A 277,672-nucleotide genomic window follows, 5' to 3' on the forward strand; every position below is an offset into this window, starting at 1 on the left:
GATGTTCCATTACTTCCCAAATATTAATGTGTCAATTAGGTAAGAACATGTTGTTGTAAAAACTGTTGTTTCATAACTGCAGAGAGATTTTTCCTTTCAGAAGGAAGGTTTGTGCATGTGTGGTTGCCTTCAGATGCTACAGGAGGCAGTGAAGGTTTGTGCATGTGTGGTTGCCTTCGGATGCTACAGAAGGCAGTGAATGTTTGTGCGTGTTGTACAAAAAGAAGGAGAATTAGCCAGGAAAAACTCTGTTTTATGGGAGAGAAAATAAGCCCTGCCATCTGTTATTTTTTAAAAAGCTCTGGGAGCTTGGTGTGTGTGCAGGCCCTGTGCATGTGAGCATGCGTGCGTGTGTATGCGCGTGTGTGTGTACATGTGTATGTGGTGGGCTGGCAGGCATGTGTGAATGTCTGTGTGCGTGCATGCTTGCATGTGTGTACCTCTGGTTTTTTTGCACGTGTTTGATCCTCCATCTGTTTCCACAGCCATAGATCTTTTTGAAGGGTAGTTGGATTTAACCAATATCCCACATCCTGGGTACTTGAAAAGCGTGGAGTGATACTCAGGCTCACCATAGAGGGCAGGCTTCATGCCTAGAGTGGCCATCTAGCCCTGGGTGACTAGCTCTACCATCACACCAATAGCACCTGAAATGTAGTCTTCTGTCTGGATGCAACCAGCTCCACCATTGTACAGATAGCACCTGACATGTGGTCCTCTATCTGGATGCAACCAGCTCCACCATTGTACAGATAGCACCTGACATGTGGTCCTCTATCTGGATGCAACCAGCTCCACCATTGTACAGATAGCACCTGACATGTGGTCCTCTGTCTGGATGCAACCAGCTCCACCATTGTACAGATAGCACCAGACATGTGGTCTTCTGTCTGGAAGTAATTTATGTGACTGTATGTACTGTAATCTGATGGATTTAAATTGTGTGTCTCGGCAGATGAACCAATGAAAAATGCCTGGACAGTTGCCAAACTAGGGTGCAAAAGTTTGTCTCAGAAATTTTTTGGGGAAATATAAACATCTGTATATTTGTCTGTGTGCTAGCGGAAAAAAATCTGATCTTGGAAAAAATAATGAAAAAAATAAAATAAATATGTACAGTACTGTGCAGAAGTCTTAGGCACCTATATAACATTCTGTGCAGATAAGATTATTTAATTATAATAATTAAATTAAAGGTCCTAAGTAAACATACTATACATTTTACATTACATTTTAGTCATTTGGCAGAATAGTTAAAAACTGAATCAAATCAATATGTTTTGTGACCACCCTTCGGCATTAAAACTGCATCACTTCTCTGAGATAGCCAAAACTGTCCTGCAGTTCTATAAGACAATCAACAGGGAGGTTGTTCCAAGCATGTTGGAGAACTTGCCACAGTTCTTCTCCTTGCTTCTGATCTCAGACAGCCTTGATCAAGTTTTAAGTCAATTGCTTACAGTAATATGTTACTTTTAAAAAATTTTAATTAACATGCCTTTCCCCTCTGCCGGTCACAATTGAAGCTTTAGGATAAAAATTTCAATAGTGCATTTTTGGATACAGAGTTTGTAATGTTTTATTATAATTTTTTTTCAAATTTTGATCTCTCTCTTGCCCCTCAGTAGCAATAATGGTCTGGCCCGCATGAAGAGACTGGCCTTTCCCCCTGGGGCATTGGAGAGCACCGTTGTCACCTGTTTACTGCCAGTGACCACGGAAAGGACTTCCCCGTATCTCTGGTTTCTGCCAAAGTCGGACTTTGTTACTCCTTAATTATTGAAAATGATCTTTCCCTGACTTTATCTGAATAATTGAAAGGGATTATGGATGTTGGTCTTCATGACTCAAACCTTCAAGAGAAAGCTGGCATTGGCTGGAATGCTAGTTTAAATGTACACAGTTCAAACTGTAGCCTGCCACATAACAGTTGTGTTATATGAGACACCCAGACAAATAGATAGAGCACTCATCCACTCACGTAGATCTGTGAGCACACGCAACTGTGCATACATGCCTGCCACGATCACACACATACTCAGTGTACGTACTCAAAAAGTATGTACATTTGCAGCATTATCCTTTCTTTAAGATCCATCGCTAGTTACCGTGTGCGTGCTGTGACTGTGTGGGCGAATGCTTTGTGATTCTGGTGCCTATTTAAGTTACACAGAGGGCTCATTTCCCCAGGGTCCAGCCAGCAGAAGAGGTCAAGGGGAAAAAAAAATAGTGATACAGTGTATACAGTTGCACAACGTATACGCTCGCTTAGCCCCAGCGAGGGTGATTAAAGCTAAACTCCTAGACAGGCAAGACGATCGCCCGAGATGAAAGGAGAATCTCACTATTTGACTTCTGCCCTGAGCACTGCCCATGAAAAAACAACGCGGTTAGCCTAGGGCTTCTGGGCCCTCACAGACACTGGTGGGGAGAGGACTGCGACTCCAAGGTGAGTTCACTGCAGTGCCGGGGAGTCATTCCAGTCGCTTCTTTTTATCCTCTTTCTCCTTTCCTTGCTCCTGACTGGGAAATCGATCGAGGTACGCGACTTTAAGGAGATCCCAACATGTTAAAGGTTCCTTCTGGGAGCGAGAAGTAGAAGTTAGGAACTCCGAAACTTTCCTTTGAGCAAGGAAATATCAGGGCATCCTTTGTGGAAGTATTTCTTTTGGAAAAGCCTGATGTATAATGATGGACCTGTGAATCCACCACTCCCCATCTGCCACGCATCTGCCACGTCTGCAACTGACATGGCTTCTAATTGACGTTCGAAAAAGAAAGGACATTAATTTGCCTAATTCATGTTTTCGCCATTTCCCTGTCTTCGTTTCTTTTTCTTGCCTCTCCCGTTGAGTGGAGCAAGGAGTAGAGAAAATAGAAAATTGGAATGAGCCCTGGGCCCCATCTTATGGGTGCCCTATTAGCCTTGAAACCCAGAAGCAGGTTCCTATAGGACCTCCGTCCACCAGCTTTTACAGATCAGTACCACAGAGGTTCATCAGCAACCCCGTCTCACACTGTGAAGGGCAGTCAAGGCAAGGCACGGCAACCAAGATAAGCATCAGCTTTTCACTGAATCCAAAATAGTTTTGGATGGTCCTACTGAAAGGGGGTGGCCGGGGAGCTCATTTCAACATTGACTCCCGTCTCTCAGGTGCGAGATAAACATTGTTACTTTTCCCTCACATTTCCACAGAAATGGCGCTTCGGACAGCTGCGGTGTGACTATCCCTGTAACAGTCCCAGGCCCTACCCCCCTCTGTTTTTATTGCAGTGGGACTGTGGGATTGGTCCACCATTTTGAGTCCAGACTGACAGATGGTCTGAATAACAGTGATCAGATCTCTATTCTGGGAGATTAGGTAATTTCACATGGTGGTCGTGTAACATGGTGGTTATGGAGCTTAACTGTACAAGCAAAGGTCGAGAGGTTTTAACCCTTGCTATGGCATGGACATTGTACTGTACGTGACAAAGAGATTGCCCAGTCTTGGATTTGTATATTTATAATATGTGGTCACACGCCGTGTGGCTCCCCTGGGAGGGTGATGCGGCACTCTCAGTATGTTTGCCGGTGTTTGCCACATGGAGAGAGAGGGAGCAGCAACACCAACACTGTTATGAATAATAATGAATAGTCTTTGCCTTTCCCCCTCAAAAATAATAAACTAACAACAAACTAAAATTTAAAAGGCAAAAGAAAGTAAAACTGAGCTCAGACCCGGCCACTTTTCAGTCGACCGGCTCCGTGATGAACTGAAGGACAAACAAAATCAAATGAAAACTCCACCACAAAACTGCTGCTCTTGGGAGTGTTCTCCTCGTTTCGGCCCCGTCCTGTGGAGACGAGCACACCTGTAAGCACCTGGGCTGATTAGTTAACGCAGCCCAGGTGCGTGTGCCCTCTCCACCAGCAGGCAGAGACAAATTCAGCTTTCCACTGGACCGAACTTCACATATGTGTAATACAAGTTGCTCAAGTAAAGAGTTTGGAAGCTTTCTACTAAATACCTCGCCCTTTGCTCCATTGAGGACTTCAAATAAGATTTCACAATGGGATTTGAGCCTCCTGTGGTACAACAGTGGGACCTAGACCTAAATCCACAGCAGGTGTGTTGATCTAGGACATATTCTCTGTCCACATCCTCTCCATGTGCCAGGGTCTTATGAGCTAAAAGGAGAATTAGACCACCTTCTCTGAGAGCCTTCATTAACACAGGCCTGGTCCTCCACTCAGCAGGTTTGTATCGAGAGGCAGCTGCGCTTTCTCTGTCTGTGCCTGAGGACAGAACTGCCTGGACCACAATGCAACGGGGCAGCTTTGCACCTGGGCTTGGGTAACATTCAACTGTGAGAGTGCACGGGACCCTGGGCTTGGGTAACATTCAGCTCTGAGAGTGCACGGGACCCTGGGTAACATTCAGCTCTGAGAGTGCACGGGACCCTGGGCTTGGGTAACATTCAGCTCTGAGAGTGCACGGCTCTCTGGGTAACATTCAACTGTGAGAGTGCACGGGACCCTGGGCTTGGGTAACATTCAGCTCTGAGAGTGCACGGGACCCTGGGCTTGGGTAACATTCAGCTCTGAGAGTGCACGGGACCCTGGGCTTGGGTAACATTCAGCTCTGAGAGTGCACGGCTCTCTGGGTAACATTCAGCTCTGAGAGTGCACGGCTCTCTGGGTAACATTCAGCTCTGAGAGTGCACGGCTCTCCGGGTAACATTCAGCTCTGAGAGTGCACGGCTCTCTGGGTAACATTCAGCTCTGAGAGTGCACGGCTCTCTGGGTAACATTCAGCTGTGAGAGTGCACGGCTCTCTGGGTAACATTCAGCTCTGAGAGTGCACGGCTCTCTGGGTAACATTCAGCTCTGAGAGTGCACGGCTCATTTCAATCGCTTATTTTTCTCCTCTTTTTTCTTTTAATTGCTCCGGATTGATCAAGCTCCGCCTTCTTTAAGGACATTCCAACCCCCGTAAATGCTTTTTCTAGGAGCTAGAAGTAGGAAACTCCCAATCTTTCTTTTGAGCAAGAAAACATAAGCACATCCTTTGCGGAAGTATTTTTTGGAAAACCTGACGTATAAATGTTCGACCTGTGGATCCACCTCTTCCCAACTCAGTTACCAGCTCGCGAGGACATAGCATTTGCCTAATTCACGTTTTTTCTTGATTTATCCATCTTCATTTCTTTTTCTTGCCAAAACATAGCAAGAAATAGAAAAAAGAAGAGGAAAATAAAGGATTGAAATAAGCCCCTGGGCTTTGGGTTACATTCTCTCTCTCACTCTTAGCCCGTGGTCATGTGGCCAGCTGTGGTCTCAGAGGTTACTGAGGACTTCTTAACAATATTATTTTGGTTTGGGTCGCCCCCCTGTGGCGACAGCCTGTCGCTGCAGTTTTATTTTCTCGTTCACGGCTGTTGGAATGAACCCAGCCAGTTCTCTCTGAGAATGCGCTGGTGGCTGGAAGTGAAAGAGCAGAGCTGCAAAGCTCCATGCATTTCACATTCAACCTTTCCTGGCGCAACAGTGGAGAATACGCCAATTTGAGAATACTGTCCGACGGGAAAAGGCCCTTTTGTGTCAAGGAAGAGTCAAAGACGTGTATTTTTGAAACCCCGCAAACATATGGTTTGTTTTTATTTTTTTAAATGGTAGGGAATCTAATACTCAAATACTTCTGTCCTGTCTTGGCCCTTTATATTTGGTACATAGCTGAGGCCAGGCTGCTCCATGGAGGAGGCTCCCTGGGCATGCCTGGCCCTGCCCCACCTTGCCCGGTTGCCATGCCTCTCTCTCCTCGGCCTGCTCTGGTCTGTTCACTGCAGACGATGGAGGATGCAGCCAGAATAAGGACAGAACAGGTCTGACCTCGCAGGAGAGCAGACTCATTCACTAAAACAGGCCTTGCCTTTTTTCCATTCCATTACTTGTATTTGACAGCGCTATTTTCTGTTTTTTCTGTCACAGGACGTACTCTCAACAGGTTTTGTTTGCTTTCTCCTTTAATTAAAGAAATGGACTGACAGTGACTCAACAGCTCCATAGTAACCAGAAAGACACTCGGTGTGCTCTCTAAGCAGAAAATAACAGGTAAAAGGAAATGTATATCAGCAATGATATACTATATTTAACATTTTTAAAGCGTTGTCAGTGTAAGCAGAGGGAAATCAATCAATGGCAGTAATACTGTTTGTAGGTTGTTAACCAATCCATTACTGGAAATTCTCAGTTTCTTCAATCCCTTTCTTAACAATGCACACAGTCTGTGCCCTTAATAGGCTTTAATTTACAGCCATGTTCTTCTCTTTCAATTGAAAAAAATGTACTGACAGTGACTCAACAGTGACCTGAAAGACTCCAAGCAGAAAATAACAGGTAAAAGGAAATACTGTATAATACTAATTACTAATTACTATGTAATTTGATTACAGTGATATGTGAGCTAACATTTATCAACAGTTTATCAACAGCACCCAGCAGCTACAGTATATGCCCGTTTTTGGCATCTCGGTCTGGAGCAGTCCCCTAGCGGACCATCGAGACAAGGCGGTCAACATGGGTGGTGTCACTTCACAGATACTGCGTGGTTGTATTTCTTATTTTGCCCACTAAAGTTATAGAAGGCAACATTCAGTAGCGGATCAATGTTCATGCTGCTAGCGGACCGCTGTGTTGCTGGGAAGCATATTAATAACACGGAACAGAAGAGCATCTGAGGACTTTAAAGAGGTATTTATGGAAAATAAAGAGGCACAAAATGGTTGAGGGGAAAATTACCCCCCAAAAAATGAAATGCTTGCACAATCCCTCAATACTCCAAAAAACAAATGGTATTCATTGTACCATGTTGACGGTTAACGTTTCGACCGCACTGGTCCTCATCTTTTCAACCAGAGTGATCGATATATGAACCCCCCACATGGTACTATAAATAACATAATTTAGTTTTTGGAGCATATAGAGAGTGTGTGAATCTTTCCTTTTCTTGCTCCTATATGTTCCAGTGACCCAGTACCTTGTGTGTATTTGTTTTCTCTCTCACCGTGACAAGGATCAAAGCCAGTATTGAAGAGCTACGGCAACACATTACCTAGAATAGTTTTGACAGCCTCTGTGGTAGCTGATGGAGCGGGAAACCACGTGCTTCAGAAACAGCAGCTTTAACAGCGTTAGCATGATAGGAGCTGGAGGACTGGCTAACCTGCTGTCAGAAATGGCCGTTTCCCTGGGAGCTGGGAGAAGTATGTTCTTGGCCGTCACGTACAGGGAATGCACACAGTGAGTGAGTCAGCACCGATTTCTGCCAAGAACGCCCAAACACCAAACGCGGCGCCAACGAACGCGTTCTCGGCGGGTGTGAACTGATTGTGATGTCAGCACATAGCTCAGCTTTTGAGGACAGCATAATGTTCAAATTACGGACTATTTCTTCCACCAACCCTGAAAAATATGACAGATATTCTATCATGCAGACACCCTATATCCTGTGATATCGCCTCAATTGTTTTGAGAAGAATATAGACACAGAGGTATATAAGGCCTGACATACAGTATGCAGTAAAGCTGTTGAGCTGCAGTAGTCATATTTTATGCAAAAGGAGCCCACAAATTCATAACCGCGATGGGGTACAGACAGAAACCCAAAGGGAGCAGCACAGTCACACTGTAAATTGAGTGGACACTCATGACTGGGAAAGAGGCCAGCTGCATTATTATCTCATCAGTACATTATTAGACCTGTACAGAGAGTTCTGCCTCTCTCTCTGGTCCCTTGGCTCCTGCCTGCATCTGTTTGGTACAGTCTTTCTGTGTGCTCACCCTGACCCCTAGTGGTGGAGTCTGCTTCACTTGTAAAAGGGTGGATATTTCCAGGGAAATATACACTCACCGAGCACTTTATTAGGTATTTATTAGACTTATTTTGTAGACTTCTTCTGCTGTAGCCTATCCAATTGGAGTTATGATGTTTTGTGTGTTCAGTGATGCTCTCCTGAATACCACTGTTCTAATGTGTGGTTATTTGCGTTAGTGTCACTTCCTGTCAGCTTTGACCAGTCTGGCCCTTCTCCTCTGATGTCTGTCATTAACAAGGCGCTTCTGTCTGCAGAACTGCTGCTCACTGTTTTTTGTTGATTCCTTACAACTATAGAGACTAGTGTGCGTGAAAATCCCAGGGGATCAGCAGTTTCTGAGATACTCAAACCACCTTACCTGCCACCAACAATCATTCCACGGTCAAAGTCATTTAGATAACATTTTTACCTCATTCTGATGGTTGATGTGAACATTAACTGAAGCTCCTGACCAGTATCTACATGATTGTATGCATTGCATTGCTGCCACACAACTGGCTGATTAGATAATCGCATGAATAAGTAGGTTTAATAAACTAAAAATGTTCCTAATGAAGTGCTTGGTGAGTGCATATCTCAACTGAACAACAGTTCAGTGCAGAAGGTTAGCCTGCAGAAAATGCAGGGCTCGACCAAGTCATAAAATATTACTGAAATAAATTGAGTTATTTATAATAAAAGAGGAAACTACACACTTCATGGTGAAAGTTAGAGAGGAGGCATTACCAAACATGTATTTTACCCTTGTAGTGTAGGCAGGAGAATAATGTCAACAAACAGCTGTGTATCCTTCATGCATTGCTCTGCACCAACATGACTCATGATGTAAAAAATGTTTATATTAAAATAAGGGAAGAAGGATATGTACACTAAAGCATTTTTTTTAAATATTTTGATAACATACAACAGCATATACAATCTGATTTAAATAAATACAAATCTGTTTTGTTATGTTTGTTAAGGTTGTAGACATCCAAGAAACATCCAGAGCTTTATTTGAATAAAATGTGATTCTTGTAGAAAAGATTAATTATAAAACTAATTAGGCCTTGAGCTGAGAGAGGCAACAATGGAAGCCATTTATATACTATTTTCATGATTTCAAAATCATTTGCAGGGAAGGGGAGAGCTCACTTCAGTCACTGTTAATGTGGAGCAATGGATAATGAACATCGGCCATTTTGTGCCAAAACACTCACCCGAGGTGGAGAGGGAGGGATCAGTAAGTCAATAAAAACTGGGGGAAATTAGGTGTTTGGCCAGGACATCCTACCTGGGGGACCTCCTACTTTTTAATCTTTAATGACCAAGCAGCCACAGCCGTTATAAATAATCATCTTTGCCAATTCTTGACAACTTGACAATACATATGTTTGGATTTTATATTTTATTCTTGGCCCTCTGCTTGTGGGTACCTACCTCCGTCGGGAATGTTGCCTGTTAATCATTAACTTCTAAGCCCGTGCCAGCATTCTAATATTGTTTTTAATTACTGTACTTCAAACTTGTGCTATCAAGACACCATCAAGACATACATTCATATTTTATGAGCCTGTGAGTGCTAATGCACAAATTATTAATCAGGGCTCCTACACTCACCTAATATTTCTCTAAGTACTGCTCTCAAAGTCCTTTTCAGTTGAAACAATTTCCAATGAAATTGAAAGTCTTCAGAGGAGTTACATGACAATTGCAGAACATTGTGTTTCGTACATTTGAACTTGGCTGCAAGGAAATTATTTTTTACCGTCTCCAAGGAGAGCATGGACCAAAAAAAAAACCCATAAAAAAAACAAGAAAGAAAGAGTGAGAGGTAACAGACGAGGGTATGGTGTGTAACATTTTAATACCTGTATGCAGGGAAGCTCTATTTGAAATTCATGTGTTTGAAATATTTAATCTGACAGGATTAAGACAGTAGGTTTTAGGTGTAGACTGTTTCATTGGAGGCTTTTCAAGACCTGGCTTGATACGGTGTTAGATACTATTTAGCTTTTAGGCAAACTAAGCGGAAGGTACACTTAGTGGTAGGAAAAGGCGAGCATTGCTGGGCTGCATGGACTGTTCACGCCATTATTTTATGATATGTCTTCCAGGCTGTTTAACTGAAAGAGACTGCTGTCGGGTTTGTAGACGGCAATGCACTTGAATGATGGCTTAATCCTCATAGCCTGTGTTCATGGTTGTCTTTCAGATTCAGTTGGTTGATTATAACCTTAAATGACCCTGCCCAATGAGGTCACAACACCAAAGCATTAAACTGAATTAACGGAACAAGCTTCTATTGAACTGTATAAACTTCTATAAACTCAACCTCTGAAATGTAACTGCCAGCAAACTGTTCAGTGCCCACGAGCTGCCCACTTGCGAGCTGTTGTTGGCACAGGTTTCGTTCCACCAGCATTTCCACATTGGCACGGCAGTGGCCCTCTAGTGGACAGTTGAGACAAGACCGAAAAGTCAGTGGCTAGTTACAACTGAAACCTTCTGGCAAGTTGGTCCCGAGGACTGGGGTTGAAAAACACTTACCTAAACTGCCAAAGGCCCCCTGCAGTGACCCCCCCCCCCCCGTCCCCGACCCCAACTATCCAAACCCTACAGGACGGGCAGCCCCACAAATGGCTGTGTGCGTGTGGCACTCAGAGTACCAGAGAGAGGAACTCATCTCTGTTTGTTATTCCCACACAACAGCCCCCCTGAGTCAATAAACACCGGAGCCTCGAGCTCCAACATCTGTGCAAATAAACGGAATCCCGTGGGCTGAGGTTGGTGGTAAATAACCTGCAGCCCTACTTCCACGGGAGCAGGCTCCTGCCAGCTGTGCATCCTTCATGCCTCTCTCCGCACCAACATCCCCGGATATTCAATAGGTGACGCCGTGTACCGAACATGGCCGATCGTTGAATCCGATATTCTTATGCAGCAGTTGGTTACATTCCAAATGCCGGAAAGTGCTGTGAAATTCTGTATCACTTTTCAATTCAAGAGAGCTGTTGGATTTGTTCGCACACATTTTGCAGTTGGTTAAATGCACTAAGCTGGCCCCAGTTTCTGTAATGAATGATGATAAAAATGAATGAGAGACATGTAATTGAAAATAATGAAACAACAATACTAGATAGATAATATAAGAAGATTATACATTTTGTTCAGTTTGGAGGATGATGAGGAAAAATAATGCCACTGCGATATACAATAATATTGAGAAAAATATATTTTCTATATAAGGTATAGGTTGCACAACATAATTCATATAGCCCACATGAGATCAAATACTTGTATGAGTAGCCTCCAGTACTTCGTATTAGTTGAACCAAAACGTCTAGAGAGCAATTGTCAACCGAGCTGTATGGCCTACCTGACTAACATGGTCTAGTCACGCCCTTGGTCATCTGGATACTGACGACGGCTCTACTAAGTGGCGTATAAAGCGGATGAAACTAGAAACAGTTTCCTTGACCAAGCAGGAAATCGAATAATCGAACACTAAAAGGTAAGTTCCCTTTCTTATGAAACTTTATATAAAACTGCGTGATCTTTTAACGCTTTGTTTTTCTCATACAAAGTTCTGGGAATTAACTTACATTTTCATATTCGAACAGTATTTTCATAGTGTAATTCAGGTAATATTTCTGTAAGAGTACCGTGTGTCGAGAACGAGAATGTCGGCTAGAGCAGGACTGAAACTTCCCCATTTGCAAGTAAACATTATTTTGAAACTTTTTGAGGAACTACTGCACTTCTGCTTTAGGGGAAGTGCATTCTGCTACTTTCGTTTTCAAACGCGAGTTTGACAATACGAAAGATGATAGTGTACGTTAATTTGGCATACTGATATAGCGTGCACGATGCTTCATTAATGACACAGTAAGAGTTTGTTAATTTCAATACTTTACTGTCCGTTTTGGTAGAATTGACTTACAATACGTTGCATTAATTTCTTAATTTTGACTATGGGGTCCTGGGAGCAAATATACAGTTTGTAATGGCAGTTCGATTGCCTTGTCCCCAAAAGTAGTTATTTTAATGGCGATTAAAAGTTATACAGTTCTACTGTTAGCGACTGAATAGCTTTGTCATCGTATCAGTGTTGGTACTAAACTATTTTTATTAAAATCTGGCAGTAGTACGGCCTACTACAGTGTTGGAAATATTTATTGTTTTGTTAAAATTGCCGATAAGTGTTTCTCACGGGTTGAGATATTTTGACTGTAACCTGCTGTGAACTTAATGCTCTTTGGTCATATCATGTGGATGAAATTTCACTTTCACCCTTGCAATATCTTTATAGCATCTATATAAACTGATATCCCACAGAATGTTTTTTAATGACTGTACAAAGTAAATAAATGATTTGCTAGAATCATTGGTTTGTGAACCACAAGAGCAGTTTGCCACTATCAATTTCAGTCCATAACAGTCACTTGCCTTTAGACTTGGGTCTTTATTTAAAATACTTTAACCTTTTAGACACCATTACAATTCCTGAAGGTTTACATTTCTACAGATTCTGACAATTTCATAAAATGTATTTTAGGCCAATATTCAGAACAAAAATATCATAAAAATGTATGTTTGAGCTCAGTAACTTGTTTAGTTTTATTGGCATTTAAAACAGCCATTTCAAACTGAATTGGGGCTGGCCCTCATTGTAGGTGGCCTTGGGATTCCACTCGTTTTCATTTTAAAAGTTCTCATAAGTACTGTTCACCTTTCGCAGGGGGTCGGTTGCCTTCACAGGGAGCCAAAATGGCATCGCAGCCTACGAGCCAGCCCGACCCACAGGGCCCAGTGCTGCTGTCCTTTGGGTGCAGGGACACCCACCATCTCCTGGAGGTGTACGTGAAGCGCAGCCTGAGTGACAGGTCTCCCCTGAGAAGAAGGCTGAGCACCAAGGCCTCGAGGTTCAAGACCCTAGCCAAGGCGCTCAAACCTGGCACCAGAAGGTCCTCCAGTGATGTTTCTGCCTACTCTAGGAGGCTGGGGTTGGGCAACCAGGGGCTGGTTCCTGCCCCCCTCGAGCTCTCCTCCGGAGACGTCTTTATGCGCACCTCCGACAGGCCAGACCAGAGCCCGGGGAAGAGCACTGGGAAGAAGGATCGGTCCATGCTGAAGAGATTCCTTGGAATCTTCTCCAGGAAAGACAGGGAAGAGGAGGAGGAGAGGGAGCCAAGCCCTGAGGGGATGAGGGTCCATGGGGCCACGGAGGGCCCCCGCCAGCCCGTTCCCTCCCGTCTTACTCCTGAGCGTCCGCAGACGGGAGCAGGACTCCCAGGGGAGCAGGACTCCCAGCCGGGCCACACATCCATGCGAAAGAAGCGCTCCCTCCTTAGACTGCCCCTCCACGGTCATGCCCCGGAAAGCACCCAGACCCAAAGGCCACCGTCTTTTCGAATTCTGGCTGGGACGGGACAAACAGAAGGTGAGTGCAGGTAACAGGGAACATCTATTAGTTTTGTGTGCGGGTGGAATAGTCTAAAATCGAGTGGCGTGCATACCAATGGAAACATGCTATCCACTGCTGTCAGACTCATCACGGCTCTCCGAAATGTTTACGAACATCTGCATCGATGCAGTTTCTTCCATTTTAAATAATTTGATTTTAATAAAGTGGTAGAATTGGCCCCTGAGTGGCATATCCTACTAATAACTGCATTTTTAGTGTAGTGAACTGGACTTTGCCAGATGTAGTTGTGGCCAGGAATCCAGAAGGATCATGCCAAGCAGGCTATAACATAATCCCAGGGAGGGAGGGTTTATGTCAGCATGGTTTCCTCAATCTCATTATTCACCTCTAGGTGATAAAGCAGCTGTCTATGTACACCAACAGAAATATATTATTTTCCTATATATGGAGGTCCAATATATTGGTATTCTTGATTTGGTTAATTACATCGCTTGACAGAATTTCTTATCCCGGTGTACAGAACCTTTTTATTTTTGTCATTTGAACAATTGAAGGTTTTTCTAATAATATTTTCAGCAATACACATGACAGTGATAGCAAGACTGATTTGTTTGTGAGATGTATAATGTATACTGAGAAATATAATGTGAATATATAAATATACCAAGTTTTGTGTTTTGGACATGGATGATAAAATATACTTGATGTGCAAGTGCCTCCATACTGTATATTTGAATGTATTATTCAGTGTATCACAGAGTATATATTTTTAATATATAGCATTATATTATCATTGGGTATGTTGCCACATATGCAATTATTGCAATAGATTGCAAGCTGATAAGTTTGGTCACCGGTGGATCCAACTTACTTCAATATAGAACTTGCAACGATGATGAAAAAATAGCCAACTTAATGCTGATCGTCCAAGGTTCTTGTCTTGGTTCTTTTTAGCTGTTGTTTGTGTGGAACCCAGCGGTGCGTACTACGAGAAGGTCTCCAAGGAGCTGGAACGCATTGTGAAAGAGGTGAAAGATAGCCCGGTCAATGAGGGCCAGCTGACATTTGCTGCATCCGTTCAGAACAGAGCCAGCATGGTGGCTCCTGAAGGTACTGAGCTTTCTGCTGTGTTATGCCGTCAGTGTCTCCTTTGAAAACAAGCCTCACGGTGGTCGTAGATGAAAAGGATTCTTACATATGCGATTGGTCATGCTGTTGAGAACCATTTCCCTATCCCTATTTGCAATAGCTGGGCTGAAGTGAATCAACAAGAACACAACAGATTTGTTGTTGAAGGTCCTGCTTGTATAAATAAGGAATATCGATTGGAATATTTCAGGTAATATTAATTTAAAGAATCGTATGATCTTCAGGTTGCACAGGTCTGTTCTCTCTTAGTAGATCCTTATAGGTTAAAATTGAGTTGTTATGAAAAAAGTTGTCAGGATAAAAGTAATCCCATGCTGAACACACTTTTTTTAATGTACTGAGTAGCAATAACACGCCAATCATTTATAAGGCTGAGAAGTATGCAGTACACTGTACATGCAATCCCATCTTTACACAGGCCTTTAATTACCATCAAGCTGTATAATTTGAGTGGTCTCAGTTTTTTTTCGTGAAAATAAGGTTCTGTATTTTGAATTCCGTTACCATGGTTATCAAGGTTTTTAAAAAATATATATAATATCAGCTTTAATAATAAATATGACCCCCACCTATAGTTTTGATCACAAATAATCTTTGCCTAAACCCAAAATTTTGACATTGAATTGTGCAAAGGAAAGACCACAGAACTCTTGGGAGTCTTCTCTGAATCTGTTTTCAAAATTATGTTCAGATGAGGAAACCATCGAGAAGATCATCAGCTTGTTAAAGCAACAGGGGGATGACATAAATGTGGAGGTAAGTTGTCTCTGAACATAGCCCAACGTATGGAACCCGGAGAGGAAAATATGAAGATATCTCTCTCAAATATGTGAAGAATATGTTGTTCTGCCAGTAGAATAAGGGCATACACATAGATATGAGGGTTATTTTATTACGCAGAAAATTGTCGATGTTGGCCGAGCAATTCATGGCAAACACCCTTCATGTGTTCAAGTCCAGGCTTAATGCAATGCTGGATACTCTGTAGAGCAGGGATGGGCAACTCCAGTCCTGGAGGGCCGGTGTGTATGCTGGACTGTAGCAGGGATGGGCAACTCCAGTCCTGGAGGGCCAGTGTTTATGCAGGATTTTGCTGCCACCAGTTACCCTGGCTATATCAGTGAATTACCTATTATGCACCATGACCGATTCACTCATAAATTAGACCGCAATGAAATGCTACAAGACAAGAACATTTATCAGCTACTGTTTATATCAGTGAATGTGGCTATCAATGACAGATCATGTAAATGATTAGGCTAATTAAATAATATAGAGCAGAAGTTGGTCTGAAATCCAGAAACAGATACAGCGGCCTTGCCCATCCCTGCTTTAGATTACTGTGGGTAACTGAGCCTAGATAGGTTGTACGTCTGATCTAATCATTATATATTATTTTGTATATTCATTCACCCTTAGTGTTTTATTAGAGACTGTTTGGTTGGTTTTTGTCAACGTGCAGACTTCACATCTCTCAGAAAGAAACTTGAGGCCAGGTCATCTGATACAATTTGGAAGGTTAAGGGAAGGGGGTGTTGTGTGAAGATTTGATCAAAGAATAACACGCACTTTCAAACGCACTTTCAAACGCACTTTCACCCAGTGGTGTTGAGTGGGGTGACCCAATACCAGATCTCAGCTGCTATTAAACCCAAATACTGACTTTGGGCAGAATACCCACACATTTCTCTGTTTTCATATAAATATACACTCACCAAACACTTTATTATGAATACTTTATTACACCTACTCATTCATGCGATTATCTAATCAGTCAATTGTGTGGCAGCAATGCAATGCATACAATCATGTAGACACGGGTCAGGAGCTCCAGTTAATGTTCATATCAACCATCAGAATGGAGAAAAATGTGATCCAAGTGACTTTGACCATGGAATGATTGTTGGTGGCAGACAGGGTGGTTTCAGTATCTCAGAAACTGCTGATCTCCTGGGATTTTCATGCACACTTGTCTCTAGAGTTTGCAAAGAATGGTGCAAAAAAATGAAACCAGTGAACAGCAGTTCTGCAGACAGAAATGCCTTGTTAATGAGAAATGTCAGAGGAGAATGGCCAGACTGGTCAAAGCTGACAGGAAGCTGACAGTAACGCAAATAAGCAACACATTACAACAGTGGTATGCAGAAGAGCATCTCTGAACACTCAACTCATCATAACTGGATAGGCTACAGCAGTAGAAGTAAAAAAAAAAAAACCAAAGTGCTCACTGAGTGTACATCAACACTGAAATAAAGATATATATATAACGATTTTACTTTCTTTAGTACTGCAGAAAACTGTTTGTAATTTATTATTCAATTTATTTTAGTAGAAATCTGCCTGCAATGAAATCATTTTCCTATCATATTCCCGTACATACAGTGGGCTCAAAAATTATTGGCACCCCTGACAGAAAATGAACAAACAATACTCAAAAAAATTCTAAACAATATATTTATAGACAAACTCGAAATACCAACATGTGATAAATACTGTGCTATATTAATGTTTCAATGGAACCGACAAAAATCATTTACTCATTCAATTAAAAATCAATTTCCTCCAAATCAATGTTTCACAATTATTGGCACTCTTAAAGATTATTGTAAATAACACCTACCAAAATTAAACCAGGTATTAAATTCCACTTATTTAAGTTTATCTATGTGTTAAGGAACTGTATTGAGTGATTATATCACTTCCTGGTTTCACTAGGGTATAAAAATGAGGTAACACACATGCAATATCCCTTTGTCATCCAACACCATGAAGAAAACAAAAGAATTGGCAGTTCAAAAGAGGCAGATGGTCGTAGACCTTCATAAACGTGGTAATGGCTACAAGAAAATTGATTGACAAACGATTGAATATACCACTGAGCACTGTCAGAGCAATTATAAAAAAGTTCAAAAGATATGGAACTGTTGAAAATCTCATGGGTAGAGGACGCAACTGCATTTTGCCCCCCAGGGTACTGAGGAGAATGGTGAGAGAAGCAACAAAATCCCCAAGGATCACAGTGAAAGAATTACAGGCCTTGGTGGCATCTTGGGGTCACCAGGTTTCAAAAAGCACCATCAGATGCCACCTTCATAACCACAGCCTCATTGGAAGGGTTGCCAGAAGAAAGCCTTTTCTGACCACAAGACACAGAAGAAAGCGCTTGGAGTTTGCCAAACGTCATTTACATTATGACTGGAACAAGGTTCTCTGGTCAGATGAGACCAAAATTGAACGTTTTGGTCAGATACAGCATCGGTATGTTTGGCGTAGGAACAGAGATGCATACAAGGAGAAGCACCTCATACCCACAGTGAAATATGGTGGTGGGTCAGTCATGTTTTGGGGCTGTTTTAATTCCAGAGGTCCAGGGGCACTGGTTAGGATTGATGGCATAATGAATTCCAGCAAGTATCAGGCAATTTTGGCTGAAAATCTGGTTCCCTCTGCCAGAAGTCTGGGACTTGGTCGTAGGTGGACTTTCCAACAAGACAATGACTCAAAACACACCTCAAGATCCACACAGAAATGGTTCCATGACAACAAAATCAACGTTCTGCAATGGCCATCTCAGTCACCAGACCTCAATCCAATCGAAAACCTGTGGGTTGAGTTGAAGAGGTCAGTTGATAAGCACAAACCCAAGAACGTGAAGGATCTTGAAAGGATATGCAAAGAGGAATGGTCCAAAATCCCTCCAAATGTGTTCCTTAATCTTGTCAGAAATTACAGGAAGAGACTCCATGCTGTTATCCTTGCCAGAGGTGGTTGCACTAAGTACTAGGTGAAGGGTGCCAATAATTCTGAAACCTTGATTTTGTTGAAATTTATTTTTTATTAAATGATTGTTATGATTTTGGTTGTTTCCATTGAAACATTAATAAAGTACAGTATTTGGCACATGTTGGTGTATTACCTTTCTCTATATTTATATTATTTTTTTTAAGCCTTGTTTGTGCATTGCTGGTGAGGGGTGCCAATAATTATTGAGCCCACTGTAGCATTTGTTGAATAGTGTAATAATGTACTATATTCCGCTAGCTATATGGTTACCATGAGTCCCAGTATAACCATTTCACTAAACAGTTAGTACTGAATAGTATTAAATTAATTACCAAGCCCACTGCACCACTAGGAAAATGAATGTCAGCAGAGTTTATAATTCTAAAGTTACCGTCCCAGCTATAACAGCTAGCTATGCCAGCTTGACCAGCTTGAAAATTGAGCTGGTTAAGCTGGTCATAAGCTGGTCTAGCTGGGTATGAGCTGATCAACCAGCATGGCCAAGCTAATCATGAAGCTGGTCTAGCTGGGTAGGAGATGTTCAATTAGCTAGTGCTAGTAGCTTGCCTTGAGTGGTTTCAAAACATAGCTTTTGCTACTCAAACCATGTGAAGCTGGGACCTGGTCTGAAATGGTAAATCAGATAAACCATGTCAAGCTGGGAGCCGGTCTGAACTGGTCAAACCAGCTGTTTAAAAACCTAGCTTGAGCAGTTTTTTTCAGCGGGGATCTACTCCTGGTCTCTCTCCCCAGATAGAGAATTGCAGCAGCGTGAGCTCCTTCTTCCAGAGCCTGTCCTACAGGGATTTCCAGCAGCTGGCCGACCGCTACATGGAGGAGGAGGTGCCCAGCAACCTCCCCGAGGTCGCTGCAGGCCCTGAGCTGGTCAAGTTCGCCTTCACCCTGGACTTCACCGCCAAAGTGGCCGGCCTTGCCAACCAGGCCGTCAGCCGCATCATGGGCTTCGGGAACCAGTACCTCCAAGACCGCTTCACCCAGATGAGCAAGGTCCAAGTTCCGGTAAATATAACCTACCCCGGGGAGGTGGCCTTTCACCATCTTTAGTATTTCTTTAGGGAAGCTCCCTGCTGAAAAAATCCTCTCCCGCCAGGCTTTGAAACGGCTGGTAGCTGGTTGACCAGTTCAAACTGGTTGAACGCGACTTGGTTTAGTCTGCCAAAGCAAAACAGACACATTACCGTTAGACTCACTTGTTGTTAGGATCATAGCCTTACAGACAGACCCAGATTGGATAAGAGAAAATGCACTGCAGCTGCTCACAATGACCTATTAGCAGCCAGTCTCCAAGACGCTGATCCACATAGCCCTACACTGATCAACATCTGATTCACATAGCCCTACACTGATCAACAGCTGATCCACATAGCTTTACACTGATCAACAGCTGATCCACATAGCCTTACACTGATCACTAGCTGATCCACATAGCCCTACACTGATCAACAGCTGATCCACATAGCTTTACACTGATCAACAGCTGATCCACATAGCCTTACACTGATCAACAGCTGATCCACATAGCCTTACACTGATCAACAGTTGATCCACATAGCCCTACACTGATCAACAGCTGATCCACATCGCCCTATAAGCAATGCTGAGTAAAAGTAATCTCAAATTGAGTGAGACACGAGATCGAGATTTCAAAAATCGAATATAAATAATCAAACTAAGTAAAAAATGAAACCTGCACTGAAGGAGAATAGCACCATAGGATAGGTGACTGAGTCCAAGCATGGGAAAAAATGACCCTTTCAATCATCTTTTGATATCTATCTTTACACATATCCTCTCAGATCCTACCTAAACAATGGTTTTGTAACAAATGCCGGTTAAGTAATATCATGTAAAGCTCTTGGGTGTGGAGAAATATTCACATGTATTGGACTGTTAGTTTAGAAGAGTCTGTTAATAAGAATGCAATGTGCCTTTTTGATTTTATGCCTGCAGGTATCTCAAGGTGAGGCACTTCAAAGTTTCATGGATCCAGACTAATTGCGTCGACCTTTGGGAAAAGAGGAACCAGATCAAAGTGATACACCTTTCCTGGAACCTGCTTGACATTCTCGTGAAATGCCCGTCACAAGCTAGGATGTTTGTCCATTGCCATTTCCTCCTTTCTCAGGAAATCCCACACTGGAGGAATCAGTTGAAATCCACATCTGAAGCTCTACCCGCGGCCTGCGGGCTACGCATAGCCCAATTTGCACATGCGGGCAGGCCAATTCTGAGACTAATGGACCTCTTTATTTTCCAGTCAGTGGAAAGAAGATAAGTAGAAGTTGTCTGGTGCAATATCTTATTTTTTTCATTGATGCACTGATAAAAGATCTGCAACTTGGAATGCACGATTGTGCAAATTAGGCTGAGAAGCACAGGTTGAGCTCTTGATTTTAAAAAAAGGTATAGGCCTATCATCTACTGACAGAAAGAGGCTCTACACTTGGCAACCAATTCATTACAGACATGCTAAAGCAAGGCCGCAGTGATCTGCAGTGTTGCCTTCTGTTGCCAACACATTTTATAGACGCGGTTTTTGTTCTCTTTTCTGCGGCACAGGGTACATGAAAGCACGAACTGTTTTTATTCCTGGGTGAGAGTTGTTTTCCTTGCCTAATGTTATGTGGACTCCCTACACCAGGGGTGTCAAACTGAACTCCCAGGGGGCGGCAGTGTCCAGAGGTTTTTGTGGTTGCCTTTCAATCAGCTGTCAATTAAGGCCTTGGGAACAAGGTGTGTGGATTGCTTAGCCAATTAAAGACTTAAATGAACCGCAGGTGGCGGGAACAACCCGAAAACCAGCAGACACTGGGCCCTCCAGGACCGGAGTTTGACACCTGTGCCCTACACTGATGTATTTGATGCAAAATGGCAGCTCAATAGCTTCTAATATCAGGGTTCTAACAATGCTGTTCTAACACATGCCATTAATGTAATGTAAATGCTGTGGCATACTGATCTGCCTTTCAGTATCACAGCAGTAGTTTATTCATATAAGAAGCAGAACCAGAATGAATGACTGCATTGTGTGAATTATGCATTGCTGACAGGCATTTAATTGAGGCATCGGGAGGTTGGGTGCATGACCGTATGCTTGCGAGTCACAGGACCCAGCATGTGAATCCCTGGTATTAATGTGATTGGCCACACTGGAGGACCATGCCTCTCCTCAACTGTGACCGGAAATGTCAACTTGAATATTTGTCAAAAATATTTTTATGTTTGTTTGTATGTTGTGCGTTTAATTTTTTGTAAGCACACATTTTATCTTAATGTGTATGCAGGCATACACAAGCTCAGCTGGTCTATTGTCTTTGAAAAACAAATCAAATTAATAATTGTTTTTGGATTTGAATTCATATAAGGGATTTTTTTTTTTTTACACAAGTATCTATGTATGTAACAGTTTGCCAGGCCTAGTATTTCTTGGCACCCTCCGTGTATCCAGGCTTTATACAGGGCTGTATACTCTCTATACTACAGTATATGATAAATAATAAATAGTAATAAGAATAATAAATAGTAATAATAATAATAATAATAATAATAATAATAATAATAACAATAATAGTAATAATAGCAAATCCTGAGCCTAGATTGGCTGAATGGCCTGTTCACATCTCACGTTCTGTTTTCCTGTTCTTATGTTCTTCGATAGAAACACTATAACTCAAACATTCTGTCTAAGCCATTCTTGCAGGTTTCGAAGCATGCACCTTGATGGTAGAATTGAATATGATTGTAACTGTAGCTCTCTTTTGCACTACCACGTGTAGCCATGTTGCTCGCCAATGCAATTTTGTAACTTGCTTTGGCTAAAAGAATCTGTTGAATTACAAAAAGTTCCATTTTTAATTGTAATGTGGTAGTCCATCCATCCTTTATCTAACCCGCTTATTCCTGGTCAGGGTCACGGGGTGGGGGGGGCATGCTGGAGCCTATCCCAGCATGCACTGGGAGAGAGGTAGGAATATACACTCTAGACAGGTCGCCAATCTATCACAGGGCACACACACCATTCATTCACTCACACACTCATACCTTGGGGCAATTTAGACTGTCCAATTAACCTAACCTGCATGTGTTTGGACAGTGGGAGGAACCTAGAGTGTACTCTGGATCAGTTCAAGACATTTCAACTTTACTTCACTTGCAGTTGTTGACCACTGTAGGTGTACAACACTTCTGTGCTGGCTCAGTCCAGATTTGACACCAGGCCATGGGGGGCAACCACACAAGACAACAGGTTAAACCATCTGGTCGTCCCTAAAGCAATATTTTCTGACAATGATACAAGATGTAACCGACATTATTCTTAACATGTCACTTCACTTTACCTAGGATTTGGTTGTCAAATAGTGATAATCCTGTACATGTACAGTATAATTCATATTTCATGACATACATCACAATCAGCAAACAAGTCAAGCTGCAAAGCACTAGAGCCACATTAAACAATGCAGTATACTGTAGGTCGCATACATAATACTGTGACCTTAAAACGCAGCTGTAAATTGGCTGCCAGTCAAAGTTAATGTCCCCTGATTGAACATCGAAATGTACAGGTCACAATCCGTGTGACTCGCCTGGGAAGGAAACGCGGCACTTCCAGGATTTCCCCATCGATTGTCGAGAGAGAGAGTGAGCGCCCACACCAACACAAAATGAAACGCTTACGGGTCTTGGGCAAGAATAACAAAATATCACGAAAAATTAAAACAAAGGCAAATTTCAGTCGGACCGACTTTTCGTCCTCTTGCTGTGCGCTGAACTGCAGGATACGTAACATGAAACCGACAACACAAAACGGGGTCTCTCGGAGTGTGCTCCCGGTCTCGGTCCCGTACTGTGGAGTCGAGCATACCTCTAAGCACCGGGGCTGATTAGTTAACGTAGCCCAGGTGCGTGTGCCCTCTCCGCCCGCCAGCGTGGCCGAGAAAACCCGCTTTTCAAGCAGACAGGACTTCTTAGCACCTGTACACGAAAACCCAAAAGCAATGGAGAAAGTGCAGAACATTATGTTGAACGTCAATGCCGTCAGAGCCTGGTGGATGAACTGAAAATACAGATTGGGTGAATATTACATCATAATTTTATTTAAATGAAGAGCGAACTACTGTATAGTCATTTGTAAATCATATTAGTGGTGTACAATGGCTTTTAGCGACATATAACACAATACGAAGGAGGACAACATATGCAGCAGTTAAGTTATTTTTTATTATTATAGTAATATCTTATTGTGCAAGTCACACCTGTAGATTAATGTGTAATTAATTAATTTATTTGAAACAAAATAAGCAATATACTGGAAATGGGTAGGTGGGAGGGTATTTCATTGTTATTTCACAGTACACTGGATTTTATAGTTCCAATAAACATTTAGATTTAGTTCAGTAATTGCCTTTTATTTTTAAAATTCTCGCGCTGCCACAGTGAGAAAATACATAATCTGATTTTTTTCCAATGCATATAATAAGAAACACAACAGGTGTTGAAGATAATTTGGCTGTTATAATACACTTTAATCAATGTAATATTTGTTCTATCAGCTAGCTGGCACTGTTAGACCGAAGTCGCATCCATTTTTATTAAAACGCCGTTGGTGGCGAACTAAATGGAATGTCCATTTAAAATGGTACGACAGTAACTGTTAGCACTTAGCCGCGAACGTGTGCCGTCGTGAACGCACGTGTGCTAATTCACCATTGTTCTTGCACAGCTTCAGGATGGTGTCTATTTTTCACCGCTCTTTCTTCTGCTCCATCTCCCCCCATGCAGGTTTTTGGGACGTGCTGAGGGTGGGGGTGGGGGCGGTCTCCTCCTCTGCCTCCGAGCTGGGCAGGAGGCCCCGGGCGTCGGGGTGGCTGTCCAGCTCCAGCCCCAGGTCCAGCAGGAAGGAGAGGGCCCGGCCGTCAGGGCGGGGATGGCCGTCGGAGGAGCTGGAGCTCAGGCCAGAGAGCTGCACCCGCAGGGTGGAACGCCGTCTCATCCGGGGCGTCTTCGCGGGAACGCCGTCGTCCTCCGACGGGGACTCGGGCACGGGGGTCTGGAGGAACGAGGGGAGGAACCTGGCGGAGGGGATGCACAGCTGGCCTCAGTGGGGCACTGGGAGGGCGTCTAAGCGCACTGCGGGTAGACTTCCCATAGATATTCCATATATTACATCACATTACCTTACAGGCATTTAGCAGACGCTCTTATCCAGAGCGACAAACAATGAAGTGCAAATCTAACACAGGGACAAGTGTGAAGAGGACCCGAGATATACTGTACGAGTGTCAAATATGTATCAGAAAAGCTTTTAATGCTTTCTAATGCTTGTAAAATGTGAAAATCAATCCTGCAGATCTGAGAATGAAAAACAAAGACATAATAGTAACATAAAGGCGCACTCATAAAAGAAGTAGAAGTTTTGGTCGGCATAAAATTGTCACGTGTGCCAGAATTATAATTATTAATACAATAATTAATTATAATTTGGCCCTGGTCTGATTCCAATTGGTTTTCTCTGCTGTGGCCCACCTACGATTGTGACACATCTTTGTACAATAAAATAAAATAGCATTCCATTGATTGCAGCGTGTCCACTTTCAAAGTAATGAATCAGTGTTTTTCTGTATATTTTTTAAAAGATGAAAAGTGGCACACGGTGGGACAGGTTAAATCACTTGCCCTTGGTGAAGTGATATAGAGTACAAGGCCCACAGTCCAGAAGATGAACAGTCATATGGCTGCAGAGGATGAGCAGTCATATAACTGTAGAAGATGAACAGTCATATCGCTGTAGAAGATGAACAGTCATATCGCTGTAGAAGATGAACAGTCATATCTCTGTAGAAGATGAACAGTCATATCGCTGTAGAAGATGAACAGTCATATCGCTGTAGAAGATGAACAGTCATATCGCTGTAGAAGATGAAGTCATATCTCTGCAAGAACACTCACCTGTCTGCCAGGTTTCTCTTCAGGCTCGACACAGTGACTCTGGTTATGAACAGCACGATCTGCTTCATATCCTGCCACAGCCAGAAGATATACTCAGGGATTGGCCTTAGCCTGAGCAGCAGTCTGCAGGGAACAGACACACACACGCGTGTGAGTGCGCACGGACACACACGCATGGACACACACCCACACACAGCAGGGGCGTCAAACTGATACATCCCAACACCAGAGTAACATCACGTAGAGCTCAAATGTACATTAACTCTCAAAGAAATGTGTAGTCGGGCTAAGAAAGAGGGGATCGGTAGGATTTCATTGAGGTTTAATCATTTTAAAGAGGGATTAGCGAGAGTGCAGTGGCTTTTCAGGGTGACTATTGCATTTACATTACATTTTAGTAATTTGGGCAGACGCTTTTAATCCAAAGTGACTCACAAGTGCATAGGCTCTTCCACAAGTTGAAGTATCACATCCATAACTAGTAAAATACACATGAAGGGCTGTTCTAAACAAAAATACAGTCATCGTAAGTGCAATTGCTGAATCAAATAGCTGGATAGCTTGAAAGAGGTTTTGGGTGGACAGTCTACATGGGCTGAATGCCGGATTCTTGTCTCACATTCTTCACAACCAACATTCACTGCTTTCTATCCACCTTACACAGAGTTACTGATATAGGCTGTCTCACATTCTTCACAACCAACATTCACTGCTTTCTATCCACCTTACACAGAGTTACTGATATAGGCTGTCTCACATTCTTCACAACCAACATTCACTGCTTTCTATCCACCTTACACAGAGTTACTGATATAGGCTGCATCTCAAACTGAAGGCAGTTGCCATGATGCGTCGTCACCTCGCTGCCTGATTAGTTACCGTCCTTCAAACACGTCTTACGCCTTGGGCCGCACATAATGAGACGGGCTTTGAAGGGAGAAAGAGGTCAGAGTGAAAGCAACGTGATTATACAATGCAGGGTGACAAGCAATGTAGCTGGCTAGCTCACGGAAAGCTCACGGAGGCTTGAAAACATTAAATATGCTATTTCAGTGTGTTAAGTGATTATGATGTTGTCATGGGGGAGGTAATTCCTATTGTGACCATCAGAGGGCCGAGGATCATTGGGAACACCTGTTCCTCATTTGTGCCAGGGGAATTACCTCCCATGACAGCATTTAAAGCCAGTCCTGACTAGGCTTCAGTGCTTGAGTGTTATCTGTTCGCTCTGACATTCAGCCGGTAAAAGCACAAGGTAGACTCTTGTCGTTCAGAGTCAGGTACTGTGCTGGTGTGTGTTATACCCAATTTACACAAACAACTATTTAAGGTAAGGAAGGCGTGTGGTTAAGGTATTTTGTTACCAGCGCCTTCCTAAAAGGGTTTTCTTTTGTTTGGGCTCGTGTGAGCCGGGGTAGAGGGACGTTGTCCCCGGTATTTGTATTTTGGTTTGCCTTTTTGTCCCGAGCTGCATCTCGTGGTTTTATTTTCTTGTCTAGCGGTTTTGTGCTAGATTGTGATTGAGTGTTCTTTTCAATACCCTTGGTGTACTCTGTGCTCACCTTTAAACACAGTTATCAGTTGGTATTCTTGCCCTGTGTTTTAAGGGTCACTTTATTTTCTTCAGCCGTTTTTGTTGGCTTTATTTCTGTTTCTTTACTAAGAATCGCCTACGGGTTAGTTTTTGTTCCTCCCGTTGTTTGGGAGTAGGGATTATTTTCTGTTCTGTTTTGGTCTTGGAGTTGAGGGGCGATACGCGTTGTGGGTTCGCCCTCTCAGGACTAGTCTCAGTCGCGACTGGCTCTCCCCACTACCCCCACCCTTATAGATGTAGTTTCAAAATATAACTGCAACAAGATATCGAACTTGCCGTGTACTTGCACTTGTGGACGCTCTCTTTTACAGTTCCATTAATTTAACAGAAGTAAGAATCCTGAGGTTAATCACAAAGACTAATGGGATATCCTACCCGGAGAAGAATAAATGCATGCTGTCTTCAAAACGGCACTCGATGCCTTCCTGCCTTAGAATACTGGCTAAGAAGGCGACAACTATTTGAGATTCTGCCACTGATTCAGACATGAAATTATGTCTGTTGGCATAGGCTGAACAGGTGCATTACCTGTAGGTGAAGTCACAGAAGATGTAGGTAGGCAGTGTGTAGGGCAAGAGCAGATACGATATCAGACGTGCCAGGAAAGCGTCATGGAAACCCTCCAGTCCAATTTGGGAGATAAAGTTGCATAACAGGGCTAAAACAAAACAAAATACATTCAGCAAACGTCAACAAGCATGACTTCTTATCTGGAGTCAGAACCTACTGTACAGTACACCCTGATATAGAAACACAGAAAGACAAATACCTCAGAGATGAAATACAACACAGACCAATATAAATGGGAAAATCTCAACAAATATAAAAATTGCAATCCAAGTACCATCTGTCTTTTCCAAATTGTTTGTGAAAAAAACAAAACAATCGGGTGAATTCAGGTAATTTGGGAAACGTCTTTGTAAATGCCTGAATTCAAAAGATCCTGCAATTTTTTGTCTTACATTACCTCCAAGAAGTCCCCATGTTGTTGTCATTTCTGTGCAAACAGCCACTAAATAACTGTGACTAATTTAAAACAACAAAAAAATTGCTTTGAGAGAGATGTGTGTAGCAACATCTAGTTCAATCCACAAGTTGAAAAATACTTGCCTATTATAATACACTTTAACCAATGTAATATTTGTTCTTACCTTTAAAAATACATCACAGGTAAGCAAAGAATCAGCTAGCTGGCATCGCTAGACATAATTCACCTCCATTTGTATTAAAAAGGTGTTGGTGGTGAACAAAATGGAATGTTCATTTAAAATCATTTAACGGTAACTGCTGCAAACATAGTTCGCCGGTAACACTCGCTCTCTTGAACGTCTTGAGCACATACCTGCCTGCACCCAGGGAGGCAGACTGAGGTACAGGAGTAGCTCCAGAGACCTCAGGCTCCAGGCCAAACTCTCTGGATTGTGAGAGCAAACATCCAAAATCCCCGACTCCTCCTCCTCTTCCTCCGGGACTGTTGCTGGGACCTCCCTCTCCTCCTCCTCCTCTTCCTCCTGCTCTTCCTCTTCTTCCTCTCGTAGCATATCAGATTCCATGATGCTTCCAGAACATTCCTTCAGGCCTTTCAACAAAGAGGGTTGGTGCTCTATGAGATCTGAAAACACAACATCCCAAAACACGTTTTCGGTGTTATGTTTAGATTTCCGGAGACAAACTTTCTGGTCTCAATGTAAAATTCTGCTGTATTTAGCTACTGTGTTTTCAGTTTTCATACAATGGTAACGGTATTTTACTATTATGACTGCAAAGCAGAAAAGAAGACAGTACAATCAGCTAACCTTTGGAGTACCTTTCTAGAAAAGCAACCTGACATCCAGGAACTTACTGGAATATAATTAATAATATTATCTATGTACAGTATACAGGAAATACTGTTTATTATTTTGATTTGTGCAAATTCTTCAAAGCACTGTTGCATTCAGTTTCACAAAGAGCGCAACTTGCCTGTCATCTTTTAGTGTTCCGCTTTTTTCCCACGGGTAGAGACCACGAAAGTGGTTTGGGCAGTGGAGAAATCCACCGTGCCATCCCTGTTAAAACAATCACTCTATCTACACGAAGGGGGCGTTTTTAACGGCCGTTCTGGATAAGGTCATTGAAATAACTTGAGCATAATATGCTTGTGCAGGCCAAAGTGCAGCTATTTTTGGTGGGCACAGCAATTAATGTGGACAGCTGTTGGCCACAGTCATAACAGTGGTTGAAGTGTGCAGACACCAAGGGTGTGCGGACACAAAGGGTGTCTGCCCTTGTATTATTAGTGCTTATGAGAGGACGTTTATGTGTTTGCTATATGCCACTGCTCCTGTAATGCTGGGGAACTGTGTAGCCTGCTAATGCAAAATACAACTGCCGCACCATTCAAAAAACATTCTATCAATTTCTTAAAGATACTGTACCTCTCAGTTGGTAGGCCAATACACACACAGGCACATACACACCTTAAGTATTTAACATGTAAACCCTACACCCAGTGGACCCTGAGCAGTGGACAGGAGATGCAGAACTGGACATTGAACCACAGCTTGCCTGGTGTACCGTAGAAGACACTGGCCCAATACAGACAAAACTGGAAGACCTTTGTTGCTAGCCTACATACCAGCATGTAAAACAAACAATAGGTAAACCCATGTTGTTTTGTCTTTCAGACTGTGACTGAGGTCATGTAAAACCCCATCAACACCCTGGCACTGAGAATGCCCTACATTCCAGGCTGCTAGACAGCCATTTCTAAGCTAACCTATATGGACATGAAAAGCAATTACGTTTGAATAAAATATTGTTTTCTTGTATTTTCAGTCACCTAAACAAAGTAAGGGAACTACAGTATTGACAGGATTCAGATATAAGTCTGTAATCAAAAGCTTTCAAACCTGTATAAATAACATCTGTCGGCTACATGGACTTTAGATTGTATGCTAACATAATATGCAAACATTAACTACCATGCTGAGTAGCAACATGTGGGTGTGGTAAGAAATTATATATTGCACCAGCTGGCATATTCTTTAAGATAGCTAAACTACTAGCAAGCTGTATTAACTAAGCTGATGTTTTCGTCCTTGTCAGACAGGCTAACTGCAGGGCTATTCTAGCTGTAGGTAGTTAGCTTGCTAGCTAATGTCCATTCAGTTTTGGTGCATTTATACTGTAGTATGCCTATGGCTCTGAAAGCCAGGTAGATTAAAGACAGTGATCTAAATTTGCTTGAACAACTATAGGACAACAAAAGTAACATTGGGACGTTGGGATTGTTTCTTGAAACATAGCTATTGGTAAAGGTATTGGCTGTGGTGTGAAATCTTTTTGATATCAATAATTTGGTTTGTGGACAATTTTTTATATATGTATTTATTTTTACATATTTTTTAGTGTACTGCATATGTTGTGTGTATGTGAGTAACTTTGCTATATACAATGATAACAGTTCTGAGATAACGCTGTAGGCTACGCTACACTTCACCGCTCCAATGTACCCGATCTGTTCATCATCAGAAAAAAAGATACATTAAGGATTACACTCTGAAAGGAAATATGAAGGATAATAGTGCCTTAAATGACCTGTGTTAAAGTAAACAAAAATACTTCTAACATTCTTGATAATAATTCAAAAAATCACATGAAGCCTGGAAGTTCCATGACCAATCACCATATCCAGCAGACCTGTCATGTTACATTACATTACATTAATGGCATTTGGCAGATGCTCTTACCCAGAGTGACGTACAGTTGATTAGACTAAGCAGGAGACTTCCCCTGGAGCAATGTAGGGTTAAGGGCCTTGCTCAAGGGCCCAACGGCTGGGCGGATCTTATTGTGGCTACACCGGGGATCGAACCCCCACCCTTGCGTGTCCGAGTCATGTACCTTAACCACTACACTACAGGCTGCCCTATCATGTGTGATGTTTAACCTTGTAGCAGTTAGAGGTCAAGTTCCCTTCTGTTCATTTAGATAAAAATTGTAAAAGGCTGTTTGACCAGGGGCGCCCACACTTTTGCACACCACTGTAGCTACTACACGCTAACAGTGATGTGGTACACGCTGTGTGCTGCTGTGTCAGCAGTGGTAGCAAACAACAAAAAAGGGATTTGAGTATTTTAAAATATTCTTACCACTTTTCTGCAAAAAGAAAAGTGCATCCTGGTATCCACTGTTATAAGCCGTCTGGAGAACCTAAAATGAAATATAAAAGTTTGACCAGAGCACTCGCAATACAACCATCCTTAAAGTGTAAAAAGTCTCATCGCAAAACAAATAATTTCCAAATAATGTTTGAGACTTTGTTTAAGTATGGTGCTTTCATGTATGTCGAGGGAAAGTACTCACAAGAAATGAAGACAATCTTACCACTGGACCCTTCTTTCATGTGGTTCTTTGTGTCTTACGTATTTCTCTTCCTGACTCCCTGAGCTCTATTGTCATAATCTGTGTGTGTGTGTGGGAGTGTGTAGGCTACAGTCTTCCATATCAGGGAGTTAAATGCGGGAAGAATCACTCCGTACACTGTCATACAAAATAACTATTTGTACCCGAGGTCATATCTCTGTTACGGTTGACTTCCAACATTTAAAACATGCTGTTCCTGTTCATCATTGAAGGGTGCCCAAACAGTGTGATAGTTGGCAAGCTTTCTAAAGGAGTATTTGGCCCATCCATCCCACACATTTAAAAATAACAGAATGAATTATGTTTGTGCTTGCTTTAGAAATGCTTATAATTTTGTATGCCATAATAACATTTCTGTCTTAGCAGACACTCTTCGGTCGAATGACGAAGACCGTTCATTTTTGACATACTACCTATTTGACTACTACCTACTTTACTGAGCTGGATATTCTCCTTTCTCAAGAGTAGAACAGCAGTGTCTCATCTTGGAATTAATCCTGCAACCTCTTGAGTTAAAAGCTCACTTCCCAAACCATTATACTACCATCTCCATCCATCCATCCATTATCTTAACCCGCTTATCCTGAACAGGGTCGCAGGGGGGCTGGAGCCCATCCCAGCATACATTGGGCGAAAGGCAGGAATACACCCTGGACAGGTCGCCAGTCCATCACAGGGCACACACACCATTCACTCACACACTCATACCTATGGGCAATTTAGACTCTCCAATCAGCCTAACCTGCATGTCTTTGGACTGTGGGAGGAAACCGGAGTTCCCGGAGGAAACCCACGCAGACACGGGGAGAACATGCAAACTCCGCACAGAGAGGCCCCGGCCGACGGGGATTCGAACCCAGGACCTCCTTGCTGTGAGGCGGCAGTGCTACCCACTGCACCATCCGTGCCGCCTATACTACCATCTGTCCATCATAAATTTTATAGCGCTCTGTCGGGGCACAATGCCAGTTTTACAGACACAGAAGAAAGGGCGTCTCACAGCACGGGAGGGGGGGAAGATAGCATCCACCATTCGGTAGAAGTTGACCATGGACATTTGGAAGGCCAGTCCGCTCACAACCAGGTTGTAGTGGTCTTCGAGCTGGTCTGTGGGGCAGATGTCCACCTCCCCGGCGAAGGGGGAGACTGTGAGTATACTGTGGTGGTCATGGGCCGGTTGGATGGTGGTGAAACCTCCATCGATGTAGTGCTATGAGCGGACGTGTCAAACTGTTAAGAGTCAACACTTACAGAAATGCAATGCACTGTGAAAATTGTTGAGATATTGCAACACAACACATTGTTGATTGATTTTTAGAAGTCAATATGAAATTGCAGTATATTTGATCTATGTACGGTAAAAAGGACAACTGTTCACAGTGTTGTTTGTTGGTGGCTGCAGTTGCATTGCTTTAAATACATTATTGACCATGTATTGTACCTTTCAATTTGAGATTGTTTTTACATTTGTTGGGTACATGGTAACATTACTTGATTGTTAAAAATGTTTAGCCTTGCCGTTTGAGGCAGAGAAGATCTGCCTGACACAATCATACCTAACATGTATCTTATGTGTTATATGTTTTATATTCAGGTCGTTCATTTCAATCTGTGAAACAGCAACTTAAAAAAAACCTGTTGACACTTCTGCCAAGGCAAAGCTGCTTGATTCTTACAGCACTTATATGAACTGATCTATCAGGTCTGAACTGGTTTCTCAGTTTCCCTGTTCTTATTAACATTGTATGATTAAATTACAGTTAGATTCTCATTTTGTCATATGCAAACAGTGTCTAGGGAGTACAAAGCATCTATCCTGGGTTGCTCTATATTAAGCTAATAAGCTATCCCACTAGGGTGGGATTTATATTTTGAATTTAATTTTAATTTATTAAGTAACAGAAAGGTTTATGATTGTGTACTTACATCTCCCTTGAATCTGGGGGGCGTTAATCCACAGTACATGGGAAGAAAGCAACTGCACAACAGCGCCTTTCGGTGGACAGAAGGTGTACAGTCAGTGAGGCCATCTAAAGTCTTGTCTGTGGCGTTATAATGAAAGTTGCAGTCATCTGTGCATTATTTATATCCCTTACAGTTGTCATTGTCGCACACTAAACACCAGTATACATGAATGTTTAAAATAATTAAGCAGTAATAGCAAACAAGCTTATACGGTATACGTTTCTGTCTTAGAATATGGAGGTGTAGATCAGCTATTTTTACGGATTGCTTTTACGGAGTCATTTACTTGAATCACGTCTTCTCTGGACTGGAATTCACATATAAAAACGTCCTTGCCGTCGGGAATGCGTGTCATAGCAATATGTAGGCGCCCGTTGGCCAGCTGGTGTGCGTTCTCTGGGACGATGCGTCGCAATACACGTTCTATCCCGTGGAAAACATCCGCAGAAGGGTGCAGTGGTCCTAGCATGCGTCCCCGAATGACATGCGCTAATTTTATCGTCTCCTCTCGTAGACGCCCTGCCATGGAAACAACATCATGACTTCTGTAGCTCATATAATACAGTCCGTAATTAATTGGACAGAAATCGGAATAAACAGAATTTTAAAATGGCTGCAGTTAGTTAGCAGGACTGGCCCACCAGAAGATATCCAGCGTCTGCTGATGTAATGTCTATGGGTTACACACTTCAGAGTCATTGAATGGCAATAATTTGTATCCAAATACTAAATATGATGCCTTTATGTAAGATTATGTCAAGTTACTTAAGGTCCATTAAATGGGGCGAAGTCCAAAGAGCATTACTCAATATGGATGCAAATACCCTCAAATTAGAGCTGACAGTCTGCACTTTATCTATATAGATAGATAATCTCATATTCATTGTTTCATTTCAAATCCAGTGTGTATAGAGTTGATGAGACGGGTGCTTGGGGGGTTGGACCCAAAATGCACGACTTAGACAAAAGGGATGTAATAAAGTCCCGTCAGGGCTTTATTCAGGGAATGTCCAGTGAGCATAGTCAAAAAACAGGCAATGTTCATACACGTAAAATCCAGCAAAAACCAAAGTACAGTACTGAGGGAGAAGGCAGTCTCGTGTCTTTGTGCTTCTGCTCCGCGGGGCAGAAGCACAAAGACAGCAGGCAAAGTTTGTGGTACAGGCAGGCAATGGCCAACAAAACAGAAGTCAATAACTATGGTCAATCAACAGGCTTGGATCATAACGGGTAGACAATAGCTTGTCAAAACCACTAAACCGTGCACTGATGAACAGGAGGCAACAATTTCACAAAGACATGACATGAAACTGAGCTTTATATGCAGGTGTAGACAGGTGCAGACAATTAGCTTGAGAGCAGCATGCGAATGGAAATCAGGTGTGGAGGATTGACAAGTTAACAAGTTAGTAATAAACCTATCCTGCCCTAGCGTTAGTAAATTAGTAAATGACATGCACAAGAAACGTAAGGTAACATGAACACATGGTTAGAATGTTAGTATTGCCCAATCCTGATCTAGCGTTAGTAGATTAGTAAGAAGACAAGGGAAATTGAAACAATTAGGGAAGCGTGAGTGACAGAAATGGAGAGAGAGAGAAAAAGCATGAATGCAAGGTTTGCAGAAAGACACAAAAAAGTGTATGCTAATCAATGAACAGAACAACATAACATGAAACAACATAAATCGTGACATAACAAGTTTGCGAAATATGACATGGCATGACAAGACTAGAAAATGCATCGTAACAAGTAAACATGAAACATAACATGACATGAAAATTTAATGTAAACATAAAAACGTGGCGAGACTAGACTACGTGACATAATACGTGACTTGATAGCTTGATAATAACAATTTCAACAGTGACTAAACATGAAACATGACGTGACAAAGCATGAAACGTGACAGTTGAATAAAGAGCCAGAGCAACACAAAAGGCTGTCTTGCTGTCCAAATACTTACAGACAACACTATTTATGTATATAACCACCCCTGTTAATATTAATAAGAGATATGTACATATTGATTGTTAGCTTAAGTACTTAAACCATTGATATCTTTAACAGAGGGAAGTAGATGGTATTAGGTTATGAGATATCTGCACTCACCCATATTTGCTCGGCAAACCACAGCAGCCGCGGCCAAGGCGCCGGCTGACGCCCCAAATACTTTGGGTGCTCCCTCCAGCACCCCCGGGGCCACGTTCAGCAGACACTGGACCACCCCGAGCTGGTAAACGGAGAGAAAGCCGGACCCAGAGAAGGAAATGGACAGAGGAGGCTTCCCAGACAGCGCAGTGTTCCCACACTGTGGTGACATGGCAGCAGGGCTCTGTCTGTGTGGCCTATTCGCTTTTCCTACGAAGTTTTCCTCACCAAAAAAAATACAATGGAGATTATAGATTGTCTTTGGAATGTCATCTGAATTGTTTTGTCCTCTTGGGAGTCTTGAAGTCTTGGGAAAGTCAATCAGCCAAATGAGCAAGTAAATCAAGTAAAAAGAAAAACTGAAATAGACCTGCTCCCAGTTCTCAGGTTTCCTTTTATATTTGTTGGAAATTAAGCATGGAATGAGATCACAATTCACCATAACGTGGGTGTGACTGAAGAAAAGCATCCATTTTGAGCAGTCAACAGGGTCATGTGGTGTAAAGATGGGACTGGTGGAGGGGCTGTTGTCTCTATGAAGTTGGGGGGCGATGACAATTTGATCCAGATGCCCTTGTAGATGATAAAGAACTAGGGAACCACATGATAAAATGAAATGAATTTTGTAGAAGAATCTAGTTAGCTGACTTGCTGTTACCAAGCAACAGCATGCAAGCTTGTACTATTTTAAATAATTTGGCTTTTCATGAAGTGACAGACTGTAAGGCAAGCATTTTTTTCATTTTAATCACAAAAGTAAAGAATCGCATGATGGGCTATTGGCTTTCCAACTCACCGCTGACACTGTTAACTTCTTGCTCAGCTGTCCTGACAGTTTCAATGACATACACGACAAAACCAGCCTTTTGAGTTTTTAATTCTTCCTGTTCAAGGAGTCAGCTGGAAAGCCATGCATATCAGGAGAACTGATTGATTTTGTTGAAGAACATCTTTCTGTGTTCCTTCTCGGAAAACACATTATTTATGCTCATCATGCACTAGGGCATTTACAAAACAATCCCTTTTATGAGCACCAAATTCCCATTAAAGGCTTTCATGGTTATTTTAGGTACAAAAACACTAAACCCATCATCACACTGTCCTCAAACTGAGAAACAAGTAGGCCTAGGCTACAGCAAAAAAAAGGAAAAAAGAAAGGAAAACCAATTCAATTCTTAAATTTTTCGTATTGCAAGGTCTGTAAAAGCACATACCAAAACACATTTTACTCAGACTTACAGACATATACACAGTTCCTCAAATTCTGTGCACATAGATTTGGTTTTCTCTCACAATTTTTGGTATTGATTTGCCGCCATACCTTAGCTGACTGATTGGCTGCTAAAAGCGTAAGTATGGGTATGACTTATGCCTTTTAAATTATAAGCGTTCGTTAGAGCAGTTTTCCAACCGCTCTACTGTAACTGCCATTTCTACAGTTCAGCCAATCCACATTTGATATGCAAATTATTATTAGTGTGCCTCAGTTACCCTTGTGATGTCACAATACCTTCTGCCCTCTAGCAGCTGAATTCTGAATTCTGAATTCTTCATATAGAGTTCATAACTGACTTGATACGTAAAGTGCCTCATATACTGCCATTAAACCAATTACCTTGTATTGAGGAGCATCTTGTGCGTCTATACTTCATAAATTAAGTTTATATAATGCTTATTGGCTTTATATACTTCCATTAGGCCAATTTAATTTCATTATGCAATAGCACCTCACCTCTGTTTTGAATACTCTAGCAACTTCTATACTTCGCATAAGTATATATAATGCTTATATGCTTCATATACTTTCATTAAACCAAATGCCTTGCATTATGCAGTAAGACCTCATTTTGGCAGCAAATCAATGCCTCAAATCGTGAGGAAACCAAATCTACGCACACAGAATTTGAGGAACTGCGTGCAGCCCAAAATTCTGCACATGAAAATTGTTTTGGCCTCGAGCGCAAGGAAAGCCAGTCTTTGAGTATCATATTGTAGTCTTTGAGTATCATATTGTAGTCTTTGAGTATCATATTGTAGTCTTTGAGTATTATATTGTCGCCTTTAAATATCATATTGTAGTTTTTGAGTATCATAGTGTAGTCTTTGAGTATCATATTGTAGTTTTTGAGTATTATATTGTAGTCTTTGAGTATCATATTGTAGCCTCTGAGTATCATATTGTAGTTTTTGAGTATCATATTGTTGTCTTTGAGTATCATAGTGTAGCCTTTGAGGAGAAACCCAGGGTTTGAGCATTTGCTTTTAGTATTGGAACTGAGAGTATTCAAGTAAATTAAAGTAAATAACACTTAATATTTGGTAGCATATCCCTTGCAATAACTGCATCAAGCCTGCAACCCATTGACATTACCAAACTGTCGCATTCTTATTTTTTAAAGCTGTTCCAGGCTTTTACTGCAGCCTCCTTAACTTGTTGTTTGTTTCAGGGGTTTTTTTCCCATTCAAGCCCCTCTTTAGGAGGTGAAATACATGCTCACTTGGGTTAAGGTCTGAAGGGTGGCCTGTAGCGTAGTGGTTAAGGTAAATGACTGGGACACGCAAGGTCGGTAGTTCCAATCCCGGTGTAGCCACAATAAGATCCACACAGCCGTTGGGCCCTTAACCCTGCATTGCTCCAGGGGAGGATTGTCTCCTGCTTAGTCTAATGAACTGTACATTGCTCTGGATAAGAGCGTCTGCCAAATGCCGATAATGTAATAATGATTGACTTAGCCAGTCTAAAACATTCCACTTTTTCTCCCGAATGAAATCCTTTACTGTGTTAGCAGTGGATTTTGTGCCATTGTCTTGTTGCTAAAGTTCCTCCTAATAAGTTTGGACACATTTCTCCATAAGTTGGCAGACAGAATGTTTTTGTAGACTTCTGAATGAATCCTGCTGCTTCCATCATGAGTAACATCATCAATAAAGATTAGTGAGCCTACACCAGAAGCAGCCATGCAAGCTCAAGCCATGACAGTTCTTCCACCTTCACAGATGAGCTTGTATATTTTAGACTATGAGCAGATCCCTTCTTTCGCCATACTTTGGCCTTTCCATCACTTTGATGGAGGTTAATCTTGGTCTCATCAGTCCCAAAAACTTTGTTCCAGAACTTTTGTGGCTCATCTCTGTACTTCTTTGCCAATTATAAGAGCTGTGTTTTTCTTCACAGCTCTTACAATGTTTCTGTCATCAACTGCTGTTGTTTTCCTGTTCGATGTCCGTTGCTCAGTACGCCAGTGGTTTCTTGCAAGCTATCCTTCCCCTCTTTTCTAAGCTTCAAAATGACTTGCTCTTCTCCCAAAGACATCTATCTGGTCTTCATGTTGGTTAAACACAAATGCAGTCTTCATAGGCAAGGCTAAAACCAAGAGTAGACATTCAGAACCATTTATTGTTCAACCCATCAATCTAACAGTACACATCTTGGCAACTTAATTGATTAAGTGATTGCATAGATTGTTGAATAAATCTAGACAATCTAGATTGTCTTCAGTGTATAGCAAAAACAAAGGAATTGACCTTACTGTTCCAATACTTTTGGAGGAGACTGTATGTCTACTCCTCCAACCAGATCGAGAGACAACAAAAATCCCTGTATAACTAAAATAGAATAGAGTTTTACATATAAAAAACATAAATAATATATCTACCTATTATATTGTTCTATGTAATTAGAATCACCTCGTCTGGACGCAATGCTCCTCTCAACTGTTAGCTAAAGTTAGCTGGCTTAGTGAAATAAACAGCAACAAGTTTCCTTGCCTCCGACATCACACTGTGGTAGGCTACTGAGAACCCAAAAGTAGTTATTTCTTTTTTATTTTTATAAATTTTATCAGATTTTTTCCCTTTTTCTCCCAATTTGGTAGCCAATTGGACCCCATCTGATTCAATTAGAGCTAGTATTAGATACACCGCCCACACCCCATCCCTCGGCGGCCAACAGGAGAGTGACACGCCTTCTTCAAGCCGTCTCGCCTCCCAAGCTGTAACCGTGATTCCGAGGCGCCCGAGGTGCTTGTTATTGTGCGGCGATCTACTAACCCTGCCAAGTCCCTCCCTCTGGAGCAGCGAGCCAATTATTGCTGCTCCACATGAGCCGGCCAAACTTGGCTTAAAAGTAGTTATTTCTTAAACTAGCTCTTTGTTTATTTGCTACTTATTGCACATTTGTGAAGACAAAGACAGTTCGCACTTGGGGATGAGTTAGCTTTAGTAGTGTATCTATTGGGTTATCCATTGTTGTTAGCATCAGCTAACTATATTTCTGTGTTGTTTCATTCCAGGGAGGAATAGCAGGCTGAGTTGTAGCAATTTCAAGCTTGTCAGTGATCACCTGTCAGCTATCTGCCTAGCTATTTAAGCTATATTTAATGAGGGCAAATTAACTGGGCGTGTTAATGACCCAATCAGTGATTTCTCTAGCTACAGACTGTTCAACAATAACGGTGGCTCAAAACTCCAGAGCACACTTTCCCGATCAGGCTATTGGCAGCTAATTATCTTTCCTCATGTAGCTGAAATAGCTAGGCAGATAGTTAACTGATGATCACTGGCAAATAGCTACAACCCTGAACCCAAACAACACAGTTAGCTTGCTGAATGTTAACTGTAATGAAGGCCCTGCTGAAAAAAAAAAGACCAGTTGGGATTCTTAGGTGGTTTAAGATGGTTGGCTTTGATAGTACAGGTCCCTTTTGTTTGCATCTTAAGACAACAGATTATATAGGTCTATTTATTAGGAATATCTTTTGACTAAAATAAGGTTCAACAAAACTTGAAATGCTTTAACTTAATTGCTTGACCTAGGCTAATTATGTATCTCAAACATAACTCAGATTCAATTTGTGTGGTGTCATGAGATAGAAAATCCAGGAAGTTGCAGGAAAATCTTCGTAAATTCCCCCCCTTTGCAACCCTACTCTAGATGCAATTATGGGAATGGTGATTATAGCTGCTGGTTTGAAGGGGGAAGTATAGTAAAGCTTTTTTTTAGCTCAGTCCACTGTATGAAATTTCTCCTAGCATGCATGTTATTACCTTAGTGGGACCTTAGTTTCCTACATCTGTGTTTTCCAGTACATATATATTTCTCCCATAAAAAAACATCCTTCTTGTTGTGATCTGTAGAATGAGGAGATAGTTGATCAAGAGGGATATGGATTAGTTTTTAAGTGGTTGACACTTTTGCATTTTTAATAATTTCTATTCATTTCAGTGTAATCTTTTTTGAACTAAATGATGTGTCTTTTCCCCAGGTGCATTATGCAAAGCATTATGATGGAGGTTGGATTGTCTGTTTCCAGGGACCATACAGTAGTCACTGACTCCTCCTGTATGGGCCTGGATGCGTGTTCCTGAAATGATTGTTCAATCTGCCCTTTTTCAGTTTCAGTTCCGCTTCAGTAACTTATTGTGCAGTCAATGTAAGGCAGCAGTAGCTACATAGAAACAGCGTGTGTGACTGCTGAAATGCTAAGACAAATGGGACATTGTGCTGTTCCTTGTATGATGAACTGGGCCACACCCATGTGCATGGTGTGCACAGTACCTGTGGCAGAAATGCAGTTAGGTGTGAGAGAGATGGGGGGGGATCTGATAACCCAACAGGAATTCCCCGAAAGGTCAGGTGACACGGAGGTATTGTATTGCAAGATGATGAAGGAAACCAAAATGAGGAAGTGTGTGGTAATATCAAAACACAATTCATTCTTCCACCATAACACAAATTAAACCTGAAGCAAACAATTATTTTGCTCTTCAGTGAGTTTCTGAATTGTATGTTATGAGCAATTTTCTTAGAAATGATGATATATAATGCACCCATTGACCAGTTTATTAGGTATTTATTTGACGTATTGTTTTTGATTCATTGGTCTTCTGCGGCTGTAGCCCATCAACCAAGATTTAACGTGTTTTGTGTTCAGATGTTCTTCTGCATACCACCATTGTAATGCCCGGTTATTTGAGTTAGTCACCTTCCTGTCAGCTTTGACCAGTCTGCCTATTCTCATCTGACCTCTCTTAATGCCAAATGCCAGTAATGTGGCACAAAGTGAATGTACAAAAGTACACAAAAATGAATACGCCATTCTTATTGCAACATTCTTACTGCATAGCCATATTGAGATATTTAAGATATAACTATAGTCCCAAGACATTCAAAATTGATTTACACAACTCATTTCATCATGTTTATTCACAATCGACAAAAAATGCAAAGGTTTGAAAATAAAAAAGGCTCAGTTTGTCAATACATTGAATATTTAACAGCACTTTAACAGGGAAGTAATGCATTGTACACGCTGTAGTTACAGTTGTGCTCATAAGTTTACATACCATGGCAGATTTTTTGTAATTTTTCAGAGAATATGAGTGATAATACAAAAACTCATGGTTAGTGGTTGGGTGAAGCCATTTATTATCAAACAATTGTGTTTGCTCTTTTTAAATCGTAATGACAACAGAAACTATCCAAATGACCCTGATCAAAAGTTTACATACCGTAGTTCTTAATACCGTGAATTGCCCCCTTTAACATCAATGACAGCTTTAAGTCTTTTGTGGTAGTTGTGGATGAGGCCCTTTATTTTCTCAGATGGTAAAGCTGCCCATTCTTCTTGGCAGAAAGCCTCCAGTTCCTGTAAATTCTTGGGCTGTCTTGCATGAACTGCACGTTTGAGATCTCCCCAAAGTGGCTCAATGATATTGAGGTCAGGAGACTGAGATGGCCACTCCAGAACCTGCTGTAGCCAATGACAGGTCGACTTGGCCTTGTGTTTTGGATCATTGTCATGTTGGAACGTCCAAGTACGACCCATGCGCAGCTTCCAGGCTGATGAGAGCAAATTTTCCTCCAGTATTTTCTGATAACATGCTGCATTCATCTTGCCATCAATTTTGACCAAGTTCCCTGTGCCTTTGTAGCTCACACATCCCCAAAACATCAGCGATCCACAGTAGGAATGGTGTTTATGGTTGTGGCCAATATGGTTGTGGCCAAAAAGTTCAATTTTGGTCTCATCACTCCAAATAACTTTGTTCCAGAAGTTTTGAGGCTTGTCTCTGTGCTGTTTGGCGTATTGTAAGCGGGCTGCTTTGTGGCATTGGCGTAGTAATGGCTTTTTTCTGGCGACTCGACCATGCAGCCCATTTTTCTTCAAGTGCCTCCTTAGTGCATCTTGAAACAGCCACACCACTTTTTTTTAGAGAGTCCTGTATGTCAGCTGAAGTTATTTGTGGGTTTTTCTTTGCATCCCGAACAATTTCCTGCCAGTTGTGGCTGAAATTTTTGTTGGTCCACCTGACCGTGGCTTGGAATCCCTAATTTTCCACTTCTTAATTAGAGTTTGAACACTGCTGATTGGCATTCTCAATTCCTTGGATATCTTTTTATATCCTTTTCCTGTTTTATACAGTTCAACTACCTTCTCCGCCAGATGCTTTGATAAGTATTTTGCTTTCCCAATGGTTAGGAATCCAGCAACGTCAGAGCAGCACTGGATGAAACATGCAGGGGTCTGTCAGGAGCCCAGAAACTCACTGACTTTTTATACACACACATTGATTACAAGCAAACAGATCACAGGTGAGGTTGGTTACCTTTAATAGCCATTTAAACCTGTGTGTGTCAACTTGTGTGTATGTTATCAGGCCAAAACCTCCATCAGGGTCATTTGGATAGTTTCTGCTGTCATTATGATTTAAAAAGAGCAAACACAATTGTTTGATAATAAATGGCTTCACCCAACCACTAACCATGAGTGAAATAAAAGTTTTTGTATTATCATTCATATTCTCTGAAAAATGGCCAAAATCTGCCAGGGTATGTAAACTTATGAGCACAACTGTACATAGTTCTTTATTTTAGTTCGATATGGCTAGTTAGACCTTCGGTCTTTAGTTTGATATTGATTGTTTTATAATATACTGATAAAAATATAATTACTTAACTTAATAATTTTTTGTACATTAAAACAATAGAATAGTATGGTATGTTCTGGATCACTGCAACATCCCCTTGTAAATAGATGTTATTACCAAAAAGTCACATTGCAACAGTTGTCGGCTGTAAATCAAAAGGAAGAAGCAACATCCTAGAAATGATGAACAATCCTGAGTTATCTTTCATCCGTCATCTAACACAGAGAAGCTCCTCTCACAAGTGGCAGTTTGTCAAATGTCAAAACATTGCAGAGAAATGTGTTAGTTGCTTCAAGTGATGTAAATGGGAGAGTGTGTGAAAATTCTTGAATAGAATTGCGTTGTTTCTTTTAAAAAGAATGAGAGAAAATGAAATAATTTTAGCTGTAGGTTTAGGTTTTTTTTGCTTTTTGTCATGAGATTTGTACTGTATGTTAGATTTTTATTCAGAGTTATTCAGACAGATTGCAGCAGTTTAGTGTTATTCAGATTCAAAGTAATAATCATGGATTAATCATTCATTTGAATGGGTCTAATAAAAAAAATATTTATATATTTAAAAAACAACTTTGCACGTCTTTTCACCATGCCTATACACAGTCCTTTGCCAGGCCCGGGTCAAATAATATATTTGAATCACTTGAATAATTTTGACACAAGTTCAGTTCCTGCTTATCGCAGGAAATGTTTTCATTTTTTTAAATCACCAATATTCAGAACAAAATTCCAATTTTTTCCCATGCCTGTATGCTTTTGTAAAGCAACATCACCGAAAAGGCCTGCCTCCTACTCCCACTCGGCAAAAAAGCGTGTGTGTGTGCGTATGTGTGCATGTGTCTGTGTGGATGTGTGTGTGTGCGGGTGTGTGTGTATGTGCACATATATATGTGTGTGTGTGTGTGTGGGTGTGTGTGTGTGTGTGTGTGTGCGTGTGTGTGTGCGTATGTGTGTCTGTGTGGATGTGTGTGTGTGCGGGTGTGTGTGTGTGTGTGTGTGTGTGTGTGTGAGTATGTGTGTCTGTGTGGATGTGTGTGTGTGTGTGTGTGTATGTGCGCATATATATGTGTGTGTGTGTGTGTGTGTGCATATGTGTGTGTGTGTGTGTGTGCGGGTGTGTGTGTGTGTGTGTGTATGTGCGCATATATATGTGTGTGTGTGTGTGTGCGGGTGTGTGTGTGTGTGTGTGCGGGTGTGTGTGTGTGTGTGTGTATGTGCGCATATATATGTGTGTGTGTGTGTGTGTGCGGGTGTGTGTGTGTGTGTATGTGCGCATATATATGTGTGTGTGTGTGTGTGCGGGTGTGTGTGTGTGTGTGTGGATGTGTGGATGTGTGTGTGTGCGGGTGTGTGTGTGTGTGTGTGTGTGTGTGGGTGTGAGTCTGGCTGGCCCTGGTGGCAGGCTCAGAGTGGTGAGGGGGTGAGGGGCATGGTCACTGATGCTGGGGAGGGTGGGTTGGAGCTGGATTCAGGAGACACCTCCAGGCTGTCCTCTCTGAAGTCCGGTGAAGACACATGGCCCGGGGACTCTGCCTGGTCCAACCGGTCAGTTCTGCTCTGTAGTATCCCCTCAGGGGTCTTCAGAAACCTACCGCAGAAATCAGATCTCTCATTCATGATCAGTCCCCTTATAATCCACATCTATACTGGAGTTGTGCTGTACTTCAGCTACAACCTGAAAACTACTGTAGTTACCAGGCTGATACCTCTAAAATGTTTGGCTTGTCTCACCCTTTTTCATGAGTTCAGCTTGATTGCATTCTTTGGGGTTGGGGAGCAAAATTTGTTTTTCACAAATTTGCTCAATTTGTGTTATCCTTCAGTCTTTTTTTTTTTTATTGCCACCGGAAAATGTTCAAGTGCTGTGCGATTGCATGTCTGTTCAACACGATAAAAACACGATAAGAACACGTTTTTGGCATGATAATCTAAGATGTAAAAATAGACTATGTAAAGAAAATGAATATTTCTAGCAGCTAGTTTTGAGATATCTATCGATAGCTGCAGGTAACCTAAATAGCACAAGCTAGCAACAAATTGGTGGCTCACTTGTGCTGAGGCCATCCAGTCATGATCAAACAAGTGTCAATCAGATACACATAGATTACCACTGCTGATCAAAATTGATAAAGGCTACATATTACCCAGAAGTCTAAATATGAAAAGCATAGATAGCTAGCTTCTCTTCGCTCTTATTAAGCAGCTAACATTATCCGGTGATACTTAGGTTAGCCCAATGAAGCTAACTCATCCAAAAGCACTCTAAAATGGCTTGCAATACTTGAATTAGAACATTCCACGCCATATTGTTTGCCATACCACCTGTTTCATGCCCATGAGCCTGGAATTAGTGCCCTACATATCACTGACTTTAAATAGTAAATCTTCTGACACTTACTAAAAGTGAAACAAGATTCCAGTGCCATTTATGAACAAAAAGCTTTGGGTCAAAGGTTTCAGTTTCTAACAGACAGTGTTCCCTACAGGCTGTCTCCAGGGTCTGGCTGAAGTAGACTTGCTTGGTCTTGTTTAAGCAACAGGCAGGACATGCAAAGCACAATATCCATGGCTTATGTTATACTCATTTCTTATATCATGTCCATTAATATCATTGGCCTGTGTATAGTGTGTTTACCATGTCGTTAATCCACAGTTTCTGGGAAATGTTATGGGATTTCAGGTTTTTCTTTTGCACATATCACAATAAAAGTAATCACACTGGGTGTCTCGGTGGTGCAGCCTGTAGAGCACTGACCGCATGCTCATTGCGAGCCGCGACGTCGGCAGTTTGAATCCGACCGTCCGACATTTGTCGCATGTCTCCCCCTCTCTCTCGCTCCCATTCTTCCTGTCTCTCTATACTATATACTGTCCAATAAAGCTGAAAAAGGCCTAAAAAATATCTTGAAAAAAAAAAAAAAGTCATCACACTGATTCTTCACTTTGCGGAGTCCCCACATTTTCTGAACTCACCGGAACAGCAGTTTCTGGCCAGGCTCTTTCTTAATGATGTTGAGCTTGTAGTAGTGTCGCAGTGCCCGGGACATTTTCTCGTAGGTCATATTAGCTCTGTTCTATGAGGAGACCCCAATGCAAAACAGTCAATACTCACACTTTCTAATTTATGTCAACAGAATACCCTGGTGTAAATTCCAGCTATGACCAGCTTGAAATGACCAACTACCAACTGATTCAAAACATAGCTTCCATCCATCCATCCATTATCTGAACCCACTTATCCTGAACAGGGTCGCAGGGGGGCTGGAGCCTATCCCAGCATACATTGGGCGAAAGGCAGGAATACACCCTGGACAGGTCGCCAGTCCATCGCAGGGCACACACACCATTCACTCTCACACTCACACTCATACCTACGGGCAATTTAGACTCTCTAATCAGCTTAAGCTGCATGTCTTTGGACTGTGGGAGGAAACCGGAGTAGCTTGAGATGGTCAAATCTGGTTGGATATGGAGCTGGTCTGAACTGGTTGACCAGCTACCAGCTGTTTAAGGACCAAGCATGAGCTGTTTTCTTCAGCAAGTGCATTGCTTGTAACACACAGCTTCGTAAATTACACACACAATTGAAGTGTCCTGGGGAGCTCACCTTGTGGTTGCCCCACAGTCGGGCCAGCCCGTTGGGATCCACCACCCTGAACACCAGGGACTCTGGCTCTTCCCATCGGATGAAGGGCTCATAGCGGTGGTCTGACAGAAGCTGGTACACATAGTCCCACAGCAGCCGGCAGTCTGCAGAGGGCAACATGTCTCAGTTGTTTGGTCTGAGCTTCCAACAGCCACAATTCCAAGCAGGCCATCTAGGTCGAGCCAAAACCTCAAGGAAGCTTGTCTCCCCTGCTGTAAAATCCAGGTATGCCAGCTTGAAGAGCTTGAAAAGCTGTGAAATCCAGGTATGCCAGCTTGAAGACCTTGAAAATTAAGCTGGTCAAGCTGGATATGAGCTGGTCGACCAGTTAGTGCGGGTAACTTGTCTGAGCTGGTAGCTGGTCAAACCATGTCAAGCTGGGAGCTGGTCTGAACCGGTCAACCAACTACCAGCTGTGTCAAAACCTAGCTGTTTCTTTTCAAGAAGGGTTTCCAGGCAGGCCAGCTAGGTTGAGCCAAAACCTTGAGCGGGTTTGCATCTGAACCTTTATTCCAAAGACTCAGACCGCACGACCTTTTGCTTGTCTACGGCGGGTCCTAAGAGCTGCCTGCCTCGGTCTAAACTGTTAGTATTCTGTATGGACTCTGGCCGCCCTACTGGACTGTCGTAGTATTGCCTGTGTTTTTGTTTGCATTACCATGTGCTTTTGTTTTTTTTGTCTGAACCCCGCCCTCACCTGCCTCTGTCTGCCACACCTGCTCTGTTCATTAGCCTGCTCGTTGTTGATTTTTGATTGATTGATTTTTCCCTGTCCCTTGTTTTCTCCCTTGCCAATGAGTTGTTCCCCTCTATTTAAGTTCATCCCTTAAGTTCAGTTCTTGTCAGATCGTACCCGAGAGTCTGGTGAGATACTCTGCCCGGTTTGCTCTGCTTGTTTTTGCTCTGTCCTCTCGTGCTCTGCCAGAATATTTTTGTTCCTCTGTTTAAAGTAATTTTCAGAGTTTGGATTTTAGGGAATATTTTTGTTTCTCTGTTTAAAGTGACTTTCTGAGTTTGGATTTTTTGTGCTTTTTTTGTTTTTTGACTCTTAAGTTTGGCCTTTTTGACTTGTCTGCTCTTCAGAGAAATAATAAATCTTTTTTTTGCCAACTGCATACTACAACTGCAAGTAGAAGCACATACAAGTATATGACGGTAGATGGTGGACATATTCTTAACACTGAACACTGAAAATACAATACTTGTCTTCTGTTAAAGCCAAAACCTTCAAAAACCTAAGAAATGAATAAAAATGGTACCCAGCAGGAACTTAGGAGTTAAATATCTGGATCGACTTTTGTAATGTTAGAAGGGCCAGAAGCGCATGCTTGAGGGACCGAAAACACACTGACAAAACACGGAAGTGACTGTGAAAAATCAACAATCTCTATCATGCACTTTTCAGGCTATTGATAACAAAATCCTAAGAACACAAGTCCTTGTGTACCTTAGGTACCTCCATCATTCATGTAGCATAGATTACAGATAGATTACTTTAAATGTCATGGAATGAGATAGGCCAGACACTTTCATTACACTACATTAATGGCATTTGGCAGAGGCTCTTATCCAGAGTGATGTAGTTAATTTTAGACTAAGCAGGAGACAGTCCTCCCCCGGAGCAATGTAGGATTAAGGGCCTTGCTCAAGGGCCCAACGGCTGTGCGGATCTTATTGGGGCTACACCTGGGATCTAACCACTGACCTTGTGGGTCCCAGTCAGGTACCTTAACCACTACGCTACAGGCCGCCCTGTACACTTAATTTCCATCCTTCAGAATGTCTGCGTAAATGGAAATGTACGTACTGCTTATTCAATTTGTTTATTTATGGTTCATTTAGGGTGGAGAGACCCAGTTACAAACTGCTTTGTATGTTCTCTGAGGCAATAAAGATGCATTTGTTTCAATAACATGTGGTGAACTGATTTCAGTGTGTCAGCACCTTTCAACGTTTTTCAGAATATTTTAACTACGCAGTAAATAATACTGTAAATTAAGCTAATTTTGGCAAGGATAACCATGGAACAAAATTGTCATAGTGACCCATGCCTACTTCATAGCATTGCCCCACGGCAGATGAGGTGGCTGCCAGGCTGTTACCTGGAATCTTGCCGTTGGCTTCGCTGGTCTGGGGAAGTTTCCTTGAACTGGGGCTTGCGGCCCTGTGGGACAGGTTGAGAGGCTCCTCTTTGCAGTGGAGGGCTGGTTGCGTGCCCTGCCTGGCCGGGTTGCCCGCGGGCGGTGAGACCACCACGGGCGTCTGGTGCTGCTGAGACTCTGCTGAAGTCTGGGGCAGGTTCCTCTGGAATTCTGATTGGTCAAACAGTTTTGCAAAGCCAGGTTCAGAATCTGGATCAGACGGAATTGTCTTTAGCAGGAATCGAAACAAGAGAATCATGTCAATGTAAATATGGTCAAAATCTGCATTGATATAGCGCCGTTATCCAAAGCACTGTACAATTGATGCTTCTCGTTCACCCATTCACCCAAACACTCGATTGGCTGTCAGGAAGCAGCTCGTCAGGGGGTTAGGCAGGTTAGGCGTGGTTTAGACTCCACACGACTGCCCTTACATCCGGAGCCAATGTCACACCAATGTATGGAAAAGTTTCTCAAACTGAGAATGCTGCTTAGAAAATATTGAGTATGCCATCTTGGCAATCTAGCTCTTGGAATGGGAGGTGTCAACTGTTCTGGTGAATACAGACAAAGCTTTATGTGTAACGGACAGAAAATAAATCAATAATGCAGGACTACCATAAAAGGGATTAGAGGAAAAAGAGGTTTGAGCCATGATTTTGGGGATATATGAACCAGCTTGATTTTGGGACTCACCTCTGTGTATCTGCTGCATGGGACAGGTGAAGGGAAGTGAAGGGTGTCCATGGCGATCCTGGAAGGGGTCGTTCTGCTGCACGTTCCTGGTCAGGGAGTTGGCGTGTGGGTACACTTGACACACAGAAGCTGGCCTGTAGGACATGCCAGGGGGAACTAGCTGTCCTGAGAGATATAGAGATCATTCATAAATTAAATCACTTACCATAATCACTCATAATATTGTGGTTATACTGCATTGTTTTTACAATCATTGTTATTTAAGTGACCATTATGTTTCTCTGTTGTACTGTATAGGAGTAATTATAAGAAAAAAATACAGTTTGGCACTTTAGTGCCTTCAGGGGTAGGGTTACATTATTTGGCTGACACTTTTATCCAAAGCGATTTACAGTTGATTAGACTAAGCAGGAGACACTCCCCCCTGGAGCAATGTAGGGTTACGGTCCTCGCTCAAGGGCCCTGGATTTTCCATATTTTTATATTTGGTTGATTGAAACCAGCTTTGAGAAGAAATCATTCATCATCGTTGACTTTCTGTGAAATATTTAACTACATTTTATTGAATTAAATCGTGACTTTCATGGTTTTTAGATATTGAACTTCAAAGATAGCAAAGTGAATGGGTTGGAAGCAGATACAACATTGAAACTACAAATTGATATTTTGTTACAAATATCAATGTATTGTTGCCTTGATAAAGTCTGACTGTTAAAATAAATAATGACTGGATTCCCTGTAAAGCTTGATTTGATTTGAAGGAACTGTTGGACGAGATTATCCACCTCTGAACAGCCACACCTGTTGGCACGTTCCTCTACCTACAGTAACCCCCCCCCCCTCCCTCCTCATGTTGGAAAGCACCTACCTGTGTTCTGACTACTGCATGCCTCTACCTGTACAGTACAGTATGCGTGTGTTCCTGTGTGTGTGTGTGTGTGTGTGTGCATGGTTTCCAGATTTTCTTTAGCTTTCATTGCATTATATACAGAATTGTGTGGGAACAAGTGCTGAAGAACCTGCTTTATAAAAAAAGATTAACTGAGATAACAGCCTGCACTTCAAGCCTGCATTGTTCTGTCACTTGAACACCCCCGTGCTACAAGTGCGGAATTGATTGATTTGGTTATTGTCGCGGGCTATTGGTCTGGAGCCGTATAAGCTCCGAGGTACAGTGTACAACCATGTTATTTTAGGAAAAAGGTTGTCACTTCAATGACTTTAATCACTACTTTTGATGAAAATGGTGACATTTGAGACTTTAAATGAGGGAATTAGCTTTGCTGGTGAGATCTTGTTCAAAATTTTGTGCAAGGCATGAAGCTAAATTTGTTCCTGAAAACAAAACTAAACTAAAACACGCGTGAGTTCCACTGGCTTTCAGCACACCAGAATGCAGTAGGTTTACTTTGTTCCAGTGTTACTGGTTATATATTATTAGTATCGATGTGCCCTGCAATGTCAAGTTTGTGATGGTACATGCAACTGTAACCTACTACTCAACTTGTGCTTGAAACTTACAAACTATTTTGTAGTTTTAAATGGACTGACCACAAGTAGGATTTGTCATTTGCGATTTGTCAGGGGGCTCGGCAAAAAATGACACTGGTATGGAAATTGAATCAATAGTCTTGGATGACCAGGAAGCAGAACGACTGTCCCGATTTTTTTCACTCCCCTTGGGTTCTCCCCTTTTCTCCACTCCTTAACTCCACCCTTTTGCGCCACATACTTCCGGGGTAGTGGAGGACTGGTCGTGGGGGAGTGGAGTACAGAACGGAGGACAGAAACATAATGGGACGCACCCCACAAGTTACAGAAAGCAAGACTCTGCTTCCTGTTACGACAAATACAGAGGCTTGTCGGAGTGGCTTACGGAGGCTTAAGTCCCGTCCACACCAAGAACGATAACTAGAAATATGTAATTTTTGAAATCGTTCTGACTCAAGTGGATGGCGGAGTCCACATCGCAACTATAATGGCAATGTGACGGACTATATAATTTGGATTGCATTCAGAGCACTTTTGTCCAGTTGCATAAACATTGACAGCCAATCAAAATCCAACCAAATGTACAGGGCATCACACCCAAAATGGCATAGCTGAGCAGAGACCATTTACAGAACGTTATTGTTCAGCAGTGTGGATGCTCACATCGTTAGGGTTATAGTTATAGTTACAGTTACGGTTACGGTTACGGTTATGGTTATAGTAATGGTTATGGTTATTGTTATAATCATATTATAGTTATAGTTATGGTTATGGTTATAGTAATGGTTATGGTTATGGTTATGATTATAGTTATAGTTATAGTTATAGTTATGATTATGGTTATAGTTATAGTTATAGTTACGGTTACAGTTATTGTTACAGTTATATTATAGTTATGGTTATAGTTATAGTTATGATTATGGTTATAGTTATAGTTACGGTTACAGTTATTGTTACAGTTATATTATAGTTATGGTTATAGTTATAGTTATAGTTATTGTTGTGGATGGGCCTTTATGGAGTGTCTGGGTGAGCTGGGGCGTACTTGTGTTGCCGTTTGTGTCTCTGTGTGGAGGGGAGAGGCCGCTCTGTCTCTGGAGGGGCTTGGGGCTGGAGCAGCACACCATGGCCCTCCTCTGATGCTTCACGTGCTGCAGGAGCTCGTACAGGACATCCCCTAAAGGAAAACAGGGCAGAGCACGTCTGGATATTTCCTCTTCAGATTACAGAGAACCTGAATACATAAATATTTAACCCATCTATACTCATAACATTGGCAAAGATAAGGTTCCAAGCAATTCTAAAATGTATTCAAATATTGGTCTGCCGTTGAAAGCCTTAATTCCACTGTTATTCCTGGTCAATGGCTTGTGTAAATATTTAGCTTATATGTAGGGTTACATTCTAACTATGTAAGTGTGGTGCAATGTTTCATTTTAGCTGTAACTTTTTACATTACTAAACTGGGCTTAGTTCTTACTTATTCACAGCTGGTGCGATTAGCGTCTGGTGAGCAGCTATGGGGAGCTCATGCAACAGCCACCCAATGAACCCTGGGTAGCAGAAGCCCATTCAAGAGGGAGGAAGCCAACGGTGCGTCCCAATACCCCAAAAATGCATCCTCCTTTCCTCCATTCGTTTCCTTCCCCTATCTGGGTGTATTGGGGGAAGAGGCGAGTGGAAGGAAGGAGGATGCATTTTATACATTCCCCCTGAAGCTCGCAAACTCCAGTGGTTACGGGAGGTATTGGAGTTTGTTAAACACCTGGTGCCAAAAAGCAGATTTCCCAGTTCGAAAACTTGCAGCTTATTCAAAACTTTTCACTGGTGAAATCATACTATTTTGCTTGCACAGTACTTTTAAATTCTAACATTTCTCCACACTGAAGTATTTACTCTCCATTACTAGTCAGTTACTGGGTGGGTGGTTGGTAGGTACTCCAAACAGCCAATCAGAGAGGTCAGGTGCATGAGGTGCTACTGCATAATAAAAGGCGATTGGCCTAATGGAAGTACATGAAGCATATAAGAATTAGCCATTCCCATCCTCCACTGGTCAGCCAGTTGCAATCATTAATATTAATGGTAACAGAAATACATGACTGGGACGCACAAGGTTGGGGGTTCGATCCCCGGTCTAGCCACAATCCGCACAGCCATTGGGCCGCACAGCCATCGGGCCCTTGAGCAAGGCCCTTAACCCTGCATTGGTCCAGGGGAGGATTGTCTCCTGCTTAGTCTAATCAACTGTAAGTCACTTTGGATAAAAGTGTCAGCCAAATGACATGTAAATTGGGCAGTTTACAGTCAGAGGGAGTCAAATTAGCTAGTAAAATAGCCAATGCTTCCCGGTCATAGTTGGCTAATTGCATAACCAAGCTTGAGTAATCAATATTTAGGTTGTAGAATTCAGCCTGCACCCAGAGGAAGTTGACTCAAGACCTTAAAAAGTCACGGTAAGTTCTTTGCTCCACAAGTAACGAGGTCCAACATAAAATGGCAGTACGTTTAAAGAAAATCTTGTTTAACCCTGCCATCTGAGGATCCATTGTCTTGCTATCATCTGGATTTCTTATCAAAATTCTTATCAAGTTTTCACTGATTAGAATGTAATCTACTCTACAGTATATTTTATGACACCAGACATTCTAGTATCCTGTTACCCATTGGCCTTTGACACTTGAGAGGAAATTCTTATATTGCAGCAATTTCATCGTTATTTAAAGGTAGAATAGGTCATTTTGGACTTCTAACACTCAAGAGAGGAATTTTAGCAACAAACACCCTAAAACCACAACACTGTTTATCCCCCTCACCCTCCACAAATTGTTTTTATACCATCCAACTGGTACCCCACCGCCCATAATCTTTCTCACCCGAACTGGGACAGCGCAGGCGAAAGTCTTCCTTGGTCAGGAGGCAGAGAGCTTTGCCGTTCATCTCGAACTTGGCCTGGTCCGTCTTGCGGAGGGAGTACTCTTTTTGGGCCCAGCGCAGCCAGTGACTAACATCGTCCTTACCCCACAGAGAAGGGTTTATACCTGGAGGGGCGTGTTACCACCATCACTTACACTAATAAGCCTTGTCCATGTCCACCTTCTTCATAAGGGAGGCTACATACAAATGACACATATGACACTTTACATTACATTACATTATTGGCATTTGGCAGACGCTCTTATCCAGAGCTACGTACAGTTGATTAGACTAAGCAGGAGACAATCCTCCCCTGGAGCAATGCAGGGTTAAGGGCCTTGCTCAAGGGCCCAACGGCTGTGCGGATTTTATTGTGGCTGCACTGGGATTAGAACCACCGACCTTAGGAGTCCACTACACTACAGGCCACTTCCACTTCGGAATGCCTAATAGTACTTGTAAGCTTGTGTCATTTTTGCAGTATTCCTGGTAATGCTTTATTTTACAGGCCGTTAATTACCTAGTATTTACTGGGTAAGTACACAGCTACTCCTGCAATTATGAGGGAACTACTTTTAATTTCAGGGGTAGGTACTATTGAAACAAAGTCTGTGTATACCATACTGTATGTGAGTAATATGTTTTTACGTTTAGTCCCTTTCATTGTGACAACCTCTGGAATCAAACCTTATAAGTGCCTTTTTACCCAGTAGGCTGTAAAATAAAGCATTACTGTATTTTCTATCCATCTGGGAGAGTGTAGACAAGCACAGGCATAAGAAAGCACTAGTGTCTTTTTTCACTCTACAGGGTGCAGGTTTTGCCGATTCAGGCATCGATGCAGACCACAGAGAAGTGGCTTTTGTGCAATGAGATGTGGACTGTCCCCTTGACTGCAGCCCCCCTCCTGCATTTTTGTGCCTAAATGTGGGACTGTTGGGGGCCATTAAAACATATATAGTCAGGATCTGATCCCAGAACTAGGGGTGTAACACTATACATGCATGGGGGCAACATGGCTCAGGCAGTAAGAGCAGTCGTCTGGCAGTTGGATGGTTCGATCCCCCGCCCGGGCTGTGTCGAAGCGTCCCTGAGCAAGACACCTAACCCCCAAATGCTCCTGATGAGCTGGTTGGCGCCTTGCATGGCAGCCAATCGCCGTCGGTGTGTGAGTGTGTGTATGAATGGGTGAATGAGAAGCATCAATTGTACAGCGCTTTGGATAAAGGCGCTATATAAATGCCAACCATTTACTATACTGGTAATTTGCTTTAGAAGGATGTGTCACTTGCCGGCCCAACTTGTCCCCTTTCTGAATGGAAGACAAGTCTGTTTCTTACCTTGCACAGCTGCAGTGTGCTGCCCAAAATGGTGTGCCACATGATAGCAAAAATGTCAGGGAATCAGACACATTTTCGGTATGGATAGAACCAATTTAGTGCCATTAAAACGTTTAATTAATGTTCTTATTGAATAGTTGGAGATGGGAGGACAGCACACTTTTGATCAATAGCAGGGGAAATCGGGCTGTAGAAGGCCTAAGCCTATGGAAGCTAAGATTGGCAGAGTGAACAGGCTAAAGGTGAAGTAGGAGACAGGTTACGTACGGAGTCTCCCGGGGAGTCTGCAGAGCTCCTCGTGAGCACCGGGGTAGACGGAGGATACGGGGCTGCTCGGGACCGTAACTTCCGCCGGACAAGTGGGCGAACAAGCTTGGGGGCTGCCTCTCCCTCCACACTCCTGCTAAAAGCACACGACGGTCAACCGCTTTTGCAGAATTAAACATAACAATAGCGCATAAATAAACGTCGGACAGCATCCTGAAATTTGCACGGTGCTGCTGAAGGCATTTTCCTTCGATAATATAATCTTGATATTGTAATACACATTTCTATAAATATACTGTATGCTACATGTATATTATGAGTGTATTTTTATTTAGTATGTGGTTACTATTTACTATTCTTAGACATTCGTAGTTGCACCATAGCAATTCAAATAAATTATTAGAACATAAAAAAGTCTGCAAAACAGTAAAACTGTCACTTATTATAGCCTAATTACTTAAATATAGTTTCAACACAATATGCCAACGATTCATACTGTAACACAGCTAAAGAAATTAAAAGTGAAAGTAATTCAGACCAGCTATCTCGATTTGAAATGGCTGTGGCTCTTGTCGGCAACATTTTGAGTATTAAGCTACCGCCACCTTTCACTTTGGTCAACTCGGAATGACAAACGAGAGGTCCAATAGCCGACTTCCTTGCGTTTTGTGTGATATTTCGGTTTTACATTTAGATTCCTTTAGCTTACTCTCCAATTTCAATGTATTTGCCAATATACATATTGTATTTGTTGTAAAGCATGGTTGTATTCATTATTTAAAAGGAAATTCAACAACTTTGCAGGTTCGCATTTCCTGGTACTGAACTTACCTTGATCAAAGGTACTTGTGAGGAGCCGTCATACATGTTCCTTTACCTGAGATGGAAGAAAACCTTTCCCAAATCCTGTTAATCTAACAGTTGGCCAGTTTTGAATAATTAAGTAGCTTTAACAAACTAACGTCTATACCTTCGCCTTTACTCGAAGGCCGAATATTGAATCGCAATAGAGTCCACGGTAGCCTTTGACTACTTTTAGGATCGCATGAAATATTTTAAGTCACCTTCCGGGAAATGAAAACGAAAGGGACCGGATCTGCTTATTGTATGTGCACGAGGGTGTGCTAATGGGTTACAGAAAGAAGCAACGAAAACAAAAGTGAGAGACAGAAATGGTTAATGACACAACTGTTAGTTGTGTGCGCTGATCAAACACAGTATCAATTCATACATGCAACGACGGGAAAAATATTAACAAAATTAAAAAATACAGTCCTCCACCAATCTTAAAATGAATATGTATCCATACGAATATACAATCCCAATGTCTTGCCATGCACTTTCGTCTTTAAAAGCCATTCGTCAATAACGGTGTTGCAACATTTCAAGTGGCAAAAACAGTTGCATACAACTACCCTTAGTATCATGCACAATTGCTTTGCAGCATGTCGGGAAAATCTGAAGTTGAAGTCTAAGTTGTTATTGCCTACAGGACTTCTGAAACTCAAAAATGTCAAAAATGTGAAGTAATTGGCAGTTTTTTACACTTTCAGTGCAGTCTCCCCAACACTGAAAATCGCAGCAATTTGGAGATCTGGGGAAATAGAAAATGAATGTCATTGTACTCAGTGAGCACTTTATTAGGCTTTTAATACTTCTTTTTTAGACTTATCAGTTTTCTGCTGCTGTAGCCTATCCACTTAGAGGTTTGATGCAATGTGTATTCAGAGATGCTCTCATGCAGAGATGCTCTATTTGCGTTACTTCAACCGGTCTGGCCCTTCTCCTCTGACCTCTCTCATGGCTGAGGCAGTAAGAGCAGTCGTCTGGCCGTCGGAGGGTTGCCGGTTCGATCCCCCACCCCGGGCTGTGTCAAAGTGTCCCTGAGCAAGACACCTAACCCCCAAATGCTCCTGACGAGCTCATTGGCGCCCTGCATGGCAGCCAATCGCCGTGAGTGTGTGTATGAATGGGTGAATGCATCAATTGTACAGTGCTTTGGATAAAGGTGCTATATAAATGGAAACCATTTACCATTAACAACACGTTTTTACTTGCAGAACTGCTGCTCACTGTTTTTTTGTTTTTCGTTCTCTGCAAATTCTAGAGATGGTTGTGCGTGGAAATCCCAGGAGATCAGCAGTTTCTAAGATACCCAAACCACCCTGCCAAGCAGTTGAACCTCTTGACCACATATGCATGCTTTTATGCATTTAGTTGCTGCCACATGATTGGCTGATTAACAAGCTGTTTTATAGTGAATATTCTATTCTATAATGTGGCCTGCAGCATTTGAAGACAAGGCTCATTTGTTCTGTTCCCCATATCATATAATTACAGGTACATTTGAATACATCTTTATTCACTCAATTTTGACATGAAATTGCTTTGCAGCATGTCGGGAAAATCTGAAATTGACAAGAATTAAGTTGTTATTGCCTACAGGACTTCTGAAACTCAAAAATGTCAAAAATGTGAAGTAATTGGCAGTTTCCCCAACACTGAAAATCGTTGCAATTTGGAGATCTGGGGAAATAGAAAATGAATGTCATTGCAGTAGTCTATAAGCAATTATGACAAAATAAAATTTGAGAGCATATATGTACCATTCTAGAAATATGATGACTAAAGATCATTACTGAATATGAAAATACAATATTTAGAAGTCCATTACCCTGGATTTTCCCATTATTAGTACGCACTTTTACCTGACTACAAGGACCAGACCCTCCCCTTCAGCTCAGCCCCTCACCCTTTGTCAAATGTGTTTAAATTAATTTGATATGGCGACATCTTGTGGAGAATCGTCGAACGGTTATGCTCATGCTCAAGTGAGGGAGGGTGGGAGCAGATGGGCAGAATATAAGACAGTGGTAGTTCATCGCAAAAATTACATTTGAATTCTCTTGCCAAGATCACACATCAAAATAGCCAAGAAATAGCCGGCTGTGAACGGTGAGTATCGTCCTTCCATTGTCAATGTCAGTGTGCTTTTTAGGAACTTGTGAACTAATTCGACTAAGAAATCGTACAGCAGCCTATGATTTTTTTAACATTACATTTTTAAATGAATGGCATTTGGCAGACGCTCTTATCCAGAGCGACGTACAACAAAGTGCATACCCATAACCAGGGATAAGTGCGCTGAAAGACCCTCGTCTATGGTCTCACCACCTCGATTAATTTTATTTTGACCACCTTATGCAGTTGACTGTAGCCTACATTTGTGTTCCCTTTAGATTTATGGTTACCGCTCACTACCAAAGTTACAAATGTCATATATATATATATATATTTGGCGATGTAGTGCAAGTAGGCTGGAGTGAGATTTTCTATTTGATACTGCCTCGCGTGCGCGTGCACAGCTTTTTGACAAAAAAACAACTTTTCTAAAATAGATTTACAGTTATTGTACTGATATAGTACAATACTTAAAACGTTTTTCAGCGAATTAGCACAAATTTCATGACTGTGTCATGGCTGGAAATTCACTCGTTATTCCAACCAGCGGTGCAATCCCAGAATTTTGCCACGCTCTTTCTTGATTAGGTACTTTTCATGTTATGTAGCTAAATAGCTAAGGCACGAGGAATAAAAAAAAATCTTCTGTCCACATTGAGCTTTACTGTATTGCAAACCATTACAACGTAACGTACAGCTGTAGATAACTTTTTTTTTTAAGATGATCAAATTAGTTAAACGCATATGTTTCAGTTTCTTCATAATTATTCAAATGAGTTAATACAATGCAGGTTTGGCTTGTTATCATTTGCTTTGTTTTTGAGTTCTTCAATGTTAGTTTTAGTGTCCAAGTGTCCATAATTTCCCTAATTTTTAACCCCTTTGCAGAAATGCTAGCCAACAAAATTAGCCAGCAACTGGGTCGCCCCACTCAGTCCCTGCTTGGGTGGATCGTGAAAAAATTCCTCACCTGGCACCACCAGGTATTGGAGGTGAATGCTGTGAGGCTGTGTGGGATCCAGCCAGACGACACCGTCCTGGAGGTGGGGTTCGGGCCGGGCCTGGGGCTGGAGGCTGCTGCCTCCCACCTGACCGACCCCAGGGGGAAACTGTTTGGGGTGGACTATTCTGAGTTCATGTACAAGGTGGCCAGCGAGAGGGTCCAGGGGCTCATCACCAGTGGGAAAGCCACCCTGCATCAAGCCAGTGTAGACGCCATGCCTTTGTCAGACAGCAGTGTGGACAAGGTCTTCCATTGCAACTGCTACTACTTCTGGCCAGACCTGAGGGCAGGGGCTGCAGAAATGCACAGGGTGATGAAACCAGGTAAGCTTGAGCTTCCAAACCGGCCCTGGGACCTGAGAATGTGACATGGCGCCGATGTTCTCCATTGACGCATTACATTACATTACATTAATGGCATTAATGCCACGAGGCAGTATCAAATAGAAAATCTCGCTCCAGCCTACTTGCACTACATCGGCAAAATCCTTTTACTTGTTTTAATTTTTATCCCATGTGACATTTGTAACTTTTGTAGTGAGTGGTAACCATGAATCTAAAGGGAACACAAATGTAGGCTACAGTCAACTGCATGAGGTGGTCAAAATGAAATTTACCGAGGTGATGAGACCATTGACTATAAAAAACCCTGCAAAATGGACACCTGTTTCCATTTTCGCCACAGTCTGAAAACCCACCTCTTCACACTGTATCAAACTACATAAATCTGTGCACTGTTTTACTTATTGTTTTTCCTTTAACATATTACGATTGTTTTTTAAATTCTAATTTACTTTAATAACACCTTTTATGGAATGTCTTTCTATGTTTTATGTAAAGCGCTTTGAGTTGCTTTGTGTATGAAAATGTGCTATACAATTAAATGTGACTTTACCTGACTACCATGACTCCTTTGCGGGAGTCCCCTAATCTATTGTCACTTGTTTTTCACCTGTCCCTATCTTTAGCCCCTTGTATTTTGTTCCTTAATCTAGAATTTTCCCTCTTTTGAAGTTGTAGATGTCTCAGTATGGTAGTTACAGACTTGGCCTATCTACAACTGATCATATGTGAATTGTACCTTATCTGACCTGTTCTGTTTGTTCTATGACGTTGATATGCACTTTATTTTAACGTCGCTTTGGATAAAAGCGTCTGCTAAATACAATGTAATGTAATGATAAATCACTTTTAGCATTTAAATGTGTAAATCTGTATGTCAAAGGCATGAATGTGAAGTGTTGATTTTTGTTCTGGTCTGGCAGGAGCATTAATGGTGGTGACCCTTCGAGCTGAACGTGTGGCCTGGTTGGCATCCAAGAACCTCATTCCAGGAGAGAACTGGCGCCCGGAAAGCTACATGGATGCCTTGAGAGCGACCGGATTCACAGATATCCGAATGGAGGAGTACGTGGATAAAAACATAACTTTCAAGGCAATATTTGCCACCGCGTCTAAGTGAAGGACGCCAGGCCTCCATAGCTTTGGCCTTGAGAGTGAACAGCTAGAAGAGGTCACCCAGCATCTGAGCCTCTAACTGCTCAACTGCCATTATCCTTGATCCCAGTCAAAATAGACTATTAATTAATTACTCATTTTGAAAAATAAAAGAGTCTCTTATCTTTAATGTTCACGGATCAACTGGTTGGCTTTCTGCCGATGGAAAAGCTCACTTTGGAACTCCAAAACCATAATTCAGGACGGCTTGTAGGTTAAGGTACATTACATTACAGGACATCAAGGATACCCACAACATTTCAAAAGCTGAATTACTACATTACATTACATTTATGGCACTTGGCAGACACTTTTATCCAGAGTGACGAACAGTTGATTAGACTAAGCAGGAAACAATCCTCCCCTGGAGCAATGCAGGGTTAAGGGCCTTGCTCAAGGGCCCAACGGCTGTGCGGATCTTATTGTGGCTACACCGGGAATCGAACCGCCAACCTTGCAGGTCCCAGTCATTAACCGCTACGCTACAGGCCGCCCCCTGTACATGACTGGGACCTGCAAGGTCGGCAGCCGTTGGGCCCTTGAGCAAGGCCCTTAACCCTGCATTGCTCCAGGGGAGGATTGTCTCCTGCTTAGTATAATCAATCAACTGTACGTCGCTCTGGGTAAGAGCATCTGCTAAATGCCATGAATGTAATGTAATGTAATGTAATAATTCAGCTTTTGAAATGTTGTGGGTATCCTTGATGTCCTACATGGAAGGTTCTGATCTTTCACTCAAGATTCCACCCTCCAATATAGGCACATAATGTAAAATAATGTTTTTTATGACTGACATAATTATTATTATTTTTGTATAGTTTAAAAAAATCTGGGTATCAAGGAAAACAGTTTAACAGGAAAAAATATATATGATTGGAAATAAAGTACCGGCAAAATATAAAAAACTGATTTTCACGTGTTGTTACTGAAGTATACACATTGAATTGCTCATATGTATACCATGGAGACATGTCATTGTACATGCTGCTTGGAGTTGTATTAATTGGCCAGTAGTTTTATTGCCTAGTTTTAATGTAAATATCTGCCCTTCATCACACACAAAAAAAACTGTCTTATGGAATTGGAAGCTTAGTCAGCAGGTTGCTGCCTGTGATTTGCAGGTCCTGTCCCACTGCAGTGTACTGTCCTGATTGCAAACAACTTTTGCTGTTCAGCTACCATGCTCTTGTAAAACGTAGCTTTGAAAAAGCAAAGTAATGTTTTTAGGTCAGCCTACAACAGCATAAACGACCACGGAATTAAATTAACCAAAATTAAGCTCCAATCTTGAGCCAGTTGTACAATTATTTTACCATACTACAACATCCGTGATGTAGATTGAAGACAAGGCTCATTTGTTCTGTTCCCCATATCATATGATTACTTGCCTACCACTGTCAGAACAGCAGAATCCCTCCCCCTATTTCGACGCAGACCCAAAACCCACCTTTTCAAACTCTACCTTAGTGCTCCCTCCTGATTTCCCCTGCCCCTCCTTTCTGATATCCCTATCCTTGTCTAACCGCCCCCCCCAAAAAAAAAATGCACTTATGATGACAACTATGTTTAGAACAGCATTTCATGTGTATTTTGCTAGTTCTGGATGTGATGCTTTGACTTACGGTAGAACCTATGCACTTGTAAGTCGCTTTGGATTAAAAGCGTCTGCCAAATGACTAAAATGTAAAATGTAAATTACTGGTACATTTGAATACATCTTTATTGACTCAATTTTGACATGAAATTGCTTTGCAGCCCGTCGGGTAAATCTGAAATTGACAAGAATGAAGTTGTTATTGCCTACAGGGCTTCTGAAAGTCACCCCTGTGATGCCATTACAGAAAGTAAAAGGGAATGAATATGGTTGATTAAAAGTCCTGGGATGTGAATATTGGATTATTATTATGAATGGCTTGCAATAAACATACATTATTATATTCTAGCCCAATGCACTACAATGAACTAAATGTTGCATAACAACCAGCCCAATCCCTGTGTTCAAAAAGAAAGCATTGCTCACACACGCAAACACATGTCTGAGGAACATGATGATGATGATGAATTTGTGATCATTTTCATAACTTATTCTTACAAAGCTGGTCGAGCTACTATTTTTTGAGTAATTGTAGTTTCTTCTTTAGCATAGCCTTGCTGTAGTTCAACTACGTTCAATGTGAAGTAATTGGCAGTTTTTTACACTTTCCGTGCAGTCTCCCATCCATCCATCCATCCATTATCTGAACCCGCTTATCCTGATCAGGGTCACAGGGGGGCTGGAGCCTATCCCAGCATACATTGGGCGAAAGGCAGGAATACACCCTGGACAGGTCGCCAGTCCATCGCAGGGCACACACACCATTCACTCACACACTCATACCTACGGGCAATTTAGACTCTCCAATCAGCCTAACGTGCATGTCTTTGGACTGTGGGAGGAAACCGGAGTACCCGGAGGAAACCCACGCAGACACGGGGAGAACATGCAAACTCCGCACAGAGAGGCCCCGGCTGACGGGGATTCGAACCCAGGACCTCCTTGCTGTGAGGCCGTGCAGTCTCCCCAACACTGAAAATCGCAGCAATTTGGAGATCTGGGGAAATTGTCAAGGAATGTCATTGTAGTTGTCTATAAGCATATATGAAAAAAGAACATTTGAGAGCATATCACAGATTTACCCATAATTAGTATGCCGTTTCTCTGGATTTGTGATGGCAAAGGTCCAGAGTAGACTATGCATACTGCATTGTTTTACTGTACCATTCTAGAAATATGACAACTAAAGATCATTACTGAATATATGAATATGAAAATAAAATATTTGGGAGTTCATTACCCTGGATTTTCCAATTATTAGTACACACTTTTACCTGACTACAAGGACCAGACCCTCCCCTTCAGCTCAGCCCCTCACCCTTTGGCAAATGTGTTTAAATTAATTTGATATGGCGACATCTTGTGGAGAATCGTCGAACGGGCATGCTCATGTTCATGTGAGGGAGGGTGGGAGCAGATGGGCGGATCCTCCACAATCATGTGGTAGTATGTTTATCGTAAAATTAAATATTACATTTGAATCATCTTGCCTAGAAAAATAGCCAAGACGTTTCCAGCTGTGAACGGTGAGTATCGTCCTTTCCATTGTCAATGTCAGCGAGCTTTTTAGGAACATGCCTGTCAACTAATTCGACTTAGAAATCGCACAGTAGCCTATGACTATTTTATAGGGTCTCACCACCTCGGTAAATTTTATTTTGACCACCTTATGCAGTTGACTGTAGCCTACATTTGTGTTCCCTTTAGTTTCATGGTTACCGCTCACTACAAAAGTTACAAATGTCACATGGGATCAAGTAAAAATTAAAACAAGTAAAACTTTTTTTTGGCGATGTTGTGCAAGTAGGCCGGACTGAGATTTTATATTTGATACTGCCTCGCGTGCGCGTCCACAGCTTTTTGACAAAGCAAGACAACTTTTCTAAAATAGATTTAGTTATTGTACTGATATAGTACAATACTTAAAACGTTTTTCAGCGAATTGGCACTGTTTGTGTTGACATCACATCAAAGAATCGTACATTTCGAAATTTCATGACTGAGTCATGGCTGGAAATTCACTCGTTATTCCAACCAGTGGTGCAATCCCAGAATTTTGCCACGCTCTTTCTTGATTAGGTGCTTTTCATGTTATGTAGCTAAATAGCTAAGGCATGAGGAATAAAAAAAAATATCTTCTGTCCACATTGAGCTTTACTGTATTGCAAACCATTACAACGTAACGTGCAGCTGTAGATTTTTTTTTTTTTTTTTTTAAGATGATCAAATTAGTTCAACGCATATGTTTCAGTTTCTTCATAATTATTCAAATGAGTTAATACAATGCAGGTTTGGCTTGTTATCATTTGCTTTGTTTTTGAGTTCTTCAATATCTACCAGAATGTTAGTTTTAGTGTCCAAGTGTCCACAATTTCCCTAATTTTTAACCCCTTTGCAGAAATGCTAGCCAACAAAATTAGCCAGCAACTGGGTCGCCCCACTCAGTCCCTGCTTGGGTGGATCGTGAAAAAATTCCTCACCCGGCACAACCAGGTATTGGAGGTGAATGCTGTGAGGCTGTGTGGGATCCAGCCAGACGACACCGTCCTGGAGGTGGGGTTCGGGCCGGGCCTGGGGCTGGAGGCTGCTGCCTCCCACCTGACCGACCCCAGGGGGAAACTGTTTGGGGTGGACTATTCTGAGTTCATGTACAAGGTGGCCAGCGAGAGGGTCCAGGGGCTCATCACCAGTGGGAAAGCCACCCTGCATCAAGCCAGTGTAGACGCCATGCCTTTGTCAGACAGCAGTGTGGACAAGGTCTTCCATTGCAACTGCTACTACTTCTGGCCAGACCTGAGGGCAGGGGCTGCAGAAATGCACAGGGTGATGAAACCAGGTAAGCTTGAGCTTCCAAACCGGCCCTGGGACCTGAGAATGTGACATGGCACCAATGTTCTCCATTGACGCATTACATTACATTACATTAATGGCATTAATGCCATGCACACGAGGCAGTATCAAATTGAAAATCTCACTCCAGCCTACTTGCACTGCATCGGCAAACTTTTTTTTAACTTGTTTTAATGTTTACTTGATCCCATGTGACATTTGTAACTTTTGTAGTGAGTGGTAACCATGAATCTAAAGGGAACACAAATGTAGGCTACAGTCAACTGCAAAATGGACGTCTGTTTCCATTTTCACCGCAGTCTGAAAACCCACCTCTTCATGCTGTATTAAACTAAGCTAAAAACATTCATGTTCTGTGCTATATATACTTAAATCTTTGCACTGTTTTACTTTTTGTTTTTCCTTTAACTTATTCCGATTGTTTTTTAAATTCTAATTCATTTAATAACACCTTCATGGAATGTCTTATGTAAATGTTTTATGTAAAGCGCTTTGAGTTGTTTTGTGTATGAAAATGTGCTATACAATTAAACGTGAGTTTACTTGACTACCATGACTCCTTTGCGGGAGTCCCCTAATCTATTGTCACTTGTTTTTCACCTGTCTCTATCTTTAGCCCCTTGTATTTTGTTCCTTAATCTAGAATTTTCCCTCTTTTGAAGTTGTAGATGTCTCAGTATGGTAGTTACAGACTTGGCCTATCTACAACTGATCATATGTGAATTGTACCTTATCTGACCTGTTCTGTTTGTTCTATGACTTTGATATGCACTTTATTTTAACGTCGCTTTGGATAAAAGCATCTGCTAAATACAATGTAATGTAATGATAAATCACTTTTAGCATTTAAATGTGTAAATCTGTATGTCAAAGGCATGAATGTGAGGTGTTGATTTTTGTTCTGGTCTGGCAGGAGCATTAATGGTGGTGACCCTTCGAGCTGAAAATGTGGCCTGGGTGGCATCCAAGAACCTCATTCCAGGAGAGAACTGGCGCCCGGAAAGCTACATGGATGCCTTGAGAGCGACCGGATTCACAGATATCCGAATGGAGGAGAACGTGGATAAAAACATAACTTTCCAGGCAATATTTGCCACCGCGTCTAAGTAAAGGACGCCAGACCTCCATAGCTTTGGCCTTGAGAGTGAACAGCTAGAAGAGGTCACCCAGCATCTGAGCCTCTATCTGCTCAACTGTCATTATCCTTGATCCCAGTCAAACTAGACTATTAATGAATTACTCATTTTGAAAAAAAAAAAAGAGCCTTTACCTTTAATGTTCACGGATCAACTGGTTGGCTTTCTGCCGATGGAAAAGCTCACTTTGGAACTCCAAAACCATAATTCAGGACGGCCTGTAGGTTGATGTACATTACATTACATTACATTAATGGCACTTGGCAGACGCTTTTATCCAGATGACGAACAGTTGATTAGACTAAGCAGGAAACAATCCTCCCCTGGAGCAGGGTTAAGGGCCTTGCTCAGGGGCCCAACGGCTGTGCGGATCTTATTGTGGCTACACCGGAGATGGAACCACCAACCTTGCGGGTCCCAGTCATTTACCTTAACCATTACGCTACAGGCCGCCCCCTGTACATGACTGGGACCTGCAAGGTCGGCAGCCGTTGGGCCCTTGAGCAAGGCCCTTAACCCAGCATTGCTCCAGGGGAGGATTGTCTCCTGCTTAGTATAATCAATCAACTGTGCGTCGCTCTGGGTAAGAGCATCTGCCAAATGCCATGAATGTAATGTAATGTAATAATTCAGCTTTTGAAATGTTGTGGGTATCCTTGATGTCCTACATGGAAGGTTCTGATCTTTCACTCAAGATTCCACCCTCCAATATAGGCACATAATGTAAAATAATATCTTTTTTATTACTGACATAATTATTTTTTTGGCTATTTTATAGTTTTAAAAAATCCGGGTATCAAGGAAAACAGTTAAAAAGGAGAAAATATATATGATTGGAAATAAAGTACCGGCAAAATATAAAAAACTGATTTTCATGTGTTGTTACTAAAGTATACACATTGAATTGCTCATATGTATACCATGGAGACATGTCATTGTACATGCTGCTTGGAGTTGTATGAAGTGGCCAGTAGTTTTATTTATTTCTTTATTTTGCTTTTGCCACAAGCTAATGTAAATATCTGCCCTTCCTCACACACCAAAAACTGTCTTATGGAATTGGAAGCTTAGTCAGCAGATTGCTGCCTGTGATTTGCAGGTCCTGTCCCACTGCAGTGTACTGTCCTGATTGCAAACAACTTTTGCTGTTCAGCCACCATGCTCTTGTAAAACGTAGCTTTGAAAAAACAAAGTAATGTTTTTAGGTCAGCCTACAACAGCATAAACGACCACGGAATTAAATTAACCAAAATTAAGCTCCAATCTTGAGCCAGTTGTACAATTATTTTACCATACTACAACATCCATGATGTAGATTGAAGACAAGGCTCATTTGTTCTGCTCCCCATATCATATGATTACGGGTACATTTGAATACATCTTTATTGACTCAATTTTGACATGAAATTGCTTTGCAGCCCGTCGGGTAAATCTGAAATTGACAAGAATGAAGTTGTTATTGCCTACAGGGCTTCTGAAAGTCACCCCTGTGATGCCATTACAGAAAGTAAAAGGGAATTAATATGGTTGATTAAAAGTCCTGGGATGTGAATATTGGATTATTATTATGAATGGCTTGCAATACACAAACATTATTATATTCTAGCCCAATGCACTACAATGAACTAAATGTTGCATAACAACAATCCCTGTATTCAAAAAGAAAGCATTGCTCACACATGTCTGAGGAACATGATGATGATGATGAATTTGTGATAATTTTCATAACTTATTCTTACAAAGCTGGTCGAGCTACTATTTTTTGAGTAATTGTAGTTTCTTCTTTAGCGTAGCCTTGCTGTAGTTCAACTACGTTCAATGTGAAGTAATTGGCAGTTTTTTACACTTTCAGTGCGGTCTCCCCAACACTGAAAATCGCAGCAATTTGGGGATCTCGGGAAATTGTCAATGAATATCATTGTAGTTGTCTATAAGCATATATGACAAAATAAAATTTGAGAGCATATAACAGATTTACCCATAATTAGTATGCCGTTTCTCTGGATTTGTGATGGCAAAGGTCCAGAGTAGACTATGCATACTGAATTGTTTTACTGTACCATTCTAGAAATATGACAACTAAAGATCATTACTGAATATATGAATATGAAAATAAAATATTTGGGAGTCCATTACCTTGGATTTTCCAATTATTAGTACACACTTGTACCTGATTACAAGGACCAGACCCTCCCCTTCAGCTCAGCCCCTCACCCTTTGGCAAATGTGTTTAAATTAATTTGATATGGCGACATCTTGTGGAGAATCGTCGAACGGGCATGCTCATGTTCATGTGAGGGAGGGTGGGAGCAGATGGGCGGATCCTCCACAATCATGTGGTAGTATGTTAACGGTAAAATTAAATATTACATTTGAATCACCTTGCCTAGATCACTCATTAAAATAGCAAAGAAGTTTCCGGCTGTGAACGGTGAGTATCGTCCTTAACATTGTCAATGTCAGTGAGCTTTTTAGGAACTTGCCTGTCAACTAATTCGACTTAGAAATCGCACAGTAGCCTATGACTTTTTTATATGTTGGCAGCTATGCGCATGGGATCAAGTAAAAATTAAAACCAGTAAAACTTTTTTTGGCGATGAAGTGCAAGTAGGCCGGACTGAGATTTTCTATTTGATACTGCCTCGCGTGCGCGTCCACAGCTTTTTGACAAAACAAGACAACGTTTCTAAAATTGATTTAGTTATTGTACTGATATAGTACAATACTTAAAACGTTTTTCAGCGAATTGGCACTGTTTGTGTTGACATGACATCAAAGAATCGTACATTTCGAAATTTCATGACTGAGACATGGCTGGAAATTCACTCGTTATTCCAACCAGCGGTGCAATCCCAGAATTTTGCCACGCTCTTTCTTCATTAGGTGCTTTTCATGTTATATAGCTAAATAGCTAAGGCATGAGGAATAAAAAAAATATCTTCTGTCCACATTGAGCTTTACTGTATTGCAAACCATTAAAAAGTAACGTACAGCTGTAGATAACTTTTTTTTTTTAAAGATGATCAAATTAGTTCAACGCATATGTTTCAGTTTCTTCATAATTATTCAAATGAGTTAATACAATGCAGGTTTGGCTTGTTATCATTTGCTTTGTTTTTGAGTTCTTCAATATCTACCAGAATGTTAGTTTTAGTGTCCAAGTGTCCACAATTTCCCTAATTTTTAACCCCTTTGCAGAAATGCTAGCCAACAAAATTAGCCAGCAACTGGGTCGCCCCACTCAGTCCCTGCTTGGGTGGATCGTGAAAAAATTCCTCACCCGGCACAACCAGGTAATGGAGGTGAATGCTGTGAGGCTGTGTGGGATCCAGCCAGACGACACCGTCCTGGAGGTGGGGTTCGGGCCGGGCCTGGGGCTGGAGGCTGCTGCCTCCCACCTGACCGACCCCAGGGGGAAACTGTTTGGGGTGGACTATTCTGAGTTCATGTACAAGTTGGCCAGCGAGAGGGTCCAGGGGCTCATCACCAGTGGGAAAGCCACCCTGCATCAAGCCAGTGTAGACGCCATGCCTTTGTCAGACAGCAGTGTGGACAAGGTCTTCCATTGCAACTGCTACTACTTCTGGCCAGACCTGAGGGCAGGGGCTGCAGAAATGCACAGGGTGATGAAACCAGGTAAGCTTGAGCTTCCAAACCGGCCCTGGGACCTGAGAATGTGACATGGCACCAATGTTCTCCATTGACGCATTACGTTACATTACATTAATGGCATTAATGCCGCGCACGCGAGGCAGTGTCAAATAGAAAATCTTGCTCCAGCCTACTTGCACTACATTCACGTGTTTTAATGTTTACTTGATCCCATGTGACATTTGTAACTTTTGTAGTGAGTGGTAACCATGAATCTAAAGGGAACACAAATGTAGGCTACAGTCAACTGCATAAGGTGGTCAAAATATACAAGTAAACTTGACTTTACTTGACTACCATGACTCATTTGCGGGAGTCCCGTAATCTATTGTCACTTGTTTTTCACCTGTCCCTATCTTTAGCCACTTGTATTTTGTTCCTTAATCTAGAATTTTCCCTCTTTTGAAGTTGTAGATGTCTCAGTATGGTAGTTACAGACTTGGCCTATCTACAACTGATCATATGTGAATTGTACCTTATCTGACCTGTTCTGTTTGTTCTATGACCTTGATATGCACTTTATTTTAACGTCGCTTTGGATAAAAGCGTCTGCTAAATACAATGTAATGTAATGATAAATCACTTTTAGCATTTAAATGTGTAAATCTGTATGTCAAAGGCATGAATGTGAAGTGTTGATTTTTGTTCTGGTCTGGCAGGAGCATTAATGGTGGTGACCCTTCGAACTGAACAAGTGGCCTGGGCGGCATCCAAGAACCTCATTCCAGTAGAGAACTGGCGCCCGGAAAGCTACATGGATGCCTTGAGAGCGACTGGATTCACAGATATCCAAATGGAGGGGAACATGGATAAAAACATAACTTTCCAGGCAATATTTGCCACCGCATCTAAGTGAAGGACCTGCAAGGTCGGCAGCCGTTGGGCCCTTGAGCAAGGCCCTTAACCCAGTATTGCTCCAGAGGAGGATTGTCTCCTGCTTAGTATAATCAATCAACTGTACGTCGCTCTGGGTAAGAGCATCTGTCAAATGCCATAAATGTAATATAATGTAATAATTCAGCTTTTGAAATGTTGTGGGTATCCTTGATGTCCTACATGGAAGGTTCTGATTTTTCAAGATTCCACCCTCCAATATAGGCACATAATGTAAAATAATATCTTTTTTATTACTGACATAATTATTTTTTTGGCTATTTTATAGTTTTAAAAAATCCGGGTATCAAGGAAAACAGTTAAAAAGGAGAAAATATATATGATTGGAAATAAAGTACCGGCACAATATAAAAAACTGATTTTCATGTGTTGTTACTGAAGTATTCACATTGAATTGCTCATGTCTATACAATGGAGACATGTCATTGTACATGCTGCTTGGAGTTGTATAAAGTGGCCAGTAGTTTTATTTATTTGTTTTACTTTTGCCACAAGCTAATGTAAATATCTGCCCTTCATCACACACCAAAAACTGTCTTATGGAATTGGAAGCTTAGTCAGCAGGTTGCTGCCTGTGATTTGCAGGTCCTGTCCCACTGCAGTGTACTGTCCTGATTGCACACAACTTTTGCTGTTCAGCTACCATGCTCTTGTAAAACGTAGTTTTGAAAAAGCAAAGTAATGTTTTTAGGTCAGCCTACAACAGCATAAAGCAAAATTAAGCTTAGATCTTGAGCCAGTTGTACAATTATTTTACCATACTACAACATCCATGATGCACGACGGCCGAGTCGGTAATGACGTCAAAAACCTCGCAAGGAGGGAGAATCAAACGCAACGTTTTAGGATTCCGTAACCAACAACGGTAAGCTGCGTCTTTCGATATCTACTCATTTGTATTAGCCAGTTTCCTATGTATGTACTCCAACGTGACATTTAGCTTGCTCCTATGACTTGAACGCCAACGGTAATTTTCTTGCTAGCTTGTAACAACTGTAATTTACAGCTAGTTAATGTTAATGTAACTTTTACGTTGTAAAAACTTTAGTTAGCTTAGCCAAATTAGCTAGTGTAAACGAATATGTACGAGCTTGCTGAAAAACCAACAGTAGTCCGCTTATTTAATTTCGGTTCTGCTGTCGAGCTCATTAGCGATCTATTTTGATGAATTGCTAGCTAATATTTCTGTCTCATTTAAGTTAACGTTATGCTAACTAACAGAGTCAGCTAAGTTACGAGCACGTTTGAAATGCAGTTATGCGTGCACAACTGCCAACATATTTAGTTATGTACTCGTGGCTTGTAGGTTACGACTGGAAAAAAAATGCAGAGAACTACCAGGCTGAAGCGTGAACTTCAACTGTTGAGCACCGAGCCCCCGCCAGGAATTTCCTGCTGGCAAACCGAAGGGCAGATTGATGACCTGAGAGCTCGTGAGCGACTTGAGCAATATTGAGCTGTTCTTATGGTGTGTTTTTGTAATCTAACGCATTTGTTCACCAAATACGATGCACGGTGTTTGTTTTGCAGAAATCGTAGGTGGTGCGAACACGCCTTATGACGGTGGTCTGTTTTCACTGGAGATAAAAGTTCCTGAACGGTAGGATTGACAATATCGCACAATATTTCGTTTCAAAATCTGGGAGAAACACTCAAGTAAATTGGTGCATTCTATTATAATACACAATGCGCAACTTAAGACAGTATAACTCTATGGTGTGTATGCATGTGCTGTCGGCAGGGCGTCTTGCAGTACCTGTATAGCTACTATAGATCGTACATGGAATTGTGTAACAGTGAATTTGCCTACATCTTTTTATTTCCGGACTCTCTGTTTTGTAATTGCACTTTGTATTTGGCCATTAGAGGGCGGCTGGCCAAAGTACTGCTGAAGAAAAATATTTGAAAAAGTTCAATTTTATCACAGGTACCCATTTGAGCCTCCAAAGATGCGTTTCCTGACCCCTATTTACCACCCTAACATTGACAATGCTGGACGCATTTGCCTTGATGCTCTGAAGCTACCACCCAAGGTATTTATACTCAAAAAAAGTAGGCCAAAATGCTGAATTTATTTTGAAAGATGCTGTTCCCATAGTGTTGTTGTAAAAATTCTGAGCACATATCTTTGGCATTCTCACGCATTGGCTCATGAGGGTTGCTGGTTCAATCCCACCCTGGGTGTGTCGAAGTGTCGCTGAGCAAGAAACCTAACCCCCAAATGCTCCTGATGAGCTGGTTGGTGCCTTGCATGGCAGCCAATCACCATTGGTGTGTGAGTGTGAATGAGAAGCATCAATTGTACTTTTGATAAAGGCGCTATATAAATGCATACCATTTACCATTTACATTTACCAAATTATTTCAGGAGTTATGAATGTGTTAACAACAAATTTACCATGAACGGCTTATCTACATGTGATGCTTATCTACATGTGAGGGTATGTGTTCTTGTTCAGGCCAAAGTGTGGTGTTAAAGGTACAATAGGTAAGATGTTTGTGTTAAAACATTGTTACAAGACCATTGTAAATCCCTTCATTGAAAAAGGCTCACTGACATGTTGACTCACCCTCTGGCTATGTTTATAGTCCTTAAATTCGGGTTTCAAAATATGCAGTTCACGGGCCGGCAAAACATCGTATAGCTGTACAATAATTGAAGCTCATTGGTTGAAAATTGGTTCTAATTGCCACAGCCAATGGCATTTCAATGTCAGCGCGTTCACAGAGAAGGGGGGGAGGGATAAACAGTGTTGTGGTTTGAGGGTCTTTGTTCCTGCTATTCCTCTCTTGACCATGAGAAGTATGAAATTACCTATTGTACCTTTTAATATAACTTCCGGATGCACGTTTGTTCTTAACGTTCTGAGCGGGACTGCATCTGTTGTGCGGAGTGTATGGGCCTCAGTGTGGAGCTCCTTATGTATGTTCCCTTCATCCGTCTCAGGGTGCCTGGAAGCCTTCGCTCAACATCGCCACTGTGCTGTCCTCCATCCAGCTGCTCATGGGGGAGCCCAACCCCGATGACCCCCTCATGGCTGACATCGTAAGCACAGCATTGCTTTACGTTTATTATTTTGTTATTTAGCTGACTGTTTTATCCAAAACAACTTACAGTTGATTAGACTAAGCTGGAGACAATCCCCCCTGGAGCAATGCGGGGTTAAGGGCTCAAGAGTCCAAATTTTATTGTGGCTACACCAGGGCTTGAACCACCAACCTCCTGGGCCCCAGCCATGTACCTTAGCCTCTAAATAAATAAAGTAATTTGCTGTTTAGCTGACGATTTAATCCAAAGCTTACAGTTGATTACACTAAGCAGGGAGTTGGGTTTGGGCTCTGTGCAGCCATGTAAACTACACTAAATGCTTTCCCCCCCAGTCTTCAGAATACAAGTACAACAAGCAGCTTTACTTGGAGAAAGCCAAGAGGTGGACTGAGAAACATGCCATTCAACGGAACAAGGTTGGCCGCCTCCATTTTTTCCGCTTTTAATCTAATTTGTATTTGCAGTTGAATGTATGTTACATTTGTGGAAGTGTATTAATAAAAACGGTTTTAACTAGAAATGTAACAAGCGGCCACACACGGCATAGTTCTGTAGTTTTATGAATTTGCCAGGTGTGCTCACGTTTGGTGGCTATGTCGGGAGTGCAGCCTGAATCAATAATGATAGTAAGTCCTGTACTTTAATGTACGGAGAACACCATAAGACTACGTCAGTCAGTCTGCCTGCGGTTTTCAACAGGACGTTAAATATGGTACCACTTAAGTAAACGTTTACTACATTAAAAATGTTTACTACATTTTTTTCGGGGCTTACCGTGGCCCTGGTCTCTTCCCAAACTGTTGCAATTCCGAAGTTGCATTTGCACCACAAGAGGGCGTTGCCTGACCTCGGTTTGGATGCGTTCGGTTCAAGGCTTCCCAAACTCAGCAGTCGGTGCAGTCTCTTAATCATTTAAATACATTTTTCCCCCAGAAAAAATGTTAAGCGCTTCCATAATTTGGTTTTCAAGCAGATTTGCGGGGAACGAAGGCTTTCTGTTTCTCTCTCCTCTGACCTCTTGAGTTTTCTGCAAATGATCCCACCCTTCAGTTAATTTAGCAGTTTCACGTGAATGACCGGTCGCTTTTAGGATTTCATGGCAACTTCTGCTCTGTATATGTTTTGTGACATATTATTCTAACATTTTTAATGAATACTTGAGCAAACCATCATTGATGTTTGCAGCTGTTTGGAAAATTTAGTCTCGAGTAATTTGTTGGAACAGAACCCAGAAGATTGGTTAATCATTCCTGTATATAACCACCACTCCTAACCACTTTAAGGACACAGCTGTCAGGTAAATATGTTGTTCTAGTAGTTGGCACAGGACAGAACATGAATGTAGTAGTACTTATTCAATTGATAGACATTGTCTTGGATATTTTTCAAAGAGTTCATAATTCAAAATTGACCAGTGATTAACCAACAGCCCTTCTCTATTTTTGAATAATATTTTCAGTTTAGACAAAACAAATATCCTCATTTGATGGCTTGCAGGTTTTAATATTTAGCAATTTCATACATATACCGAATATTTGTGTGCAATGCACAGTACTTGCCTTTTTTATGCTCAATATTTGTTTCCAGGATTTTTGATACTGTAATGAACTAGCCACTAGGGTATTATTTTTCATTTCGACTACTTGAGTTTATCATGTTCTCCTCTGTTATGTAAATGGCCTACGATAGGTGAAAATCACTAGCCAAGCAATCAGCTGAATCGAGCAGCACACGTGGCCTGCCTGTGCAAACATGGCCCTCGACTTGGCCTGTGACGTTTTAAAATGTCAAACGATCGTAGATGTTCAGTGTCGTTATTGACGTGAGAATTAAACGTGTCCTCTTGTGTTGAAAGGGCGTTGAGGAGACTGAGGGAACAGCACTAGGCAGGCTGGATATAACCTGCCGCAAAAGACCAGCTCTGCATTCAGAGGAACACCAGGATGACTCGAAGAAGGTCTTCATGTAACTCCAGGCTCCATCGTTCATTTGGCTGTTTATATATTGTATGTTATATTATTGTACATCTCTCCTATGTCTTCTGAAAACTATAGTGGTGTGTGCTTTGTGTTTGTTGTGTAATTTTTGTATTTCATATTAACTGCTTTGTTTGCCTGCTTAATGTTGAACATTAAAATCTAAATCTGTAATTTTCCATCATATTTGTATTTTACATTACACACGTCTGCATGTATTTCAGATGTTTGGGGATAGAAGAATGGAGACCATTTTAAACAAAATCTTTAGCATCAAGGTTGTGAGAATATATCTTTGTTCTTCTGAAGTTCTTACAATGATGAGCCTAAATGCATTTAGTATAATTGTAGTCAAATTATGGAGTGACCTAGTGGTGTTCTAATCCAAAACATAATGTAAAGATTGTTAGAATATTAATTGGGCAATCTACATTATATACATTTTTTTTGTTTCACATAAGCATAGGCTGCCCTTTCTGTAAAAGCGCTGCTCTACTTTTTAAATATTTGAGTCTAGTGTTCAGCTTCATTATCACGTACAATGTTTCAACAATCACAAATGGACCAATAACTTATAATGCATGTGCGTAAAGTATTTTAATAATATGAAACTAATAATCTTTTCATACTTGTATAAATTGTTTACAGAGGTTTGAAAATATGTACATCCAAAATAAATCTGTTTTGTACAACTAAGAGCTTTAACCTTTCCATATAAAAAATTAATATACTTGTGAATAAAATAGAAAACTGACAACATATCGGGGTACAAGGGGACAATAGCATGCTACTTAAGAGGTAGTTACACTGTACAATGCCTAGCCTATTATACAACAAAACTGAAAAATATAAATCAATTTCTAAGTTCTTAAGCATACCATTTTTGGTGTTAAGGAATTAAATATTTTTCACAAGGATCACAGTGTCCCTTTTCAGCATCTAAAAATAAGTACAGTTATCATCTGATTTCATTAATAAAGAAATACAAATACATTTTGCTTGGTTCTCTAGGACTATCTTGGTTAGCGCCGAACAATTAAAAGTGTAATGCTAAAATTCCTCGTTCAAGACTTAATGCCATGGCAGGTGGCCATGGCGTGACACTTTTTATTTTACAAACAAATTCATGATATGAAGGAATGATGATCCTTCTGTAATCCTTGATCTCGTACTGCGTTTTAACAGTTTTTCACCTTGTATCTCTCCTTGCCAAACTAATACACACCAAGCGCAATGCAACGAGTTAAGACATGCAATCCTGGATCAAAAGATCAAAGAATATGTTTAAGAACCTGGAGGATACCAGTTATTGTGTTTTGTTTAATGTAGGCAAGGACTACTGCAGGGTTATTCTGAAGAGCAGTCCGTCTCAGTTTTTCGTATGCTTAAGAAATATTCTTCATGGAAATGGATAAAATCCATTAACAACACGTAGTTTCGTCTAGTGGAGGCTACATTTATGTTTATAAATTGAGATTGAATGTGTGCATAGTGCCTGAGAGGATTGACCCCACTTGTGAGCTAAAATAAATTTTCATATTTGTATCAAAACAACTTGACAGTACATAATTCATGTTGCAATGAAACCTTTACATGTGTCCTTCAACCGTTGAAAAATTTGTCTCCCAGTTTTGTCATAAAAGTAAGCCTATAAATGTATCTTCTTTACAAAAGTATATAATGACAAGGTCTGTATATTTAAAAAAATCTAATTTATATACATGACACATGGAAATCCAAGGTTATCATCCTATAGTATGAAAGTGTTCGTTTCTCTTGGATTCTATACTTTTTCTTTCTACAATGCCTGTGATTTGGAAGCACCCTTTAGCTGCAGGGATTATCCCAGGGCTCTTTCGGTATTGGTCCACAGTCTTGAGATTTGTCTTCGCAATCTTGAGGTTGAAGCCCAGTTTTAAAGTATTCCCCCCCCCCCCCCCCGATCCCCTTTGCCACATGCCGTTTCCTGTGTTCAGTTCAGAGGCAAGCAGTCATTTGTTTATAAATGAGACGAGAGGGAAGACGAATGGAAGGTTCCGGAAGGAAAGGGACTGCTGCTGGTTCTGTTCGGGTCGTCGCTTTTTAAAAGTTCTTCGTCCCTGAGACGGACGCCGGGACTGTGCGCGAACACGCCTTCCCTCCGGGGGGGTGTCTGCTGCTGGCAGGGTATGAGGGGGACGCAGGGCGAGCAGCCCACCGGCTCCAGCTTAGGGAGGGCGGCGCCCTCGAAGAGCGCGTCCATGTCGGAGAAGGACACCAAGGCCTGCGTGGAGTCGTACGAGCTCTTCTCCGTCTCCCCGGAGACGAAGGAGTCGAGCGTCTCCTCCCGGGCCGAGTGCCACCTCCTCCAGAGCAGGCGGATGTCCTCCTTGAAGTGGGGGTTGAAGAGGAGGTAGAGCAGGGGGTTGAGGCTGGCTGGCAGGGGCATGAGGACCAGCAGGACCGACTTGATGACCTCCTCGCCCACGGGGAACAGGCCCAGCAGGGACGAGAAGGTCAGGAAGGCCACGGGGCAGTAGAGCAGGCAGTTGGTGAAGATGAGCCAGGCCACGTGCTTGATCATGGCGCAGTCCCAGATGCTGTCGAACTCGCCCTTGATCAGGTCCCAGTAGAGCTTGATGTAGGTGCCGGTGATCACCAGGAAGCAGAGGGTGTTCATCATGATGAGGGCCACCATGAAGCCCAGGGTGGACGGCCGGCCCTCCGGCAAGGGCGAGGGCAGGCAGAGGGGCGAGGAGCCGTACTCCGCCACCCGGAACAGGGGCAGGGCCCCGACCGCCAGGGACAGGGCCACGCAGCAGAGAGCAGCCGCCCGGACGCTGCTAAAGGACGGGGACTTCCCGTAGGCCCGCACGCAGGACACCGAGACGCTGCACTGCACCGCCGCCAGGGTGAGGAAGAGAATGGAGGCTTCGGCGGCAAAGACCGAGAGGAACCCGGTGGCCTGGCACCCCGGGCCCGTCTCCCAGCGGGCGCCGTGCCGGGAGAACTCCCCGAACGTCAGGGCGTCGACCAGGGCCAGCGTCCCCGAGCACAGGCCTGTCAGGAGGTTGGCCCCGCCGATGGAGCCGATGACGAACTTGACGGGCGACAGGTAGCCGGGCGAGGCGAAGACGGTGACGATCAGCAAGCTGTTGCCCACCAGGGAAACCAGAGCGATGGCCCACACGCCCAGCCGCACCACCCAGCTGTCGAACATGTAGTCGCAGGGTTTGAAAGGGCCTGTCGAGCAAAAGGAGACGATCGAGTCGCTGAGAATAAACTCACTTTTTAGACTTCTACTGCTGTAGCCTATCCACTTTGAGTTAAGATGTGTTGTGTGTTCAGAGACCTTCTGCATACCACTGTTGTAATGTGTGGTTATTTGCGTTAATGGCTCCTTCCTGCCAGCTTTGACCAGTCTGGCTCTTCTCCTCTGACCTCTCTCATTAAACAAGGCCTTTCTGTCTGCAGAACTGCCGCTCACTGGATTTTTATTTATTTATTTACTTTTTCTGTACCATTCTTTCCAAATTCTAGAGACTAGTGTGCTTGAAAATCCCAGGTGATCAGCAGTTTCTGAGATATTCAAACCATCCTGTCTGCCACCAACAATCATTCCACAGTCAAAGTCGATCACATTAGATCACATTTTTCCCCCGTTCTGATGGTTGATGTGAAGCTCCTGACCTGCATCTACATGATTGTATGCATTTCACTGCTGCCACACAGTTGGCTGATTAGATAATCACGAGTAAGTAGGTGTAATAAAGTAAATTGTTCCCAATAAAGTGCTTGGTGAGTGAAACACATGAAAGCACGGCATAATTTAGCTTTTTGTGGGCTATTGTTTGTCTTGTTTGTTGTTTGTTTGTCTGTCTATTGATGTGGGTTTACCTGGAGTGGGTGTGCACTGGATACTTGTTTGTAATTTGGAATCTTCCACTTCCATCTGGAATTCCTCCATGTCCAGATCATCTGCAACAAACCAGGAATTATGACTGCAACTAGACAACTAAAATCCATGGAACTTCCCACCTGGCAAAGCCTTAAAAGAACATTTAATCATTCCATCTTGTCAATTTGAGAAATATGAAAAACAGTGTTTTGGCTGATGCTGCCTAGTTGACCTGCGGATTTGCATTTGATTTTTGAAAATGCATATTTCTTTCATGTGTAATGGCTGGTTTGAGTAACCAATGAATCTGCAATGGAATAACATAATTTGAGAAACAGGTCTGTAGCTATGCCTCCAAGTATATTTTTTGCAACGTCAGCATGATATGACTTTGTATGCTGCCATCTTGCCTCCATGCAGTCTTAACTCATGTCTTATAGTGCTCCACCTGGTTTTGACTTAAGATTCTCACTCTTCATAAATTTACCAGAAACAATTTTTAGTCCAGAATGATTATACATCTGTTGAATCAGTAGATTAATTAGCACCTTCACCTTACTACAAAGATACAAAAGGAATATTGTCAGATCCTCAGACATAATCAAATTAATGGTTTCCATGGACTTCTAATAAAAAACTTGATTAAAAAAAAAAGTATTTGATCAAATTGGAAACTGACTTCAGGGAGAAATATTGCCAATAGAGTGAAGAAAGGCTTCAATAGGTTCTAATAGGAGACACATGGCAATATGTGGGCTAAGATGGTATCCTTATTCAGCTTTACTATGTTGGAATTTAACAGCAGAAAAGCCTCTCCTGTATTTTTCAGAAATTACAAAGAAAAAGTATGTTTAATGGATGATTAGAAAGTGAGAATCCTTGGTTTGTCTATGGGTTTTGTACATTTACAAGAAAAGGTATGTGTAGTCTTGAAATCGGAGTTGAAATAAGTTGTTGGTCTGTAATTGAATACCAGACAAAATCCAATATGATTTGTTTATGGTACAATTAATCCCCCTTATCATCATCTCTTGGTCCTCTTCTAATGTTTTCTTTTGATGAACTCAAGCGGTCTTGAGGCATTCCCCCGGGCCTCTAGACTATCCTAATTGTATGTAACAAGCTACATGTAGCTTTTTTCCACCTGCTCCTTTCAAGTCTGAACCCTGGTCGGATTGCTCAGGAAAATATTGAAAGACAAATATTTGGCCTTATTTCATCTGTCAGGTATCTGTGATTTAATCTCAGTACCGACATGTTTTAACAGTGTTAATTACAGATTGCATTGACAGCCAGAGGACACAGAAATAGAAAGCAAGCAATATAGCATGTAATTGTTCCTGGTATTAACAGGGAACATCTGCAGAGTGCCTGACCCCCTTCAGCCTTATTTCACTGCAATCCAGGTGTTTTTCATACTGCGTTTGCTTCAGATCCTTCCTTGATATAACCCATGTATTGACATCATCCAAAAGGCCTGGACTATAGACCCCATAATGATAGATTCATTGCAATATCAATACAGGCACATTTATATTTGGAAAAATGATATCCTATGCATAACCGTCATATCCAATTTCCATATGTACTTACTTGCTCTGGATAAGAGAGTCATGTAAATGTAAATATGGAAACATTTGTCAATGAATCCTTAAAAACCAGTACCAAGCAAACAGAAATGCTGGTCTGACAGGAGCATATAACAGGACAGTATGTAGTTTAATAGTATATCAAGTTAATTTATTGGTTCCAGCTCTAGAATCAAAATGAGCTTTTTCTAAATGAATAGCAGTATTTTCCTCTAATAACCACGAGTGTCATGGCCCGTGTCGGCCATTTGTTTATGAAGGCTTTCATTTGTCTCGTTTCTGGAAATCGGTGCACCATTTCATATGGATATTTAGCTGTGAATGAATAAAAAAGGTTAATCTTACAGTTGGTGTCAGTGTGGATGGGGAACAAGGCAATGGTCCTCTTGTGAAGCTCCTCCTCCTCGTTCCCTGTCTGCTCCAAATCCCATTGGCTGGCTACTTTGTAGTTGTTGTTGCAGGCCCCGTACACACAACACTGGTATGCATATGGCATCTCTATCACCCTGTGAATACATATTCAATAGCTACTATTGTTTCATACAAATTAAACTAGCTTTAGCATCTTTAAAGCTACATACACTGAACATGCTTCTTTGTTGCAGCTGGTTGACAGAATTTATAGCTCTATATAATGTATTTTTGTAGTAGATCTACCTTGCCTTTTAGCAAGCAAGCACAGAATTGATAATTTTATTATACATCTTACAATTGGCTAGTTTGCATTTTAGTTTTCCCTCCCAGTGACATTCCCTGTGTCACTGAAATACATTGAAGCATAGAAGCTAATCTGGCTGGAGCGGCCTGTAGCATAGTGGTTAAGGTAAATGACTGGGACCTGCAAGGTCAGTGGTTCAATCCCTGGTGTAACCACATTAAGATCCACACAACCGTTGGGCCCTTGAGCAAGGCCCTTAACCCTGAATTTCTTCAGGGGAGGATTGTCTCCTGCTTAGTCTAATCAACTGTATGTCGCTCTGGATAAGAGCGCCAAATGCCATTAATGTAATGTAATCTGCTAGGTCTGTTTTTGTGTTTGCCTTTTCCTCTGCTTGGCTACATAAACATTTGTAAACTTTTTTTTGTTCTGCTAGCTTGTGAGGAATATTTTCCATGAATAAATTCTAATGTGAACAAACACCTTGAAATCATACTGCAAGTGGTTTGATCTGTGATAAATATTATAATCAAGTAAAAAAAAGTATAATGAAACTATAATAACACTTGAATGTGTTCATTTTATTTTGTCTACTATTGAACATGGCATAGATGACTCACATAAATTTGATTTGTCACTGTGTTGTCTAATTTGCCAACATTCATTTGTTCTCAAGACTACACAGAAATAGCAGCTTTGGACAAACTTTACCATTCTTATTTTAAACAAATGTATTGACACTAAAGGAAACCTGAACATCATTGCAACAGTGTAGAGACATTTATACCTCTAACAACAGGCAAGTTCCACACTGCATTATCACTGGACCAGTAGTAATAGCTTGATGGCACAGCCAGATTTGGAGTATAATTCTTGATGACATTTTTTTAAAGATAGAACAAGGACAATCATATTGAAAGTGAGATTTTAGTAGTTTTCTAAGTTCTGTTGTGATGCACTAAGAATATGGGTTAGTGTGTTGGGGCTAGCCTCTGTTTGTCTGTTGATCTTTGGGATCACTGTTTGTTTTTGTGTGACTTTGACATCCAGTATGGTTCAAGCAGAGCCAATTGAGGTTTGAGGTTTGGAGTGGATCCACTACACTGCATTTGAACACTGCGAGTCGCTGAGGAGCAAACACATTTATAGAGCTTCACTTTAAAAAGGTAGACTTCAGTAATGTCACCAGAAGAAAATAAAATCTCCTTTAAGTTAAAAACAAAGTAACAACAATGATATTGCTCAGTAGAAAATGAGGAAACCAGTCATGGGGTTATTTTCTATGTAATGAAGTCCCCATTTGATCTCATATCTGAACCTTTTAGAGCTTTGTGTTGTTGTTTTTATTAAGTTTGGGCCATTTGGAATTCCATAACATTTTATCCCGCTGTCCCATTGGTGCAACATCATCTGCCACTCCAGGAGCGCACAGGCTAGCAAATTACACAGAGCTAGCTAGGGAATATCCCCTCATTATGGCCACATACACATCGGCCCACAGAAGTCCTAACCATAATCTACGCTGAAGCGGTCAGGATTTCCTTTCGGACCCGTGGGACAGGTCTAAATGACCGCGGATCTCACTGCAATTTTTGTGCAATGGAAATGTGTTTAAAAATGGGTCACTCCGATGTTGATACTGTATCATAATGCATGAACTACTGGGTCTCAAGTTTTTCCCAAGTCCCATTGGCCTACCTCATCTTGGGGAAGTCCTCCTCGGTGAAAGCCCCTGAAAGTGCCAGGTTGCCCTTCAGTTTGAGGTGGGTCAGACCACCAAGCCCTTGCAGAGGTAGGATGCTGAGAAGGTTCTCCGTTAGGTCCCTGTTAAGAAGAACAGCATCAGGGTTCTTGATCCTGCACAGCTCCGTCCAGTGCTCCAGTCCTGTGCCATTCTGCCTCAGGGCTTCTCAGACTCTTTCCAGACCCTTCCCTTTTTTGCATTGTTTCTTTCCTTCCAATACAGCTTTGGCTCTTTTTTTCCCCATTGAACTCCACACTTACGTCATTTAGGACCCTACTGATTTTAATTGTCAGTCTGAATTCAATCCGATTATTGAAGCAAATTATTTGCCATATTGAACATTATATAAAATCAATAGTTGATCTGACTGATTAAATGAGAGCATGTATTAATAGTATAGCTATTTCCCAGGTCTTAAGAGGTCTTAAGAGGGTAAGTACAGTATAGGACAAGTATTAGTGGTATAGCTATTTCTTACGTCTTAAGAGGGCAAGCACAGTAAGGGACATGTATTAATTGTATAGATATTTCTCAGGTCTTAAGAGGGCAAGTTATTCTTCAGCAAACAGTAAAAGTGTCTAATAAAGAGCAGTGAATCTTGTTAAAATCCAGTAATTGCAACTGTGGCTGGAACAAGACTCAGAACACAGTGGGGAACCTGAAGGCCAAGTCTGGGAACCCTGTGTCCTGTCTGTAACCCCAGATTCTGGATGTCTTGGACTACATCTTTGTGCAGATGTAAAAGTCAACCTCTCCAGTGAGCTCATTTAGGTTTTCTGTTTTCACCTTATTATGGTCTTGACATAATAAAGTTCAATTCATAAGGGATTAAAAGCATGTTTCTTCACTTAGCCAGCTGCTGTTACTTTTCGTAAATACTAAATACATAAAAACTCAAGCTACTTAATCAATGCCAAGGAATGCTTTTTCACAGTGAGAAATATGCATGAAGAAAGACTCCTCCTTACTGTTTTTGTACAGTAAGCTAAAGGCTCTTGGCAAGGTGAAGTTTCATTAAAGTTTCAGAATCTTGGATAGGGTCCCTAAAAGTGTCGCAAGTTTTAAATGTATGTGTTTTTTATTTCAAAAGGCACAATTATCTGTTGAAGGTGGCATCAAAATACTTACAGTTTTACCAGGCTCTGAAGAGAAGCAAAGGCATCATGGTGTATGGTCTCAATGCGATTCCAACTCAGATCGCTAGAACAGAGGCAGACCACAAGAAATGTCATCTTGTTGATTACAAGATAATATCTACACACCTGTGTAAAGTTGCTTCACAGTTCATGAAAAAATATTTCTTGGTGCTGTATTCTGGGCGTAAACCACCGGCGTGGTTTGAAAAGCTTCTCGGACTAGGAGCTGAACTAGTGCCAGGTTCCCTCTGTCTGTATTCCAACCTTTTTGTGAGCTAAAAGCAATAACTGGTGGGAGTTTTATCAGCGCTTGTACACCAAGACTCTTTATGAGGGTGGGCACTGTTTACATTCTGCCTTTCTTGGTTGGTCTTGACCACAAGGTGGGAGTGTTAGGCAGACTATAAGTCTGCTGGCTGCTGGTATACAGACCACTTTTGGCACAATTACATGGGAACCGTACATGGGAACATGAACTATGACCCAAACCATTGCATGTATTATTCGTGCACCAAGAACATCTCTTAAGTGCTTTGAGACTGGCTGTAAAATAAGCAGTGTATACTATAAGTGAACAAGAGGTTGTTTCACCCTGGAGAGGGCAGGTGTCCATGGAGGTATACTCACCCTCCCATCACAAAGATATATATTTTAATATACTTAAATATACTTCATACTTTAATAATATTGTGGACGCTATACGTGACACATAGACAATAATAATAAAATGTACAATATAACACCATATGTTTTTCCCAACCTGTTTTGCATCATGAAAACATATTTTCACAAATTCTTCATGAATGTTACTCCTAAATATAAGGTTTACGTACCTTCTTACACATTTATAATATATGCCCCCTATATATTCTATGTGAATGTATTGAAAATATGTGTTTCATATGTACTCACAGCGAGCGCAGGGAGCTGAGTTGCTGGAACGTGCTGGCCTCGATCTCCCGTATCAGGTTATGCTGGAGGCCTCTGCAAAGAAGGAGCGAAACAAAAGACCTAATCGGGCTGTTCCTTCAGCCAGCAAAGGGAAAGCACTCCATACAAAGAGAAACTTGGCAGCTAGCTTATGTTTGAATAATAATAAGAAAATAATTGAAGAAAAAGTCAAAAGACTTAACGTCCCGAGGGAAAGGCTTGCACAGGTTACGCACGGAGGTAGACGGCAACGTACACGTACACGTACACACAGTCAGGTTGTTGTGCAATTGTGTGTATCCTTGTGATATATTGCAGTCCTCACCAAATCACGAGTATCCGGTTGTGTGTTTTCAGTTATTTAAGTGATTTGTATTACGTAGACTTGCTCGGCAGCCATTTTGACTGCCGGTGTATCGCAGCTTACGATACAAAAAGTGTTGATGTGAGGCAACCGTGCAGTTTGCACCCCTGTATATTGGGCTTGTGTAGAGTGGGTGGAAGGCCTTAACCTGTGTAGTATGCTAGGAAAACCGAATGAAAAATACACACAAACTCACATTTCCTGGAGCCGTTGGCAGTGATGGAAGCTGGGAAGCTCCTCTATCTGGTTATGTGAAAGTTCACTGCAAAACATCAAGAGGACAAACTTTACGCACGGCTGCAGTTACGGGTGTTATGTGAATTTGAAAACCGCGGCTCCAATGACTAGAAAAAGATTTAAGAGATCCAGGCCAGTTTTAACAGATAGAGATGCAATCTGGGACATGCTGGTTAGTCATCTTTTCTACGCAGTCCATAAATTAGTGCTACTCGAAGGTGCACTTGATCCCTTTCTTTTTAGATGCCATAATTTAAGTCTTCCACGTGGAATTGAAGACCTCATTCTCATTGTGGTGTATGCAGGAAATTGTGCAGTGCAATCCCCACAACCCCCAGAAACCTAACCATTACAGTGTCAACTTAAACAAAAAAGGAAAACAGTTAGACATAGGCCAAATCTTAGGCTTGCTAAAATCAAGTGTTTGGAAGAGACCACTGCTGGGCTCAGTAATTGCAAAGGACCTGGAAGGTCAAGAAAGACCTCTGGAGTTGATGACCGAAGAATTCTCACCATAATGAAGAAAACCATCAGATCAGAAACACTCTTCAGGAGGCAGGTGTGGATATGTCACTGACTATTGTCCACAGAAGACTTCACAAACAGAACTACAAAGGCTACACTGCAAGATGCAAACTAGTTAGCCACTAAAACAGGATGGCCTGGTTACAGCTTGCTAATACATAAGTACTTAAGAAGGATGCAGAGTTCTGGAAAAAGATATTGTGGACAGATGAGACCAAGATTATTTTGATTCACTTGTATCAGAGTGATGGCAAGAGGAACACGTGGAGCAACTGCCCAAGATCCATAACATCCTCATCTGTGAGGTTGTGGGGCAGTATAGTTTATAGTTTCATAGTTTGGGCATGTATGGCTTCCTCCAAATGTTTCCGAATTCATTGGGCGATGCTTCATCCCACAGCAAGACCATGATCCTAAACATACACCAGTGCTCTTTCTTCTTAATGGACTATGTCTCAGTGTTTTTTTATTACCTCTCAGCCTCATAATGGCTTTCTTGACTTTCATTGGCACAACTCAAAATGTATAAAATGCTCTTTAATAAAAGTTGAAAATCCGCCCTGTAATCCCATGTGAACTGTTTGATTACAAATCTAAAATTGTGGAGTACAGAGCCAAATCAAGAAAATAATAGGCCTTTTCCCAAGATTTATGGAGCTCACAACCTGGGTCAAATACGTAATTATTTGGATGAAAATACTTTTCTGTGTTTGATTGATTTAGCCTGGTGCAACTGAACCTTTGTCCTGGGTCTGCTGGTTTTACTTTTCACCTTAAAATAAGCACCTTGTTGAGACCCAGGTAGCCAGGTGAGGTGAGTTAACTGTGTAATCAACTGCTCTAATTGATTAATTAAGTGTAGAGTAACAACAAAAACCGGCAGACCCTGTAGCTCTCCAGGACCAGGGTTGGAGACCACTGATCTGAAGGCGTGTGGTTGAGATGTGAGGGGAGGGGGGGCACTCACAGCACTCTGAGGCTGGGTAGCTGTTGGCACAGGCTCCAAGGCAGGGAGGTAAGTCCGGCCCTCGTCAGAGTCCTGAAAGACACCAGCGTTGGACATGTGAGTGCCCGGAGCCTTTTGTCCTGGGCAAGGCAGGCGAGAATCCCCAGTCAGGCGACACTAACAGCCAGGGACAGATGGCACAATGGAGCCCCCCCACACTGGAAGCCCAGGCCCACCACCGCCCCCACGCCACGGCTGCCAGCCCCGCAATCATCTCCTGAATGGGAGACCCTGTTCGCTTCGCTCTGTCTTCTCTGCCTGGACGTGCCTTCATTGGTCGTCCTTTTAAACAGAGGTCTGCATCCCTATCAATTGCCGTCAACTGGAAGGGAATTCTGTTAATCAACGCTGACAGAAGGACAATCGGACGCAAGCTAACCAGACCCATTAAGATAACCGAATGCAGACCGACGTATTTCTTTAGCAAAATAAAATAATAACAGACCACACGTAATGCTGAGGAACAGTTCAAATCCATTATCCAATCAATGGAAGAACGCTGAAGGGGCCTTCTCATGTGTCCTCCATTGGACGCTAAACAATGCTTGCACCAAACTTGGCATCAACAACAGGAAAGAATTTATCTCTGGGAACCCACATTTAAACGAGCAAGGCTGATACACGCAGCTCAGCGAGAGTACGTGCAGCGGTCCCTGACAACACGCACACCGAACAGGCATCTCAGTGTTCTGACTCTGGGTTGAGGCTTGGTCAATAGGAGCGCCAGTCCATCTACTGTCATGGTACTGTGCCTGAATCGTTTGACAGGAGACACAACCTTGCCGAACCACTGAATAAGTGAAGGCATTTGTTTATTTTTGGCTGGCCATCCTGCTAAGCCTACCCTCATGAAGGAATGTGAACATGTTCTGTCTACAAAATCGCACCATTACATTCGGACAGCTTCAGGTGGCATCTGCGTTGCCCTATGCTGGTTATTTAGCATCAAGCCCAATGATGCCAATTCCAATTCATTCCCTTCAGGAATGTCCAGTGGGGATTTAGCCAAGTAATTGATTAAATTGTAATGCATTTTCTGAAGTAAAATTAACTTGACCCTAATATTAGCTGTGATGCCTTCTGTCTGGAGCCGTATGGGACTCACTATAAACACATCCATATTCCAGTGTCACTACCGCAACATGCACTAATCTGTGCATGAACAGGTAGAACCAAGGAATAGGTAGAGGATACAGGTTGGGAATTTAGCCAGGACACCGAGGAGCGCCCTACAGTATTTCTGCTGGCCCTGGATTCTGACATTCCTGCTTGCAGTATCCCTTTTTCCTTCTTATGTTTGCTTCCCCCCCCCCCCCCCCCCCCCCATGTGCTTCCCGAACAGGAATGCCAAATGGCATGTCTTCACACTGCAGCCCACTGGCCAAACCAGCACAGATATCTGAGCACTAATCAGTGCATGTGTCTTCAACTTGGAGCTAAAGAAGAAGAGCTAAACTGAGCTACAACTGAACCAGCTACTTAGGATTCTGTTTTAGATGTCCCCACAAGCCTTTTACAGTTTTACAGCCAACTGGAATATATGCAGATGGTAGCTTGATATTGCAACTATTTACAACCGAATGTGACAAGATTGTGATAAAGGCTTCTAGAAGTTTCACAAACACTCTGCACCTGCTGTCGAGCACCACTCTCATCGAAACAACTTTTGGGTATGACTTTGAATTATGAGTGCTTGTTGGAGAACAGTTTTCTAACCACTCTGACTGTAAACTGATATTTCTACAGTTCAGTCAATCCACATTTGATATGCAAATTAGCTGTGTGCCTCAGTTACCCCTGTGATGTCACAATGCCATCTGCCCTCTAGCAGCCGAAGGTCATATAGAGTTCATCACTGACTTGATACATGAAGCTACACTCAGTGAGCACTTTATTAGGTATTTATTAGACTTTGTAGACTTCTACTGCTGTAGCCTATCCACTTAGAGTTATGATGCGTTGTGTGTTCAGAGATGCTCTTCTGTGCAGTGAGTGTATGTGCTTCATATAATGTCATTAAACCAATTGCCTTGCAGTATGCATTAACTCCTCATCTCACTCCTCTGATTGGCGGCTATGATATGAATACCTAGCAACTGCATAGCAACTGACTAGTAATACCCTAGCAACTTCGATACTTCATATATGAAGATTATATAATGCTTTTATGCTTCATATACTTCCATTAGGGCAATCGCCTTTAATTATGCAGTAACGCCTCACCTCATCTCTCGGGTCTGCTGTTTTGAATACCTAGCAATCACCTAGCAACCGACTAACTACTGGAACTACTTCAAGCCGTTAAGGTGGCTTCAATATGTAGCTATGGTTACATATCTTGGTTAAGTTCTACTCGAAATAGAGACACGAATCATCCAATCAAGTATTCACCCAGAACATGGTATATGTATATGCTTTCATTAAACGTACACTCAGTGAGCAATTTATTAGGTAGACCTGTACACCAGCTTGTTAATACAAATATTTAATCAGCCAATCATGTGGCAGCAACTAAACGCATGAAAAGACATTGAAATCCTGTGGTCCGAACTGAACAGGGGGGTCCACCAGCGCAAACCGAAGACTATCAATGATTCTGAAAACTGCACGGAGGAATGGTCAGAAATCTTATCACAAATTATAGGAAAAGACTCATAGCTGCCATCTTTGCCACGGGTGTTAAACCAAAGGCTGCCAATAATTGTGGAACCTTGTTACGAAATGCATTTTGTACATTTTGATTCCATTGAATCATTAAAACATGTTGGAAAATAACTTTTATTTCAATAATGGTATTATTTGTTAGTTTACAGTTTTTTTTTTTTTTTACACAATTTCTTTCCCATATTTATCAAGGGTGCCAATAATTCTGGAGCCAACTGTATTTCAGTCAAACATGTGTACACACATGCACATGTGCAGCCCCGCCCGAACATGCCGCATGTGCAAGAGCGTACATGCACGTGCAGTACGTGTGGAAAAGGGCACGGAAACTTACAGTATTTCCAGACTGGTGGTTCCTTTGAGATCGGGGAATTCTCTGATTTCCGTTGCTCCGTTCAGGGACCTGAAACGGACAGAGAGAACTCAATCTGGCATGAATTACGGTGCGCTAGAGTGGAGACAAGCCCCGCAGGCCGCAGTAGACCAGCCTCGGGGACATCGTTGAGTGTTAAGCACTGTGGTCTGAACTCTGCTGAAGGACTCACAGCTCATTTCGCTGTACTGGAGAGCAAACTAATATACCTTGCGCCCCCCTTCCAAAAACAACACCGTTACACCGCGTAGAACAAGAGGCTTGGGAGCTGTCCTGTTGCGTTCAGCATCCTTCATGTTCTCTGCACATCATTCATCATTTCCAAGGATTTGTAAAATGAGAGATTTATAAAGTACCAAGTTCTCACACTTCATCTAGGCAAGAACATGCCCGTGTGGGGGATAATGCTTGCTAACATTGACCTGAAGTCGGTCAACTACATGAGAAGTGTATGACCTGGCTTTGGATAAAAGCGTCAGCCAAATGACATGTAATGTAATGTAATTTTGGCCACTGTTTATTAGTTTCCAATTGCTTGTATGGATAAACTAGACTAGACTAACTTAGACTATTTAGTTTTATATGGAGAATCCATTCAAAATTTTATTTAGTCTAGGACTAGCCTTAATCTGTGTCTGTGAAGCAGGCAAATAAGCAAAACTTTATTTTGTATAGCACATTTCATACCGAACTGCAGTACAATGTGCTGTACATGACCCAACCCAAAATAACAGAAACAAAGTAGCAAATTGACAATTTAACAACGCAATGGGTTCAGGTTCAAAAAAATATTTCAAGAGATTAATAATATCCATGTAAGCATTTTGTTCCAAACAGGAGTTGGCTCTGCATTCTTCTGTGGAGGAGCTGGCAGCAGTAGAGTCTCCTGAAGCCTGAGATAAAAACCTTGTGAACTATTCGTTGATTTCATATCCCCCTTCACTCACATTTGCCCTGTGAGTAGTCGAGTATATGAGAAATCATTTCAACATCGAATGTTCACCTTTCCTGCTGGCGGAAATTGCAGGCTTAAGAGTTGTGAAGGTCTGGGTTACTCACAGCGTGTGCAGTTTGGGTAAGAACTGGAAGGCGGATTTGCCCACAAACTGGATGGGATTCTCATAGAAATGACTGCAAGTGAAAATAAAGCAAAAAGAACAATTACTTAATGTTTCTGTTTTAACATACTGGACATACTTTATCTGCAGTGTCTTGAAAACCTCTTTTTACATAGCTGTTATGACCATTATCAATGTTGGCTGTTGGGGTTGAGAGATTAGGGGTGCTGCATGTTGGCAGTTGGGGCTGAGAGATTAGGGGAGGTGCATGTTGGCAGTTGGGGTTGAGAGATTAGGGGGGTGCATGTTGGCGGTTGGGGTTGAGAGATTAGGGGGGGTGCTGCATGTTGGCGGTTGGGGCTGAGAGATTAGGGGGGTGCGTGTTGGCAGTTGGGGCTGAGAGATTAGGGGAGGTATATGTTGGCAGTTGGGGCTGAGAGATTAGGGGTGCTGCATGTTGGCCATTGGGGCTGAGAGATTAGGGGGGTGCATGTTGGCCATTGGGGTTGAGAGATTAGGGGAGCTGCGTGTTGGCAATTGGGGTTGAGAGATTGGGGGGGGGGGGGGGGGGGGGGGGGTGCATGTTGGCTGTTGGGGCTGAGAGATTAGGGGAGGTGCATGTTGGCAGTTGGGGCTGAGAGATTAGGAGGACATCATTACCCCTAAGAAGAACTCACATGGTCTGCAGGAGAGGGTTCCCCACAAAGGCCCTCTCAGGAATGGCCTTGATGTTATTGTTGTGGAATCCCCTGTGGTGAAAGAAATAAATATTATTAAAGAAATATTATATATTATATTATTATAGTACATTATAATACATAAATTCAAAAAATGTATTAATGTGGTCATTTAGGGGTGACTGCCTTATCTCTTTTGGCTGTTATTTTGAAAAGTTATTTCAGGAAAACCCATTCCTGCTCTACTTATTCACAGTAGTTTAGAGGCCTTCGCTGTTCGTGACTGAGTTTCAGAACCCTGTTAACGCACAGTGAGCATGTCACAAGCAGCACCTGTCTCTCAAAAGCTGAAAACACTTTTGGACATGTGAGAAGGGAGGCTTTAAATACTTGTATGAGCATCTGCTGTGGCTGAGTGAGATTACATCGGAGGGCCACATTATCTGCGCTAAATAGGATTACCAGGGAAAACAAAACCATAACATTCACATGGGGCAGGGGTATGCTGTCATGCCAGGGTTCTGACACTGAAGCCCACTGCACTATTCTCAGTCAAACTGCAGGATTACTGAAGCTAACCACACTATTCTCAGTATAACTGCACGATTGCTGAAGCTAACCACACTATTCTCAGTGAAACTGCAGGATTGCTGAAGCTAACAACACTATTCTCAGTCAAACTGCAGGATTACTGAAGCTAACCACACTATTCTCAGTATAACTGCACGATTGCTGAAGCTAACCACACTATTCTCAGTGAAACTGCAGGATTGCTGAAGCTAACAACACTATTCTCAGTCAAACTGCAGGATTACTGAAGCTAACCACACTATTCTCAGTATAACTGCACGATTACTGAAGCTAACCACACTATTCTCAGTGAAACTGCAGGATTGCTGAAGCTAACAACACTATTCTCAGTCAAACTGCAGGATTGCTGAAGCTAACCACACTATTCTCAGTAAAACTACATGATTGCTGAAGCTAACAACAGTATTCTCAGTGAAACTGCAGGATTGCTGAAGCTAACAACACTATTCTCAGTATAACTGCACGACTGCTGAAGCTAACCGCTCTATTCTCAGTAAAACTGCAGGACTGCTGAAGCTAACCACACTATTCTCAGTATAACTGCAAGATTGCTGAAGCTAACAACACTATTCTCAGTAAAACTGCAGGATTGCTGAAGCTAACCACACTATTCTCAGTATAACTGCACGATTGCTGAAGCTAACCACACTATTCTCAGTATAACTGCACGATTGCTGAAGCTAACAACACTATTCTCAGTATAACTGCACGATTGCTGAAGCTAACAACACTATTCTCAGTCAAACTGCAGGATTGCTGAAGCTAACCACACTATTCTCAGTAAAACTACATGATTGCTGAAGCTAACAACACTATTCTCAGTGAAACTGCAGGATTGCTGAAGCTAACAACACTATTCTCAGTATAACTGCACGACTGCTGAAGCTAACCGCTCTATTTTCAGTAAGACTGCAGGATTGCTGAAGCTGACCACACTATTCTCAGTCAAACTGCAGGATTGCTGAAGCTAACAACACTATTCTCAGTATAACTGCACGACTGCTGAAGCTAACCGCTCTATTTTCAGTAAGACTGCAGGATTGCTGAAGCTAACCACACTATTCTCAGTCAAACTGCAGGATTGCTGAAGCTAACCACACTATTCTCAGTAAAACTGCATGATTGCTGAAGCTAACAACACTATTCTCAGTGAAACTGCAGGACTGCTGAAGCTAACCACACTATTCTCAGTATAACTGCAAGATTGCTGAAGCTAACAACACTATTCTCAGTAAAACTGCAGGATTGCTGAAGCTAACCACACTCTTCTCAGTATAACTGCACGATTGCTGAAGCTAACAACTCTATTCTCAGTAAAACTGCAGGACTGCTGAAGCTAACCACACTATTCTCAGTATAACTGCAGGATTGCTGAAGCTAACCACACTATTCTCAGTCAAACTGCAGGATTGCTGAAGCTAACCACACTATTCTCAGTCAAACTGCAGGATTGCTGAAGCTAACCACACTATTCTCAGTAAAACTGCACGATTGCTGAAGCTAACAACACTATTCTCAGTGAAACTGCAGGATTGCTGAAGCTAACAACACTATTCTCAGTATAACTGCACGACTGCTGAAGCTAACCGCTCTATTCTCAGTAAAACTGCAGGACTGCTGAAGCTAACCACACTATTCTCAGTATAACTGCAAGATTGCTGAAGCTAACAACACTATTCTCAGTAAAACTGCAGGATTGCTGAAGCTAACCACACTATTCTCAGTATAACTGCTTGATTGCTGAAGCTAACCACACTATTCTCAGTATAACTGCACGATTGCTGAAGCTAACAACACTATTCTCAGTATAACTGCACGATTGCTGAAGCTAACAACACTATTCTCAGTATAACTGCATGATTACTGAAGCTAGCAACACTATTCTCAGTGAAACTGCAGGATTTCTGAAGCTAACCACACTATTCTCAGTATAACTGCACGATTGCTGAAGCTAACCACACTATTCTCAGTATAACTGCACGATTGCTGAAGCTAACCACACTATTCTCAGTATAACTGCGGGATTGCTGAAGCTAACCACACTATTCTCAGTATAACTGCGGGATTGCTGAAGCTAACCGCACTATTCTCAGTATAACTACAGGATTGCAGAAGGCCCACTGCACTGTTCTCAGTATAACTACAGGATTGGCACACTCACAGCTCCTGAAGCTTGGCTAGGGTTCTGATAGCCACTGGGAACTCCTGCAGGTCATTGTAGTTCAGGTCTCTGAGGAGAACAGGATAACTTTCACATTAGTAAACAGGTAAAGTGACCATGCTGTGAATTCATATTAAAAATCTCTCAGGTTGTGTTGTTGCTTCTGGTACAGATTTCTTTTTATGAGGTGTGTTCTTGGGGTTTGAGCTCCTTTTAGTTTCTGCATGAGGTTAGATCTGTTAATTGTTTTTCTTTGTTGGACAATTTATTTTCCTTTGCTTAAGTAGAAGATCAAGTCCTTGGGATGAAACCTCCAGAACACCAGCAGAACGTGTTTGGCTATGACTGTTTGCTGACGGAGACAACTGCAGTTTGATATTCTTGGTCTTACATCAGACGACCTCTAATTCACAAGGTGTTTATGTTGGAATGTGCTTTTAATGGCAGACTAGGAAACTTTGTCAGGTGAAGGAATTAAGCCAGAGAATAAAACAAGCTTGTTGTCATGGTTGTGAAGCCGCTAGCACAGGTGCTGGAGAAACGTGTTTGTATGCGAATTGATGTTTTCAAAAGGCTCCATTGTTTTATTACAGTTGAGTTCTAATGTCTCTTTTCAACTTTATTCAACTGAAAATTAAAGGGTACAATAATGAAAATCCTTTAATTCAAGAAAGCTCCTTTTTATGGAGTTGTGTTTGCACTTTTAAATGAGGAATTAAAAGGAAAAGAAAATATATAGAAATGACTGGGGGGATGGGGGTTGGGAGGGGGAGAGGAAAAGAAATAGGCCTGGATTTAGCCCCAGGTCTCCCTCTTTAGCATCCAGCCCTTGTTGTCATGATAGCTCCTCCACAGACTATCAAAATACTGCACTGGCTGCACCTCATTATCCGTGTAATTATAAGTATTATCCTTCAGTGTTAAGTGTAAGCTTTCAAAACAGTCTAAATGTTTACGTTTTGGGGAAGGTTTCTGGCGCGCGGCCCGATGTCTTTTGAAGTGAGTCCTCAAATTCGATGGGACCTGCCTTGGCCGGGAGCCCAGGTGGGGTTTAACACACTGTTTGTGTGTGTGTGTGTGTGTATGTGTGTGTGCATGAGTGTGTGAGTGTGTGTGTGTCTGTGTGTGTGTGTGAGTGTGTGTGCGTGTGAGTGTGTGTGTGTGTGTGTGTGTGTGCGTGTGCGTGTGAGTGTGAGTGTGTGTGTGTGTGTGTGTGTGTGTGAGTGTGTGTGTGAGTGCGTGTGCGTGTGTGTGCGTGTGAGTGTGAGTGTGTGTGCGTGTGAGTGTGTGTGCCTGTGCCTGTGCCTGTGTGCGTGAGTGTGTGTGTGTGAGTGCGTGTAAGTGTGTGTGTGTGTGTGGGTGTGTGTGTGTGGTGGGGGGTTAATTCGCGAAGCTGAGGTCTCGCCATATTCCACCGGCAGCTGTGTGGATGGCCCACGTGCTGGGGGACACCGCAGACCACAGCTGTAGGCCAGCTGCCCTAACATCCCCCCAAACCCCCCCCCCCCCCGCCCCCCTCCCCCCGCCCCTCATTATCACTGCCCAAGCCCCAGGGTTTACACAAGGTGAACTCTCACACACCTGCACCCCAAGACACCCAATCATTTTGATTGTTGTCTTACTCTCAGATTTTGCGTTCGCATTGATTCACTCAACTCAGAGACAGAGAAATTTGTTCTGCACACCTTAAATACACATGCCAACAAAGCGGACCCTGTTCAGAAATGTGATATTAGTTGCAAAACCTTAGTAAATCTGACTTGCGAGAGAAATGGCACATTTTATGTTTCATTAATTAAAATTCATTGTCACGTTGTGAAATTATGTGACAACTATATTCCTGGGGGGAAGTGATGGCAGGCCTGAGATCGGCATTGGCCAAACAGGTGTGGCCTTTTACTTTCGAGTAGATACAAAAGAAGGGGAGAAAAAAACGAATCGCGTCGGCCGTTCGAGAAGTCTGGTTTTGCTCTCTGTACGTTTGGAACATCAGTTAGCCTTTTTTTTCTGCATTTCTGTTTTGAAATGTTTCCTTGATACGGTCCAGTCGAATAATGCTTTTAATTTCCTGAACCGACATCATTGTTTGGATCAGGGAGTGCGCTGCCTCGGTAACACGCCCAACAATAACACGGCTATAGGCCGGTTTCTTACACAAACAGCTCGGCATCGTCGAAGCGAACACTTTCTACCGCCAACGCTCCAGATTATGCAGATGGCATCAGCCGGACTGGCGTCTCACGTTACCCGAAAAAGGATCACAGTTCATGTGGATTAGCCCGACATTCTGCCTTAATTATAAGCGGGATAAAGACTGTAATCAGATACAGGGTGCGCAGCTCGCCGTTCCTAACCGAAATGACCGAAAAATGCAATCGTGTTATAACTCAATAAGTCGGAACCAGATAGCGGAGATCTGGACCTCGGAAGTTGCACTCTCCTGTTTATTCAAAATTACTGCAGTATGGAATCGCAGGCTTAGGGCCAGTAGGGCTAAGACCAGGTTTATTTTTGTGCAAGAGGACGATGAAGAAGACGACGACGACGATGATGAAGTGCACAAGAAGACGTGTTTTACGCAGGTGGGAATATTAATTACGGTGAATCGGTCATTGTGAAACCTAATCACAAATCCCCCCCGCCAACATAAAGTACTGTTTTATAGTTTAGAAAGATCAGTATTAGCGTCACTTATGAAATTGTCACAGCTTTAGTCAGGTCTTCCTTTTGATGACACATTAATTAATATGAGTGAGTGAATTCCCATATTGAACTGAAAAAAAAAACAAGAGTTTACCTTTAACTGTCAAAAAGAGCCTTGTTTTCATACAACTCTATATCACGCAATAATGAGTGAAAGAAAAATATCATATTGTTCCTCATTTTCACATAACCTTTATCAGTCAGATGTGATGACACTGCGGTCTCTTGAGGGAAAGACCTAGTAGGAGGCCACTGTACATATAGATATTCAGAATTTATGTTTTTTGCATTTATACATGCAATATATTGTATATTGTATGTAAGAATTACGTATTTTAGCTACAATATCTCATCTGATTAAGCCAATTCTCTCTGGAATGTGTCTGGAATCTCATGATTCTGAATGAAGAGTAAAGTTGGATAACTGATATCCCAGCCGCAAAACATCCCATAAACTGTAAAGCCTTATGCTTTGTACTTCAGTAGGTCATTAAAATAGCAAATGTCAAACATTCACTTTCTAAGAGACCACCATGTCTCTGACACGCTCCCAGTCTCTTAATTTTACATCATGTTCTAGATTTTTTTTAAATATAGGAATTCATTTAAACATTGGATTCATTTTCACACAGCATTTCTTGCCAAGAATCTGGATTGCATCCTAACAATTGAGTGAGATTGTCTACTATTATAAAATGAATTGTAGGCGATTCACTCTTTTACTTTATACTTTATAAAGTACTTGGATTAACCAAATTGTTTCATAGTTTAAATAATTAAACAGCAGACTGTTTTTTTAAATCAACATGCACTGTGAATACTGTTTTATTTATATTACATTTTTAGATTAAAATTATGAATCCAAAATAATTCCATACTTTATGACATTGAATAGTAACATTGAAAAAAATACATTTAACCGCATTACTTTCGTCCATTTGCCTGTCATTTAGGCAAATGGACTTAATACATTTTTTTAATCTTCTTTTTCTCATGTCAGTAGTTATTTGATATTTGCGGTTTTGCATAATAGTATATTTGGTAAATGGTTGGCATTTATATAGTGCCTTTATCCAACGCACTGTACAATTGATGCTTCTCATTCACCCATTCATACACACACTCACACACCGACAGTGATTGGCTGCCATGCAAGGCACCGACCAGCTCGTCAGGTTAGGTGTCTTGCTCAGGGACACTTCGACACAGCCCAGGCAGGGGATCAAACCGGCAACCCTCCGACTGCCAGACGACTGCTCTTACTGCCTGAGCCATGTCACCCCTATATATATTTGAAGAGAGGAACTGCAGACAAGAGCCTGTTTGTGTTTAATCACATGAAACTGGTAAACTGACATACCAGGTACAAAAGAGCAATTGGCTGCATTTCCAGTGAAACAAGGAACCAGGGTTTACATGTATCATTTGCATGTTGTGGCAAATTATTTTAAAAAACTGCCTTTGGGCCCAGTGATGAATAGAAGTACTTCAAACAGAAGTCATTGAGAGGGCAATTATTTTCAGGTAATACGAGGGCCATGGTTATTAAGTGCAATATAATATTTATTGAAGTATATCTCGAAAAAAGATACATTTTCACAAATCGTATTATTATTCTTTGTATGAACCTAATGAAGTTAGTCCCATTAGAGATAAAAATCTCTTCTCCAACCAGGCCAAGATGGGCAGCGGTACATATAGTTTCACACACAATAATAAAAGTCCCATCAAAACAACTCTCCGGCTAAAAATGCTATGGAACAAAAGTGCACAGGAGAAATACAATCACATTTTCTATATAAAACGGTCACAGTTATCAATAGACTTTTATACCGTGGACTTTACAACGGCTTTAAATTCATTGAGAGTAACTAGGTCCTGATGTTTCTTTTGCAGACTATTCCAGGTTGAGTGCAGAAAACATAATATAAAAAAACCTTCTTTACTAACTCTGTCCGAGTTTTAGGAACAACAGTCTTAAGCACAGTGTCCCGACACCGTAACCTGCTGTATGAGGTCCACATTTCTGGGGCATAAACAGTGATAAGTAACAGAAATGTCTACCTAGAATGGCCTTATGAACAAAAACAACACCAATGTCTAATCTGATGTGTGGAAAGAGCAAGCCAGTTTACTTTGGAGTACAATATACAGCGATTAGTGTGGGCTTTACAGTTAATCTAGCTGGAAAACAAGACGGTGTCCCAAAACGACCTCAACTGTCTGCTCATTGCTTTACTGATGGATTATTTACAGTCAACAAACGGCACTGATATCTGAGCGAACATCGAGTTGTTGAATCACACGCCATTATTACACGTTGCGCTTGTGGTAAGAACACAGCCAGATATCCCGTTTTCTTCGACTTGACGTCTTAAAGTTATAGGGTGTTGGATTCCAAAGCCAACACTGCGCTTGTATGTATTGGTGTATAAGGGAATTCTCAAGAATTTATGCTTTCTATCCATCGCCCAGTATTATAATGTAAGTGGGCTGAACCGACATAGAAACAGCTGCATTTCTGGAAGTGTATGTGATTTGCATGCTTTATAAGTCCAAGTAAAGCAGAATGGAACGAGGTCCTTTCAGGACCTTAGAAAAAGATTTGCAGTACAGTTGTGCGTGTGTCAGCCCAAATTGTATGTGTAGCTGGTGTTTGAAAATGCAGGTCGTTTGTGGACTGTGCTACAAAGTGAGTATCATTTTACATCTGTAGCCTGAGGCCGTTTAGTCATAGTGTGGCCAGTTTTGTTACGATACCTTAAAGAACAGATATACTCACAGAGTCTCTAGACTGTGCAGTCCTTCAAAGCAATTCTTTCCGAGTGTCTGGATCATGTTGTTATGAAGATGGCTGGACATGAAAAAGATGATGTTGTGAAGGTTAAAGGTTAAATTATCGGCCATAACTAATTACTTTAGAAAAAGACGTTCTCACACACTCTTTTGAATTGAATTTCCATTTGTGCCTCTCGAGTCATGATGTCAATATAGATATATAACTCTGTGATAAACACAACACAGCACTACTTAATCGCTTGTTAATGCTCATGTTAGAAACCACAAATGCGTTGCTTGGAATGTTGTGGTAATGCCACTATTTGAATCAGTGCTGACAAAAAAGTTCAATGGAATGCTGGACAGCTGCTTAGCCTCTAAGTTAACAGCATTTATAAGTAGTGAAAGATGTCTGCATTGGTTAGAGCAACACATACTGTATATCTGCTAATGCACAAACAATGAGTAACTGGAGTTAGCATGATCAGCATGACGAATAAATAACGATGCAAGCATCAGTGAACCAAAAGTGGATTCACGACAGTGAATAGTTCTGAAGGTTCCATAATGTTATGTTGAACTCATACCTCCAGAATGCTACCCTGGTGTAAAATCCAGCTCTGTCCAGCTTGAAATTACCAGCTACCAGCTGTTTCTAAACATAGCTTCAGCTGGTCAAACCTCGTTGAGTATGGACCTGGTCTGAACTGGTCAACCGGCTACCAGCTGTTTCAAAGCCTAGCTTGGGATGTTCCACAGGAGTGTAGGCTGATCGTTACTCAACATTGCTGAGCTATCATCCTATTAACTTGTAGTAAAGGGTTATAGTAACGAGGTGGTGCATTAAGTGGAGTGGCGAGAAACAGAAATACCTGTGCGAGGTATTAAATGCTGTGGAGTAAGGTTAACGGCGCAGACCTGCGACAGCCTTTGTCAGGTATTGCTTTCCTTGTCTATTCATTTTGTAGTTGGGGGAGTACGTAGCCTAGTGGCCAAGGTACATGACTGGGGCCCAGAAGGTTTGTGGTTCAAGCCCCGGTGTAGCCATGATAAGATCTGCACAGCTGGGGGGGGGTTGTCCTCTGCTTAGTCCGATCAACGGTAAGTCACTTTGAATGAAATATTTGGCTAAATATCAAATTAATATTATTACCAAGCGGTTTCTACCGCAGGAAATGCATTGGACTCCCAGGACCGTCCACCGGTGCTGGTAACTCTGGTCATCACACCATAACACCAGCCAGGTCACCTAACTGAGCTGCCCAGCCACCTGATTCGTTATAGGCGTTCCCCTCACCCAGGGGCCTGGGGGGGTCCTGGAGAGCAACATAACGCACAGGCTCGATTTCACTCGGCCCCCGTCTCCCGTGAACGACACTCACAGGACCACCAGGCTGGAGAGGTTGCGGAAGGCAGCGTCGGGGATGTGCCGGATGCGGTTGAGGGCCAGGGTCATGGCCTGCAGGGCCGGCAGGTTGTTGAGGGCGCGGATGGGGATCTCCGTCAGGGCGTTGTCGTCCAGCCACAGGTGCCTCAGGGAGTGCAGGCCCAGAAACGTCCGCTCGGGGACCTCCGATATCAGGTTGGCGTCCAGGCGTCTGTGAGGGGGAGGGGGAGAGACAAGCGGAAAAGGGCCGTGAGGGGGGGAACGTTTAGCGGACGCGTCGCACCGTTCCCAACGCATTTGTGGTCTGCGGAGCCTTGCAACGGCGGGATTCGCGGCTTCGGAGACACGAGGAATAGCAACACTGCAAAAAATGTCTTAACAAGCGCTTTTAGTCTTTTAATAAGACTTAATATCTTATTATTTCTCTCTCAAGTGGATAATATTAGTAAGTTACTGTTTGCTTGACACATGGTATTCTGAGCCCCTTGGCAAGTCTTGAAATGAGTCAAACTTTCTCACCTCATTGGTAGTTTTTTGTCTCATTTAGCAAAAAAGCAATAGAAATAAGATTTTAAGTCTAAATGTAAGACTAAGATACTTAATTTGTTAATATTTTTAGTTTTTTTGTGAATAAACTTCAAGTGTCAGTGCAAGTTACCCCAATGAGCAAGGTTACAATTTATCCGCACAGATTTTTCAGAGTCTGTCAAAGCATAGACACAGAACACCTGAGATAACCAGAAGTATTTTACTATTACCAAACCCTCTCCCACCAAAAAAAACCAACTTTGTCTTCCTCTGCATCTGCATCGGTCTTCCATAAACCGCCTTCGTCCAAGAACAAAGTTGACGCTAATCCCACCAACGCGTTAGCGACTTGCAGCCCGAGTCTCCAGCATAGCCACAGGGTTGCCATTTTGTTTAGTTTTTTTTTTTTACAAGCCTGAGTTCCCTTATTAGACAAAATGAAAACAGGATGAAAAGCGCCGGAGAGAACTCCCTATTCTTTACAGGACCTCTGTTGTGGTGGACTGATGAAATACCTTGGCATTAGCACGAGCGGTAATTATACCAATTAAGCCTTCCCCAGCCCCCACCCTGGGAGTGACTTGGGGGAGCGGAGGCTTCCTGAGTGGGTGATTTATACCTGAGCTAATTAAACTATCTTCAGCTCTGCCAGAGCAGGCAGGCCGAGGGACGGGTGGAGGCTTGCGCTCGGTGCCGATCTTCAGATAAGGCCGCCACACTTGCACATCCGCAGGTGTTCTGCCCAACCACCTTCCTCCTCCCCCGTTACCACGCCGGCAAGAAAAAGGGGAATTTTAATTACAGTTGATTCGAGGGGGAAGAAGTCCTAAAGAATATAATCAACTTTGAATGAACACCCCTAACCTCCCCCCCCTGCTCCTCTCCGCTGGCAGGGAGTGCGCTTGGTATTTATAGAAAGTACACCGGGACCCAGACCACATTAAGGCCCGCTGGAAGGCGAAGCCCTCTTTCTGTCAGTTTCATCCCACTCGCTCTTGTGATTTTGTGTAATGTTGTGCTGATAGGCCATTTCATGGCTCCAGTTTTAATGGATTACAAAATCTTTTTTTTTTCCTTTTTTTTTTCTTAACCGTTTAATGTGATCCAGAGAACAAACAACTGAACAAATGTGGAGTGTTGTCGTTGACTGGAAAACTTTAAAAGACCTTTTTTGAAGAAAAAAAAAAGCATCTCTGTCTTTTTCAAAATCATCAAAAAAGAAAAATCCAAGGAAAAGATGAAAGCAGTATAGAAGTGATCAGCAGCAGGAGTCTGGAAATAATTGAAAGAGCAGAAAGTTTCTTTTTACCAAACTCGGGTCAGGACATACAGCCCCCTCTGTTTTTGGCTTGTCGTTGAGAGACCTTGACATTTCCACGACCAAGATATATTTTCCCCGAACGTCAACAAGCAGAGCCTTTGATCTAATGAATGTACCCCTCTGAGTGGAGGTGCACACCCTGACCTGAACCCCAGTCCTCCCACAGCCGTGAGTGACACAACTTCCTCCCTGTCCGCCTCATCCTACAGGCCTCTCTCACTCACTCATTCACTTTCCAGGGACCCCTATAGTCCTCTCTCACTCACTCATTCACTTTCCAGGGGCCCCTATAGTCCTCTCTCACTCACTCATTCACTTTCCAGGGGCCCCTATAGTCCTCTCTCACTCACTCATTCACTTTTGAATGGGCCCTACTGTTCTTTCTCACTCATTAATTTACTTTCTAGCCTCACTGTTAGTCCTTTATATCCCCAGGAGCAATGTGGGGTTAAGGGCCTTGCTCAAGGGCCCAACAGCAGCACTGATCTTATTGTGGTGACACTGGGGCTTGAGCCACCAACCTTCCGTGTCCCAGTCATGTACCTTGTCCACTAGGCTACATGCTGCCCACATTTATCACTCATTCATTCCCTTTCTAATGGCCCCTCTCATACCTCCGACAGTCTCGGTGCTCAGGGATGATGGATTCTATGCAGGACAAAAAAAAGTATATAAAAATAAATATTCAAGATTTGAACTTGTAATTCTTGCCTCCCCCTCAGTAATTTGTTATTCGGAGGGCTCAGGGAGGCTTGTGTATAAGGGCGACCCAGGAGATAGACCTTCTAGGGGTGTGTTCAGTGTTCAGCAACCTTATTCAGCTGCAACCATCTGCTCTTTACATGATTTGACTGAGAACTGAAGAGTTTTGTGAGAATAGCTTTGCATTCTTTCTCAGGTTTTGTCCAAGTAGAACTTCAGACATAGAAACTGGACGGCAATGGGGGTAGTTTGTATTTCTGAAATGTGTGTAACTTTCAGAGTGAAGCCGGCTATGCCAGCTTGACCAGCTAGTCAAGCTGATCATAAGCTGGTCTAGCTGGGTATGAGCTGGTCAACCACCATGGTCAAGTGGGCTATAAATCTGGTCTACCTGAGTATGAGCTGGTCAACCAGCTAGTGTTGGCAGATTGTCTGAACAGGTAGCTGATCCAACTGTTTCAAAACATAGCTTGTGCTGGTTAAACCATGTGAAGTTGGGAGCTAAACCATGTCGAGCTGGGAGCTGGTCTCAACTGGTCAAGCAGCTACCAGCTGTTTCAAAACCTAGCTTGAGCTGCTTTGTTTTTCAGCAGGGAGTCAAAATTGTTTTTCAGCGCACCAATTTTAGTCAGAGGAATGTACAGAATGATTACTTGCATTGCCTCATTTTTTAAAGAGGCTCTCATTTTGTAGCTACAAATGGGTTTATTATATATGTATTGAAACCAGTCCCTGGCAGCAGTTATTGGTTTTTATTGTGATTACCGATTACCTGTGCAGTTTTATTTGGCATTGAAACCATAGGTGATGTTATCACCCTTAATTCTGGATTCTATTACTTGTAATGGGGAGAAGGGGCGGACAACCCTTATTAGCTTAGCTACGAATGTTATTAAAAGAAAAGAAAATTGGATTTATCCATTAGAAAATTTGAGATTCAACGGATTACTGTCCCTGCCCAGGCATCGCCTTTCAGTGTCTGGATGGAATAAAACCTAAAAAATGTTTTAACCCAATACTTGTTGGCACTTAACTTGTTATGCTTCTCACATAAAAATCACAGTCACAAAGAATAAAAACGAAAAGGAAGGAGTACATGGGCTTATTTTCTCGGAACACAGTGCTCCTACTTGATCTTATGAGCCCATTGATGGACAAGTGTAATCTACCCTAAATTAACAGCATGGTATCCTGCTCTGAGATAATGAGATACAGTATTTTATGTGCTTAGCCTATACAACAGGGGGCTTTCCAGCATAAACAATTCCTACTTGGGAAAATAAACACAGGCAGTGAAAATTCAGACGTGGCTTTTTAGCGATTTTAATTTTCTTAGCTTTTCTGGTGTCTTCGCTCTGTATTGTAATTACAGTTCGGTGAAGATGAAAAAAGACTTGCGCTTTGAGCTCTGTGCTGTGTCTGATCCACAGGTGTTCGCCAAGTTTTCCGGAACACTCCGCTTGTTACTCATTCTTCCTTCCGCTAGGCCACAGGGACCACTGTCAGACAATGTTCTAGCTCACCAGACTTCAATGGCATTGAAATCTCTCAATAACAGATGCAAAACACAACCTCATACTTTATTTAGTCTTAACAAACAGTCCCTCAACTCACTCGGTCAAGGAAGTTATTTCATTATTTACTCATTTATTTATTTAATGATGTTTTTATATATATATATCCATATCCATCCATCCATTATCTGAACCCACTTATCCTGAACAGGGTCGCAGGGGGGCTGGAGCCTATCCCAGCATACATTGGGCGAATGGCAGGAATAGACCCTGGACAGGTCGTCAGTCCATCGCAGGGCACACACACCATTCACTCACACACTCATACCTATGGGCAATTTAGACTCTCCAATCAGCCTGACCTGCATGTCTTTGGACTGTGGGAGGAAACCGGAGTACCCGGAGGAAACCCACGCAGACACGGGGAGAACATGCAAACACAGAGAGGCCCCAGCCGACCAGGATTCAAACCCAGGACCTCCTTGCTGTGAGGCGGCAGTGCTACCCACTGCACCATCCGTGCCGCCAGTATATTAATAAATTCATGTAAAATAATATAAATAAGACTGACACTTAAGTAGATGTTACAAGCCCTCAGAATAATGTGCATAATAGAGGCCCGGGCACTGTCCATGTCACTTCATTGTGCACACATTCATTTCCCTCGGCTCCACATCCTCACAGCACGGCGGAAAAACATTTTTTCTCCTCTCTGTCAGAAGAGACGTGATTTAGTTGACTCTCGCTACCTGCCAGGGAGCATTTCCAGCCGTACGCCAGCCCTCCCAAGACAGCGTTGTGTCTTTCACTCCTCCCAGAATGCCGCTAGATCAAAGGGCAGTGCTGCTCCGTGCCGGAGCTCGTACTGTACCGGAATATCGTGCCCTTGGGTTAATCCGCAAGGCTTCTCGGACACGGAAAAGGTGTGGAAAGGAATTTGAAAGAAATATTGAAACGGTATTTGAGGAGAGTCCAAGAGTTCCTCAATCATCATCAAAGACTGCGTGTGCCGTGCAATCATTTAAAATGGAAAGAAAATATCAGGGTCAGTTCAGTAATATTGCAGTTACATAAGGTCTGTCAGTATGAAATTGATGGTTTGCCACAAGATCTTCCTTCGCCAAAACACCCGCAGGAAACTGAGACTCGCAAGCCGTTCTCAGACAATCGGCGTCCCCTAAAGTGCATGATGGTCGTGGCAGAGTCTGAGTGTGGAACGGACTGCCTGACTGAATCTGTTGCCTTAGGATGAGCTGATGACATCTTCTAACTGCAATTACTCTATGCGTTCCCTGCTTCTTTTTTGTGTAAACAGCAGGCGCCAGAATACTTTTTTTAAAAGCTTTGAAATGATTTATGTGTCTTCAGCTTATCATTAGCCCAAATTGCATGTTTTGAAATTGGTGAAACACCTTTACCACTTAACCCGTTAAAAAGAGCTATAAAACGAGTCTCGCTGAATCACCGTTATAGTTTAATTGCTTTGGAGATTAATATAACCGGGGTGGCTAAAGGCCAGCTCAGCAGAACTACAGGGAAGGTCCGGCCACAGCAAACAAGTGTGGAGAGTCTGGAAGAAAAGGTTTTTATTTCATTTTGGAAACGGCGTTGGTGGCAAACAAGTTAAATTCATCCGCCTCTGAACATAATGGAAACATCACCAGCAAGGTAGAGGAAATGACTGAATTGGTTTGCATGTTGTTAGTCACGCATGAAAACAGCACCGCAGTGTCTTGGTGGTATGATTCAGAGAGGCTGGGATAATCGGAATGGACTTGGTGCTGGATGTACAAACCCCTAAATGATTTATGAGTAAGACAGACATAACCTGATCATACTCAGGCCCATGACCCTTCAAAGGGGGGAGAATGACTAAGAGCTGACAGTGAGGAGATGGTGAAAATGGCTGAGATAAGGATATGACAGGAAAGCTGGGACACAGAAGACAAAGGAGGAGAAAATGGGTTATTCCACAGCTCATTGAGGACCCTGCTGTAAAATCCAGCTATGCCAGCTTGACCAGCTTAAAAGGTGAGCTGGTCTAGTTGGTCATACACTGGTCTAGCTGGGCATGAGCTGCTCAACCAGCTAGTGCTGGTAGCTGTTTCAAAACATCAAGCTCAAGCTGGTTAAACCATGTCAAGCTGGGAGCTGGTCCATAGCTTCAGCTGTTCTTTTCAGCAGGGGTGGTCTCTTTAGGAAGTGGACCACAGTGTCTGTCAGTCAGCTAGCTCAGGGCTTCCCGGTGCAGCCTCTCCACCACTCTCACTTCAGTGGTCAAGCCAAAACCCCAGTTCGGCTGACGCAAAACTGAGCATTCAGTAATCAAGGGAGAAGGCAGTGTGGTTCTTTTAGGAATCTAAGACCACAAAACAAATGGAAAACAAGCACGTTTTCCACCCTATTGATCATCCAAAGGGTTGTCACGTCTTGAACAGATGAGTGACGGAGGAGATGACTATGTATGGCAGATTTTGGTGACGGTTGAGCAGACTGAACTTAAGCTGTTACTGTCGCCATGCTGTCGGGGGGAATGAAGGACGGTGTGGATCGCTGGAAGGCCACAGTGTCTGTCAAAGTGTCTCTCTACAGCTCAGAACATCTGCAGTGCAGAGTAACTTATGCTTGAAGCTTCTTCAAGAAGGAGGAACACTCGACCAAACTGTGCTCTTGACACTTGTATGGCCATGTAACACCTGTTTTACCATCACCCAGAGTACCATAAATCCTAAACCCGATCCTCCCTTGTGGAAGGAGCTTAATAAAGGTCTTAATGGCTCTAATAGGCGTATAAATAACCCGGCTTTCCTGTCGTAGCTTTGTTGTAGAGACCTGCCAAGAGTTACCTCACTGGCGGATTACAGTAATAGGCAATCCTATCCGTCCCCTGCATTATTAGATTTGATATCGGAGTGCTAAGCAAGTTATTATGTTACTCTGTGATTCACAGCTCTCTTTCATGCGTAAGGAGTGATTTTTTTTGGTCTTCCTTTCTGTTGCATGCATTTCTTTTTAAACCCAGCCGTACGTTTGACAGTACATTTGCATCAAATCTCTCTCTCTCATATTTCTTTCCTTTATGCATTGAAGGGATTAAAGTCGTCTGCCCCGGTGAATCATCAGATGCAAGGTGTATGACTTAGAGCCTTTGTATTCTTCCTTTCTGTGTTAAATAATGAAACTCGGCAACTTTTTAAAGCGGTCGGTCGTCAAAAATCTAACAGTCCAGCTTTCCCAGAGTGCATCTACTGGTGTGCAAATTAGCCGCTGCTTTTTACCTGTCAATCTTCAGCCAATGTATGGCCTGCAAGCCCAGGGTTAGCACAGAGGTGCTTGAAAGAGTCTTGAGAGTGTAGTGTGTGGTTTTCTCTAGTACTTCTGCGGCCACTTGTGCCATGTTACACTGCTTCAAACCGCTGTGTACGCCCCATCACAGAGCTGCTCAACTCCACGTCCTGCGGGCCGCAGTGTCCACAGGTATTTGCTCCTACCGTGCGCTACACCTCCTGATTTCACGAATTAGTTTACCTGCTTGGTTCAGATAATAAGCTAATCAGTGGAATCTGGTGGTGTAGCCCAGGGTTGAAGTGAATGCCTGCAGACACTGCGACCCACAGGACCTGGGGTTGAGTAGTGCTGTCATATCAGTTTGTACTGGTATTCTCTCTGGCTCAGGCTCACACTCATTCGGACATAGCGATGTTACTCACAGAGACAGCAGGTTGGGTAAGTCCCACGGAGCCTCGCTGGGCAGATGCTCAATCTGATTGTTCTGTAACATCCTGCAAAATGGAGAAATTCAAAAAATGGCATTGGTGTCATGTTAATTTCATTCATGTGGTACGGTAGATCCTCAGAGATCCGAAACTCAGAAAACCAAAAAGTCTGGTCAGCCGAACAGGGGATGGAATCGGAGGGTATTCCTATTAATACAAAGTCACCACTGCAAAACGCAAACAAGTCAAGTAATTGAGAAAAAAACGTGTTAAAATTAAAAAATGTTAAAATGAGTCAAGGGACTGAGCTTGACGGCTGTTGCTAAACAGTAGCCTACAAGGAAAGTTCCGCTTTTGACATGAAAAAGGACCAGGACAAAATTAACCTTTTCAGTGTTTTTCGAACGACCTTCAGTCCCAAAGCATCACATCCATAACTAGGAAAATACACATGGAATGCTGTTCTAAACATATAGTCGTCATCATAAGTGCAATTTATTTTTTTATTTTTTTATGTTATTTTTTTGGGTTAGACAAGGAGGATAGGGAATCAGGAGGGAGGACTAAGGTAGAGTTTGAAAAGGTATTGCAATAACAATAGCTTCACAAATAAATCCCAAGGTTTTCCGATCAAGATCGTGCAAAATATACTCATTGAGCACTTTATTAGGTATTTTTTTGATTTACTAAGTCTTCTGCTGCTGTTGCCTAACCACTTAGAAATTTCACCCACTGTGTGTTCAGAGATGCTCTTCTGCACACAACTGTTGTAATGTGTGGTTATTTGCTTTACTGTCACCTTCTTGTCAGTTTTGACCATTCTGGCCCTTCTCTTCTGACCTCTCTCATTAACAAGGCGTTTTTACCCGCAGAACTGCTGCTCACTGGATGTTTTTTGTTTTTCACACCATTCTCTGCAAACTCTAGAGACTGTTGGCCGTAAAAATCCCAGGAGATCAGCAGTTTCTGAGATACTGAAACCACCCTGTCTGACACCAACAATCATTCCATCGTCAAAGTCACTGAGATCACATTTTCTTCCCATTGTGATGGTAGATGTGAACATTAACTGAAGCTCCTGACCTGTATCTACATGATTTTATGCATTGCACTGCTGCCACACGATCGGCTGATCAGATATTCGCATGGATAAGCAGGTGTACAGGTGTTCCTAATAAAGTGCTCAGTGAGTGTAAGTCTTTAAACTGGCGTTGAGGTTCTGAACATTGTCCAGCCAATCCAAACACGAGCGGGAAGCATCGAAACAGGAAACAGCTGGAGCCCCTGCCTCTCCCGCTCTTGACCGACCACACTCATTTGGTGCAAATCATCCATGTCTCGAAAAATGATAACTCATAATCAGGTAATGGAAAACTCTCCCAGATGGGGGGGGGGAGGGAGGGAGTCGAGCGTATCGGGAAAGCACGCTCGGAAAAGGAGCTAAGAATCCCAGACGTTCCCTTCTCCCCTTCTTCCCCCCCCACAGAAAATGACTGATCTCTGTTATTACTCAATTGACCAGATCCTCTCTTTTTCTGGGCCCGTTTTGCGATGTATGCTCGCAGCGCTGGTTTCAGAAGGACTACCTGCGCTGCACCTGGACCTGGGGAGTGCTTTACCCCTGGTTACCTCGGGAATTCCAGCCCGGCGGTAATTATAAAGCAGTGCCTCTGGAAGCGGGGGAATGTGAGCAGGACAGACTCCTGCGTTGTGAGCCTCGTTTAATGGAATCATATGGGAGACGGTTGTTGTTTACACAGTGAGAACACAAGTGTAATAAACCCTTTTTTTTGTTTGTTTTTTACTTCAATCAGCCAGGAGCCAGAGTGAGGACTTGGCTTTCGAGAGGGGGAAAGGGTGGAAGGGAGGGAATGTGTGTGTGTATGTGTGCGTGGGTGTGTGTGTGTGTGGATGGGTGTGTGTGTGTGTGTGTGTGTGTGTGTGTGTGTGAGAGAGAGAGAGAGACATGGGTGGAATGGGAAGTAGAGAGAGGAGCTCCTTGGGTGGGCTGCTGATGTCATTGGGCGGGTTGAAGAGAGGAAGCACACACAATAACGTCTGGCTTTTTGAACAATACAAATAATTACAACGTGAGACGTCCCAGTCGCAGATGACGGGGCCTAATTACGCGGCAGACGGCTTTATCGCGGCCAATCAAAACTGAGAGTCACGAAACCAGCGTGCGGAAGAAAGTCGCCAGTGTTTTTAGGGCGTGAGCTCGCCGTCTTGGCGGGAGTGCCGTTATCACGGGATCGAGCTGCAGCAGCAGGCCTTCTGCAAATTTAGACTTCAAATGACCGAACCTCGTTAAAATAACCCACAATTGCAATTTGCGCTTCAAGAACAACATAATTAAGTTAGTTCAGTCTTGTTCTTTTATTTTAGGTAAAAATATCATTTGTCGACTATTTTTGTTTCTACTTGAAAATGGCCTAGATTTTTGTTTATGTTCATCTTAAAGTGGAAAGAGTTGTTTTTGCATTTATAATCAATGATTAAAGGCTAAGATAAATAACATTTTGTATAAGAGGAGGTTCTGTAATACTTTTTTAAATTACTTTCTCAAACTAATACCTGACAGAATGAGTTTGGAACCTTGTGGTAACCCAAAATAAGGTCAATAGGACAGTTTGACAACAAAGGAGAATTAACTCAACTCTGAAGGAAAAAATTTAAGTTACATTTTGAAACCTTCCACAGATAGATGACAGGGATTTAATAAACACTTTTACAGCCCCCATTTTGCAGCTTCTTGCCACTGTGAGCTCCGAAAAAAAGGGAACAGGCATTATTGAATAGACAGTAGATATAAACAGTGTCATTCTTGAACCTCTTGCTGTAACATTTTGCGGAAGATAGAGTAGATGGCGAAAAAAGGGTTAATGGAAGCAATTGGCCTGAATATTTAAACACCCCCGTTGTTTCTTTCACACAACATCTTGTTGTTTACCGCTATTACTTGGCTCCCTCACGAGAAATAACCCTGTTTCCTATATTTTCTTTTTCTTTGTAAAAGCCTCCGGAACAGCAGAGAACGTTCCCACTTTGCTTTGGTTCGTTGCAGATTTTGGAAACATCTGCTGCGAGAGCCGTGATCTCGGTCGTGGCTGTCCTGGTGGGCACACTGACAGGCCTGGTCCTAATGAACGCGGAGTTGGGATAATGGAGTCTCCCTTGGGCACAGCTTAGCTCTTCAGCTTCACATGTGCTTCTGAGAAAGATGGCTTTAGTCCGCTTTCCACAAAAAAGGTTTTAGGCGGAAGTAGTTGGGAGTTGACGTCTTATGATCCTGACCACACCTGCTCCCCCCCACCCCCTGACCTTCCACAACCTCCAACCACCTCCTTTCCCCTCCGAATTGGCTGGAGTCCCTCAGGAGCTGACAGTGCACTGACAGTATTGCATTAAAAGGGATTTTCTGGAGAGGAAATGAGAGGAAACCCGTATGCCACATATAGGCTTACGCATCCCGAGAAGACGGTGTCATACCCTTAGCTTTTTTTCAAATTGTAAAGCACATAACGACATAAAAAGCATACAACAGTGGTTTCTTTCATTAAGTTAATGCTACAGGTATAAATTACACACAGTAGGTCCACATGTGGAAAATTGTACAGTTGCACTTTCGGAGAGGTTGGAAGGGGGGTAATCATTTCAATGAGGCGTGGAAACCATGTATTTACAAGAGCAGTGCCTGCCACGTGCACAGATACACCAGCCCCCGTGGCCTACGGCGGGGATACTCGATCTTTCCCGGAAAGGGCCAGCGTGGGTGCAGGCTTTTGTTCCAACCAAGCAGTTCCACCACTGACGTGTGTTCAAGACAGTTAACTATGTTTGCAGCACACAGTCACTGTTGAACAATTTTAAGTGAACATTCCATTTAGTTCACCAATACACATGGATGCAACATGGGTTAACAAGGCCACCAGTGCCAGCTAGCTCATTCGTTGCTTACCTGTGACTTCTTTTTAAATGTAATAATAAATATTATGCTGATTAAAGTGTATTATTTCATTTCTCTGTGTTTTTTCCATCAGCAGACATTTTTGTTCGCTGTGCATTACCTTTTCAAACTGTTAGCTAACGCTTCAATATGGTGGAGAATGACTTGAACACACGTCTGATTCTACTAATCAACCATTCGTGTCATGGCTAAGGACCTTGATTAGTAGAATCGGGAGTGTAACTGCTTGGTTTAAACCAGGGGTCCACAGCAAGGGCCAAAATTTTTTCGTCATTTTGAGGCATACTCTTCTCTTAATTATTTAATTTGCTCAATCATACGGCATCTTGTTCATATGTATCAGTCACAGACTTCAGGTGTATCCTCAAGATTTCACTGTGATCCAGTACAGGAGTGAACCAGTGTAATCTAGAGCTGTCTAAACTAAACTAAAATGAAAGTTACTGGTTGGAACAAAAGCCTGGACCCACACCGGCCCTTTCTGAGTAAGATTGAGCGTCTCTAGCCTTCGGCGAGCATAAGCGGCCCATCGAGTCGAGTGCCGAATCCTTGTGCGGACAGAGGTACTCACAGCACTTTGAGGTTGTAGAGGCCCGTGAAGACCTGCTTGGGGATGTCTCTGAGGTGGTTTCCGGACAGCCTCCTGCAAGGGACAGAGCGAGAGAGATTACGTTTTTACATTTTAGTCATTTAGCAGATGCTTTTAATCCAAAGCGATTTACAGGGCAGCATGCATAAGGTACAGTGGGTAAGATAAATGACTGAGACCTCGAAGGTTGGTGGTTCAAGCCCCGGTGTAGCCGTGATAAGATCCACACAGCTGTTGGGCCATTGAGCAAGGCCCTTAACCCCGCATTGCTCTAGGGGGGATTGTCCCCTGCTTAGTCTACTCAACTGTAAGTTGCTTTGGATAAAATCTTCAGATAAATAACCAGAGTGCAGACATAGAGGAGGATGAGCTTACTCGCTCAACTCAATCACTCAGTGGGTAGAAGTGATGGTTTAAGCAGAGATGTCCTCTGGAAGATTCATGCTGAACAACCGTGCTTTGAAAAGGCGGGAACGCTAACTGACTTTCAGCTCGACTCTGCGGGGACCCCGAGAGACGCTGGCCCAAGTTCTTCTGCAGCTGGAATTTCCACTTTTTTCCCTCACTCTCTTTCTTTCTACACCCCCCACACATTTTTCTACACAAACCCCCCCCCCCTCCTTTTTCAAGTCGGTCGACGTCATTCCCTGTGAATGGGTCGGTGCGTTTCGGGCATTTGTAAATTATAGTTGTGAGCGTTCTGTCGACGGTGCATCTTGGCGTCGGCTTGTAAAAAGCATTTGCCGTAGGTGTGGCCTGCTTGTTTTCTTTATTTTCAATTTTAAGGGAGTGAACCAAGTGAAAAATACATTTGCAGGAATATGATAAATGCGCATTTTTAAGATCAAATGCAGCCCACCAACATTTCTCTGATCTGAGGAATCAATTAGTCTCCACGGATATTTTCCACCTCGTTAGTCTCTGTTCTGCGAGGCACTGACAGACGGCCCCCTTTCGGGAATACACCGCTGTTCATTTTTATCTTTTATTTTTCAGCGTTTCTCATTTCGGTTGCCATTTGAAGCCCTGGACACTCGAAGCCTATACTTTTATCCTTGAAAAAAAAAAAAACACATTCCCAGCTTAGCACATACCCACGCTCCCTAGAATAGAACAGTGACATACAAGCTCGAATTGAAACAGATTTAGATAGACAGCATACTGAAAAAGTTTCATGTTATTGGCACTCCGTGCTGCCAATTGTCATGATGGGATCTTTTTTTTTTTTTATCTTTTCCAGCTTCGAGGGACAGGCATGAAATGAAAGATTTCGGATATAGAGCGTCAGGACTAACGCCAGGGTGTTGCGGTTAACACCATCGCCCTGTTGTTAAAAAAGTGTTCGGAATTGTGCAAAAGCTTCGCGTGGCAGCCAAGACTTGCAACGTGATGAGCACCTTCTGGCACCATTTTTCTGGACAGGACATTTCTGGAAGGGGAGAAACAAAATCCCTTGCAGCTGTTCAACTGGCATTTTTTGCTAATCAATTTGTTTATCAAACAAATCACCTAATAACAATTTGTTTCGGTTTGTAGGGCCAGCTCTGTCCAAACCCTCTCTTGCTGACGTACTGGAATAGCACATCAAATATCTGGCTTCTTCTGGTGGAGACCACCCATATTTCACAACAATGAGCACATTCCCCTTGAAGCCAACACCCCCCTTACACCCCCCACCCCCTCCCCCCCACCATTCACAATTCACACTGGGCCATATGATTTCCTTTCTGAGAGCAGGACGGCTTTTATATTGCAGCCTTTTACTTTGTACTCCCTGGTGGAAAGAAAAACAACAGTTCAAGCTAGGTTTTGAAACAGCTGGTAGCTGGTTAGACTAGCTCTCAGCTCGAAAAGGTTTATCTGGTTGACCAGTTCAGACCAGCTCGACATGGTTTATCTGGTTGACCAGTTCAGACCTGCTCCCAGCTCTACATGGTTTATCTGGTTGACCAGTTCAGACCTGCTCCCAGCTCAACATGGTTTATCGGGTTGACCAGTTCAGACCAGCTCCCAGCTCAACATGGTTTATCTGGTTGACCAGTTTAGACCTGCTCCCAGCTCGACATGGTTTATCTGGTTGACCAGTTCAGACCAGCTCCCAGCTCAACATGGTTTATCTGGTTGACCAGTTCAGACCAGCTCCCAGCTTGACATTGTTTATCTGGTTGACCAGTTCAGACCTGCTCCCAGCTTGACATGGTTTAGCTAGTTGACCAGTTCAGACCTGCTCCCGGCTTGACATGGTTTGACCAGCTGAAGCTATGGAACAGACAAGCTGCCAGCTCTAGCTTGTTATCCAGCTCATACTCAGCTAGACCAGCTTCATGACCAGCTTGGCCAGCTCAATTTTCGGGCATAGCTGGATTTTACAACAAGGCTGTCATCAGTCTGGGAAATGTACTTGAGAAGACTGGTTGGGCCAAAATAAGCCCACCTTGTTACAGAGATATATATCACCAGTACAATGGATGTTACAGGCTGATTATTTGACATCATGATGGGCAGTCAGAAACAGCAGTAACGTGCATTACACCTTTTCTCACAGACCCACACAGACTTTAGCTGCTCTTCGTTTTTGCTTTGTGAAGGCAGAAGGCTCTGATGCAAACTATACTACCCTTATACTGTTGTTTGGGACAGTTGTGCCAAATGAATTGCATCAAAAAGAATTATGGCTTATCGTCCCACAAAATAATCTTTTTAGTATGCATTTTTGTTGAGAAATTTCTAAACCAAACTTTTAAAGCTACAAATAACTGATGACAATTGAAAATTGTATTTACACTTTTACATTAATTGGATGTAGTAGAGAATACATACATTTGACACAGGTAGCAGATGACTGCAGGAAATATTTTTTTACATTGTATGTTGTTGTATTGTTGAGCAAACTGAATATAGTCTTGAACATGTATGGTCAAAGTCAAGAAAACAAAGTGCATGTGTCTCAGTTTTGCTCATATATACATTTTTTTATTATAAGCACATGCAAATGGTGAATTTAATTCCAGGGGAATTCCAGGTCTGTACATATTGTATCTCATGAGACGACAATATATCATAAACTATCTGCAGCCCACCTAGCCGTGGAAGCCATATTAGCATTTATAATATATCCCCTCCAAATTCTAATCTCATTAAAAAATTCACCCACCACAGTGTTTGAAGGTAGCAAATGTTTCCTATCATACAGTACACAGCAACTGTTGCTATGTATGACTAACATACTACTGATCTGAATCTTTAAGGGGTTCGCTAAGACGAGCCATTTCTGTGGGAAACATGAAACACGTCCCGAAGAAAAATCGATTGTAATAATTTTTCCGTACATTCACATTCGAAAAACATATTTGTAACAGATGTCGGTCTCGATGATAGAACTTTGGAGTCTGTTTTCAGAATTGTTCTTTCGGAAGAATTTGGGCCTCAAATTGACATTGAAGCTAATATCATTTAGAGATGCAAAACAGGCATCGTGCATGAGCTATGACTCCCGCAGTGGACTGGCTTTGTAGGGAGAAGTCACTCATCAATGCTAGAGTTCACCTGACCCCAGGATCCTGTGCAGGGCTACTCTTTGTCAACGCTTGTCCATCACTAATTTGCTGTTTACGTGGTGTCTTGAAAATGGGGTGCCTACTCCTTAGCTTTAGGCCTGTATTTTGTGTACTCGAGCCATACAGACCCAGGTCCCATGGATCTGCCCAAGCTCTAGCCAGGGAGGGAACAGACTGTCTGTCGAAGGGTCCTCTCCCCTTTCAGCATAGCACTGAGCCGTAATCCTGAATATCAGTGAACAAACACTCACGGCTGTTCACCGTTAAGGCCCCCCACATACCGCCCATCTTTCTTCTATTAACCACTTCATTTGGAGCCAGCATTCATTGCATTTTAATTGTAGCTTTTTTTTTGCTTGTTTGTGGAGAAATAGTTGTAGCTGTATTTGAGGAAAATATTATGCAAGAGGTAGGAAAAGTAATATTTGACAGGCATCTCAGCAGGCAGCTTGCCCAATCTCGTAGTTGTATTTGAGGAAAATATTATACAAGAGGTAAGAAAAATAATATTTGACAGGCATTTCAGCAGGCAGCCTGCACAATCACCTTAAGTTCATCCATTTTAGATGTTCTGTTATATTAAATTAAAACGCCTGTCCCTTTTTATTCCATGCAACTTCCATTTTAGTATGTGGAGCACCTATTATTAAAAGTACATTGTTTGTTCTTGGGCAATTTCTCTACTTAATTATATTTTTCTCCATCTAATATCTATTTTATTAAGATTATTTCACATATATATTCACATCAACTGCTTTTCATAGCGCTATGCCCTCCTGATATTGGAAGTTTACAATTGAAATCATGTATTACCCTGGTGTAAAATCCAGCTTGAAATGACTAGCTAGCAGCTGTTTCTAAACAGCTTGAGCTGTTATTCGGCAGGGTATATAAAAAAAAAAGAATGAAAATCTTGAAATATAGGATGTCAGAGTGTTCCTAGAAGGCAACCATAACAGTCTACTAAGAATAGTTCGAGTTGTGAAAGCAAAAATATTTCAGCAAAGACTGCTGCTGTGATTGAATCGCAGTGTTCAAAAGCAATATTTACAGTTAGTCAACTATTATGCTGAACCTCTCTTCAGGCTTGGAAAATGTAATGCTATCTTGGATTCCGAGGAATATGTCTTGAATGAACTTCTAAATCCAACTTCTAAATTTGCCTCTACAAATACGAGAGGATGGATGGATGCGTCTAGGTCATCTGCGACCGACAAGCTTGTCCTGCTGCGGAAAATAGCTTTAATGACCAGAAACCAGAGCTCTTCTGGGTCTTCTTGAACAGCCCATGCTATTCTGGGTCTGTGTTTATCGCTCAAATTAACGCTGGCTCCTGCAGAAATATGTTTTTGCTTCTCACCACGTCATGGGCTTTCTGAGCCACACACGGTTACTGTGCTCACGCGTCAAATATGCTAACTGCGGAAAGGCAAACCGTTCCCCTGTATAGTTCGCTTAACCTTTGACCCCTTTAACCCCACCTTTAATTGTAATCGATATGTAACACACGGTTTTTTAGAAAGGATGGACCTGTGCGATTTCGCTGGAAGTATTTTCCAAGCTTCCCGTTCCAGATTCCCCAAATATCTTTTTTTTCTAAACTAAATATTTTTAATGGTAGTCCCACTTTCTTTTTCCAGCGTTACGTCCAGGCATTTGATAGATCTCGCAGCGCACTGCGCCGAGAGACCAACTGAAACAGCGGCCCTAGCACGCGGCGCGCTGAGTCATCGACCTGGGATTGAACGCTGGGGAGGACCGCAGAGGTGCGGGCGCGGAGTGTGCGGAGAGCTCACCGGGTCAGAGAGCCTGCGGTCGGGCCTGACCTGAGGGTGGGGGAGGAGCTCGCATAACCGCACGCGTGGAAAATAAGGGTGAACCGAAGCATATAAACACCACTTGATTGCAACACATGTTTTCTCTTACCCGGAAAAGAAGGGAAAATCAACGGGGGGGGGGGGGGGGTAGGTGTGTGTGTGTGTGTGTGGGGGGTGTTTGGCAGTGTTGGGGGTAGTGTTGTCTGTGTGTGGGGGGGGGGGGACTTGGTGGAGGTGGGGGTAGGTGTGTTGTGTGTGTGTGTGGGGGGTTTGACAGAGGTGGGGGTAGGTGTGTCGTGTGTGTGTGTGTGTGTGTGTGGGGTTTGACAGAGGTGGGGGTAGGTGAGTTGTGGGGGGGGACTTGGTGGAGGTGGGGGTAGTGTTGTGTGTGTGTGTGTGTGTGTGTGTAGGTGTGTGTGTGTGTGTGTGTGTGTGTGTGTGTGTAGGTGTGTGTCTGTGTGTGTGTGTGTGTGTGTAGGTGTGTTTGTGTGTGTGTGTGTGTGTGTGTGTGCAGGTGTGTGTGTGTGTGTGTGTGTGTAGGTGTGTGTGTGTGTGTGTGTGTGTGTAGGTGTGTGTGTGTGTGTGTGTAGGTGTGTGTCTGTGTGTGTGTGTGTGTGTAGGTGTGTTTGTGTGTTTGTGTGTGTGTGTGTGTGCAGGTGTGTGTGTGTGTGTGTGTGTGTAGGTGTGTGTGTGTGTGTGTGTAGGTGTGTGTGTGTGTGTGTGTGTGTGTAGGTGTGTGTGTGTGTGTGTGTAGGTGTGTGTCTGTGTGTGTGTGTGTGTGTGTGTGTGTGTGTGTGCAGGTGTGTGTGTGTGTGTGTGTGTAGGTGTGTGTGTGTGTGTAGGTGTGTTGGGGCCTACGGTTCCTCCTGCTCCAAGGCTGCGCTGCCACTTATCTGAGATGGCGGGATGATGAAAGGCCCTCGGGAGAAAGAGGAGTTATCTGCCACACATGGCCGGGTGTGGATTACATGTAGGCTCTTATCAGGGCCCGGCCCGGCCAGGGGACAGGCTGCCAGGTGTGGGATTCCTCCACACCGCACGCCCGAGAGTTCAGTCCGTCCACTGCTAATAAAATCTCACTTCTGGCATCCGCTTTCATTCTTTACTTTCTACTCTGCCCCCAAGATTGTCTAGCATTAACCTCAGCGAAAGCTGTGTGGTAATTTATAGTTATAGCGAAAGGCGGGGGTTGGTAACAGCCGGTGTGGGTTTGGCTGATGTCTCTTTAAAGCAGGATTTGAAAGACATCTGTTACAGTTGTTCAAACAGCAGAAATGCTGCTACTGTTTAAGCAGCATGTTAAAAACAGTCCAAAGCTGTAAATTATGTGAATGGGTGTCATGTTAATAAGTTCTTTCATATTTAATGAATATTGGAAACCCGTCACCATAAGCTTGAATATCCAGAATATCCAGAAAGTAAATCTGCAACTCAAACTACATTTTTGCCAACTTGCTTTTTCAATACTTCAGGAACCAGACACAGTATGAGAAAGTTATATTTTTTGTTCTTTTGCCACTAAAATTTGTACAGTAGACAGCTCGCTAGCTAGATTATTTTATTTAGCCACGTACAGAAGTCTTCGGCATCTGTAAAAAAAAGTCTAAAAAGCTGATGCTTTGATGTAATGTAACGAAAGCTTCTAAATATAAATACAATGTACTATAAAGAACATTAAATAGTTATTGAATCAAACTAAATTGAATAAATATTCTGTGTAGCCACCATTCCCCTTTTAAACTGCATCAGGTATCTTAGGTACACTTTCCTGCGCTGTCCTGAAGAACTGGCCACAGTTCTTCAGCAGACTTTGGCTGCTTCACTTGCTTCTGGCTCTCCAGGTAATCCCAGACAGCCTCGATCACGTTTTTTTATCTGAAAAGTTGTCTATTACTTAATATGATACTTTATTTCATATAATACAAAAAATAATCTGTCAAATTTTATTTTTGAGAAAATATAAGCAAATTTGAAATCTCAAATGTGCTCTTTTCTACTGACACACTAATGCAGAATACAAAAAAAGTAACATCTAAGACCAAATATACAGTATATATTATATTTTAAAAGTCTAAGGTGCCTTGGCAGAGAAATGTACATTTTACAACGTTGGAGTCATTAATGGGGCACAGAGATTTGTTTGGTAGCAGAGGCTACTAAATAGAGTAGAGAGATTAGTAGTAGAGTAGTAGTAGTGATTTGAGGGCTTAAGTCCCCAAAATGGCACCAGGACTTCATATTCAGATGCAAAATCACGTTATCGTTCGGACAAGCCAGCCCCCCAGTCCTGTTACAGTGTTAAATGCACAGCTTTGCCGATTTCCAAGACTTTCTGTTCATGAACGCTAGGCCCTATTTCTTTGTTGCGGAATGAGCGTACTCCCCACATACTTAGCTACTGAAACAGTACGTTCTCCACCCTACTGAGATTAAAAGACTAAATACTTTAATACTTTTACAGATAAACAGCACATCCCCTTCCATCGCATTCTGCTCTGAAAATACTTTCTATTTACGTTTCATCAGACCCCTCTCTGAAATTGAAATCAACTTGTTTTTTTATGTTAAACTAGAAATATGTTTATGCTCATCTCAGATGAGACTTCAAAGCCGCTGCATCTTCACTCTGCTGTCAGCATTGAGCAGTAATTCCTTTTGAACCTCGTCTGTGATGTTAGAATTAGCCAGGAGCAAGAGATTAATGGCGCTAATTTTACACGCCCCGGTTTGAAAGCGCATTCAGGAATTTTGTTATAACAGTGAGCTTAGAAATAAAGGATACCTTTGATATTGGTCAACGGTAAACCTTTTAGGTACCAACCTGATGTTACTAAAATCAAACTACACCTCGCCTTTTCATTAGTACATCCGGACATCACTTCCTTTGCCTTGATAGCTCAATATTAAAGGAGTCGTTTAATTGAAGATCATTTCACCTTGTGAAGAGCGCCTGCCGCTGATTCCGGGCGGCGCTGTAAGATCTCTCGCTCAGATCTGGCCCGTGCGATCCAGTGCATGAGGCGAGGCGGTATTGACGCAGTTCTGAGATGAATAAAAGAGCAGGAAGGTCCCCGGGGGAGGGAGAGGCGGTGCGCACAGATATGTTTCTTCGGATCTTTGATGCTTTCGAGATGGTTGTGTCTATTCGTTCTGGAAGCGGAGGGTCAAAGGAGGATTTTTCGGGTATGCAGCTGCGTTGTGCGAGACGGACGAAATGGGCTCCGTGGCGAATGGTGTGAAACCGGGCCGGTCCTGGTCAAGGAAGGGTCCGGTACAGTGTACACACAAATCCATGGCAGGGGACTACAACCACACAGCAGCTAACTTGGCCCACACATCAAAGGGAGCCATTAATAATAACAAGCGGCAAGCCAAATTCGATTACTGCTTGGATCCCGATGAGAGAACTTTCTCCCGAAGGTCTAACTTTGCACCCTGGGCCTGGATCATGCAGTGAGAGTGTAGGGTCTCATGGGAGAGGAGGACATGGTATCATCAGCTTGATTTGTGTAAAAAATGTGCAAAGTCTTTCATTTCTCTGTGACCTGGAAAGGCTTGGTAACTGAATGGAGGGTGGGGTGCCAATAAAAGAACAGGGTATGGAAGGGTATGTAAAATCCAGTCATGCCAGCTTGACAATCTTGGAAAATGAGCTGGTCATAAGCTGGTCCAGTTGGAGGTGAGCTGGTCAACCAGCTAGTGCTGGTAGCCTGCCTGAAAACATAGCTTCAGCTGGTCAAACCATGTCAAGCTGGGAGCTGGTCTGAACTGGTCAACCAGCTAAACCATGTCAAGCTGGGAGCTGGTCTGAACTGGTTAACCAGCTGTTTCAAAATCTAGCTTGAGCTGTTTTTTTCAGCAGGATATTAACTTGGGATTTTACTGTGCCAAATGAATGTTCATATTAATGGCTGCGTGTGGAGCAAGCCCAACATTTTTCATCTTATCACGGTGCCAAAGCATGTTTTGCTTCTCCTTTCTCTGTTGCTCAGGCAAAGTTATTCTTCGTTAGATGTTTGATGCGAGTTTGAAAGACAAAGGTTCACTTGCATAGTGAATCATAATTAGGAGAGATACTTACTGAGAGAGAAAACTGATTTATTATCTGCTGACCCTCTGTGATAGTGTGAGCAATGTGGTTCATACACAAAACATATCCAGTTGTGCCTATGCCATTCAAGAGCGCTTACGCGTATTCGACACTTGAACAGTGCCTTTCACATTGTCTGCTTTTTAAAATTACATTCCCTCAACTAACAGATGAGGTGTATTAAATAAATGCCATTGCTGTATTTTTCAAGTTTTTATCTTTGATCATTCTAGCACTTGGAACTGTACTTCCCTCCAGGACTTTCAGCACACTTCTTCCTGGTTATGGTTTTGCACTTTATTGTATGTCGCTCTGGATAAGAGCATCTGCTGTAATGCAATGTTGATACAGTAGGCTGCCAAAAAAACACCGCAGTTTAATTCTCGTTGTCCGTTCCCAAGTAGAGCACGGATGCTGAGAATCTGGCAACCCCTTATCAGCCACAGACTGGCCGAATGACTGACGCAAACAGGGCGACCGCAGATAACAGGATCAGGAGGAGGTGAGCCATTCACAGCCAAGAAACTCAGCTCCCAGATGAAATCACACAACACACCGTATCATCCAGGGAGGGAGAGAGAGAGAGAGAGAGAGAGAGAGAGAGAGAGAGAGGGGGGGGGACAGAGAGACACAGAGAGAGAGTGAGATAGAAAGAAAGTAAGGGAGAGAGGGAGAGAAGAGGGAGAGAGAGAAAGAAAGTGAGAGAGAAGAGGGAGAGAGAATGAGGAACAGATAGGGAGAAGAGAGTGAGATGGTGGAGGTCAGAGGGACAGAGAGAGAAGAGAAAGGGAGAAAAGAAAGAGAGGGAGAATGAGAGGGGGAGAGAGAAGGAGAGAGGAGAAAGAGTAAGAGAGAGAAGGAGAGCATGAGAGAGAGAGAGCATTTGCCTGGAATTGGGGAGTCATTAAAGTCTCTTGAAGACACTAGATTGGGTTAGGCACATCCGGTGAGAGATTTACTCTTCCCCACTCAGCCTACACTAAAGCCTTTGAATGGTTTAGAGGGAATCTTCTGTTTCTTGCACACTTCCAGCGTTATCCTGTCCTATGCACTCAAAATCCTTCTGTTCTTTTTCCACACGCCTGCGGTTGGAAATGGGTGTCATTCATTTGATGTTTTTAACGGGAATCCAATGGCGATAAATTTACAGCTGTTATCAGGCTGAGGCTTTGATTTTCCCACCCTCTACTTGAAACACGTCTTTCCCTGCCAGGGTTTGTCCTGTACTAAAAACCAGAGGTTTTAGCACATGTAAAACGGTTGGTTCCCACAAAACCAACATTGTAAAGAGCCAAGACACAAAACTCTGTCATTTGTTATGGGGTTGTTAAAGAATTCTGGGTAACTCTTCATCAGTTCTGAATTGATCTTTGCTAATAAGACACAAATGTGTATAGTCCACATAAAAAATGGAACTGGGAAGACATTCGTCTTTATAATTTTACGCAAGTCAGTGAGCACCATGTATAATGTCTGTACACGCTATATGGGTAAACAATCATTTTAACCATGTATTACTGAGTCAATGTAAGAACAAATAATCTCATGTGGTAGGATACTGTGGTGAGAATAACAAATGCTTATAGATTTCAATAAGGTTTGATTCTTTAAACACGACATACCTACTGTATTACATCTTGCCATTACTGGTGTAAAATCAAGCTATGACAGTTTCAAAACATAGTTTGAGCTGGTCAAAGCATGTTGAGTATGCAGCTAGTTTGAACTGGTCAACCAGCTACCAGCTGTTTCAAAACCTAGCATGAGCTGTTTTTTTTTTCAGACGGGATCCAAGCCCCATTTTTCTCACTAAAGCCTCCAGTTAGATTAGCATAACATCCTCCCAGTGCATTTAGCTATTTACACTCCGGTATGGATTATCTCGTCTTAGCCACAAAAGAAACACTTGTTGGCTTTCTCTCTTTGAAACCACAATGCAACTGAATGAAGCCCTTCAGTGTGTGAGAAAACCTGTCTTCTCTTGCTTATCCCTGTTAAATATGCTGTGTAGTCCCACAGCTGATCTGAGGACCTTCGCATGGAACACGACATGGTATAAATTACCAGGCAGGGCTTGTGTAGCTAATGGCGGTACAGGCAGCCTAATGCGTCCCATACGCCCCGCACTGCTACTCAACAATACGGCCTGTTCTTCAACGGCGTTGTTCAGCAGGGATCCATGCCAATACGTAGAATATAGGTAGAGGAATTTCAGGACTGCTTCTTGCCCAATCACAGTGATGTATCACGGTAGGCCCCTTCAGTAACACGACTACCCAAACATCCATTTTTAAATCTATGGTATACAGCAGGGATGCATCTTACCCAATGTGGGTGTAGGCTTTTGTTCCAACCAAGCAGTTACACACCTGATTCTGCTAATCAACTGTTAGAGTCGTTGCTAAGGACCTTGATTGTAGAATCAGGTGTGTAACTGCTTGGTTTGAACAAAAGCCCGCACCCACACCGACCCTTCCTGGGTAAGATTGATTATCCCTGGTACACAGTATATGTTTGTATTACTATGGTTCTTAAAAAATGCTGCCTTTAGTTACTCATGTTATGCGTCTTTAGTTTTTTATGCAATCATTTTATTTATGTTGAAATAAACATTACTTTTGTTGATGTATATGTCTATTTGACGTATTTTGTTGTGTTGTATTGTTTGTTTGTTGAGTGAAGATCGCACATTGAAAGGCTTTAAGGTTACTGCGCGCATCTGCAGTCTCCTGACAACCTTGGGGGTTTGTAACAGAGTGCGCTGTTAAAGCATACAGGACATATTGACATTTTCCTCTGCTCCTGGGACTGTGGGTGTGTTTATACAGCGAGCACCAATGCAACAACTGTGTGATTGAAATGTTTCTGTCTGCCAGACACCCGTCAGAGGTGAAACGGGAGAATTTAAGGTCTTCCCCGCGGCCAAATAAACACTGAATTGTATAATTAGGGGGAAAGAAACACAAATAAAGTCAAACCAGAGGAGTGGGAGAACAGGAAAGTAATTGCATTTCTTAACCAGAAATGTGTTGTCTTCACAAAAGTTTAGTGTGATATTTATCAATTATGGCTGTATAAAATTGCACAAATCAGGGGTCGACCGTATGAACTGGGCTTATTGGTGACAATATATGGGAGCGTATCTCTAATGTCAGATAGAAGACACAGTGCAGACCTAAATATACAATAAAATGTGTCTACGTTGGAAAGCAGTATTTAAGCATTTCTTTTAGTGTCATATGCCAGCATCAAATATCTCCAGCAGCAGGGCTGATCCAGTTGCCAACATTGGTAGTCAGACTTTTCTACCAGGTTCTTGCCATAGTGTGATGCAAGGCTAAACACACATTTTACTGAAATACACAAATTTGATTTATACCTAAACTGTAAAACAGGTCTAGAATCCAAACACTCACTACAGCACCAGAGTTTGTGTGGATTTGTGGTGGTTTCTTTTTCCAAACTCACTGAAGATCACTAATTTCTTATTTACTTTTACCAGAGCTGAATCTGTAATTAAGTGGAATATATGGGAGTTTAATTGTATTTATTCATGGTGTAAATTCTCTAATTTCTTGCAAAGAAAAAGCGTTTTTGATTTTAACAGGGAGCTTAGGAAAGAATGTTGGTCCTTAACGTTCAAACCCGACAATATGCCAATGGAAGTGTCAACTTTAGCGTTGCTCATATTCACCGCTTTACTTGTACAGTTTTAACTACTAAAGCAGTAGAAACACATGCCACATCTGTTTGAAAAATATACAGTTGATCCAAAGGGTAGCAAAAGGTATTGTGATTTCATATTTTATTTTCCCTTTTGGAACCAGTCTGGCTTTTCCTCAACAAAAAAAAAAATAGTCGCAGTCTGAGTCGTTGTACCATAAAACCTGCTTTATGACAGTCATATCCTTCTTGGAGATGCTACAAAGAAACAAACACTGTACATAAAATATTATGGCATGAAAGTGTGCTGTGGCGCTAGTTAAAAAGGCTCCGTTCGCATCCAAGGCAGGAATCACAGGAGACACGGGTTCTGTATTTTGTTTTTTTGGACGATAGTAATAAAGCGTCCTGCCCGACACGGCCCAGAACGGACGTTAAAACGCAGCTGGGCTCCTTTCTTCGCCTGTTTCTCAGGCCTCTTTCATCTCCACTATCAACCGGCTGAAAGTCCTTTAAAAAAATAAAAATAAAACATTGGCACTCTTTTTCTTCAGGCCTGAGCAGTGAAAACACCGAACGGCAGGGTTTTCACTGAACACACAGTTCTGCTCGGGGTCCCAAAGCTTTATTAATCACGAGTCAGCGATCGCCTGACACGTTCGTCTCATCGAGTTTCGCGCAGAAAAATCATAGGCAGATACAACGCCCCCGGGCCCTTTGCTTTCCTGCCTGTGAATGACTCTTTGACGTCATTGCTTCCGTGAGCCGCTTGACGTTGCGGACGAACGCTTGCCACCGGGCTTAAAAAATCAGTCCCCTGCCCTAATCTCCGGCCCCATCCGAAATGCATTACTTGCGAAATCGCACAATGGTTGACGCACATGTCTACGCAGAGCCCGTCCGTCGAGATCTTTGGATACGCGCACATTCTGTCTTATCCATTAAGATTACTAGCTTATCCGTTGGAGCACCGCAGCTGCTGACCTGCATGCTGACCCCTGACTGACTGTTCCCATGGCTGAGGGCGAAGAGGCGGGCGAGGAGAAGGCCTCTCGGATACATCGAGAACGAGAGCCGTTGCATTCAATTAAGCCCCTCTGCCCTGCGCAAAAATGTACAAGCCGTTCCCACGCAGCGAAATCGCTATTAGCAAAACAAACAAAAGGCCCGTAATTCATGTGAAACGGGGAAACCGGAGCCGGAATGGGTCCGCAGCTGTCATAGTCGCTGATTAATGGCCTTCAAAACAAGGAGGTAACCGTTCGCAAATGGGGCAACGCGCTGCCCATTAACTCCCGTCGGCAATTACCGTCGTGTCCAAGGACGCGCTGAAACGCCGTACCTTCGGCCCGCTAATAACCGAACATCAGCCTGGAATAATAAATCAGCGGGGAGATCTCGGCTGCTTTTGTTTACCTTATCGCGGAGGGCCCGTGCAGTGTGATTGCAGCTGAGAGAAATTAGTGTTCCTCTGAAGCTACCTCCACTTCCACAGGGGAGGAGATCCCACAGTTAGACAATAACCGTGAGCCAGAAGATATTCATTTTCCATTAGCCACGCTGCTCATGCCAACACAATGAGGGCAAGGGAACCACTCATGTCACATATGGGGCCGGTTTCACAGACACAGATTAATCTTAGCTCTGGACTAAATTATATTTTTAATGGAGATTACCATCTCAATTTGGTCTTAACTGTGATACGAGCCCATGGAGTGCTTAATTTAAGTGAAAGATTGGCTCTGGCATTCACACACCTTGTGTCTCGCGTGACCAAAATATCAGCTGCTGATTGAAACTACAAAAAGCCGAAGGTACTGCAGCCCTCCAGGAGTTGCCTACCCCTGTGTTAGACTGCGTACAGCGTCTGTATAACTGCAGCGAACAACTGAAATGCACAAGCTTGTGATGACAATAGCAGAAAGGCTGGATGAAAGCATTGAGTTATCAGAGGAAGGGTTTGTTCGGGCCTTCATTTCTCTTTGTTCTCAAGGTGTCCCCACTGCATTGCATTACATTACATGTAATTTGGCTGACACTTTTATCCAAAGCTACTTAGTTGATTTTGGACTTAGCAGGAGACAATCTTCCCCTGGAGCAATGCAGGCTTGAGAGCCTTGCTCAAGGGCCCAACGGCTGTGTGGATCTTATTGCGGCTACACCGGGGATTGAAACACCGGCCTTACGGGTCCCAGTCATGTACCTTAACCACTACACTATAGGTGTCCTCACTGCACTGTGCTGCTCTGCAGATGAATGGCCTTACGCTTCCTAAACCTCCTCTTCCTCAAGGGGTTTAAAGAAACCCACACTGGGGAGCCAAAGGAAGCTTCTGGATGTCACCCAAACGCCGCATCGGAAGGGAGGAGACTGTGTTGACAAGGCCCGGAGCCTCACCAAGGGACTTGGGGCCGGTCACCCGATAGCATTTTTCTTCTTTACACAAGTTCCTATTATCTCACCATCTGCCCTAATCGGGTTACCTATGTGCTCCAGATTTCTTCTTTTAAAAAAGAGAAAGAAATGAAGAAAGAAGCAAGACTTTTGATTGGCCTACATATATTTTACTGCCTTTGGGGGGGATTCACAGCAGTGCATCACGTTTCGTGGAGATCTAGGAGCTCAAACTTCCAGTCCATCTCCTTACTCGCCTACAGCGGTGGTTCCCAAACTTGGTCCTGGGGGCTCCCTGTGTATGCTGGGTTTCATTCCGACCACATTTGCACTCCCAGAATTTTAACAAGCTGTTCATGTTTTTCTCAATTAGGTACAATTAGGTATATGTCAAGTTTAGTGGGATTATTTACCCTCTTAAACTGTTTCAGAAATAGCTATGCATGCAATGAAGAAACAAAGTCCCATATTCACACTGTGCCAGATTGCAAACAATTACCTACAGAGAATAACTGAACAAATTGAAGACTGTGAATCAACAGGTTCCTAATTGGAGAAAATGTGGACTCCCGGCCATGAAAACTAACCATTTGGTAGGTAATGTAGGAAGTACTGAAGTTGAAGACCTTTATGGAGGTAGTTTTTTTTTAGTGTCCATGGAACGACAAGACCCAAGCCTGGAAGCTCATCCTAAAACCCAAAACGCAGTTTTCCCCAAATCCAAGAACATCGTTGCTCTGATCCCATCCCAGGAAAATGAAACGTGGTGCAGATTAACTTTAAAACGAAGTTTAATATGCAGCCATATCCCTTAGGTTCCAGCTTTCTGCATGTTTGACAAAAGAAGATGGATTGTGATGTTCCCTGGACTTAAATCCCCCAGAAAGACATTGCTTGCATGCTGTCACTTCTACTTAGGCACAGACAGGGCCTGACTACAGAGGGCACACCAAATGCTTAAAACAACCGCGTCCAGATTAAACAAGACTACTGCCAAAGAGCAGTCAGCACTATGAGTAAAGCGAACAGTCCATTAAACACACAGCACATGAGATGTCGAAACAGATACCACAAACTACGTGCCAGTACGTGAATAGATATGGCGAATTCTGTAATCGACGCAGTCTGGCTCTTTCTACAGTGGGGGCAAGCAGTTTGCCAGCAGAAATCAACGAAGCCTCCCGCATTTAGCATGGGTTGCATTTGAACTTGGCTGCCTTGCCTGTCCCCTTTAGTTAATATCAGGTGTGCTTTCACAAAGCATATCTTCTGCTGCTCATCCGCTGTCTGAAACTGTTTCAAGTTTGAACCTGTCCAGTGAGGAGCCCTTTCAGAGAATTAGAGGCTATTCACATTAACATTATTTAATATGTTATTTAATCATTTGGGGGGGAAAGCTTCTGCTTAATCACTACCCCGCTTCACTGTATTTTCTGAAATGCCATCCAGCTCAATAGCTCTTTTTTCATATTGAATCTCTTCATGATCACATTAATCTGCATTAATCTACATTTTTTTTTTTAAAAGAGATCAAGGGGGGCGGCACGGATGGTGCAGTGGGTAGCACTGCCGCCTCACAGCAAGGAGGTCCTGGGTTCGAATCCCGGTTGGCCGTGGCCTCTCTGTGTGGAGTTTGCGTGTTCGCGTGGGTTTCCTCCGGGTACTCCGGTTTCCTCCCACAGACCAAAGACATGCAGGTTAGACTGATTGGAGAGTCTAAATTGCCCGTGGGTATGAGTGCGTGCGTGAGTGAATGGTGTGTGTATTCCTGCCTTTCGCCCAATGTATGCTGGGATAGGCTCCAGCCCCCCTGCGACCCTGTTCAGGATAAGCGGGTTAGGATAATGGATGGATGGACCCTGTTGAGGATAAGCGGGTTTGGATAATGGATGGATGGACCCTGTTCAGGATAAGCGGGTTAGGATGATGGATGGACGGACCCTGTTCAGGATAAGCAGGTTAGGATGATGGATGGATGGATGGACCCTGTTCAGGATAAGCGGGTTAGGATGATGGATGGATGGACCCTGTTGAGGATAAGCGGGTTAGGATGATGGATGGATGGACCCTGTTGAGGATAAGCGGGTTAGGATGATGGATGGATGGACCCTGTTCAGGATAAGCAGGTTAGGATGATGGATGGATGGACCCTGTTCAGGATAAGCGGGTTAGGATGATGGATGGATGGATGGACCCTGTTCAGGATAAGCGGGTTAGGATAATGGATGGATGGACCCTGTTGAGGATAAGCGGGTTTGGATAATGGATGGATGGACCCTGTTCAGGATAAGCGGGTTAGGATGATGGATGGACGGACCCTGTTCAGGATAAGCAGGTTAGGATGATGGATGGATGGATGGACCCTGTTCAGGATAAGCGGGTTAGGATGATGGATGGATGGATGGACCCTGTTCAGGATAAGCGGGTTAGGATGATGGATGGATGGACCCTGTTCAGGATAAGCGGGTTAGGATGATGGATGGATGGACCCTGTTCAGGATAAGCGGGTTTGGATAATGGATGGATGGACCCTGTTCAGGATAAGCGGGTTAGAATGATGGATGGATGGACCCTGTTCAGGATAAGCGGGTTAGGATGATGGATGGATGGACGGAGAGCAAAGCTGCCATTAGAGCTCTGCTGTTTGCATTTGGACACAAGTCGAGCTGAATGGCAATGAAAAATTCATAGTTTATTCACTGCTTTGTTTCCTTGGTTTTAAGGGATCTCCATGTTAATTTCCTGATAAGAGACAATTTCCTGATAAAATGCATAGTTCTGGATGATTTAACCCTCCTATTATGTTAAGACTTTATGACCGCTTTTATGTTTGGAGACAAATTGACCCTAACAGTATAAATAAATGCTAAATTATTGCAAAAGAAAAGGTTTTGTCTGTCACCTTCTTATTGTCTCCCAAATGACTAGCCTTTTATCCATAAATAAGAAATCTGTGCGAAACATTTCATTTTAGTTTGGCTGTATGGGAAAGTGCCACCAAAATCATCCACAAAGATACAAATAAAAATGTTTGTATATTTTCTGACATTTTAGATGGTCAAAATAAACCCATACAATGCATGCAAGTTGGTACAGGACTTCTGAAAACAAAGCATTATGTTTATTGCAAGTTTACTGTTTAATCCCACCGAAATGGAAAAAAAAATCATAAGAGCATCAAGCTGATAACTGCACTGAATGGGGTCAAATTGACACCAAACATAAGAGGAGGGTTCATAATCGTGGTTCTGTAAAGTGCGCAGAGGTACATATGGTCCAGGCGACTGGGCTGCCTATCACACTGGGCATGTACTGGCTGCAGTACCTGGCCATACTGAGCAAAAATAATAATAAAAAATAATAACTTCATCCCTGTAGTAATTTGTATGTACTCAATAGAAAATATGTTTATATTCCCTAGTTATTGCTTTAGGTACAATCTCAGTCACGCAACTGGAACTGCGACTGCAGTTGGATTTGGATGTTTCGCGATCTCACCAGAAATGTGTATATTTAATGTATTCCGAGGTTTCATTTCTGGCTTTGGAGCGTAGCGCTCTATGGGAGTTTTTTTCCAATACGGTTAAATTATCCATACATTCTTATGTAAATAGTAAACTATTATTTTTCTGTGTTGAACACGGAGCTGTGGTGGTGCTGACAGGAGTGGAGAACTCTGGGAGGGAAGTTGTTTTGATTTAAATGAAAGACCCTGCAGTTTGGCCTGTCAGGCAAACCGACAGGGTAGACTAAGGTAGGATAAGTATACCCTGAGATGACCTGGGAATATTGCGTTTCCCAGCTGCCCTGACCCTCCGTGGCCCATAAGCGTGCTGGATTCACAGTCGTCTGTGACAGTGCCAGGATCTTTCAGTCCGCAGACCGTTTAAATTACTCATCCTCTCTCATCTGCTCCGCGGTATCTCTCAGTCAACATGGAGGACCTACCAGGTGCTTTCAATTTAGCACTTGATACCCCACGTACCCCCCCCCCTCCCCCTGTTCAGCTGAGTTAAGCCCCGTTCTCACCTGAGCAAATTACCCCTTTGGGGAACCCACAGGCAGGCGGTTGGAGCACTCTTTTTACTGGAACACACACACACGCACACACACACGCACACACACACACACACGCACACACACACACGCACACACACACACACACACGCACACACACACACACACACACACGCACATACACGCACACACACACACACACACACACACACACACACACGCACGCACACACACGCACACACACGCACAAAAATACCTACTGTACAGCGTCCTCAGACAAATGGGGAAATCAACATGTTGTGTGGCCCGGCTCTGGCAAAGTGGCTGTTTCATTTCACACCCTCGCTCAGCTATTAAAAGTGTCAGGGTCAGCAGTAACGCGTTTGATCACCTTCAGTTTCTTTTTTTCTTTACTGTAAGTCTCCGCCCGCCCACCGCAGCTCTTTCCCTTACCTTTTTTTTGTGCTTGACACTGCACCAAAAACTACTGCTATTCTGTGCTTTACCCCAGCCTGGGCTTATACTGTAGTGTATATTACAAACTTTTTTTCCATTCAGGTGCTCAGCTGCATGATCTTACATTTACATCAGCGCAGTACTGAACCTGCTAAAGGTTAAATAAGTTTTCCGTGGGACATGATGCAGTCAGCGCCATCGGGTCCAGCATCGAGGCTTTGTTTTGTTTTGTCCGTTTTAAAAAAACAGGAAGAGAATCAACAGCAACGGAGAGTGCCGGTTGTTTAAGAGTTGGGTGTGTGCGAGCACTTTTCTTATCGGTACAATGGAGACAAAGCTTCCCGCTTTCTATTGTACAAAAGCGGCGCGCAATGGTGCACAATCGTCCTGGACGATTCTTTGGCCGCTCTTTATTCTTGGGTTTACTCGATATGCCAGAGGGGCGCTGGCCCTTCCTCTGCCGCCCTGGTGAAAATAGCGCTGTTCTGAAGACGCATCACCACTGGGACTGAGTCTCTCCAGAGCCGCTCTCGCCAACGCCAGCTCTGATTGGCTCTCCGTCTCGCTCCTGCCCTCGCCTACCTGCCTGCACGAAGCATGTAGCGATACTGTAATGACACCTCGGAATTATAAGGTTCTAACTGACATTTTTATGCAAAAGTGAGTTATCATATGGCGATATACACTCACCGAGCACTTTATTAGGAATATTTTAACTTCATTACACCGACTTATTCAGGCAATAATCTCATCAGCCAATCGTGTGGCAGCAGTGCAATCATGTAGATACGGGTCAGGAGCTTCAGTTAATGTTCACTGCAACCATCATAATGGGTAAAAATTGTGATCTAAGTGACTTGTGGAATGATTGTTGGTGGCAGGTGGTGGTTTGAGTATCTCAGAAACTACTGATCTCCTGGGATTTTCACGCACTCTGGCCTCTAGAGTTTGGAAAAAACAGTGAAAACAACAAAACAAAAAAAAACAGTGAGCAGCAGTTCTGCAGACAGAAACGCTTTGTTAATGAGAGACGTCAGAGGAGAATGGCCACAATCTGCCTGGAGCCCATTCACTTTGGTACCTATGAAGCTCAATATCGTAAAACCACTCAGAACGCAGGTAGAACCTTGTAATTCACGGGGTCACGATAAGACAGTGATGAGACGCAGGCCACACAACGTCACGCACTGACGTTGCCGCACAAGCGTACCGCAGAACAGACAGCTACACAAAGAAAAACCTCCTCAAGGCCCACAGTGCAGCTGAAGCTGTATTCCAAGGGACAACATCACACAATTCTGCTGTTGCGATATGCTGTATATTGTCGTCATCTCAAAAGTCGATGTATTTCACTTTCATTTTTTCAGGTGGGGAAAGAGTGCATAAATATGTAGCTGGTAGAAACATACTGTATGTCCTAATATTGCTGTGAAATTTATCTTGAATTTCCACCCATGACAATTTGTTCAACTGACAGAAATCAACTTGAGAAACTGAGTACTCACAATTCTCCCAAGAAGTGAAGATTATGGAATGCGTTGGGCTGCAACTCGCTGATGTTGTTCATGCTGAGATCCCTGTCAAAAAGGGAGAAAAACGGAGCTTTAGTTGACAACCATGAAAGAACACAGTCTCTGATGGAGTACAGGGCTTGTCTCCCAACATTTGCAAACATTCTGAAGTGCTGTGAGGAGACAGATAGCAAGATAGTCTCACACAGCGCTTTACCAGGCAGTCCTCAGGGAAACTTCTGGAAGTACGAAGCTCTTCGACTTTCCCCAAACCTACTCATTAACATATGGTATACCACTTGGTAAGAGTGTATGGCTAAAAAAACATCTGCACCCTGCAAGAGAACACATCTCTCCAGTATACATGCATTTTTTCCATGGTTTTCAAACAGAAAAACTGAAATTATGCTGAACAATATACATTATGTTTACACAGTAAGTATCTATCATTAGTGTGGAAATTCTTACATTTCAACCTGGAATCACAGGCTTTGGAAGTCAGTTGAAGCCCATCACTGAGAAATTGTGTATCCCATTATGGCATTTGCCTTTTATTATTGTGTAACCTCGCCCCTCCCCCACGCCCATGTGTTAATTCACACTAGCCGAGTGGTCTCCAACCCTAGTCTTGCTGAGCTACAGGGTCTGCTGGTCCTTGTTGTTCCTCTGCACTTAATGAAACAATTAGAGCAGTTGATTATACACCTGGCTCTCAAGAGGGTGCTGATTGTAAGGTGAAAACAAAAACCAGCACTCCTAGACCAGGGTTGGAGACCACTGCACAAGACACAATACAGATAGGAGGGTGAAACTGACAAGTTGGAGAGAGGCTGAGGAGAGCCTTAATTCTGTCTCTTTGATGATTGGTAGTCACTCCCAATAAGGTCCCAGGCCTGTGACACCTCCCTCACCAACCCTGTCTCCCAGCACATTAAAGCATTTGGTAAGTGCCAGTCCCATTGCTACATCATGCCTCCTGACAAGCCCTCAGCTACATAACGCAAGTCAGGTTACTGAAAATGCAAGACTGCTTTTTCAATGAAACATGAGGTTTCTGATATCAAAGACACTCTACACCTGTATTTTCTTACCATCCATCAGAGATGAAGGAACAGAACATTTTCCGCACTGAATCATTTGTACGGCAGCTTTAATTCCCTCCTGGTCGCACATGTTGACGTGTGTGTGTGTGTATGTGTGTGTGTGTGTGTGTGTGTGTGTGGGTGTGTTGGGTGGGAGTGGGTCAGGCTCTAGTTCCAGATGGTTTTTGGAACTCCCTCATAATTTAGCCGTCCGTTCTCTCCAATGCACTTTTGCATGCCACGCTTTCGAGGGATGCTGAACGTTGGGGCTGGATTTCTCTGCGCCTGGTTTGTGTGTATCGCAGTGTACATCTCGTGCACTGTCCTCCCTGTATTATGACTCTGTGCTGATGCTTTGCCCATACAATACGTCATACCAGCCATTCCTGTGGTTGATTTCAAGTTTGATCACACTGTGCTGTGATGATAGGCTGCAGATTGTTGCAATGGATAAAGCTAGTTAAGGCTTTAAATGTGTGACTTTCAAAGTGTATCTGTATGTCATATAAAAACATTTCTTTATTGATAGGGGTTTTTTGTGTGTCTTTTTATCACTGCGTGATATTTTTTCTCTTAATATCACACATTTATTTGTATGCACCAAACTACAAGATGCAGACCGCTTGTTAGCTATACGAACAGGATGAGCAGATTACAGCTTGCTAAGAAGTACCTAAAAGAGCCTGCAGCATTCTGGAAAAAGGTCTTGTGGTCAGATGAGATTGACTTCAAACCAAGGTTGTGTCAGAGTGATGGCAAGAGGAAAGTGTGGAGACCAAAAGGAACTCCCCCATCTATGAAACACAGTGGTAGTGTGTTATTGTTTGGTCTCACTTGTTTTCATTAATGATGGAGCTGCAGATAGCAGCAGTAGAATTAATGCAGAAGCTTAAGTTCAAGCAAATGCCTCCAAACTCATTGGATGGCACTTCCTCCTACAGCAAGACAATGATCCCAAACATACTGCTAAAGCAAAAGAGTTTTTTAAAGCCAATAATATTGAATATTCTTGACTGACCAGGTCATTCACCTGATCTAAATTCAATTGTACATGCATTAAATTACGTACTTAATGCTGAAGAGAAAAGGAAAAACAAGGAAAAGGAAACAAGCCCCTGAAGTAGAAAGTGCTGAAGATGGCTCCAATACAGACCTGACAGATAAATACTCACTCACAAATGTGTGTATGTACTTTGTCCCAAATATTATGGAGCTCACTGTACCTGTCTACTCTAATATACATCAAATTATACACCCTTGGCAAATTATCGCATCTAGTCACCATTAGAATAAAACATTGGTCAATGATATAAAATAAATGACATGCATAATCTTCCTTGATGAAACTATTCAAAAAGTATGTAAGGAGATGCAACTTCTTTCCTTGAGTATAAATTACTGATCAAAACTCTCATTTGCAAAGTAAAACATTAAGTAAATGAGGGATACAAAGCATATTGAAAGCAGGTGCCTCAATACAGGTGTGGCACCCAAGTTACTGTAAGCACGAAACATCCCAGGATGTGCATAGAAATGTTAGGTTATCCCACCATTATTTTGGTGATATTGGTATGAAAGTCTGATGGAAAGACATCAACATGAGGCCACTCTGGTTGAAAGCATTCATTCATCAAACATTATGTCCATTCATTGTTTGAAGATGCAAGGCAAAACAGACAACTGCAAATATCAATCTAGACCATGAACAGGCAGTTTAATCATGAACAAACTGTCAAGAACTTGTTTTTTTGTGAGGTCAGGTAGAGTATTTCTGCTTCTGGGCTGTGTATGACAAGGGGGTAGGCTTTGTTTTAAAATATGGCTATTTACTTTTGTGTTTGCTTTAAATTTGGGTAATTAATTTAAGGTTAATTAAATTATTAGAACATATAATGTTCTCAAGATTAAGAGGTACAAATTATCTTGGAACACTAATTTGCTTAAAGAATGGCTGTGACGACTGTAAAAATATTTAAAGAGGTTAAACATCAGAATAATTCACCAGTCCCTTACAAAAGGAAAACATTAAATTGTCTAAAGAGTGTGCTTTGATTCATTGTCAAGGTTGTTGGAAATTTTAAGGTCATTGTCGCTCATGAACAAAATTTAAATGCTAAATTATTGCATTTATCTTTGTTTGCATTTACTAAGTCATTTTCCAGACAAGAGGGTAATTGTTCATAAAATAGGACCACCAGGCATGAAAATGTAAACGGAAACTCTTGGAAAATATTCACTGTGTGAGCTATGACTCTGACTGACGTGTGGCTGTTTATTTGTTTTGTCAGCCAGTTTTGACATGAAGACAAGAAGAGCTGAATGCTAATTAGCAGTGGTAGGGCTGTGGAAAACTATATGCTGAAAAGATGCCGGAATCTGACCTGGATTGTCCTGTCATGGCGGCAAGGAGCTTAGAGGACGCAGACTTCAAATAATTAAATTAAGCAAGACGGACATGGCCATTATAATTATTTGTTGCCTGAAGGACAACGTCCTTCTTGGCTTCACACAGAATCTGAATAATGCACAGTTGATGTCTGGTATGATATACTGGTTTTGTAAGGTCATATCTCATGCGTAGCCAACCCTGTGGTTCAGTTTCTTGCTAAGAAAAGCTTGAACAGCTTTGAGAACCTGTGCGTGTCAATACTATGACGTGAGATTTCCCAGCCGATGTTCAGCTGTCCAGAGTACTTCATCTGAAACACACTTGCATCTGGACTGGACTGTCTCCATCTCCCTGTCTTCTCCCAACTGCGGCATTCACGTTGATCATGGTAGACCATGCCGGAAAAAAAGAGAAGGATGGCACGGCAGCAAATGAAATCAACATAACTATGGTGATATGTTTTCTATGTCCATTGTTTTGTTGTGTTGTGTCACTTCTGGTTTGGAATTGCTTTAAATATAAGGGCAAAAACTGAAATACATTTTAAAGTTCAATGGCAAGCGTCATCTGCCGAAGCGGAGTTCTTTGCTGTCCATTTACTATTGAGCTCTCGTCCACTTGCCTGAGACCCAGGAAAAATTCTAAGTGAAAACATTGTATTTCCTTGTTTGAGGACGCAGGAGGATAATGACATCCGGTTTGCCGTCTACCTTCTACAATGGTCCACGCGAACACTGCATAACCCTGGAGCTCATCAGCACTGTGTGGAGCTCCATGCCTCTCCACACAGGCCTCAGTAGTGAGTCACAGTGCAGCAAGAATGGCATCTGGAAACTGGAAGGTTCTATACGTAGACGGTAGATGTGGAATGGTCCATTGACAGTTCAAACTCAATGGCCCAAGTTCTGTGGTATCCGTGTTTTACACTTTGAATTTTCGTATTTCAAAGTCTCCAGTAGTGACAACTGTCAAATGGAAACAGACTGGTCTCCTCTGTAGACAGTATCAAGCGTGAATCATACCTCACCTGTTAATGGTTTGAGGCTCTCCTTTTCTGGTTCCTCTACAATGTTTTGGAAAATAATAGCAGCAACTGTCCGATAGCATGGAAGTTGAGATCATTTACATGTGCTAATGAAACGCTCATAATCCACAACAGCTGTTGTGATTTTGTGTTCAAATGAAGGCATCACCCCGCAACCAGTTCTGTTTGGTTGCATGTGTGTCATAACTGTTTTTGATGGATTATCTCAGAGTGACCATGACGTCCTCTTGGACGTGTCCTTCCATATATCCTGTGTTTTCTGTGACTCACAATTGAAGTATTTGGGACCTGCCAAATAACGTGCATATCTGTTCAACTGCACTAGAGGAGACTGACATCATCTGTGGATTACAACTGCACAACCATGAGTGACGATATATTAAAAAATCAATGGTGTCCTTAGGTATGAGGGTGAAGTACAGGCTAAACACACTTTTTAAGGTTTAAAATTCCAATGAAGTAGAATTGGCTCTAACCTTCTTTTATCAATAGCCGTCCTTACGCTAAAATGCAGCTATGTCAGCTTCATCAGCATTACAATTGAGCTGGTCAAGCTGGTCTAGCTGGGTATGAGCTAGTCAACCAGCATGGCCAAACTGGTCTAGTAGGATATGAGCTGGTCAACCAGCTACAAGCTGTTCCAAAACATAGAATGAGCTGGTTAAACCATGTGAAGCTGGGAGCTGGTCTGAACTGGTCAAGTAGCTAAACCATGTGGAAGTGGGAGCTGGGCTGAACTGGTCAACCAGCTTTCAGAACACACAACACTGTTTTGAAACCTTTAAGTTAATTTGTTTTTTTGTACCTGTTCACTGGTCTGCTCTAGGTGCATTAAATGTTTTGTTGCGATTTTCAACTGGTGATGTAGACATCAAATGACTTCAGGTTACTTAGGAATAAAGAGCTGCTGTTGTAATGATTTAGATTTTGTTTTGTGTTTGTGTAGGTTATGATTTTGCGTGCATTTGTGTATGTATGAATGTAACTCTCACTGAGCACTTTTAGGTAGACCTGTACACCAGCTTGTTAATGCAAATATTTAATCAGCCAATCATGTGGCAGCAACTAAATGCATAAAAGCATGCAGACCTGGTCAAGAGGTTCAGCTGTTTTTCAGAGCAAATGTCAGATTGGGGTTCAAATGTGCTTCAAAGTGACTTTGACCGTGGAATGGTTGTTGATGCCAGACAGGGTTTGAGTATATCAGAAACTGCAGATCACACACAACAGAGTTTGCAGGTGTGAAAAAAAACATCCAGTGAGCAGCAGTTCTGCAGGCAAAAACACCTTGTTAATGAGAGAGGTCAGAGGAGAAGGGCCAGAGTGGTCAAAGCTGACAAGAAGGTGACAGTAATGCTAATAACCACATATTACAATAGTGGTATGCAGAAGAGCATCACACACACATAGCATCAAACCTGTGGATAGGCTGCAGCAGCAGAAGACTTAATAAGTCTAAAAAAAAAAGTCTAATAAATCCCTAATAACGTGCTCACTGAGTGTATGTTGAGCTGAATTTCCAGTTGTGTTGTTCCTTTTGTTTTGTATTGTCATGTTTGTTTTACAACAAGAAATTGTTCACAAAAAGGTAACTTAGCAATTAAAGTAACCTGCACATCTGAGGAACCTATGGCTATGTAGAATACTAGGATACTAGAATACTAGAATACTATTCACTCAAGATATGTCCTTTGACTAACCATGAAATTTAAGAAATTTTTTGTTGGGTAAAACAGTGCAATTCTGTGGGTGAAACACCCAGCTGGGTGTGCCTTCTTTATAATCATTTTTTCACACAGCTTTTGCACACCGGGCACCTCGTGTTTCTCTGCTCTGGGCCCTGTTCTGTGTGCATCCAGCTGCAAATGACCCTATTTTGATGTGCTTCAAGAAAAACAAAAAAACACTGTCATTCTTTTCTCTGCAGGATGCAGGAGAAATTGCTTTCTGTTGTTGACACTGTTTCAGCCCACAGACATACAATTCCAAAAAAGTCATTTCACTTTTCAACTCGTTTTGCATCTTACTCTTCAAAATGCCAAAAGGGAGTACCCTCCGTTTATTCACGGTTGTTCAAAAAGAAAAAACATCAAACTTTCCAGCTGAAATCAGTTCAGCAATTCCGTTAATGTCGTCAGTGTAGCGACTGGCCGGAGCGGAGAAATGGTGAAAGAAATTGCACTTAAGATGACTGTCTTTTTGTTTAGAACAACTCTTCCTGCGTATTTTACTAGTTAAGGATTTGGAGGAACCTAAGCACTTGTAAGTCACTTTGGATTAAAAGCGTCTGCCAAATGACTAAAATGTAAAAAATGTGTCGCTGTCCAAATAGTTACGGACAGCGCTGTGTGAATAAAGCTAAAAGGGGTGCCCAGGCAAAAAGTGAAGATCCACACTGAAGAAATCCAGGGCGGTAACGTGACCAGACTCCTCCGTTCAAGTCGAGGCAGAGATGCGGCTGCATTATACCAAAATCTTTGAAGTGGATGTCAAGGGCCTCGTCCTTCCGATGATTCCTGGCAAAGGTATGCTTTCATCTCCTGCTGCCGTTTCATCATGAAAGCTGGAGGAGGCTGGAGGAGGAGAACCCCCCCCCCCCCAAACCTCCCCAAAGACAGCAGAGAGAAAAAAATGTCTCCTTGCCTCTGGGGGCCTGGGACTGGAATTGGGTGGAGAACACGTGCAAGGCTTGTGTCAGAAACCATTAGCGAGACGGTTATCATACAGAGCAAAAGATGGAAGACAGGGAGAACACTCAAACACCTGTGCTCCTGTGGAACTCAGGTACAAGGCAAGGTGGTACACTGTGCACCCTGTTTTTACCTTTGTCTGAAACTTGACTGATAATTTCTATTGCTATCCTCTGCCAAATATATTTTTTCTTCCCATCCTCCTGAAGTTTCCTGAGTATGTATCTTTTGCCCTTCCCCCATGCCAGGGATCGTAAAGTGCGGCCATTGAATCAAAATCCAGCCCAGGGTTTCTTTTTGCCTGGGTGATTATCTCAACAATTAGTGCTGGCCAGACTGTGAATACTACGGCTCTGAAACAAACAAACAATTTTCAAACTGGCATTTGATGTTTACAATGGACTGCGCATACAAGAAAACTACAATGGTTTTGTCTGTGTTTGTCATACAACTTGTGTTAGGGGAGCAAACATAAGAATGTGTTCAACAGCATAACGTGTATATGCATATGATAATTGAGTAGGTCACGGAGATCACAGGATTAATTTAAGCCTTAAAGTTAGAATGTTTTCGTCTCAAAAACAGGCAACTTAAATTAAGCAGGTGATAGCAGCAATGCCACATAAGCAATTCCAAAAAATTTGAATCACTTCAAACTTCAAACTTTTTTGATTGTCTTGGAAAAAAAAAAAAAGTAACATAACGAGCTAAATAAATATTGGCCTCCTCGCAATGGGAAGGTCGACCGGAATTGTTCCCAACCTGCCTACAAACCACAAAAACACAACAAACCCGACAGAAACAAAGTCCACTAAACCAACATAAAACGGCATTCAGAAAACCCCCAAAACCCAACTGCAACACACCTACACCGAGCAGCAAGATAAAATGACAGTAGAGTATGGGAGGGCAGTTGGTGTAGGCATTTTCCAAATTAGTACAGGTGCGGGTGGTTGCCAATTAGCATAGAGAAAGGGCAGGGATCATATATCACGATCCTCGAGGGCCGAGAACTGCGATTTCAATTCTAATTGTGTGCTATTAGTTTCAGGTTCCATCTATGGTTTAATTTGCTTTACTGAACAATTGGAAACATTTACTGGGTAAATAAAGATATTTACTTTACCAAGTGTCAAGCCTTCGATAGAAAAAGCATAAATCTAGAAAGCATGATAAGGTTCAATTCTATGTATTGGTGCTATTGAATGAGAGAAGCCCAATCACATGCGACATTGCACAAGATGTCCCACTCATAGTCACGCGAAATCGCTGAAAACACTAAATGCTGAAAGGCTTTGAAATCGCTGAAAACATCACGGAAAGCACACAGCGTGAAGTACTGGCCTGAAGAGGGGTACATACTTTGGGATTTTGTCCATTCTTAAAAGACTCAGATAATATTGAAGCAAATGCATTCTATGGTCTTGGTTAAATGTCATTGAGCAATACGGTGGTCGATTTCAGGCCATATCACGAAAACGCCTGCTGCAAATTTAATGGCCTTTAAACGGTTTGAGAAACGTGGGAACAGCATTCCACAAAAATCTTTTGCTCTGTTTTCCCAATTTCAGACCTTTTTTTAAAAATGTTTAACCATAAGCAGACTGTTGCAGGCAGTACGCTGTCATTTAAATTAGCAAACAATGGTAAACACAAAAATAGCCCTAATTCGGTCAGATTCAGAGCAGACCAGTGCCTGATCTTACATAGCCACACACTTCCCATTTACGTTATTGAGCTTAAAAAGCAAGCCCATTTACACATCTAATGAAGCAAACAATGCCCTATGCACTTATCTGATGTTAGAACTTCTAGAGGGTTCTTTACATGCATTAGGGAGGTATTCATTGCTTTGGAGAAAGACAAGTGCATTACACATAAAGAAATCAAAGGAAAATGTAATCAATATCAAAGAATCCCAAGGGGGTTGGGATGGAAATTGAACTTTGAGAAATGACTGCATTTATGTGCAAGTCCTTCCAGTGATGCTACTGCTATAGGGTAAAAAATATTGGAAGTATGACTTGAATTTGCCTTGTGGTTATGTGTATGTGTAACTGACTATGGCAACAAACGGGTGACTCAAATGCTGATTTAGTTGAGACCTACACGACATTTTATGTAACAAGAAACTTGGCCCTCACGGAAAGGTGTTTGTTTTGTGATGGCATAAGGATTTTGACAATACAGGAATCGCACAAAAAGGCGAGCAAGACAGGGAAACAAAGACAGTGAAGCTGGTGAGATTAGGGCCCTGTTGTGAGAAACTTGTTTCGTTTCTGTGGTGCGGAACTCAAATGTTTTTTGATTGAATGAGCATTGGATTTGGTTTTGTGCAATTCATCATTCTCCGCAATGCAGACTAAATGGTGTGTGTGAAACAAAGTAAACAGAAATTTCTTATTGCTATTTCCCATTACATCTATTTCCCAGCCTTCCACATCATTCTGAATTTTAAATATTAATCGAAAAATGAATGGGTATTCAGCACTGGCCAATCAGACTCCAACTGCACACTTTGTAGTTGTTTCTGCTGACACTCATAAAAAACGACTTATTGGAACATTTCGAACATCCCACATTATGTAGTCAGGGAGGGGGAGGTCAAAGTTCAAAGACGAAATGCCACAAGAGCACAATCTGAGCTTTGACGCTTCTGTCACCACACTTCCTGTTCTCTGCGGTGGGTACGCTCCCAGGGGGTCAGGAGACACGGAGAGCGTGTTCTTCAAAGTGCTGTAGCAATCAAAGTGGGTAGGACCACCTCGGAGAACCAGAAGAATGGCTGTATGCGCCTGTGACTCACACAAAGGATTGGACGGGTGTGGAAAATAGGTGCTGGAATCACAGCCAGAGAGTGCATTACTATCACGTATACCTTCAGTATGCTTGTAAAAAAATTTTTTGGGGGATTATGTCAAGAAATATACATTCAAAAACATTTTTTTCTGTTGGGGCTGTAGGATATGAAGCAAAGCTGTGATATCAGAACGGCACTATACAACCTAGCTACCCCTTCTGTGGCTCGCTAGTCACAAAAAAACAAATTCAGCTAGCTGACTCCACTAGCCATGGCTACAACATTAAATGGCTTGGAATAGATAGTTAATTGCAAGGCTATTGAGGCAGTGACAGTTTTTGTTGTTTTGACCCCACATTTGAAATCTAACATGACGTCAAAGTGCAGACTGTCAGCTTTAAGCAATTACAGCCCTTATTGCATCATATTAATTGCTTTATTTTAAATCCAGCGTTCTCAAATGTTCAGCAAAACAACAAAAACCATGTCACTGTGCCAATGCTTTTGCTTTATGATACTGTATGATACTTTTATGAAACTAAACCTGCTGTAGTTAAATGTTCTCTGCTTCCCTGCTTACAAGAGTACATTTCAATTGTATTACACGTGTATAAAAGGACATAAATCACAATGCAGACGTGTAATTCTCAAGCCAAAAAGTTGTTCAGGGCACCATTTGATATGTTATTAAGATGTGTTTGATTTGTTATTAAGATGTTATTGATATGTTATTAAGATGCGCTTGTTCCTGTCATTTTATGACCCAAAGCATGTCAGCGCAAATGCTGGAATTGTTGCTGTTCAGTTTGAGAGGAAGGGCCAAGACTAAGCAGCCAGCATACATCCGACACTGGACTGCTCAGAACCACTCATAGAACTCCAACTCAAACCCACCTTGCTGAAAAAAACTGCTCAAGCTAGGTTTTGAAACAGCTGGTAGCTGGTTGACCAGTTCAGACCAGCTCCCCCAGCTTGACATGGTTTAGCTGGTTGACCAGTTCAGACCAGCTCCCAGCTTGACATGTTTTAGCTGGTTGACCAGTTCAGACCAACTCCCAGCTTGACATGGTTTAGCTGGTTGATCAGTTCAGACCAGCTCCCAGCTTGAAATGTTTTGAAACCGCTCAGGTAAGCTACCAGCACTAGCTGCTTGACCAGCTCATGCCCAGCAAGACCAGCTAATGACCAGCTCGACCAGCTCAATTCGAAAAGCGAAAGAGCAAAAAGCTGGCATAGCTGGATTTTACAGCAGGGCATTTTGTTTGTCCTGTTCGAAACTAAATAAAAAGATGTTCACACAAAAAGAAATCAGTCTGCATCATTTCCCAACAGCCTCTCCCTGTGCCACAGGCTCTCTCTCCCCCGACCAGCGGTCATCTGCCCGGATCAGGGGGCCTGTTCAGCCGACCGTGCTCCCAAACCCAGCGGGCTGGAGAGAGCCCCAGCCCCCCTCCGTCACCGTCCACACCTTTAAACCTGACATGTTTGGATAAACATTACACGAGGTTGTGGATCCTGAGCCACCTCCGAAAAGCACACAGGACAAACTGGTCCCCCTCAGGTGCTGCTCTCACCTCCGAAGAGCTGGACTCATTTCAGGGCCCTGAGATCACAAACCGCCGCCATGTCCCGTCCCAACAGTCCCGCAGTCGACCAGAAAGATTCTTAAGAGCTTATCGTTGAGGGTTTTTCTCCAGCTCTTCTTTTCTATGGCTCTCAATCACCCCGGTTTATATTTGGGCTCATTGCAAGTATCCCCTATTACCTTATGCATACCTATGGACAGTCCTGATTATTCCAAGTTCCTGAAGGGGTAAATGGGTTATAGAAAAGCACTATGAGAAATGTCACGCCCCAATTTTTTAGTGTGTTCTTTTGTAGAGTATTGTGGTTTAACCTCAAACAGGACTTCGCTGAAAGATAAGCATCACCCCATGTTCCCATCTCAGTAGCTAGAGTTTGTTGTTTTTCACTCTTAAATCTAAACAGCCATGCCAGTCGGTTTTCAGTAAGAGGCACATCAGTGAGCGACGTCTTTTGCAGAGGAAATGAGCAAATCTACAGGCGAAGGGGGACATAAAACACCCCTTTGCTTGTAAAGCACTGGCACTTAAACAGATGGACCATTGGAGATGTTACATGTGGTATTTAAAAAACAAAATGTATCCTCTTCAGTTGTCTTCATTTGTTTAATATTGAAATAAATGATTGAAGAAAGAAATACTTGAGCTCTCCTCATTCTACAGATATTTCAGGATGGGGTATCAATCGGGGAAGAGTTAATGATGTTCTGTAAAGACACGTATTCTCGTAAGCCAAATAAGTCACGCATAATGAAATATTTATTTCATTTTATCGGACTACATCGGCCCTGTAGCACTTCAGTGAGCAGAGATATTACCGAATACGATATAATATAAACACAGTGGCGTAAATACGCCAAATCATGTGGATAATCATGTGGATAATTTGCCAGTGGCAAAAATTATTCAGAAACTTCAACTGGTTATTTGTGTGAACCACTGAAGACGGATTATCCCCATTTAGTATGCTCAGGTGGAGAAAACGACGATTCAGATGATTGATGATGACAATATAGGACCTCCAGCACAATCGCACACGCATCGGCTCCTGGCTCGCAACGACTCGGTGTCACACCTTCGTCGAGTATTCGGCAATATGTCTGCTCACTGAAGTGTTACAGGACCGGCGTAGTCCGATAAAATAAAATAAATGTCTTTACGCATGACATACTTAGCTTACGGGAATGGGAAAAGTCATTTTTATGATACATGCTCGAGGCACATGCTCGTTTTGGGTGCAGGTACCCTTTAAGTTTAAAAAGGAGAAGAAAGAAAAAAAAAGGACTGTTTGCTGTTCTGCTGCTGCTGAAAGGCTGTCTGGTTTAGCATTCAGCTTGCATCGGGTGCACAATGACACAGGAAGGAGGAAACAATGATCTTTCTCCCCTCCCCGTTTAAAAGACATGTTTTTCTTTTACGTACTGTCAAACTTCCTGAGCTTGATATTCCTCCTTTGTAGCCCGGAGCGGCCCCCTTTTCTCTGGCATACAATGAGGACAGGACTCTCTTTCACCTGAGGAAAACCTCCCAGGAAAGACAGGAAAAACAGTGAAAGACTGAACAGTCGGCATTTTGTTGTCCTTCGATATCCTCCTCTCATTGTGCTTCTCGTATAATGGGTTTCCAAAAGAAAGGGAGGCAGGCTGAATGTCTGGGGCGAGCAAATTAAGTGTTTAGTGTGTGGACGCTGTATGGGAAAATACTTTCACTTTGGACAATTGACTTTCCGTCCATGCTGGTGAGGTTGTGTGCGTAAGATCGCTTAAATGTTTTGTACCTACAAATCTCAATTTTAGCCTTGATCCAGATTTGTACTACCTTTCCTAACTTTAATCACTTTCATTCATTTTGGCAAAAAATGATCTCAGAAAAAGACCTGCCCTCTTTTTTGATATGTTAAGCTGCAGCAAACCTTCAAACATAGCTGTAACTGAGTCTGGACCCAGGCATTTTTGCTGCCGCGGGTTACCGAACAGTACGAGTTTTGAGTGTAGCACGCATCCGAACAGGGAATGTTAACATGAACAGTTAGATGCGTCAGGCACACACGCTCAGCCGAGAAAGGAACAAGACGTCCCAGCAATGGAGGAATGCACATCTTTCCGGAGACAGCTGTGGCGTTCATCCCACACAGAAGTCAACGCTGTCTGCCTTTCATACTCCAGGGTGAATGAGCCGCCCACTAGCTGAGTTTGGAGGTTGCGCGGGCTGACACGAGCCCAGCGTTTTCGCCCTGGCCCTGGACCTCATGCCCCAACCCCCTCCACACACCCAGCCGTAGCCATTGTCCCTCCAGCCAGCCTCAATAAGCCCAGGGACAAAGGAGCCATAGTGGGGACTGGGGGCAGAGGTCAGGGGTCACACACTTGGATAGGAGAGGAGGAAGTAGGAAGCAGAGCAGGCAAGGAGGCTGGAGGCCCTGCTCTCTTTGACACACTTAGGCAGGATTTTGTGCCCCACTGAACACTGAGCAGCCATTAGCAATATGGCACATAATCTCTTGACTTATGTGGGAGCTGTAGACAGCTGTGCACACATACACTTGACGCAATGACAGACCTCCACCTGGAAAATGTTCAAGTTACTGTCACCGAACGTGAAAGATTCCCAATGACAACTCAGAAGTTGGCAGCTCACTTGAACTTGACAGGAAATTTATGAAAGTTTTACCTTTAATCTTTTACTTCCTGTACCGAATTATACCCCTGCATTGAGTAATTTACTATGAGGTATTCATACATTTTGCCTCTTCCAAACGTTTAATCGGGCCAAGAAAATTAAGCACGGATTAAAGATGCCAGTCAGTACGTGAACTCGACACTAATAATCTTGCTTTGTTGATGCAAAAACAGTCTTCAGGGCTCCCATAACTATACTGAAGGCTTACTGGAGCATAAATTACATACAAGGCTGCATGTAATCTTTCTGTCTCCAAGACAGGGAGATTTCCTTTAGATACAACCTGTTGGCAGAAGCTTTATTTGTTAAATGAATTCAAAAGCATATTCTCCCTCTGTACCCAAGTGACTGCTTTAAATCGAGTACGTCACCTAAAGAAGGGTGAGTTCCTGTCTCTGTATATGTTCACTTCACCATTCGCTGCGGAGGGGATATTACTAGGCTGTGGCAAGATCAGGAGTAGTATAAGGACGAACAGATGCATTACGGAACTCAAGATATTAGATACCCGAAATCCAAACTGATGCCAGGTGGACGGTATTTCTATCATGGAGTACGTATTTTGTGTTTAGTTGACAGGCCTTGTAAACAACATCGACTGTGCTGTCAGCGTCCTTGGCATCTGGATTTATGTTTTAGAATGATACACAAAACACATTTCCTGCTGTTTGAATCCCGGTTTAGAACTTCTATTACTGACCTGCAAGGAGCACTTATTGGCAACCGTCCATCCTTGTAAAAATTCCAGATTTCTTCCACTCTTGAAGAATACGTCTGTGCCGCATATGGCTTTGTAACAGACCGATTCCCCTCGGCCTAGTGATGAACGTATCTGTTCCTTCCATTGCTCTAGAGGACGTTGGACCGAAGTACTGAACCATACCTCACGTCAGCGTGCGGCATCTAATGTTATATTGACTGCGAATTGCGAACGATTCAGGCCATTTCATCTACCGTGGAAACGTGGTCCAGGAAATGAAAGTCGTCTATGCCAGATTAATGGGTCTATTCGGAGAGGCTCGCCCCTTTCCCCGAGAGTGCATTCCTACACGTCCTGCCCCTTTGTTGGCGCTAAGTGTCGCTGTGATCACCGCTTCATCCCCGTCCTCTGCGTCCCGTCCAAACCCCTTTCTCTGCCCTGTAATCCCCTCCATAGAGGAGCATTATCACAGAGCTCTTTACCATCTTTGATGCTACTGCAGGGATTTTGGGAGGCATTAAGTATCATTAACGCGCAGCCATTTATCACCTGTCTGCCAGGGGAGTCTGGCTGCTGCCAGGCGCTGCATTAGACGGCTCTATATGCCACGCTTGGCTGGAGATCTGAGGCCTGCCGTGAGCCCGGCGCTAACCGTGCGCGGCGGCCATCTTGCCTCGCTCCGCTGTGCGCACCCGCACGGCGCACAACACAGGGCCCCGCTCAACGACTGTCAACATGACTTTTATTAAGCTTCGCTTTCAGAGGGGTAAACAGCCACACTCTGATGAAAAAATGGCCGTCCAACATGTTTTTAGAAGGTACTATAAGGTAATTGCACTGGGATGCAGTTATGATTCATGAAGAAGGGTATAATTTGAAGTATTTAAAATATATAAAACAGAAAAGAACACGGATGTGTAGTTTTTTGTCTTTAATCAGATATCACCATCTCTGCCAATGATAATTATAGACTAGCTGAGCTCTTTTGATTTATATAATGCTTTCATGAGACTAATCACTCAAAGTCAATACTCTGGCCCGTGGTGCTTTATTAAGGAGGCAGTTTAAAGTAGGTAATATTATCACAAAATAAAATGGAGCCAGCAGTCAAATCTGTATAGTATTCCAACATTGGCGCCTAAGGTGGAAAGGTTTGTCAGCAGTGGCATAGCTAGGCCCTTTTTAGGGAAAATTAAGAATTCAATATCCAAATATTTACTTGGTAGCATGTAGACTATTATATACTGTCAATTCGACAAACCTTTCATGGTTACTCACTTTTTAAATAAATACAATAGCCTTTGAACATGTCAAACGTAAAATGTATTGCAAAAACTATTCTATAATGTGATGATGCAGAATTAAGTAGTTAAATCTAAACAGCTACTTAAAAACACAAAAGTGGGTAACTAGAGAAAACGGACCATCAGAAATGGTTATCAAAATAATGGGATTTTCATTAAGCAGTTGGCAATCTGCGAATTCGCCATGGTAAAACTTCTGTGTGACCTGCACTAACAATGTGAGGATGCCCTTCAAATCAGTGACTGACTTAGACTCAGTCATTTTTAAGGGGATCAGTGTGGCTGCTAACTCCTAGCCCAGTGATCGAGCCAGAAAATCTGTAAATTATACAGGTTGGATAAACCTAATAAGCAGCTTCTCCATAAGACTAAGTTATTGCCTTGTTTAATGGTAAGGACTCTGTACAGTGCTGTTGCATGTAAAGCCGAAAGTCTGTAGACCCAGCATAGACAGTGACTTTGTTATTTCCTAACAATCACTGACATTACCCTCCCCCCACCAGAAAAAACCCTACAAAAATAACATCTCAACTCTTTTCCTCTTAGGGGGTTTAGCCTCCCCAAACCTGAAATCCTAACTACGCCCCTGACCTACTGTATTTCAGCGATTAAGCACCTGCCTTTTCCCACTCACACATTAGTCCTGTCTACTTTTTTTTGTAAAGAATGCAATGAAAATACTTCTGTCGAAGTTCAAACAAATGAAGCAGAGGACTCTTTTTCCACCCAACATGTCCAGATGTGATCGTATTGAATGCTACCCTTTGATAGCTCAGGGAAAGATAAACCCTCTACAGTCGTAAACAAAGCAGTTGGATTTCACCCTGAACAAGCATTTCGGTGCATTTCAGATGTCAGCGTCTGAGAATCTATGAAAGGATCTGGTGGGCCACCGTTCTGAATAGCCATTGCCCCTTCTCCACCTTGTATCAGACCTACATAAGTCAATTCTCCACCCAAACATGGTCCTGGTTGCCGGTAGGTGTCTGCATTAGATTATGGCACGCATTCCTTTGTTCAGCGAGCATTTGAATGTTTTCCAAAAGAGGGCTTCCTAGGTTGAGGTCTTATCGGCTTTTCAGATGGTAATTATTCTGTCGTTAACCCTTCAGCTGCAGAAAAAGAAGAGAACAGCGATGGGCCTCATCTTCCTGCTAATCCTACTGTACTAATGGGACTCACTTTGCCAAACACGATTCGTTTGAAGACAATTTGGCATGGAAAGCCTCGCACAATGCGGCCATTGTGGCCTCTGAGAAGCTAGCGCGCTATCGGGTCAGGGCCACGGATTCCCATGGACGAAGAGGAATCTGCGCAATGTGCACACGCATCCCTGTCGCCCAGCTCTCCGACACAAAGCCCGGTTGTCCCGCACCACGGTGCCTCCACAGTGGTGCGGCAGAAAAGGGCCCTCGTCAGCTTTCTGTTCGCCCCAAATATTTGGGCCAGCAAACAAGACGCATCAATTAAAAACGGCAAAAATCAGTTACTGTGAACACAGCAGACCTGACCTTCCGTCATATTGTATTAGCATCTGCCGAAAGTAAGAGCTACTGGTTCAGGGAATACATTTTTGTCTTTAACTTTAAGCGTTCAGCCGTGTCTTTTGTATCAAGTCTCCTAAAGAAGGCGAAGGGTGAAATTTTGTTGTCAGCGTTTGCGTTTCAGCTGTCTCACAGTTTAATGATAGCTTTGGCTGCGCTGCAGTAAATCCTCCAGTGTCAATAGCCTTTAAACATGTCAAACTTGCGAAAATGTATTGCAAAAACTATTCATTAAGTTGTCTGTGGTTGGCTTCTTTATTTGAAAGCGTATGTGTCCTCTTTTCTCATAAGCAAAGATTGCCGGGAAACATGCCGTGCTATGTTTTTTTATAATGTGATGATACAGAATGAAGTAGTTTGGCTACCTGGTTTTGACAGATGAAATCTAAACAGCTAGTTAGGGGGGAAGGTAGGCTAGATGCCTTAAAACCACAAAAGTGGGTATCTAGAGAAAACAGACCCTCAGAAAAAGTAGTCAAAGTTGAATATTATCTTTGACTGCGCGGCAGCGAATCCTGCGGTGTCTCAATAACGCTAACGGAAAGGCCCTGGGTAACGGCGATCCCCGGAGGGCTCGATGAGAGCCGTCTCCCTGTACGCCCCGTACGACCGCGGCCTGGGCGCATCCAGGGCTGCGCCCCGGTAGATAAAAATCACTTCCTTCCTGTCATTTAGCCCCGCGTATCACGACAGGGACAAGCACCTGAACTGCCGCGGCGTATCACACCAGCGTGACATCCATCTTGGGTTTCCATTCTTCGGCCTGACAGCCACAGGAAGCGCGGCGGCTCTGCAGCGCGGAGCAGCACACTGTGGCCTTTGTTCCCGCGGCTCCCCGGGTGATGTTATTGTTAGCGTCGTACCCGGCTCGCTACGCGGCTTCTGTCCCCGAGCGCCGCGCGTTATCCCCACCGATCACCCCTCCCCCCCCCCCCCCCCCCCTCACGGGGTAAATACGCTATCGTTTGTCATGGAAACGACTTGCGTCTTATCTATCGGATAACAACGGGAAACAATCAGGAAACAACTTATCTGTATCTATCAAAAGAGGGGGTACTGCCATGTGAAGAATGGCAGCCTTTCCCATCCCCTTCCGACTCCGGAGCGCAGTCAGTACAAAGGCCCCGTATTGCCTTTCAGCGCTAGCCTCCGCATAGGAAACATTGTGAGGGAATCAAATTAAACAAAAGGGGGGTGGGGTGGGTGGAAGGGAAGTTTTAAATTTCATCCCAGTTCAGTCTCGGAAACCTGTTCTCTTTAAAGTGTAGTCCTCTGGATCAAATACGCTATTTATTTCACAGTTCTGCAGCATCAACTTGGAAAAAATTTTGATAGATACATTAACTACTTAAAATCACCCGTTTTTGTAGTTTAAAAAAAGAGACTACAACTCAAAGAATCTCATGTCAGGTTTGTGTCATCCCTGTCATTTTTGGCTGTCTGTAAAACAAAGAAGTGTCGAGTTTTAAATCTAAAAATTGAAACTACTGTATTTAGTGGAGGGGAGAGAGCATTCTCAGATATGTACACAAGCAATTGTGTATTTTCCATAGTGAGTACTATTAAAACCAGCTGGCCCCAGGCCTAGATGCTCTGTGTTCATTGACTACAAATAGGGCAGAAAGTAACAGTAAGGTCATGTAGCAAATTTTATATATGGAAGTCATTGGCTACGAGCTAAACCTGCAGCTGTCCAACATGTTGTGCAATATGATGAGATAATGATGCCTTGAGTCTTACATACACTAAATATACTGCAATTGTTTTTTAGATGTATGTAAATTATTGTTTTTATATGTCATTGATTCACGGTAAATGGTTGGCATTTATATAGCACCTTTATCCAAAGCGCTGTACAATTGATGCTTCTCATTCACCCATTTGAACACACACTCACACATCGACGGCGATTGGCTGCCATGCAAGGCGCTGACCAGCTCGTCAGGAGCATTTGGGGGTTAGGTGTCTTGCTCAGGGACACTTCGACACAGCCCGGGCGGGGGATCTAACCGGCAACCCTCCGACTGCCAGACGACTGCTCTTACTGCCTGAGCCAATGAGACGACTGCTCTTACTGCCTGAGCCAATGAGACGACTGCTCTTACTGCTGAGCCATGTCGCCCCATGTCACCCATGTGGCCCCATGTGCTGCACTATAACATGTATACCCTTGCAAAAACTCCTCACGCTTTCATGCGAACTCATAGCTCAATGGTTGAGTAGGAAAATCTGTAACATTACATTATATGCATTGTATAAACCTAATAAATTGCTTTTCCATAAGATTGATTATGGCCCTGTTTACCTTAAATAAATCACCTCAGTACTGTTGCATATAAACCCATTGTGTTACATGGACTTGCATGGTGACTTTGCTAACATTATTCCCAAACAATCCCTGACATATGTTTTACGTATAAAATGAAGACTGGAATTCCTTCATGGATCAATGGATCAACCAATACGGACTTAAATACCCTCGAAACAGTACGCACTATAACCTTCATCGGTTTGTTTCAAATCCAATGTGCTGAGTACAAACGGAGAGACAGATGAAGAGACAAAACCCACTGAACCCTAAATAAAAAGCCCCCCCCCCCCAATCAGAACAATCTAGAACCGGGGCTGCTGCCAAACTTCAAAAGTGACTCAAGAGGAGATAAAAATTCACAGACGTAGTAATATAAACTATGTGCTCAGTGGTTTAGCGAAATGTAATAATTGAAAAGTCTGGGGCGTCTGCTCTGGTTTTCGGTTGTCCAGCACCAGGTTGGGTGCCAGGGTTCTGTGGCAGGTAATTCTACCCTGTTTGATTCTGGAACGGCAGGTACTAGCTTTCCCCTTCCAGAATTATTACCAGCTATAATTATTTGGCCCCAATTGCACCTCCATAGCGATGTTGTGGAGAATGCCTTTCAGTTCTGATTCCCTTCTCCACCCGGGACAATGGGTAATTTTACACACTGAACTGATGAATGGTGGCGGTCCATGTCAAAACAACGATTCTCGTCCAAGTCCTACTGTTATTGCATCACATTAATGTGTGCCTTCAATGATTCAGGTCTCTCCATCATGTACAATAAGAAAAGCTATTGGTAATGGGACGTGGGCTTATAGTTTTTGAAAAGCATTAAACTGGTTTTATTAACGTGCTTGCCATTTATGGATATTGCGATTAGGAATCAAATAGTACGTTAAAACCACGTGCTGATGGTTTGGAGTGAGCCTACTGGCAGATCACAGTTTGGCCAGTAAAAAGAGGCATTGGAAACATGGGGTTTGGAAATAGAATATCATGGCAGACACTGAATTTATGAATCCAGGCAATGATGTATAATGGGATTTTCCTCCTTAATTAACATTGAAATTATAGTTTTGCTTGAGAAATTGTGACTAGCATAAGACGCATAGGGATTGATCCCCTCAACGCCCAGTCAACAGAGATTACATTTGATCACGAAGAGAACGTAGCCTGCTTTGAATCGAAGCCCGGAATGGTAGCAACATCAGCCCCTTCTATTCATATTGTATTTCAGCTGAAATCCACAGTGATTAGAGCGAGAGAGGGGGAGAGAGAGGGAGAGCGATAGAGAGTGAGAGAGGGAGAGAGACTGAGAGACAGAGAGAGGTAGAGAGTGAGAGAGAGATTGTCAGACAGAGTGAGAGAGAGGGAGAGAAAAAGAGAGTGAGAAAGAGGGAGAGAGAAAGAAAGAGAGAGGGAGAGAAAGAGATAGAGAGTGAGAGACAGAGAGAGGGAGAGAGAGAATGAGAGAGGGAATGAGAGAGAGACTGAGAGATGAGAGAGGGCCCTGGCTGGGGCTTTGGCAACCCCAAGCTCCCCATACGAATGTGCCGTCACTTGGAATTTGGGATAGAGCTTCTCCTGCCTTGCATCGGCCTGCTAGACTGGGGCTGCCTACCGAGCTGGCTCATTGGTAATTACAGGTATTTATCTTTCACTCAGTCCCCATCTCCAACAACAGATACCTGGCGGGCCTCCAGAGTCTGCTGGGGCCGCTGTGAATAGCGGCCTGCTTGAATAAAGGCCTGCTTGCTGGGCTTTCGAGACTCTGTCTCCACCGAGCTCTGCATCCAGGTGATGTTTTTCTGTGATTACTATGTGTGACTGTGAGAAGCTCTGGCTCTCTATTTACGTTTAATTACCATTGTGGTACATATGTAGAAACATACATTATAACGCGATCCAATGATACAATATTTCCAACGACATATAAAAAAGATGCAAGCAAGCCTAATATCTGAACAGTGCATCAAGCAGCAGTGTTCAGTCAAATAAATACTGTAAGCCTTTCATCTGTCTTAACTAGAAATGGTGGCCATTTTCATGTCGTGACCTTGGAGTGATACGGTTCTATCTGTGCTCTGGGTGGTTTAGAGATATTGAGCTTCAACGATACCACAGTGAATGGGCTCCAAGCAGACACAAACTTCTAGATTTCACATTTTTTCTAACCTTCAAACAGTATTTTTCTTGTAAAACTTCACACAAATACTGTATTTAGTGCCTTATAAACAACATATTTATAGGACTAACTTATAGTCAATGTGAAAAATGTTGCCTAGAACCTTATAATTCAAAGGTTTCGATATTTGTATTTGTATATTTGTATTTCTACCGTGAATTACAGTAATCGCGCTGAACGTCGGTTGAATGTGTTCGACTGGTCACGGCCTTATGGAGGATGCCTGTTTCAGGGCCGGCCTTTGTGTGTGGGGTGCCTGATTCCAGCAACCCCCTCCCCTTCTTTGGGAGAGTCCTCAGGGGAAGAAGTGAGTCTGCTGCAGGGTAGCAGACTGGAGCCTGGAGCCAGATGACAAGGCTGATATGATGCCTACTCCACCAGAAAGTACTCACACACGCACACACACACACACACCCTTCTGAACTTGCTCCCAGGGCTGGACCCAGACATGTTTGTGATGTGTCCCTGCCCAGGTCATCCCTGATAACCATCGCTCCGTTGACAGGAGACAAAGCTCAGAGACACTGCAGGGAATCAGGCACAAGACAGGCCTGCTAGGAGGGCGAGCCGATGTAGGGACCGCTCCACATGAAGGTAATTACAGCGGAGCGGACATTCGTCACGCTACGAGTTACGAGCAGTCTAAGCACATGTCCTAATGTCTCACTTTAATCCAAAACTAAAGCCACTCTGCTTCACTGACTGCACGGTAAAAGTAAGCAGAATTTAAGGATAGGGGGGAGAGAGAGAGAAAATATCTAGGAGACTCTGTCAGACACAAACATCCTTTGTCGGTGAAAGCTAGCAGAGGTAAAAACTGGAACTGAGACCAATTAAACGTGTTTATTTACCCAGCTCATACAGTAGCCCGAATCCAGAAGGGCAGCCTTTTGATGCGGAGAGACGTTAAAAAATAAAGTGTGACTGCGAGGGCAAACAAGTTGAGCTCGGTGCGTCAGCGCGCAGACCGTGGAAGGCAGTGCCGTGAGTTCCTCCCGCAAATAAGAGCCAGTCTCTCCGGGGCTGTGGCACAGAGGAGCTTAGCCTGCGGTCTCTCCCATCAAAAGCTAGTGGGTGGTCCGTCGGCTAGTCATGCACTCATTTTCCTAGATCCTAATTCACTTGTCGTGGGTTTCTTCCCCTGGCCAAAGTCTTGTTAGCCGCCACCACTGTGGTGCATCACATAATGACAGCAGTTTGCGGTTTTGTGAGCGAGGGCACTGTCGTTATGGGAAAAACAGACCCACTGGCTCGAGAATGGAAGGATTCTGTGAAAAAAATACATTAATAGGTGTTCTGGGTCTGAAGAGATTGGAATCTCATATAATGTGATGCAGTGGAAATATAGGAATTAATCACTGGGAGACCTGTCTGAGATTTTAAATGTGTTAAAAAGTTTAAAATGTGCTTTAAAGATGTTGAAAATCTTTTCACCTTCTAGTCAACCTCATATGAAGTGCTCTGCTTCCAAATATCTTCATTGGTTATTTACATTTTATAAAGGCCTGTCCAGTTGCCATCCTTTGAAGAAACAATATTTGTCATACAGGAGTAAGCCTTGATTAAAAGTATGTTTGCAAAATGCACCTTACCCAAACCTGCCTTGATAAAAAAAAATTCCTTTCTTCAAGATCACTTTAATAACTTTGATGAATCTTCTTTTATTGAACCAAACAGTATGGTATCACTCATATTCCCATGTGCTCAGAAACATAATCTGGTCATGTGTGCGAGAATAATTGTGCTGAGGGTGAAACCTCTTTAGATGGGGTCAAGAGAGTCTTGGGTGTTGGTAGCATACGAATCATGTGAGTCAATTGTGCCTCGTCTGTCTGCGAAAGCACACGTCAATGTTGAAAAAAGGACACAGTGGAGTTTCTCATCAGTGTCTTCGCCTGCCCTGGTGTTCGATTCATATACTTGAAGGTCACTCTCCCCTCACTCAGAGTCCGGTCTTCATGAGGCTTCTCACAAAGAAGGGTCTGATCACCCCAGAGGGGGCAATTATCCCCATCTACTCTAATTCACATGTACAAAGGAATGAAACTGAGGGGGTCCCTAATAAAGGGTTTAGCAAATGGTAAAAATTACCACACAATGTATTCTTTTTTTTCTTCTTCTTTTTTTTTTAAGAAAGAAAGGTCCAGAACACTTCAGGCATAATTAAGATTCCTTTCGTCTGACTGCAAGTTCCAGATCTGTGGATTTCCACTCAAACTGAAACAGACATAGCTGAGTCTTCAGGAGGGCCCCAAAAGCAAATAGTTGCATACAAGTTGTTTGTTTAATTGTTTGTTTGTTTGTTTGTTTGTTTGGGGAATACAAAAGTCCACATTTCTATGCTTTCCCATAGTACTTACAGTTTTACGGCATTGCTTCAACAATTCATAATTAGCTGGAAAACCTGCTATTCAAGAGTAAGGTCTTTTTACCCCACTAGCTCAGAAAAGCTACCAGCACTAGCTGGTTGACCAGCTCATACCCAGCTAAACCGGCTTCATTTACAGCTTGACTATGCTGGTTGGCCAGCTCATACCCAGCTAGACCAGCTTCATGACCAGCTTGGCTATGCTGGTTGATTAGTTCATACCCAGCTAGATCAGCTTATGATAGCTGTATATTCAATAGATAGATATGATCAACATCATATGCTTCTAGCAGTGAAAAAGAAACCGCAAAACAAGCAAAACTTTTTTGTGACTTCATTTACATTTTCAAACAATCAATTTTCTGAGCAAGCATGCTCTCAATTAATGCTTTAGAACTGCTTTCATGTTGAAACCATACATTTTAATTTTTTCCTGTCCAAAGTCACTTACCAACAGCTTCTTTTGGTTTAGAAATGAGGCAACCAACTTCTTAAAGCAAAATTAACATGTCATATCCGCAAAAATATTTAACTCAAACTTCTTATCATTCATTGATATTTTTTGCAAATGTGGCCTGGGTCAAATTTGAACTCAATATATATTCCCTCAACAGGCAGACCCGGAGATGCAGGGCATGAAAGCTCTGTTTAATTCAACCATCTTGTAAATGTGGTTCAAATAACCATCTGTAAACAAGCAGACGCTAAATAAATATATTTGCTTTTTGTAACCTGACGTGAGAGCTACTGACAGTTTTCAGCTTCTACGATTGTAAACAGGGAGTTCTAAGTACCTCTGTCGGCACTTGAGTTTATAACTACTGCATAACTGTTTTAAACATTTGCAGTATCGTTAGTTGGCTATAACCTGAAATACACAGAGCAAGGATTTTGCTATCAGTGGTGCGCTAGGCTTAAGTTAGCACGGGAGGAGTGAATGTTGCTGTTCGTACACACACCATGAGGTGAGAACTCCAAGCTCCTCCCTAATCAACTATCAAAGGGACACGTCTCTAAAGTCTTTCAAAGGACGAAAGCTACTTAATGTGTTGCCTTGAGTAAAGATTATTGCAGTAAATTCTCACGTGTCCCCAGTGGCAAATGGTAATAAAAATGTGCAGGTTTGCTGGGGTTAGGCAACACCTCCTGTTCCGCACAAAGGCACAGCCTGAATCGACTGGTTGTACATCCACATGACATGGCACAGCTTCTCCCAAAAAAACAAAACGAAACAAAAAAAACAGGGAGTGGAAGGCTGTAGATTTGTTTTACTGCTCCGTTCCCTTCATCCAGTCACTCCACACGTTCTCCAGTCCCACAGAAGTCCTGCTTTTGATCAGAACATAGTCCTGACAGGTTGTGGATACAACCTATATATGGTATGGTACATGTGAATGGTTTTTTAATTCTGCACTAAACTGTTAAAATATGTTTCACGTTAGTCAGTGTCGTAAGATATCCTCCTGAGTTGGCTTGATTTGGATGTGAATTAGTCCGTACAAGTGTGTGCAGTATGTGTGCGTATGTTGGCAAGAGAGAAGTACGCTTGCCATAGTGTTTACATATACGTACCACAAATCATCTGCAAAGTGTTTTGCTGACATTTGTTGAGGTTTCAACTGTTTGGACATAGTAGAATTTGTAATGACTTTTACTTACTATGTTTACTGAAACATGGAAAAAAGCAATGAGAGAAAAAGTGTACACAGATTCTTCACACATTTCTTATTAAAGGTTTACAATATTTCTGTATCTGCTTCCATATCAAATATATAGCCATCATATAGGATCTATCTGGGCTGTCGTGTGTATACATGCTTTCACATACAGAAATGTATTTTGTTGAAACACCATATTATCAGTTGTTTTCAAAATTATGTGATTTATGTGTTAAAGTTATGTGATGTATAGGGAAGGACTTAAAAGAATCCTTAAATCCAGCCCATTAGCATTGCCATTAAAGTGATTATGCTATGAGTGGACGGTTATTAGTAAACTATGGTAAACTTAGCACTTCAAAATATGTACAGTAATGTACACTATATATACATTCACACACTCTGGTTTGAAAGGTTTTCAGTCTGTATCCTTCAGTAAGGGCAAATGTTCCACTAGAGTCTAGCATCTTGGAAAAGGGAAAGCTAATTTTAGGAATGCTAGTCACCACATAATTTATGTTTAAAAAATAAATTAGCATCCGGTATCATATCTGGATCAGACCACGGATGTGCCATTTTTATATTTGTTTGCAAAAAGCAGAAAGTTATGGAAATAAGGAAGGAAATTTGGAGGAATCCAAAAAGCTTGGATTTGAAATGGCCACAGACCTGGCTTGCTTTTGTTTCAGATTAATCTGCAGATGGAGAATGTTGTGGTGAGCTTTGAAAGGCTTCCGCATTGCACATCTCCCATGGTTTTCTTGTTGAGCAAGGATACTCTGATCTTCCAGAACTAGACACAATGAGATCTGTGGAGTGAAGTTGTCCCAACAAGCCACAGGGTGTTTTCTATAAACTTGGGAGGCTGAGAACATTAAAATGGAAAGCAAAATCCAGCAGAAGGGATTCCCGTTGATAGACACAAATGGTGAAATGTACACACATTCTTTGTTTTGTATTTCCTGTATTTAATACTATGAAACAAATCCCACATTTACCCATCGTTGACCTGGAGATGAGTGCATAGAGAGCTTTCCTTTCTCCATTGCATCCTTTTAACTGCCTTGTATTTCCCTAGTTTTGAATGCTGGCTCACAGTGAGCTGGCGAACAGGTCTACAAAGACAGCATTTGCATCAAACAGCTGTTTTCAGGGATTTAAATGCTTCAATTTGTATGATTCCAGATTCCACACATTAGAGCACGGGCCACATAAGACGTTTCTGGGGTGCTTCAAGGGTCTCCCTGGGGGACACCTGCAGCTTTAATTTGCAGAACTGTCTCTGTGGTTGCTTGCTGAACAGCTCAAGCTAGGTTTTGAAACAGCGGGTAGCTGGTTAACCAGTTCAAACCAGCTCCCAGGTTGACAAGGTTTCCCCAAGCTTAAGCTATGTTTTGAAACAGCCAGTAGCTGGTTGACCAGCTCATACCCAGCTAAGCCAGCTTCATGACCAGCTTGGCCATGCTGTTTGATTAGCTCATACCCAGCTGGATCAGCTTATGCGCAGCTTGACAAGCTCAATTTCCAAGCTGGTGAATCTGGCGTAGCCGGATTTTACAGCAGGGTTCCGTAAGCTTGGGGAAAGAGGCCCTTACACGCAAAAAGTGAACCGGGGGAAGCGCAGAAAAACAAGACTGCGGCAAGTGAACCTCAGTCTCCTGGCTGCCGGCGTGGGGAGAATCTCAGGCTCGCTGACATCCTCAAGATTTATCTGTTGATTGAGCCTCTCTTTGGTCTCGCACTCAAGGTTGTCTCTCCCACTGAGTGATGCTCCCACTTCAGAGGTTTGCGATGGAAAGGTCAAGCTCTGTGTTGGTGGAGTCAGGAGGTCTGGACAGAGTCAAGCCCATACCTCCACTTCTTAGCTATTCTTCCACTACGCTTTTCCTCTCTTTGTCCTCAAGGTTTAGCAGTGCCCATAAATATCAACACGAGTGGATAATATCCCCCTCTGCCAAGACCCATATATTCTACCTTTACATTTTGAAAGGAGATGAAATTGTTTCAGGTCTATAGCACAGAACTTTGACAGGGTTACAAGAATTATTAGCGAAGGAGCACGATTTATGGACTTGTAATGAAAATTCTTTGTTCAAAGACACCAATACATATTATGACAGAATAAAAACAACGGAAGAATTAAACAATAATTGCTGGTAGCCAGAAGTGCATTCCTGCTATCTGAAAGAAATGCTTGTAGCTATTGCTATGTGTACAAACTTGGACTGTCACAGAAACCATGAGAAATGGCAATAAAACTATTATCACTACATATCTGCTTCTTTATAATCAGTTACAGCTCGCTTGTTGATAAATTAAACCCTTAGATCCCCCTTTTTCCCTCCCCCCAGGGCCTGTATCTCTACAAGGCATGTGTGTGGTGCCCATCATATGGCTGACAGCCCCTGTCTTGTTCAAAGGCTTCACCAAGAAATATAGTCAATGACTTAATCACAGGTTAAGAGTCCATATGCAAACCTCCGACGTCAAACATGATGGACTGTCAGAGTGCCCAGGGCTGACTTATGGCCTGCCCGCCAGTTTTCAAGAGGAGGTTATCCATTCTCAGTCCTCCATGCGATGGCCCACTTTTAATAATACTTCCATAACGGCCAAGCTTCGAATGGAGATGGTGTATGATCCCTAAATATTCCACAAAATATGTGTTTTGAAGTGGTTAAGCTCCCAAGCTTCCAGCCCCAGCAATTCCCTTCTGTCCAACACCCTTATTCGCCAAGAGATCATTGCATTGTGTTAAAGTGGGTCCGGATGATTTCTCTCCACTCTGAAAGCCGCAATAACACACAGACGACCGCAAACTCGGGGTCTTCTAGCTGCCAACCGTGGTGTGCAATTTCGTAAGTTGATGTATTTTTCAAGGGTTCCAATTGTATCTGTATGGTCACGCTAGGACTCGTGCTGAGTTTCTGTACTGTCCGTACTGTCCTCTAGGGTCCTCTTCACACTTGTACAGCTTCGTTGTACGTCGCTCTGGATAAGAGAGTCTGCTAAATGCTTTGTAATGTAATGTAATGCAAAGCAGACTGGGAATTGTGCGTGGTTCAAACGGCAAAACAGTTTCACACGGAGCTGCTGAAAAGGGGCATAAAAATGAAAGTTCAGTAATGAAAACAGTTCATTTGGCTTTGGTGATCTAGGCTCGTAATTTTTGCCTACAGTCTACATTTCCAACACTCTGTCAAGCCTGACCGTCAACACAACGTATTTGGTACACTAGGAGGGAACTCTAAATCCACTCCTGGAAGGGTACACAATCTGAAGGTTTTTGTGGTTTCCTTTAGTCCATAAGTTAATTAAAATAAGCATATTAGTGAAAAAAAAATGCTTCAAAAAACGAGCACACGCTTCGGGCCTCCAGTATTGGAGTCTGAGATATTTGCACTATAGACTGTTTTTACTGGTGAACACCATTTTCCAGACAGGCACAGTGTGGCATCCTGGGATCTAACCATGGCCCCGTCTGACAGATTTCCCCTCAGTCCTGTGTGCCTATTTAAAGGTGCCCCAAGGAGGGAGAGAGCGGTAGGTCCAGAGGTTTATTTATCCTAGAGTAACTGAAACTATTTTAAATATGGCTTCACAAGGTCCTAATTGGTCCCTGTTTCACTGTTAGGTAACATAAGGAAATGAGCAATTACTCCTATATTTGTTAGGCACTGTTTGTGTGTGTGTGTGTGTGTGTGTGTATGTGTGTGCGTGCATGCATGTGTGAGTGCCTGTGTGTGTGTGTGTGTGTGTGTGTGTGTGTGTGTGTGCGTGTGTGTGTGTGTGTATGACTAAGGATAAATAGTATTCCCCTGTCATCATACTCCTTTAAGCAGCTATACAATTAAACACACTCTATGTGGTAGTTTCAAAACAGTATACTATACAAATCAAAATAACTGCTTCTGGCAATATTTGTAAAACTCTTTGTAATAAGGATTTATATATCTAGTATTCAGCTATAATTAAGTTATATTCATTCATCTGTAAAAACAGACTCATTGCATTACCTGTTCAATCACTACTGTGAAATTGTGGGATTTTCCAAAGGGTACCTCATCAGTGTTGCCTCTGCATTTGTTTTGGGATCGCTCCTGAAAAACCGAGTAGAGCTGCCTAAACTAATAATTATTATTAGTTTGATAGTACTCTGGGCCTACATCCATACTTTAATAGGTATTTATTAGACTAATTTTTTTTCACTTCTGCTGTCGCCTATCCACTTAGAGGTTTGACGCATTGTGTGTTGAGAGATGCTCTTCTGCACACCACTGTTGTAATATGTGGTTATTTGTGTTACTGTCACCTTCCTGTCAGCTTTGACCAGTCTGGCCCTTCTCCACTGACCTCTCTCATTCTCGCTTTACCCCGCAGAACTGCTGTTCGCTGTTTTTTGTTTTTCTCACAATTCTCTGCAAACTCTACAGACTGTTGTGTGTGAAAATCCCAGGAGATCAGCAGTTTCAGAAATACTCAAACCACCCTGTCTGGCACCAACAATCATTTCACAGTCAAAGTCACTCAGATCTCATCCTCATCTTCTTCCCCATTCTGACATTTGGTCTGAAAAGCTGCTGAACCTCTTGACCACGTCTGCTTGCTTTTATGCATTTCGTTGTTTTAATGTAATGTGCATTAACAAACTGGTGTACAGGTCTACCTAATAAAGTGATCACTGAGTGGACATGACTGTGTGTTTGTCCAGAAGCATGAATGAGCGTGAGTGTACATCCGATGTCTTCGCCTCCGTCCTTCACACAAAAACACTGCATTACGCGAACGTGTGTGGAATTCCTCAACCACTTTCAGAATCTGGACCCTTTGGGCCAGTCTGAAAAAAGCCTGTGATCTCCGCATGCCTTACGTTAGGACGCCACACAAAACAAACCCACGAAGGGGAACTAAATAAGAAAGCACGCAGATATCGATTGAACCCAGGCCAGGGAAATAAATAGAACAAATTTTCTCTTTTTGATTTTATAATTCTGTTATGTTGCGAAATGCCTCACAGTAGAGTACTCGGGTGAGTGATTATTTGAAGGTTATGTGAGGCAGTGCCATGATTTCACTTTATTCCAGTTGAATTTGCAGCAAACTAACCAGCGCAGGATGACTGGGAACTGCCGTTGCCTTTTATTCTGCCTTCGGAGTCCAGCGGACTGCAATTCATTACTTTCACCTGTTTCTAGTTTGGTAGAAGACGTAAAGCGAAGCTCTGGCCCACCAAACAGGCTTATCTCTCTAAACTGTCAAGCATGTCAGCTGAAAATTTTATTAAACGCACCGTGCCAGATACCCCATTGACATTTGGAATCTCATTTTCGGTGGGGTTTTTTTTCCAGTAGTGGTCAGGAAGCAAATTTCTGCCAAATGCATACATGTGTTTCATATATTTGTTAATTTCTTGTATTGTTTTTTAGGCGATTTCAGGTCTTTGTAACGGACAGCTGACTGAGCAACCAGACTGGTAATAAATTATTGTATAACACGTCAGCTGTAATGTATGTTTTTCCATCACTTTTGGTTATACAACCTGCTGTGTATATTTTTGGTGCCACTGTAAATCTCCACAGCTGAAGTCCATAGACAATATTCTGCTTGGTTCTCCTCAAAGCACTCCCACTGGGAGCTTACTCAGTGTTTCTAATGTCTTAAAGCTTTAAAAGTGTGTGCCTCTGCCAAGATCAATAAAACTATTATCATTCTGTTTTTTAATGTTTTTCAGATCCTTAAAGAAACACACAGCAAGAGTGTTCTCATGGTTATTTAACGCGCACCAGAGCAATGAAATGTCATCTAGCCAATCAGACCCAACATTAGACAACCAATCCAAGCCAATATTATGCATTTATCAAGTTTTCGTGCATCTGTTTTTAGCTCATTTTTCATAGAGGGGCAAAATTATTAGAGGTCAGCTCATTTTCAGTCCAGTTGGGATTTACCAAGAGACTATTTACTCAACATGACTAATTTGCTTTCATTCATGTTTGAACTTTATTTTTCTTTCAAATGTAGCCTACGTATAATTGTGTTTTCTTCTCTAGTACGATGGGGGTTTTCAGATGTGTATGTTTTTCAGAACGCTGGAATCAATGTTGTGTGAACCAGGTATGTTCAGGGTGATGGGAAACGGCTATACAGCTACAACTACTTCTCTGCAAGGCAATGTCTTCATGGCACCACAATGTTTTATACTGGTCTTCATCATTCTCTACCAGGGACAACCAATTCTTTACAGTAGAGCACCATTCAGAATCTGCTGCTCGTAAATACCATAGGTCAGGCAACAGTACTTGATAATTATGAAGGTCGATGCATGTCCATCAACAAGAGCAGTGAGTATTCCACCCCGTGCCCAAAGGCAAACCAATCATGTGGTGACTAAATTTACAGTAATCTTCTCCCACTGATAATGTGACTGACCAAAAAACCTCAATAACAAGGTGAAGGCATCTCCCAAAGGGCCTCGATAACAGGTTCCTGGCCCCCAAGCAAAGGAACTAAGGTCTGTACAGTAACCAAAACCATGTGCCTGCAATCCAGACGCTAACTCAACATTAATTTGTGTTTATCCGGGAAATTACAGTACTCCCCCGGGAGCTGAGAGAGGCAAGGTTGTCATTTGGAGTGGGAGGTCAAGACGTTTTTGTCCGTTCTTGTACACGAAGACAAGCTGCAGCCATAAATATACTGATATTTAAAGGGGTATCTCACAATAAAATAATTTGCTATATAAGCCTTGGTGCTGCTACCCAGTGGCACTGAAGTGTATCGAAACCACACAAAATCGTTGATTGCTGAGATAAATTCAAAATTCAAACAGAATTGGAAGAGGAAGAAGAAGAGGAGTTGCATTGTTATGGAAGAGAAAGCCCTACAGTCTGTTCCCATGGTGGAGGACCCTGTGCAGCCAGAAGAGGGAGTCCTTCTGATCCCACTGCACCATGGAGGCTATTCAGGCCTGACTTTTTAATAACATTTAGCTGCCACTTTTATCCAAAGTGACTAACAGTTGATTAGACTAAGCAGGAGACAATCCTCCCCTGGAGCAATGCAGGGTTAAGGGCCGTGCGCAAGGGCCCAACAGCTGTGCAGATCTTATCGTGCCTACACCAAGGGGCTTGAACCACCAACCTTCCAGGTCCCAGTCATGTACCTTAGCTGCTAGGCTACAGGCTGCCTCTACCGTGCCCTCCCAGTCCTCAGCTGCCTTCAGCAGAGAAACTCAGGCGGTATTCTTGGCTCTGGGAGCATCTCCACCCTCAGGTGTGTTGTCACGTGACATAATCACACTGCAATTTTGTGCTTCAGCTTTTTAAGCAATGGCGTCATATGGTAGGAATTTGCTGTTATGACATTTCATCTTTGCGAAGGCTTTGATTCAGGGCGAATGTCGTTTTTTACATTAATTTTCTGGAAGTGTATGTCATGTTTAATTAATTCCTCAGAAACAGATTTCCCAATAAATGTTGATTCAATTCTAATTAGAAATATAGCCCTCTGACAGCGATTCAAGGAATTGAGCATTCTTTTGTGAGGATTATTAGGAACAAAGAAGTAAAGGTTTTTTTCCTGTCTGTGGTGACATAAGAGAATTCTAATTACGGCATCCTGGAAAATGTGTCTTTTATGGCGACGATTCCCAAATGAACTACACAGGCCTGGGAAGTGACACAAGCAGAAAACAAGCTTGTAAACAACAGCGGAGAACAGCACTGGTTTACAGACTCACACTTTCTTCACCCGATTCCTGCACCCCAAGTCCGAGCGCTGTTGCACCAAAGCGTCTGAAAATATCCTCCCTCACAATCACGTTTCTCAGCCGTAATGTGTAATATGTGGAAAACAGCTCCACCTAACAGCACAGTTAAAAATGATCTTGACTTTGGATGCCAGCTCCGCGCTATCTTGTATTTCTTCAGTTGTTTTCTTTGCACATTAATTTCACCAAATGTGTTTCTGGCACTGTCTCTCAAATGAATCCTGAAAAATAATCCTGGGAGTTCAGTTTGAGGATGCAGTTCCTGCCACAGTAACAGTCGCAGACTAGTCCCGTCGTGTCTGTTTTTCTTGGTGGTTTTTCCTTGGCTCTGATTTCATAATTAAGCAAGGCAAGATATTGCTCTCTTACCAGACCACAATATAGCTGAGTGTTTACTGGATCCAATGAAGTACCTTTCTCAACAATGTGACCGCAGGCTAAACTAATTCAAACCCACAACTCCAAAACCTCCCCTGCCCATTCCTCTCAAAGGCCTGACATGGTCACTTAATGAAATGGCTCCTGAAAATCTCACTGCAAAGCCGCATGGAACCAGCTCAACCCAAACCCTCCCACGACACAATTTAAAACCACTAGATGACCTCCATTCATTTTAATACTCTAACACTTTTATACACTAAATCTATATTTCATGTGAACACCCAACAAGAACGATTTTATTAAGAGATAATTCCACTGCTATTTTTGCATATTTTCAGACGATAATGCAATAGCTGTGTATAGATAGGTTTGGATAACTTTTCACTTATTTTTTTTACAGTGAATGGGCTTTATGTATGTGCCTTCCTGATGATGTCATTAATGATATCTTGTGAGTTGCTTTGGATAAGACCATCTGCTGAATGATTGTAGAGTAATGTGATATTATTTCTGATGTTCCATTTTCCACAGTGTGTCTTCAATCACTTTATCTCCAGTAACCTATTGTTTATTTATTCAACTGGAACATCTGCTTGTCTACTGTACACAGAAGTGAAAGCTCTACTCTCTGGCTGATGTAAGAGACATATCTCTGCCTGATGACAACCGGTAGCCTGTGGTCTTAACTCTCCCTACTCCTTGCATGATGAGGCCAGTTGTGTTTCACTACTCACAGTTAGCCAATGAGAGCAGATTCCTGGTCACAGTTAGCCAATGAGAGCAGACTCTTAGTCACAATTAGCCAATGACAGCAAATTCCAAGTCACAGTTAGCCAATGACATTGGACTCCTGGTCACATTTAACCAATGACATAGCAGAGGTGCAAACCCATGGCAACAGGGCCTTGCCTCCTCTTGCGGTGAACAACACAGAAACATAACTTCCCCTACTTTTCAATATTATCTCATTTCCATTCTATGTAACATCAAGCCTAAAAAGAAGTTCATTCAACATTACATAATGTACACATATGCTCTCTTTTACCCGTCTTTTAACTTTTATACTTCAGAAGCTGGCTCCACAAAAGGGGAGAATATCTCAAAGAGATCACTGGCTATGGTACACTATGGTACACTTATATTTATTCATGTTTTCTCAATCTGTCATCACAACTATAATTTGCTTCTCTGATGTGTGTCGCAACTTGCTGGCTCTCACCCTGGGGAACCTGAGAGATAAGACGGCACTCTGGTGTAAAGCACTGGTGCGCCTCAGGTACACTATCTAGCGATCGACTGTAAGCCAGTACAGGACTCGGTACGTCTGAAGGCACATGGAATGCAGCGCTATAATGGTGTGCGTGTAACACGCTCAAGTCTTTATATTTCTTAGTCGTGTAATGAGGCTAAAAATCCTTTTTTTCTCTCTCAAGTAGAAAGTATTACCTTGTTTTAAGTTTCTTTTTGTTTGAGAAGTGAAATTGTCTTTCCCCATTGGGAGATCTTGAAATGAGTAAAACTCTCTTACCACTGTAGCGATCTTTTTGCTTTTTTTTTTGTAAAAAAATAATAGAAATAAGATTTAAGTCAAAATATAAGGCTAAGTACTCGTTAAGATTGATATATTCGCTAGATTTCTATTTTGTTTCTTTCCCGTGTCTTACTGTCTCATGGAAGTAGCAAAATTTTGTTGGGTGGTTACAGTATGTACAGTATGATAAATGTTAGTTTAACTAGCTTAAATTTTGTGACATATTGCGTCTGGTCTACATATGCATAATATTTATTAAACAGCAAAAGCATATAGTTTTAAGCGCTCACTTTTCTTTTATTTCAGTTAAACATCATACCATAATACAAGATAACGTTCGTGGCACAGCGTTATGAAACCGTGCTGTTTTTAAACAGGTGCGACGTGTGACTGCATGGCGTGTCTACTTCTAAAAGCCTAAATGCGATGCGTATGCTGAGCATTAAGACAACAAGCACGTCCATTTTCCACTCAATAGGATTTCTACACCAACAGGTGATACAATACTCCTTCTAAAAAAAAAACGCACATTCCATTAATCAGCGATGATTTCAACACCACTTCTGGTGCCAAACAGTTTTTCCTCTTCTGTGCAAACACACGGCCTACTTTCATTTCTGTCACATCTCGTGCCAGTTTCTATCCTACAAGTGTGCGTATCCATCAAATACACCACACCTCACCCTGAAATCACCCGAACACGCAACGCACAAAATTCACGTGTAGCACAAAGTCATTTTTAAAGCTTTCATTTGGGAAAATGTTCTACCTGTTCGTAGCTATGTTTGTCTCGTTATTGTTAATGAGTTTATCAGTGAGAGACGTTCTGCCCCGTCTCAACTCTTTTTTTTATTTATCTCATCGTCTGAGAAAATATAATTGCTGCAATAATCCTCGAAATTTTCCCGATCTGTTATCGACTCTTGATTTATTTTTGTAAAGTGAAAAAGGCGACAGTCTCGCTGTTTCTGTTTTAGGCCATTCAGAAAGGCAGGAACAGGTCCAAATGTATGGAATTCATATTGCCTCACCTATCGGCGCACTTCAAAATCGGTTGTTCGGGACGCTTTGATCAAGGAATGTCAATATTAATTATGTGATTATTTGCACAGCTTCCATTTGACACGCCACAAATACCGATGAAGAACAACTGAGTTCAAAATAAAAAGTGAAGTCAAGCGAAGACCAACAGATGCTATGTTGGCATCAACTGTAACAACTTTCTTTCCAGGTTCTGTGAAGATCCTATTTCTTTCTCTGCTTTCTGTGTGTGTGTGTGTGTGCGTGTGTGTGCGTTTGAGAAACGGCACCTCAAAGCTGTGAAACATGAATTTCCACTGTGACCACCCACATTATGTATGAAGTGAAGTATGCTTTGTGCCAGGGGCATCAGCACTGACAGCAAATTCCTGGAAACACTAACCTTCCTGAATGATTCTGTGTGCCTTATGCTGATCAACTCCCCAATACACGTGTGCACACGCATGCACGCAGACGCATACACATACACGCACACACACACGAATGCATGCACACACACATGCACGTAGACACACATACACACATGCAGACACACATTCACACACACATGCACACACGCATGCAGACACACACACATACACACACGCACGCAGGCACAGACACACTCATACACACATGCACACACACACACATGCACACACACGCGCACACACACACACAGACACACACACACGCACACACACGCACAGACACACACACAAACGCAGCCCAGTCTGCGGAGCCTGACAGATCTTCACACCCGTGCTCAAAGTCTGCTGGGAATGCATGGACGCACTGGGATATCCCAAGCCAGCCCCTGGCCCTTGGGTCTACAGCGCTGGCACACTGGTGTGAAAGGCACGTTAGACTAATGCCCCCAACAACAGCCCAGCCCTCCTCATAAACCCCCTTCACCAATCACCGCTTTCCTGTCCGGCCTCTCCCTTCTACACCCAACTGCTCTTCACCACCCGTTATCCGCCAGCGAGTAGCTTCCATTTCAGTTTTTCATTCGACTTTACTTCATATACAACGCAAAAAGCAACAATACAAATGGAGCCTGTCTCTCTAAGGATGTAGAAAAAAAATTAATCAACAGCTAACGCTAATAATTATTGCTCAAGCCAACTTTTTAACAGCAGAACCACTATGCAACGTTTTTGCATGATATGGAAAAGATACGGCACGTAGTGAATACGCACCAAAAATTCGTAGATTCATCCGCGATGTGAGTTCATAACTGCCAAGGCTGTTTATGAAACAAGCTTGAAAGAACAGTGTGGGTGATGTAGGCAGAGGAGCAATGAGAGTGGTACTGCTGTTTTGAGACACAGAGACACTGTACAGTATTTGGTTTGTCCGATTTATGTGTGACAAACTAGTGACTAGTGAGGCAAATGCAATTAAGTAAAATTCAGTGAAAACATGTTCACTCTCTGCAAAGCTTATGAAAGCTATATCACGGCTTTGATTTGCATTAACACTACCTTAATGTATTTGAAATTGGGGGAAGAAAAAGCATACGTACAATATTACTCTCGATGGTCCGCTTCAATGTGAAATGTGCAGGACTACAAGTGTCGAAAAAACTAATTTTCATTTTATTCAGTTTTTAAAAATTATTTCATGTAAGGCAGCTTTCCCTCTTTCCCAGCTTGTATGGTCATAGCACTGTGGGCTTTACTGTCTGACAGATACTCAAAGCAAGAGTCATTTAGAATATATTTTTAAACAAGAGCCCAGATTGTCACTGTAAATGGGTTATCAGTTGACCTACATGGGTAAATATGGGCTAATTCAGCATATTATACTAATACTACTAATAATATACTAATGATAATAATAAACATGGCATAATTTTAGGAATTCATAAAACCATAGGGTGTGTATTTTTCTCAAGGCTCCGCTTTACAACTGAGCATGAGAGAATGTTTGTTTTGTCCCAAATTCAAATTGAATGATGGCGGAGCTGGCATTAGCCTTGGAAAGGCACACTGTAAACATTGTTCCAGTGCATTATTATTCATACAGACTTCCACAATGTCTCCGTTCAGGCTCATAAATGTGTCACTGGGAATCACATTCTGAACATATTTGCATTTGTGAGCGATTGAACCCAATTCTCCAGGCAATTGGAACACTTTAGTTTATAGTTTGGAGACCATGGAGTAAGTTAAGATGGAAATAAACATGAACTTTCGGTACACAATTAAGGTGATCCATCTCACCATTCATAAAAGTAATTTTCAAGCATTTCTTTCAAATTTCTTTTTTATATAAACTGAGTTTGCCATGCACTCTTAATTTCCCCTTCTAGGGAATTAAATGAATCGTTATGACACATGCGTACACATCCCCTCCCAGATTTCTCGTAGACACTTCCCCAATTAATAAGGCCATCGTCTGCGATCTCTAATCAACCGCTTAACAAGGTATTTATTTATTTATTTATTTTCAACAGAAATTCAACTCTGTTCAACCGTTTTCTTCCACCACATCCGAAAAGTGTCAAGTGTCATCGGCGCTCCAATTGGCGCTCCGCGAAATCAGGGAAGCAAGAACCTAAACCCTTCGCCCTCCCCGAGTAGGAGGCGAAACGCCAAGCCGAGGGCCCCGGCGACGGCCCCCGGTAACGCCAGCTGACGAGCGCCGCCTCACCTGTGGGAACCACGAGAGGAGAAGAAGAAGAAGAAGAAGCTGGGGGGGGGCGTACTCACAGGTAGGAGGTCAGAGGGCTGAGGTCGGAGGGCGCAGCGGACAGTCCCAGCTCCGAGCAATCCACAAGCAGCAGCAGGCCGTCCTCCTGGCACTGACAGGGCGGAGGGCAGGCGGCGTGGGGGGGCGCGGGGGGGTCGCGCTCCTGGAGTCCGTAACCCTGAGATCCGCCGGCAAAGCGCAGCACCAGACACAGCAGCAGCAGCATGCTGACTCCCTCTGCTTCACCCTGCCTGACTGTGTACGAGCGCTTCTCTCCCTGTCTCAGTCTACCTCTCACTTTCTCTCTGTCTCTCTTTCTCTCTCTCTCTCCTTCTCTCTGTCTCTCTCTCTCTTTGTATCTCTCTATTAGTTGAGAGCTCCCATGAATGAGTAGAGTGAAGTCAGGGGGATTTTGAAGAGTTACTGCCAGCCTCCTAACTTTGCCCTCCCTCTGTCAGACTGTCTCTCTCCCCCCCTCACTCTCTCTCTCTCTCTCTCTCTTTGGAGACATTTACCTACAGCACCGGGAAAGCATGCTGCTGAAGGAGGGAGGCCCCTGATTGGCTCAGCCTGGCCTGGGGGATGGGCTGGTGCATCCTTGGGGTGGGAGTGGCCACCCCCCTCCCATCTCTCTCTCTCTCTCTCTCTCTCTCTCTCTATCCCCAGGGAGCGGAGAGATCACTCAGAGAAAGGGAAGAGACGCACAGCACAGTGCAGCAGGGTGGGACGGCTGGCAAGCCCCCGGCGACACCGCACTGCGGCATGCTGGGAGCTCCGTTCCACACGGGCTTCCTGAGGAAAACTTTTTTTAAAGTTTTTTTAAAAAATCATTTATTATTATTGTTGTTCTTGTTATTCTTTTTATTGTTATTACTGTTCTTGTTGTTATTATTGTTCTTATTTCGGTTAGTGTTATTTATTGTGAGTTTTGTTCTTGTTGTTGTTCATGTTACTTTTGTTATTGCTTTTTATTGTAGTTATTGTTCTTGTTATTGTTATAATCATTATTGCTCTTGTTGTTATTGTTATTGTTATTCTTATTATTATTAATCATTCACTAATTTTCCTCTCAAGACTAAGAGGGTCAGTTCCTGGCTTCTCGTTGGAGGGGGGTTGTTGCTCTTGATTTGTGATAACCCATAGACATGCGGTGAAAACCAGGGTGCCGGTTAGCTTCTGTCAGACAGAGTAACAGATTCAGTAAAAGCTACTGAACGGCTTCACCTCTGAGATGAGTCTGACCCGGTCCGCTGAAGCTCCCTTAGTTCCGCTCGGTTCGCTTTCTCAGACCCCCGATTGTGTGCCTCCCCCCAAATACACACACACACTAATTATCCAGGAACGTCCTCCAGAGGTCTCCTCAGAAGTCTACCCCCGCTCCCCACCGTGAAATAAATACATTACACCTTAACCACAACGCCGGTTAACCCGCACGACCAGTGTGTACACGTCACATAAATACAGGAGGGAAGGGGTCCAGAGTTACCGCGTAGCCGCTCACACGCTCAATCTCTCTCCCTGTCGGGCCCAGAATGTAAACAGCTCCCTCTGACTGTCTCCACCTTAATGACAACCTGATGAAGAGAGAAAAAAAAATGTGTATGTTTTCAAATAGTGTTTAATTAGCTGTTTCTCTCGAAAATGTTGATGCTGTTGAGGTGTCATTGAAGGGAATTTCAGAACGCCGACGATGCCAGATAATTCAGTGGCCGTGTCTCTGTTTTATGGTATTTGTCCCCCTTCCTTTCTCCCAGATTTGGATCGCCTCGGCTATCGATTCGGGACAGCTCACATAATGATGGCACTTCATCACCGCCAAGCGATGAAATGCTGTCATCCTGGTGGACAGGATCCCAGAGCTCTAGCAGTCAAGATTTTACACCAGATGATGGGGCCCATCCATACACTGAAATAATAATTCACTGCAAAGAATGGAATTAATTCCTTAACAAGCGATTTTAGTCTTGTAATAAGACTTAAGATCTTTTTGGATCTGGAAAGTGGAAAATATGAGCTTGTTTTAAGTTAGTGTTTGCTTGACAATTGAAATTTTCTCACCCCATTGGCAAATCTTGAAGTGAGTGAAATTTGCTCACTTCATTGATGGTTCTTTGTCTCACTTAGCAAAAAAGAAAATGTAATAGAAATAAGATTTAAAATCTAAGATACTTGTTAATCCTTTCCACTTTGCCCCCTTAGAGGGCAATTTCCACCTATTGTGTACTAGTTCTATAAAAGTGTAAATATCTCAAAAACGATTTACTGCACACGCGGTTGAAGACTTAAACGAAAGAAGAGGCTTTCATTCAGAAATCCGAGACAGAAGAACATGTAAATACAGTGTACACGAACGATACTAATTATCCAGAATTATCCGACTAAAATACTAAAAAATACCTTGTCCTTTTATAGTTTAGCACCGAATATCTTGATTTTTAAGTCAAGAACCAACCCAGAACTGGTTAATATGTGTGCACAAACGTTATGTGAACTTTGGTAAAGATATCGACAGGCATTCAAATACCACATGAGTTGAACTGCACCCTCGAGTGTCCACAAATCTCTCCAAATGCAAAACATCTGCATATATTTTTGCCCAGACACATGAAAACATCAAACATCAGAAAAGTTCAATTTTTCATGAAAACAGATTTGTGTGTTTTATTCACATATATGTGAGTATGTTTTAAAAGCATGCACAAAGTGTCCAAAAAGCTCTCCAAATCTTACCCCAATGCTTTCTAAGCAACCTGCATCACATGATTCAAAATTAAGTGAGACGGGTGCGTGGGGGTTGGACCCAAAATGCACGACTCAGAAACAATAGTAATATAAAGACCCCTCAGGGCTTTATTCGGGACGAATCCCAGGAGAGTAGTCAACACAAGCAAAGTCCATACACGTAGATCCAGCCAAACAAAAAGTAAACAAACAAAAAGCACGGTGCCGAGGGAAGAGGCAAACTCGTAGTCGGTAGACGTGCAGGGAGGTCCGGTAGCAGGAGAGCTGTCAGCGGGGCAGATGAACAGACGGACGGCAGGCAGAGGCGTAGTCGTGGACGAAGCGGGAGTCGAAACCATGAAACAATCAGCGAAGCAAAAGTACAAAAACGGTAGGCGAGGACAGAGTAAAAAAACAAACGATGGTCACAAAACAGAAATCAATAAACAATGGTCGGTAACAGGCTTGGATCGTAACGTGTAATCAATAGTGGTAAATGCTCAAGAGTTGCGTGGTAAACAGAGGCAGACAATTTCGCAGTGAACAGTTGCGCGACTGGGCTATAAATGCAGGTGTAGACAGGTGTAGACAATTAGTTAGAGCGTAGCAAGGAAATGGAAAACAGGTGCGATGGATGACAAGTTTAACAAGGAGATTATTAATCGTTAGTAATAAACCTATCCTGCCCTAGCATTAGTAAATTAGTAAATGACATGCACGAGAAACGTAAGGTAACATGAACACATGATTAGTTTGTTAGTCTCTACCCAATCCTGATCTAGCGTTAGTAGTTTTAGTAAATAGACAAATGGAAACACTTAGGGGAGTGAATGACAGAACGAGAGAGAGAGAGAGAGAGAGAGAAAAGGCGGAACGCAAGGTTTGCGGAAAAACATGTAAAAGTGTATGCATAACAACGACCAGTTAACGTAACAATAACATGCATCAAAACATAACACAAAGCGAAACTAAGACGATAATCACTCAACATAACCAGGTAATAAAATCGTACGAAAACATAACTAGACATGACAAGAAAATAAATCGTAACGAGACATAACTAAACATGACAAGAAAATAAATCGTAACGAAACATAACTAAACAACATGACAACATAATACATGATAAGACACTACGTGACTAAGACAACATAAATAAACATAAATCAACATAAAACATGGCGAGACAGACCTGAAACGTGACATTAAGTTAACCAGAGCCCCCTTAGCCCCGGTAGCCAGTAGAATTATGGGGTTATCGATAGCGATGTCTGTATTCAATAATTTCCAAAACAAACTTATACTTCTACTAAACCGGAAATATGTCAGCCAGACATGCAATAAAAACTATTTGCTTATTCATGCATCTTCTGAATTGTATACTTCTGTTCTTGCATTGGAGCATGATTTTTTGACAGCGAAATGGTATCAAGGATTGTTGGAATATGTCTGTGTCTGTGGCGAGGTGAGGGTGTAAACCGGAAGTGTGTTGTGGGAGAGGCTGGGGTTTTAGTACCCTGCTTTGCAAATAAGAGGCTGATAACCATTTAAACTATTGTTCATGCTAGTGGAGAGTCTTAACAATCTGGCATTGCCATTTTGCAGTTTTATCACGTCATCAGTTTGAAGCCACGTCAATTACGGATGTGGCAGATGCATGGCAGATGGGGTAAATCATACATCAGGCTTTTGTAAAGGATGCACTGAAAAAGAGAAGAGGTGAAAGATAAGCAATTGGAATGAGCTCTATCAAAATTTGTACAGGAAAATCATTTACGTCTTCATTTCCAACTGAGGACTGAAGATAAGGGTAGGAATAAGCAACAAAAGAAAACGACAGTGGTAGGTAGGAAAGAGAATCTTTCCACTAGAACACACTCCGTAGTAAAGGTCTCCCTGTGCATTGGCATGAAACAAAGGACTTGCTATAAATCCTGTTTTGCTTGCAGCTCCCTTTTCACTCTACAAATACACCTAAGGAGATTTCCCAGTTTGTGAAATAAGGGAATTTTCTGAATGTGTTGAAAGACTGGATATTTCCTAGTCATATTCGTTTTCATAACCATTCCTCTGCTTTGATACTGTATCCACTTCTCATGTGTTCTTGTAATTTACCTGCTTCAATGGATGATTCTGGAACAGCAATTTGATTGCCGATATCAAAACAGAAGACAGGAAACATGAAATAACTTTTGAAAGTTAATTACAGAAGAGACATTTCAAAGATGTTTCAAGTGCTTCAAAAACACGTATCGCAACCTACAAGCCGACATTACTGCACAGATGGGGACAATTACTGTGGCACTATCACATGGCTAGCGTGTTACTGTACATTGATCATAGGTGTCATGATGGTGCTGTTCCTTTGGTAATTTAGCACAACATAGTTAGGGTTAACTACAGTACATTAAACATCACCATACACAATAACATATCCTCAGTAACAATCACCATGGTAATGTTAGTATATACTGTATAGTGTATACTGTAATTATGACATTATATGTTTGTATTTCAGGTCAGGGTGTTCGTGGTGATACACACACTGTGGAAGGGCTCATTGCCTCACACATTAACTGTCCATCTTAAAGCATTTCTGTGCATAAACATCTACCCACACATATTGGAGATGACCGTTTTTATAGCAAATGGTTATAACCATTTGGTGACGCAAGCCGTATTGTCTGATTTATTGTTGTGATCTGGTTTCCCGCATGTGACGTACTCCCAGAAGGCAACTGAACAATCGCAAATATTGCAGTGTGGGAAAGTTTCAAGAGAGAACAGAAGACTTCACTGTCCTTGAAGAGAAAAGAAATTGTGGGTAATTTGTTTTCTGTGGTGATGATATCAGGATGGCAGGGTTTGTTTTTTAATGCTTCCCTTCCCAATTGCGTTCGCGAACGCTCGTTGCTGCAGCCTCTGGTATTGATTGGGGAGAGCGCGGACCACCATGCACACTCCTCTGAGGCGCGTGACGTCAGCCTCCACAGACACGAGGCGGAGGACGACACACCCTGATCCGTTCGGTCCGTTCGGTTCAGACGCCAGTCAGGGCTGAGCGCATGTTCCGTCCTTTTGACTTTCCATCCCTCCAGCCGCGAGGAAGAGTGCAAGGCGCGTTCGCAGGTCGGTGCTGCAGACGTTCCGAGGGTGGAGAGAGGACCGTGGCATTACTCCAATCCCGAGCCGCGTCTCTGTATTTTTCGGTTACTGGTTTATTTTTGATGCACTTGTTTTTGTTTCTGTTCGGTTTATTTTGCTGCTGTTCGCAGGACGCTAACGTTAGCATTACTCGGTTACTGTGCTTTGGTGTGAGAGAAAGCTGCAAGGGCATTTTTGCCACAAAATTACTACCAGTAATCAAGGAGATAACCACTGGGGAAGGAAAAGGAAAAGAAAATGATAGAGGAAAGTTTGAAATCATTTTCTTCCAGAGCACGTTATTATGAAAAAAACCTGCCTACATAAAAACATGAATTACACCCTGCTGCAGATAGTCTGCTATTGTCTGCATCCCCTGTTAGAAGCTAACATTATCTTCACATGTAATCAGCTGCCAGGAAAATCCTGGCTTCTGTGACAGCATTGCAAGGATGTATTCAACACAGTGCATATTACACAATTTAAGAACATATTACACACCATCAGAGCATAGTACTTAATTTCAAAGCATATTGTATGGTTGGCATTTATATAGCGCCTTTATCCAAAGTGCTGTACAATTGATGCTTCTCATTCACCCATTCATACACACACTCACACACCAATGGCGATTGGCTGCCATGCAAGGTGTCTTGCTCAGGGACACTTTGACACAGCCGAACCGGCAACCCTCCGACTGCCAGACGACTGCTCTTACTGCCTGAGCCATGTCGCTCACGTACCATGTACACTCACATATTACACAAACACATTACAAAGTATCAGAGCATATTACACGCTATCAAATGGTAAATGGTTGGCATTTATATCGTGCCTGTACAATTGATGCTTCACCCATTCATACACAGACTCACACACACCAACGGTGATTGGCTGCCATGCAAGGTGCCAACCAGCTCGTCAGGAGCAGTTGGGGGTCAGGCGTCTTGCTCAGGGACACTTCAACACACCCAGGGCGGGGGATCGAACCGGCGACCCTCCGACTGCCAGACAACTGTTCTTACCGCCTGAACCAATGTCGCCCCTATCAGAACAGATTAGACACTGTCAGAGAATATTACAGACTTTTAAAGCATACACACACTTTCAAAACATATTACTCACTATCTGAACATATTACATAATTTTAAAGCCTATTGCACAGTGCATATTTTTCGACAGTCTCTGCCTTTCACCTCACAGTCATGTCCGGCTCCTCCCCATGATCTTAATCGTGTCATTTCTTCCAACACCTCATCCTCCTGAGATCATCTCCTCCTGGCAAAACCATCTCCTCCGTCTTCACTTTCCATTATTCCTCAAATCCCAACCGTTCTCTCCGACGCAGCCCACCGAAGGTGAAGACCGCGTTGCCAAACGTAGCGCTTTTCATTACGTTCGCTTTGTCTTCTCCGCACGCATCGTCTCCTTGGGCGAAGCTTGAGCGTTTCCCCCAGAAGAATGGGAATGCCAGCTCGAAAATCCCGACAACTTCAATTCTGCGGCACGTCAGTCACGGAGCCTAACCTGTTTCGAATTATAACGACTTTCTTGTAAAAGTTTCAAAGCGTTACCGCTGCTCATTTGTGTTCTCCATTCTGACAGCTGGCATACTGTCATTTGCATGTATGAGGTTAAAGGCACTCTGAAGAACCTTCTTCATCTCCTCGGTGTTGTCTTTGCAGGCCCTATCCGTGCTCTCCCTCAAAAATGGATTCGGTCTTATCTTGTAGATGGCAGTTACGAGCGTGGGCTGATGTCAGTCAGCAATGTACAGTGCAGTGCAATATATCTCAGGCAGGTTGCCAGGATCCGGGCCACATACAGTATAACACACGAGGGCTTTTTCAATAGACCGCCTATTGAACAGGCTTGCCCACCCTCGACCACATTCATTCATTAAAATTCCTGTTCCGACCGTGTTTTCTGCGCGGTCTTTGTTGCATTCCCACACATGTCCGTGCCCTCAGAGCGGTCGTCCGCGGCGTCTATCATGATTTTCCGCTTTAATGTCCATTGTGTGTGCGTAGCTGTTATTCTCAGGAGAGCAGGCTTTGAATGTACAGATTTGCACCAGATTTGCTCCAGTTGAGGAGCCACACGGTCAATGTCCTGTAAAATAGAACGTACTGTAGACGATAGCATATGTGTTATATACAGTATTTACATTGAAGCATTTATTTGTATTAATACTGATTCAAACAGTAATCTCTAATCAACTGTAAGTTGCTTTGGATAAAAGCGTCAGCTAAATAACAAATTATTATTATAATGATGTATTATTGTGCATTGGTGATGTGAGAAACAATATGGCCCAGGAGGTCATGAAGAAATTGTTTTACGACCACAAACATGCTAAAAATATTAATATTATTTAAAAAAAATGAAAAAACACATTTGTTTTGTCATTTATTGGAAGTACTTATGGCTGTCACTTTGTGACTCAACAGAAGTGGTTTAAAATGACTTTTTAAAGGAGCCGCGGTGGTGCAACAGGCTAAGATGCAGCAGACTTGCGGTTGCAGTTTGCTGCAGTTGCACACCGGGGACCGGGGTTCGATTCTCGGTCCTGCCAAAAAGCCAAGTTTGGCCGGCTCACGTGGGGCAGCAAGAGGGAGGGACTTGGCAGGGTTATTAGATCACCGCACAATAAGCACCTCGGGCGCCTTGGAATCACGGCAACGGGCATGAGACGAGACGGCTTGAAGAAGGCGTGTCACTCTCATTTGGGCCGCCGAGGGACGGAGTATGGGCGGTACATCTAATACGACTACCTCCAATTGAATCAGACGAGGTATAATTGGCTACCAAATTGGGAGAAAAAGGGAAAAATCTAAAAAAAAAAAAAAAGACTTTTTAAAATGACTACACTTCTCTACACTTAGCGTCACTACAGTTAGCATCACCACAGTTAGCATCACTACAGTTAGCATCACCACAGTTAGCGTCACTACAGTTAGCATCACCACACTTAGCGTCACTACAGTTAGCATCACCACACTTAGCGTCACTACAGTTAGCGTCACTACAGGTAGCATCACTACAGTTAGCGTCACCACAGTTAGCATCACCGCAGTTAGCGTCACTACAGTTAGCATCACTACAGTTAGCATCACCACACTTAGCGTAACTACAGTTAGTATCACCACACTTAGCATCACCACACTTAGCATCACCACAGTTAGCGTCACTACAGGTAGCATCACTACAGTTAGCGTCACTACAGTTAGCATCACCACACAGTGTCACTACAGGTAGCATCACAGCAGTTAGCGTCACTACAGTTAGCATCACCACACAGTGTCACTACAGGTAGCATCACAGCAGTTAGCATGCACATGTGAGCTGCCAGGGGTGAGCGCCTGCCATTCTACTCCCCATTCTCCAGTACCCTCTCCTTCCCGAACACCTAACAACCACACGCCTGCCCCGCTACATTCTGTTTTTGATAATTCTGCGTCTCATTCAAACGCCTTTTAATTGTCTCACCTGAGGAGGCCTCGAAAAAACGAGCGTCAGCAAGGAGAAGCATGCTCGGAAAAAAAGGGGAAGAGGAGGGAGGGTATGCCTCTCTCCGAGCTTTGGCCCAGCTCACGGTGGAAGGGAGGGGGGGAGAGAGTCGCCGCGGCGACTTAAAATGCGGCCGAAATGGCAGGACGCGAAGGGGCTTGGCCAGAACAAAGGTGGGCTTGAACGCTGTTCCCAAACACAGCCCTGGGACGCATTCACTAACCTGGGCACCTGCTCTGCACCGGTCCCGCTCGGCGTTGGGTTTCCTGCCCCGCTGTGGCTACGAGGCTCAGAATGAAAAGACGCCTCTGAAGCGTGAGATCAAAGACTAGCACCCCCTCCTCCCCAATTCCACCCCCCCCCCCCACCCTTCCCGCTGCAAACACTATCCAAGCGACGGCAATCTTTAAGACACAGTCGGATGGGGACCTGGGACTCACCTAACTCCATTCACCGCAGGCTATTTGAGCTCCTTCAAGCCGCGGCTCCGTTCAGGTGGGCCGGGGAGAGAAGGGGTAAAGGTCGCTTCCCAGCAGCGCATCCCATAATCGAGGGGACCCCTCCGACTGTGTGTGCAATGGACAAGGGGATGTCTGTACACACCAGCTGATAAATGCTCGCTTAGCTGTTTTTATGCTTGTTGTTTTTGTGTGGAACCACCCAAAAGTCTGACAAAGGTTTCTCTGCAAGCCATCATTAGCCCCTCCGTCAGATTCCCAACTGCAGCTTGAAAAGAAAGTGAAGGAGGACAAGATGATTGAGATTTGGGGGGGCGGCAGAGGTTACTTCCGTGCTTTGCGCATGGCAGTGTTAGGCCCACAGCTTGTTAGCACACCTGACTTAGGTGGCCTCCTTTGGTGAGCTGGAACTGACAACTGACACTGACAGGAGGTTGGGGTTGTGTAGGGAGGGTGTGGGTGGAGGTTGGGGTTGGAGTAGAGAGGGTGAGGGTGTAGGTTTGGGTTGGAGTAGAGAGGGTGAGGGTGGAGGTTGGGGTTGGAGTAGAGAGGGTGGAGGTTTGGGTTGGAGTAGAGAGGGTGAGGGTGGGGGTTGGGGTTAGAGTAGAGGGGGTGGAGGTTGGGGTTGGAGTAGAGAGGATGAGGGTGGAGGTTGGGGTTGGGGGTGAGATGGCTTGCCTCTCCTTCTCCTTTTCAGTCTAGCCAACAGCAGTCAAATTGTGCGGAGAAAAGTAGGTGAAATAGACTGTGGTAAATAAAGAAGATAAGATTGCCTGAAATGAGATGCATCCCGATCTCTCCCTCGAGACAAGTGTTGCGTGTGTGACTCCTACCATCAGAGCAGGCTATCCGGGTTGGCCTTCTTGTTTTCTGCACATATATTTCTTGTGTTCTTCGTGAAGAGATAAGCGCGTTAAGGTGAACAACACGACTACCCGCGACTCTCCTGTTCCCCAAGCAGGCTACCCTCTCCGTGCAGGACCAGTCTCCCTCCGCGGGGACAATCTCCCGACCTTGCCTTTGTAGTCGGGGGGCCCTAGCCGCGCAGCGCAGCGGACGCCGATTGCATCTAGCATGCAAAGCCTCGACAGGAGCTCAGATGGAATGTTAACACGGGCTGATAGTATTTTACCGTCTCCTTTTTTGCTCGGCCGAGCGGAACCTTGCCGATAAATGATCGACCTGGAAAACAGAAGAGCGACAGCCAGGATGTTATCAACACCAACAGCTTACAGTGAAGGATTTCAGCCCCGGACGGCCGCTATTGTCTCTGCGAAAAAAACAGTTCGGGTTTCGGTCCCTCGCTTTGAAGCTAATTCTTCCTTTCTTTCTTTCTTTACCTCGGTTACAGTACAAGGACCTGCCACATCGCTGCCTCGAGATTTTCGGCTTCATTTATTTGTCTTTCATCAGGGGGTTCAGGACAGATAGTCCAGGGGTCTTTTGTGGGCTCTAGTCCTCTGTGGATTCACACTCGCTCAGAAAAAATAAACTTTCTTGCTGTTATGAATAGGTAGGAAGAAATAAGGTTCCGTTGAACACAAACTGTAATTTTGTTTCATCCGGGAAGCATAATAAACAGACGTTTTTCCCTTTTTTTACCAGACCTACAGTATCTGTATTTTGCCCACCCAGAACAATGCTGTTTTAATCGAGGGATGTGATGCTAAAACAAAGATGACATGGACGGGAAACATGTCTTTGAAGCTCTGAAACTTAATTAAAAAAATACATCATATTATAGCATTCAGAAGCTTGAAAAAACACCAAATAGGCAAGCAGCCTCAACAAAGTTCCACAAACGATAAAAGTCATGTTTTCCCACATCTTATCTTCCTTGCTTTATCCTGATGCACGTTATCCTGGCACGGCTGTTGAATTCACATAAGATTATGCTGGTAAAGGAATGATAGCCCCACGTTTCTATGTGGTTCTTCATAGACAGACAGACAAGTCATATAATGCAAACTAACTGTAATGGTTAAAGGTACAATAGGTAAGATTTCTGTCTTAAAACATTGCTACAAGACCATTGTAAATCCCTTCCTATCATTGAAAAACCCTCTGTCTGTGTTTATAGTCCTTAAATTCAGGTTTCAAAACAGGCAGTTGATGGACAGAAACTCTGTACCAAAATTGTATAGCTGTACAATAATTCAAGCTCATTGGTTGAAAATTGGTTCTAATTGCGACAGCCAATGGTGTTTCAAAGTGTGTTCACAAAGAAGGGGGAGGGATAAACAGTGTTGTGTTTTGAGGGTGTTTGTTGCTGCCATTCCTCTCTCGACCGTTAGAAGTCCGAAATTACCTAATTTACCTTTAAACAACAAGTTTGAGCATTGTATTTTTACAAAACTGTAGAAGCACCTTCCAGAGCCATCTGAAAAAACACACACAACATCGCCCTCTACTGGCCTGACTAAATCCAAGTTGACTGAAGCAAACCTACAGACTCACCAAGGGAGTGAATTCACATTGTACTTTCATATCTACTGTTGGTCAGGGAGATGAACAACAGTGTCCCTGATGCCATTTAACAGCTAATTCAACGACACTCTGTCCCTGCCAGCAGTGTCATGCAGTTTACAGGCGTGTAATTCCGATATTAACCAGGGTAACGTTCAGCTCCGACAAAACGTGTATTTAAAGGGAGATGGTGGCGCGTTGAGCATCATGTTGAAAACTGTGGGCGGACTGACTGAGGTAGGCACGGTTCGCTAATATGGCGCCTGAGAAAGCCATTCTGTACCTTCTCCGGGCTCTAAAGCAGAGGCCTACATTATTATTGATTCAGGCTACACCTCCGACGCACCCACCGAACGGGAGCAAACATACCTCAGAGCCTGTTGCAAAACATTGCACACTGTTGGGAGGAAAAAATATTGTTCAACTGGAAACCATAACAAAATGTTTTCTGATTACATTATTGGTTGAAGTGCTCCAGTAACAGAGCTGGTATGCCAGCTGGCAGGGAAAAGTTTGGGAAAAGTCCTTTATTCAGTTTCTGCTTTTGTTTGCATGACCAGGGAACAGTTGGGGGACTTTGAGCAAACTCTAGAGACTGTGTAAGAAAATCACAGTTTCTTACATACTCAAACTACCCTGTCTGGCACCAACGTCATTCCACGATGAAAGTCACTTAGATCACACATTCCTTTCCCATTCTGACATTTGGTCTGAACAACAGCTGAACCTCTTGACCACAGATGCTTTTATGCATTTAGTTGCTGCTACGTGATTGGCTGATTAAATATTTGCATTAACAAGCTGGTGTACAGGTCTACCTAATAAATTGCTCACTGTGTGTTTATTTCTTCACTGTGAAACAGAATGGATAGGAGAGGTGGCGGTTCACTATTGCATCACAGCTTGTTATTTTGTCACTAAAATATTACAAGCGCATTGTGTATGTGAGATTATATGAATATGTTGCTAAAAGAAATAAAACATTAATGCTACCACATTCAAAGCCGAGTGATTATCATAAAGCAAAGCAAACATGAAGACAGCTAACTAAATTTTCTGGTTTAAAAAAGCTGACAATATCTGACAAAAAACAAAAATAAAAAGAGTGAAAAACAAATTACTGATCATTTTTCTATTTTTTTAAACATAGTTTAATGACCAAGCTAACCCCAAAATTTTCTTTAGCCGTTTGCTCTTCATTTCCTTCTCAGCCACAGATATATTAGCTTCCCAAAGTATCGCTTGAATTATCCTGAATTGCCCCCTCAGGCAATCAAATCAAGTATGTATGCAGTATTTCCTAGCAACAATTAAGCCAAGAAATTGGGGTCTAGTCATGCGGAAATCAATGTCATAGCTACTCAGCCACAAACCACAAGCCAGAAATGAATAGTTTTGACCCCAACTCAAATATTTACAAAAACGATAAACGGTGCTGTCAATCAATGGTGCAAGCTCATTACTGATCAAACCCTCAACCTCATCTCCCCACTTTGAGTGTTGATTGGTCAATAGATGTTGCTGCAAATAAGCAGTTCCTTGGCATCAGGGATGCTGTTTGCTGTTTCTGTTTCAGGATTTCAGACCAATTTCTGCTCTTAATTATTTCATTAGCCCAATCATTTACATGATCTGTCATTTATAGCCACATTCACTGATCTAAACAGCTGATAAATGTTCTTGTCTTGTAGCATTTCGGGTACCTTGTGGCTGCAAACTCCTGCATACACACTGACCCTCCAGGCCTGGAGTTGCCCATACCTGGAGTACATACTATAGGGACAGCTTCACAGACACAGATTAAGCCTAGACTAATTCAATTTTGAAAGGAGATTCTCCATATAGAAGTCAATTTAGTCCAAGACTAAGTTTAATCTGTGTCTGAGAAATCAGCCCATAATTTGTTGCTTACATCCCCCCTGTGCTGGACTATATGCGCGCCTGTGGGTGGCTCCTACAGGTGCAGCTAATTAACCTAATTGCCAATTATGTGCAGCTCTGGCCATATTGCTCAACTGGCCAGAGCAATAAAGCTGCAAGCCTCTTGGGAGACACTTTTTTTTGTTGTTGTTGAAAGCGCTGGTCTTGTACCTGGTTTGAAACGCCTTTTATGAGTGCTGTATTTTATACTTTTAAGCAAAGGGTTTCTGTCGCCCATTTTGTTTTTAGTTTTCTTTTTCTTTTGTGCTTTTTTTGGCTGATGGTCAGACAGGTTCTCTTGCTTTTCTTTCAGACTGTTTAGGTCAGAGTAGGGAAGCTTACTTGCGAAAGACACTCTTTTTTGTTTTCTTGCATGTTTGGGATAGATTTTTTTTTGTATGGGCTATGGAGTAGTTCATGGTTTCTCCTTCTTAATTCAAATCATCATGATCATATACAAATCATCGGGCCGCTGACCAGTGTGTAGTTTTGCATTAAAGTTAGAAATGGACTGAAGACAGTGAGTGCTGCACAAACCCACTTGGTTCCTCTCCTGACGAACAGTGGTCCGTACCTCGCTACCAGCCCACTTTTGGCACAAGTGTTCTGCCAGGATTTTGGAGGCCAACACCATAGCAGTCCACTTAAAGCAGTTGCGATGAGAAGTGGCTGTTTAAAGTATAAAGTAGAAGCTGGTGGACGGACCTGCTGCAAGTCGACCCCTATAAGCGTTGTAGGCCCGGCAACTGACAATAGGAACCTACTTTCTAAGTCAAGGTACTACTTCGGTGCGCTGTTATACAACTCAATCAATGTGTACCAAAATATGTGAAATCACATGTGAAGGTTTTATTGCTCAGCCTCAAAATGGCTTCCTTGACTGTGATTGACACAACCCTAGTCCTCATGTTGACAATTATATCTGCACTAAGGGAGTGATTGAATACACCTGACTAATCCGCGGCAGCAGACAACCCAAATGTCCAATTGCTAAGTATGTATAAAAAGGCCTGTAATTCCTACACAAATCACCTGATATGGATGTCAATACCCTCAAATTAAGGCTGTCAGTCTGTATTACGCGCCTTTCATTTCATGTGCTCAAGCCAAAAGAACAGAAACTGTACCACTGTCCAAATACTTACGGACTCCACTGTATTTCAAAGACCCTCAGTCGACAACGGAGTTCTGCTAATCAGCTGATGGTTTATACACTGAATCCTAAAAATACTTTGCTGTATCACGCTATTACTTGATAATGTTTGTATTGTTTCAAAAGTAAAGTACACACTAGTATTTCAATGTATTCAATACATTTAATCTTTTGTAGTGTCAATTTGAATAACTGATTGATTGTTTATGGCTCACTATTACATGCTCTCTTGACCCTAGTATAAACTCAGCCTACCTCATTAGCCAGGTGATTGGTCACAGGTCACAAATTTATACAAACCATTTAAATATAAGGGCAAGTGGAAATCTAGAAACTATAAACAAACCAAGATGCCATAAACACTGTTTGACTGAAAAAGTAAGCACAGACAGGATCTGAGTTCAGCATTAATAACAACTTTTATTCTGGCATCAAACCACAGCCACAGCTACCAGCAATGGCACCAAATGGAGCCTGAGCCAGCATGCTTCAAAGCGTTAACCAAAGAGTGTCATATGGCACTCAAGCGTAACTACCTTAAAATCCCAAGAGTGCCCTTTTCAACCCATCAAAATTACTGCTATACTATTGTCTTCAGCCCCTATTAAAACCCTACTAAATTCTCAAATTTCTCAACCAAAGCCAAAACGCCTTGGGATTTGGGTGAAGCCATTTCATATTGGGCTTGGGACTGAAAGGGTTAAACAGTGTGAATTTTAAGTATGCTTCAGTAAAAGAGCAAGACTAAGAAATTAAACATCTAATCTGTGTAAAACCCCACGCTAACCCAACGACGGAATTTAGCGAGGGTATCTGGTGTTGCTGAAAGAATACTAATAGGGTTAAAAATTAGTGGCCCCTATGCGGAGAGTCTAGATCAGCCAACAAATAAACCATGATACAAAGACAGGAGTACCACTCTGCCTTCCGCTCTTTCTGGTCCGGGCTGACCAAGAATCTCCACAATAGGGCCAATAAATTCACCTTTGTTTATCTGACTCCATTTTAGATTAATAATTTAGATTAGTTATCCACATTAGGTAGATTTCTTATTGATAATTTTGACTTGATCGCTATAGGAATCCTGTACTGAGATTTACTCTCCGAACAGTCCTCTGCTGGTACCGCCGCATGTCACATCGCCCGTTATGTGCACGTCTCACAAACTGACTAGATATCTATTTTTCATCACAGAGGTCGCAGGAATAGCTACTCTTGGGTATATCTGTTTACAGCCTAGGGACCCAAGCAGACCAACTTAGCTACGGCTGTGCTCGACATTAATGAACTACCACGCGGAGGCGAGGGATTTACCATCATAGGTCTACGAGTGCTATACGCCGTGATACATTAAGCGTAAATATTCATCCTCCCTAGACCAGTTCGAGGGGGTAAACCAAGCATTCCCTGTATAACATTGAGTGTCAGTAAGCGAAACCACACAGATCAAGTTTTAACAATTTATTTTACCAGGCAGGTTACATACATGTAATTACATACTAGTTCCAAATCAAAAAACATAACAACGGAAACCAAATTACGGAGTCTTAAAAGTCATACATGGTAATAAAAGCTACATACGGGAGTCTGGCTACAGACACCCTGTACGTAGAAATTACGTGCACTGTGTGCACGGGAGGCTGATTGCATTCTCCCAGATTGCTTAGTTTACTGTCCTTAAATCCAAAATCGGCCTTTGATGTTAACCCTAAAAATGGGTCACCCATCTGTAATTTGGAGCCACGCCTCCCCAGGAAATGCAGGGGGGTTGAGGCACATGGCTTTCACTGGGGCAGAGCTCCACACAGTTTCTCCCTGGTTGGTTATGATGTCCAGGGCTTGCTGTTGCAGAAATAAAACCATTGCACCAGTCGCACTGAAACAATCAGAATAGTACCAAACATGAATATTATCTAAACTGACTTTGTCATGAAACATCCAGTGCTGTACACATCATTTAGTGACTGAGGAAGAGGGAGAGAGTAAGAAAGGGGGGTCGAAGAGAATAATGGGCCCAACAGGCCGTGTCCTCTGAAACCTTCCCGTGCCGTAAAGGATGTTGCCCCGTCATAACGAATTTTACGGCTGGAGGCCTGAGTCTTCCCCCACAGGCTCCTGCCCTTAGGGGTGCAGAGATAGTGGGGGTTAATGGTGCATGCTCCTGGGTTAAATTACTTTACAGCCACATTTTGCCACAATACCAGAGGAAGCCAGCAAGCTGACCAGCCCTGAGTGATAATGCCAGATATAATAATAATAATATATAATAATATAATAATTTCCTTACATCTGCATTCAGTGATTTGTTGTCACTCATTACCGTGATTATCAGGTTACAATACATTACTGAGCATACTGTCATCCCCATGAGGAATGTCCTACCTCAAGAAATTGTGTGAGCGTATAGGTCAAGTAATTAAGCCAAGGGATAAATAAGAGAAATACGTTGATTTGACAAGATAAGATGTTATGTGAATGGCTTTAATAAAACAATCTATGCACATTCAAATAATGTTAAAATAACTGTTTTAGATCACACTACAGGAAAAAAGTTTTTAGACAAAGATGTATACCTGCTGAAATGTGTGTTGGAGTGATATAAATGTATAAGCCTACTTATTGGGATGAAATGTAAAAGCATTTTGATGTGATATACGGTACTTCCACAAGTCCGTTGATCAAAACCATAAATAATTGGCAGAAAACACCAAGGTCCACCATCTACCCTGGCATCCGGATCAAATCAGCCTGAAACAGGCATTCCAGCACATTTCTTTAACAAACAGGGAGCTGTAGCTTCCTTTTAAATTTAGATTTCTTGATTGCAATAAAACATAACTATATCAATAATAGCAAGTACCTGCATTGAACATGGCGTATAAGCTGGTCCAGCTACAGTGGATGCATCTGGTCATTCATAAAAACATCCAATCAACCCTTGCTGTAATTATGAACTGAGCTATGGCTAGGATAACTGCAATGTACTGAAAGCATTCATTTGAACTTTTCAATTTGAACAGGTATGTTTCTTACAGTTGTGTTAAAAAAAATAGCAGTACAACATCAGTAACCTGATGAACCACTGCTATTAGTAGTAGTGATATTTCTGCATGGCAAATACATTACTTGTAGATGTAGTAGTGTAATAGGAAAACAACAGACCCAACTGTCATGACATGCACGCTGCTTGTTCTGAGTAATTGACTCATTCATTGAAAGGGGCGTGTTCAAAAATAATAGCACTAGAGTTTAATTAGAGAATTCATTCATTTTGTGAAAAAAAAAGGTGTCATTAATTGTCCTTTATTAAGGAAGAACGGAAGCAAATGTTTCGCACATTGTTATCAAATATATTTCCTTCTGAATTGCTAAGTAAAATGGGCCGTTCCAAACATTGTTTGGAGGAACAATGTAATTTGATTAAAAAGTTGATTGGAGAGGGGAAAACATATAAAGAAGTGCAGCAAATTATAGGATGATGAAATAAAATGCTTTAAAATGGCAACAAAAACCCGAAACAAGTGGAAGAAAAAGAGCAACTGCTGTTGAAACGGATCAAAGAATAGACAGAATCGTAAGATTCAGCCATTCATCAGCTCCATAAAGATCAATGATGATCTACAATTACCTATAAGTGCTGTTACAGTCAGAAGATTGAAGCTAAGCCATCAGCAAGAAGCCCCTGTAAAGCACCATTGTTGAAAAAACAGCATGTGCAGAGTCAGTTAAAAAAGGAACACATCAATTGGCCCAAAGAGAAATGGCGTAACATTCTGTGGACTGATGAGAGTAAAATCGATCTTTTCGGATCTAGTGGTTGTCGACAGTACGTCAGACGACCCCCGGGTACTGAATTCAAGCCACAGTACACTGTGAAGACAGTTAAGCATGGTGGCACAAACATCATGGTATGGGGATGTTTTCCATACTACGGTGTTGGGTTCGTATACCAGGGATCATGGATCAGTTTGAATACATGGAAATATTTGAAGAGATTATGTTGCCGTATGCCGAAGAGGAAATGCCCCTGAAATGGGTGTTTCAATAAGACAACGACCCCAAACACATGAGTAAGCGAGCAACATCTTGGTTCCAGACAAAAAGGATTGAGGTAATGGAGTGGCCAGCTCAATCCCCCAACCTCAACCCCATTGAAAACTTGTGGGGTGACATAAAAAATGCAGTTTCTGAAGCAAAACCCAAAAGGAACTATGTAGTTTGTTCATCCTGAGCTGAAATATCTGTTTCTAGGTGCCAGAGGTTGATTGACTCGATGCAACGCAGATGCGCAGCAGTTATCAAAAACAATGGTTATGCAACTAAATATTAGTTAAGTGAAGTTAAATCTTGAAAGATTTCTTGAACAGATTAATATTCCTTTTCTTTGCTTCCTGTAAAAGAATAACACAGACTTGATCAAATTTGCTAATGCTTTGATTTGGAATTGAATGTGTAATGTTTCCACTACATTTGAAGTATAACTAAAAGCTATTAAAAAATAGTTGCACTTTATTCACTTTTTTAATGCACTGCTATTTATTTGAACACAACTGTATGTCACAGGCATTAGCAAACGGTTTGTAATAATCAGTGGTGATTTTAATCCTCTGACACTGAACAAGCCCTATCCACGGACAATTACCGACATTGCCACTGGGTGGCATCAACTACACATCATCAATTGAAATCATATGCACATGGTTTAATTCAGAAAGCACAAGAGATTTACCTAAGAGACTCATAGGTGATATCGTCACACCCTCCTGTTCAAGTGAGCCATGGAAGTTTAGATTATTTTGTCATTTGAATGTTATTTAAAACGAAAGAATAAAATATATTGCACTGAAAGTAAAATATTTTAATCCAAAATGTATATGAAATAACACGATTGTTACCTTTACCACACTGACAGGTACACTACAATTAAAGGTAAAACGTGATGTGATTGGGCCAGCGAATGGGTTTTAACAAAGCCTTTAAGTCTGCTAGGCTACCAATATAAGCCACAGTCATGGGTGTATTCATTTTGGAAAAACAAAAATATATATATAGGCTAAAACAAGCCTGTCTGAATTTTTTTTATAACATTGACCTCACTGGTGGCTTGCAGAGTGGCTTGCAAACAACTGGCTAACATTTGGCTAACAGAAAACAGGAACACTGAGTTTTGCTCATGCCGCACCTTGTTCTAAATTAGCTGTGCAATTAGTCTGCACTACTGAGCGAGGAATATGAGCCCTATCTGTTCTAGGTCAGAACCCCCCTGGGCAGTCTTCAGCCACAAGCTGCTGAGGAGCAATGGAAAAAGAGCAGCACCATGTAATGCACTTTGCAGCAGTACTATGGGGCATGGTACGGGACAATGGTTCACTTTCTGAACTATCCACCATACAATGGCGGCCTGTGGCGTAGTGGTTAAGGCAAATGACTGGGACCCGCAAGGTTGGTGGTTCGAATCCCGATGTAGCCACAATAAGATCCGCACAGCCATTGGGCCCTTGAGCAAGGCCCTTAACTGGGGGAGGATTGTCTCCTGCTTAGTCTAATCAGTCTAATAAAAGCGTCAGCCAAATGACATGTAATTTAACCTACTTGGTAGCCACTGTCCTGTCTAGAGCATGGCTAATGTCAAACTGCTTGTGGTCCAACCAACCCACAGGACTACAACACTGTTCACCTTCCAGGCCCTTGTAAGGACTGGTACTTATGATAAGCATCTGTGCTGGACCTCACAGTGTACACAAGCCTTTCAAGGAAGGCCATGGCAGTGCATTTAGGGCATGATAAGTGTTTGATCAGTCCACAGTGAAAGCAGGTCTTTTGTGCATTCAGCTGGCTACACATGCATACTAACCAAAACATGGAATTATATAAAATAAGAATTTTAATCTGAATATTGATATTTCTTTTAAGTTTCAATTATGAAATGCAGAAGTTTTAATGGTGTTTAAATGGCTAATCCCAACATTATCGTACCCAAATAATACTTACTTTTGGTAACTGTTAACCCCATGTCGACCTACATAAATGATGTAATACCGCCCTCTCCAGGTAAGTATAATTACTACCTCTGAGTGTGAGGCAGACTTCCCTCATTGCGGAATATTCCGGGGAATATTACAAGCCAGTTGTGGTGGCCAGTAACACAGGAAGTTAGGAAGTTCAGACCAAAAAGTTCTGGTCCATTATTGAGAGAAAAGAGCTTGCCTCTGGTGAAGTTGGCTGCTGGTAGGTAAAACAAAGAGCTTGCTGTTTACCATAGAGCAGTCATCGGATGTCATTGTCAAAGACAATATTGAAGGATACAATTGTGGTCAGACTGATTTCAGATGGACTACTGATGCAAGTTTTTTTTTTTCTTGATTAGTTTAAAATATAAAAATTTGTTTTATTTTAAAATAGAATTTGACAAACAATACATTTTTGCAAACTGTGCAACTTTAGAGAGAACAATCATGCTAGTCCTCACCCTTTCAGGTTAAAAGAGTGCCTTCAGTAATACAGTATGACAGCTCTACAACTACCTCATTCCATTTTGGGGAAAGGAAAATAAATTAATAAATTAATTTAATTTAAAGGCCAATAACGGCCATACACTTTCGGAGACAGGGCAAAACACTGACAAACGTCAAATATAATTGTCTTCCAAGACAGTCTTCAGACTACTGTGCTAACCAAAATACAGTGAATGTACACTTTATTAGGTATTTATCTGACTTATTTTGTAGACTTCTACTGCTGTAGCCTATCCTAGAGTTGTGCTGTGTTGTGTGTTAGCGATACTCTTCTGCATACCACTGTTTAAATGTGTGGCTATTTGCGTTACTGTCAACTTCCTGTCAGCTTTGACCAGTCTGGCCATTCTCCTCTGACGTGTGATTAACAAGGTATTTTTGTCTGCAGAACTGATGCTCACTGGATTTTTTTGTTTGTTTTTTGCACCATTCTTTGCAAACTCTAAAGACTGGTGTGCATGAAAATCCCAGGAGATCAGCAGTTTCTGAGATACCCGAACCACCTTGGGTCACCACCAACATCATTCTATGGTCAAAGTCACTTAGATCAAATGTTTTCCTCATTCTGATGGTTGATGTGAACATTAACTGAAGCTCCTGACCTGTATCTACATGACTGTATGCATTTCATGATTAGATAATTGCATGAATAAGTAGGTGTAAAAAGTTCCTAATACACTTGGTGAGTGTATATGGGCGGCCTGTGGCGTAGTGGTTAAGGCAAATGACTGGGACCCGCAAGGTTGGTGGTTCGAATCCCGGTGTAGCCACAATAAGATCCGCACAGCCATTGGGCCCTTGAGCAAGGCCCTTAACCCTGCATTGCTCCAGGGGAAGATTGTCGCCTGCTAAGTCTAATCAACTGTATGTCGCTCTGGATAGGAGCGCCAGCCAAATGCCATTAATCTAATGTAATGTAATGTATATTAACCTCAAGAGATTGTGCTCTCTTGAGAGAACACAGCAGATCCACCGTTCTTATTCTAGTACGTACTGTTCTTCAGGTGGGAAATGGAGTGCTTCCTCAGATTCTGTAATTCCCCAAACTCAAAGTGTCAAAGTTCAGGGTATCAGACAAAGGCCTTGCGCACTTCCCAAGGTCATCATTGCAGTCGCCGATATGCAAAAGACTGTTGAGCAAAAAAAACCGGCAAAAAGCCACCACACCAAATTTCCATATGTTGTGGCTTAGTCTGGAAAGCAGAAGACGAAGTGGGGCTGGTGTGGCGACTGGGAGACGTGCTGCTCTGCCCCAAGCCACAGAATGACACGTGGTCAGCTGACAGCGTCTTCACCGGCGTGGATTCTCACCAGCCACATGCAAATTTGGGGACTGCCTTAGATACGGGTTTTCATATGCATGTCGACCAAACATTTCTTCTGAAAATTGAAATCCACCTTGACTCTTGTGTTGTTAAGCTATGCTGAATCATTGATAACACTTTACACAAAATAAATGCTATCAAGTAATGCAATAATAAGCATGATGTATCGACTGTCCTAACCATACATGACAGTGTATTATAGCTACCCTGTATATGACTTTCATTGCTAAAGCAGTAGAGATACATTTGCGAGCTCTCCATTTTATAACATTAGATACTGTTGCTTTCACACACCGTCCATGGTTCTCCCGACCTGAAACAACGTCTTTAAAGGACCTCACAAAGCTGCCCCTGAAAGCTCAGTGCTTGAAGACACCTCGTCAGGTCTGGAGAGCAGGAAGAGGTAACACATAAGACCTGTGAGAGCTGGGAATGTGGACACCTTCCTGGATCTGCAGTGAAAGGAAGACGGGCCCCCATTTGGAAGTGGGGCACGTCTCACGTTGCGACGCTCCCGTAACCGAATATTTCCTGATGTATCTTGGCCGGAGACACTCCCCTGCTCCCATTGTGGGTCCTGGCAGCGTTTTCAGAGGGTGAAGCTACTGTTGGAATCAGACAGGCAGGAGAAGGGTCTGAGCAGATAAATCCTGCTAATCCTTCTCTTACACTCCAGCAAAAATGGTCTGGTAAAAGACACTTGTTTCATGAATTTACATGAACTAATGTGGTTTTTAACTAACTGCTACTGACAAGTTACTCTCCACAGCTCTGTTAATGTAAGGGTACATCATTACTTCATGTTAACAACTACATTAGGCATTGCCAATTCATATTGGAATGAAAAGGTTTGTGTAATTATTCATTCAGAGGGGTCTGGGAGTAGTGGTTTGCCCCAGGTGTATGAGAATTAGGACCACCCCCTACTGCAGCTGTAGTTGGTCCATCCCTCTGTAATGTCAACAAAAGGGTCAAGCACTTCCTTGGTTAATGATGAGTTACTGCAAAGCATATTAATCCTATGTCAGACAGCAGAAACAGTATAGAAACATCTCAAATACACATTTTGACAGTTAAGCCTTGCTTGTCATACTGAAGTAATTCTCAAATGTGGTCTTGCATTCAACTATGCCCCCACAATATTGAACTTTGTGAAAAGTAATAGCTGTATGAAAGGTGTTTGCCAAAAAGATAACACTGTTAACTTTGCTTGAGTGAGTTTAGCTCTGGGATTGGAATACATGAACTGTTCCATATCCAGTATTCCACATTTAGAATAACCATTCAAACAGTGAGGGCTGTATCTGTTTCTGGATTTCGGACCAACTTCTGCTCTATATTATTTAATTAGCCTAATCACTTACATGATCTGTCATTAAAAGCCACATTCTGTGATATAAACAGAAGCTGATAAATGTTCTTGTCACATAGCATTTTATTGTGGTCTAATTTACTAGCGAATTAGTCATGGTGCATATGGCTAATTAACTGATTGAGATCTAATGCAGGCATGATTGAGGCCCATGCCTCAATAAGCTGGTAATTATAACCATGCAATAAAAGTAATATAACTATTGAAACTTAACAGTGCACTTAAGTAATGTGTTACTATTTGTGTATTTGTAAGTGTTTGTGTAACAGGGAATGTGTTAAAGTTTGTGTATGTGTAAGTGTTTGTGTAATAGGGAATGTGTTAAAGTTTGTGTATGTGTAAGTGTTTGTGTAACAGGGAATGTGTTTGTGTTTGTGTAACAGGTAATGTGCTACTGTTTGTCTATGCCTGCTTTGCCTTCCCCAGTCCCCCAGTGAGTGACATTATTGTAAATACAAATCAGTTGGGAAGGGGATGGTGCACACACCACATCACCACGCATTTCTGTTCAGAAACCGTGTGAAACCAAAGACCAAACTTCAACCCGGGTAAGCGCGTTCCATGGCTGTCATGTTTGGCGTGAGTTACTGTACATTAAGAGAATTATTTCTGTTAGCCTGGGCAACAGATGCAGCCCTCAGATTCGATATGTACATGAACTGCATTGCCACTGGGGATGATGAGCCCGATGCGGGCAGTCTATAATCAGCCTTTGTGTGCAACTGCCTGACACTGACAGAACAGCTGCAGGATGAAGGACGGATCCTCAAAAAAAAGAAAAACATCCACACCTCACTCAGCTTCTACGGAAAAGCCAAGACAGCAGTTACAAGTTCTACAGTTAATATCGCATGACTCATGTTTGCTAAACTGCTCAAATAAAGGAATAACAGTCCTACGAACGAAATGCTCATAATTTGGGTGCTCGGTGCTTGTTATCTCCTCCTGCATGGAAAACAAATGATTTATGTGCTCGTCCAGCTTTATGTGAGTGCGATAAAAAACATTTGTTTGCTTTAAAAAGAAGTTTATGGACCTCGGACGTTGACGAGCTTGGCGGTCCCGTGGGATAGGAATTCTACTTGAGCGTTCCCCGTTGGAATATTATCTGGCCGATTCCTAGACTGCGTCATTTTATTGACCATGGATTATAAATCAATTGGGTCCTTACACCCAATCAAGTGCCAGGAAATCTCTCCTGGGTCCCAGGTGTGAAAGGATCACACAAATAAAGAGGAACAACTGGAAATTTAAGCAGTGTACATCACTGAATATACACAAATGCACACAGACACACAGTGCTGCACTGACTATATCTACAGATAATCAAACTAGGTGGATGTCTTAAACTTATTTGGCACTGCATTTGTGTACAGTGGAGGTACTTTTTGTTCTTCAAGAATCACATTTCCCAAATGTACCCTGAAAGTACAGTAATGTTCTCTTTGAGTACAAATGAAGGCCTTTTCCCAGCAAAAAGAGTACAAATTAGTTATATGTATATTGCTGGCTAGGAGGGTACAATTTCATAGACGTACACATATAGGGTACCACTCCAGAGACAAGCATTTGTACCTTTTCAGTACTTTTCATTCCTTTTATTTCTGAGACTCTTTGAGAGTCTCTTTGAGAAGATATAATAATGAAGACCCATAAATATAAATACAATTTCAAAGAGTGAAATACAAATTCAAGTTAGGTTGTTAGGTACAGAACCTATGTTATAAGCATTGCAAAGGTGAATTACTGCAGAACAAGATAAAGTTATGCTATTTAAATTTAAATTTCTGCTGGCACTCATTTCTGCCTATAACCCTGTAGGCCATCTGGGGATGTGTGTTGAAAACAGGTACAGAAATATGCACGCTAAGTACAACACAACATGACAAACAAATTTTTCTAATCATCTATTGAGGGTTTATTTGACAAAAAACTGCTCAAGCTAGGTTTGCTAGGCTGCTCAACACAGTTTAACCAGCTCAAGCTGGTAGCTGGTTGACCAGTTCAGCTGGTAGACCAGTTCAGGCCAGCTCCCAGCTTGACATGGTTTGACCAGCTCAAGCTACATTTTGAAACAGCTCCCAGCTGGTACCTCAAACTGGTCATTGCTGCATTTTACATGGTAAAGAACATCTCACTTCGCAGAATAGCTTACTCAGTGTCTTATTTTCTTTTATTTTTTTCCCCATTCATGACATGCATTTCTTTTGCCTGTCACGAGACGACTCAGGCCTCGTGCGGTCTGAGTCTGCTTCTTCGCACCGCACTCCTCATCGGCACAGGAGGTCGGAGCCCGAGGTGGTTTTCCGGGGACCGTGCGAGCAGAACAATAAGTTGAGTGTGCGTCTCTCCTACCCCGAAGAGAACTTCCCTTTCGAAACCGCTGTGGTTCCCGGACGGGCTAGTTCCCCCTGAGGGGCCTGCACCATACAGTACATTCACGTCAGGGCTCTCCTGGATGTGAAATCGACCGCTTCGCGTTTGACACACGTTTGCTTTGACCGGCTGCGTTACAGATTAACCAGAGATCAGTGAGGTCATTATCTTTTCTGCCCGCACAGTTACGGTCTTTGTGCGACCGTTTGTGCGTGAGGTAGTATGAAACCGAATGTTGTTCTTTCGTTTAGGCAGAATTAAAGACCGTTAATAAACATAGTAATGTTTCTGACAGCACAGAAGATAATTCCGTATTGAAACATTGGTCTGGTGGACAGTGTATTTAGTTTTATTTTTTTTAGCCAAAATTGTATAAGGAGTAGCCATTAATCATCTTCAATATTTTTACCGAAATCCTTATACATTTTTTTCAAATATAAAAATTATTTATCAATTTATATATATAAAAAAAACGTTTTTTTTTTATTGAAACCTAAAATATCAATTAAATGACCTGAATAGGCAGTGATTGCACTATAAAACTATATAATTTGTATGATGTATTATTGTATAGCGTGAGTGTGTTCATTTGTTTATTTGTGTGTGTGTGTATATATATATATATATATATATATATATATATATATATATATATATATATATATATATATATATATATATATATATATACATATCAAACAACCGTCACATTACTTATATTTCACCTAGATTAGGTTACATCAACATAACTGTTCTTCTCAATTCGACAAATCGGTGTCATTCAACAGAGCCCAAAAGAACCAATAATCCCTCAAAATCCTTTGAGATGACACGGCATTCAGTTCTCGATTGCTCATTACCTGTTCTCTAAACAATAGCTCTTTTCTAAATTACCGTTACGAGTGGGTAAAATCGAACTGCGCACCATGGCAGAGTGCCTGCGAGGTGGCTGCAGGCCAGAACTTAATATCAGCCCCGGTGTTCCTCGCACAAAGCCCGGCTTCCAGTAACACGACGAACGGCACAAAGGGCTGCGGCTGCATCTACGCTTGATAATAATCAAATGTCCGAAACCCCGCCGCGTTCAGGTATAAAGTGCAGGAATTAGGGGTCGACGGACCTGTTTGCCCACGGCATGTCATTGTGTCTCGCGTCGTCTGGGGAATCCCCTCTTCTGCTTCCCCGTACCTGTCTAATTTGCTTGTGGCCGGCTTTCATTGAGCGTAGTGGGGGGGGGGGGGGGGGGATTCCTTCAAACTGTAAAACTCTCACACCTGGTCATGGCAGGTTGTGGGTCACATTGCCATGCATGGGGGGTGTGGATGGTTATCCTGCAGGGGCACGGAGCCCTGCTTTCCCTGGGCTCCCTCGTCCGCGACCAGGGGAACACGCCACGTCTGCACTCCGGGTTCCACCGGAGCATGGGCCGTCGAACGCACAACCTTTTTTAAGTAGAAAAAATTAACCAGGGACAGAAACCTTTGCAGGTTAAATCACATCTGACACTGATAGATTTGCACGGCTAGATTGAAACACTGAATATTATATTTCCCTGTGCAAAGGTTACTTATATGTACAAAGGAAAGCAGAAACACGTCTTCCCCCTTGGAACCATGCGTTATATTTATACAATATATTACAGTTTTTGGGTTGTTGGAGGAAGCCTTGGGTTGAGGTAAAGGATATAAAAGACTGATTAAAAAGGGCCATCAAATTTCACTAAATAAAATTAAAATGAAGCATTTTACATGACTGAACAGTGGATCTGTGGCCACGGCAATTGGCATTCCTCAACACCAAGAGTCATCGGGAATGTCAGGATAAGTATTGTTAACTATTAAGATTATGCAAATTATCATTTGGCTCAGTTAACTGTTTATTTACACTGTTTATTTACTCAGTATGGGGCTTGATACAGTATATGAAATAAAATGTCCTCAGTTAATTCTTCACATTTATTATATACAATATATCACGACATATAAATACATTTTTTTATGTTTATATAAGTTCAACCCACTTAATCATATGTGTCTGCATCTATCCTATTTTTCACTGATAATCATCCTTCCCCTATACCAGGCAGTACAGGTGCAGTTAATTGGAATACAAACTGTCAAAATTTCTATTGTCATGGGGTTTTTCCAAACTAGTTTGTCCAGTCTTTTTTCAAGAGTGCCTTTAAAAAATATCTTAATATAATGAAGATAAACAGCAGAGTGTGTGTGTTTCCCGCACAAGAAGTTGAAAATGTATTTCGTTTTTTTCCATTTAGCCCAAAGGAAGAATCGGTTGAATAAGAATAATGTACTATATATACATTAATTATATACATTATATATAAGTATATTAAGAATATCTGCAAAAGAAGCAATAATGAATAATTAAATAACAGTGTGAAAGAGCCAGTTGATTTATAGAGGCCTGGGTATTGGTGAGTTTGTTGAATTATACAAATATTCGTTTTCTCTGTGAAGGAAAGCTCTCGGGAATATTGGCAGCTGATGAAATGGAAGCTTTGTGATCGTACACACCGTATAAAAAGTTTAAATTTGTCATAGAAAAAAATAAATAAATATTCGCAGGCAGATGCCAAACACAACAATCAGCCGGTGATTATGGAGGAACAGTTTTGCTCAAAGGCGTCTTTCACTGGCACAGTGCCCTTCCGTGCATAACAACAGCAGAAAACACTGATGGGGTTTTCTCTAAAAACGTTTACGGAAAAGTCACCGCACAACATGAGTGAATTCCATGAATACAGTAGCTGTTTCCTTTCCAAATAAACCTTATTGTCGAATGTACAATGTATTTTTTACATTTTTGCTTTTGTTATATTTATTATGTGAGTAACATATTTGTTTTTCACACATAAACACGTACAGATATGCGCGAGGGAATGTGTGTAAACAATACACAGAGCACTCTACTGTGTAAAACACTGAAAGGGGAAATGAAAAGAGTGAAATGAAAAAGGATAGATACACACTGTATGTTAGAACGATCTAATGTGTGGATAATTAACGGGCCACAGAGAAGTGCTCCTTTATTCAAAATCCCTTATTCATGCTGTGAGTGCCATTGCTTCCTTAAGGCACATTTTTTAGATGAATACATATAATGTAATTTCATCATGTTATGTAGCACAATATTGCGCAATAGTATGCCATTGCAGGTTTTTAAATTTGTTATACTACTATGTATTAAGGTATCACATAATTACATACACGTTGACATGATTTTATTTAAGGATTTGTAATGTAATGCAGTGTCACAATGCAATTCCCACTTTTGCGATCTCTTTTAAAATATACTGTACTCGTTTCAAATTTTTAGCGGATAACTTTGTTAGATACACCTGCTTGTTAATTAAGGTGCTCCTCCAAACAGCAAATCATGTCGCTGCAACTGAATATACTAGAAAAAAAAATGCAGAATAAGTTTTGTTTCAACCATTGTTGTTTAAACAATCATTAGAATAGGCCACATGCATGATCTCAGCAACTTTGACCATGGTATGATTGTTGGTGCCAGAAAGGGTGGTTCCAGCATCTGAAAAACGGAAAGAAACTGACCTCTTGGAAGTTTACATAGAATGGTGCAATAAACAGAAAACACCCAGTGAGTGGTGGTTCTGTGGCTGAAATCACCCTGGTTGTGTCTCAGATTGCATGCTTACATACTGCATACTTATGTACTTATAAACAAATACTTCCAAGAGTACTGAAAAGTCTGTATTACATAGCCTTTAATACCTTAAAGGCTGAGAACCTGCACTTTATCCACATGTGTATCATTTGATTACAAATCTAAAATTGTGGACTACTGAGCCAAATCCACAATAAATATGTCCCAAATAAATATGTTGTGGACCTTGCTATGTCTGTGTGTGTACAAAAATGACAAAATAAATATATAATATCAATAAATATCATATATGATTTAAATAAATATGTGAATGAAATTGTATTAAATAAAATTATAGACACTTCCATGATACAACACAAAGAGTACTGACACTGTACACATTCATTACATTAGGAGATATGTTGAATCTGTTCCAAGTAAAGTTGCTCGCTCAAGGGTACAACGGCTCTGTCCCACCCAGTATTAAAGCTAAAGAAACATGTGGGCACAGTACAGCTGTCTCACCACACCGACTGCACTTCTATTTAATATTAAAGTGCCTCCAATTAATACCACACCTCACAAAAGAGCCACAACAAAGAAGCACCAAAAACAAATACACCAAACATACTTTAAAATTCACAATGCCGCATAAGGACAAGACAGAACACGGGCATTTATCGTTCATAAAATGCGGAAAGAACACCGAAAATTCTGACGGTATTCAAAACACGAACAGGCGGGTACAAGAATTCCACGTAGGCATTTTAACGGAAGTTTTATTTACACTGTCAAAGAGCAGGCTTCCTTTGGAGTCTGCCTGCCAAACCGCTAGGAGCAAAATAAAAAATAAAAACTGTTCTAACTTCTTGAACCGATAGAAGCATATTCACTGAGAATATGATTGCCAATATGTTGACTATTTGATAAGTGGACGTTTCTTTTTTTTTCTTTTTTCTTTTACCAGCCTGAGTGTGAGATTGGGGGTTCAGGGAAGCAGACATTTTGTGGAGGCTATCCATAAAGAGTGCCATGTTCCAGATGGTGCCTTATCAGTGTCAGTAGTTCAAATCTCAGAGAAATATTGTCCCAGCTGCCATTGGTCTTTGTGCTAGTAACTGCATTGTCATTTACAACAAGTGTTTCATTACTAGTGCTACTGGGGACTGTCATAAATTTCATGACTCTGAGTCAGTCCACAGAAAAAGTGAACGCTCACCTGCTTTTACCGATGTATCACAAACAAATTATATAAATCAAATTCTCATTCCTTACATGCATTTTTTTTAGAAAGTCTGTCTTGTTCTAGTAGGGAGTTGCTTTGATTGGTAAATATTTTGAAATAACATGGTGGATTCCATCTACTTTCATATAGGGGGAGATCGGGGTCTGTTGTGACACGGGGTCGATTGTTACGCAATGTTTTCTGAGCAAGACATTGACAGGAAACCGGTCCGTTGAAATCCGAGGTGAAAGAGGACGTGGATGGGGGTGTGCAGTGTGATTTACGGCGGGCTAGCTTGTTTCAGATCTGGCAAAAAAAAACATTGGGTAACAACCGTGTCACAACAGATCCAACAGATCTCCCCTACATTCATTTGTATTGATGTGTTATGCCTTTTGTACCTCTCATAGCATTGCTGTCCACTTTTACCCTTGCCAGGACACTAAGCTGAAGCCGAACTCTACCCTTCCACAAACCAGTTGCTTTTTTAACCTTGTCGGTTCATGCTAACCAGAATTGAGGATTAACAGTATGCAGAACATCAGCTACATGAACCTGGTGTGAACTGGCAGGAATGATGCTATGTCCCTTGGCATTGTCCCTACTCAAATAAACATTAAATAAATAAAAGAATAAAATAGATTACAGTGTGAATGTAGGACTAAAGAAGATTCTCTTTTGCACGTATAAGCTGCCTTTTTAACCGAACTCCCGCGTCCTCTCTTTCTCTCTGACAGGAGCGGAGCTGAGAGCTAAGGGGAGAGAGCGTGTTTGGACGTGTCGCCACACGCTGAAAATCTGATGGAGTTACCCCGTGGGCTTCTGGGAATTCACTCATTCACTAAAAACAATCAGCCAATCACATCAGCTCAAATGTCCGTACTTGAGAACTGGATAAAATCAGAATGGTAAAATCCCTCAGGGGTGATGTCACCAGGCTTTGGTATATGAGAAGCAGAATCATTCATCCAGTAATATTTCTATCAAGCAGTAATCTACAGGAATGGGTGTATTGGAAGATAAATAAATTCCAGTGACTGAATTGCACAAGGTCAATCCTGGCTTGGAGACATCTCGTCTTTAAACTTGCAGCATGAATTGCACACTAATGAAATTTCACAGCTTTACCGCTGTGATGAATTGCCTTATGTTCTCATATATATGCTGTAAATTCTAATTGCCTCAAACCCATTTTGATTTACAGAGACAGTAAACATTGTGCTGTTGTAAATTCCTTTGCTTATTTGCTTGAAATATTTCACAATATCGGTGTAAACATAAAATATAACACAATATCAGTGCAAACAAATATTTATCTTAAGAACACCTGTAACAATTTTAGCTAGGGTATGGCTTTTTTTTTACTGTGGCTGGATGTGTGTGTGGTAGATAAGGATTAATTAGGCCTACAACAGATGATACATTATACTTGAGGTGCAACCAAGTTTTAACAGTCCTAATTCAGTGTTGAGCTTTTAGACTTCAAAAGGGGCTTAGAAGATGCAAATAATTTGATTTAAGTGTCAAGTCAGTCTAAGGGAAGTCACAGGTTGTCCGACATGCATAACCCAGTAAATTGTGAGGGAGTGTATGCATGCTTGCTTTAATATGCAAATGGTTTTATTCTAAATATGGACAAGGATAAAAATGTTTAATAAAATGTTTGCAATTGATTAGGGCACCAAGTACCAGGTACGTAGGCACGCTATTGTTTTTGTTGTTCTACCATTTCGGTCAATTCATTGTCATCTAGCTAAATGATGCCGGCACTGCAGCCATGAAGTCTCTCTCAGGGTCGGCCCCCTTTCCCATTCACTGTCACATCTCTGGGCTTAGATGGGCAGACATTTTGTGCCAGGGAAATCAGTCCTATTAGGGCTGTTTGCTGCCTCAGACCCTAGCAAGCCTAATTTCGCAGTTGTCATAAGCACCCTTTTCAAACACTTTTGAAAGTGGCTTTTGCCAGAACTTCAGACTTCTAACAGTCAAGAGAGGAATTGCAGCAACAAACCATAACCATAATGCTTTTTTGTGAACGTGCTGACGTTGAAACCCCATTGGCTGTGGCAATTAGAACCAATTTTCAACCAATGAGCTATACAGTATACATATTTTGAAACCCAAATTTAAACACTATATACTATAAACAGGACTATAAACACAGGCAGAGGGTGAGTCAAACATGTTAGTGAGCCTTTTTCAACGATAGGAAGGGATTTACAATGGTCTTGTAACAATGTTTTAACACAAAACCTTTAACTATTGTACCTTTAACTCACAGAAGGGTACCTCAGAGTTTTTATCTCCAGAAAACAGCTTAAGGTGGCTTCATGCCAGAAATCTCTTGACTACAGTTAGCAGGTACCTGCAGGGATGAACAAAAAAGGTTTTTCAGGGAAATAAGGAGGGAAAGTGATACAGGAATCTCATCTGGAAAACCCCAGTGCATGCTGGGGTTTAAACATGTAGCTACACGCTTTCAGATTAATTGATAGGTACACTTCAAAAGCCTGGTTCCGGAGCACAGCCTAAAAAAAGAAGCTCTTGCTTTCCTTTCCAGCACCCGGTGTGAAAGTGAACGACACGTCCCGAGAGGCGAGAGGAAGGGGGTGCACACGGGCAGGAAATTGAAGAAAGACCAGGGGGCAGGAAGGGCCTGAGGCAGCTGATACTCCGGTGCTGTAATGGAAGGGGCTGGGCTAGAGGGGAAGACTAGCTCAAGGAGGCAGTGAAGGAGACTGCTTTGGCTGGCGATCCACTCTTGCGGTTATCAGAGCCTGAGGCACTCGCAGGCGTGAGAGCGTGTCGCGGGGAAAGTCCCTGTAACACGCTCCTTCTGACTGCGAAGAGCGGAAAAACACGGGGGAAACACTTGCCGTTTCCCAACCAAAAACGCGCGCACGAGACAGCTACTGTTGATCATTTTTGGCCTTGTTTCGTTTTTTTTTGTCTGAAAAACAGCCATGCTGTCAAACATGCGAAGTTGTTTAAATTGAAAAATTTAATGAAAATAATAATTTTGCCGAATATTGTATGAACAGTGCAAGCCATAAGTATTTGGACAGCCACACAATCTTTGTTGTTTTGGCTCTGTATTCTCGTGCATTTGAAATGAAACTATGAATATAAGGTTGAACTGTACACTGTCAGCTTTCATTTTGAGGGAATTTACATCGATATCGGGTGAACCGTGTAGGAACTACAGAAACAGCTTATCTGCTCAGACCCAACCCAAATGTTTCATAACCCATTGGACTGTGCTTCACTGACTCCAGACTGCAAAAGCAACCAATGAGTTTTCCCGGGCCAAAAATTAATGTTCTTATCTGGCCAAGTCAACCACCTGACCTGAATCCAACAAGCCATTCACTTGCTGAAGACAAAACTGAAATAAAGAAGACCATGAGACATACCGAAACTGAAGATGATAAAGTAAAAAAAAATCTCTTTCAGAGATGATGTCTATGGGTTGCAGACTTCAGACAGTCGCTGAATGCAAACAAATTGCAACCAAGTAGTAAATCTGATGAAGCCCTGTAAGTCCTACAATATATTCTCCATTACCGGAGATAGCTGGGAAGAGAGTTTTTGTCCGCAAATCCCAGATACGCTCCAGTGCAACCTGAAGTGAAACGTGTCTGTTCTATGATAGCGACCGCAGAATGAGATCTGAAACCTCCATTGCACACCTGCTGTTCAATTGTGAGTCATTTCATCGCTCCCTGCCGTGTGTTCATGCACAACTGTGTCCGGTCGAACAATCACTCTTAGTGTTGAAGACAGCGGCTCCACAATGCAGGTCTAGAGCCTGACCTGTCCTTTTCGTGGGGCGACTGCTGCATTTTGGCCAACCCAAACTGAACAGATGCATCTGCCTCGGGATCGGTGTTGCGGATAGGGTCATTTATGTCCTGTCACAGCAATTGAACTGTACACTGCCACTTAGCTTACATTTACCTTGGCTTGGCACCGGGATTGCTGCGGGTTTGCATACCGACAGTGTAGTATCTGGACTGGCATTTAAATACCGGTCAATCAAATCAAAGCACTGGGATGGCAGATTTACCATTACATTATTACTTCACAAATGCTGTTATTTAGAACTCACATACTTACTCCACATATATGTAACTACACAGCTATTATTTTATAGATGTATATAAAAAAGTTACTTGAGTTAAAAAGTTACTTAAGTCAAAAAGTTAATTAAGTCAAAAAGTTACTTAAGTTTTAAGCAATTCCGGTTACTACATTTCTCAAAGCTACAGTGGCACTGCCCCGCTTGGGAACTGACGTTGCTACCTGAGATTTACAAGTCCAGTTCACTAGCCATAGGACTGAAAACTGCTATAGAGTATTACAATGTCTAGAATGTCTAGAATTGCACTGAAACAAGCATTGTTTGTAAACACCTGTTGGAGTGTACAGCACTACACAAATATTATCCTACTTCAGACAAAAACCGGACTTGAAAGGTTGTGGTGCACCGTCTGCGTGTATTTCCTCATGTTGGTCATTCCGGCGAATAAACGATGTGAGAACTCTGCAATGACCCACATCGGGAAGTCAGACGACACACATTACATTACATTACAGGCATTTAGAAGACGCTCTTATCCAGAGTGACGTACAACAAAGTGCACACAGGGACAAGTGTGAAGTGACAAGGGCATGAACATATAGGTACAATCGGAACCCTTGAAGAATACATCAATTTATGAACTAGCATACCACGGTTGTCAGCTAGAATACCCCGATACAATAAAATATCTAGTACAATACAATACAACAATATCTATATATAACTATATATAAGTGCCATTATAGTCTATGGCATGCACAAGGCTACACAACTCACTAAATAAGCACTCTTTGCTTTAGCCTTCACTTATACTCATAAGTACATCCTGTTGTAAAAACCAGCTATGACCAGCTTGGAATACCAGCTACCAGCTGTTTCAAAACTTAGCTTGAGCTGTTTTTTCAGCAGGGCTTAGCTTTCTATATATTATAATGTGTCTTAGTATACACTCAGCAGTAATGCTGGGTGATACGACCTAAAAATTTTATATATATATATATATATATATACATACATTTGTGTTCAAATAAATAGCAGTGCGTTAAAAAAAGTGAATAAAGTGAAAATTCCAAATCAAAGCATTAACAAATGTAACAAGTCTGTGTTATTATTTTACAGGAAGCAAAGAAAAATAAATATGAATCTGTTCAAAAAAATTGCAATGCCGACATTTTTCTCTTCAAACTCAAACACTTACTGTATAAACTGAAGAAATCTTTCAAGATTTAACTTCCCTTCAAATTACTAAACTAATATTTAGTTGCATAACCATTGTTTTTGATAACTGCTGGCACCTAGAAACAGGTATTTCAGCCCAGGATAAACAAACTACATTACACAGTTCCTGTAAATTTTGGGATTTTGCTTCAGAAACTGCATTTTTAATGTCACCCCACAAGTTTTCAATGGGGTTGAGGTTGAGGGATTGAGCAGGCCACTCCAATCCACTCAATCCTTTTTGTCTGGAACCAAGATGTTGCTTGCTTACTCGTGCGTTTGGGGTCGTTGTCTAGTTGAAACATCCATTTCAGGGGCATTTCCTCTTCAGCATATGGCAACATAATCTCTTCAAGTATTTTCATGTATTCAAACTGATCCATGATCCCTAGTATATGAACCCAACACCGTAGTATGGAAAACATCCCCATACCATGATGTTTGTGCCACCATGCTTAACTGTCTTCACAGTGTACTGTGCTTTGAATTCACTACCCGGGGGTCATCTGACATACTGTCGACAACCACTAGACCACAGAATGTTACGCCATTTCTCTTTGGGCCAACTGATGTTTTCCTTGGCAAATTTTAACCAATTCTGCACATGCGGTTTTAAAAAAAATGGTGCTTTACAGGGCCTTCTTGCTGATAGCTTAGCTTTGATCAAATGTCTGTAACCGCACTTATAGGTAATTGTAGATCAACTTAAATCTTTCTGGAGCTGATGAATGGCTGAATCTTTGCCATTCTGACTATTCTTTGATCCATTATAACAGTAGTTGCTCATTTTCTTCCGTGTGTTTTGGGTTTCTGTTGCCATTTTAAAGCATTTGAGATCATTTTAGCTGAGCATCCTATAATTTGCTGCACTTCTTTATACGTTTTCTCATCTCCAATCAACTTTTTAATGAAATGACGTTGTCCCTCCGAACAATGTTTGGAATGGCCCATTTTACTTACCAATTCAGACAGAAATATATTTTATAATGTAAAATGTTTTATAACATTTGCTTCCCTTCTTCCTTAATAAAGGACAATTAATGACACGTTTTTTCACAGAATTAATAAATTCTCTAATTAAGCTATTATTTTTGAACACACCCCTTTCAATGTATGAGTCAATTACTCAGAACAAGCAGCGTGCATGTCATGACAGTTGGGTCTGTGGTTTTTCTATTACATACTACATCTACAAGTAAAGTATTTGCCATGCAGAAATATCACTACAACTAATAACAGTGGTTCATCAGGTTACTGATGTTGTACTGCTATTTATTTGAACACAACTCCATATGCATATATATTGAATTTTGAATGGTAATGATGTGCATTCAGTGAGCACTTATTTTTTTAGACCTAAGTCTTCTGCTGCTGTTGCCTATCCACTTAGATGTTTGATGCGATTCCTGTCAGCTTTGACGAGTCTGGTGCTTCTCCTCTGACCTCTCTCATTAACAAGGCGTTTCTGTCTGCAGAACTGCTGCTCACGTTTTGCACCATTCTCTGAAAACTCTCGAGGCTGTTCTGTGTGAAAATCCCAGGAGATCAGCCAGATAGTCAAACCACCCTGTCTGGCACCAATAAATATTCCATGGTCAAAGTCACTTAGATCACATTTCTTCCCCATTCTGAAACTTGGTCTGAAAAACAGCTGAACCTCTTGACCATGTCTGCATGCTTTTATGCATTTAGCTGCTGCCACGTGATTGCTGACATGATGACATAATAAAGTGATAACTGTGTGTATTTTTATTTCTGGATGAAAAAGACAACAATCCAAGGGATCACATGACCTTGTCTCCATGTCAGCATGCCTCATACTGAACATTGAGTTGCAGCTCCATGATTTACTGTTTGGAGGAGCAGGTTAAGTGGCTACCTCCTGCATTATAGCACCTTCTGCAGGGTCAACATGAGTTATAACTGCACATGGATGCTTATACAGGGCACAAATGTCCTTTGTAAGAAACATTTTAGAATATTATCATCTGTTTCTCTGTGTATGTAGTATTTCTATACTGCACTTCAGGAAATGAGCTTCTATGTGTTATGAGGGGCATGCACTCAATGTCACATTCAAAAACAAACCAAAAAACCATGAATATGTCTCTCACACTCTCCCTGGTGTAGCCACAATAAGATCCACACAGCTGTTGGGCCCTTGAGCAAGGCCCTTAACCCTGCATTGCTCCAGGGGAGGATTGTCTCCTACTTAGTCTAATCAACTGTAAGTTGCTTTGGATAAAAGCGTCAGCCAAATGACATTACATGTAATGTAATGTAACGAGTAGCAGTCTATTTTAGTCTTGAGCTGTCCAGTCACCCAGGGAAAATGCAGTTTGACTGCATCTAGACTGTCTGGCAAAGATTAACAGCACTTGAAAATGTTGGGTTAACGTGAAAACATTTTAAGTCAAATACCACTGTATGTGACCAGTGGCAATATGCGTGATCTATATGTCAGCAAAACATCGCACATCGCACCACATGGACCAGCAGGGGGCCATTTTGTTTCAACTTTTTAACTAAAATAATGCATTCTTGTAAAAGCCACATCCCCTTTGGCACCCTGTGTGCGTCAGACTCAGTACTTGAGTAATGTGTTAGTAACAGCATAATGTTACTTTGAGTAATATGTTAGTAACAGCATAATGTTACTTTGAGTAATGTGTTAGAAACAGCATAATGTTACTTTGAGTAATGTGTTAGAAACAGCATAATGTTACTTTGAGTAATGTGTTAGTAACAGCATAATGTTACTTTGAGTAATGTGTTAGAAACAGCATAATGTTACTTTGAGTAATGTGTTAGTAACAGCATAATGTTACTTTGAGTAATGTGTTAGTAACAGCATAATGTTACTTTGAGTAATGTGTTAGTAACAGCATAATGTTACTTTGAGTAATGTGTTAGTAACAGCATATTGCTACTTTGAGTAATGTGTTAGTAACAGCGTAATGCTACTTTCAGTAATTTGTTAGTAACAGCATAATGTTACTTTGAGTAATGTGTTAGTAACAGCATAATGTTACTTTGAGTAATGTGTTAGTAACAGCATAATGTTACTTTGAGTAATGTGTTAGTAACAGCATAATGTTACTTTGAGTAATGTGTTAGTAACAGCATATTGCTACTTTGAGTAATGTGTTAGTAACAGCGTAATGCTACTTTCAGTAATTTGTTAGTAACAGCATAATGTTACTTTGAGTAATGTGTTAGTAACAGCATAATGTTACTTTGAGTAATGTGTTAGTAACAGCATATTGCTACTTTTAGTAATGTGTTAGTAACAGCGTAATGCTACTTTCAGTAATTTGTTAGTAACAGCATAGTGCTACTTTCAGAAATGTGTTAGTAACAGCATAGTGCTATCTTATTATTCTCCACGTTTACGGGAATGCAGTATTCAAGCAAAATACATACAAGCCCCTGGAGTGAAATCCAGCTATGACCAGCTTGAAATTACCAGCTACCAGCTGTTTCAAAACATAGCTTAAGTAACCATTTTGAGTGTGGAGCTGGTCTGGACTGGTCAACCAGCTACAAGCAGTTTCAAAATCTATATTGAGTTGTTTTTTTTTGTGTTGTGTGGAGTGTTGTCTCAAATTTTGTATTTTTTATTTCACATAAACACTATGTAAATTATGCACCATTACAAAATTACATTTTGTCCTTGGCTTCTTGTCAATCTTGCCCGGAGTGCCTCACAAACTGTCATCGGTTGCAGCCTTATTTGCAGTTGCAGCCTTATTTGAGGCTTTGACTCAGGTTCTTCTGTAGTGTGTAGATGCCTGATGACTCAGTAATTTGAGGGGGGCATAAAAACGCAAATCATAGTTCTGATTATGAAGATTTGTATTATTCGTCAGTCTAAGACGCCCCTTTACAACGAAAAGGAAGACAATCTTAGCTCCGCGCTAGAAGGTGAAGGCAAGACCATGTACCTATAAATCAATACTGTGTGTGTGTGTGTGTGTGTGTGTGTGTCAGAGAGAGCGTGTGTGTGTGTCTGTGTGTCAGAGAGAGCGTGTGTGTGTGTCTGTGTGTATATTTTCACAAATGTGACAACAGTCTAAAAATACACCAAACATAGGGTCATCCAGACTATTTCCTGAGTGACTGCCCTGGTGTAAAGTTGCAATACCAGCTACCAGCTGCTTCAAAACCTAGCTTGAGCTGGTCACACCATGTTGAGTATGGAGCTGGTCTGAACTGCTCAACCAGATACCAGTTGTTTCAAAACCTAGCTTGAGCAGTTTTTTTTCAGCATGGTGTTGATTACTTGTGACATATGATCTGAACAGTTTGGACCCAAACCTGAACACACAGTGCAATAAAACACTATGCAAAGGGTCATTTAAAAAAATGTTGTAGATTAACTTTTGATTGAACAGCTTTGAAGTGCTTTTGCATATTCACTTGGCAGAGTCACTGTGCTATACCTTATAGCAGGCTGGAGAACATGTGATCCATCACAGTGTAAATGTGTCATAATAAACATAATAATTTTGTTAATAAACATATTTCACAACAGAATTCTTCTTCAGTTATTCCCCAAGAATCGGGGTCTGAATATTATTGTCACAATAATATTCCCCGGTGCCCTCCGAGAAATTACATTTCCAGCACCTCACACATCCACGTTCAGCAGGCAGAATTTTTCAGTTGATACTCCCACTTCAGTTTGCCAATACACCCCCCCCCCCCCCCCCCAACCGCCCCCCACTGTGTGTCTGCGTGAAATAAGTAGCAGCATGTACACCTGTGTCAAGTTAGAAGAGGCCTGAGTTTAGAAAAAAAACGAAACAATACAAAACACTACTCTTATTCATAAAGGTGAAGAAGGCATCGCTGTAATGAGGGAGGCCAGGAAAAGAACAATGGGGACCTTAGAAAACAAAAACTGCCCGTGGTTGGAGGGCTACTGGAAGGCCTGATAAGAGCGGCATGCTGTTAATCTTGCCGAGAGTCTGATTGTGAGAAACTTTGCATACGGCGATAAGAGTCTTGGCAGCAGGCGGTGGGGAATACGGCAGAGGGGGAGTGGAGGAGAGGAGGGGAGGAGTGGAGGAGAGGAGGGGAGGGGGGCAGGGCGTATAAAAGGCTGGGCCTTGCCGGCAGCAGCCTAGTTCAGGTGTGTCGCCGTCGCCCTCTCTCGCTCTCTCTCTCTCTCGGATCGTAGCCGCTCCCTTCCTTCCTCTTCCTGAGCGTGCCTGTCCTGGAGCCTCGTCTTCCTCGTCAGCTGCCTCCTCCTCCTCCTCCGCCGCCACGCGCAGCAGAGCCCCAGCGCCGCCCGCGGCAAGGTATTTCCCCCCGCTCCTCTCTGGCCCGCCGGCCCGTCCGCGCACGCCTCCGCTCCCGCCCGCCGAGTGAGTCAGCGCCGCCCGTGGCGCCGGGGAACTGTCCTTCCGTAGATACCGAAAGCAAGTCTCGCTCCGCTCAGTTTTGTGACTGTGTGACTTTTAGCTGAGCTTCAGTAAAGTGCTGGTCAAATGCAAACAGTGAAGCTTCTGTCATTGAAGAATGCGTTGGATGAAGGGTCTAGTTCAGAGGGACTGGCAGAAAACTTAAGAGTATCCACCTGTGTCGTTTGGAATAATGAGCAGATTATGTTTTGTGTTTGTATCTCTGCACTTTAAAATGGCAAGGAGCAACAGCTTCTATCAGTTTCTTTGAACGGTGGGAAATACAATGTTTGGATTTAACATGGTCTTGCTACAGTTATTCTGCCTGCTATCAGCAATGACATTTATTTCTCGTTGATATACGAACAAACCAAACTTATTTTGCCTGAACATACCGAAAGCAGTCATGAGGTATTTCCAAAAAGCTGAGCCAGTATTCCTACCACTCTGGATGTTCACTGAATTTGTTTTCTCTTTTGTTTTGCAGGTTTTATTAATCCAGCATGCTGGCCACACTAGAATCTGTGAGTGAATTTCTGAACGGTTATTTAAATCACACTTTTCTTGCTCACTGTCATGTGAGGATAAACCACAGTGAGTCACAAGGGCAACGTGTAAAAATGGTTGTGGGTCAGCGAGTTGTATTTTTTATTTCGACAGCAGTGTCACAAAATGTAAAGACTATTTTATTTGTTTTTATTTGTATTTGTGAAATGTGCATAGCTGGTATTGCTATGTCCAAGGCAAGCGTCAAAGCGCTAATTATAGCGCAAAGTTTTTTTTAGTTTTTAGTTTTTTTCAAAGTTGTCTGCACAGTTTGCTAAAAGACAAACACACACATACAGCCACACAGGGTCATGTGATGTACAAGCAGAGAATTTTGTCTGTCATGCAAAATACTTTCTGATGTGTGCAGATAACTGACGACATAATCCTGTACCCTCCATGCAAATAACTCCAAGCTCGTAAATTTCACTTTCCCTGAATTAGAGTTGGTTATGTTTCACTAAATAGAAACACTCCTCCTTATAGGACACATTCAGGAGGGGTTGGTGAACATGAATGGTATGGTCCCTGGTGTAAAATCCAGCTATGACCAAATAGAAATACCAGCTACCTGCGGTTTCAAAACATTATTGAACTGGTCAAATCATGTTGAGTATGGAGCTAGTTTGTTTCAGCAGGGATATCAGAAATGGTCTAAGCTGGTGGTCTTAAACCAGAATTAGGGCTGTAGGCTTGCAAGTGTTATATAGTATATGAAGTGAAATGTGTTATTTGTCTTGTCTAAATAACAGCCGTTGCCGTTAAACGCATATGTGGCAATCTTCTATATATATCTTTTTTTTTTGAGAAATGTGTATCCACAAGTTTCTATATCAGGGATCATCAAATCTGGACCTTGAATCAAAATCCAGTCCTGGTTTTCTTTTCTCGTGGGTAATTAACAGAACAGTTAGCGCTACTGATTGGCCAGACTGTCTTCACACCTGACTCCCAGGTAAAGGGACGGGGGAAACCAGCAGTTTGAGGACCTTGAGGACCGTGATTTGAAGATCCCTGATAATCAGTAGGTCAGGGATGGGCAAACTGCGCTGTATCTGTTTCAGGATTTCAGACCAACTTCTGCTCTTAATCATTTAATTAGCTCAATCATTTACATGATCTGTCATTTAAACATTCTGTGATATAAACAGCAGCTGATGAATGTTCTTGTTGTGTACCTTTTTATCGTGGTCTAATTTATGAGTGAATCGGTCAAGGTTTGTGTGGCTAATTAGCTGATTGAGCCAGGGTAACCGTTGGCAGGTAAATCCTGGAGTTGGACTGGAGTTGCCCATCCCTGCAGTAGATGTTGGTGGAGGTTGGTAGATGCATGTGGTCTGATCCATCTGACCCATTGTGTTTGTGTGCGACAGATCCGTTACCTCCAGGACTTTGGGTCGAGGGAGTGGGAGTCCTCCCCCTCAGCAGAGGTAGACCTGGACGTGATTGAGGAGTACCTGCAGGAGCACTCCGTGGAGGTGCAGCAGGGAGGCCCTGCTCCCTACTGCAGGAGCGAGGAGGAGCCCAGCATTGTGGGTGAGGAAATGTTCTGGAAAGGCCCAGATACCTGTCCATTTCCATTTCAGTTCAAGTTCAGGACAATTATTCTCATATTTGTAATTTCAAGATATAGAGCTCGCTCAAGGGAGAACATTTGCTTGAAATTAGAGAACCCTTCCCTCAAATTAGTGATCAGTGCTCACCCATTACTGACTGGCGTCCTCAAATTAGTAACCCCCGTCCACAACCTATTTTATTTGTGCCCAGGAGTTTAAAATCCATGCCCTCAAATCAATTAATTTAACTACTAATTTGTGGCCTCAAATGAATAATGTGTTCCCTCATTTAAGCTTTGATGTTCTCATTGAGTTCCTTCAATTGCACCTCTCTAGTAACAGTGGAACTTGGTATTCCATGCACACAGACCGGGTAAAAAATGCTAAATGTTTGCTTGCAACGTGTTGATAAAGTACTTAATTACTAATTCAGGGGGACAAATGAAATAATTTGAGGGTATGTGTTACTAATTTGAGGGAGCAGGTCTCTCTTTAGGTCACCAATTAGTAATTTGAGAGAGCATTTTTATAATTCCAGAGAACAGTTATAATTTGTAGGAATAGTTTTTCATTTTTTTACTCCTTTGAGACCTAGAGTAGCAGGCTCCACAGAACAATGTTCCCACAATGCACTACAATTATTTTTTGGATTAATTTAATTGAATTTTTACTGAATTGCCTGAATTGGAATAAAATTAACCCAAATTCTGGATTAAAGTTGCTCACTTATGATGAAGACAGAGGGTGCATACTTATCAGTGTGAATATCCCATGAAAATTGATTTTGTTGATCGACTATTTAGCCAGATTGCTACCAATTGGCTGCTTGTAACAAATGTAAAGTTTAAACAGGGGCACACCTCATTTCTATTTAATATTGAAGTAGCATAAATATGTAACCCTATTTATGCTGTAAGTGAGAGGGAAGAGTTATATATATTTTGTATTGTATTTCAATACTGTATTTGTGAGGAATATTTTGTAACAGTTTAAATATGAGTTTAACAGCCACATTTACTAAAACAAAAAGTAAACTATTGCCTTTACATCATTGTTCTCCTATCAGATTACATATTGCACAAAAGCACCTGCATGAAAGCCCAAAGAACATTAAACACTCCTAGTATTTCCTGGCTTGTTTCCCAAAAACACTTAGTGACTAAGAGCAGGACAAACAACAGCAGCCTTTCAACTGGAATTATCTTCTTTGCATTTTGTGTGTGTATTTGCCTGTGCGTGCAGTATGTGTTTATGCTTAGAGTCCACTGCTTCCATGAACGCCTGTACAGAATGTGTGTGTGTGTGTGTGTGTGTGTGTGCGCGTGCCTATGCCTGTGTACTGTCTATGCGTGGGTGTTTGCCTGTGGCCTGTATAGCAGGGGTGTCAAACTGAATTCTGAGAGAGCCGTTTTCGTGGTTTCCTTTTGGTGAGCTGTCAATTAAAGCCTTGAGAATATGGTGTGTGGTTTCTTTGGACAATCGATGCCTTGTATGAGCTGCGGGTGCCGAGAACAACGTGAAAGCCAGCAGACACTGCGGCCCTCTAGGACTAGAGCTGGACACCTGTGGTGTCCAGTATGTGTCCTATGTATGTGTGTATGTCTGTGTGTACAACAGGCGTTTGTGTGTCTGCTTCCACGTACAGTACACATGTATAATATCAGTGTATGTGTATGTGTGCCTATCCCTGTGTACAGTCTATATGTGTGTATACAGTATGTAGGTGTATATATCTGCCTGTGTGTACACCAAGTGTTTGTGTGTCTGCTTCCACGTACAGTACACATGTATGGTATGTGTGTGTGTGTGTGTGTGTGTGCCTATGCCTACGAACAGTCTGAATGTGTTTGTGTCTTCTTTGTACATGTATACAGTATGTGGGTGTCTGTATCTGTCTGTGTGTACAACAAGTGTTTGTCTGCGTCCATGAACCAGTGTGCAATGCAAAGTGAATGTGTTTGACGCGTTGGTGTTGACTGCTCAGTTTCGTTGTTGTGCAGAAAACAGTTGGTCAGGCCGATTTGCATACGAGTGGCGGTACAGCGCGCTGACCAGGACCGTGGAGGAGGGGTCGACTCACCAGACACCACAGCAAGCGACGTGGCTCAGCCCAGCCAGTGCCGAGTGGGTGAGTCCTGCCTCACCACCACGAACACACACCCATACCCCCAAGTCTCAAAATAAACCCTGTGTAAATGCAAAAACATGCTAGCTGTAAGTCTTCTACATGGCCTCGAGACTTCCTCCCGTATCTCTGCTTATAGATGTAACTTAATTACTAATAACGGCAAAATGCATGTGTGTCATAAAATAACCCTGCTATGAAAGTCGTCCTTCGTTTCACCAACACGCATGCTTACGGAAAGGCTGGATAATATCACACAAACAAACAAAGTCACACACACACATACATGAAGAACATACTGCAGTGACTATTCATACATTTCAGAAAATCCTCTGCAATCATGCTAAATGTTGATACAATGTCAAAACTTACAGTAAAAAACTATTTTCCAAAATAGTATGTATTTTACAAAGCGTTTCCGGGATTGGGGGCAAGGAATGTGTGCATACATCTCCCCCTACCTCCTTAATGACTTGCATATTCATGATAATGTAAATACTCTTCATAAAATACTTTTAAGAAAACGCTATCAACATGACCAACTCAAAGTCGAACAAGCAGAACATATCTTTCTGAAAGCTGCTGGCTAAAAGGTGCTAGCTAGAAGGCTGCAGACTGTGATCTTGTGATGAAATGAAACATCAGACAGGGAACTAGGAAAGAAGACCAGCGGTTTGAAAAGTGCCAAGCAACTTTACACTACCCAGCACGAGTTATCCAGCTTTTAGCCCTTCTAGTGCATAAAAGCATTTAGTGCATGAAAGCGTTAGTTTGTGTGTCAAACACATTAAAACATGCACTGTAGGTCTGGTGCATTCTGTTTTTGTTGTGCCGTTCTGACGTTTGTCCCTCAGAAACTTGCTGATATCCAATGGAACACATGCACATTATTAAGGACGAAGTGTGTGCGTGCGCATTTGTGTGCGTACAATATACTGCGGCCACATGCAAATAGTATGTGTGTGACAGAAACCTGTGAATTTTCTGTGAAATGGCACAATGGAGGCTCCGCCCCTTCTCATTTCCCCAGCCGTATACCAAAGTGTCAACACAGTGTGGACTTTCCTCTGTGTGATATCAGAGAAGGCTCCCCAAATTATGTTTTATCTTTGAAAATGCCACAGTGACAAGGTTTCTCACACAACAATGTGTATCCTATGTTTTTCTTGAATTTACATAAATTTCCATTTTAATATGACTGCAACCCAAGTGTTAAAAACACCAAGGAAAGCTTACAAAAGAGACGGGTATGTCCAGCAAAATTACAAAGATAGCATATACACATATATGGTAAGCACCTGAAAATAAGTTCTGAAAATTGTTACAAGAATTACCCTTCCCACAAATACCACAGGCTACAGAAACATTTTTATGAAATATTTTATTCCAAGCATGTTAACCCTTTATGGGCGGATACAACTTGCACATTACATCTCCCTCTATATGACAAATAATTTTCACTTTTTATAAATATATACACTCAGTGAGCACTTTATCAGCTATTTATTAGAATTATTCTTTAGACTTATTGGCCTTCTGTAGCCTATGTACTTAAAGGTTTTGACACGTTGTGCTTTCAGAGACACTCTTCTGCATACCACTGTTGTAATGTATGGTTATTTGCGATACTGTCACCTTCCTGTCAGCTTTGACCAGACCTTCTCCACTGACCTTTCTCATTATCAAGGCATTTCTGCCCGCAGAACTGTAGCTCACTGGATGTTTTTTGTTTTTTGCACCATTCTCTGCAAACTCTGTTGTGCATGAAAATCCCAGAAGATCAGCAGTTTCTGAGATATTCAAACCACCCTGTCGGGCACCAACAATCATTCCATTGTAAAAGTCACTTAGATCACATTTATTCCCCATTCTGACATTTGGCCTGAAAAATAGCTGAACCTCTTGACCAGGTCAGCGTGCTTTTATGCATTTAGCTGCTGTCACATGATTGGCTGATTAAATATCAGCATTAACATGCTGGTGTACAGGTCTATTTAATAGGTCTATTTAAAGTGATCACTGAGTGTATGCTCACTTGAGTATATCTCCAAAATCAAGTGTCAGTCAAGTGTCAGTTCACGTGTATCATCGTACATTACGAGAATAGATGGTCTGAATTAACCACATCATGCATCCAGGTCAATAGGAAATTGCTTTATAATATATAGAAATATACCAGCAGAGTACCTGGTAGAAATATGCTCAAAGAACTGAAAGGGGCTAATTAAACTAAAATAAAGCTAATTAAATACTGCAACCAATTAAACAAGCAATTACATGTTGTGGACAACAATAATACAACTCATTATAAAATAAGCATTACACTATATTCTAAAAAGTAAAATAAATAGGCATTTATTAATGTATTAATATAACTACTAATTCTGACATTAACTAATGAACAAATTATATTTTTTTTTGGCATGAACTGAATGATTACAAGCTACTGAAGCAAGTAACAAACTGCCTACAAAATTAGGTGCTGTACTGCAAAAGATTAGTTAAATGTCAATACTTATAGCGGCGAATACAGTAGTAGAACATATACACTTACCGAACACTTTATTTAGAACCTTATTGACTTAATCGGGGCGACATTAGCTCAGGCAGTACGAGCAGTCGTCTGGCAGTCGGAGGGTTGCCGGTTCGATCCCCCGCCCGGGCTGTGTCGAAGTGTCCCTGAGCAAGACACCTAACCCCCAAATGCTCCTGACGAGCTGGCACAACCCAAAAATATTGACAGTCAATATTTGACCATTGCAAGTTTCCCCTGCAAAAAAAAAAAAAAAGAAGAAAATAATCCAGCTATCAGAAATAAGAGTTATTGGACAGAGAGTTTTTTGACACGAATCGCGTCATTAGGCTTCAAAGGGTTCACGAATGGCGGTGGTTTAACGTTTTAGCGTGACGCCAATGGCGTATTTGCACATTGTCGGAACAGTTCTGTTAATAAGGAGGGGGGTATGAGGTCAGTTTGAAGCAGACGTGATCGGCCTAATGTCAACTTGGAAATGTCTTTAACTGGTTTCAGGGGAAGTGGCAGTGTGCGTACCACACCAACCCCAACAGCGACTCGGACTCCCAGTCCACAAGCTCCGGGTCCAACGACTACCCCCCCTCGCCCCCCATGGACCGGAAAGGAAAGAGGGGGTGTGACAGTCTGCCTCTCCCTCCAATAACAGGTATCACAGGATGTCCTTTGAATTATTATTCATGGTGGTGTTGTTTTTCTTTTCTTTTTTTAAAGAATTTTTACCAATTTCTTTCCCCTTTTCTCCCAATTTGGTAGCCAATTATACCCTATCTAATCCAATTAGTGCTACCTGGGGATACACCGCCTTACCACCGTGGTGTTGTTTTTCTTCTTTTTTATACTGTTAAACAACATTTGGTTTGAGAGAGATCTAATTATTGGGAATGTGATGTATCTTCAGAATGCTTGTTTCAGCTTTAATCATTATTATATATATATATATATATATATATATATATATATAAAATATACTTTTCTAGATGTTTTTGTACAGTAAAATGCTCATTATTAAATCAATCTTTCAGATAGCATTTGGTCCCACTCTCGCCAGACTTAACACTGATCATTTCACAGCGTACAGAGACACTGTCATGACGACACTTTAAAATAAAACATGAACAGCAAAATAGCAAAACAAAAACCTTCAAAGTGAGGTTTCCCCTATCACATTGGCTTTCTTTCGTGTTTGATTATCGCTCTCTTCCTACGTCTCTCTTCCTGGCCAGGAAAGAAGAAAGAGCGTCTCTTCCAGTTCCTCTACGAGATGCTGCAGAACCCAGAGATGCGCAGCTGCATCTGGTGGGCGCAGTCGGGCGACGGGACCTTCCAGTTCTCCTCGCAGAACAAGGAAAGGCTGGCCCAGCTGTGGGGCCGGCGCAAAGGAAACCGCAAGACCATGACCTACCAGAAGATGGCGCGAGCGCTCCGCAACTACTCTCGCACCGGCGAGATCTGCAAGGTGAAGAGGAAGCTCACCTACCAGTTCAACGAGGGCACGCTTCGGGGGCTCCAGAACAACGGCAGCAGGACGGCGGGGTGTTGAGGAGCCCCCCTGGGGGGGAGCATCCTTGCAGGAGAGTGGGCCCTGCACCCAGCGCACTTGGGGGGGGGGGGGGGGGCGCTGCCTTAAATACTGAGTATTTGCTGGAAAGGTGAATCGCAGACGTGAGGCGGCCATTTTGTTTGGGCTGCTCTCATATTTCAGTCACAGACTGCTGTATGTTCTGGTCGTGGGAGTGAGTGCGGGGGGAAGTGTACAAAGTGTGTAAATGTAAATTTGATAAAAAGCTGGCGAATACCGTAGGAGTGATGAGAGACCAAAGAGGAAGGTCCACTGCGCTTTGAAAATATTTGTAAATCCGAGGATTGTCGAGTTCTAAAGAGCTACTTTATAAGTAGAGGTTATGGGCATCGGGGAAGGGGGGGGGGGGATTTCACAAAGCAGGATTAAAGGGTTGGCTGAATTAATGCACTGAGTAAAACCCAGAAGTTATTTTCATTTCATTCCATGTTCCAGATCTGGGAGTGCTCCAGGTTTTTTTTTTTACTTGCTTTGCAGTTATCCAGGTAACTCTGTGATCCTGTTTTGTGAAACAGGGCCCAGGAGGCCACTGAAGGTTGTGTATGCTATGAAGAGAATTTTCTTATTTTTTCTGTTTTTGTTGAAGAATTGTTTGCTGTTTTTTATACCCAGTGTGACGACGATGTTGAAGTACACGTGTATATATGGAATGCTTTTTAATAAACTTGTTTTCTAAGAAAATAATTTGAGTGATGGTACCTTTTAGGAATCCATCTCAGTTGTTTGAGGTGTTTGTTGAGGGTCACAGATGATAATGGATATTTAGGAGGGTCACAGATGATGTTTCAATCATGTAAACGATTGGGATAATTAAATATTTGAGAGCAGAAGTCGAAAAGTGTAAACAGAGAACCCTCATTGCCCAAAACCCGACCTAGAGCTTAAAAAGATAACGGGGCGATTTTTATAAATGGTAAATGGCAAATGGTTTTGAAAAAGTTTAACCTCAAAAAAAGCTGCACATGCAAAAAAACTCTACCAAGGTGTGCAGGCCCTCTCTGGCTTTGTGGAACAAATGGTAAATGGTTGGCATTTATATAGCGCCTTTATCCAAAGCGCTGTACAATTGATGCTTCTCATTCACCCATTCATACACACACTCACACACTGATGGCGATCGGCTGCCATGCAAGGTGCCGACCAGCTCGTCAGGAGCATTTGGGGGTTAGGTGTCTTGCTCAAGGACACTTCGATACAGCCCGGGCGGGGGATCGAACCGGCAACCCTCCGACTGCCAGACGACTGCTCTTACTGCCTGAGCCATGATATATAATTATGCAAGAGGTTGTTGTGTTTTTCACGGTGTGAAACTGCGCCCTAGCAACTTCTTATCTCCGTGTTTGTGTGAACAGCTATTTGTCACCTACTGACGGCCCAGGGTGACGATTCGCTGTCCTCCTGATAGGCTCGGAGCAGCCAGGGCAGTGGGGGTGGGGGGGGGGGGGGCTGTTTATCTCATCTCTGTGGTCTGTCCTCTCCAGCCCTCAGTGTGGAGCGTATGCAAAGCACAGCTGCTTCAGAAAACTGTCACTGCGACAGAACTGCCAATGATTAACAGGAAATGCAAAATGTGCGGCCTGGAGAGAAAACTCGGTGCACAACTACACTGTATCCACGCTCATATAAAATGTTGAAGGCCCAAAACACACACATGGGCACATGTAAACACACACACACACACACACACACATATAAAGTCTGTAGCGAAAGTGTTAGAATGAAGTTTAAATGTTTTTCTAAATTATCTCTGGATGGTTGTATGAACAAATTACAAGAAATGTAATAACCTGTATTCGAAAACAGTAGGTATTTAACCTAGCCCGGTGGCTATGGTACATGACTGGGACCTGCAATGTTGGTGGTTCAAGCCCCAGTGCAGCAGCTCACCCCCTGAGCAAGGCCCTCAACCCCGCATTGCTCAGGCCCCTTCTTAGCCTAATCAACTGTTAGTCGCTTTGGATAAAAGTGTCAGCTAAATAACTCATGTAAAGGCCTGCATGCCATTCAATTATCCTAAACATTTTACAAGTGCACACTGAAGTAAATGAGGGAGATCATGGTTCCTCTATACAGGTATGGTTCCTGAGTTACCCTGGTATAAAATCCTGCTATGACCAGCTTGAAATTACGAGCTACCAGCTGTTTCAAAACATAACTTGAGCTGGTCAAACCATGTTTGGTCAGCTGGTCTGAACTGGTCAACCAGCTACCAGCAGTTTCAAAACACTGTTGTTATCAGCAGGGTAATTAGGCAAGCAACAGAGGGCAGCCTGTAGCGTAGTGGTTAAGGTAAATGCCTGGGACCTGCAAGGTCGGGGGTTCAATCCCTGATGTAGCCCCATAAGATCCACACAACTTTTGGGCCCTTGAGCAAAGCCCTTAACCTCGCCTTGCTCCAGTGGAGGATTGTCTCCAGATTAGTCTAATCTACTGTACGTCGCTCTGGATAAGAGCGTCTGCCAAATGCCATTAACGTAACGTAATGTAATGTATACACAAGCTGAATAAGACTGCTGGCTTGCTGATGTCTCACAAGCAACGGTGGCTAAGGTGATGCCTTCATGGAAGTCTGAAGGAAAGCATTATCAACTTGGGCAGAGTACCCTGCTGAAAAAAACAGCTCAACCTAGGTTTTGAAACAGCTGGTCGCTGGTGGACCAGTTCAGACCAGCTCCCAGCTTGACATGGTATAGCTGGTTGACCTGTTCAGACCAACTGCCAGCTTGACATGGTTTGACCAGCTCAAGCTATGTATTGAAACAGCTGATAGGTGGTTGACCAAGCTACCAGCACTTGCTAGTCGACCAGCTCATACCCAGCTAAACCAGCTTAATGACCAGCTTGGCCATGTTGGCAGAGCTGGTTTCTACAGCGGGGTAATTGAAATCGCATACGCCTCAACTGTGTTGTCCATACATTGGCAAAACAGACACGCATCTCTGAATCAGTTGACACCATATTTCAGTCTAGGGCCAGAAAAGTCTGCTGAGAACAAAGTGGTTTTATGGTGTTATATGGTGGTCAGTTCCTTCATTTTGGCAGTTACCTGGACCTTACAATGGAAACAAGTAATCACTGACATTGAGCCCTACCAAACTGAATTGTTTAACTTAATTGGCTAACTATGTGCCTAAAATGACTTCTGTTCGACAAGGCTGAATTGTATTGAATGGTTACAATGAAAACTTGGGGAAAAAAGACATAGGAGCTGTCTTGTTCAAAGACTGCCACTAGATGGCAGATGTGTAACAAACTAAAGTATACTGAAGTGGCAACTACAGTGGAAAAGTTAAGTGCATTTTAAAAAGTGTTTTTTTGTTTAAAAATGTACTGAAATGTACTGCGTACTCTTAAAATCCTTCAAGCTTTAATCATCTCTGTACATTTCACTCACATCACCACACTTTATAAGCTGTACTGTAGGTCTTTAACCACTGTCTGTTTATTTTCGGAAGAATCTAAAGATAATCATCTCCGAGGGTAACAAGCGTGCTCTATTCTCACATGCAGGACAAACTGAAAGCAGTCAGGTACCCATCAACCGCAGAATTTGAAAAGCTGCTTACAGCAAAACGTAGATGTGCAGGAAAGCACTGCAGTGTCTGCTGTGAGTGGGAGGCAGAGCGAACACCCAGCCAGGACCGAGAGAGCTTCCCCACAACAGCTTTCAGGACTCAGTTGGGATGACCATCCAAAAGCTCTACATAGCCCTGGAGATTTTGGTGGGGCTGGCCTGTTGCCTGGGCAACCTGCTGGTGGTCTGGGCGGTGTGTGTCAACCGTTCGCTGCGGCAGCCCACGTTCTGCTTCGTGGTCTCGCTGGCGGGGGCCGACTTCCTGGTGGGAGCGGTGGCCATCCCGCTGGCCCTCCTGGTGGACGGGAAGGTGAGCTCCTTCTACGGCTGCCTCTTCTCCTGCTGCGTCCTGCTGGTTCTGACCCAGAGCTCCGTGCTGTCACTGCTGGCCATCGCCGTGGACCGATACCTGCGCGTCCGCACCCCTCTCAGGTGAGCTCAGGAGACAAGGGCTACAGTAGCATAGGCACCGTCCTGCTGTAAAATCCAGCTAGGGCAGCTTGGCCAGCTTGAAAATTGAAGCTGGTCTAGCTGGGTATGAGCTGGTCAACCAGCTAGTGCTGGTAGCTTGTTGTAAAACATAGCTTGAGCTGGTCAAATCATGCCAAGCTGGAAGCTGGTCTGACCAGGTCAACCAGCTAAACTATGTTGAGCTGGGAGCTGGTCTGAATTGGTCAATCAGCTGGTGCTGGTAGCTTTTTTCAAAACATATCTTGAGCTGATCAAACCATGTGAAGCTGGGAGCAGGTCTGAACTGTCAACCAGCTAAACTATATTGAGCTAGGAGCTGGTCTGAACTGGTCAACCACTTAAACCATGTCCTGCTTCAAACCTAACTTGAGCTGTTTTTTTTTTCAGTAGGGCATGCCTGTGATTGGTCAAAAACTATACATCTCTGTTCAATGTTATGGTGCATGTTGCATGTTGCATGTGATTGGGTGATCTTACACATGGTTTCATGATTATAAAATGCAAAACTGTCATGTTCCTGGTGGATCTTGGGAATTTATGAAAAACAAACTTGGTCAGGCCAGATCGAGAGTAATATCTGTCCCTACCCTCATTGCCTCTCCAAGCAGGGGATCAAAGCAACTACAGGTCCCCTGCAGCACTACTGTAGTGATACAGTACACATCCTACAGACCCCTTTATCTCAATTCCTTTCACTTCATGTCAAGGTACACAACCTTCTAAAAATCATATCCTTTGTCACAGGTATGGTTCTGTGTTTTTGCTGTTATTCTGAAAATCCATATTTTAAGCAATGAATGCTGAATGCAAGTTCCAACTTCAATTTGATGGTGAGGGTTTCATTGAGGAGATAATTAGTCTATGTGGGTGTAATATCAATATATTTTGTGTGGTTGTATCTTGTCTTTCACGTTTGTAACTATGTGGCCCTTTTGTAAGATCAACTTGTGTAATCAGACAAGGTATTACGCATCTTATTTGCTGATAAATTGTGACTCAATAGCAACAATTACTATTAATTATTTAAAACTAGTTTTTTAATTTATTTTAAAAACATGTACTATTTAGGAAAAGCCATGGAAGGAAGAGGGTATTGCATTAAATGTGTTGCAATCCATATAGCTAATTAATGTAGATGAGACGAAACAATGGGGTAGGCGTTGTAGCCTAAATAATTTTTGTCATGTAGGCTGCAGTCGAACTTAGAAGCAAAAAATACTGGCGAGTAGATGGGACCATTTAGGCCTACTTACTTTTTTGAAAGCTAAAATATCATAGTTGAATGCAAGCCACCCTTTATGGCTTAGACTGACCCCTGTGCTAGCCCTAGCAGGGCGACACCTTACCTATTTCATATCAGACAAAAAAATTACAAAAGTAATGAAAGAAAATAACCTCCGGAGGATAACAAGAAGGGGCGAGCGACTAGTGCATCACTCGTATCCGTTACTCGTACTCGGAAGTTTGTGTGACGTAACCCGGAACAGTCCCCCGTACTACATTGCTATTTGTGTGTGTGTTTGGGTTGTCTCTGATATTGGAAAAGAAAACAAATCAGTTTTGGTCAAAATTTTATCATTTTAGCCTTTGTATCCGCCATTCAAATTGACCCGAACAGTATGTGTGTAATATAAACGTGCAGGGGGGGGGGGGGGGGTTGCAAACACGTTAAATTAGTCATTTTTCATTTACATGTTCATTACAGTAATTAGGCCCGCCGGAAATGTTTCATGCTCCAAACATCTTTTTTCTATTTTTCCTGGATTTTTTAACTTTGAAACGGGTCAATTTGACTCGCAACATAACAGGAGGGTTAAGCAACACATCCATCCCAGTTTGTTACCCAAGTAAAATAATGCTGAAAAAATACCGTGAATCACAAACACTTGTGGGACCAGCGACCACACTCCCGTCCAGATCCTCGGACCAGTAAATCTCAAGACAATCTGTGACAGTACACCTCATTCAATACACTGGGCTCACATGGATTATTGGCACCTTTACGTAATTACGCACCTCTAAGTAATGTCAGAACTAAACTGCCCGTACCTTGCTATCGGGTGACGTCTGACGTACACTATAGTACAGTCAGCTAAAGTAGCCTGCTAGGCTACCAACCACCATTGTAAGGTTAACGTGACAATAAACTGGCTTAAAGTTATTTCAGTTCAACTACTTCACCATTTTAAGAGCTAAAATGTATTCATTAACATGATCATTAAAATGCTGTACTTAAGTACGATTGATTTATTTAATAACCCCGACTTGGGGAAAAAAGACATAGGAGCTGTCTTGTTCAAATTTACAAAGTGTTTTTTTGTTTAAAAATGTACTGAAATGTACTGCGTACTGTACAAAAACCACTTTTGTCTTAAAATCCTTCAAGCTTTAATCATATCTGTACATTTCACTCACATCACCACACTTTATAAGCTGTACTGTAGGTCTTTAACCACATCTGTTTATTTTCGGAAGAATCTAAAGATAATCATCTCCAAGGGTAACAAGCGTGCTCTATTCTCACATGCAGGACAAACTGAAAGCAGTCAGGTACCCATCAACCGCAGAATTTGAAAAGCTGCTCGCAGCAAAACGTAGACCGGAGAATGCAGTAAGTCTGACCTAAGTACAAAGCTCACTCCAAACAAAGTGCCGCCAATATTCATGCTTTGAAATGTTTGGGGCGTTATGGGTTTATTCAGCGCAGTAACCCTGCCTTGTCAAATACCAGCAGTTCAGATTGCTAGCTAGATAGCTACAGCAGATACTTTAATTAAAATGCTATACATGCATGTAGCAACAACAGCAATAAGCGAACTGGATCCACCAAGTTAAGCGTGTAACTTTACTGTACACCGGCTGTTAGATTAACAAACAGGAAGGAGTAGAAATGGAGGTGTTGAGTAGTTAGGCGAAGAATGGCCAGACATCAAGGTTTTTCAGTCATCCTCACACATTAAAGTGTATTAAGACCACTTCAGATCACAGATAATCTGACCAGAAAAATCTGTAGGACAAAACTAACTAGCTAGCTACATTAACATTACAGCAATCTAAAAAATCCACCGCAAACAACATCACCGTGAACAACTTCACAGTAGAAATCAAAGTACCTAGCCAGCTGGCTAGTAAACATGTTTAAAAGTGAAAAACTAAATAACAAGAATCACCACCAGAAAAAGCGAAATTGACTAAATGTACTACCTTACTTCGAGCTAAAATAATATCCATGTCCAGAAAATTGTGACCGCATCCTCTGTCCTTAGTTATTTGTGTACAGTCCATGGTCTCTCCACACACGCACATTAATCTAATGAGTAAGTTCGCTCAAGCCATTCTGATTTATCCACAGCCTAGGGGTCAACACCCCCAGCAAAGTGAATATTTTCTTTGCATGTTCCTGTTGCTTCTACTTTTCTTGACTGTGGCCATTCAATGACTGTGGAAGTTTTGTGAATGCTATGCAAGGCTCAAGCTGAGGTAGGCTAACAGTTTCGTGTAGCCTACTGCCAGATCTCTCCTATAGCCTGCTTGTGAAATTAACGGTGCTGCTGACAAATGATAACTCTCGGCAACTGATAAGCAATGCACGAAATACAATAATGTATGATTTGTAGTTATATCCTTAATCTACGATCGGAAAAGTTCACCCAACAGTCTCTTGACATGCACAAGAGAGGGTGAGGAAAATAGCAGCCAAGCAGTCATTTTTACTTATCGAAGGTGGAGGAACCAGGGAGGAACTGGCCTATTACAAAACAGTGTTAACTTTAGGCTATCGTTCATCACTGATGTACAGCTACTGCAGCCAATGTAAATAAATAAATAATAAAGCAGGCCACATTTGAATCATGAATAAAAATAACAACTTGGACAAAATACAAAGTAAATGTATATGACCGAATTCTAATGGTCGAGAGAGGAATTGCAGCAAGAAATACGCTCAAACCACAATGCTGTTTATCCCTCCCCCTTCTCTGTGAATGTGCTGACATTGAAATGCAATTGGTTGTGACAATTAGAACCAATTTTCAACCAATGAGCTTTAATTATTGTAGAGTTATACAATGTTTAGTACAGTGTGCCGGCCCATCAACTGCATATTTTGAAACCCGAATTTAAAAAATATAAACACAGGCAGAGGGTGAGTCAACAACAGTGAGCCTTTTTCAGTGATAGGAAGGGATTTACAAATGTCTTATAACAATGTTTTAACACAAAACTGTTACCTATTGTACCTTTAAGGCAGAGGAGATGTACAAAAGAACAAGCAAAGTGTTTAGCTATTTGGGGGTTATTGACGTTTGTGTGTTGTGAACAGTGTTACACAGGGAGACAAGTTGCTGAAGCTAAACAGCCTGAATGGGAGAGAGTGTCATAGCCCAGGCAGTGAATGGAGCAGAAAGCATCACACTTATGCCAGAATTTGAAGAGAAGTTGCCAACACAAATTCAGTTGGGAGCTTTTAAGGAGTATGTGCCAGCACCAAAGCAAGTGCCAAGGGATGGGCAACATGTCTACTGTAACAATTCTAAAGAGCAAAGTCATTGTGTAAAGTGTGTGGGACCACACAGGTATGGTCAATGCGGGGAGAATGTTATAGTAAAGTCATTGTGGTGGTGAGAATAGCGCTGTAATTGGGTGATGCTAAGTTAAAAATAGGAAGTCGATACACGATCATAAACAAGGTTACTTAAGCAGAAGCAGTGCTGTACAGCAGCAGCAGTGATAATGTGGGTGCACCTTGTACAGACTCATAAAGTGCAAAGCAAAGCCTTGGTTCCTTGGTAATGAATAGAGTTCACTTTGTGGCATTTATATGCTATGTCTTGCATATGAATGGACAAATCACTAAAAATTCACGGCATATACAATACATGCGGTGGTATGCTGAGCCAAAAAACTGGGAATTACTGAGGTTACTGGAAAAATGATTTCTGAGATGATGGATCAGACAAAAGATGACGTATCGGAACCTCCTGCAAATTAGTATGGTGCATGAGATCCTTGAAATGTATGCAAGAAGTCTAATAGCTAATGGACATCAGTTTGAGAAGATTCATATTGTTAATGTTACATTGTAAACCTAACCCTAACCTCTGGTCCTACAATGTTTTTGCCATTTGCTCATGGATTATGTGTGAATACATCTATTATTTAATACATCTGTTCATATTTTATGTCTATTATATTTCTCCTTGCAATTGCAGAATGACATCATTGGGTGGCGCTTATCCAGGATTCGGTAAAGTTTTAAAAATGAAATACAGTATGTGGGAATCTCAGTGTTACTGGAGGGACATGACTCTGCTGTCACAAACAAAGAAAATATATGTATGAGAGTAAAAGGAGGCGAACGTGTGGGAAATGTTGGAGGAGCGTGGGAATGTATTGAGAAGGAACAGGAGAGGCCGTGCATGTGCATCCAGGGCCTCATTCCAATCGCCTATTTTTCCGCCATCTTTTAGGACACGCCAAACACAATTTCCCTGTCTTTTTCCAGCCACTTCTTCCTGCCTTCTCCCGGTGGCTGGAGCTAGGAGGAGAAAAACGTACTTTTGACTAAACCCCCACGAGTGCACAATTTCACCATATTCTGCAACAGCTGGTCTCCGGGGGCTTGCAGTCTGCCAGTGTCAGCTGCCGGAATGTGGCAATCCCCCAGTGCAATGCTGGTGTGTGGTGAGAGGTGAAGAGAGAGCTCTAAATTCGTCCTCTCATTGCGCAAGCTTTTTGTATTCGCTTTTGTTTTCCGATCAAGGCCAGTTCTTGGGCTTTGACAGGAAAGATGTATCTTATATGTGACACTGTGGTGTGGTGTCACTTGAGGAAACTTTTTTTGAAACAGCTGATAGCTGGTTGACTAGTTTAGGCTAGTTCGGGCTCTGAAACAGATGATAGTTGGTAATTTCACCAGGGGTACTAAACACTGCCAGTTCAGTTATTTCCTTCCTTTCACTGATGTTGAACTGAGACTGAGACTGATGGCTTCCTCTTCCACAAAACTGGCTGACTCTGCTATTTCTATTTCTAAATGGCAATCTACAGGAAGTTGAGCTGGTTGTCAGTTTCTTTTGACCACACTTTCATTGTGAATGGCCATCTACTCACACCCTCGGAAGTAGCCTATTACCTCAGCCAGTAAGGCTAGTAAAATATTGGTTATTGATATTAGGCCAATATTGTGCCCCTATGCAAATACCATACATGTAGTGACTTTGTTAAATTAACCAGAAAAGTTGAGGATGCAAAGATCAGCTAAGTGAAAGCATTCATTGCTCATGTTCATGTTCTCACGTGTAATATGTTAACTAGGAGGTATGATATGATGCTACTTTGACTACCAAGCTAATAAAATGATGTGCTTGAAAATATGTTTATCGAGACTGGGAAAAACTATAGACCTCTTGACCTTATCGTTGATGCTTTTTGTAATGTGTCTGATTTTGTTGTCCAGTCATCTGATCTATGGGTGATGGGTGTATGTTGGGTCTCATTGATGTACAGCAATGTGTTCCACACAAACATGTTGTTTTGAAGAAACTTTCCAGATGTATTTGTGCTTGGCCCCCTGAAATCTCAACAGTAACAATTAAGCACCTAAGCAACATCAGTGCTTTAATCTCCAACAATAACTAGTCTATAGTAGAATAGAGCTATTCCCCTGCTTCTGATCCGTTATGAAAGCAACTTCACCATTCACATACGTCTATTAAGCTAATTTGTACCATACGTTTCCTGTTTATATTAAAAACTGCTCAGAGGAAATATAAATCGTGCTGATGTTTTCTCACAGATGAAGGAAACAAGAAATGTCAGTCCAATGAACCACATCCCCGTTGGCTAATAGAAGCTTTTTCAGTGCATTGCATGAGAAACGCTTCTGGGTGTGTCACGTTATCAGGTCTGCCTAACTTTTTTTTTTTTTTTTTTTACTTTTTAAAAAAATTTTAAAATTCCTGTGCAGATACAGAAGGATGGCGACCCAGCGCCGGGCCTGGGTTGCCGTGGCGCTGTGCTGGTTGCTGTCGTGCGTCCTGGGGTTCGTCCCGCTCCTCGGCTGGCACAAGCCCTGGCTGGAGAGTCCCGGCGGCTATGGGTTCACGGACGTGATGGACATGTCCTACATGATCTACTTCAACTTCTTCGGCTGCATCCTGGCCCCGCTGGCGGCCATGGTCCTCATCTACGCCTGGGTCTTCCGGAACATCCGGAAACACCTGCGGGAGAACGCGGCCGGCGGTTCGGAATGCCGCGTGTATTACCTGAAGGAGCGGAGCCTGGCTCAGTCCCTGGCTCTGGTCCTCACGCTCTTCACCGTCTGCTGGCTGCCCCTGCACATCATGAACTGCGTCTCCTACTTTCGCAGCGTCCAACTGCAGTTCTACGCGGGCATCCTCCTCTCGCACGCCAACTCGGCCCTCAACCCCGTCGTCTACGCCTTCAAGATCCGCAAGTTCCAGAAAGCCTACCGAGACATCTGGAGCCGGTACTTCCTGTGCCGGGGCCAGGACGGGCCCTTGGGCGAGCAGTCGGCCGATAACCTAGGCAGCACCAGCCAGAGCGACAGGGTGGCGAGGGCCGGCAGGTGAGCGGTCAGAGTCCTCGACCGCGAGCTGGGATTTCGAACACTGAACGTCGTACGAGCGAGCTCTGTGTGTTCTAATGGCCTTGGTATGCACTTCTTTGTACGTCGCTTTGGATAAAAGTGTCTGCTAAATAAAATATCAGGTCATGTAATGTAAAGTTCAGTGGTTGGTGATTGGTGGTAGGGATGTTGAATTCATCTTCTTCTGAGACCTTTTTAGATAGATGAGTGCATGACTCAATAACAGTTCAAAATGACAAGGACTGTCTATGTCAAAAATAGTCAACAATATGAGAAAGAAAAATGGCTGCAGTTGTGTCAAAACTTTGTTAAGCAGAAACTTTTTATTCACCAATACACCCTATCAATACTATAAAAGCATCATTGTGAGTGATCAGCATACACTCTCATCGTACGGTGACAATCATTCAAACAGAATAACCATGTATCTCTGTGTTTGTTATCAGTGTGATTGTTTGTCTTTGGGGTTTCAGTTTGTCTTCAGCTTAATTTCAAAACGACAAAATCTGTCTGAGTTCTTGTTCTGTGCTGTATGTTAAGAAATAAAAAATAGAAGAAGAAATACTTTCTATCATTTTTTGGCTGCGGCTAATTTGTAACTGAATGGAGAACCTTCTTACAGTCTGTCCCCTTTTTCATGACCTGGTTTTATCAGAAGTATTTCACATACTTGCCAACTGTTCGTGAACCATATTATGTAAGTTGTCAAAAAATAAAATGCAGTTTAATGCTGCCCTTTAGTTTACCTGGCTACTAAGAGGACTGACTGTACTGATCATCAGACTGTGTTCACCAACCCGAAGCCTCTGTTCCGCTCCACTGGGACCTCTAAGTCCTCCCCTTCTCCAAACTTGTGCTTTCTGGGGGGTGTTTCACAAAGCTGGCTGTGAGATTCCGTCCGGTGGAAAAGCCCCTTTTGGTGGAGAGGGCACACGCACCTGGGTTTGCGTTAAATAATCCATTCGGGTGCTTAAAGGTGTACTCATCTCCGCTGAGACAGGAGCTCAAACTGTGTAATTCCGTGCTCTGAGTGCACGTAGGGAGCAGGCATCCATCATAGAGTTGGAGTCCAAACCGAAATCTGGAAGTGCAAACACGGATAAAATACCTGGATGCACATTCCGTTTGCTCAAGAGTTGATGTGCACATCATTCCATGCTCCAATGCCTACAACTGGAAAAAATTGTCAAGACGAGAAATTTGTTGTGTAATGGTGCATGGGAGAATACAGACTCAAGTTCCTCTGTATTATAAATTTAAGCAGTTCATGAACATTTTTATGTTAACATTTTCCAAAATTTGGCATTTAGTGTTTTTATACTGGGCTAGCTCAATAATATAGCCAACTTTAGTTATTTAGTTAACATTATTGCAATGCAATTTGCTGTAGTTTGCGTTAATGAAACATCGTAGCTAGTTTAGCCAATATTCTATATTCCTAATATTAATTACAGATGTATTCCCATGAGTTGTAAAGAACTTGCTCGCTAGCTAGCATGATCACTAGTGTTAGCTACCTTCACACCATTTTGAGGCCATTTTTCCCATTTTCTCCTACTTGTACCCTGTTTATTTCAATCGGCGATGTATTTTGAGGAAACAGTGCAACAACCCTTGCACCCCCGGCAGCTGCAAAGAGAATGACACGACACAGCCTTCTTAAAGCCTCATCGACTCGAATCCCAAACCACGATTCCGGGGCAATTAGGGGCATTCGTACGCAGCGAACCTCCCCGCTGAGTCCCTCCCACCCTCGGAGCCAGTTAAAGTTGGTAAATCAAAGCAATATGAATCGTATGAAGATTGTACTTGTGTTATGGCTGTGCAGACAAACTCAGATTGCACTCTGGGATTGAGAAGGCATACTCTTGGAGAAGAGTATCCTTTTTGTATAATGTTTTACTTGTGTTATGACTGTGCAGACAAACTCAGATTGCACTCTGGGATTGAGAAGGCCTACTCTTGGAGAAGAGTATCCTTTTTGTATAATGTTGTACTTATATTATGGCAGTGCAGACAAACTCAGATTGCACTCTGGGATTGAGAAGGCCTACTGGAGAAGAGTCATTTTGCATGCACTTTTCCTCCTGGATTGGAGACAGCTTTAATAGGTCCTCACAGTAAAAATAAATGGTTTGATAAACTAAACATTTGTATTTCTTTTAGCAGTGGTGACCTTTAGAAACTGGGAAATTGGGAAGTGATTGTGTAGCCAGGCAGGGGTGAAAGAGGATCTGGACCCTACGTAGATGGCCAGAAATATACATTTTCTCACTTAAATAGGGTCATATCTTCCACCTCCCCCAACAAGGGGCCGGCTTTCAAACTATTAGTTTCGTCAATTTATATGAATCGCCCCCTGGTGACACTGTACCTTTATTTTCACATTGGACCTCATTCATGTTTGACAGAAAATTTAAATATTTCTGCCTGTATACTCATGTTTAATCTATGTTACGTATTTAAATTACTTCTTTCTTTATTTTGTTCTTTCTTATTTTCCCCCCCCTTAGACGAAGGTATAAATGTTTTTATTTCCCAAAAAATTCTCTGACGTAAATTCTTCGTTCCCCTCGTTTTTCATTGGTTCATCCGCAGAGGTAGGTAATTACCCTGCGTCTCCTTCTGTGTCCATGTGACTAGGCGTGTCACCAAGAGCACGCATGAGGGTGAGCAGTGAGTGAAACTGCTGCCCTGTGTGATGGAATGTTGGTTTCTTTTGCCGGCTCGGATGGTGCAGTGGGTAGCACTGCTGCCTCACAGCAAGGAGGTCCTGGGTTCGAATCCCATTCGGCCGGGGCCTCTCTGTGTGGAGTTTGCGTGTTCTCCCCATGTTCACGTGGGTTTCCTCCGGGTACTCCGGTTTCCTCCCACAGTCCAAAGACATGCAGGATAGGCTGATTGGAGAGTCTAAATTGCCTGTGGGTATGAGTGTGTGAGTGAATGGTGTGTGTGCCCTGCGATAGACTGGCGACCTGTCCAGGGTGTATTCCTGCCTTTTGTTCAATGTATGCTGGGATAGGCTCCAGCCCCCCTGCGACCCTGTTCAGGATAAGCGGGTTAAGATAATGGATGGATGGTTTCTTTTGGCTTCGCTTTCTCTATATGTTATATACTATAAGTCCCACACCAGTTGCAGTGCCCTAACCTACTTGTCCCCTGGCTGGGTTGACTCTCCTCCACAGAACCACCAGGGGGAGACAGAGGCTCCCTTCAGATTCATACAGAACTCATTCTGTTAATTACTATTATATTATGATATATTTATTCCTCATCTTAATTCAGCTTTGCTTCCCTGGTGACAAATATGAATTTAATGGCAAAATGTATTTGTCCTTTTTGCATAAATGTGCTCTTCTCGATCAGATGATCTGAATTATTGTTTTATTGAAAGTGTACTATAGTACTTAGGAAAATATTTTTACTGTGCAAATAAATAATACAAAATATCAACATTGGTGACAATGTATAAAATATTTTCACTAAACAAATAATACAATGTATCAACATTAGTACACAGTATCAGCATCGTGTACTTTTCAATTAGTATCCATATATCCCTGGCACTGTGTATCGAATTGTAATCATTATTATCAAATTTCAGGTCTTGGCAGTTACTTCAAGTATTTAATGATAATATTTATATGAGCATCTGAATGTGCAGTTATGACATTCACAATGTTCAATTTTAAATGGGGAAAAGTTTAATGTTGTTGTCCAGAGTAATTACTTTAAGTTTCCACCAGGTGGCAGCACAGCCCTAAAACCCCCATCAATCAGTGGAAAGTGAATGCCAGAGAAAAAGAGGCAGTACCTCCTACAAGGTTTACACAGCTGCAGGTCAAAAGTCTCACGCGCTAATCCGCTCTTAAACATTATCGAACATCAGCTCTCCCTCTCCTTCTGAGAGCTGCGTCGATATCTCGTGCAAATCCTGTTTGTTTTGCTACCAGCGAGGGCGGGCGGGGGGTGGGGTGGTGGGGGGGGGGGGGGCTTGGTGGCGGGAGTGGCTTCGAGAAGCTTCTGGAAGAATACTCTGGCCTTGGCGCGGTTTTGAGGGAACTGGCGTTACGCCTGAGAGGGAACTCTGTAAGCTGCCAAGCGTCTTATACTGTGACTTTGTCTCCACACTCGCACAGCTCCGACTGTCCTAACACTGTTACAGCAGCTCCCTATCAGCAGGGCTGTATCAACATTCTGAGAAACATAGAAGGCTACTGAAGAGAGCATGATCTGGAGGAGTCGATGCAGTTTAATGGGCTTTTTTTTTTATCAGATATTTCCACAGAAAGGGGTGTACTATACTTTGCAGGGTTGAATAATTGATTTTATTAGCATCAATGTAGAGATGCTGAAACTTTTTGCTGACAGAGTCAAAGCCCTGACTCAAAACCTGGCTTTAGAAGCTGCAGTAACGGTCCTTCATTGTGTGGTTTGGATAAAATGCATTTAAATCTTAAATTTAGACTCACAGCATTTGAAAGTTTAGCATTAATCTTGTCAAAATCCAGCAGTAACAACAAGCTCACCGCAGAGTCTTACGTTCTTAAGGTTGCAATGCGAAATGCCAAAATACTACGGCAACCATCATACAGAAATGAGCAACGCTATTATTGTAAAGACCCTCCAGTTGTATTCTTGGTATAGTATGTCTGCTTTTCCTTATGAAATTTACAATGAAATAATTTAGTTGACACTTTTAGCTAAAGTGACTCTCAAATGGGAATTTCATATGAAAACACTTCAAAAGCTGGATGTTAGCAAATGTACAATCTGTGCCACTGAATGCCTCAATGAGGTAGTGATGGGTTAGCTTTCTTTCTAGAAACATTGAGTTAAACCGAAACATTGAGATACACTGTTAAATTGTGTTTCTATACAAAAAAACAGCCATCTCCCTGAAATGAAATCATTGAAAATTTTGAGGTACATGACTGGGAGCCGTAAGGTTGATGGTTCGTTCGGTCCCTGGTATAGCAAGATAGGATCCGCATGGCTGTTGGGCCCTTGAGCAAGACCCTAAACCCCACATTGTCTCCTGCTTAGTCTAATCAACTATAAGTTGATTTGGATACATTTAAAAAAGAAAGAGTCAGCTAAATGTAAACATGGAATGTTATATCTGTTGATTCTGATACACAAATGATTTTTTAAAAATGTTCATAGAATAAATTTGTACACGTACTGTATGTATTTGCGTGTCGAAAGAACACAAAGTCCTTCTGAGTGTTCTGTCCTTTGTGGCATTCTTCCGATAGACGTGCCCCGGCACACAGCAGGACTACAGGGATGTTAATAATGCAGCATGCATTTACTGCAGGAACAGGCCTCCGGGGATATCTGAGGTTTATAAGCAACATAGGAGTCCAACACAATTAACCTGTGTGCACCTGGCAGAAGGGAATAGTCTGTTTATCACTGCGCTACACTGTTCAATGTTGAAATACACTTCACAAGAGGGAGTAAAATCTACTTGATCAGTAAAGATTGTATTGTGCATAGAACTCATAATACTTTCATATATCGATATACACTCATTGAGCACTTTATTGGGCACTTATTAGACTTCTGCTGCTGTAGCCTATCCATTTAAGAGGTTTGATGCATTGTGTGTTCAGAGATGCTCTGCTGCATACCACTGTTGTGATCTTTGGTTATTTGCATTACTGTCACCTTCCTGTCAGCTTTGACCAGTCTGGCCCTTTTCCTCTGACCTCTCTCATTAACAACACATTTCTGCCCACAGAACTGCTGCTCACTGGATGTTTTTTGTTTTTCGCACCATTCTATGCACCATTCCAACTCTAGAGACTGTTGTGCGTGAAAATCCCAGGAGATCAGCAGTTTCTGAGATACTCAAACCACCCTGTCTGGCACAAACAATCATTCCAAGGTCAAAGTCACTAAGATCACATTTCTTCCCCATTCTGACATTTTGTCTGAAAAACAACTGAACCTCTTGACCATGTCTGCATGCTTTTATGCATTTAGTTGCTGCCATGTGATTGGCTGATTAAATATTTGCATTAAGAAGCTGCTGTACAAATCTACCTAATAAAGTGCTCAGTGAGTGTCCCTGACAATATCGTATATTGTATCGCAGTATCTAAAAGCAGCAATAATTGTATATTTGCCAATATATTATGAAGTGCTGCGGCATATTAAATGTTATTACATTGTTAATATATTCCACTTGTGTAACAGCTGTCAGAACTGGAGGTTTGTTCTTTCCGCAGAAAGCACCCTTCAGAGGGTTAAGGAGCTGGCAGCCCAAAGCAAAAAAAAAAAAGATTTCGCCCTCTGGAAGTTTGCCCGGAACCTTTGTTTCCAGGGGAGGATGGGGGAGGGGGAGTGTGTTTCTCGTTGCGCGGTCAGGCTGTCTTCCTCTTCCTCCCACCTTCCATAAAGACCTCTCACGCACTCTCAGACATAAAGGTACAAAAAGTGCCTTTGTACGAGCGATTGTCACTGGTACCCTACAGGTATATAACATTTTTTACCCCTATCCAGCAATTTCATGAATTTGTACCTTCTTTGTGCTTGGAAAACATACTCATCTGTACCCAAAGAGAGCATTGCTGCACTTTCAGGGTACATCTTGGAAATTTGAATCTTTGAAGAACAGAAACGTTACCTCCACTGTGACGTTATTTCTGAGTGTGGGACCGTGCGACACGGGTCAGGCTGTGAACAGTGCGACCCTCTTTCTCTCGGGCGAGGTGGACAGTCCGTGCCGGGCACACAAACTTGCTGAGCTGGGGCCCTGACCGCGCCCCCTCGTGCGCGCACCCTCTTGGCGGCGTTCCCGGGTGCTAACGCAGGCGCTTAATGCCCCTGCCCTCTCCTGCGTACCCGCTTCCAAACCGGCCCCTCCCCGGACAGAGGTCGCTGTACACGTGTGCTGGTCTGGGCTGGTTGTCTTGGCTGCTTGGGCTGCAGAAGTTGATATTGAGATATTGACGGGACGGAGGTGAATTTGGAGATGTTGTGCATGCCTTGTGCTGCTTCCGTGAATGTGTTGAAATTCTTTCTGTCGTACAGCAGACAGCCTTTCACACACACAACGGCAGGATGACCTGTTGCCTGAATGATTACCCGCTGCAGTAATGTGCACAAAGTTCACAGAGAATGTGCAACACCGCCCACTGTTTTCATTCTTTTAACGACTTAGTTAGCTCAGCTTTGTTGTTTTTATGGCAAAAATGGGTTATGAACACACACAGACATTGAATTTGCACCCCGCCATTTTCTTATATGATGTAAAAACTGTTGTGTATACTATTAATGCTCTCAAAACAAACTTGTTATTGTGTCAACATTTCATATAAATAGATTTTCATCAGGTCAGCCATGACTGACCAGACAAAACAATGAACTAATATTGAAATAAAATCTGTGTTTTGGGAGCACTGATAGTGTGTGCTACTTTAAAAGTTGTGATGTAATGAGTATATAAAAGATAAAGTACTGAGTAACATACAATAGCTCAATAATGCAAATAAAAACAATGGTTCTTTGGATATGTTTATGGATACTACACTGTAAAGAAAATAAATATATTTTAAAAACAACCTTTTAACACCCAATGATGCATCTGATTGAACTTTTAAATAATTTTTATTTTGTCTGGAAAGAGTGAATAGGCATTTGATTTGACACCCCAAATACCAGCCAAGTCAATGACCTTCACAATGCAGGTTTAATGAAATGCTCAACCAGAGAATTCAAGAACAATATATAGTGAAATGTAACAGAATATTAACTAAAACTGTCCTAATTTTGATTTAAAAGCAGAAAACATTGTAAACTATGACATGTTTCTATTACATGGTTCAAACAAATATACTTGTCAATGCAAGACAAACAAAAGAGCCATTCTCTTCATTTATTTCACCAGTGTTGAGACATGCACAATGACAGTGGCATTATTATAATTGTTTCCTTATCATGTACAACAAAGTTGCTTTTGCTACCAGAATCTCTCAAATGATTAAATTGTAAACTGTAAATTATAATAGTGTGAACATGACAGATTTTACAAAGCAAATGCAAATCTATCCAATAGATCCTGACATTTATTTTATTTAAGTTTCTCCTCATCCAAAACATTTAAGCAAGGTGATAAACAATGACAATTTTGTATTAATTTAAAAACACAAGCAGTCGCTTCATTCCTTTCAATCCTCGTGCTATTTGTGTGAGAAGCGTTACTCGCAGTGCTAGTTAAAATACGTGAAGAATGTTCCAGAAAACATATTGTATGACAGGATGAAATTCCCACTTTTGACCTTGAAGTGTTGGCTTGTCGGCTCGGTGAAACAATGCTTTACCCCGAGGTGCTCCTCCACTTCCTGGTTTCTCAGCACACCTGGAGCCAGTGTGCCTCGCGAGGAAGGCAATAGACTGTATAGTTATCACCTGAATAGGGTGCGATCCCACCCAACAAACTATACAACCTACTACCTCATCTCGAAAGGGCACGGCAGGTCTCCGGCCTGCAATACAGCCCAACTCTTTGGGCGGGGATGCAGATCTTTATCGATGGACAGTTACAGCTTCAAGTTGTAGTTGTCTTGCTATGGTTGTTACAGACTTGGCCTTTGTATCTTGTGAACTGGACATATGTTCATGACTTTACAACCAATCCTATGTGAATCGTAACTTTTCTGGAGTGTTTGGTTATTTGTTGTATGACCTTGAAATGCACTGTTTTGTATGTCTCTTTGGACAAAAGTGTCTGCTAAATAAAATGTAATGTAATGTAATGTACAGTAACTACTCTACCTACTGTGGGGTGAACCATCGGAAAAATAATGTCTACCCAAATTAATCATTTAGTTTGTCACAATTACAACCATTTCTAAAACAAAGACAGTACCTCCTGATGCAATGTGTCTTGTACGGCTTGGCTTAGAGGACAGATGACCCTGGTGTAAACTCTAGCCTATGACCAGCTTGAAATGACCAGCTTCCAGCTGTTTCAAAACCTAGCTTGAGCTTGTCAAACCATGTTGCGTATGGAGCTGGTCTGAACTGGTCAACCAGCTACCAGCTGTTTCAAATCCTAGCTCTCCTCTCAGTGTCAGTGCGGTTCCTCTCTGCTGTCTTGCGGATGATGTGACTGTCTCCTTAGGAAAGACAGTAGATTGCATAGTTATCTCAGAGGGAGGGCACATACCCCACAACTATTCAATCTACTACCTCAGCCCCAAGGACAGCATCTAATGCATGGTCGCTCAAGAGAAGATGAACGGGAACTCTGAGGAGAGAGAGAGAGAGAGAGAGAGAGGGTGTCGTTAGTCTAGCACAGACTCCACGTAGACCGTGTGCTGACCATGTGATCACAGCTTGCCATGACTCATGTGAACTTCTCAACTGAACTCCACATCCTGGACAGGTGTACCAGAGCAAAGGCAGAAGCTCCTCACAAAGCCAAGAGGCATTTTTAAGCAGAGAGCAAACAACAGCAGAGAGGGGGAGTCGGATTTCCCTTTTCCAAATTCAATTTCATATTTCAATAAAATATATTAAACCTGACACTGCATATCCTACATAATTAAAAAGCAATATCTGTGCATGATAATATTTGTAATAATTATAGCATGCACACATATGAACCGGACCGGTACTACATCTGCAATGGCAAATGTAAAAATGCAATGTGAAAGGTGAAAAAGGCACTGGTACACACATCAGGAAAGGTGGCCAAATTTTTATTTGAGTGTACTTTGTGCTACGGACACATTACCACAGCGACCAAAGGAGGAATTTTGGAAAATGATTGCCCGGGAGGACATGCCAATTTATTTGTTTGCTTGTTTGTTTGTTTGATTTTTGTCTGTCTGTTTCACTGGACCCAGTTCAAAAACACTGTGAGTAAGATGAATATGAATGACGCTTAGTAGCTGCACGATCTTAGCCTGCTATTGACCTCCGAAAATGGTCAGTCCTGGGGAGTTCAGACCTCAATAGGAGAAAAGAAAAACACCTCGGGAAAAAAGAAGACATGAATACAGGTGGACAGAAGGAAGTTGGCAAAGGAACAGTGCCACTATTTACAGACGCGTACTTTTCAAAAAGGCAAATAAACGCACAAACACGGAAAAAACGTGACACCGAAAGAGTGCTAATTTGTGAAAGCCCAAAGCATAACTCACTGGCATCCAGAAGGGCTGGCGTGTGATCGAGAAAAGCCGCTCTACTCTTTGCCAGGAATTAGAGCCCGTTTTGCCAAAAACTGGGCGCATTCCAACTAGACGACCCTGCGGAAGCTTGTTGTTTAACAGGCTGGAGTAAACAGCTGAATTTAAACATGGCTTCCCCCATCTGCCCCCCCCCCCCCCCCCCCCCCAAGACTGCACAAAGCTGCGATTCTGCTACATGAGAGAGGGAGAAAAAGGAAACAAAATGGCCACGCTGCAGCCATTTTAGGGTGCTAGGCTCAGCACTTTAAGTGACAACATCTGTAAGGCAAGCAGTCGACTTCTCCAGGTTCTAATCTGTGTGGGTAATATTGAATGTAAAACTGGGGTAAAACAGAAAATAAAAATAGACACAAAGGAAAGGGCAATTTTGTTCATGTTGCTGTTTGTTCAATTTGTTCAACTGAAAAAGGCTCTCTACACAAGCAAAACAAGTTATACTTCAGTATACCTAATACATTATTTTCACATTTAAATCATAAAACTGTAGCCCTCAAAATGTGTTCAAAATATAAATAAATCATAACACTATTCCAAACTCAATTAACATAAGCTTCCCCCATGCCCCATTTTATGATTTATAACGTATGGTGAATGTAATATTTTGGCCTTGACACCAAGTTATATAAGAGTGAAATGTACTGTGTGATTCACAGTGTGAATAAACAACTCTTCCCATACAAAGCAGGTGTACAGTCTCCCCTCATATACTGTTCTTGCAGCTGCCGTTAATATGCCAACAATGTTTTAACGCTAACACAAGATCTTGGGAGAGTTGGGTGATGTCAGCCGGGTTCAAACTCACAAATCTGCCCAATGACACGTGGAAATCTAGCCTAGACCCCAGGGTGTGTTTAAGGTTATGTGTTACCCTTCTGCTTGTGCGTTTCACCTCAGGTTAAGACACTCTTGTCTGGCTATTTCAAGAAGTGCTGAAGTTTGGGGTTCATCCTGTGCATACCGAACAAATCTCTCACCGAAACAAGCTGATGAAACATTTCTCGCAGTCATCAAGATCAGACATGAGGCTGATTGGTGTGTTCCCTTTTTAGCCCAGTAGAAAATGACAATATACTTTGATGGAGGTGATGAAAGGGGCTCCAGAGCTAATATATAGTCAAAATAGTGTGATATAGTCCATGTACGTATGAAGATAAGTCCAATCTGGCTTTGGAAGGCAACAATACATTTCTTCCTCACTTAGTCGTGCTATTCAGAAAGGTTTGTCAGTGCCATGTTAGCCAACCACCCCAAGGTGGGTCTAAGGTGGATGTAGTCTGGTAGAGTGGTGAGCTGGGGAGGGATGTGGGGTGGGGGGGGGGAGGGGGGGTAGGTGTAGCAGGCTCCTGTGGTGTTGTGGTGGATGGGTTAATGCCAGGAGTCTGTGGGCAGAGCCCCACCCCAGAGGACAAGAGGGGGGGAGGGGCAGATTCCACTTTGCATATATTAGCATGAGAACCAGAGCCACTGAAAGGCACCAGAGCCAGTCATTAGCATGCAGAATTCCTTTTTGGCCTAATTAACACAGAAGACAGTGATTGAAATGTTTTGGCAAAGAATTAGGCTCCGCTAGAGTCTGGCCATGTTTAGCGGACCAGAAAGAAAGGGGACTGGGGGCAGGGGGGGTGGGGGGGGGAGGATGTGGGACTAGGTCAAGGTTGGGGAGGGGAGGGAGTTTAGGGGCCTTTAATTGAGATGTTGAATTTATTTGATGATGAACATTACCAAACCACTCTGACTGGCCACCACTGTATGTGATGAAAAGAAGAGGCAGAAGTGTATATAATGTACCATAAGATATGTGGCCAGGAGAAGATCTCAAAGACCAGACATGCTATGGCCAAACAAGACTGCTGTTGCATCAATTATATCTTTTTTCTTGGTACCCTCAAACTGTTTTTAGAAACCATGGTTAATTGCTTTTAAGAATAATTTGTGCCAGTGTCCAAATGTTTTTGTATTCTCAAACAGATTAACATTGATGAAGTTTCATCAAGATTACAATGTTCTTTGGGCATAATGATTCCCTAATTTTGCTCAAAATATTATTTCTGAGACTAACAGTAGGCTGCCCACATTCATTAATGCTAAACAAATTACACTTTGTGCAAATAATATAAGCAGAACTCAATTTGCATTCATTATTACACTTCTCTCCAATTTAAACTATATTTTGCTGTTTTCCATCAATAAATGACTTTAGTGCTCTGTAATATGGACCATCAGATTCTGTTTACACAAAACTGTAGTGGAGGTAAACAGAATCCACTCTCAACCAGACCAGAATTACTGGAAAGGTATTTATAAGTAGAGTGGTATTCCATTTGGCAGCTGTTTGGACCCCATAGCAAGCCGGTGGTGATCTGTTAATGGGACAGAAGTCTGTCTAATCCAGCGCTCGCTTCTGCCACAATGCAACAGCATACAGCTCTGGAGGATGATTTCACTGACTGGAGTGTCGCTGGCGTTTGGAAGTGTGCGAATGCTATAGGCTGGCATGTCAGTCACTGGCTCTTCCACAAGAGAAGTCGTCTGTGTCAGTCTCACTCCCCGTGAAAAAAAAAACATTTCTCTGGCAGATGTGACAGTCGGATAATTCGCAGATAAGACCGAAGACCAGACTGCCTGTCCTCAGATCCCCCAAACCGGTCTGCCACACAGCCGTGTTTTTTTGTTTTTTTTGCTCTGTGTGATTCCTGATCACACAGACTTCTCTCGGTTCATTTCTTTCCAAATTTCCATAAAGCTGATTCCCAAATTGTTCTAATTCCAAGACATTTTCATGAAGAAATATCAGGAACCTCAGTTTAAACAAAAATGGATATGTGCTTTGGCATGGAATTACCGCAAACGCGTAGAAGCAGGATTATCCAATTTTTCATTGACCCAAATTACATGTACATTAAACAGATGATTTGGTGGTATTGTGTGATTGAGAAAAGAGTCCTGTTGGTGTGCTATTGCTGAATAGCTATTCTTTTCAAATCATTTCAGGTGACATTATGATTGCAATGAGCTCTTTATCCAACAGTGCTAGATATTTCCTATGAAAATGTTTAAAATTCTAAACAGCATATGAATTCCAATTGAAAACTTAAGTCAACTCACACACAAAATGCCTTCTTCTTCTTCTGATACCTACAGTCAAATTAGTATAATATATACGTATGCATGTATGTACGTGTGTACTGTACATGTGTGCATGTGTATTTATTTGCCTTCATTCTGAAAAGATCAAAAGCCATCTTAAGTCATGTGACATTACTAAAAAAAGTATCGCCATACAGTATGCATACAAGGCTACTCATCTGCCTTGTGTCATGGCTTGGCAGGGTGAGAGCATCCAGTACATAACCCACCGCCATTTTGTTTCCACCTCTGCTCATTTCAACCCAGCGACATAACAGGAAATGTTTTTCTGAGCAGATTTCCTTTCCTCCGCTGTTTTTCGAACGAGATGACCGTCGCTTCGCTTTTAGCCGAGGGGCCGCAACCTCGTAACAATAGCCGTCCGAGTGCTGGACCCTGTCCTGTGTGAGTCAGTGCACTGCCCGGGGGGGTGAGGCGAGGATAGGCCCTTATCCCCTGTCCCTCGTGAACTCGCTCCGAGCCTTCGCATCTCCGGCCAAATCAAACGTCCTTAAGTGCCCAGGCCACAGCGGTCAGGCTGTGTGTGCGCTTTTGTTTCACTCGCCAATCCTCCGGCACTATTCTGTACGCTCAACATTCATAGGCCTTACTTCATCGGCCGTCTCTCCTACGAGCGATCTGGACACATGCGCTGCTACAAAGCTGCAGATATTCACAGTGTTTAGCTGCAGTTAAAATATAAATAGCTAATACAATTTCTCCTCCAATTTGCATATTGCTCAAAGCGGGATTGTTCTTAATCGGCTAATCTCAGAATGACACACTCAATGTGGGTGTGCATCAAAACCTCTATTGTCTAATGGAGGCTTAGCCATGCCATCATGTTGCAGTTTTACTCAGTGAACAATCTGGCCGAACGCCCTATGTGTTACATCTAACTGGGTCTGTTCTCTTCCCAAGGCTTGCGAGCGATACTCTCTTGAAAACACGATATCAAAAATGAAATGTTAGGGTGTACACAAAACCATTCATGGAAACATGCGCAGAGAAGAATATCCCAGGGACATGAAGCCATGCTAGCAATACACAGAAAACATTCAAATCACTTCGCTTCTACATCTGGTCACTTTGAGGTCAACCTCATGCCACGAAACATGCAACCCAGGCCCCTATCCTAACCAGTTGATCTTATCAGCAAGAAAATGGCTGCCATGTTGAATTCTTAGCATTACACATAACCCTCCAAGCATGCCAAGCATAAGCTTTGTCTCAACGGCACTCGTCATTTTGTCTAAAACCGTATTTTTGAAAAGAATTCTCACTTATTTTGTTTATCCTTTAACGGGAGCGAAAGCGTGATAAATAAAAAAAACAGGCAGCACAAATCAGACGAACAATAGGCCATCGCTCAGTCTGTTCCCCGCATAAGGACATCACAGACAGCTTTTCCTTGCCACCCAGTTCAAAAAAGTAAATGCCTCACTAGATTGACAGATCCCCAAAACTGTTAAGCTGCCAAACATGACGCCCGATAGACCCAGCGGTGAGAATAAACGCATCAGAAATACCTATTGGTACGCAGGGGGGGGTTTTTTGTCCGCGGGAAGCCGGCTGGGAGTTGGGCACAGCCACAGCCACTGTGACCGAGACGACTGGTAGAGATTCCTGTTTTTTTATTTAATTCTCCTCCCCGAGTCTGATGCCAAGAAATGGGCAGCGTCTGCATGCCAGGCTGAATTTCAATGAAGGGAAAAGAGGAGGTGGTTCTGGGGAGTTGCGTGGCGGTGGTGGGCAAAGAGGGGGAGGGACGGGTGGCTGGGGGGGGGGGGGGGGGTGCATGGGGGGGTGGGGTGGCAGTAGGAGAGAGAATAGCCTGTACATTTTTTTTTTTTAAATGGAACCTGACACAACGCTTTTGTCACCGCTTAATTCGGGGGGCTTTCTCTATTTAAGCTTTCCTTCATTCCACAGTAGCCCCAAATACAGCCTAGGTCTGATATAAACATTGTTCGCCCGCCTGGTATTAGAAGCGAAGAACAACCTCCCTATTTTAGGAGCTGTAATTCATCAGTTGCGTGAATGATTGGCAGGGTTTGGGCTTTTTGTCTCCCCCTCCGCATTCCCAGAGGAATATTTTTTTTTGCGGTTATTTAAATGCATCGGAAGAAGGGAGGGGGTGATTCCTTTTACCATCTGCAAGGAACACTGTTTGTCCTGTCTGACATCCCCTCGTCTGCGTAATTAACTTGAATTTCTGATTACTGTTTTGTTTTTTTTTTAATTGGGGAAGGCTTGGAATCCTCGCTTCTGGTACAACGAAGGTTGAACTCCCGCTCGTTCAATTTTTCAGTGGTCTCGCACCTCTGAAATACCTTTTAGCTCTAGAGCATTGATCTAGAGAAATAAAATGGGATACCACGTTGTTTTAAGAGGCAGAACACATTTTTCACAATTGTGTGTGACTGTTTACTAGTTTTATTTTTTAATCGACTCTTTTAGTAACAGAAACGTCATCATTTACACCAATACACCAGGTTTTGGGAAAAAAAGATTCCAAAACAGATTTAGAATCTCCTGTAATAAATGTGTGAATCTAAATAACCATGGATGACGAAATAGAAATATAGTGTTGGAATATTTCAGAGAAAACATGACTAATTTCATCACAGAAGGATGTATGTGTGGGAGAGATAGCGAGGGAGAGAAAGAGAGAGAGATAAAAACATTTGTTTAGTATTTAGTCCTACTTAGCTGAGATCAGGAGTTCTACCTTATTTTACCATTCATCATCATTTTATTTTAATCTTTCTGTCTTTTCAGCAAATACATTTATTGCCACTGATTCCATTATGAACTGGAAAATTATTAAAGAAGAATCTGTTTTGCTCAGGGTTTTAAAGAGTTTTCTGTATCTTTGAAAAAAAATCGCTGTGCCCCTTTTTACCCCTTTTTAACTCTGTTATATCAGGGAGCTGAAACTGTAATTAAATGCGCTAAGCAGTCCCAAAGCTGCTTATTCTCCATCTGGACAATGTCACATGTGATTTCTCTGTGGTTTTGACCTAATGGTATTACAGGTTAGGCCCATAATGTCTGTCCAGATTTGATATTTTCATTTGTGCTAAACAGCAACAAGCTTAATGCAAAGAAGCTGCACTATATATGCTTGCAGAACTATGTTAACACACTGTTGATAGATCAATTTGGCATTGAATGTTTTCATTCTCAGACAAAATTTCTATCACAAAATGATCATTTTTTTAATTGTATCTTTCATAAAAAGTCTTTTTTCATCATATTTACTTTGCCACAGCTCTGTCAAATAACATAATTAAAATTTAGATGTTATTAATAAATGCTTTCCATAAACTTATACAGAAACATATTTCTGATTTCATGAGTTCATAACTTTATTTTTTTAATAACTCCTTTTAAAATAACTTTTAAGCAATAATTTTGCAATAATTTTAAATGCCTTACTAAATGTTTTTATGGGGGAAAAAACATGTACTTTGGGGCTCTAGACTTTTTCAAATGGTGGTGTTGGTGCCACAAATCTTTTAACAGGTGGGACAATCACAAAATTATATTATAAATCCAAGTTATATATATATATATATATATATATATATATATATATATATATATATATATATATATATATATCAGTGGTTCTCAACCGTTTTACCTCAAAGATTGAGGACAACCTGCCTCCCTGCTATCATCACAACTCCATCTATACACACTCAAATGCAGTTAGTGAAGCGTATTCTTTTTAACCTGACACAAGCATAAAAATTCCCATAAAAATTTTATAGCAAATAGGAAACATATGAGAGTGTGACGTCGAAAGAAAAAAATGGTTATTATATTTTAGATATTTTATGAATTGTGTACTTTGTTATTTAGCTGAATGCAGTAATTCAAACAAACAAACAAGAAAAAAAAACACATGTGCACTGAATGAGCAGGGCATTTTTATATATCAAAATGAATTGCACAATACAGTGCATTGAACCATTCTAGACAAACCACAGTCATAAAATAGAAAAAATAGAAAATTATATTGTATCGTAAAAAAAAGGAAAAATAAGCAATAGTAAAACTCCAACATTCAACTCAGAACTAAACGAGTCCCTTGTTCCTCTCTTTAAATATTACAGGCGACTACCATGCTATTTTTCTCATCGTGGTTTTATATATTTTTTGACCTATATACTGTATCTTTATTTGTTGTTTCATTGACTTTGCGTGGATTCTCGTTTGGTAACAGACGGGACCTATAATTTGAGACATAAAAGGCTATCAAACAAAGATTTTTTCTCACTTCAAAACTTATGGATTAGTTCGTTCATGTGTTAATCCATTAGGAAATGCTATTCGTTTTGCGTAGTGAAGTCGTCAGATAAGAACTGTAGCCTATTTGTCACTATTGCTGATCTGCTGTGGCATTATGTTTATAGCCTACTGGGTGCACCACACGCTGAAGTGAAGTTGAGAAATTTTACCGTCACAAACTGATGAACTGTACTGAATTGAGGAACCAAGAAGTGCAGGTAATCCCTCCCAGTCTTGTAATTGGCGGGGGAGAATGAACGATGAAAGAGAAAATTATTTTAAAAGTTTAACTGTTTTAGGCGCACTGCTGCAACCTTCAAAATAACTGGCTGTCTGGAGGCCTGACTCCATTGCGTTGTGATTTTTTAAACTCTTCAGTTTAACCTCAGCTCGTAATGCTTATTCCTGAATAAACATTTTATCACGCCCTTAAATTAAGTATAATATGTATTATGAAAACAATTACCCAATTCTTTTTAAAACAATGATTAGATTGCTTTATTTGGCTAATATATAGCCTACCCACCTGCACCCAGCTATGTCTGCCTGCCTGCAAACATTTCCCTTTGTCCTCCATTTGACTCTTGCCTTGCTGTCTTCTCCCGTATTTGCTTACTTCTGATTGGCTGGGTCCCCAGCCTGTCTTTGCATGCTGGTTTTAACCAACGATACTGAATTTTAAAAAGTGAGTTGCAGCTGCTATCTAATGCTACTACCGCCAGCTTTGAAGACATCAGAGCTTGCTAAAGTATTTCCGTAATTCCTGTTGTTGTTTTCTGCTCTTATTGCCTGAAAGATATCGTTTGTGCTGTCCGAAACGCGTGTCATCGGGTTAACACAAGAACACCCCGCTAGCAAAAATAGCCGGGCAGAAGCAGGAAGTCTGCCATTGACCTTGTTTGACTCAAGCCCGTGTTCCCCACAGGGCTAAGTTAGGCCTGTCTTCTTTGCAGTAATGTCGATGGCCTTTCCTTGTTTATGAAGAAAAATAGTAAATCAGCAAATCCAAACATTGGACCTGGTTGTTTAGCATTTTTGGTTCAAGGAATTCAACCCAGCCATGTTTGCACAGACCTTGTCAAACAAGCGTTTCACACTGTCCTACCCACGTTCTGTCCCTGTACGTTACATGGCCTTTACAGTGATACTGTTGCTAACAGGGAGCAAAGTCACTGAGAACTGTTAACAACATTGTTGTTAATGTCTTATTCAGTATTAGTAGCATGTGTCTTAAGGTGTTATCCAAAAATGTTGTTACAATTATATCTTACGATTGATATCAAAGTAATAGTTTGACCTGCTGAAAATCAAACCTGCCTACAAAGGGTCTGCTCCTCTGGAATCACTCTAAGCTGTCCTTGTATTGTATTTAACTTTGTAAAACAATTACTTTACGTGTTGGACTATGCACTGGAATGTATCGTTTTATCAATGTAAGAAACTTAAATTATTTTGGGAATGAGAACCTGAAGGGATTAATGTTGTGATTAATGTTGCATAAACAGCTAGGCAGTATTCTCAAGTCATTTTGAGTTTGTGTTAGCAGCAGCTAGCCACTCATCTGGCTTTTTTAATATGTGGAATGTGGAGGAAGTAGCGTATTTTTAATTACCGTGAGGCTAAAACCACTTGTTTAAGCAAGGAGCGGTTTTGGAAGAGTGTGTCTGTGCAGGAGGGGTTGTTCATCCCTTAGAGCCCGGGGAGGAATGATCTGAGCAGGAAGAAGGCGATTTGCCATCGCGGTTTCGCCCCCGTCTGTAGTTTAGTCATTCTAAACAAGCTGCACACCACATTTGGTCTCGGTTGATAAACATGAACACCAAATTTAAGCATTCTCACTAAGAACCTTCTCCGAAATATCACAGCAAATTCATCACAATGCACAGTCCCCCACCCTCCGCCCCCGATTTGACGTAACCATTAAATTATATAAATATGATTGTGAATAAGCAGGCCGGATGCATGTAGACCGAGCACTATACAATACAGCAACACAATGGCTCTTTGGATTTTATGTTAAAAAGCATTGATAGTCAGGTCTTTAGTCACCTAAATGGCCACACAAAAATATAAAAGAAATATTATTATTATTATTATTATTATTATTTCAATTATAGACATAGGCCTACGGGGTTTACAGGAGGATGGGACGGACATTCGTTGAACGCTGTAAAGTAAACTCAACATAAAGTCCCCCCACACGCACTCACCATAGTCCTCTGTCCCTCTCCACATTTTAAACTTTAATTATGCCCCCGGTTAGCACTTGAAATGTGGTTTTCACTCTTTTTGAAACTGTGTTTTTATGGCGCTTAAGGAAACCGGTACTGAAAATACACAGTTCGTCATGGAAAAACAAAAACGCGGTAAAAAAAAGAGTCATTGTTACCAGCAATCTTGAGCATGCAAGCTTGAACGAGCAATCGATTTCTTAATATTTAAATTGCGGGACGGGCCTTGTGATGAACAATTCCTGAAATATGCTTTTAGAATTGTACAATTTGAGGATAGGTACTTTAAAAAAGAAAAAGAGATTACTAAGTGGATGCTTATCCGGTTCTCATTCACTTTAGCAATTCAGTGCAACACCAGTCCATATTTGTACCTTTTAACAATTTCAAGATAAAAACCGAATTGTATTTGAAGCCTTTTACGCACAATGATACTTGGTTATTTTCCCTCAAACAAATAAATAATTTAAAATAGTTTCACTTTCATTTATAACTGTGAAAATGAAATTTTCATATAGATGAAAATGTAATGATCATTTGTGTGAAATTGTCAAATACAAATGTTGAAGATGTTTTATTAATATTAGTTTTAGTGTCTAATCAAATGATTTGTTATCTATTGTAATTATATGTATGGTTTATGTTAGCTGGTTGCTACACAAGAAATATTCACCCCTCTCATTTGAAGAAAACAACACCATGCAATCCAGTCTAAAATTAATATAAAAATCTAAATGGTAACAGCATTCTTTCTATACTAAACATTAAACATGAAAACGGGAAAATATTATTCCCTAGTCTTACGACATTATATAATGAACAAATGAAAAAAGCGAAATTTTTTACCGTACAGGGACGTTCTGTAATGCCAACGGTAAAATGTTAGCAATAAAAAACAACAACAAACAACAAGCCGTGTCTTACTGTACAAGTCAAGGAAGGCAGGCCGGTGACTCAGAAGTGTTTAGAGAGTCGTTCTCAGCTCGATAGAGCAGGGAGACTTTGTTCCCGATAAGTTGCGCGTTATTGTGGCTGGGAAGGCAAGACAAGGCCCAATTGTCAGAAACGCTGTAAAAGCAGGAAGTGGAGCAGTGAAGCAATATGATAAGTTCATCTGAGGACAAAAGGGGATGGAGCAACCATTCTCTCTCTATCTCTCTCTCTCTCTTTCTCTCGCTCTCGCTATCTCTCCCACTATCTTTCTCTCTTTCTCTCGCCGTCTGTCCTTATCAGTCTGTGAAAGCATATGCACAGTACACTCCATATACAGACAAACATGTAAAGCAGTCCACAGACTTGAATTAGGATCATAGTGCACTCCTATCATACAAAACCTTAAGTTAGTAGCTAGATATTAGTAGTAGTAGTAGTAGTAGTAGTAGTAGTAGTAGTAGTAGTATATCAGTAGTTTTATATATATAGATATATATGGGGGGGGGGGGGAACGAGAGAGAGAAATCACCTTTATCGATACTTCAGCCTATGATCAATTATTAAAATACATAAAAACGTTTTTATTTTAACAAAAGTTACTTAAATTGGGACATAAGTGTGGTAAAAAGACAGAGCGGGATGAATGCATCTCGCTTTAGCACACAAACACGTGGCACATGAGCGCCATTTTGTACGCTGAATGTTATAACATTATTTAAGCGCTGTATTTCAAGTTAGAAAAAAGAAAATGTCGAATGTAATAGTGCACAATAGAAGATCAATTTTATATGGACCTTGTTATAAAATATTGAATATTACCTACTGCATAGACCTGCCTGTGACTATTTCATTGCCCTGTGTCCATCTGAACTACCACAGCAAACAATGAAATTACCAAAAAAAAATGTTTGCTAGGAATATTACCTTGCTTTCAATATTTGCTGTCGTGTCGAACCTTGGATTGTACAGTACAGTCGGAGCATAGAACAAAGTTGATGTTTCCTTTTTCGATAGCTCTTGATCGCTCTCTTGCAGACACAAGTACAGTAGCATTGTCTGTACTATCTGTAATATCTACTCTCCGCCCTTCTGAAGTAATAACAGTCGAATGACAAAAAAAGGACTATTTTTAGCTTTGTTTTTAGCATAATATTAAGGCATTCTTTTTGCATATTCAAACCTTTCATATTCTTTCACAAAACAATCTGTAAGCAATTCGGTACTTTTCAGTTATTCGAAATCAGACAATCCATCTCGGATGTCTTTTTTTCCTCATAGTTATTATTTATAAATGCAATTTGTGATTTGCAACTAATGCGGTGAATACGGTATGTACTATGTTCCCTTTCATATTTTTCCCCTGGCTAGACTGCTATCTCGAGTTGTGGCACAATGCTAAGTGCTAGCCCTGGACACAGAACTTTATGTGACATACATGTTTGTTCGACAGGCCCTCATGTCTGCCCTGTTAGTGTTTACTGTTCTAAACAGCCAGCGGCCACATTTTAAGACATTGTAAAAGACCATAAAGACTGTAAAAGACGAAAGGAGGTGTGTTTTAGAGCAACGAGACAGGGGTTTTGTTCATAGAAAGCTCGGTGGGTGCTGTAGAAACAGAGAGCTAAACACGTTATAACTGTGAGCTAACTCATGTAAATACTTCCTTTGCGTTATACACAAGACATTGGCGCCCTTTTTTTCTTTCCGAGTATCCTGTTCAGAAGTTGCCCATGAGCCCTTTCCATGGGCAAAGAATTCAGGGCTAGGTTGCCCATTCAGGCCATCTTTTTAGATTCCTGTCTGTGCGAAGCTGCGATGCTGCTCCTCTCAAGTAAAGGCACAAAGAGCAGCCAGGACAGAAACTGAGAGCTGCCTTCTCTCTGTAATGGTGGCAGTTGCTGTTTTGTCTAATAATTGCAACACATGCATCGAAAATAACCCCGATACTGTGGTAAATACTGTGGCAAAGTATGACACAAGCTATATCACTTAAAAACGTGTGGCAGAGATATGTTTATCCTGCAACTTAATCGGGAAAGTAAAGGTGGAGCTATCAATCGATCGGAGTCGAACGTCCTCGTTCCTCCGGTCTCCCTGAAAAAACGTTTCTCCCCTTTTATCTCTCGCTCGGACAGAAATGGCGGAGACCGCGGCGTGGCGGACACGTTTGCAGGCGGAGGAAGGCGAGGGCGCGGGAGAGAGGAAGAGCGGAGGAAGAGGAGGAGAACCCCCCGAAGAAGAGCGAAGCGCGAACGAAAAAGGACACCCCCTGAAGAGCACGGGAAAAAAGGGTTTGGGAAATACCTGGAGCCCCGCTCTGAAAGCGGCAGGGCGGCGCGGGGCGTCTGGAGGCCCGATGGCGGCGGGGAGAACGGAGCCCGCCCGCCCCGCTCTGCTGGCGCGTCCCCCCCGTCGGCCGGCGTGCCGAGAGAAAGAGCGAGGCGCGCGCTCGCAGCCCGACACACTCCGGCAGAGGGCTGTGGCTCCTGAGTCCGCCCGCACCTCGGCCTGGGATTTACCCTGTAAACGGCTTTCTTTCCCTTTATCCCTGCCCACTTTGGCACTACTGCCAAAGTGGAAGAGAGCGACAGAGAGAGAGAGAGAGAGAGAGAGAGCGAGAGAGAGAGAAGGGGGGAGAGGGAGAGAGCAAGAACGACGAGAGCATGAGACAGCCAGAGCGAAAAAGCGAGTCACAAGCCCACGTCCGTGCCCCTCTCTGTCCGAAAGCCCGCATCCGTGTCTCTCTCTGTCCGAAAGCCCGCATCCGTGCCCCTCTCTGTCCAAAAGCCTGTGTCCGTGCCCCTCTCTGTCCGAAAGCCTGTGTCCATGCCCCTCTCTGTCCAAAAGCTTGTGTCCGTGCCCCTTTCTGTCCAAAAGCCTGTGTCCGTGCCAACGTCCGAATCTGCTGGCGAGTCGCTTATTTTCGCGCGCACGTTGTCCGAAGATGGAACTGAGGAGGGCAGCCTCTGACAACACAAACCCCGAGCCCCCCCACACACACGCACGAGCACAACCCTTCACCCCCGTGGGCTTAGTTATAATTCACCATACTGCTAGATGGCAGATCTTATGCAAAAAATACCAAATTAAACCCGGTGGAGCACACTGCATACACAACGAGCATTCTCCCAGCTGTGGGGAGCAGAACAGAATGGGACAAAACAAACGGAAAGAAAACAAAAAGAGTGGTATACTTACATGGTTTCTTGTGCCTTTGCCAAGGAAGCCCCCAGTTCCCAATCTGCTATTCCACTAACCCCCCACCCCCGACGTCCCCTCTCCACCTCCTCCTTCTCCACGGATTCGATATAGCGAAACGGGGGTTTTTAAAAAAATGCAAAAACAAATACATCACAAACCCAAAGCAGAGGAGTTAAAACATGTTCTCTTTCTCTCTCTCTACCTCTCTCTTTCCCTCTCGCTCTCTCTCTGAGCATGCGGTGAAGGCTATTGTCAGCAATTGGCATCCTTCCCAGGTAATACATGCCTTACAATTCCCTTTCCCTGGTTGTCCCTGCGCGTCTTTAACTGTTTTCCGTCCTGCTGTGTTTTTGTTTTGATGTGCTGTGTTATGATGACTACGGGTATATTTCTGTGTATACGTGTGCGTGCCGCGGGGGTGGGGGGCGGGGGGGGGGGGGGGGGGGGGGTCGCTGGGGGGGGCAGGGGTCTTTCAGTAGCGTGCAAGTTCACGCTGCCCATTCGCCTGTGCCCTCTTCACTTTGCCCTGCTCCTGAACTCTGCTAAAAACGGGTCTGCAACAAAGTGAAAGACGCGAGTGAGTCAGTTCCTCAAACACTGCTACCTCATCCCCCGCCGCTGTACAGTGTATCACGTGGCAGTTTGTACACTACTGTGCTGCTTTCAAGAAGAAATAAAGTGCCGTTCTCCCCTTCCCGGTTTCCCTCCCTTCCTGACTTGCTCCGGATGTACAAAAGCAGCATGTTAATGGTTAAAAAAAAAGGAAAAGTTGCAACTTCTGGTAACAGCTGCCAAATGGCGAAATAATTCCCGTATAGCGCCGCCTAGGAGCTCGAGGTGCCTGGACTCCTTGCCAAGAAAGGGGAAGTGGCTGAAATAATCCAGCCTTGCCGCGCCGAAATCTCCCCCAGTCTCCTCTTGCCCGTACAGCACCGTGCCCCGGAGAAACCTGTGCCTCTCACAAACTCAGACGTTATGATCTCTCTGTCCGTATCTTCTTGCAGGCATTGTCCCGGGCAGCACCCTGTGTGACGTCACTGCCCCCCCTCCCTCCCTCCCTTTTCGTCATTTATAGATTTATTTCTCTGCCCCCGGTGCACTCTGCGCTACCCTCCCACCACACACACACACACACACACACACACACACACACCCTGCAACCTCATGCCAAAAACGACAACAAAAAAAAACCCAGCTTTTAAAACATTCTTTGAAATAGAAGCTGAGGAACACGATAAAAAAGAAAAACGACAAAAGAAAAACAGAGGCGGGAAAAGCGAAGTCCCGGCTGGGTTTTCGCCTCGGTCGCAAACGGCAGAGACGAGAGGATAAGGGACAGAAAATCCGCAAGCCCCCCGTTCGCGAACGGTCTCTCTGTGGCTTTCTCTTCCTGCTTGGCTTTTTCGCGAGCCGAGCAGGGGAGCTTGTGAAAAAAAGGAAAAAGTTTGAGCTGCGATGGCCAGGGCGAACGGGCCAGCCTCTTTTGGCAGAGGCTCAAGAGAGCGCGCTCTGGCTGAACGAGGAGCGGGGCGAACGGGCCAGCCTCTTTTGGCAGAGGCTCAAGAGAGCGCGCTCTGGCTGAGCGAGGAACGGGGCCGGGCGTGTTTGAAAGGAGCAGCCCGCTCTCCGCCCATGTTTGTCCAGGGCAGAGCCTCGCTCTCTCCCCTCCCTCTCTCTCTCTCTCTCCCTCCCTCCCTCTCTCCGCGGAGCACGCAACTTTTCCGCGCTTCGGAGGGGAAACTAGGTCACGCCGCGTCTGCCTCGCGCTGAGGCCAATGGAGAGCACCTACTCATGATCGAGCTTGGGGGGGTGGGGGGGGGGAATGTAACTCTCTCTCTCTTTCTCTCTCTCTCTCTCCGCCCTGCCTCCTCCATTTCAGTGCGGTTTGTTGCAGGGTTCATCTGAGGTCTCGCACGTCCTTTATATCTACCCCAGGAATGCTCGCGACACCGCTCCTAGCCTCTCTCCCTGTTGATTTAAGAGGAGCCGAAAGATCGCAGCCGATAGAGCTCTTCGATTTCCCTCTTTGTTTTGCGTCCGTTCCTTCGTCTTTTCCTTTTCTTTTTGTGTGTTTTTTTGGTGTGTTTTTCTTTTTGCACAGAAGTTATTCTCCTCGCTCTCTCGCCGAACCTGAGCTTGCCGTCAGCAGCCGGGCAGGCTCGGCTTCGCCCCGTGGCAGCCCTTTGTGTTGGCTTTGGTAGACTGGGGTTGTTTTCTTTGGCCAACCTGTTCAACAGGTGGTTTTGCCCTTGTGAAATGTGCATCATATTTATCGCATTATCATATTTCCTCCCTCGCATACGTATAAGGTGTGGAACAAAAAAGCTTCTGTCTTACTGCTAATAGCCCAGCTGAAAATTCCAGCTTAAACTGGCCTTAGCTTAAAGTTGATACTTTATCTGGTCAACCACCAGCTGACCAGCCTATATAGTCGGCTAGTCCACCAGTTTGACTACCACTACCTTAACCAGCTTTGACCAGCTTTGTCCAGGTAGAGACCAGCCACAGACCAGCCACAGACCAGGTGTGACCAGCTAGATGTGTTCAAAATACATCTTAAACCATCGGGAGCCATCTTAGAATCCCAGTTGGCCCTAGCTGGATGTTCAGCAGGGAAGGTGGACCCTTTGCACGGCAGGGCCTTTTAGAAACAGTCGAAGACATCTATACCGGCATCCATTTATGACACCTGCGGTCCCAGAGGACTGCTTCCCTGCACGGTGGAAGGATAATCAATTCAGTCTCCTGCCGGCTGCCAGCGCTGGGGGATTCCGTTTTCCTACCCTAATAAAAATGCCAGTCGGTTCAAAGTCGTTTAAATTCTGGGTTGCAGATCCTTGCGGTGACCCCGGCGAAAGACGTTAAAGCTTCGGACTCGTAGCGCGGTCGCTCCGCGCCGCCCCGGCCCGTCTGAGTCGCCCCTGGCCGAGGAGGCCCCTGACCTAGGAGGCCCCTGGCTGAGGAGGCCCCTAGCCAAGCGGCCCCTGGCTCCTGGCCCCTGGCCCCTGGCCTCGGCCCAAGCTTCACTCTCGCCCGTCTGAAGAGGCTGACAGACAGACTGTGAAATATGAACCTGCTAAGTAGCCCTCTGTAGGCCAGCTGGAGCACAGCTTACAGCAAGACGTGGCCCTCTCCTTCCCTCACTCATTAAACTCACACCCCCCACGGCACACAGCCTGGCCTACCCCGCCACCCGCCCCTCTCCGGATTGTCTTTTCAATTGATTTAATTTTTTATTTATCTGACGCTTGTATCCAAAGTGACAGTTGATTAGACTTAGCAGGGGACAGTTCCCCCTGGAGCAATGCTGGGTTAAGGGCCTTGCTCAAGGGCTCAACAGCTGTGCAGATTACATTGTGGCTACACAGGGGCTTCTGGGTCCCAGGCGTGTACTTTAGGCACTAGGCTACAGGCTGCCCTGTCTTGTGTACACATCGGTATAACAAATTCTGATCTAACCCAAACCCCCATTCAGACATACCTATGTTACTGCACCAAACCTGGTTTGGTTAATGGGAGCTACACAAATACAGGAAACAAAGCTGTTTCTGATTTGCTAAGTACCTAATTAGGCATACCGAGTGTTTGCCAGGCGGATTAGTTGGGGGACCGTGTCCTTAGAAGGTACGTGCAGCCGAATAACCTGTTCGTTACAATAGGTATTTGCATATCAGACTCCCAGTGCCAGGTCTGCTGGGTGGCACACATTTACATGTTACCTGCTTATAAACTTGGCTGTTCAACAAAGCAGTTAAGGCTTAGTGGCTCGCTCAAGGGTGTATCGGCAGGGCCACGCCCATGAACCCAACGTCCTCCATACAGCAGGTGCCAGGTAGTCTGTACAATCGTGAAAGCACTTTAGTTTACAGTTACATTATCATGTTTATTATTATTATTATTATTATTATTATTAATAGTAGTAATAGTACTAGTAGTAGTACAATGATATTGTTATTATTATTATGTCTAGTATTAATATTAGCATTAGATAAATAGATAGATCATTACATTTACATTTACTTTTCGAGACATGTTTGTAGTATTGCTATATTATTATTATTATTATTGTTATTATTATTATTACTAATAGTAGTAGTAGTAGAAATAGTAGTATTAGTATTATTATTATTAGCAGTAGTAGTCGTAGTAGTAGTAGTAGTAATAGTAGCAGTATTTGTTCAGTAAACATCCTTCCTTTTTCCATGCTACTTAGCCTTTTACATCGAAAGCCCTTCATATAGCCGTAAATTGAAGCCAAGTTGCTGTACGTACCTTGTGGGAGTGTGGGGAAGTCTCAGTTGGGGGACCCTACATTTCGGCTCCTTCGACCCCGCACCGCACCGCCACCCAGAGCCCCAGACCCCCGCCGCGGCGCAGGGAGGGAGCGCCCGGTTACTCATTCACACGGCCGGGGGGGCGGGAGGAGGAGAGGAGCGGGGCCAGGCCGGGTTAAGGGTGTCACGTCAGGACACTGGGCCATGGCCCAGATTTGACTGCGGCTAAAAACAAGCACCTCTCTCACAGGGAGCGGCCTCCAGCGCTATCTGCAGCGCCGCTGGGATCGGAATGGAAAACATCGGCGCTTTGCATACCTGCACGGCCCGGTCACAAGCAAATCCCCCCCCCCCCACCCCAGCCCCGCAGGTTTCCCTCTCAAATACTACCCTCCGGCTGCAGGTGAGGGCTGGGGTGGGTGAGGGTCGAAGCCGCGTTTTATGTCATTTATTCATTTTTCTTTTTTGTGTGGTTGTTTACTTTGTGTTTGTTTTTTAACCTTCCCCACCCCCCTTCTCCCATTCAGGAAGAGGGCAGGGTCCAGCATTCGAAAAATGCTTCCAGGCCACCTGCTTCCCCAGAGTGAATTCCTGGCTGAAGCACAACGTGTAATTGAATTATCAGAAGTGCTCAGTAATGTCGATATGCCCAGTGTGGGTGGCGGCCAGGCCTGTTCTGGGTCTGTCAGGCCTGGTAGCCCCCCATGCTAACACTCAGCAGGTCCCCACTAGCCTGGCGCCATGCTAACCCTCAGTGGGTCTGCTAGCCTGTCCCCCATGCTAACCCTCAGCACGTCCGCTAGCCTTTCCCCCATGCTAACCCTCAGCACGTCCGCTAGCCTTTCCCCCATGTTAACCCTCAGCACGTCCGCTAGCCTTTCCCCCATGCTAACCCTTAGCGGGTCCACTAGTCTTTCCCCCATGCTAACCGTCAGCGGGTCCGCTAGCCTGTCCCCCCTGCTAACCCTCAGCACTTCCGCTAACCTGTCCCCCATGCTAACCCTCTGTGGATCCCCGCTAGCTTGTCCCCTAAACTGACCCTCAGTATGTCCGCTAGCCTTTCCCCCATGCTAACCCTCAGTGCATCCGCTAGCCTGTCCCCCATGCTAACCATCAGCAGGTCCCCACTAGCCTGTACCCCATGCTAACCATCAGCAGGTCTCCACTAGCCTGTCCCCCATGCTAACCCCCAGCGCGTCTGCTAGCCTGTCCCCCATGCTAACCCTCAGCACGTCCGCTAGCCTGTCCCCCATGCTAACCATCAGCAGGTCCCCACTAGCCTGTCCCCCATGCTAACCCTCAGCGTGTCCACTAGCCTGTCCCCCATGCTAACCCCGGCCTCATTAGGGAGCCGCCTCATGGGCACTTATTAGTGCTTATTAGTGGACGGCTCGATATTTCGGCTCATGCCCTGCGTCAGTCTCTACGGCATGCCGAGGCGATTTCAGGATCGCGGACGGTTTCGAATTCTCCGACAGTGCACCCCCCCTCCCCCTCATCTGGCAGAGAAGAACAGGGTTGGGCCGGGGGGGAGACGCGGAGGGGGTTGGGTGCAAAACCGCAGGGCCGATATCTCCGCGCCGCTGTCCCTGATTGACTGATAAGTCCTCAGCTGTTGCAGACTCGGAGGCCCTGTTCGGGAGACGCAGCCCTGCCACTTAATGACAGTTAATTGCTTCACAGCCTAATTGCCCGATTGGTCACAACACAGAGCGTGGTGGTGGTGTGGCTGGGGGGGGGGGGGGTTGAGGTTAGGGGGGAGGGGGGGTGGGAGACAGCCGTCCTGTTGTCCGCCTCGTCGGTCTGACAGAGCAGGGCGATATCTGCGGGCCTAATCGTAGTCATGGCGCCACTGTCAGGGGACGCTTGTTCTCCTCCGAGACCCTCCATTAGGACTGTTGGCTGCAGGGCCTGTTATTGCACAAAATGTAATTTTGGCTGTAATTACAGCTTATGGAAAACTACCCTCCCCTTCTCTCTCACTCCCTCACTCCCTCTCTCTCTCTCTCTCTCTTCTTTTTGGTTCTCTCTCTGTCCCAGGGAGAACATCAACCTAGTGGCTCCATACTGTAAAAGGTTCACTCTTGAATCCGTTTGAAATATATTCAACCCCTCTTCGACTCGTTTAAACTGTTGAAGTGAAACTAGCACTGAATATTTAACAGTATATTATTTACTTCTTATTTCCCCGTCTACTTTTTTCAGTGTGGAACTTTGTGTGAGACAGAGAGACAGAGGGAGAAAGAGAGAGAGGTATTTTTTCCAGAGGATATAAGCTGTAATAGACAGAGAGGAAAAACTATTCCTCAAAACTGTTAAAACAGTTTCTGTCTATGTTTTGGACAGCACTTAAAAACGGATGAGAAGTCTCTATCATTCAGGAGTAGACAAGGTAACGTTAGGCTCCTACAAGCACTGGATATGGAAGCCCACTCTTCTGTACAATTATGCCACAGCTTCATTGCACTACCCGCTGGCCGACCCAGCTATTATTTTGTGTAAAATACAAGTAACACGATCCCAGAGGTTGGGCCCTCACGAGCAAAACAAATGTAGCAGAGCTATCTGTGGTGAGAAATATGATTACTCACCTCAGGAAAGACCGTGGAGCTCGATAGCGAACTTTGTGCTGTAGCTGCAACATGTCTTGAGTTTCCGTCATGAGTCTGGCGTGAGTAGGCAGCCCTGATGAAGAGAAATCGTTTTCCTTTATTGAGAGCTTTCACATGTCACCCCTTGCACCAGCAATGTTTTGAAACATTAGTGACATTTTAGTGAACTAATATAAGAATTTGTAAGGTTCTATCTGCGTTCTGAGTAGTTTTGAGATATTGATCTTCAAAGCTTTCAACATCCTGTCAAATTCCGGCATTAATAACATATTTATGACACTAACCCATTTTGTTTAAAAAATGTCTGTTAGAACCTTTTACTTCTAATCTTCTAATCCTGCATGATATGCTCATGATATTCTTAAATACACTATGCACATTAAAATAATTTTGTAATGACAATATTCACCTGTTTTTTGTATCTACCAAAGCAGAAATGCCAAAACACCATGAGTTAGCATGTTGTTTCAATTGTACTGGACCATTACTGTATCTTGGCAATGGTCTTGGATAGTTTCCCCACTAGCCTGTCCCCCATGCTAACCCTCAGCAGGCCCCTACTAGCCTTTCCCCCATGCTAACCCTCAGTGGGTCCCCTAGCCTCTGAATCTCTGAGGGACAGAAGCTTTGGAGGGTTATAATCAGCAAAGTTACTTCATTGCCAACGTTATTAATGCAAAGAAGAGGAGGTTGTTCTTCAGTCGGTTTTCTCCAAGGACGTTGACAAAACAAAGTGAAACCTGTTTCCTAGATCATTTTGTAACCATAAGAAATCCCCATCAGTCACAAGTTTGTCACAAGTGACAATCTTTATCATCTGTCACATGCTTGATATCTTTAAGTGGTCCATGGGTGTCTGCCAGCTTCAGGGACACTGTGACGCAGGAGACTGCTGTCAGGATAACGAGCTCCAAGGAAGCGTGTGGACCCAACTGCCTCGCTTCCCTTGGTGCACTGCTCTCTGGTGCCTACAGAGAAACAGCAGTCCAGGAAGTGTACACTGAAAAGCTCCTCTAGGGCAGAGGTGGCCTGTCTGTGCGTTAAGAGCCCACAGTCCGGCAGGTCTTCCTGCATTGCTTTTAAATGATTAACAGGGCTGGGATTGAGTGAGTGAGACTGGCTCATTTTGTGGCAGTAATTAGATGAAGTGTTTTGTGCTCTGGTGTGGAAAGAGACATGGGCAGACAACTCACTGACCTTGGAGCACTGGCCATGTGCATCATCGTATACTGTATTTAATCTTATGGCAACAGATTACATGTAATATGATTGTATTATGTTTAATCAATAATATGACTTGTTATGCTAGATTTAAACCAGAGGGTAATCAATAATATATGTTACATTTAATCAATAATAATGTTTATAATCTGTTGCCATCATTTTATTGAGTAGATATGGTGTATCATTTTTAAACAAAGTTCTGTTTGTGCATTCAACTCACCATTTTGATAAGGGGAGCTCTCGTTCCAGTTTAATTGCATTACATGTATTAGTTCCAGCAAATTTTGTTAAATTTCATTTTCAGAGAACTAACTAAGAAATATTTCCATTGAAAAATATTGAAATGCAAAGGCATACATATTATAAAAAATATAATAGATGCTAATATGAACTTCAATGTTGATTTTATTTTTTAAACCATAATAATCCAGCCAGCCCCAGTTCTGAACTTGGCTGATTCACAAAGGAGCATCTAGGACAAAGCTCCTAGCTTGAGAGCGTGGCACGATAGATATTGAAGCTCAAGATTTTACATTTGAAGTCATGAGCTGTGACTGCCTGAAGGCCACAGTCCACAGCTATAGCTATAACTCCACATCGCTGTCTTTGCAGTGAGCCACGTAACAAACAACTCATCGTTTTTAGTACACTGTCTGTGTGTAAAAGCCTTGTGTTAATAAAAACTGGAAAATGCAGACGTTTCCACAAAATGGAGGGGGCTCTGCAGCGATGAGTACTTGTTCGCTTAACTTCTTTCGGACAGATAACCATCTGTTTATTTACTAACACGCAAATCAAATGCCTAATTCACTCATTGCTTTGCTTGACTCACTACACTTTGTTAATTGTAAAGCCAACCCTAATAAATATTATTACACTGACAGAACACTTTGTTTTGTATTTCGGTCTTATATAACCTCAGTTACAGACTTGAAATAGCACTGAAGATATTACTTTGCATGTAATGTCACCAAAAGCAGCAGTTGGGCTTCTGGGTGGCCTAGCATTTGGGAATACCCTCGGGTAGACACCAGTTGGTGGGTTTCATCATTCCTTTCGGACCAGAGCATCGTGAGGTGGGTCCCTGTGATAGCTTGCACCTCCCCAGGCAATTTTCAACAGAGACCCCAGAACAAACCCACTCAACAGCACAGCCACTGTGACTATTCATAGTCACAGTCCAGGACAATGCATAATGAACCATTTGGCATTGTATAATATATTTATACAAGCTGCTAAACAGGGCGATCTAGTGCTAATGTTGGTCTTTCTGAATGGTTCCATATAGCACTGCTATTGGCTTGTGTAACCCTTGTGTAGCCCTAGTGTAGCCCTTGTGTTAGGACTTCCTGTTTGTCTTTATTGTGCTCTGCTTCCTGCTTGGCCTGGTATGAGTGACTCAGCTGAATTCAAAGGGGTCCTGTGCTCACGCCATCACAACACTGCAAAAACATGGACAATGGCTGTCTTAACAAGCATGTTTTGTCATGTAATAAGACATGAGATTTTAGTAAAAAATATCAGCTTGTTTGAAGTTTTGAAGCTAGACAAGTGAAATTTTCTCAACCCATTGGCAAATCTTGAATTGAGTTAAACTTTCTCACCTCATTGGCAGTTTTTTTGTCTCATTTAGCAAAAAAGTTATATAAATAAGTTTTTAAGTCTAAATATAAGACGGAGATACTTAATGCTGACTTTTTTTTAATTTTTTGCAGTGAATGCATGAAGAACCCTCAATTTAATGCATTGAGGTCTTTAATGACCTCAGTTTCACCACAATGCATGAAAACCCTTTACTCTGGTATCTTTCTGTTTCCAGTGCTGTATTGTATATAGTCCCTGCCAAACACCACTGGTAACAGACAAATACCGAAGCAAAGGGTTTTCCTAGCTCACTAAATCTATAGCATCTACAAATCTACACAGTGACATTGAAATCAGTGTGTCCTTTCAATGGATGTATAGTAAGATACAGTTCCAGTAGATATGTCTACCGTTACCCTGGTTTACTTTGCTTTGAACAAATACTTGTCATATATGACAAGTCATTAACCTTGGTGGGTGTGTGGATACAGCAGCCAATTTGATTCATTATTGGTTTTGAAGTCCCTGGAAGAGTGATCTGGTCCTAGACTCCTCGGAGTAGTGAGGTGGTCTTAGACTCCCTACAAGAATGATCTGGAACTTAGACTCTCTGGAGGAGTGATCTGGTCTTAGACTCAATGGAAGAGCGATCTGGTCTTAGACTCCCTGGAAGAGTGATCTGGTCTTAGACTCCATAGAAGAGTGATCTGGTCTTAGACTCCCTGGAAGAGTGATCTGGTCTTAGACTCCCTGGAAGAGTGATCTGGTCTTAGACTCCATAGAAGAGTGATCTGGTCTTAGACTCCCTGGAAGAGTGATCTGGTCTTAGACTCCATAGAAGAGTGATCTGGTCTTAGACTCCATAGAAGAGTGATCTGGTCTTAGACTCCAAAGAAGAGTGATCTGGTCTTAGACTCCAAAGAAGAGTGATCTGGTCTTAGACACCATAGAATAGTGTGGTGGTCTTAGACTCCCAAGAAGAGTGATCTGGTCTTAGACTCCTTGGAGGAGTGAGCTGGCCTGGTCCAGTGAGCCCAGCGTGGGCCCATCAGGGAGGACCCCCGATCGGGGTCCTGGTCCAGCTGCGTGGCCCATTTGGTGCGGGAGGGGTGTGGATGTTTGGGGTGGAGGGGGCCTGTACATTCCTGGGTCACCTCTCAGTAGGAGTGCCCTTTTCCATCACTAATGGCCTCTCTCACCCAGACTCCTGTGTACCAGGAATCCAGGAATCCAGGGCTCCTAATTACCCACCAGTCTGCTGTGTGCCTGGGTACGTAGTGTGGGATCGTATGTTTTATTGCATGCATGCATGTGTGTAAGGCAGCTGGCACAACACAGCTAGTATCCACGTGTTTGTAATCAGGTAACAGCTTATACATGCTGCAATTGCAGCTCGTAGACATTAAGAGGACTATGGGTACTTCTCATATTGACAAAATATTGTATTGTATTTACCTTTTTTCAATTGTTTTCTTTAACCTTCTTGCAGTTGAGCTGGAAAAGTTCATTTGGCAGCATAAACTGTGAGCGTTTTCACTTTTAACAGATTGGAAAATGTACCTCTGGCACTGCACTTAAAATGAAAGGCAGCACCTCTTGAGGGTTCGGGTTTTCACCCAGTGGGGTCGAGGTACGGTAATGTCAGCCAAAGTATGCAATCCACACAGAATTTCCTCTCATTTGCCACATCCACACATTGATTTTTGTTTTTGACACTTCTCCGTTCATTGAGCGGTAAACTCGCAATGAACTGGAAAATTGTGAACAAAGTCTTATGCTCTAATAATGGTTTTAACACAGAGCCTTAGTTGATAAACCAGATGATATCTGTTAAATGCTCTTGAATGCACAATCTGTTATGGAAATTTGCTGCACACTTTTTTAGGAAAATGATGAAAGATGTACAGTATTTCATATGATGATATGATTTCTTCAGATATTACAATACCTGAAAATTGATTATCTTTATGAATCTGTTATTTCACCAATATTACTGGTAGTTGTATGCATACTCTAACTACACACTGTAAAGCATGCATACTTGGAATGTTCCCAATGTGGACAATTTTAACACAGTCACAAACATTTGAATCTGAAATGGGTTGCGCAGAACATCTTTAATGGAGAAATGGCATAACTGGCCATAGTGTGACCCAGGTACAGAGGGTCATAGTGTGACCCAGGTAGGGAGGGTCATTGTGTGACCCAGGTAGGGAGGGTCATAGTGTGACCCAGGTAGGGAGGGTCATCGTGTGACCCAGGTAGGGAGGGTCATAGTGTGACCCAGGTAGGGAGGGTCATAGTGTGACCCAGGTAGGGAGGGTCATAGTGTGACCCAGGTACAGAGGGTCATAGTGTGACCCAGGTACGGAGAGTCATAGTGTGACCCAGGTACGGAGGGTCATAGTGTGACCCAGGTACGGAGAGTCATAGTGTGACCCAGGTACGGAGGGTCATAGTGTGACTATGAATTGGAACACCAAAGCCAGAGAAAACAGTGGGAGTAAAATTATGTCAAAAGGAAAGCTGGTCATTATGATTAAGTGTGTGCAATCCAGGTAGGTCAAGTACAAAGTCATAACACTGGAGGGAGATACTACAGTTTACTGGAAATATAGGAATGATATTGCAGACCGCTGCAGCTGTTGAGGCCAGATTGTAATGTTCCTCACCTTTGGTCTGGGTTGGACATAAAGAGACATTGGTGATGTGAACTGAAGTTCCTGCTACTGTCAGCAAAACCATAGCTAACCTCCAACCTTCAATAATAATTTTTGTTTTTGTTTTAGTTGGGAGATGTATATGTGTCTGCACATATTACATGGGCCTATTCAATTGCATTCGGAAAAATTATAATACCAAGACAGAATATATGTATTTGCTGATGTCAAAAGTGATGGATCATGGAAAAGCTGTCATATTTCTAATGTTGCTTCTTTCCATATCTGTCTTCAAGGGTGGATTGCTTGTTACAGAATGTAAAGACAACATACAACGGGAGGTTTGCCTTTAGTTTAGGCACATGTTTGTTGCTTTCTATTAATGTTGTTATATTTCTACACAAAAGTTGGGTTTATTATCTTTCATTCAATTCTAGTTCTGAAGATTAAATCCATCCATCCATCCATTATCTGAACCCGCTTATCCTGAACAGGGTCGCAGGGGGGCTGGAGCCTATCCCAGCATACATTGGGCGAAAGGCAGGAATACATCCTGGACAGGTCGCCAGTCCATCGCAGGGCACACACACCATTCACTCACACACTCACACACTCACACACTCACACACTCATACACTCACACACTCATACCTACGGGCAATTTAGACTCTCCAATCAGCCTAACCTGCATGTCTTTGGACTGTGGGAGGAAACCGGAGTATCTGGAGGAAACCCACGCAGACACGGGGAGAACATGCAAACTCCGCACAGAGAGGCCCCGGCCGACAGGGATTCGAACCCAGGACCTCCTTGCTGTGCGGCGGCAGTGCTACCCACTGCACCATCCGTGCCGCCCTGAAGATTAAATGAAAATGTAAAATCTTTTAATACTTATGCAGGTCCCAAGACTTCAGTTTAGCCTTCAGTTGAAGCTTTGATTTCAATGGCTTAACTCCCATACCATTCAAAACTATAATTACAAAGCAACAGTCCACCTGCTACAGCCGCACTTTGACCCTGAAAGAATGTAATATATTTCCTTGTCTGTTCAGTCTGTTCGTGAGCAGAACCACTAGGGAAGTCCGACCGAACAGTTAAGCCAGGCTAGTCAGAATTTCATATTGTTTATGTGATAATGAGTTTGCTGTGTGTGTAAACATGTTGGCTTTTTATATGTATGTAACCTCAGTCTACAGTAAGTCATTTAGCACTACCACGTTCAATTTAACACCTCATCATGGGACTATGACTCTTGTACATATGGCATAAATTACTCAATTTATCAACAGCAGCATGAATAATGAATATTCCAGCAGCGAAGTGTAAGAGGTGTTTCCATGCCAATGTCCCTGAGGATGTGCGATCATATTAAAATCGATTGAAATGCATTTTATATTTAATTAATTGCAGTACACGTTTAACTTGACATTAAGCAAGCTAGAGCTTTTTTTTTTTGTTGCTTTTTTTGTATTTGAATTCAGTTTCAATGTCAGACAAACGCATGTATCAGAAACTGGAGAAATAATTGAACAAATTCAACTCAATTTTGTTCATTTCTTAATTCAGTCGTTGAGGCTGATTTTAATTTCAGCTGTGAAATACGTGAAACCTTAGCCTTTCGCACTCGTGTTTACTTTTGCAACGAAGAGAACAAATTCGTACGACCATTTCCTGTTTAACGTTTCGCTCAAAATTAACACACGCTCCACTAATGCACCCTGCTGGTTGTTACGCAATTTATCAGTCCCTGCCTAAATTAGTTTACTACCACCTGGTGGTCAGTGAGAGAAACTACCGCCTCATATAAGCTGCTTATTTCCCCCTCATTGCTAAAGAGGAAAATAGGAAAGATCAGTGGGATAATGAACGCCATTTTGCATGTGTCAGATTTTATTTATTTGATTATGGCAATGCCATGTAATGAATGAATACGGAGGTGCATAATTATGAGTATTTCCATTCTGAAATGCTGCAGAGGTTGGAGATGACACTTAGTCCCAGTCTGTTGAGGCAAAATAAATCAAACTGTTTCTCCCTCCCTCGTACGACAAGCCCCATCCTCCATTTGGTTCCAAACCAACCACCTCACCTCAGAATGGAGCTAAATGAAGATTAAAAATATCCCTAATAATAGGAGAGTGACCAGACAAAATCACTTGCTTTCTACATTTCTGAAAATATGACAGCACCTCCCATTTTGAATTTCACGAAGCCTCCCTTTCCAAATCCATAATGCAGAATAGCAGTTTAGACAGACAGTTATGTGGCAGTGTAACAGACGGACTGAATGGCTGAATCCACTGCAGATAGTGTGCTCAACCACTATTGCAATCAACCCTGTGAGAAGATGAAATGCATATTATTCACATATCCCCGAGCATTAAAAAGTGTTGATACACGATTTTAAAAGATGGGGTGTCAATGATTTGGTTTTTCATATGGAATACCGCAGGGCAACAGTATAATTAATAT

At 42.5% G+C, this 277,672-nt stretch overlaps 10 protein-coding genes and 1 long non-coding RNA gene across 19 annotated transcripts; 7 read left to right on the forward strand and 4 right to left on the reverse strand.

The window, feature by feature from the left end:
- The first annotated feature begins 11,266 nt into the window (after positions 1-11,266).
- Positions 11,267-22,078, forward strand: LOC133139298 (uncharacterized). 2 transcript variants are annotated; one of them, XM_061258736.1, is made up of 6 exons: positions 11,267-11,350; positions 12,578-13,279; positions 14,219-14,374; positions 15,105-15,169; positions 18,950-19,216; positions 20,168-22,078. In XM_061258736.1, exons 2-6 carry the CDS (start codon positions 12,607-12,609, stop codon positions 20,210-20,212), a joined length of 1,206 nt encoding a protein of 401 aa, XP_061114720.1. In that variant the 5' UTR covers positions 11,267-11,350; positions 12,578-12,606; the 3' UTR covers positions 20,213-22,078. The 2 variants fall into 2 exon arrangements, with proteins under 2 accessions (XP_061114720.1, XP_061114721.1); XM_061258737.1 differs by lacking the exon at positions 11,267-11,350 and adding an exon at positions 11,634-11,724.
- A 1,591-nt stretch (positions 22,079-23,669) lies between these two features.
- Positions 23,670-35,454, reverse strand: LOC133138656 (patatin-like phospholipase domain-containing protein 2). The gene is made up of 8 exons (XM_061257592.1): positions 35,244-35,454; positions 33,418-33,650; positions 33,093-33,158; positions 32,172-32,376; positions 28,102-28,371; positions 27,288-27,417; positions 25,166-25,288; positions 23,670-24,288 (listed from the first exon to the last, which is right to left on the reverse strand). Exons 1-8 carry the CDS (start codon positions 35,452-35,454, stop codon positions 23,961-23,963), a joined length of 1,566 nt encoding a protein of 521 aa, XP_061113576.1. The 3' UTR covers positions 23,670-23,960.
- Positions 35,455-44,474: 9,020 nt separating this feature from the next.
- Positions 44,475-56,764, reverse strand: etv7 (ETS variant transcription factor 7). Of its 3 annotated transcripts, none has more exons than XM_061258899.1 (9): positions 56,537-56,764; positions 55,706-55,838; positions 54,059-54,223; positions 52,228-52,359; positions 49,692-49,856; positions 48,957-49,205; positions 46,816-46,958; positions 46,182-46,282; positions 44,475-44,796 (listed from the first exon to the last, which is right to left on the reverse strand). In XM_061258899.1, the coding sequence occupies exons 1-9, from the start codon at positions 56,570-56,572 to the stop codon at positions 44,613-44,615; spliced, it is 1,308 nt and encodes a 435-aa protein (XP_061114883.1). In that variant the 5' UTR covers positions 56,573-56,764; the 3' UTR covers positions 44,475-44,612. The 3 variants fall into 3 exon arrangements, with proteins under 3 accessions (XP_061114883.1, XP_061114884.1, XP_061114882.1); XM_061258900.1 differs by having other exon boundaries at positions 48,957-49,166; positions 55,706-55,841; XM_061258898.1 differs by having other exon boundaries at positions 55,706-55,841.
- A 1,789-nt stretch (positions 56,765-58,553) lies between these two features.
- Positions 58,554-61,380, forward strand: LOC133138152 (uncharacterized methyltransferase YdaC-like). Its single transcript, XM_061256654.1, has 3 exons — positions 58,554-58,660; positions 59,555-59,992; positions 60,934-61,380. Exons 2-3 carry the CDS (start codon positions 59,557-59,559, stop codon positions 61,128-61,130), a joined length of 633 nt encoding a protein of 210 aa, XP_061112638.1. The 5' UTR covers positions 58,554-58,660; positions 59,555-59,556; the 3' UTR covers positions 61,131-61,380.
- Positions 61,381-64,147: 2,767 nt separating this feature from the next.
- On the forward strand, positions 64,148-68,318 carry LOC133139185 (uncharacterized methyltransferase YdaC-like). Its single transcript, XM_061258568.1, has 3 exons — positions 64,148-64,285; positions 65,158-65,595; positions 66,523-68,318. The coding sequence occupies exons 2-3, from the start codon at positions 65,160-65,162 to the stop codon at positions 66,717-66,719; spliced, it is 633 nt and encodes a 210-aa protein (XP_061114552.1). The 5' UTR covers positions 64,148-64,285; positions 65,158-65,159; the 3' UTR covers positions 66,720-68,318.
- A 765-nt stretch (positions 68,319-69,083) lies between these two features.
- Positions 69,084-71,603, forward strand: LOC133139427 (uncharacterized methyltransferase YdaC-like). Of its 2 annotated transcripts, none has more exons than XM_061258956.1 (3): positions 69,084-69,176; positions 69,944-70,381; positions 71,056-71,603. In XM_061258956.1, exons 2-3 carry the CDS (start codon positions 69,946-69,948, stop codon positions 71,250-71,252), a joined length of 633 nt encoding a protein of 210 aa, XP_061114940.1. In that variant the 5' UTR covers positions 69,084-69,176; positions 69,944-69,945; the 3' UTR covers positions 71,253-71,603. The 2 variants fall into 2 exon arrangements, with proteins under 2 accessions (XP_061114940.1, XP_061114939.1); XM_061258955.1 differs by lacking the exon at positions 69,084-69,176 and adding an exon at positions 69,367-69,628.
- A 422-nt stretch (positions 71,604-72,025) lies between these two features.
- ube2t (ubiquitin-conjugating enzyme E2T (putative)) lies at positions 72,026-77,011 on the forward strand. 2 transcript variants are annotated; one of them, XM_061258895.1, is made up of 7 exons: positions 72,026-72,155; positions 72,597-72,723; positions 72,821-72,890; positions 73,218-73,323; positions 74,238-74,336; positions 74,672-74,755; positions 76,195-77,011. In XM_061258895.1, exons 2-7 carry the CDS (start codon positions 72,615-72,617, stop codon positions 76,306-76,308), a joined length of 582 nt encoding a protein of 193 aa, XP_061114879.1. In that variant the 5' UTR covers positions 72,026-72,155; positions 72,597-72,614; the 3' UTR covers positions 76,309-77,011. The 2 variants fall into 2 exon arrangements, with proteins under 2 accessions (XP_061114879.1, XP_061114880.1); XM_061258896.1 differs by lacking the exon at positions 72,026-72,155 and adding an exon at positions 72,160-72,257.
- A 1,268-nt stretch (positions 77,012-78,279) lies between these two features.
- Positions 78,280-176,682, reverse strand: LOC133139386 (leucine-rich repeat-containing G-protein coupled receptor 6). Of its 4 annotated transcripts, XM_061258891.1 has the most exons (18): positions 176,359-176,682; positions 136,610-136,681; positions 115,093-115,164; positions 110,549-110,620; positions 102,769-102,984; positions 101,391-101,462; positions 95,906-95,974; positions 93,154-93,225; positions 92,478-92,549; positions 91,380-91,448; positions 88,343-88,414; positions 86,810-86,875; positions 86,232-86,303; positions 85,312-85,383; positions 84,138-84,263; positions 82,141-82,287; positions 80,192-80,274; positions 78,280-79,537 (listed from the first exon to the last, which is right to left on the reverse strand). In XM_061258891.1, exons 1-18 carry the CDS (start codon positions 176,562-176,564, stop codon positions 78,315-78,317), a joined length of 2,853 nt encoding a protein of 950 aa, XP_061114875.1. In that variant the 5' UTR covers positions 176,565-176,682; the 3' UTR covers positions 78,280-78,314. The 4 variants fall into 4 exon arrangements, with proteins under 4 accessions (XP_061114875.1, XP_061114878.1, XP_061114877.1 ...); XM_061258894.1 differs by lacking the exon at positions 102,769-102,984; XM_061258893.1 differs by lacking the exon at positions 93,154-93,225.
- Positions 176,683-218,593: 41,911 nt separating this feature from the next.
- Positions 218,594-227,230, forward strand: LOC133139478 (transcription factor PU.1). The gene is made up of 6 exons (XM_061259052.1): positions 218,594-218,752; positions 219,342-219,378; positions 220,774-220,936; positions 222,957-223,084; positions 226,113-226,263; positions 226,841-227,230. The coding sequence occupies exons 2-6, from the start codon at positions 219,358-219,360 to the stop codon at positions 227,155-227,157; spliced, it is 780 nt and encodes a 259-aa protein (XP_061115036.1). The 5' UTR covers positions 218,594-218,752; positions 219,342-219,357; the 3' UTR covers positions 227,158-227,230.
- Positions 227,231-230,786: 3,556 nt separating this feature from the next.
- LOC133139477 (adenosine receptor A1-like) lies at positions 230,787-239,412 on the forward strand. The gene is made up of 2 exons (XM_061259051.1): positions 230,787-231,202; positions 238,209-239,412. The coding sequence occupies exons 1-2, from the start codon at positions 230,880-230,882 to the stop codon at positions 238,831-238,833; spliced, it is 948 nt and encodes a 315-aa protein (XP_061115035.1). The 5' UTR covers positions 230,787-230,879; the 3' UTR covers positions 238,834-239,412.
- Positions 239,413-246,721: 7,309 nt separating this feature from the next.
- On the reverse strand, positions 246,722-262,064 carry LOC133138914 (uncharacterized). The gene is made up of 2 exons (XR_009709768.1): positions 261,949-262,064; positions 246,722-248,109 (listed from the first exon to the last, which is right to left on the reverse strand). It is a non-coding gene; the product is annotated as an uncharacterized LOC133138914 (long non-coding RNA).
- Positions 262,065-277,672: the final 15,608 nt, after the last annotated feature.

Source organism: Conger conger, chromosome 10 (genome assembly GCF_963514075.1).
Source record: "Conger conger chromosome 10, fConCon1.1, whole genome shotgun sequence".
Lineage (NCBI taxonomy): Eukaryota > Metazoa > Chordata > Actinopteri > Anguilliformes > Congridae > Conger > Conger conger.

What these genes read in the sequence shown, in the direction of transcription:
- LOC133139298 (XM_061258736.1), top strand. Translation starts at nt 12,607, where the DNA reads ATGGCATCGCAGCCTACGAGCCAGCCCGACCCACAGGGCCCAGTGCTG. An exon ending in CAGCATGGTGGCTCCTGAAG is followed by an intron (nt 14,375 to 15,104) that starts GTACTGAGCTTT and finishes AATTATGTTCAG; the next exon opens with ATGAGGAAACCATCGAGAAG. An exon ending in TGAGCAAGGTCCAAGTTCCG is followed by an intron (nt 19,217 to 20,167) that starts GTAAATATAACC and finishes TTATGCCTGCAG; the next exon opens with GTATCTCAAGGTGAGGCACT.
- LOC133138656 (XM_061257592.1), bottom strand. Translation starts at nt 35,454, where the DNA reads ATGTCACCACAGTGTGGGAACACTGCGCTGTCTGGGAAGCCTCCTCTG. An exon ending in CCAGAGAAGACGTGATTCAA is followed by an intron (nt 33,159 to 33,417) that starts GTAAATGACTCC and finishes GTCCACCGAAAG; the next exon opens with GCGCTGTTGTGCAGTTGCTT. An exon ending in CCCCCAGATTCAAGGGAGAT is followed by an intron (nt 32,377 to 33,092) that starts GTAAGTACACAA and finishes GTCCGCTCATAG; the next exon opens with CACTACATCGATGGAGGTTT.
- etv7 (XM_061258898.1), bottom strand. Translation starts at nt 56,572, where the DNA reads ATGTATGACGGCTCCTCACAAGTACCTTTGATCAAG. An exon ending in CACAAGTACCTTTGATCAAG is followed by an intron (nt 55,842 to 56,536) that starts GTAAGTTCAGTA and finishes GTGTGCTTTTAG; the next exon opens with CAGGAGTGTGGAGGGAGAGG. An exon ending in CAGACTCCCCGGGAGACTCC is followed by an intron (nt 54,224 to 55,705) that starts GTACGTAACCTG and finishes ACGCCCCTCCAG; the next exon opens with GTATAAACCCTTCTCTGTGG.
- LOC133138152 (XM_061256654.1), top strand. Translation starts at nt 59,557, where the DNA reads ATGCTAGCCAACAAAATTAGCCAGCAACTGGGTCGCCCCACTCAGTCC. An exon ending in GCACAGGGTGATGAAACCAG is followed by an intron (nt 59,993 to 60,933) that starts GTAAGCTTGAGC and finishes CTGGTCTGGCAG; the next exon opens with GAGCATTAATGGTGGTGACC.
- LOC133139185 (XM_061258568.1), top strand. Translation starts at nt 65,160, where the DNA reads ATGCTAGCCAACAAAATTAGCCAGCAACTGGGTCGCCCCACTCAGTCC. An exon ending in GCACAGGGTGATGAAACCAG is followed by an intron (nt 65,596 to 66,522) that starts GTAAGCTTGAGC and finishes CTGGTCTGGCAG; the next exon opens with GAGCATTAATGGTGGTGACC.
- LOC133139427 (XM_061258955.1), top strand. Translation starts at nt 69,556, where the DNA reads ATGGCTGGAAATTCACTCGTTATTCCAACCAGCGGTGCAATCCCAGAA. An exon ending in CCACGCTCTTTCTTCATTAG is followed by an intron (nt 69,629 to 69,943) that starts GTGCTTTTCATG and finishes ACCCCTTTGCAG; the next exon opens with AAATGCTAGCCAACAAAATT. An exon ending in GCACAGGGTGATGAAACCAG is followed by an intron (nt 70,382 to 71,055) that starts GTAAGCTTGAGC and finishes CTGGTCTGGCAG; the next exon opens with GAGCATTAATGGTGGTGACC.
- ube2t (XM_061258895.1), top strand. Translation starts at nt 72,615, where the DNA reads ATGCAGAGAACTACCAGGCTGAAGCGTGAACTTCAACTGTTGAGCACC. An exon ending in GAGATAAAAGTTCCTGAACG is followed by an intron (nt 72,891 to 73,217) that starts GTAGGATTGACA and finishes ATTTTATCACAG; the next exon opens with GTACCCATTTGAGCCTCCAA. An exon ending in CTCTGAAGCTACCACCCAAG is followed by an intron (nt 73,324 to 74,237) that starts GTATTTATACTC and finishes CATCCGTCTCAG; the next exon opens with GGTGCCTGGAAGCCTTCGCT.
- LOC133139386 (XM_061258891.1), bottom strand. Translation starts at nt 176,564, where the DNA reads ATGCTGCTGCTGCTGTGTCTGGTGCTGCGCTTTGCCGGCGGATCTCAG. An exon ending in AGCCCTCTGACCTCCTACCT is followed by an intron (nt 136,682 to 176,358) that starts GTGAGTACGCCC and finishes CCTTTTTGACAG; the next exon opens with GGATCTCAGCATGAACAACA. An exon ending in TTACCCAACCTGCTGTCTCT is followed by an intron (nt 102,985 to 110,548) that starts GTGAGTAACATC and finishes TCCCCCTCACAG; the next exon opens with ACGCCTGGACGCCAACCTGA.
- LOC133139478 (XM_061259052.1), top strand. Translation starts at nt 219,358, where the DNA reads ATGCTGGCCACACTAGAATCT. An exon ending in GCCCAGCCAGTGCCGAGTGG is followed by an intron (nt 223,085 to 226,112) that starts GTGAGTCCTGCC and finishes AACTGGTTTCAG; the next exon opens with GGGAAGTGGCAGTGTGCGTA. An exon ending in GCCTCTCCCTCCAATAACAG is followed by an intron (nt 226,264 to 226,840) that starts GTATCACAGGAT and finishes CTTCCTGGCCAG; the next exon opens with GAAAGAAGAAAGAGCGTCTC.
- LOC133139477 (XM_061259051.1), top strand. Translation starts at nt 230,880, where the DNA reads ATGACCATCCAAAAGCTCTACATAGCCCTGGAGATTTTGGTGGGGCTG. An exon ending in CGCGTCCGCACCCCTCTCAG is followed by an intron (nt 231,203 to 238,208) that starts GTGAGCTCAGGA and finishes ATTCCTGTGCAG; the next exon opens with ATACAGAAGGATGGCGACCC.